The sequence below is a fragment of the Carcharhinus amblyrhynchos genome, chromosome 8 (assembly GCF_965287045.1).
Source record: "Carcharhinus amblyrhynchos chromosome 8, sCarAmb.v2.hapA, whole genome shotgun sequence".
Classification (NCBI taxonomy): domain Eukaryota; kingdom Metazoa; phylum Chordata; class Chondrichthyes; order Carcharhiniformes; family Carcharhinidae; genus Carcharhinus; species Carcharhinus amblyrhynchos.
Window position 1 is genome coordinate 14,360,376 of NC_137331.1, and position 288,358 is coordinate 14,648,733.

Below are 288,358 nucleotides of genomic sequence, written 5' to 3' on the forward strand. Positions count from 1 at the left end.
AGAGCCCCAATAATCAAGGACCCCACACATTTCAGACATATCCTCTTCCATCTTCTTCTGTTGGGCAAAAGATACAAAAGTCTGAGGTCACATACCAACTGACTCAAGAACAGCTTCTTCCCTACTGCCGTAAGAGTTTTAAATAGACCTACCTTTGATTAAGTTGATTTTTCTTGACATCCCAGCTTTGACTGTAACACTACATTCTGCACCCTCTCCTTTCCTTCTCCCTTTTTCTATATAGTGCGCAAGAAACAATACTTTTCACTGTATACTAATACATGTGACAATAATAAAGCAAATCAATCATAGAATCCTTACAGTGCAGAGGAAGGCTATTTGGGTATGGATATGTTCTCAAATTGGTAGGATGATGTTATTCTTCATTAGGCAGGCAAAGGTTTTAGTTGTGTAGCTGTGTATTCAAGTTTGCTGATACAATATGTTAGATGATGCACTGAGTGGTGTAGAAGGGAACAAAAAGCTACAAATAGTTGAACAATTAGATAAGTTCATAAAACTATAGTAGACTGAGTTAAATGTGGGTGAATGGATTTTGGGTTTAAGGAAGGTGGAACAAGGCATTTTCTAAGTGCTATGAAGCTACGAAATGTGAAGAAAAGGTTTTGAATTTTGAAGTTTAAGTTTTAAAGTTTATTTATTAGTGTCACAAGCAGGCTTACATTAATACTGGAATGAAGCTACTGTGAAAATCCCCCAGTCATCACACTCTGGGACCCGTTCAGGTACACTGAGGGAGAATTTAGCATGTCCAATGCACCTAACTGGCATGTCTTTCAGATTGTGGGAGGAAACCAGAGCACCTGGAGGAAACCCACACAGACATGGAGAGAATGTGCAGATTCTGCACAGACAGTGACCCAAGCCAGGAATCCAACCTGAGCTGCTGGCACCATGAGGCAGCTGTGCTAACTACTATGCATTATTAGAGGATGTGTTGGATATTCTAGATGGGTTGAAAATAGATAAGTCCCCTGGTCCGGACGGGATTTACCCTAGGATTCTATGGGAGGCAAGAGAGGTGATTGCAGAGCCACTGGCTCTGATCTTCAGGTCGTCGTTGGTCTCTGGTATAGTACCGGAAGATTGGAGGACAGCGAATGTTGTCCCATTGTTTAAGAAGGGGAGCAGAGACTTCCCTGGGAATTACAGACCAGTGAGTCTTACTTCTGTAGTGGGCAAGGTTTAGAAAGAATTATTAGGGATAGGATTTATAGTTATTTGGAGAGTAATGAATTGATTAGAGATAGTCAGCATGGTTTTGTAGCGGGAAGGTCGTGCCTTACTAACCTTATTGAGTTCTTTGAGAAGGTGACCAAAGAGGTGGATAGGGGTAAGGCAGTAGATGTGGTATATATGGATTTTAGTAAGGCGTTTGATAAGGTTCACCATGGTATGCTTCTGCAGAAAATGCAGATGTATGGGATTGGTGGTAATTTAGGTACTTGGATCAGGAATTGGTTAGCAGATAGGAGACAGAGGGTGGTGGTTGATGGTAATTATTCATCATGGAGTTCGGTTACGAGTGGTGTGCCTCAGGGATCTGTTTTGGGGCCACTGCTGTTTGTAATCTTTATTAATGATCTGGATGAGGGTATAGTTGGGTGGATTAGTAAGTTTGCTGATGACACCAAAGTCGGAGGTGTGGTAGATTGTGAGGAAGGGTGTCGAAGTTTGCAGGGTGACTTGGACAGGTTGCAGAGCTGGGCCGCGAGCTGGCGGATGGAGTTTAATGCGGAGAAGTGTGAGGTAATCCATTTCGGTAGGAATAACAGATGTGTTGAGTATAGGGCTAACGGGAGGACTTTGAATAGAGTGGAGGAGCAGAGGGATCTAGGTGTATGTGTACATAGATCCCTGAAAGTTGGGAATCAAGTAGATAAGGTTGTTAAGAAGGCGTACGGTGTCTTGGCATTTATTGGTAGGGGGATTGAATTTAGGAGTCGCAGCGTCATGTTGCAACTGTACACAACTCTGGTGCGGCCGCACTTGGAGTACTGTGTGCAGTTCTGGTCCCCACATTACAGGAAGGATGTGGAGGCTTTGGAGAGGGTGCAGAGGAGGTTTACCAGGATGTTGCCTGGTATGCAGGGGAGGTCCTATGAGGAGAGACTGAGGGATTTGGGGTTGTTTTCACTGGAAAGAAGGCGGCTAAGAGGGGATCTTATAGAAACATATAAGATGATTAGAGGTTTAGATAGGGTGGATGGTGATAGCCTGTTTCCTCGGATGGAGAAATCTAGCATGAGGGGGCATGGCTTTAAATTAAGGGGGGGTAGTTATAGGACGGATGTCAGGGGCAGGTTCTTTACCCAGAGGGTGGTGAGGGACTGGAATGCCCTGCCTGCTGCAGTTGTAAATGCGCCTAGTTTGGGGGCGTTTGAGAGATTGGTGGATAGGTTTATGGACGAAAAGGGATTGGTTTAGATTAGTGGGTCAATGTTTTTTTAAAAAAAAATAAGACTGGTCGGCGCAACATTGTGGGCCGAAGGGCCTGTTCCGCGCTGTAATGTTCTATGTTCTATGTTCTATGCCACTGTGCTGCACCAAGAGATTCAGATTTAGTGATCCTTATTGATCTCCATGTATGAAAAGCAATGAAAACTAGGGATAGGTACAAAAAGTAGCTAGAAAGATGAATGAAATGTTAACCTTTAACTGAAGGATGCTGGAGCACAAAGGATGGAAGTAATGCTACAGTTTGCCTGGTGTGGAGGGCATTAGCTATGAGGAGAGTTTGGAGAAACTTGGTTAGTTTACACTGGAACGACAGAGGTTAAGGGGCAACCTGATAGAAATCTACAAGATTATGAGAGGCATGGACAGAGTGGATAGTCAGAAGCTTTTTCCCAGGGTGGAAGAATCAATTACTTAGGGGGCAAGGTTTAAAGGCAAGGTTTGTACGAGGCAAGTTTTCTTACACAGAGGGTGATGGGTGCCTGGAACTCGCTGCCAGGGGAGGTAATGGAAGCAGATATGATAGTGAGTTTTAAGGGGCATCTAGACAAATACATGAATAGGATGGGAATAGAGGGATATGGTCCCTGGAAAGGTAGGGGGTTTTAGTTCAGTTGGGCAGCATGGTTGGTGCAGGCTTGGAGGGCCAAAGGGCCTATTCCTATGCTGTAATTTTCTTTGTTCTTTGTTAGTTGAATAAATCTCTAGGTAGCCCCATTTTGAGTACTGTATTCAGTTCTGGGCACTGTGCTATGGAAAAATGAAGTAATCTTGAACAGAGTGCAGTGGAGGTTCTCCAGAACCAGATTCTCCAGAACTGTGAGGCAGCAATGCCACCGTACTGACCACAAAGAACAAAGAACAATACAGCACAGGAAACAGGTCCTTCGGCCCTCCAAGCCTGCGCCGCTCATTGGTCCAACTAGACCATTCGTTTGTATCCCTCCATTCCCAGTCTGTTCATGTGGCTATCCAGATAAGTCTTAAATGATCCCAGCGTGTCCAACTCCACCACCCTGCTTGGCAGTGCATTCCAGGCCTCCACCACCCTCTGATATCTGAGTTAAACCTCGCCCCCTTCACCTTGAACCTGTGACCCCTCGTGTTCGTCACCTCAGACCTGGGAAAAAGTTTCCCACTGTTTGCCCTATCTATGCCCTTCATAATTTTATACACAAGGATTCACCACCATCTTAATTGAAGAAATTCCTCCTCATCTAAGTCTCCTTTTTTTATTCACTCAGAGGATGTGGGCATCGCTGGCTGGACCAGCATTTATTGCCTTTGGCTAATTGCCCTTGAGTTGAGTGGCTCAACCATTTCAGATGGTCAGTGGATGTGGAATCTTATGTAGACCAGGTAATTTACATTCCCTGAAGGACATTAATGAACCAGATCAACAGTGGCCATCATTAGACTTTAAATTCCAGATTGTTATTGAACTCAAATTTCACCATCTGATGTAGTGAGATTTGAACCCGGGACCCCAGCACGTTACCCAGGGACTCTGTCCAGTGATATTACCAGTATGCCATCAACTCCCCTGCCACATTGACTAGGTTTGTATCTCCTTGAGTATGGAAGATCCAAGGGTGATCTAATGGACATGTCTAATATGATTAAAGAAATTCACATGGTATTGAGAAAAACTATTTCCTCCAGTGAAATAGCCCAGAATCAAAGGGTAAACTTAATATTAGACATAGACAGTGAAGGCAGGAAGCATTTCTGGACAAGTTAGTGTAAGTCTGAAGTTCCCTCCCTGAATAGCTTTTGAGGCTCAATCAATTGAAACTTTCAAAACAGCTAGTTATTCCTTGGTAAGTGATATGAAACCAAAGTGGGGTGTGTAAAAGAAATTAAGGTGCAGATTAGTAATGATCCAATTGAAAATGTCAAAACAGCTTGGGATGCTGAATAGCTTACTCCAGTGTCTACATCTCGACCCTATATGTAGAATTCCTTTCTTAAACTTTTCAGTGTTTCAACATTTCTTTTCTGTAAAATATTCCTTAAAACCTATCTCGCTAATCAAACTTTTTCTCACCTTTCCTAATAAACCAAACGGTTTGGTGTGGTGTCTATTTTTCTGTCGAGTAATGCTCCTGTGAAGTGTTTTGGGATGTTTTACTGCGTGAAATGTGTTATTTAACTGCAATTAGCTGTTGTTGAATGAGCCTTTGCAGCCTGGCCTATTTTGAACATTGTAAGCTATTATAATGATGTCTGGGATATAGAGCCAGTGTCTAGTCAAACAAATGGATGGTGAAGTTGAAAAGAAGAGATAGAAGATAAACAACAGATTTTGAAATTGAAATATCATAGAATCCCTACACTACAGAAGGAGGCCATTCAGCCCATTGAGTCTCTACTGACCACAATCCCACACAGGCCCTATTCCTATAACCCTACACATTAACCCTGCTAATTTCCCAGGTACTAGGCATGGCCAATTAACCTAACTCGCACATCTTTGGAGTATGGGAGGAAACCAAAGCACCCAGAAGAAACCCAAACAGACATGGGGAGAATGTGCAGACTCCACACAGACAGTGACCTGATGCTGGAATTGAACCAGGTCCCTGGTGCTGTGAGGCAGCAGTACTAACCACTGTGTTACCATTCTGTCCATGGATAGATGTTAGAATGGAATAGTTGGAATTAAAATAAGGGCACTGAGCATTAATTATATCCATGACTGCAAAATACAGTGTTATGTTGTAGTCTCAGACGCTGTAATCTATTTGAATTACTAGGTAAACTGACGTGGGAGTCTCCACGCTATTGTGAAGACAAGTGTGCCCTCTGCTGTTCAATGTTCCTTTGTATCTGCCTCTCAGTTAAATCGGTAGTCAGGATGTGTGAACTGTTTAACATGTTTGCACCATTGCAAATTTGACAGTATACTTATTGTCATAAATTAGTACAAATTTAACTTGCCAATAGGCAGTAAAGTTATTTTGGTCGCAACTATATGGTTGTAACCTTTATTTACTAAAAAACCATTAAAATACCACTTTGTGCTTTCATGCTTTATAATTTGGGACTGATGTTAAGTTAAAGGGCAATGGCAATTAAACCTGCAATGACAAAAATGAAAGAGCATCTCATCCTTTTCAGAATAAAACTACTTCATGAGGAACAGATGTGATCCACACAATATAATTTTAATGAAATATATTCTTGCAATGTGTGCAGCATTAAGAAGATTGGCAGTTCATTGCCTATCCCAGTTACCCTTGAGGAAGAAATGGTAAGCCATCTGCTTGTCCACTGAAGATAATCCCACAATGGTATAAGGTGGGCGGTTCTGGAAATTTGACCCAGTGACAATGAAGGAACGATACACTGGGTGAAATTTTACAGTTTCGCTTTTCTGTTTTTCACCCCTTGTCCACTCTGATTCTGTGGTGAGCAGGGCAGTAGAATTCTGGCATATATGTCTAATCTAGGATGGTGCATGACTTAGAAGATGCTTCAATGCACTTTCTGCTCAGTCCGCTGAAGGTCACAAGTTTGAGTGCTAGTTCCAAAGAAATATTTGCAAATTACAGTAGTTTATGATATGGATAAGTACACACGCTAGCCACAGTGTGCTGATGGCAGGTGGGAGTGGATGTGTAGGATGGTGGGTGAAATGTTGATCAAGCAGACTTATCTTGTATCATCTCAATACTGCCTGTGACAGCTTTAAAAATTGTTTTCCCAAAGCCACTTATGAACAATATATTTGCATGTGTTTGTGTATATTTTACCCTAGGAGTGAGAAATTCAATTTAAAATAATGCAACAGCAAAGCTTTTTTACTTCAAAAGGAACAGATTAATTTATTTCACACAATTGCCCTTGAAGTTCTTGAGAAAAGACAGTCACTAACACATACACACACAAAGATTTTTATTTAAATTAAAAAAAGTTGTAAAAATTGGATCAGTTCAGCCTCTCTATTGTTTAGTGCAAACCTGGGAAGTTGAGGTGTTGCATTGTCTGAAGTGAAAGTCCTGAGGTTCTACCATTTCTCTGCAATAGCTGCAATTGTTTCCTCTGTTGAATTTCCAAGAGTTGCTTTAGTAGGTGGAATAAGGTATCCGGGATGGAGAGAATGTTCCTTTCTTCGTTCTCCAGGGTCTTTCATTTTGCAGCAGACCAGTAGTTGTTTTTCGATACCTTCCTCTGTTTCCTTGGGTTGAAGCTTCTCCAAAAAGTTTCTTGCACTTTTCAATTCAATGCTTTTTTGCAGGTAAACCAAAAATGGCCACTGTTATAGAAACATAAAAAATAGGAGCAGGCGTAGGCCATTTGGCCTTATGATCATAGCTGATCATCCAACTCAATAGCCTGATTCTACTTTCCCCCCATATCCTTTGGTTCTCTTCACCCCAAGAGCTATATATAACACTTTTTTGAAAGCATATGATGTTTTGTCCTCAAATGTTTTCTACAGTAGCAAATGCAACAGCTTACCACTCTGTGAGTGAAGAAATATCTCCACATCTCAGTCCTATTATGTGACTTGTACAAGAATGCTGAGCCACTTTCCATATCAGGCAAGTGACGATTCCGTTAAAGTCAGCTCAAGTCCTCTTAACTCCTGTTGTGATCAAAAAGGTCAAGGTTATTCACGACTTACAGTGGCTCATGAATTAGTGCCTTTGTGTCTGGAGGGAAAGCCATCAAGTTAATGAGTTTTCTGTTTACTCTTTTGAATCACTCATTGGAGTTTTAGATGTAGATGTCTGAGGATGTTTGACTGGCTGCGGAGGTCCCAGCTCAAATTCACAAGGAGAAAGTCAGGTCACTCTCACAGTCCATTTTAGAAATAGACCCAGGTTTACAAAATGTGATCTTCAAAACAGACTATTATTAATAATTTGTAATATCATAGCTGGGCACAATAACAATCCTATGAGTTATTTTTCCAGTCGATAGTCCTACAGCAGAAATTCAGTAACTTAGCAAACAGCAAATTGACAAACATGCTACTTGCTCTCATCAGCAGCATATAGATTGAAGGTAGTTTCCAATTCAAAACTACTTATGAAGTGTGCTATCCTCTCTTCTTTAAGATGTTTAATAAAAGTGTAAAATGACTGAACCTGATAGAATTTGTGGTATTCTTTGGATGTTGAACATTGGAGCAGCTAGTGAATTCCTCTCTTTATAATATCACTGTTCTCCTAGTTAATTCCTCTTACAGGTACCTCATTTTGATCTTGAATCCAAGATTCAGGGTTTAGCTCACATAAATTTGGACAAAATTTGTCTCTTTTCTGGACTGAGTTTTCTTTCTCATTAGGGTACTAACTGGGACAATTGTAGTTCAATACCGATTTGTAAACTTTGATGAAAAATAAGGGATGATGTGGAGAAAAATAATCTGATCTTCTTGAATGTTCTTCAGATTTGGCAACAGAAAGGTCCATCAGGAAACCAGATTACCAGCAGATAGAAATCAAATCCGAATATTGTTGTCTCTTAACTGTCCTCTGAAGTGGACCAGCAAACTAAAGACTAACAATCTAGCAGAAAGCATTGTGCAACATGTCACAGCATCAATTAACCTTACTCGAGCTATGAAAGTCTGAAGACTGACACAATATGCTCAGCATGGCTGCGCAGTGCACAGTAGCATGGACAGCGGGAGAGGTTGACCCAGAAAGCAATCTCACAGAGGGAAATCTCTTACAGCTGTGCTCCAGAGGAGAGCGCCGAAGATCTTAAGGGCCCAGCTTGCATTCAAAGGCTGACCCCTATACACTTTTGCTTGCCAAACAATTTGTATAGAATGGCACACAACATGGAGGAATTCAGCTCCAGTTCACGTGAAGTCATCCGGCAAGGCATTTAGAGCTTATTGGTTAAATGGTCAATTTTATGAACATTGCAATGGGGTCCACAAGAAAGGAGCCTCACGTGACAGCTCACACATCTTCTCTGGGAATTCAGACTGCTATTATCATTGGTCTGGAATCTAGAAGAAAGGAAAGAATAAAGATTTATACAATACGTTTCACAAACTCAGGACATTCCAAAGTGCTTTACAGCAAGGTGCTTAATTATAAACTTGCAGGTGGCTGTGTTCCTACGCATCTGCTTCCATCCTTCTAGCTGATAGATGTCGTGGGTTTGGAAGACACTGTTGAAGGGGTATTTGCACATTGCTGCAGTCATCTTGCAGATAATACACAAGACTTTTGCTGTGCATCGGTGACAGAGAAAGTGAATGTTTAAAGTGGTGCTGCTCAAACAGGTTGATTCCTCATGGATTGTGTTGAGCATTTTTAGCGTTGATGCAGCTGTACTCATCCAGGCATCACTGTGCCTTGTAGATGGTGGATGGGCTCTGGGGAGTCAAGAGGTGAGTTACACATTGCTGTATTCCCAATGTCTGACCTCTTCTTGTACCCATAGTATTTATATGGCCGGTTTGGTTCAGTTTTTGGTCAATGGTAACCCCCAAAACATTGATAAGGGGAGATTCAGAGATGTTAATACTTCTGAATGTCAGAGGCAGATGATTAGGTTTTCTTGTTGGAGATGATTGCCTGGCACTTATGTGGCACAACTGTTATTTGCCACTTATCAGCCCAAACTTGAATGTTGTACAGGACTTGCTGCATATCCTGAGAAGTTGTGAATGATACTGAACATTGTACAATTATTGAGGAACATTCCCAGTTCTGATCTTATGATGGACGGAAAGTCATTGATGCAGCAGCTGAAGATGGTTGGGGCTAGGACACTACTCTGAGGAGCCTCTGCAGTGCTGTCCTGGAGCTGAAATGATTGCTCTCCAATTGGCACCACCATCTTCCTTTGTGCTCGGTATGACTTCAACAAATGTAGAGTTCTTCCTTTGCTTCATTGACTACAATTTTTCTAGGTCTTCTTGAAACATTGGATTCAGTCAAATGCTCTTTTGTCCATGTGAGAACTAAGGTAATGGTGAGAACCGGGGCTGAGTAACCTTGGCAAAACCCAAACCAAGTGTTAGTGAGCTGGTTATTGCCACTTGACAGCACTGTTGATGTCATCTTCCATCACTTTGCTAAAGACCTGGAGTCATCTGCTGGAGTAGGAATTGACTGGGTTAGATTTGTTTCTCTGTTTTTGTGAACAAGACATAGCTAGTTAATTTTACACTGTCAGTTAGATATTAGTGCCATAACTGTATTAAAACAGCTCGACTAGGGCTACATCTGGAACACAGAGCTACTGCCAGGATGTTGTCAACACTCTCAGCCTTTGCAATACCCAGTGCATTCAGCCATTTCTTAAAATGATATGGAGTGAATAAAACTCACTGAAAATTTGCATTTATGGTTCTGGGAATCTCAGGAAGAGGTAGGAGATCATAGAATGTTAGAAACCAACTGTGCAGAAGTAGGTCCATCATGCCACCCAGACCCTAACCTCAGGTAGTTAATCCCACACAGTTAGTCCCGCTCACTCTAAGGGACAATTTAGTATGGCCAATCAACATAACCCGCACATCTTTGGAGTGTGGGAGGAAATCCATGCAGACACAGAGAGAACATGCAAACTCCACACAGTCACCCGAGGCTAGAATTGAACCCAGGTCCCTGGCGCTGTGTGGTAGTAGCGCTAATCTCTGTGTCACCGTGCCGCCCATGGTAATCCACTTGGCTCTTCTCATTGAAGATGGTTGTAAATGCTTTGTTTTTGCACTGGTGTGCTTGGGCTCCTCCATCATTGAGAATGGGGATGATTATAGAGTCTCCTCCTCTGGTTAGTTGTTAATTGTCTACTGCCATTCATGCCTGGCTGTAGCAGAACAGCAGGGTTTTGATTTGATTTCTTGGTTGTATCACTGAGATCTTTCCTGCCTACTGCAGGGAAAGCTCCCTGATGACAGGAGAGTGGAAAAATTCCAGACTCCACAGTACCACGAATTGCGGTAGTTTGTGACTGCAGTGGCTACTAATTCACAAACCTGGCATTTTTAATGCTTCTAAAACATGCACGAGCACACAACAATTATGTGGGGAAGAAAATTTCAATTTCCTATGATCCTTACAATGGCAACCCCCACCTCAGAAAAAGCCGATGTGTGGTGGACGCACAAAGACCTTCGATTAGCGTCCTGCTAGATGACCCACTGACTCTCCTCCAACACCTCACAGTTGCTGACTCCCCAGCTCAAGTATGGGCTTCCCTGTATCTCGCTTAATTACTCTAGACCCAGAAAACATGTTGGTTTCTAACGGCTCTCTGCTGGTTTGTTTTTGTTTTAAAGCCTCCTGTGATGGCTTTGTAATGTGCAGACAAAGATCCTAAATCTTTTGCTTTCCTGATCTAATTTCTACCTTCAAATGGAGACAGATATTTAGCCCCAAGAGTCTGTTCATCTGGCAGCAGGGAGGCCAGCTATCTCCTCCTTTGTGTCAAGGTGTTAACATTTGCACCTGACTTTGGATCATTTCCAATTTGTGTTTCTTTCTCCACATTAAGCAGATCACATGGGATTATCTCCAGGCAGATTTTGTATGAAGTCTCATGAACTTGTCTCTGGACAGATCCCAGCGGAGGTTCTCCCCTCCCCAACCTCCAACCTCTCCAAGCTATTTCATCTTACCTAAAATTAAAGAAGACAGTTTACAAAATTACCATCTTACAAAGTTCAGCGGTCATAGCATAACCTAAATGTGATGATACAATAATCACTCAGATCCAAGTGCTCTTCCACACATGCACTGAAACACAGACTATAGGAACAGGGGTAGGTCATTTCACTCTTCAAACCTACTCCACTGTGCAATATGATCATGGCTGACCCTCTATCTCAACACTGTCGCCCTGCACTATCCCCATACCACTTGAAACCTTTAGGCTTAATATTGCCTCATACCACCCATGTGATCACAATGAGTGGGATTTTACAGCCTCGCTCATCCCGAAATCGTAAAATCCCACCTGAAGCCAATGGATTTTTCCATGGTCCCCCCTCCCCTCCCCCCACCCACCCACCCACTACAATTCCCGTGGTGGGTGGGATGGTAAAATTCCGGCCAATGCATTTCAGTGTCATATACTCTCAAATCCAGTGGTGATTTCCAGCTGTTTTGAGTGCCATGTTTGTGTGCCTTGCTTTTCTCTGCCACGTGTGTGGTTAGTGTGCATTTAACTACCATCTATTTTATGTCAAATCAATCTAATCAATCACATTGTAGCAAAAATGATTTCTCTATGATGTAACAGTGTCTCAATTCTGAAGCGGAAATTTGACATATTAAACACAATAATCTCAAGAAAAAAGTAAATGTTCCTCTAAACCTTGCTGCAATAACAGAAGTGAAGATGCTTCTGAAGGCAATGGGGATGGCTGGAGGGAGAGGTGAAAGACAAATGAACATATTTTTGAAGTGGGCAAGGGCGCATTGAGCGAATGGTAGAGGAAGTAGTGCGGCGGGGTCTTCTGGGAAGAAAGTAATGGTTTATTTCAAGCGCAAGGCCTCCATTATAAAATGTAGTGAACATCATGGGAAGTCCAATAATCTTGTGAAGGGGTTGTGTGGGAGAGGCTGAATGAGGGATAGCTCAAAGGATTGATAATATTTCTTTTGAGAAGGTAAATGGGAGTAATCTCCTATTTAATCATTGGGAGTAATCTCCATGACAGTGTATTTATGTTTAAAAGCAAAGATCAGCCTTTATGCTGAAATTATCAGTATAATAGCGTGTTTTCTTGCCTTTTGGAGTTTATAGTCTTGTATTATACTGACATCTGCTGGCAGCTTCAGTTAAGTCAGCTAATTGCAAAGAGAGCAAAATTATCCGACCATGATGAAGTTCCAGCACAGATGGAAGTCATTTGGCCCATCTTATCCACGCCAGCCCAACAACACCCGGTTGCCTTTTCTAATCCCACCTCCCTGCACCTGGCCCGTAGTCCTGTAGCTTAGGGCACTTAAGGTGCAAATCCAGGTACATTTTAAAAGAGTTTAGGGTCTCTGCCTCCACCACTTTCTCAGGTAGCAAATTCCAGCCACCCACTACCCTCTGCATAAAAAAGTTCTTCCTCATGACCCGTTCGCACCTACTGCCATTTATCTTGAATCTATGCCCCCTGATTCTAGAATTCTCCACCAAGGGAAACAATATTACCCTATCTGGTCTATTTCTTTCCCTCATAATTTTGTACACCTCTATCAAGTCACCCCCTCAGCCTTCTTTGTTCCATGGAAAATAGCCACAATCTATCCAATCTCTCATCATTGCTACACTTTCCTAGCCCTAGGTTCTTGTGAACCTCCTCTGCATTCCCTCCAGAGCAATTCCTGTAATATGGTGACCAGAACTGTACACAATACTCCAGTTGTGGCCTCACCAATGTTTTATACTATTCCAACATTATATTATTACTCTTACATTCTATATCTCTGCCAATGCTGGGGAGAATCCCATATACCTTCTTTACAACCTTGTCTATTTGAACTGCTGCTTTTAGGGACTTATGTACTTGTATGCCAAGATCTCTCACTTTATCTCCCCCTCTTACTTTATATTTCCATTTATTATGTTTTCACTATGACTGTTTGACCTCCCTTAATGCATTACCTCACACTTCTCTACATTAAAATCCATCTGCCACTTTATCGTCCACTGCACCAAGCCATCAATATCATTTTGTAGATTATAGCTATCCTTGACACTATCCACTACTCAGCCAATTTTTGTGTCATCTGCAAATTTCTCAATTGTGCCCCCATAAGAACATAAGAAATAGGAGCAGGAGTAGGCCATCTAGCCCTTCGAGCCTGCTCCGCCATTCAATAAGATCATGGCTGATCTGAAGTGGATCAGTTCCACTTTTCCGCTTTCTCCCCATTACCCTTAATTCCCCTGTCCATCAAAAACTTATCTACCTGTGACTTAAATATATTTAGCGAGGCAGCCTCCACCACTTCAACAGGCAGAGAATTCCAGAGATTCACTACCCTTTGAGTGAAGAAGTTCCTCCTCAACTCTGATCAAAACTGCACCCCCCCCTTATCTTGAGGCTGTGTCCTCTAGTCCTGCTATCCTTTCTAAGCCGGAAGAATCTCTCTACCTCTACCCTATCCATCCCCTTCATTATCTTATATGTCTCTATAAGATCACCCCTCATCCTTCTAAACTCCAACGAGTACAGACCCAGTCTATTTAGTCTCTCTTCATAGTCTAACCCCTTCATCTCCGGTATCAGCCTAGTGAACCTCCTCTGCACTCCCTCCGAGGCCAATATATCCTTGCGCAAGTGCGGTGACCAAAACTGCACACAGTACTCCAGCTGCGGCCTCACCAGTACCCTGTACAGTTGCAGCAAGACTTTTATATTCTATCCTTCTCGCTATAAAGGCCATCATTCCATTCGCCTTCTTGATCACCTGCTGCACCTGCAGACTGGGTTTTTGTGACTCGTGCACAAGGACCCCCAGGTCCCTCTGCACCTAGCATGCTGCAGCTTTTCGCCCTTTAAATAATAATCCCTCCTACTATTATTTCTGCCAAAGTGGATAACCTCACACTTGCTAACATTATACTCCATCTGCCAGGTCCTCGCCCACTTGCTCAGCCTATCCAGATCTCTCTGCAGACTTTCCACACCCTCCACGCAATTTGCTTTTCCACTCATCTTCATGTCATCAGCAAATTTCGTCACCCTACACTCAGCCCCCTCCTCCAGATCATCTATATAAATGGTAAACAGTTCAGGCCCCAGCACCGATCCCTGCGGCACTCCACTAGTCACCAATCGCCAACCAGGATAGCACCCATTGATGCTAACTCTCTGCTTCCTATTAGACAGCCAATCTTCTATCCACGCTAACACCTTACCCCCAACTCCGTGCACCCTAACCTTCTGTGGCAACCTTTTATGAGGCACCTTATCAAACGCCTTTTGGAAATCTAAAAACACCATATCCACCGGTTCCCCTCTGTCTACTGCACTAGTCACATCCTCATAGAAATCCAATAAATTTGTCAAGCACGACTTCCCCTCAACGAATCCGTGCTGTGTCGGCTCGATCAAACCATTCTTTTCTAGGTGCCTCGCTATTTCTTCTTTGATGACGGATTTTAGCATTTTTCCAACTACAGACATTAAACTAACCGGCCTATAATTCCCTGCCTTTTGTCTGTTACCTTTTTTAAACAGCGGCGTAACATTAGCCGTTTTCCAATCTTCCGGCACTTCCCCGGAGTCCAGCGAATTTTGATAAATAATCACTAAGGCATCCACTATCACCTCTGCCATTTCTTTCAGAACCCTGGGATGCATTCCATCCGGTCCTGGGGACTTGTCCGCCTTCAGTCCCATTAGTCTATCAAGCACTACCTCTCTAGTGACAGTAATCGCATTTAGGCCCTCAACTCCTACCATCCTTCTATCTTTAATATCCGGCAAACTATTCGTGTCCTCCTCTGTGAAGACTGAGGCAAAACACTTATTTAAAGCCTCAGCCATTTCCTCATCGCCCACCGCGAAATCCCCCCTCTCATCCTCCAAGGGTCCAACATTCACTCTAATCAGCCTCCTCTTCTTTATATATTTGTAAAAACTTTTGCTGTCATTTTTTATATTTAGTGCTAGTTTAGCTTCATAGTCTATCTTTCCTTTTTTTTATCACCTTCTTAGTCATTCTTTGTTGATTTTTAAATCTTTCCCAATCTTCTAATTGCCCTCTATTTTTAGCCACTCTGAACGCATCAGCTTTTAATTTAATACTCTCCTTTATTTCCTTCGATAACCATGGCTCGTTGTCCCTTCTCCTACATTCCTTTTTTACCATTGGAATATATTTCTGCTGAGTACCGAAAAAGATCTCCTTAAAAATCCTCCACTGTTCCTCAGTCCGACCAACCAATCTGCGCCTCCAATCTACATTCGCCAATTCTGCTCTCATCCTATTGTACTCCCGTCTGTTCAAACAGAGGCCACAGGTTCGGGACCCTACTTTCTCATCCTCCATCTGCATCAAAAATTCAACCACACAATGATCACTCGTCCCAAGAGGATCCCTCACAAGAAGATCCCTAATTCTACCTGCCTCGTTATACAGCACCAGATCTAAGATAGCTCGCTCCCTCGTAGGTTCCGTCACATACTGTTCAAGGAAACTATCCAGACAGCATTCCAAGAACTCTTCCTCAAGCCCACCGCATCCGACTTGGGTCATCCAATCAATATGCAGATTAAAATCCCCCATAATTATCGTCGTTCCGTTTCTGCATGCATCAATTATTTGCTTGTTTATAGCCCACCCCACCTCAAAGTTATTATTTGGGGGCCTATAGACCATACCCACCAGTGTCTTTCTCCCCTTAATATTCCTTATCTCCACCCACAACGGTTCCATGTTTTTCTCTTTGGAGCCTGTATCTTCCCTTACTACCGCCCTGATATTATCCTTAACTAACAGAGCTACCCCACCCCCTTTTTCCTCCTGTCTATCCTTCCTAAACACTTGATACCCCTGGACATTCAGCTCCCAGTCCCTGTCACCTTGCAACCACATTTCCGTAATGGCCACTAGATCATATCCATTTGTGCTGATCTGTGCCATCAGCTCATTCACTTGTTCCGAATGCTTCGTGCATTCGGGTAAAGTGTCTTTATACCAGCCTTTATCTGGACCTTATTTGTAGAAGCGCTACTGCCCCCTACTCCTTTTATTACCGGGACATCCTCAACATTTTCCGGCACCCGTACCCTCTCCTTTACTTTAGATTTTGTAATTTCATGTTCATGTTCAAATAGTTAATATATAACACAAATAGCAAGGTTCCCAACAATGTGCTCTGTAGATCACCACTTGAAACACTATCCATTCGCAAGGACATCCATCAACCATTACCCTTTCTTTCCTGTTACTAAGCCAACTTTTTATCCAGCTATGATTGAGAAGATGACTGATTCAGTAGCAAAAACATAAAATGCTGGAAAATCCCAGCAGGTGTGACAGCATTTGTGGAGAGAGAATAGAGCCAACATTTCACGTCTAGATGACCCTTTTGCATCTGCCCGGATTCTATACTCACTGAAGGCCCCAGTACTGTGTTGAGACATTCCTCCAGTGTGCAGAAGTCACCAGACCAATTGTCTTTGTGAATTAACTTTCTCTCTTGGGTGTCCCTGTTGTGTTACTGAGTCACGTCAGCCTATATTTATTGATGTTTGTTTTGTCTCATTCATAGGTGGACTCAGGATTTGAGGGGAAGGATTGTGCTCATGTGACCCTTTCAAAGGGACAATCCTTTGAAGGATAGGGCTTAGCTAGGGCTGGAACAGGAAGCCGAGCCAAACTTGCTCATGCCACCCTTTTTTTAAACCCATAAGATAATCCCAATTGCCCACATTTGGCCCATATCTCTCTATACCCATTTTACCCATGTAACTATCTAAATGTTTTTTAAAAGATAAAATTGTACCTGCCTCTACTACTACTTTGGCAGTTTGTTCCAGACACCATTCTCTGCATGAAAAAATTGCCCTTCTGAACAATGTTTTATCTTTTCCCTCTCTCTTTAGTTTTAGACTCTCGTCTAGTTTTGGACTCCCCTGCATTTGGGAAAAGATATTGATGATCTAGCTGACCACTCAGCTTTCTACGCTCCAAAGAAAAAAGTCCCAGTCTATCCAGCCTCTCCTTATAACTCAAACCATCAAGTCCCAGTATCATCCCAGTAAATCTTTTCTGCGCTCTTTCTAGTTTAATATAATCCTTTCTATAATAGGGTGACCAGGTATGGCCTTACCAATGTCTTGTACAACTTTAACAAGACATCCCAATTCCTGTATTCAATTTTCTGACCAACAAAACCCAGGATGCTGAATGTCTTCCTCACCACTCTGTCCACCTGTGACTCTACTTTCAAATGGCCATGAACATGTAACTCTAGATCTCTTTGTTCTATAACTCTCCCAAAGCCTTACCATTAACTGAGTAAGTCCTGCCCTGGTTTGATCTACCAAAATGCATCACCTTGCATTTATCTAAATTAAACTCCATCTGCCATTCGTCAGCCCATTGGTCCAATTGATCAAGATCGCGTTGCAATCACAGATAACTTTCTTCACTGTCCACTATGCCACCAATCTTGGTGTCATCTGCGAACTTACAGACCATTCTTCCTAAATTCTAATCCAAATCATTAATATAAATGGCAAATAACAGTGGGCCCAGCATCGATCCCAGAGGCACACCGCTGGTCACAAGCCTCCAGTTTAAAAAACAACCCTCTCCAACCACCCTCTGTCTTCTATCAAGAAGCCAATTTTGTATTCATTTGGTTACCTCACCCTGGATCCAGTCAGATTTAACCTTATGCAACAGCCTACCATGCAGTACCTTGTCAAAGGCCTTGCTAAAGTCCATGGAGTCAACATCAACTGCACTGCCTTCATCACCTTCTTGGTTACTGCATCAAAAAACTCAATCAAATTTGTGAGACATGATTTTCCACTCACAAAATCCCAAAAAGAAGTCCCTAATTAGTCCTTGTGTCTCTAAATGCCTGTAGATCTTGTCTCTCAAAATATCTTCCAACAACTTACTCACCACAGATGTGAGGCTCATTGGCCTGCAGTTCACAGGCTTTTCCCTGCAGCCCTTTTTAAACAAAGGCACAACATTTGCCCCTCTCCAATCTTCAGGACCTCACCTGTGCCTGTTGATGATTCAAATATCTCTGCTGGAGGACTCGTAATTTCCTCCCTAGCCTCCCACAATGTCCTGGGATACACTTCATCAGGTCCTGGGGATTTATTTACCTTGATGTGCTTTAAGACTTCCAGCACCTCTTTTTCTGTAATGTATACACTCCTCAAGACATCACTATTTATTTTCCCCAGTTCCCCAACATCCATGCTTTTCTCAACAGTAAATACTGATGAGAAATATTCATTTAGGATCTTACCCATCTCTTGTGGATCCGCACATATATGACCTTGTTGATCCTTAAAAGGCCCTACTCTCTCCCTTGTTATTCTTTTGCCCTTTATGTATTTATAGAAGCTCTTTGGATTCTCCTTTGCCTTATCTGCCAAATCAACCTTGTATCCCATCTTTGCCCTCCTGATTTCTCTCTTAACTCTACTCCTACACCCCCTATACTCTTCAAGGGATTCGTCTGATCCCAGCTGCCTATGCATGTCATCTGCCTCCTTCTACTTCTTGACCAGGGCCTCAATATCCCAAGTCATCCAGGATTCCCTATTTCTGCCAGCCTTGCCCTTCACTCTCAGAGGAATGTGCTTACCCTGAGTCCTGGTTAACACAGTTTTGAAAGCCTCCCACTTACCAGACGTCCTGTTGCCTTCCCACAGACTTCCCCAATTAACGTTTGAAAGTTCCTGCCTGATACCATCAAAATTGGCCTTGCTCTAATTTAGAATTTTAACTTTTGGGCCAGACCTATCATTCTCCATAGCTATCTTAAAACTAATATAATTATGGTCACTGGTCCTAAAGTGATGCTTCACTAACATTTCTGTCACCTGCCCTTCCTTATCTCCCAACAGGTCAAGTTTTGCCCCCTCTCTAGTCGGGCCATCCACATACTGAATGAGAAATTCCTCCTGAACACAGTCAACAAATTTCTCTCCATCCAACCCTTTAACACTATGGCTGTCCCAGTCAATGTTGGGAAGGTTGAAATCTCATCAAGTCAAGGACCAAGGTAAGAGTGGAGGCAGTTTCCTTTGCCCTCACAGCCATCAGAAGCTTTGAGGCAGGCTTTCCATTGTATTAAGCACTGGGTTTGTCACATCGTTCAATTTTACTCTGAAATTTAACCCTGTGAGGCTTTTATCTGACTCCTCTACAACAGAACTAGTTTATCATATTGTCCTTGCTGTTCCCCTTGTATAGCACATGGTTTCTGTCCACCAGGACCTGATGCATCCAGGTGCATCTTACTGCGACGTTCTAACCAATAGTTATCTGATCCTAGAGCCTGCTACGGTGTTAACAACTGACACAATACATTCTTCCTTCTCTTTCTCTTCCTTCGGGAAGCAAGGTGGACTCTGCTCCTGGGGGTCTGCAATGATAATATTTGAAAGGTTAGCTGCCCAGTGTGCATCAAACTTCAGCAAGTGGCAACAGGGATATCCCAGGGAGTGCGCAGAGGATTGCTAGAAGCTAGAACTCTGCTAAGTCCCAGTCAGGTGACGAGCCTCTGGACTCCATATCATCTATGTAAATTGTAAACAATTGCTGTCCCAACACTGGTCCCTAAGGCACACTACTATTCACGGATCGCCAACCAGAAAAACACCCATTTACCCCAACTCTTTGCTTTCTGTTAGTTAACCAATCCTCGATCCATGCCATTATTGCTGCTCCATTTGCGGCCAGATATCTCCAAAGAGTGAGCACGTGGTGTTTATCGTCACCGTCAAAACCTTCTGTGCCCTATGGGCACTACAGATTCTGGGATGCATTATAGAACATAGAACATAGAACATAGAACATTACAGCGCAGAACAGGCCCTTCGGCCCACGATGTTGCGCTGACCAGTTAAAAAACAATGACCCACTAATCTAAACCAATCCCTTTTCGTCCATAAACCTATCCACCAATCTCTTAAACGCCCCCAAACTAGGCGCATTTACAACTGCAGCAGGCAGGGCATTCCAATCCCTCACCACCCTCTGGGTAAAGAACCTACCCCTGACATCCGTCCTATAACTACCCCCCCTTAATTTAAAGCCATGCCCCCTCGTGGTAGCTTTCTCCATCCAAGGAAAAAGGCTATCACTATCCACCCTATCTAAACCTCTAATCATCTTACATGTTTCAATAAGATCCCCTCTTAGCCGCCTTCTTTCTAGCGAAAACAACCCCAAATCCCTCAGTCTCTCCTCATGGGACTTCCCCTCCATACCAGGCAACATCCTGGTAAACCTCCTCTGCACTCTCTCCAAAGCCTCCACATCCTTCCTGTAATGGGGGGACCAGAACTGCACACAGTACTCCAAGTGCGGCCGCACCAGAGTTGTGTACAGTTGCAACACGACGCTGCGACTCCTAAATTCAACCCCCCTACCAATAAACGCCAAGACACCGTACGCCTTCTTAACAACCTTATCTACTTGATTCCCAACTTTCAGGGATCTATGTACACATACGCCTAGATCCCTCTGATCATCCACACTATTCAAAGTCCTCCCGTTAGCCTTATACTCAGCACATCTGTTATTCCTACCAAAGTGAATTACCTCACACTTCTCCGCATTAAACTCCATCCGCCACCTCTCGGCCCAGCTCTGCAACCTGTCTAAGTCTCCCTGCAAACTATGACACCCTTCCTCACAATCTACCACACCTCCGACTTTGGTGTCATCAGCAAATTTACTAATCCACCCAACTATACCCTCATCCAGATCATTAATAAAAATTACAAACAGCAGTGGCCCCAAAACAGATCCCTGAGGCACACCACTCGTAACCGAACTCCATGACGAATATTTACCATCAACCACCACCCTCTGTCTCCTATCCGCTAGCCAATTCCTGATCCAATTTCCTAGACTACCCTCAATCCCATACATCTGCATTTTCTGCAGAAGCCTACCATGGTGAACCTTATCAAACGCCTTACTAAAATCCATATATACCACGCTCGTTATCCACCCTCGTAATCACGTTTTGGTTTCATGCTTTAAGTTTCATTTGTGATTTGATATTTAGTTCAATCGGTTTCCCTTTAAGTGTCTGCCCCTCTAATTTGTCCCTCAGTTCATCTGATTTAGCTTAACTGGTTATTTGATTTGTTCAAAGCAAGAATAATCTAGCTGGACCGGTGCAAACCTGCTTGTGAAACTGCTCCTGAGTCTGTCCAGACAGATTCAGGAAGTGGGCAACTGAGGGAGTCATCCAACCCAACTGTCTGCCTCTCTACTGGGGCTACATTCATGGTTGGGAGTCCCTGGAGAGGGAGGATGCAAAGTCCACAGGAACCAATGAGGCTTTTCATGCCTGGTAGGCACCGCGGGGACTGGAGTATTCACCTCCCATTCAGGAGCCAAATCATTTCACCTTCTTTCAGATAGATCATTGCCCCTCTTAATGCACCATGTCTTCACACCCGTGTCCCCTCTCCCCAACACCAGTTCTTCCCCTCTGAATTAGGAGCACTCTAACTCAACCATTCAAAACCCTTGAGCCACCACTCAACCCCATCCATTTGAGAATCCTGGCCAATAGCCCCACATCCCCCTGCCAATGCAGTTACCTGCTCCCAACCGATGTCCTTGCACCCGTAATTGGTTGCCTACCTGATACTCTGAGCCCCATTGCTTGCTACAGTCACCAGTCTTCCCTATATGCTGAGCCCCATTCCCTTCTGCAGTCTCCAGCCCCATGATGCACTCAGCCTCATTACCTGCTTGCATTCTCCAGTCCCCTTGATAACCTGGGGCCCCATTGCCTGCTGCAGTCTACAGTCTCCCCGATACTCTGAACCTCATTGCTTTCTCCATTCTCTAATCCCCCACGATACCCTGGAGCCCCATTGCCTGCTGCAGTCTCCAAGCTCCCTGATACCATGGGCTTCATTGCCTGCTGCATTCTCCAGTCCCTCAATACCCTGGGCCCCATTGCCTGCTGCATTTTCCAGTCCCCCTGCTATCCTGAGCCCCATTGCCTACTACATTCTCCAGTCGCTCTGATACCCTGAGCACCATTGCCTACTACATTCTCCAGTCGCCCTGATACCCTGAGCACCATTGCCTACTACATTCTCCAGTCGCCCTGATACCCTGAGCACCATTGCCTGCTGCAGTCTCCAATCTCCCCGGTACCTTGGGTCCCATTGCCTGCTGCATTCTCCAGTCCCCCGATACCCTGGGCACCATTGCCTGCTGCATTCTCCAGCCTTCCTGATACACTGAACCCCCATTGCTTGCTGCAGTCTCCAGTCCCCCTGAGATCCTGAGCCCCATTACCTGCTGCAATCTCCAGTCCCCCTGATGCCTGAGCCTCATTGCCTAGTGCAGTCTCCAATCTTCCCGGCACTCTGAGCCCCATTGTCCCTCCAATTTCTAGTCCCCTGAGATCCTGCGCCCCATTGCCTGCTGCATTCTCCAGCCTTCCTGATACACTGAACCCCACTGCCTGCTGCAGTTTCCACCTGGAATACCCAATCTCCCCACTGAACGCCTGCCTATTAAGGTCTCGAATCCCGACCCTGCACCCCAAGCCCTGTAATCGGCTCACCCACAACCTTGCCAGTGCCAGTTCTGTCCCCTGAGGAAGCTATGGCCCTATGGAACGTGATATCACACCACCATAGGTGGATGTTCGCTTGTGAAGGGAGTAACTGCAGGGAGGCCTATTAATATTAAAATTAATGCAAATTAAGTTCCCGATCTTGCATGATGAGAATCTCGTTGCTGGGCCCTAGACAATTAATCCAGGTGCAAATCGCATTTTAGATCTGTCATGATGTTTTGTGCCTCCATAACCATTTAGGCCCACAGCAAATGGAGCATAAAATCCTGGCTTGTGATTCTAACAGTTGACAATATCTTCCATCACTTTGCCTTTTTACAGACAGGACATAGAAGGGCAATTTTACACAATGTCAGGTTGTTGCCTGTTTTATAGCTGCACCGGACCAGCTTAGCTAAGAGTGTGGCTAGTTCTGTAGCACAAATGTTTGGTACTATAGCCAGGATATTGTTAGGACCCATGGCCTTTGCTGTATCCACTGCCATAAATCATTGATGTCACATGCAGGAAATCAAATTAACAATATAGTGGCATCTCTGAAGCTGGGGATCTCAGGGAAAGGGGCGGGATTTTCCAGCCACGCTCACCCAAAGACCAGAAAATCTTGCCCGAGATCAATAGATCTTTGTATGGTCCGCTCCCCTGCCTGGTACAATTGCCCAAGGACGAAGTGGATTATCTGCTTGGCACTTCTGGCTGAAGTTAGTTGCAAATGCGTCAATCCTGCCTTTTGTGCTGACATGCTGGCTCTCTCACTCCTGTTTTTGGAGCCTCCAGCTCGTTGTTTAATTGTTTTTCATTGTTTAGGTATGCAGCTCTGGCATGTTCTTCTTTATTGATGATGTGGAGATGCCGGCGTTGGACTGGGGTAAACACAGTAAGAAGTCTGACAACACCAGGTTTAAGTCCAACCGATTTATTTGATAGTAAACTCACAAGCTTTTGAGGTTCCCCTCTTCGTCAGGTGAATGGAGAGTCCTGGCCTCAGACAGAGCATATAACAGCACACACAGTTTACAGATTACTGATTAGAATTAGGGACCTTCTTTATTGAACCGGGATTGGTCTCTTGGCTTGATGGCCATGGTAGGGTGGGGAATATGCTGGGCCCCTGAGATTATAGATTGTGGTTCAATACAATTATGCTGCTGTTGATGGTCCAAAGCAGCTCATAGAGGTCCAGTTTTCAGCTGCTAGATCTCTTCTGTGTCTATCCAGTTTTGCACATTGGAGAGTATTCCGTGGTAAATAGATTAACAGAACTTAAAATTCCTACAATGCAAAAAGAGGCCATTCAGCCCATTAAGTCTGCGCTGAAAGAGCTCTCTGAAAAAACTTCCCACCCAGGCCCAATCCTCAGCCCCATAACCCCCAGTATTTACCATGGCTAATCCAACTAATCTACACATCTTTGGATACTAAGGGACAATTCAACATGGCCTATCCACCTACCCTGCACATCTTTGGACTCTGGGAGGAAACTGGAGACCCGGAGGACAACCCCACAGACATTGGGAGCACATGCAAACTCCACACAGACAGTGACCTAAGACCAGAATCCCTGCTAACCACTGTCCCCTGTGCCGCGGACTTCATCTGCACAAGGACTGTGTGACAGTCACTCCCTCCAACACTGCTGTGGACAGATGCACCTGTGAAAGTTTGATTTGTGAGGGTAAGATCAACATAGTTTTTATCCCTCTTGATCATTTTCTTACCATTAGTTGCAGACTCTGTCTCACAGATATGTCCTTTGGGATTCACCATCTCAGTCAGTAGTGATGTTCCCAAGCACTCTGGGGTTGAACATTGAAGTCCCAACCCAGAGTGCCCTTGCCAACCTCAATTCTTCTGCGTTATGTTCAACATGGAGGAGCACAGATTCAACAACCGAGGGAGGATGGGAGGTTGTAATCAGGAGGTTCCCCTGCTCATATTTAACCTGATGGTGTCAGGAGTCAATGCTGAAATCTCCTAGGGCAATTCCTTCCTGGCTATAAGCAACTGTGCCACCAATTCTGCTGGGTCTGTCCTATAGGGCATGCACAGGAATGGTGATGAAGGAGTCTAGGACTTTTCCGATTCTGTTATGGTGGGTCCCAATGTGGGAGATTCAACAGCCCAGCCAAAAGTCCACTAACTTTCAACAAGATAAAATTATGATATTGTCGGGTGGGGCCAGAAAATCCCACCCATTGACTATAAGGAATGATTTAGTGAATGTCGTCTTCCACAACTCTCCCAATTTTGGCACAAGTTTCCGATGATTGTGAGGAGGACTTTACGAGGCCATTTCAGAAAGCAGTTGAGCGTCAGCCATATTATAGTGAGTTTGGAATCACCTACTGGTCAGATTGAGTAAAAGCAGCAGATTTTCCCCCCTGAAGGATATTAGTGAGCCAGATGTTTTTTAATGACAATCCAGTAGTTTCTTGATCATTATTAACGAGACTAGCATATTATTTCAGATTTTTTTAATTAAATGAATCCGAATACCACCAGCTGGCATGGTGGGATATGAACATATGTTTCTGGATCATTAGTCCAGGCCTCTGGATTACTAGTTACCATCTTCTGATGAGCTGTCAAACACATCTCAGTCTCCCACCATCATGATTATGTCAATTTGAAATTCTTTTAAGGTTGAAAAGATTCTATCCACAGGACACCCTAACTAAGGGAACTGAGACACCAACTGCTATGAGTGAGATTTTATTCAGACAAGTTTAAACAACCAGTTAGACTGTTGCTTAAAGTTGTCATTGTTTCCTTGGTCAATTTTCTAACTTGCAGGCAACATGTGCTGCCTACATTGCATGTCAGGCACAATTTGCACATATCTCAATAACATCTGCTCAGGATGCTAATTACATCAATGAACACTCATCTACATCCAAATATGAGGTCCTTACCTTTGGCGAATAGAACATAGAACATAGAACATAGAACATTACAGCGCAGAACAGGCCCTTCGGCCCACGATGTTGCGCCGACCAGTTTTTAAAAAAAAAACACTGACCCACTAATCTAAACCAATCCCTTTTCGTCCATAAACCTATCCACGGATCTCTTAAACGCCCCCAAACTAGGCGCATTTACAACTGCAGCAGGCAGGGCATTCCAATCCCTCACCACCCTCTGGGTAAAGAACTTACCCCTGACATCTGTCCTATAACTACCCCCCCTTAATTTAAAGCCATGCCCCCTCGTGCTAGCTTTCTCCATCCGAGGAAAAAGGCTATCACTATCCACCCTATCTAAACCTCTAATCATCTTATATGTTTCAATAAGATCCCCTCTTAGCCGCCTTCTTTCCAGCGAAAACAACCCCAAATCCCTCAGTCTCTCCTTATAGGACCTCCCCTCCATACCAGGCAACATCCTGGTAAACCTCCTCTGCACCCTCTCCAAAGCCTCCACATCCTTCCTGTAATGTGGTGAATAGGGTCCTTGCTGCCATCCAAATGCAGCAATTTAAAGCTGGGAGTTGAAATATTGGTGCCACTTCTACCTTCCATCCAAACTTTCAACACCTCCAATCCACTCCCAGCTTTCCAATTAAAATTCCCCTTCTAGTCTCCCAGCCTCTCACTGCTGGTAAGTGACAGTGTGTGAGGAAGTTGTGAGATCTTTAATGAGTACTTGAAGTGGGTCTTCTCCCTGCTAAATTTCTATGGTACACTCTCACTAATACATTACCAACATCACCAGCTGGAATGCCACAATTCCCATTCATAAAGTACATTATTCTGTCAGTAACTACGTTTCTGTCAGAATATCAGATTCCAATTACAAGTGCTTACTGTACAGGAAGAATTTTCCGTTTCTCTGGCTAAGTGTAAACTTGGGAGGGAGAAAGTCATTATTGCACAGGTTTCACACCGCCCCCTCATGGCAAATGGAATCCGATTCCCCCACCCTGCTGTCAGCTGAGTACCATATTTACTGGAGTATTTACTGGAATATTTACATATTCACTGAAAAGCCACTCCAGCATATGCTCCAAATCCAAAGAAGAGATTGTCCGCCAGGAAGGGCACACCAAAATGTTAGCGGGAGCCCTGACCAGAATGCTGAGTGCCAAGAAGGAGGGACTCCACATCCTATACTCCCAAGCTCGGAGCAAGATCACCAATCCTGCATGGGACGTCATACAGTCATACAGCACAGAAAAGGCTGTTCGGCCCATCAAGTCTGCACTGAAAATAACTACCTGCAACGGCGCACTAATTCCATTTTCCTGCACTTGTCCCATATCTTGGATGTTATTCAATTGCTCTTTTAAAGATTGTAAGGTTTCCAAACTCCACTATCTTCTCAGGCAGTGCATTCCAGATTCCCACCACCCTCTGAGTGAACTCTTTTTTTCTCAAATTCCCTCTGAATCTCCTGCCCCTTATCTTGAAACTGTGCCCCCTCTTGATGGACCCTTCAATCTGAGGAACAGCTGCTCCCCATTCACCCTATCCATACCCCTGGTAATCTTATACATCTCAATCAAGTCCTCTCTCAGCTTTTTATGCTCTAAAGAAAACAATCCAAGACTTTCCAGCCTCTCCTTATAGCTCAAATGCTCCATTCCATGCAACATCCTAGAGAATTTCCTCTATACCTCCTCTGGTAGTATCACATCCTCCCTAGGGTGGGGTGACCAGAACTGCGCACAGTACTCTAGCTGCAGCCTAATCAAAACTCTGTACAACTCCAACATTACCTCCTTGTTCTTTTACTCTATACCATGACTGATAAAAGCAAGTGCTCCATATGCCTTCTTAACTGCAGTCCAATGCAAAATTCATACTTGTGCTGGGGGTGGGGGAGGGAGGAGAAGGGGGAGTTGTGGTGGGGGGGGGAGTCTGGATATTGGTAACCCAATACCATCTCCGATGCCATTCACCACCTCAATGAGTTGCCTACTATTGACACATCCTCACCATGGCGGGCACGGAGAGTGTATGGATGGCTGTGCATGGTTCCCCATTGGCAACCCGTGAAGCTTTGACATGGGTGCACCACCATGTGTGGTACAGTGGCTTCCTGGATTGGTTAGCAGTTCAGACAGGCGATGGAGAAACATCCCTCTGACTGTGACAGGATGGATTCCCATGAAGGCAACACTGCAGAGTCCATGCAATGTGTGGAGCCATGTTAATTCATCATGGGGAATAAAGAAATGGCTGAGGAAGTTAATTTGTACTTTGCTTCAGTTTTCACAAAGGAAGACATGAATAATGTGCCAGAAGTTCTGACAGAGACATGTTTTAGTGAGGAGCTGAAGGAAATCAACATTAGCAGAGAAATAGTTTTGGGGAAATTGATAGGATTGAACATGGATAGGTCCTGATAATCTTCATCCCAGGATACTTAGGGAAGTGGCCCTGGAAATACTAGATCCATTGATGGTTATTTTCCAAAATTCTTTGGACTCTCAATAGTTTCTTAAGATTGGAGGGTAAGCCTGCTATTCAAAAAGGGAGATAGAAAACAGGGAGCTATAGCCCAGTGAGTCTAGCGTTGGTACTGGGGAAGTTACTAGAGATTATTATCAAGGATTTCATAAATCAGCATTTGGAAGGCAGTGGTATAATCAGACAAAGTCAGCATGGATTTACAAAAGGAAAATCATGCTTGATGATTCTATTGGAACTTTCTGAGGATGTAACTAGCAAGAGCAGACTGAGGAGAACCAGTGGATGTGGTTTATCTGGACTTTCAAAAAGTTTTTGACAAGGTCTCACATAATAGACTACAATGTAAAGTTAAAGCATATGGGATTGCAGGTAATGTCTTGAGATGGATAGAAAGCTGGTTAGCAGATAGGAAGCAAAGAGTTAGCATAGATCAGTCTTTTCCTGATTGGGTGTCAGTGACGAGTGACTAGTTCTTGGACCCCAACTGTTCACATTATATATTAATGATTTGGAAGGGGGAACTGAATTTATTATCTCCAAATTTGCAGATGATACAAAGTTGGATAGGAGGATGAGTTGTGAGAAGGATGCAGAGATGCTTCAGAGTGACTTGGACATGTGTGTTTGGGCATATGCATGGCAGATGCAATATAATGTGGATAAATGTGAGGTTATCCACTTTGGTAGCAACAATAGGAAGACAGATTATTACTTAAATGGATGTAAATTGAGAGAGGTGGATACTCAATGAGACCTTGGAGTCCTCGTGCATCAGTCGCTGAAAGTAAGCACGCAGTTACAGCAGGCAGTAAAGAAGGCAGGTGGTATGTTGACCTTCATAGCATGAGGGTTTGAATATAGGGATGTTTTGCTGCATTTGTGTAAGGTATTTGTGAGGCCACACCTGGAGTATTGTGAGCAGCTTTGGTGCCTTATCTGAGGTAGGATGTCCTTGTTATAAAGGGAGTACAGTGAAGGTTTAGCAGGCTAATTCCTGGGATGGCAGGTCTGTCATATGGGGAGAGACTAAGTCAATTAGGATTATATTCACTGGAGTTTAGAAGAGTGAAAGGGGATCTCATAGAAACTTATTAAAATCTAACAGGGTAGATTCAGAAAAGATCCCAATGCTCGGGGAGTCCAGAACTAGGGGTCATAGTTAGAGAGTAAGGGGTGAACCTTTTAGAACTGAGGTGAGGGGAAATTTCTTCACCCAGAGAGTGGTGAATGTGTGGAATTCACTACCACATGAGGCCAAAATGTTGCATGATTTCAAGAATAAACTAAATATAGCTCTTGGGGCTAAAGGAATCAAGGGATAAGGGAGGAAGTGGAGATCAGGATATTGAATTCAGTGTTCAGCCATGATCAAGATGAGTGGCTGTACAGACTCGAAGGGCTGAATGGCTTACTCCTGCTTCTAGTTTCTACGTAACACCTGCAGAGGTGGATCAGCAGCTGACAGAGCTGCTGCTTGTCACTGTAAGTGGGGCCTGGGATGGAATGTCAGTAATCGACCACAGAGCCTGTCCAGCAGACAGACAGAAAGTTAACCAATGCGATATCTGTAGGGTTGATAGTTGACCTTATGTTAAACCTCTCGTGGGCCGCTCTGTAGCCAGAGGAAATACACACATCACGTGTCCCGAGCCAACAGTGACCTCTGACCTGAGAACCCCCAGACCGTCACGAGCCCCCCCCCAAACTTCAGTAAGTCAGTATGGACTTCAGTAAGGCCTTTGACAAGGTCCCTCATGGCAGACTGGAGCAAAAGGTGAAGTCGCATGGGATCAGAGGTGAGCTGGCAAGATGGATACAATACCGGCTCATTCAAAGAAGACATAGGGAAGCAGTGGAAGGCTGCATTTCTGAATGGAGGGCTGCGACAAGTGATGTTCCTCAGAGATCAGTGCTGTTTGTAACATATATGAATGATTTGGAGGAAAATGTAACTGGATTGATGAGTAAGTTTGCTGATGACACAAAGTTTGGTGGATTTGCGGATAGCAATGAGGACCATCAGAGGATACAACAGGATGTAGGTCAGTTGAAAACTTGGGCGGAGAGATGGCAGATAGCGTTTAATCCAGACAAATGTGAGGTAATGCATTTGGAAGATCTAATACAGATAGGAAGTATACAGTCAATCGCAGAACACTTGGCAAAGGGATCTGGGTGTACAGGTACACAGGTCACTGAAGTGGCAATGCAGGTGGAGAAGGTAGTCAAGAAGGCATATGGCATGCTTGCCTTCATCAGCTGGGGTATTGAGTTTCAAAATTGGCAAGTCATGTTGACACTTACAGAACCTTAGTGAGGCCGCAGTTGGAATACAGTGTTCAATTCTGGTCGCCACACTACCAGAAGGATGTGGAGACTTTGATGAGGGTACAGAAAATATTTACCGAAATGTTTCGTGGTACGGAGGGCATTAGCCAAGAGGAGAGGTTGGAGAACATAAGAACATAACATGGTGCTTAGTAGAACTCACCTTCATTACTGCTGTACCTGGTCCAAACTTTGATAGACTATCTGCCACTCTCAGTGGTGTGACATCACACGAGACAGGTAGCAAAGTTATGGGAGGTGGGAAATTTCCATGCCAAACTTTCTAATGATATTGAAATCCATTCAAATGCATGCAAATTGACGCCTCACCCATTTGGGTGTGAAATGTTTCGTGCAAGGAAAAAGTGGCTGGGAAGATACCGAAGCACTTGATGCCCATCATGAATCTGATTTTTTGGCTCTCACCCCACCTTCCGGACTTGCCACGCTAATCAACCAGCACACTGGGGCAGAAAGATTGCACCCAAAGGGAATGCCTGCAGATCCCTGAAAGTAACAGGGCGGATAAATAAAATAGTGAAGAACGTAAATGGGCTACTTTCCTCTATTTATTTACTTCTTCATTCATTTTACAGTATGCTAGCATCGATAACTAGGTCAACTTTTATTGTCCATCCTTAGTTGCCCTTGAGAAGATAGTTCTGAGCTGCCTTCTTGAAATGCTGCAGTCAATGTGGTGTAGGTACATTCAGTAAAAAGTCTGACAAAAGGCTTAAGTCCAGCCGATTTATTTGATAGTAAACTCACAAGCTTTCGAGGTTTCCCTCTTCTTCAGGTGAATGGAGAGTTCTGGCCTCAGACAGAGCATATGAAGCACCGACAGTTTACAGATTACTGATTAGAATGCGAATCTTTACACCTAACCTGCTGTTCAAGTCCTGAAGTGGCCGACAATGTGAGCGGAAGGAGCACTGATCACAGGTTAAAGAGATGTGTATTGTCTCCAGACAGTACAGTAAGTGAGGTTTTGCAAACCCAGGCAAGTCACGGGGGTTACAGATAGTGCGACATGAACCCAAGATCCCTGTTGAGACCGTCCTCATGTGTGCGGAACTTGGCTATCAGTCTCTGCTCAGCGACTCTGCGCTGTCGTGTATTGTGAAGGCCGCCTTGGAGAATGCCTACCCGAAGGTCAGAGGCTGAATGCCCGTGACCACTGAAGTGTTCGCCAACAGGAAGGGAACAGTCTTGCCTGGTGATTGTCGAGCGATGTTCATTCATCCGTTGTCGTAGCGTCTGTATGGTCTCCCCAATGTACCATGCTTCGGGACATCCTTTCTTGCAACGTATCAGGTAGACAACATTGGCCAAGTTGCAAGATTATTTACCATGTACCTGGTGGATGGCATTCTCACGTGTGATGATGGTATCCATGTCGATGATCCAGCATGTCTTGCAGAGGTTGCTGTGGCAAGGTTGTGTGGTATTGTGGTCACTGTTCTCCTGAATGCTGGGTAGCTTGCTGCGAACAATGGTCTGTTTGAGGTTGCGTGGTTGTCTGAAGGCAAGAAGTGGGAGTGTGGGGATGGCCCTGGTGAGATGTTCGTCTTCATCAATGATATGTTGATGACTCCGGAGAAGATGTCGTAGCTTCTCTGCTTCGGGGAAGTACTGGACGACGAAGGGTACTCTGTCCACCGTGTCCCGTGTTTGTCTTCTGAGGAGATTGGTGCGGTTTTTTGCTGTGGCGCATCGGAACTGTCGATCTATGAGTCGAGCGCCATATCCTGTTCTTATGAGGGCATCTTTCAGTGTCTGGAGGTGTCAGTCAAGATGAGGGCTGACACTGCCTGAACATGCAGATAGTCTGCGATCACAGGACAAACATCATGCATGTGTGTGCGTGTCACCTGGAGAGCATGTACAACAGTTACATCCTGCAGAGCTCTGATATCCTCAGCTTCTTTAAGGACCAGCCCAGGATAAGAACATAAGAACATAAGAAATAGGAGCAGGAGTAGGCCATCTAGCCCTTCGAGCCTGCCCCGCCATTCAATAAGATCATGGCTGATCTGTCGTGGCTCAGTTCCACTTTCCCGCCCTCTCCCCATAACCCTTAATCCCTTCTCTTATCAAAAACCCATCAACCCGCTTCTTAAAAATATTTAGCGAGGCAGCCTCCACCACTTCAACGGGCAGAGAATTCCAGAGATTCACCACCCTTTGAGTGAAGAAGTTCCTCCTCAACTCCGTTCTAAACCGCCTCCCCTTTATCTTGAGGCTGTGCCCCCTAGTCCTACTGTCTTTTTTGAGCGGGAAGAGTCTCTCCACCTCTATCCTATCCATCCCATTCATCATCTTATACGTCTCAATGAGATCTCCCCTCATTCTTCTAAACTCTAACGAGTACAAGCCTAGTTTATTCAGCCTCTCCTCATAGCTCAATCCCCTCAACTCCGGTATCAGCCCAGTAAACCTCCTCTGCACTCCCTCCAGGGCCAAAATATCCTTGCGCAGGTGCGGCGCCCAAAACTGCACACAGTACTCCAGCTGCGGCCTCACCAATGCCCTATACAGCTGCAGCAAGACCTCCCTACTTTTATATTCAATCCCCCTCGCTATGAAGGCCAGCATCCCATTCGCCTTCCTGACCACCTGCTGCACCTGGCTTGTGGAAGACAAGGGATATCCACTGAGGGCTTGGCTGATGATACCAATGCTGAGACCCGTTATAATGAAGTCTATACTGCTATTCGATCCATCGTCAAGCGGTGTATCAGGTTTCTGAAGATGAGGTTCTCCAGCTGGGCCCTCCAATACTGTCCCCTGAGGGTCTCCCATATCATCGCGGTCTGCTGTGCGCTGCACAACCTGACGCAGAAGCAAGGGGGAGACGTCCTGGAGGAGGAGTGGGCTGAGGAGGAACAGGTTGAGGAGGAACCAGAAGATGGAGGACAGATGGCATAGGCGAGGGTTCGGCAGGGCAGCAAGGGAGGCTCCTCGCTGCATCAAGTTTCATCCAATAGCTGGCATGCAGTTCAGCAGCTTCAACTCCTACATGCCCACCACACTTCAAAAGCCATAACCTCGCTCCCTCCAAACCTCCCCCCCCCCGACCCCCAACACATTTCCACCTTCCCTTCCTCTCCCTCCTGTCCACATCCCCTCCCTCCATCTTCCTGTCCCCATGGGTCCGATTGACATCCAGGCAGGAGAGTGATGATGTCTCGCCATGCGGCACACTGTAATATTGCCCTGGTGCCACACAAGTCCGACTCCTACCTGCTCTCTGACTATACACTGGCACCTGGGCCCACACCTGAATGAATGTTGGGGCATGAGCATGTGATGTAATGTCCGATGGGTTGGGGAGGTGGGGGGCAAGGCCGGGGGGCGGGGGGGGTGGATGGTCAGCCCAAGGTCCAGATGAGGGTCCTGGGGATGCCAGGGTAGGCATCTGTCACTATGGGCCTACAGGGTCCCGACTGCTGGGATGAGTGCTTGGGGTTCCACGGCAGGCAGGGGTCTGGCACTGGTGCTGGTAACTGGGGATTGCATACTCAGTGGGCTGAAGGGCCTCTGTCATGCAGCATGATGTTCTGCGCCTTTACGCATATGGTTGGAGAACAGTTATCCCTGTAAGGATGAAACACTTCCAGATTACTCACAGCTGTAGGTTGCAATAACATTTATTGGTGAAACTAACAGTGCAACGACATTAGGTAGTGATATTTAACAGTGCAATGAAAAAGGTGTGTGTGATTCTAAACAGTGCCTATTTTCCTAAAGATAACTAGCGCAGTCCTTCACCCATATCCTCTTGGTGACCCTACAACTTCTTACTATTCCGAGGTCTAATGCATATGTCTAGCTGTCCCCCCAGGATGCACATCAGAGGTGGACGCGCTCACCCGTGTTCTGCCTCATGGCTTGTGATGCTGCGGGCATCCCCTGTGGGCCAAAGCCTGGGGGGCCCCAGTGACTTTCGGATGTCGCTGATGTTGCCATGCCACTCTGTTCATCTGCTGCCCTAGAGATGCTCCGGTAGAAGGAAGGAGGGATTTGGAAGGTTTGGGAACGTCAGGAGTCTCCTAGTTGGAAGGCCCTTCCTCCTCCCTCAGAGTACCAATTGGCCCTGGGGAGAGTTAATGGGGTGGCAGGGTAGCTGGAGTGAGCTCCTGAGGCATCTCTATGGTGTGCGAGCCCTTTGCGATAACCCTGTGAGACTGGGCCAAGCACTGGCCCCTTCAGTTTTCGCCCTCTCAAGGCCTACAACCACGGTCTGCTGTGTCTCCAGGATGTCTGCGAGGGTCCCAGGCATTGCCAGCTGTTTCTCCGGAATAGCTCTAAGACCCATGACTATGGCCCACTATGTCTCCAGAATGCCAGCCACACCCTCAACCATGGCCAACTGTGTGTCTCCGCCATGGCCTGCTGTGTCTCCAGGATGCCCTGCACCCTGTCACCCCATGGGGACATTTCCTGCCCCAAGTTTCCACTGTGGACACTATCCTTGTAGTGTTGGCCTGGATACCATGCCACCACCCCCTGCTACAGAAGTCTATTGCACTCCTCCAAACAGCCTCACAGTTGTTTCAGTGTTGCTGACAGCCCTTCCTGTATTCCTGACTCTGTCACTGCATCTCCAGCAGCTTCACAATGGCTGATACCAGATTCCTGGCACCTGGTTTGGGGTCAGCTGATTCCTTGCCTTCAGCAGACCTTCGCTTGCCCGTGGCTTTGGATGTTCCCATCTCCATCTAAGGCTGTGCCGTGCACCCAGAAGTGACCCAGAAGCCTCATCACTAACATGTCCAACTGAATGCCTGTAGCTTGCTGTGACCTCTTACCACACCTTCTGAATTTTATATTTTTGCATACAGGCATGCCCATTTCACTCTCATACCACGTGCCTTACATTAATCCTGATACGCTGGGCAGCTTCTCAGTGGATAAAGAACTTTACACCTTCGACATGGCTTTTTCGGTTCTGCTGTTTTGGCTATGGGTCAATAGTTGAAGTTGCACCTGGCGCTTGCAAACTCTGTCAGCTTGTGAGGATAGTTTCATGTTTACACTCATCTTTCAATGGTATTGGCATTATTTCAAGACCAAACTAATCAAAAATACAAAGCTCCATGTGTGTCAGGCTTGTGTTCTAAACATTCTCCTTTCCAGAAGTGGGGCATGGAACTTATGCAAGCCAAGGAAAGCAGCTAAATAGCTTCCACCTCTGCCAATTTGAATTTGGGCATCTTCTGACAAGTAAGAAATCTCACAACACCAGGTTAAAGTCCAATAGGTTTATTTGGTAGCACAAGCTTTCGGAGTCTCACTCCTTCTTCGGGTGAGTTGCCTGAAGAAGGAGCGAGATTCTGAAAGCTTATGCTACTAAATAAACCTATTGGACTTTAACCTGGTGTTGTGAGACTTCTTACCGTGTTTATCCCAGTCCAACACCGGCATCTCCACATCATCATCTCCTGACAAGACAGACAGTCAATTATGGAAGTACACCAGAAGGCAGGGAATTGCCAACATGTCTTGAGTCAGCAGCAACTTCAAGTGAGCTGAGTGGATGAATCCCCAGACACATGTTCAATGGTGAGATTGCTATTGGCACTAGACCACAAGCCCACCTATGTAATACACGAATGTCCGCAAGCAAGGCTTCAAGTTAAATGAAATTAGAGTTGTTATGTGGGAAGTACTTTTGCTGACTGGACTTCCAGAGACAAGCAGTCCAAAGGGTGGGAAAAGCAGAGGAAGAACTAAATGACCAGATGGCAGAAAAGAGAAACCACCAAAAAGAAAAAGAACATCAGTCAAGCCAACACTACTCAGAAGGCACTGCCATTCATAAATCAGCCTATACAGCCACAACAGATAATGCTCAATACAGAAATGATGTACACCCTGGATGCAGCCCTGAGATGGAGAGACACCAATAACACTAAACTATATAGTATAGATTATAACCAATGTATTCTGAAATTGATTTTTACAGAGCTAGTCTTCTAGTGTGATCCATATTTTCTTAAGGTCTTTCTGATCATCTTCATGTAAGCCTGGGCTATTCAGCCAAGAATCTCCAATAGCTATCTTGATCTTGACTGCTTATTTATCCAAGTCTAATACAACAAATCCAGGAACCACAACTTCTTTCTGTTTGAAAATTTGGAATCCAGAAAGATTATCTGCTGCTTTCCAATTCATAACCAGGAATTTTTATTGATATCCTGCTGGCGTTCCTCGGAATTTCCATGATTTCCTAAGTAGAAAGAAGCTTTCCCGCTTTCCTCCACAGAAAGGTGTTGCAGATGTGACTGCCTGAAGTACTTTCCACGCCTTCTTTTTGGACTCTATTGTACTGCAGCTGTGTGACATTATTTCTTAGCTCACTTTTTCAGGGCCTGCCTACAATGAGGTGTTTTGGCACAAATGGCACCAAACGCTTGTAATTAATAGCTGCAACCTGGAGGTGGGAGGTGGAGACTGGGACAGGGAAATCGGGAAACCAAAATGGGAGAAGGAGCAAGACTGGAGGGAGAGTGGGGCAGACTGGAGGTTAAGGTTGGGGAAGGAGCAGAGGAGGTAGAGTGGATCAGATGGGAGGTGCTGGAGAGGACTGAAGCAGATTAAAGTCCAACCAGTTTATTTGACAGTAAACCCACAAGCGTTTGGAAACTCTGTTCCTTTGTCAGGTGTGTGGAAGGTGAAGAGAACCTTCCACACACCTGACGAAGAAACAGTGTTTCCAAAAGCTTGTGGGTTTACTATCAAATAAACTGGTTGGACTTTAACCTGGTGTTGTGAGACTTTTTACTGTGTTTATCTCAGTCCAACGCCGGCATCTCCACATGAGGACTGAAGTAGACAGGTCTGGGTGGGGTCTACTGAAGGACATGAGATAGGGTGGACTAAAAGGGAAGGGTAAGACTGGAGTGGACTGGAGGGGAGGGGTGGGGTGTGGCAGACAGAAGCTGAGGAGGTCAGGTGGGCCAAAGGGAAGGGTTTGGGGAGGACCACACAGGATGGGGAAGGAGGACTGGAGTTTTAAAGTTTTTTTTATTAGTGTCACAAGTCGGCTTTCATTAACACTGCAATGAAGTTACTGTGAAAGTCCCCTAGGAAGGGAGGTGAATGGACTGGAAGTAGGGAAGGTGGGACTGACCAGAAGGGATGGGACAGTCTGGAGGGGGTGGAACAGACCACAGGGGCAGGAAAGACCACAGGGAATGAGGTCCAAGCGACAAATGGGGGTTATAGCGGACAAAGGGGGGGGGGAATCAAAGTGGAACATGTGGGAGTAGGGGTGTTGGATCGTGGATATGGGTGGAGTGCTGTGATGGGTCCCCTGGGAGTGGGTGGGGGGGGTAGTGTTGTGTGTGTGCGCATGTGCACAGTGTTCAGTATAAGGCTGGATCTGGTGTTTGGATAGTTACTTTGGAATTAGAATTTTTTTTCCTTTTAATTCTCAGGATAAAACAGACTGAACCATCCTAAATTAGCGATTTAAATCACTTCTGCCAGCTGGTTCCTAGCCCAGTGAAATTGTCCAGAGGAAGTTAGCACTTCTGAGCAATTGTTAGGAAAACACCTACATGGAAACTTCCTAGAGGGATTCCTCAGTTGGTCATATGGTACCCCCAAACGTGACACTGGGTACCAGGAAGCTATTGGCCAGTGGGCTTTAAAAGCTCAAAATTGTCAAATTCCCAATAGCTGCTGCCATGTTGTGACTCCTTCTATTCGTCAGACATAAACTCACCAATGGCTCAAGTAGAAATGCAAAACTTGCCCTTGATGGTGTCAAAGCTTCTCAAGAACATAAGAAATAGGAGCAGGAGTAGGCCATCTAGCCCTTCGAGCCTGCCCCGCCATTCAATAAGATCATGGCTGATCTGAAGTGGATTAGTTCCACTTTCCCGCTTTCTCCCCATAACCCTTAATTCCCTTGTCTATCAGAAACCTATCTACCCATGACTTAAATATATCCAGCGAGGCAGCCTCCACCACTTCAATGGGCAGACAATTCCAGAGATTCACCACCCTTTGAGTGAAGAAGTTCCTCCTCAACTCCGATCTAACCTGTTCCCCCCCCACCGCCACCTCCTTATTTTGAGGCTGTGCCCTCTAGTTCTGTTTTCCTTTCTAAGTGGAAAGAATCTCTCTAGCTCTACCCTATCTAGCCCCTTCATTATCTTGTAAGTCTCTATAAGATACCCCCCTCAGACTTCTAAACTCTAACGAGTACCGCCCAGTCTATTCAATCTCTCCTCATAAGCCTCATAACACTCTCCTCTTGAGTGTTGTTGGAACCACATTCATCCAGGCAAATGGAAAACATTCCATTACACTATTGTAGAAGGTGGACTGGCTTTGGGATGTCAAAAAGTGAAATGCTTTGAACTGCATTCTTTTAGCTAGGCCAATGCTCTCAGTTTCACACAATCTGCTTTTTCACCTGTTTTTCAAGTACCTCCTTTAAAATTAAAAAACAAATCTGTACTTCGCTGACAGCAAACACACTTGTGTGATCAAACATACTTACAGATCAGTACTTCCCTGGAAAGAGTGAGAGAAAAGCTTATACACAAACACATAAATATTTAAAATTGTGAAGGATATGCTCTCTCTCTCCACCTCACTCTCACAGCCAAAAGCAACCCTTTGATTAATGGCTGAAGTTAATTTCATATTCTGTAACCTTACAAAGTCCTGGCAAAAAAAACTCTGAAGGGAGAGAGAGGGGCAGAGATAGCTATCAGCAGCTCAATGAAATGAAAACAGCATGGGCAACAACGGCTCAGTCTAAGCAAGGAAGGACAATGTATGAAGATGCAGAAGTAGTGCCACAATGCAGCCACCCAGTTTCAAGAGGCTGCCACTTTGGATTGGGTGCAATGTGCAAAGAGCAGAAGCACAGCAAGCCATCATCTTCCCAGCATCGATCCAGTAGGTCCAGGGCTACTGCTCTGCTCATGTCATGAATCCTGAGTCTGAAAATTGTGGGGTGAGCTGAACAAAATTCCAGACAATTGGTTTTCTGGATTTCAGAGTGACTACTGGGATGCTGCAGTGTATACCGGGAGGCCATCTTTCTTCCAATAATTTGAATTTTTCACGTCCATCTATGATTTTTTGTGGGCTGTTTGTGACATTTTTGGTCAAATCTGCTTGCCAGCATCAAGTATTCTGAATCCTGGTTTGGATAAGATAGACAAAGAAAAGCTGTACCTATTAGCTGATGATATAAAGATTCAGGGGTGTAGATTTAAGCTTCAGGGGATGTGAAGAAGATCTTTTTCATGCAGCAAGTGTACTGGATTTTCATAGAATCAGGCTAACTTTAAAAATGGCGAGTGATATTGACAAGGTACCTCGCAAGAGGTTATTGCAGAAGGTAAGGGGGCATGGAGTTGGGGGTAGGGTGTTAGCGTGGATAGAGGATTGGTTGTCAAATAGGAGGCAGAGGGTGGGGGTTAATGGGTGCTATTTGGATTGGCGGTTGGTGACTAGTGGAGTGCCCTAGGGGTCAGTGCTGGTGCCTCAGCTATTTACCATTTATATAGATGATCTGGGGGAGGGAACCGAGTGTATGGTGTCGAAATTTGCTGATGACACCAAGATTGGTGGAGTGGCAAATTGCGCGGAGGGTGTGGAGAGTCTACAGAAGGATCTAGATAGGCTGGGCGAATGGGCCAGGAAATGGCAAATGGAATTTAATGTTGGCAAGTGCGAGGTGGTCCACTTTGGTAGGAATAATGTTATGAAGGATTATTACTTACGTGGTGAAAAACTGCAGCATGCGACGGTGCAGAGGGACCTCGGGGTCCTTGTGCATGAGTCGCAAAAACCCAGCCTGCAGGTGCAGCAGGTGGTCAGGAAGGCGAATGGGATGCTGGCCTTCATAGCGAGGGGGATTGAATATAAAAGTAGGGAGGTCTTGCTGCAGCTGTATAGAGCATTGGTGAGGCCGCAGCTGGAGTACTGTGTGCAGTTTTGGTCGCCGCACTTACGTAAGGATATTTTGGCCTTGGAGGGAGTGCAGAGGAGGTTTACGAGGCTGATACCGGAGTTGAGGGGGTTGAGCTATGAGGAGAGGCTGAATAAACTAGGCTTGTACTCGTTAGAGTTTAGAAGAATGAGGGGAGATCTCATTGAGACATATAAGATGACGAATGGGATGGATAGGATAGAGGTGGAGAGACTCTTCCCGCTCAGAAAGGACAGTAGGACTAGGGGGCACAGCCTCAAGATAAAGGGGGGGCGGTTTAGAACGGAGTTGAGGAGGAACTTCTTTACTCAAAGGGTGGTGAATCTCTGGAATTCTCTGCCCATTGAAGTGGTGGAGGCTGCCTCGCTAAATATTTTTAAGACGCGGGTTGATGGGTTTTTGATAAGCGAGGGGATTAAGGGTTATGGGGACTCGGCTGTACTAATGCTTTAGCAGGTCTGTCATTGGTTCCAGCATCCCTGAAGGGTCAGCCTCTGAGGAAGAGGAGGTGACTTCAGAGGGTGCACAGTTCTATTTTTGCTCTACACCCAGCACCAGCTCAGATATGAGCACCTAGTGGGTATGTGCATATTGGGCAGCCAGATGGGTAATAGCTACCAGCTTGAGCACTGCACACTCCCTGGACCATCTTCCAGAGGCTTTGACAGTACAGGCCACTGACTCTTGGATTAGTGTGGGAGACCAGGATGATGCTGAGCCCCACATCAATCAAGAACCTCTAGCGTTGTCTACGAGGTGGCAGATGTTCTAAATGGGAAGTGTGTGAAGATCTTAGGAGGATAAGTAAGCTCTGGCATGGTCAGTGGAGGAATTCATAGAAGTATCTTAGAATCATAGAATCCGTGCTGTGCAGAATGAGAAGATTGCGCATATCGACACAGACATCAAATTTCTACAAAGATGCAAGAAAGCAGACAAGATACCGGAAGGACTACACACCACGAACTCACTCAGGACAACCTATAACACAGATCACGCTGAGAGACTTTGCCGTCGCACTTCTCTCACACTCCTCAACCACCTCATACACCAGCTTTACAGCAAACACAGCAACCTGAAAACCAAGATAGAGTTCATATTTTCAACGTGCGCTCAGGACGCAGACCAGCTGCGAAATATTGCCAAGCAGATGAGACAACGGAACTACACCAATCTACATGCACACCAAGAACAGGAAACTTCAGAGCTCAGCATCATCACCAGCAGCAACCAAGACTCCCGCGGTACCAGAGTAGAAAACAGTAGCACTGCAGGGAAGTCCATTGGTAACTTGTTGGACTGTACATTTCCTGATGAAATTGAAGTTCTCAGCCAAGGCCTCAATTTCTGCACTACCACTAAAATGGACCCCATCAGTCTCACAGCGGACACAGAGGGATTCATCAGGTGAACGAAGCTGCAGGAGTTCTTCCATAAACCCCAAGAGGCCAACAGCGAATACAATGAGACAGCTAATCAACTGGAATGGCTGACAGAGGGATCCGCAAAGCAGCAACCGAAGAGGAAAAAGTCAAATTGGACTCTTCTGGAAGGCCGCTGCCCTCTACTCAACAAGTATGCCCAAGCCATTAGGAGGTGCGTCAATGCCAGATTCATCAGTCGCTCTCACAAGACAGCCCCGAACACCAACCAAGCACAACGTAACGCCATTCGCACTCTCAAGACCAACTGCAACATTGTCATCAAACCATTGTCAGCAGACAAAGGAGGGGCCACCTTCATACTGAACAGAACGGATTACTGCAAAGAAGTGTACCGACAACTGAACAACCAGGAACACTACAGACGGTTATCCGCAGATCCGACCATCTGTCAACTCAACAGACTGATCAAGACCTTTGATCTGGACCTTCAGAGCACCCTCCTTGCTCTCATCCCATGTACTCCCCACATTGGAGCGCTCTACTGCCTTCCGAAGATACACGAGGCCGACACACCTGGCCGTCCCATCGTATCAGGCAATGGGACCCTGTGTGAGAACCTCTCCGGTTATGTCGTAGGCATCCTGAAACCCATTGTATAAAGAACCCCCAGTGACACGATGGACTTCCTACAGAAACTCAGCACACATAGAGAAGTTGAACCAGGAGAACTCCTCGTCACAATAGACGTCTTGGCAATCTACACCAGCATCCCCCAGAATGACAGCATTGCTGCAACTGCCTCAGTGCTAAACACCGACAACTGCCAATCTCCAGATGCAATTCTACAACTCATCCACTTCATCCTGGACCACAATGTCTTCACCTTCAACAACCAGTTCTTCATCCAGACACACGGAACAGCCATGGGGACCAAATTTGCATCTCAATATGCCAACATCTTTATGCACAGGTTCAAACAAGACTTCTTCACCGCACAGGATCTTCAACCAATGCTATACACTAGATACATCGATGACATTTTCTTCCTTTGGACTCACAGCGAACATGCATTGAAACAATTATATGATGACATCAATAAGTTCCATCCCACCATCAGACTCACCATGGACTACTCTCTGAAATTGGTTGCATTCTTGGACACACGCATCTCCATCCAGGATGGTCACCTCAGCACCTCACTGTACCGCAAGCCCACGGATAACCTCACGATGCTCCACTTCTTCAGCTTCCACCCTAAACACATTAAAGAAGCCATGGCCTATGGACAAGCCCTCCATATACACAAGATCTGCTCAGATGAGGAGAATCGCAAAAGACACCTACAGACGCTGGAAAGATGCTCTCATAAGAACAGGATATGGCGCTCAACTCATCGATCAACAGTTCTAACGCGCCACAGTGAAAAACCACACCGATCTCCTCAGAAGACAAACACAGGACATGGCAGATAGAGTACCCTTTGTCGTCCAATACTTTCCTGGAGCGGAGAAGCTATGACATCTTCTCCAGAGCCTTCAACAAGTCATTGATGAAGATGAACATTTCACCAAGGCCATCCCCACACCCCTACTTCTTGCCTTCAAACAACCGCACAACCTCAAACAGACCATTGCCCACAGCAAACTACCAAGAGCACAGTGACCACGACACCACACAACCCTGCCACAGCAACCTCTGCAAGGTGTGCTGGATCAGCGATACGGATGCCATCATCTCATGTGAGAACACCATTCAGCAGGTACACAGTACACACTCTTGCGACTGAATTCCTCCCGTCAACATCATGGGGGTTACCATTGTCTAGAATAAAGAAAATTACAGCACAGGAACAGGCCTTTTGGCCCTCCAAGCCTGTACTGACCATGCTGCCTGATTGAACTAAAACCCCCGACGCTTCCGGGGACCATATCCCTCTTTTCCCATCTCATTCATGTACTTGGCAAGACGTCCCTTAAAAGTCACTACCACATCCGCTTCCACTACCTCCCCCGGCAATGAGTACCAGGCACTCACCACTCTGCGTAAAAAATCTGCCTTGTGCATCTCTTTTAAAATTTGCCCTTCGCACCTTAAACCTGTGCCCCCTAGTAATTGACTCTTTCACCCAGGGAAAAAGCTTCTAACTATCCACTCTGTCCATGTCTCTCATAGTCTTGTAGACTTCTATCAGGTCTCCCCTCAACCTCCATTGCTCCAGTGAGTACAGACCTAGTTTCTCCAACCTCTCCTCATAGCTGATGCCCTCCATACCAGGCAACATCCTGGTAAATCTTTTCTGTACCCTCTCCAAAGTCTCCACATCCTCCTGGTAATGTGGCGACCAGAATTGAACACTATATTCCAAGTGCGGCCTCACCAAGGTTTTATAAAGCGTCAACATGACTTGCCAATTTTTAAACACAACATCCCGGCCGATGAAGGCAAGCATGCCGTATGCCTTCCTCACTATCTTCTTGTATTCCACACTTGCTTCGTGTGTTCCCAGCCTCCTAGCTTTGACAAATGCTTCCTTTTTCTCTTTGACTATGCTCACAATATCTCTCATTATCCAAGGTTCCCAAACTTGCCATTCTTATCCTTCATCCTTACAGGAATGTGCCAGTCCTGAATTCCTATCAACTTACACTTGAAAGCTTTCCACATACCAGATTTTGATTTGCCCTCAATCATCTGCCCCCAATCTACATTCTTCAGTCCCTGCCTAATATTGTTGTAATAAGCCTTCAACCAATTTAGCACCTTAACTTGGGGACTGCCCTTATTTTTGTCCACTGATATCTTAAAGCTTACTGAATTGTGGTCACTGTTCCCGAACTGCTCCCCTACTGAAACATCAACAACCTGGCCTGGGTCATTCCCCAATACCAGGTCCCGTATGGCCCCTTCCTTAGTTGGACTATCTACATACTGTTTCAGGAAGCCCTCCTGGATGCTTCTTACAAACTCTGCCCCATCCTAGCACTAAGTGAGTCCCAATCAATATAGGGGAAATTAAAATCTCCCACCACAACAATCCTGTCAGTTCTCCACCTTGCCAAAATATGCATACACATCTGTTCCTCTATCTCCTGCTGGCAGCTGAATGGCCTATGGTAAACCCTCAACATTGTGACTACACCTTTCCTATCCCTGAGCTCTACACATATTGCCTCGCAACTGAACTGAACTGAACTGACCAAATAAATACTGTGGAGCCCAGAGCAGGTCAGATGCTAGGAATCCTGCAACAATCAGGATTGTTGCAGGGTTCCTAGTTGTGGATAGTCTGGAGGGATGTCAGAAGTTGCAGCGTGACATAGATAGGATGCAAGTCTGGGCGGAGAAGTGGCAGATGGACTTCAATGAGGATAAATGTGTAGTGGTCCATTTTGGCAGGACCAACGGGATGCAGGAGTACAATATCAAGGGTTGGAGTCTTAGCTGTGTTGAAGAGCAGAAGGATCTTGGGGTCCGGGTCCACAGGACTCTTAAATCGGCCTCGCAGGTGGAGGATGTGATCAAGAAGGCGTATGGTGTACTGGCCTTCATTAATTGAGGAATTGAGTTTAGGAGTCAGGAGGTAATGCTGCAACTTTATAAGACCCTTGTTAGACCACTTGGAGTACTGTGCGCAGTTCTGGTCACCTCACTACAGGAAGGATGTGGAAGCTATTGAGAGGATGCAGAGGAGATTTACAAGGATGTTGCCTGGATTGGGAGGCATGCCTTATGAGGATAGGTTGAGGGAGCTAGGTCTCTTCTCCCTGGAGAGACGAAGGTTGAGAGGCGACCTGATAGAGGTTTACAAAATGTTGAGAGGAATAGATAGGGTGGATTCTCTAAGGCTATTTCCCAGGGTTGAAATGGTCACTACGAGAGGACACATGCTTAAGGTGCTGGGAAGCAAGTACAGAGGAGATGTTAGGGGAAAGTTTTTCACTCAGAAGGTGGTGAGTGAGTGGAATTGGCCGTCATCAGTGGTGGTAGAGGCAAACGCGCTGGGGTCTTTTAAAAGACTTCTGGATGAGTATATGGGATCTAATGGCATTGGAAGTTACAGATAGTTCTATGGCTTGGTAGGTATAGATGTGATCGGCACAACTTGTGGGCCGAAGGGCCTGTTTGTGCTGCAGTGTTCTATGTTCTATGTAATCCTTCCACCACCGATACACAGTGGCAGTTGTGTGCACTATCTACAAGATGCACTGCAGGAACTCAACAAAGTTCCTTCAGCACCTTCCAAACCCAAGACCACTACCATCTAGCAGGACAAGAGCAGCAGGTACCTGGGAACACCACCACCTGGAGGTTCCACTCCAAGCCACTCACTGTTATGACTTGAAATATATTACTGTCACCACGTCAAAATCCCGGAATTCACATCCTTACAGCATTGTGGGTGTACCTATACTTCAGGGACTGCTGTGGTTCAAAAAGGTAACTCCCCACTATCTTTTGAAGGGCAACTAAGGGTGAGCAATAAATACTAGTCAGTGATGCCCACATCCTGGAACAAAATTTTAAAAAAATCTGAATGACTATAGATTGAGAGAGGGGAATCTGCAATGAGACCTGAATGTCCTTGTACACCAGTCATTGAAGGTAAGAATGCTGGTGCAGCAGGTGGTGAAGGCAGCAAATGAAATGTTGGCCTTCACAGCAAGAGGATTCGAGTACAGGAGCAGGGATATCTTATTGCAGTTATACAGGATCTTTGTTGAGACTGCACCTGGAATATTATGTGCCGGTTTGGAGTCCTTATCTTAGGAAGGATGTTCTTGCTATGGAGGGAGTACAGAGAAGGTTTACCAGACTAAGGTGGCAGGACTTAAGTATGAGGAGAGATTGAATCGGATTGGATTATATTCACTGGAATTCAGAAGAATGAGGGGAATGTCATAAAAACCTCTACAATTCTAACAGGACTAGTCAGGGTAGATGGCTGAAGGATGTCCCCGATGGCGGGGAGGAGTTCAAAAGCAGGGGTCGCAGTCTGAGGATACGGTGTAAACCATTCAGGGCTAGGATGAGGATCTCAAACAGACCATTGTTCGCAGCAAACTACCCAGTCTTCAGGAGAACAATGACCACAATACCACACAACCTTGCCACAGCGACCTCAGCAAGGCATGCCGGATCATCGACACGGATACCATCATCACACGTGAGAATACCATCCACGAGGTACATGGTAAATACTCTTGCAACTCGGCCAACGTTGTCTCCCTGATACGTTGCAAGAAAGGATGTCCCGAAGCATGGTACATTGGGGAGACCGTGCAGACGCTACGACAACGGATGAATGAACATCGCTCGACAATCACCAGGCAAGACTGTTCCCCTCCTGTTGGCGAACACTTCAGAGGCATTCAGCCTCTGACCTTCGGGTAAGCATTCTCCAAGGCGGCCTTCACGACACACGACAGCGCAGAGTCGCTGAGCAGAGACTGATAGCCAAGTTCCGCACACATGAGGACAGTCTCAACAGGGATCTTGGGTTCGTGTCGCACTATCTGTGACCCCCGTGACTTGCCTGGGTTTGCAAAACCTCACTTACTGTACTGTCTGGAGACAATACACATCTCTTTAACCTGTGATCAGTGCTCCTTCCACACACATTGTTGGCCACTTTAGGACTTGAACAGCAGGTTAGGTGTAAAGATTCGCATTCTAATCAGTAATCTCTAAACTGTCTGTGCTTTATATGCTCTGTCTGAGGCCAGAACTCTCCATTCACCTGAAGAAGAGGGAAACCTTGAAAGCTTGTGAGTTTACTATCAAATAAATCGGTTGGACTAAAACCTGGTGTTGTCAGACTTTTTACTAGGATGAGGACCGACAGAGTTGTCAGCCTCTGGAATTCCCGACCACTGAAAACAGTTGAGGCCTAAACACTGTAAGGATAGGGAACAACACCTCCTCCACGATCATCCTCAACAACTGCTCCACAAAACTGTGGTCTCAACCCCCTACTATACCCCGTTATATACCTATGACTGTGTCACCAAATTCCCCTCCAATTCAATTTTCAAGTTTGCTGACAACACCACCGTAGTGGGTCGGATCTCAAACACTGACGAGACAGAGTACAGGAAAGAGATAGAGAATCTGGTGAACTGGTGCGGCAATAGTAATCTCTCTCTCAAATGTCAACAAAGCGAAGGAGATTGTCATCAACTTCAGGAAACATAAAGGAGAACATGCTTCTATCCATATCAATGGGGACAAAGTAGAAAGAGTCAAGAGCTTCTAATTTTCAGATGTCCAGATCACCAACAACCTGTCCTGGTCTCCTCATGCCAACACTATAGATAAGAATGCCCACCAACTTTCTCAGAAGAATAAGGAAATTTGGCATGTCAGCTACAACTCTCACCAATTTTTACAAATGCACCATAGAAACATTCTTTCTGGTTGTATCACAGCTTGGTATGGCTCCTTCTCTGCCCAAGACCGCAAGGAACTGCAAAAGATCGCGAATGTAGCTGAATCCATCACACAAACTAGCCTCCCATCTATTGACTCTGTCTACACTTCCTACTGTCGTGGCAACACAGTCAGCATAATTAAGGACCCCACGCATCCCGGACATTCTGTTTTCCACCTTCTTCCGTCGGGAAAAAGATACAAAAGTCTGAGGTCACATACCAACTGACTCAAGAACAGATTCTTCCCTGCTGCTGTCAGACGCTTGAATGGACTTACCTTGCATTAAGCTATGATTGTAACACTACATTCTGCACTCTCTCATTTCGTTCTCTATAAATGGTATGCTTTGTCTGAATAGCGTGCAAGAAACAATACTTTTCACTGTATGTTAATACATGTCAGTAATAAATCAAATCATACTGTATGTTTTGAAGGAGGTAAATATATCCCTTGGAGTTTAAGGGATCGAAGGATATGGAGTGAAAGCAGGAACAGTTGGATGATCAGCCATGATCATAACGAATGGCAAAGCAGGCTAATAGGACTGTTCCTATTTTGTATGTTTCTATGTTTAGATAATGTACACAGTACCTGATGTAAGCTTTTGCCTGTCAGAAAGCATCAAATAAACAATCCAATATTTTTCTCAAGATCATCCCTTAAACTTCTTCAGGATATTCACGTGAACAGTAGATGTAATGGTGGAATATAAAGGTAATCATAGAATTCCTACAGTGCAGAAAGAGGCCATTCGGCCCATTGAGTCTGCACTGACCACAATCCCACCCAGGCTCTATTCCCAAATGCTTACCCTGCTAATCCCATGACACTCGGGTCAATTTAGCATGGCCAATCAACCTAACCCGCACATCTTTAGACTTTGGGAGGAAACCAGAGCACCTGGTGGAGACACCCGGGAGAACATGCAAACTCCACACAGACAGTGACTGGAGGCCAGAATTGAATCCAGTCCCTGGTGCTGTGAGGCAGCAGTGCCTACCACTGTGCCGCCCATAGTGTATTGATACCAAAGTGTGATGGCAAATATTTCTTCCTGTTTGGAATTAACAATAATTTAATTGCAGAAAACTGAAAATTGACAAAATATGCTCTATAATCATTGAGTGATAACTGCAGTTAAATGTTAAACCCGTCTCCAAGATTTTAAAGCTTCAGATTACAACTATTTGCAATCCTGGCATTACATTGCTGAAAGAAACTTGATTCCCTGTCACGAAATCTGTTCTCTGTGTTTTTTTTACATAACTCTCTATTAATAGCACTCCAAACAGCATTGCTGGCTTGTAACCAATGATCTTCAACAACTCTTTATTATTATTTGCATAGAAGGCGTAAGTCTCTCTATTACTTATGCAGACCTAAGTGGCTTTCATTATTTCCTACTCATTTCATTGTATAGCCAGATGGCAGATGATAATCTGGAGCTATGACCTCAAGCTTGTTTTGCTGTTTTGCAAATGGTGATGCACACTGATACATCCTTTGACATAAGGCGAACATTTTCTTTAATTAAATGGCTGTCTTCCAAAAATAACAATTTTCATTAGCAATCAAGTTCCTGTGCTTACGTTTACAGCAGCAACAAAAATAAAACATGATTATCCAACTCTGCACTAAATAGGTCTCGATTTTAACATCGTAGGGTAATCAGTGGAGATAAAAAAATTATTGTTTGTGTGGGAAGTATTTTATGAAATACATGGATAAAATTTTTTTCTCCAGCCCGTATATTTGGCATTTTCAACCTGCGCATGTGAAAAACAAAAAAATGTTTCTGGTTTATTTGGATTTCTGTGCCTAAATTGCAGGAGCTTCAGATCTGTACTGATTGCTGCTTGAGTGCTCATTTTCCTTTCTGCACCTGTGATTTCATCCTCCCCAGAGAGGATCATATTGATGAATGCAGATAAAACTTTAAAAATACAAACTCTACAGGCAGAGTTTCTGCAGAGAGCCTGTTCATCAGTGTGAAAATAGCATTGGAGGCCTGAGCGTGGAAGTCGGTGCAGTAGCACAGTGGTTAGCATTGCTGCTTCACAGCTCTAGGGTCCTGGGTTTGATTCCTGGCTCAGGTCACTGTCCGTGTGGAGTTTGCACATTCCCCTCGTGTGCATGAGTTTCCTCCGTGTACTCTGGTTTTCTCCCACAGTCCAAAGATGTGCGGGTTAGGTTAATTGGCCATGCTAAGAAATTGCCCCTTAATGTCTAGGGATGTGTAGGTTAGAGGGATTAGTGGGTATAATGTGTGGGGATAGGGCTTGGGTGGATTGTGTTCAGTGCAGACTTGATGGGCTGAAGGGCCTCTTTCTGCACTGTAGTGTTCTATGATTCTGTGAACCCAGCCCCCATTGATTTCACAGAGGGAGGAGTGAGGGGTGGGATTTGGACAGTTCACAGAGACAGCAGCGCATATAGAACTCAGGTTGAGTTTTCATCAGCTCGCAATCTCATCCTCCTCCGTCCTCCCTATGAGAATCCTGAGGTTGGACTGGAACTTCCACCTCTTTCTCATCTTTCTTCACAAATGTTGGAACTCTGGGCATGGTATCTTCCTCTTCCATTTGCAGGCCCTGTTTTCTGCTGCAGCACTATTACAATTCTGGATAGCCTTGCAGAGTAATACTGCAGAGTCCACCTGAGTGGTCAAGGCACAAGAAGTGCATTTTAAGAATGCCAATACGCTCTGCTCAGTCGTACTGCATGTGGCCACATGGCTGCTGTTATATTTATGTTCAAGCCCAATTTGCGTTGCCTCAAGGGGGCCATCGGCCATGTCTTTTAGGGATACCCTTTGTACACTGGAACTGCATCAGTGGATGAAATACCAGAGAGAGTTCTGAACTCTTCAGTATGAGAGAGTTATGGGAACTACCAAGGAATTTTGCAGACAGTTGACGGTAAATATTGTTATGGTCACAAATTGTTTGCACGTATAGGGAGTGAAAGAACTTTTGGTTCATGAAGATATCAGTTAGTTGATTTGGAGCATATATTATGACATGGACAAAGGCAGCATAGTGGCAAAGCGCCAAGGATCCGGATTCAGTTTCAGCCTCGGGTCACTGTCTGTGTGGAGTCTGCATGTTCTCCTTGTGTCTGCAGGGGATTCCTCCAGGTGCTCTGATTTCCTCCCACAGTCCAAACCTGTGCAGTTTAGATAGGTTGGCCATGGTAAATTGTCCCTTAGTGTCCCAAAAAGGTTAGGGAGGGAGGGCGGAGGAAGAAGGTGACGGTGGAGTAGCATGAGGCACAGCCTTGTAGCCAAGGCTGATTCTGTGCAGGAAGGGCTGGTTGTCATACGTGTCCTAGTGCAAACCATAGGTTCCTTACATCTAACACGTGCCAACAGCTACTCCCTGGTGACAAACCTCCACGTAATGAACCTTTGATATGCACTCCATTGTTACCTGGGGAATGCCCATCCCCGCCAAGAGAGAGAAAAGCAACATTAATGTGTTTGACTCAGTTAGGTGAATAAGGCAGGATCCAGCACTATCATAACCACTGGCCTCAGCATATTGCTAACACAAAGCAGGAGAAGTCCTTCATAACCTTACTCTTCATATTACCACCAATGGCTATCAATGAGGCACCAACACTGTCACCAAACCATGCTCACAATGCTGAAGGAATTATAACTTCACACCTGATACCTGTGATATGATTGTAAATGTTAACAGACATGCAGATGTTGCAAATTCAACACGATGAGACCAGAACTGTGCTGGACCAGCTCTTTGAATGACCTACTGCATTATCCATTCACAGGATCTACAGGCATTGAGACAGGTTCTATAGCCATTTAGAGAAGCATGGACTAATTAGGGACAGTCAGCATAGCTTTGTGAGTGGAAAATCATGTCTCACAAATTTGATTGAGGTTTTTGAAGAGATAACCAAGAAGGTAGATGAGGGCAGTGCAGGTGATGTCCTCCACATGGACTTTAGTAAGATCTTTGACAAGGTATCACATGGTAGGTTGTTGCATAAGGTTAAATCTCACGAGATCCAGAGTGAGGCATCTAAATAGATACAAATTTGGCTGCTTGGTGGTTATAGAGGGTTTCTTTTTAAACTGGAGGCCTGTGACCAACAGTGTGTCTCAGGGATCGGTGCTGGGTCTGCTGTTGTTTGTCATTTATATTAACGATTTGGATGAGAATACATGAGGCATAGTTAGTACGTTTGCAGATGACACCAAGATTGGTGGTATAGTGGACAGTGAAGAAAGTTATCTCCAATTGGTCTTGATCAATTGGGCCAGTGGGCTGACGAATGGCAGATAGAGTTTAATTTAGATAAATGCGAGGTGATGCATTTTGGTAGATTGAACCAGGGCAGGACTTACTCAGTTAATGGTAGGGCGCTGGGGAGAGTTACAGAACAATGCGATCTAGGGGTACATGTTCATAGCTCCTTGAAAGTGGAGTCACAGGTGGACAGAGTGGTGAAGAAGGCATTCGGCATGCTTGGTTTCATTGGTCAGAACATTGAATACAGGAGTTGGGATGTCTTATTGAAGTTGTACAAGACTTTGGTAAGGCCACGCTTGGAATACTGTGTACATTTCTGGTCACCCTATTGTAAAAAGGATAATAGTAAACAAAAAAGAATGCAGAAAAGATTTAGGAGGATGCTACTGGGACTTCATGGCTTTAGTTATAGGGAGAGGCTGGATAGACTGGGACTTTTTTCTCTGGAGTGTAGAAAGCTGAGGGGTGATCTTATAGAGGTCTATAAAATAATGAGGGGCAGAGATCAGCTCGATAGTTAATATCTTTTCCCAAAGGTAGGGGAGTCTAAAACCTATAGGGCATAGGTTTAAGGTGAGGAGGGAGAAATACAAAAATATCCAGGGGGGCAATTTTTTCACACCAAGGGTGGTGAGTGTTTGGAACAAGCTGCCAGAGGTAGTTGTAGATGTGGGTACAATTTTGTCTTCTAGAAAGCATTTACACAGTTATATGGGTAAGATGGGTATAGAGGGATATGGGCCAAAAGCAGGCAATTCTGATTAGTTTAGGGGTGGTAAAAAAGAAAGGGCGGCAAGGACAAGTTGGGCTGAAGGGCCTGTTTCCATGCTGTAAAACTCTGTGACTCTATAACTTCCATGGTCCAGTTTCAGGAGTGGGTGATATACGTAACATGCAATGTTCCCATAAAACACTGTTCCCGTTGGGCTGTGGGAGGAAACCAGAGCACCCGGAAGAAACCCACACAGACACAGGGAGAACATGCAAACTCCACACAGACAGTGAGCCGAGGCCAGAGTTGAACCCGAGTCCCTGGCGCCGTGACACCGCGCCACCCATTTAATTAAAATAAATTTTAATCAGATACACTCACAGTACACATCAGATGATATTGTTTGTGCAGGCTGTAGGCAATCAGGAAAGATTTGACTTTCCTTTTAAAACAAGTTTGATTCCCCTGAATTTAACATGTGGGATGGGCTATGAGAAATATCCAATAGAATTTGTGGAACTTGTCCAGGCTAGGTAAAAGCAGGAAGAAAGTTCAGCAAATTCCCTGCAAGCTACGAAGCAGCTGTGTTGTTTATAGCATGCAGAATGATAGGTGATTTTTTTGGAATGTTAATTGCTTTAAATCTCCCCTAAAGAACAGCACAGGCCTCTTTTACTACCCACGGTAAGCTTATTTTACTGATTACTTGGAAAACTGAAAATGAGTGCTGGATTTTGTTCCAAGAAATGGGTGGTAACGTTAAACTTCAATGTAATTTTTAACTGTGTTGTGTTTAAAATATTCATGCAAGTAGAACTGATAATGCTTTTAGTTAATGGCAAGGGTTGAAGGGGGCAATCCTTTGAAAACTTTGTCAAAACAAATAGAGCTACAGAAATGCTGCAGCTGCAAAGTTATAATTGCTTGCAAAAGTGGTAAATATGAAGATTAATTTTGATCCTTATTTACTTGATAAAACACAAACAAATCTCTAATGCGTTTAAAGAATTCTACTTCCAGAAATTCAAACAAAAGAGACAAGAAGAAACAACACTGGATTGGAGGTCCAGTGGGAAAATAGATGGTGAAAAATGATTCACTGTATACAAAGTGCTTGGGTAATTCCTGTCTCTTACTCCAGATAATTATGTTTTCCTATTTCAGCTTATATTTATCAATGCAGCTTAACAACCTACGACTTCGAGAGTCTGCTTACTGGCTTTGATCTCTTGCTAAGTATTTAACTTGAATACCAAGTAAACAAAAAACATTTCGGTACAGAATCCACCCCATGTTTCCAAGGGATTCTAATTCAGAAAAGCTGCAGAATATCACTGTATCATCTCATTTTAGGCTTTATCTTGTTAATTGATTTAATGGGGAATAGTTTACAAAGCAAATAAACAAAAGTTGTATAATATTTCTCTGATTACTAAAACAAACAAGTCTCTTGAAAAAAAGAAAAATAGTAAAGGTTCATTACCTTTCTACTGAGCTCAAAGTTTTACAGTTAACCTCAGTACGTATATAGTTGTTCTTTTCTCATAATTTCCTTCATTCCATGCTCATTATTTGAGATGTTTGGTAGGGTTCTGATGGATATGTGGGTGACTGCCAAGGCTGATCTGCACCTGGAAGGTTCTGCTGCAAACAGGACAGGATAGTGCAGATGACTGAGCTTTGGGTGAGTTGCTGGCTTGTGATTTCCTCTCTTTGCATTTGCTCCCTGCCTCTGATATGCACTTGCTTTTGAAGGAGGCTGGACCGCTTAATTGGTTGCGCCAAGTGCAGTGATCCTGGGCAATCTTCTTCTAGGACCCACGGTCAATATCAAAACTTCTAAGCGAAGCCTTTCGAGCGTGCTTGTAGCATTTCCTTTGATCAGCATGAAAGCAGACCCCCAGATTCACTTTGATAAGTCAGTGTCAGGTATTCTGTCTACATGACCAGCCCAACTCAGTTGTATAGCATTTTGTCCTATCTTTGGATCTTGAGAAGCTTTGAAGGCAGCTGAAATGAAAGTGGCCTTCTTGATATTGAAATGGTACACAGTTCAAGTTTTGCATTTGCAGAGTGGATTGTGCAAGACTATTGCTCAACAGATTTCCAGATTGGTAAGCAGACTTGCTTGTTTCCATTCCCAGACTGATTCAAAATCTGGCAAAGGCTATGCTTGCATTGGCAACTCATGCATGGGCATGTGTCTTGTTATCAATATTGACAGCTCTAGAGAGTATGCTGATGAGGTAAGTGAACTTATCCATTGCAGAGAGATTCTGGTCATGGACTGAAACATTGGTCTTGAGGTAGCGTTTCCCTGGAGCGGGCTATTACTTCAGCTTATTTTGTGCTGATCACAAGGCTGATGTTGTTGCTTATATTCCAGAACAAGTCGATAATACATTGCATGTACAGCTTTGAACTGGCTGCTAGTGCACAGTCATCGGCAAACAGGAAATCACAAAGTATATTGTTGGAGACCTTGATCTTAGTCTGGAGTCATTGGCAATTGAGCAGTATCCCATCCATGCGATATCTGATTTTGATGCCAGATGGATGGCATTGGACAGCATGGCAGAGAAAAACTTGAAGACTGTTGGCATTTAGCAGCATCCCTGCTTAATTCCATAGTGATGTGGAATGGATCAGAAGACTCACCATCATCCAGAACATATGCAAGCATGCCATCGTGGAATTGAACTATTATGGTGAATTTCTCAGGACAGGCAAAAATATCTCCATTATTTTTCAAAGGCCATTCTGGCTGACTGTGTCAAAGGCTTTGGTTGGGTCAGCAAACATGACGTAGAGATCCATGTTCTGTACTCAGCATTTCTCTTGGAGCTGTCCAATGCAAACACCTTGGGGTAATTTGCCAACTCCCTGCATTGCTTTTGTAGGGCAGTGAGCCAGGCGACTCTAGCGGAGCTGTTTCGCAGGCTCCCCACTAGTCGCCCCACAGCCTCTGCACATCTTCAGCAGCTGGATTTCTGCTGCCATCAGCTACGCCCCGGAAATTGGCGAGGAGCTGCATAAATTGTTTAAATTTGGATTTAAATGCAATTTCTATGTCATTAGTGGGCCCAGGACTGAAGTCTCCGGGCCTGCTAGCTTCTCCCACCTTGCCAGGAATGGTTCACGCCAGAGGATTTAGTATAGCTCCCCACTTGCGGACAGCTGACGGCCTGACCCCACTGGAGCGAAGGGGGTCATGGAGGCCCCCCAGAGGGTGGGGTGCCCTGGGCATTGCCAGCTTGGCAGTGGTGGGCAGGGACTGATGGGAGGTGGAATCAGGGAGATTGGTGTTGCGAGGGGAGAGTCAAAGTTGGCCTGGACATGTTCGGGGGGGGGCCAGTGACTACACCGTGGAGGGGTTAAGGCACAGGGGTCGCAGGGTTGGCCAGTGATTGAGGCAGGCAGACAGGGGCCACTGTGCGTGCCCCGATCTTGACACTGAGATCTTGGCCCTCCTTTTTGGAGGGCTGAAGGGCCTGTTTCCTGTGCTGTATTGTTCTCTGACAGATCGGCACATGCGCAGTGGCTCGCTCAGCGCTATGCTGCCAGCCTCTCCAACGGGAATAGGCTCCGTCCCAGCGTTTCGGACTGATTCACGGTAATGCACTCAGCAGTGTGAGAGACTCATTTTGAAACCCCCGCTGACGAAAACAGCATGTTTTACTTCAGGTTTTATGTAAATTTGACATTTAGGACTTTTCTGGGAGAATCCACCATCCCCCCCCACCACCCCTGCCGCCCTCAACCCCCATATTAGTGGTTCCTCAACCATTCCTGAAACCACACTGACTCTCTACATTCATTGGGCCATATTTTCATCTAGAAGCCTCAGCTTATTCCAAATGAAAAAGGAACTGATGCAAATTTGGCATGAAAGGTCAAGTGCACTCACTTTTCCAGTATGGTTAATTTGAATAATTATTCACTGAAATAAACATGCTGTCATCTGAGATTCAATAGCACAAGGATACTCAGAGGGGTAAATTGAAGGCAAGTCAAATCTGAAATGCTTGGAAAAAATAAAGGGAGCTATCAGAACAGAAGGTGAAACAAACATGATAAATATTCAAAGTGCTTATGAACCTTCTGCACTCTTAACCCTTTTGACCCAGACACAGTGCTGAAAAGGCAATTTGGATCAAGCCATCACACCTACTTTCAATGATCATGTTTCCCAGGCCCTGGGAAAGCTGGTTCACATCAGTTAAATCTGGAACCAGAATGTGGTGCGAAATTGGACAGTACTTTCAGCTGTTACAGGCATGATGGGCCGAATGGTTTTTCCTGGTGTTGTAATTTCAGCAAAGATGATTTTAATCTTTCCTGCCAGCCAGAAGCCAGTATGATTGCTCTGTTCAATTTTACTTTCATCTGCCTTCATGAGTGTTAAAGGATTAGTGGCGGACCTGTTTCCCATGATTTGATGATGGGCTGCCAATGGGTGGGTTCTTGAAAAACTACCTCAGTGAGAGTGTCAGATAAGTTAATGGAGAACTCTCATCGCAATGCGCCTCTCCCATTTTAAACATGAACCAATCTTTTCCCTTTTAGGTATGAGTTGAATGGTTGTGTGCTTCCTGAATATTTTAACTGTTTCAAAAGTTAATTATTTGCAGAGTTTTGTTTTCTTGTTATATGGAGAGGTGAACAAGGGTATTTATCAGGCCACTAAATGTGTTCAGATATCTCTGCTTCATTTGATTTTGGATTGTGTGATGAGATGAATTAGGTGAATATAGCTTACACTCGAGCAAGATATCCATGGTCTGTGGAGGAAGAGGACTCATTATATAAATTTAATAGCCTCTCAAAAGTACCAACATGTGCAACACATATTCATATCTGATACTCAACATCCTCCAAGTGACATATTTCACAGTATGCACATTATATTGCCTTCACAAGCTTGAACTAACATTTCTATCTTCTGTTAAATTGCCTAAAGCATCAGAAACAGACATTAAAGCGATGGCAGAAAGCAATGAACGCACTAAACACTGCATGTAAACTGTCTATTGTTTTACTCTATATCTATGGAGACGTGATAAGAAATTTGCTAGGCAAATGTAATCAGCCGACAAGCTTTATAGCTTGGCAAAAGATTGGTCCTCTGTTTGAGTCATTGCCTGCGTAACTCCTATTCCCAGTGAGTCAGTTTTTCTACCTTGTAAAAGCAAAATATTGTGGGTGCTGGGGATCTGAAATTAAAACCCAAAATAGTTGGATTTGCAGATCTGGCAGCATCAGTCGAGAGAGAGAAGAAGCGTTAATATTTCAGCTCAGTGACCTTTAAAGATCGTCAGGCTGAGATATAAACTCTCTTTTTCTATCTACAGATGATGCTAAACCTGTTAAACATTTTCAGTGTTTTATTTGTTTTTATTGCAGCTTCCTGGCTTGTTAACTTCATGCTTATTTCTCGGTTAGTTTGAGACGGTCCATTGAAAAACCTCAGTTTAGACTTCATTTTTAACATGCTGATTCCACGAGAATACAATTGGTATTTCATATGACTTTGAACTGTTCATCATGAAAGGTTCTTTATCATCATACTCAGACAATACAGAGAGAACAAAGAACAAAAACAGGACCTTCGACCCACCAAGCCTGCACTGACCACGCTGCCAAACTGAACTAAAACCTCTCACCCTTCCGAGAACAATTTCCCTCTATTCCTATCCTATTTATGTATTTGTCAAGATGCCCCTTAAAAGTCACTATCGTATCTGCTTCCACTATTGCCCCTGGCTGCAAGTTCCAGGCACCCACCACCCCCTGTGTAAAAAACCTTGCCTCGTACATCTCCTTTAAACCTTTTCCCTCGTACCTTAAAACTATGCCACCTAGTAATTGGCTCTTCCATCCTGGGAAAAAGCTTCTGACTATCCACTCTGTCCATGCTGGTATAGAAGGGAGGTTTCAGATATCTGGGCCATTGGGATCTCTTTCGGGGCAGGTAGGACCTATACAAGAAGGACGGGGTTGCATCTAAGCTGGAAGGGCATAAATATTCTGGCCGGGAGGTTTGATAGTGTCACACAGGAGGATTTAAACTAGTTTGGCAGGGGGGTGGCAACCTAAGCAAAGGTCAACTAACTGAAGGGGAACCAGAGAGTAGGGCCAGTAAGACTCAAAGAAACAGCAGGAAAGGTGTGGTTGCTGATCAAAGAGGGGCCTGGTGGACTGAAGTGCACTTATTTCAATGCAGGAAGTGTGATAGGTAAGACAGATGAACTTAGAGCTTGGATTAGTACTTAGAACTATGATGCTGTTGCTATTATAGAGACTTGATTCAGGGAAGGACAGGATTGGCAGCTTAACGTTCCAGGATACAGATGTTTCAGGTGGGACAGAGGTGGGCTGTAAAAAAGGTGGGTGAGTTTGCACCACTGGTTAAGGAGAATATCACAGCTGTACTGCGGGAGGACATCTCGGAGGGCTCGTACAACGAAGCAAATATGGGTTGAGCTCAGGAATAGGAAGGGTGTGGTCACAATGTTGGGGGTTTATTAAAGGCTGCCCAACAGCCAGCGGGAGATAGAGGAACAGATATGTAGGCAGATTTTGTCAAGGTGCAAAAGTAACTGGGTTGTTCTGGTGGGAGATTTTAACTTCCTCTATATTGACTGGGACTCACTTAGTGCTAGGGGTGTGGATGGGACAGAGTTTGTAAGGAGCATCCAAGATGGCTTCTTGAAGCAGTATGTAGACAGTCTAACTAAGGAAGGGGCTGTACTGGACCTGGTATTGGGGCATGACCTGGCCAAGTGGTTGACGTTTTAGTAGGGGAACAGTTCGGGAACAGTGACCACAACTCAGTAAGCCTTAAAGGTACTGTTGGGTAAAGGTAAGTGTAGTCCTCAAGTTAAGGTGCTAAACTGGGGGAAGACTAATTACAACAATATTAATAGAACATAAAACATTACAGCGTAATACAGGCCCTTTGGCCCTCAATGTTGTACCGACCTGTAAAACCAATCTAAAGCCTATTAACCTATACTATTCCAATATCATCCATATGATTATCCAATGGCCATTTAAATGCCCTTAATGTTGGTGAGTCCACTACAGTTGCAGTTACACCCTTAATACTCCCTGAGTCAAGAAGCTACCTCTGGCGTCTGTCCTATATCTATAACCCTCAATTTAAAGCTACGTTCCCTTGTGCTAGCCATCTCCATCTGAGGAAAAAGGCTCTCACTGTCCACCCTATCTAATCCTCTGGTCATCTTATATGCCTCTATTAAGCCACCTCGTAACCTTCTTCTCTAACAAAAACAGCCTCAAGTCCCTCAGCCTTTCCTCATCAGACCTTCCCACCATACCAGGCAGTATCCTGGTAAATCTTCTCTGCACCCTTTCCAATGCGTCCACATCCTTCCTATAATGTGGCGACCAGAACTGTACGCAGTACTCCAAGTGTGGCCACACCAGAGTTTTATACAGCTGCAACATGATCTCTTGGGCTCTGAAACTCAATCCCGCTACCAATAAAAGCTAACTCACCGTACGCCTTCTTAACAATCCTATCAACCTGGGTGCCAACTTTCAAGGATCTATGCACACGGACACCGAGATTTCTCTGCTTATTCACACCACCAAGTAACTTACCATTAACCCTGTACTCTGTATTCCTGTTACTCCTTCCAAAGTGAATCACTTCACGTTTTTGTGCATTAAACTCCATTTACCACCTCTCAGCCCAGCTCTGCAGCTTATCTATGTCTCTCTGTAACCTATAACATCCTTCTGCACTGTCCACAACTCCTCTGACTTTAGTGTCATCTGCAAATTTACTAATCCATCCAACCTTCTACTCTCTCATCCAGTCATTTAATAAAAATGATAAACAGCCCCAAAAACAGATCCCTGTGTATTAGGCAGGAACTGAAGAATGTAGATTGGGGGCAGATGTTTGAGGGCAAATCAACATCTGGCATGTGGGAGGATTTCAATTGTAAGTTGATAGGGATTCAGGACTGGCACATTGCTGTAAGGATGAAGGATAAGTATGACAAGGTTTGGGAACCTTGGATGACGAGCGATATTGTGAGCCTAGTCAAAGAGGAAAAGGAAGCATTTGTCAAAACTAGGAGGCTGGGGAGATGTGAAGCAAGTGTGGAATACAAGGAAAGCAGAAAGAAACTTAAGCAAGGAGTAAGGATGGTTAAAGGGGGTCACGAAAAGTCATTAGCCAGCAGGATTAAGGAAATTCCCGAGGCTTTTTATATATACATAAAGAGCAAGAAGGTAGCCAAGGAGAGGGTTGGCCCACTCAAGGACAAGGAAGGGAATTTATGCGTGGAGCCAGAGGAAATGGGTGAGGTACTAAATGAGTACTTTGTGTCAGTACTCACCAAAGAGAAAGGCTTGGTGAATGATGAGTCTGGGAAAGGATGTGTAGATAGTTTGTGTCATGTTGTAATTAAAAAGGAGGAGGCATTAGGGTTCTTGAGAAACATTAAGGTAGACAAGTCCCCAGGGCTTGATGAGATACATGCCTGGAGTACTGTGTGCAGTTTTGGTCGCCACACTTGCGCGAGGATATTTTGGCCTTGGAGGGAGTGCAGAGAAGATTCACTAGGCTGATACCGGAGATGAGGGGGTTGGACTATGAAGAGAGACTAAATAGACTGGGTCTGTACTTGTTGGAGTTCAGAAGGATGAGGGGGGATCTTATAGAGACGTATAAGATAATGAAAGGGATAGATAGGGTAGAAGTAGAGAGATTCTTCCCGCTTAGGAAGGATAGCAGGACTAGAGGACACAGCCTCAAGATAAGGCGGGGGCAGTTTAGATCAGAGTTGAGGAGGAACTTCTTCACGCAAAGGGTGGTGAATCTCTAGAATTCTCTGCCTGTTGAAGTGGTGGAGGCTACCTCACTAAACATATTTAAGTCACGGGTAGATAGGTTTTTGATAGATAGAGGAATTAAGGGTTATGGGGAGAAAGCGGGAAGTGAAACTGATCCACTTCAGATCAGCCATGATCTTATTGAATGGCGGGGCAGGCTCGAAGGGCTAGATGGCCTACTCCTGCTCCTATTTCTTATGTTCTTATGTTCTTATTCCGGAATAATGAGAGAGGCTAGGGAGGAAATTGTTGGGGCCTCGAGAGGAATCTTTGTATCCTCACTGGCTACAATATTTTATAAGAAATAGAGCAGGGGTTGTCCATTCAGCCCTCCACTGTCAATAAGATCAGAGCTATTTTAATACCTCAACTACATCTTCATGCCCTATCCCCATATTTCTTGATTCTCTTTGTATCCAAATATCTTTTGATCTCTGTCTTAAATATACTCAATGATCACAGCTCTCTGGGGTTGAGAATTCCAAAGTTTTGAACGAAAAAATTTCTTCACATCTCAGTTTGAAATGGCTAACTTCTTATTCTGACGTTGTAACTCTCTAATTATGGACTCACTAGCCATGGAAAACACACCCTTTAAGAATTTTCTGGATTCGATTTTACAGGCCACTGTGGTTCCTGCCCACTCAGCTAAGAGTTAGGTTGAATGAGCCCGCCCACAATCCCAACAGCTCCCTTGCAGCAATCTAACACTTGGCACAGTGTTACTTCTTTATTGTGAGACTTCCGTGCTTAGATTGGTAGAAAGTATTGCCTTAGCAACTTGTTGGCCAGTCGGATGGCTGGTGCTCTGTCAGCCCCGCATTGCCATCAGAAGCAATGGTCTTGGCTATGACTAAATTAATTCTCACGTTGCTGAGGAGGTCAGATGTGATATCCCAAAGGATTGGCAACTACCAAGTTTAGTAACTGAGCAAACTATTTATGGTAATGAATAAACTATGTGCAGCATGTAAGAAATGTGCTACCGATTACATCGCTCTGGTCTCAGATTGACAGGAAAGCCTGCACTCAGCTCCAGGATTCACACTCTTTAGTCTGATTGGCCAATTAGATCACATTGCGCTTTGAAATCTTGCCTAAAAGGGCTTGTTACTACACGAGGTAAGTTGGAAATCTAGCAGAGTTGTGTCAACCTGTCTTAGTGAGGGGTGGTGCAGAATTCAAGAGCCCAGAGGGAGGATTGAAAAGGTGCATGTCTCTAATAGGACCTGTAAAGGAGATTCCATCCCCTCTTGTCCACCACTAGCTGGTGCAGCTAAAGCTGCTGGCAATCATCCATGGGACAAGTCTCACCTCCCCCCCGAACACAAACACACACATGTAAATCCCTCTCCCCTCCAGCTGCAGGTCAAAGTCGATGGCGGTGGGATGAATTAAGGGCCTGACTAGGCCCAAGGATGGACAGGTGCCAAACGCCTCCTCTCTCTGAAATTTCTGACAGGTTGGCACAGGCAGGTAGGAGGCAGGAAGTCCAAACTTCCAAGGATGGGAAGGTAAAATCCAGCTCTCTATGTTTCAGTTCTCTAAACTCTAGGGAATAGAAATTGAGTCTAGTCAATTTCTCCTCAGTAGACAATCCCCTTATCCCAAGAATTAACTTGGTGAACCTTGGTTGCACTCCCTGTAAAACCTTCTTCTTTAGATAAGACCAAAACCATATACAATACTCCAGCTGTGGTCTCACTAACATCCTATACAACTGAAGTAAGGCCTCTTCTAGTCTATATTATAAAGGGATTGGAATGAGACATACCATTTGTTTTCTTAGTCACCTGCTGTACCTTCATGTTAAATTCCTGTGATTCATGTACAAGGACACTCGGATCCTTCTGGTACCAACATTTCCCAGTCTCTCACCTGTTAAAAAGCTGGGCTGGATTGAGTCAGCCTGATGGGGATCTCACTCAGTGGTTGGAGAATTGGGAGGGAAACCTTATCAGTTCCACGGAGAAGGCCCAACTGTATGAAATGCCCTTCATGATGGGCCAGATGGGATACATCCTAGGATACTTTGGGAGTTAAGGAATGAGATTGTGGAGCCTTTAGCTTTGATCTTTGGGACCTCACTGTCCATGGAGATTATGCCAGAGGACTGGAGAGTGGCAAATGTTGTTCCTTTCTTCAAAAAAGGAACTAGGAATGACCCTGGAAATTTTAGTCCAGTTAACCTTAGAACCACAGAGCCCTACAGTGCAGAAAGAGGCCCTTCGGCCCATCGAGTCTGCACCGAACACATTCCCGCCCAGGCCCTACCCCCACATCTCTACATATTATACCCACTAATCCCTCTAACCTACACATCCCTGGACACTAAGGGGCACTTTCTTAGCATGGCCAATCAACCGAACATCTTTGGACTGTGGGAGGAAACCGGAGTACCCAGAGGGAACCCACTCAGACAACGTGCAAACTCCACACAGACAGTGACCCGAGCCGGGAATCAAACCCAGGACCCTGGACCTGTGAAGCAGCAGCGCTAACCACTGTGCTACCGTGCCATACTTAGGTGGTTGGTAAGTTAATGGAAATGGTCCTGAGGGATAGGATTTATGACCATTTGGAAAGATGCAGTTTAATCCGGGATAGTCAGCACGGTTTCGTGAGGGGTAAGTCCTTCCTCACAAATTTCACCGAATTCTTTGAGGAGGTAAATAAGTGTGTCGACGAAGGTAGAGCAGTTGATGTCATATACATGGATTTTAGTAAGGCGTTTGATAAGGTTCGCCATGGTAGGCTCATGAAGAAAGTAAGGATGTGTGGGATAGGAGGAAATTTGGCCGATTGGATAAGTAACTGGCTGTCTCATCGAAGACAGAGGGTGGTGGTGGAGGGAAAATTTTCAGACTGGAGGCCAGTTACCAGCGGTGTACACAGGGATCAGTAATGGGTCCTCTGCTATTTGTGATTTTTATCAATGACTTGGAAGAGGAGGCTGAAGGGTGGGTTAGTAAATTTGCTGACATAAGAACATAAGAAATAGGAGCAGGAGTAGGCCATCTAGCCCTTCGAGCCTGCCCCGCCATTCAATAAGATCATGGCTGATCTGTCGTGGCTCAGTTCCACATTCCCGCCCTCTCCCCATAACCCTTAATCCCCTCTCTTATCAAAAACCCATCAACCCGCGTCTTAAAAATATTTAGCGAGGCAGCCTCCACCACTTCAACGGGCAGAGAATTCCAGAGATTCACCACCCTTTGAGTGAAGAAGTTCCTCCTCAACTCCGTTCTAAACCGCCCCCCTTTTATCTTGAGGCTGTGCCCCCTAGTCCTACTGTCTTTTTTGAGCGGGAAGAGTCTCTCCACCTCTATCCTATCCATCCCATTCATCATCTTATACGTCTCAATGAGATCTCCCCTCATTCTTCTAAACTCTAACGAGTACAAGCCCAGTTCACTCAGCCTCTCCTCATAGCTCAATCCCCTCAACTCCGGTATCAGCCTAGCAAACCTCCTCTGCACTCCCTCCAAGGCCAAAATATCTTTGCGCAGGTGCGGCGCCCAAAACTGCACACAGTACTCCAGCTGCAGCCTCACCAATGCCCTATACAGCTGCAGCAAGACCTCCCTACTTTTATATTCAATCCCCCTCGCTATGAAGGCCAGCATCCCATTTGCCTTCCTGACCACCTGCTGCACCTGCAAGCTGGGTCTTTGCGACTCATGCACAAGGACCCCGAGTTCCCTCTGCACCGTCGCCTGCTGCAGTTTTTCACCACGTAAGTAATAGTCCTTCCTACCATTATTCCTACCAAAGTGGACCACCTCACACTTGCCAACATTAAATTCCATTTGCCATTTCCTGGCCCATTCGCCCAGCCTATCTAGATCCTTCTGCAGACTCTCCACACCCTCCGCACAATTTGCCGTTCCCCCAATCTTGGTGTCATCAGCAAATTTCGACACCCTACACTCGGTTCCCTCCTCCAGGTCATCTATATAAATGGTAAAAAGCTGAGGCCCCAGCACCGACCCCTGGGGCACTCCACTAGTCACCATCCGCCAATCCGAATAGCACCCGTTGACCCCCACTCTCTGCCTCCTATTTGACAACCAATCCTCTATCCACGCTAACACCCTACCCCCAACTCCATGTCCCTCGACCTTCTGCAATAACCTCTTGTGAGGTACTTTGTCAAACGCCTTCTGAAAATCTAGAAAGACCACATCCACCGGCTCTCCTCTATCCACCGCCCTAGACACATCCTCATAGAACTCCAGTAAATTTGTCAGACACGACTTCCCTTTAATGAAACTGTGCTGCGTCTGCTCTATCAAGCAATTCCCTTCAAGACGACACCAAGATTGGTGGAGTGGTGGATGAGGTGGAGGGCTCTTGTAGGCTGCAAGGAGACATTGATAGGATGCAGAGCTGGGCCGAAAAGTGGCAGATGGAGTTTAACCCTGAAGTGTAAGATGATTCATTTTGGTAGGGCAAAGTTGAACGTGGATTAGAGGGTCAACGGCAGGGTTCTGAGGAATGTGGAGGAACAGAGAGATCTTTCCATATCCACAGATCTCTGAAGGTTGCCACTCAAGTGGATAGAGCCGTAAAGAAGGCTTATAATGTGTTAGTGTTTATTAACAGGGGGTTTGAGTTTAAGAGCTATGGGGTTATGCTGCAACTATACTGGACATTGATGAGACCGCACTTGGAATATTGTGTCCAGTTCCGGTCACCTCACTATAAGAAGGATGTGGAAGCTTTGGAGAGAGTGCAGAGGAGATTTATCAGGATGCTGCCTGGTTTGGAGGGTAGGTCTTATGAGGAAAGGTTGAGGGAGATGGAGCTTTTCTCTTTGGAGCGGAGGAGGTGTTCGCTGGAGGTGGGGAAGGGGAATCAAACACGAGGACAGAGAGGTGCCTTTTAGTGGACCCCATTTCTTGATTCCTGGTTCCTCGATTAGGTACAGCTAAGTGTCTGTTAACGAGGGACTCCCCCCACAGTGAAGGCAGTGGTAAGCTAATAAAATTTGATTTTCAGAAATCAGACTTCCCATTTGTAAAGGTGCATCAGTGTGGATCACTTCCCCATTAGCACTGCCCAACCCTTCCTCAGGCTGTCTTGTTTCCATAATGCTTTTAATTACAGCAGCATCTCTAGGGGGCGTTCTTAGAGTAGACTGCTCCACTGGTTCTCTATATGACTTCTTCTCAAGTGATCTAGATGCTTCTTTGACGTCATATGATACCAGGCCCATCTTGGACATGCAATCACCTGGAATCCAACTCTGATCTGTCCCAAAATGTTTAGCATAAACTAAGTCATCCCCTTTGAATGTTCTCTCAGGCTTTGTTGAGTTACGATATTTCTTTTGCACACTTTGCTTTGCCTCCGCTCTCCCCATCTAATGAGGAATCGCCAGGTCCAACCTGGTTTGAATATGCTACCCATCAGCAACTCAGCAGGAGTTGCTCCGGTGGTCATGTGGCATGGTTCTATGTGTAATAAGAAAACCCACGAATTTGGCCTGGAGGGATGCTGGTGGATGTTTTTTCATTACTGCTTTGAAAGTTTGCACAGCACTCTCAGCCAACCCATTTGAGGTGGGGGTTGGGGTGGGGTTGGTGATGGGGAGGAGGGCACAGTGGGGTACATATATACTTAATGCCATTTGATGACACAAAATGCTGGATCTCCTTGCTGCTAAATGCTATCCAATTTTCAGAACGTAATACTGCTGGCAAACTATGGGTGACAAAGGTTTGCCTTAACTTTTCCACTGTTGCCAAAGAAGTCATGGATTTCATTTCATTGATGTCTATCGTTTTTGAGTGTGCATCCAATATTCGTAGGAAAATTGTGCCCAAGAATGGGTCTACTAAATCAACATGGGGTATCACCCATGACTGACTTGGTCACTTGCCAAGGGTGCATCTGTGCTGCTGATGGTAATTTGTATTGTACCTGTTTATTCATGTTTTCTATGTCTGAGTCTGGGCCATCACACATAACTGTGAAACAACATTTTCATCTTGGACATCACTGGGGGCGTGCTATGTAATTCCTCCAATAATAATTTCCTACTAGGTGTGGGCATGAGCACCGTCATTCCCCACAGCACAATTCATTCTCCTTGTTCGAAAAGGTTTCATTTGTTCTGAAATTCTATCGTAACACCAGCCATGAAGAAGCATACACGTAACTCTGGACACTATTGGATCCTTCTGAGTTCAATATTTAATCTGTTGCAATGACGTGGGTCACATGTAGAGGAAATTCAAGGCAAGGATAATTTCCTGTGGCACTGGCAAGTAGTGGGAGACAGTTCAAGGTGTCTGTATTTGATATGTTGTCCCTGGCCTGTGTTCGAATGTATATTCATAAACAGCCATCATTAAACCCAAAGCTTTATCCATGCGGACACAATTGGAGGGATGGCTTTATCTTCTCTAAATGAACCCAGCAGCAGTTTATGATCAGTAATTATGGTGAAATACCATTAGTAATCATTTTTGTGGAATTTCTTTATCCCAAAGGTGATGGCCAACCCCTTTTTTTCGATCTGCAAGTATGCCTTCTGTGTGTCATTTAGGATCCTTGAAATGTAGCCAGTGGGTCTTCCTAACATGTTCTGCATTTTATGTAATAATCAGCTCTTATTCCATGAGATGATGCATCACAAGTTAGAATGATTTCTTTTAAAGGGTCAAAATGGACTAAAAGCAAGGAGGACTGCAGAGGTTACTTCACCTATCTGAAGGCTTTATTTCTCCCAGTACCATCATGGTGTTTTTTAGTAATGTAGAAGTGCCAATACGTAGGCAAGTTTGAATAAAACTTCCAAAATAATTTACCAATCCGAGAAAAATTTTAACTCTGACACATTTTTAGGGGCTGCTCTTCTTTAATGTCCTTAGTTTTACCCTCAAATAAATCACCTTCTTTGCTTTAAAGGTGCATGTCTCTCTCTTCAATCTTACTCCAGCTTCCTGGAACCTTTTCAAACCACCTCCATGTTGGTTAGTTGCTCCTTTTCTGTGTCTCCTGTACTTAGCACATCATCCAAATAAACAGTTAGCTTTGCTCAGACTTGCAATAGGCTCCCCACGATGGATTGAAAGATTACACAAGCCAATTAGACTCCAAATAGCGCCTGGTGTAGTGGTATAGGCCCTTACATGTATTAATATTAACAAATTCCCTGGATGTATTAACCAGTTCCAGCTGCTCATACACCTGTCTCATGTCTAACTTAGTGTAAGTTGAGGCTCCAGCTAGCTTAGCATAAAGTCCCCTGTTTTAGGCATAAGATACCTATTCAACTTTGCCACCTGATTCACCATAAGTTTATAGTTGCTACATATTTGTGTGGTCTTATCTGGCTTCAGTATTGGCATAGACAATTAATCTCCCTATCTCACCAAGGGTTGAGACCCATCGGCTACCCTCACCTGGTTTAGCCGGCTTGTCGAAGCCGTTGCCCGGGATGTGGCCACTGTCACATGCAAACAGCTACGGGGAGGCACAGGTGAGAGCTGAGTGCCAGGTGGGGACAAAGGATGGACAAACCGCCCTGAAAAGGACACAACATGTTCCCCCATCAGACATACTACCCCTCCCTGACACCCATTACACACCCATCTTACACTCTTATCGACTATGTCACTGTCAGGAGAAAAGACAGGCAGGATGTCAGAGTGACCAAGGCCATGTGTGGTTCTGACTGCTGGACAGATCACAGATTCATTGTCTCCAAAGTGAGGCTCCGCATCAGACCCAAGAGACGACCACAAGGAAACAAGGTTATGAAAAGAATCAATGCGGCCAAGCTGAAGAACCCCAGCATAGCTTCGGCACTGGCTGAAGACTTAGAAATCAAGCTTGCTGACCTAAACCTTGCAGGCGGTGCTGAGGACAACTGGGAACACTTCAGGGACGCTGTCCATATATCTGCGCTGAAGACGCTCGGGCCTTCTACCCACAAGCAGCATGATTGGTTCGATGAGAATGACAAGGAGATACAGGCCCTACTTGTTGAAAAGCACCGTCTTCATCAGGCCTGTCAGAACGACCCATCTTCAGCTGCCAAGAAAAATGCTTTTACCAGCGCTCGTAGGATAGTCCAGAATAAACTGCGTAAAATGCAGGATGCCTGGCTGAGCGCCAAGGCAGATGAAATACAGGGATACGCTGACAGAAACGACTTGAAACGGTTCTATGGAGCTGTCAACACTCTCTATGGACCTCAATCTCTTGGGAGCTCCCCCTTCTTGAGCGCAGATGGTACAACTCTCATTACAGAGAAGGCTCAGATCTTGCAGAGATGGGCTGAACACTTTGAAGCCGTCCTCAACCGACCGTCATCTATTAACGATGAGGCAATAGACAGGATTCCCCAGGTTGATATTAACAGCACCATGGATGACCCACCGGTAGTAGCTGAAGTCACGAAAGCTGTCAGCCAGCTATCCAGTGGCAGAGCCCCAGGGGCAGATGCCATATCCACAGAGATCTATAAAGCTGCTGGTCCTGCACTTATCGAGAAGCTCACCAAGTTGTTCCAGTCCTTTTGGAAGCAAGGATCCATTCCTCAGGAACTTAAAGATGCTTCCATCGGACACCTCTACAAGAGGAAGGGCAGTCGGCAAGTATGCAACAACCACCAAGGAATCTCGCTGCTCTCCATCACAGGAAAAACCCTCGTGAGAGTCCTGCTAAATCATCCGGTTACTCATCTGGAGCTGGGCCTGCTTCCAGAGTCAGTGTGGCTTCCGCAAAGGTCATGGGACTACTGACATGATTTTTGCTGCGCGCCAACCTCAGGAGAAGTGTCAGGAGCAGAATCGTGGGCTGTACACAACCTTTGTTGACCCCGCAAAAGCCTTCGACACTGTAAGCTGACAAGGCCTGTGGAGGATCAGGTCAAAGTTCAGTTGCTCCCCCCCCCCCACCAATTCATTCAGATGGTACGCCAGTTCCATGATGGCATGATGGCCAGAGTACTGGATGACGGAGAATCCTCTGAGGCATTCCCAGTCACCAATGGTGTCAAACAGGGCTGTGTGCTCGCACCCACACTGTTCAGCATGATGTTTACTGCCATGCTGAATGATGCCTTCCAGGACGGTGTTACTGGAATCAGCCTCAAGCACAGAGTGGATGGGAAGCTCTTCAACCTGAGGAGACTTCAAGCTACTACCAAAGTAAAGGAGACTGTTCTGAGAGACTTCCTCTTTGCCGATGACTGCTTCGTGTATATTGGCTCAGAGCCAGAGAAGCAAGTCAGTATGGACAAATTTTCCATGGCTTGTGACAATTTTGGACTCGCCACCAACACTAAAAAGACCAAAGTCATGCACCAGCCTGCTCCTCATACACCGTATACAGAACCCATAATCACAATTAAAGGACAGAAACTGCAGGCAGTGGACCAGTTCACTTATCTTGGCACACCCTCTCCCAAGCAGTGACTTTTGACACAGAAGTTAACTGCAGAATAGCAAAGGCAAGTTCTGCTTTCAGTAGACTGCGCTCCACTGTATGGGAACGTCGAGGAATCAGCCCAGCGACAAAACTGAAGGTCTACAGCGCCGCGGTACTCATTACCCCCTTGTATGCCTGTGAAATGTGGACTGTGTATCAATGGCATGCAAAGCAGCTCAATCATTTCCACATGACTTGAGTTCGCAGAATATTGTGCATCAGATGGCAAGACAAAGTACCAGATAGTGAAGTTCTCTCAAGGGGAAGTCTACCATCAGTCCACACACTGCTGATGAGAGCGCAGACCCGGTGGGCAGGTCATGTCATCCGTATGTCAGACGAGCGCATACCCAAGCAGTTCCTTTTTGGGGAACTCTCTGTTGGAAGACGCCCGCACGGAGGGCAGAGGAAACATTTCAAAGACACACTCAAGGCCTCCCTGAAGTCGCTTGACATAGACATGAACGCCTGGGAAACTGCCCTACCTGTTAAGAAGGCTGTTATGAAGCAAGGTGTATTGCTGAAGCACAATTTAAGCACGAACTGCGCAAGTCCAGAGCCACCAGCGCAACAACTACAGTGCCTACACAAGCCTGTCCAATATGTGCCAGGACATTCTGTGCCCGAATTGGCCCTGATCAGTCATCTTCGGACACACCGCATCCAGCCTCAAAATGACTAATGGTGTTGAAGTCCTCATCGATGGACGATGGACGAATAACAAGACAATTGATCTATGTGGGAAAGTGGGATTAATTATGTAGCTGAATGTCTTTAGTATCTTTCTATTGTTAGGCACTCTTTTGGGGTTAATTTGTTGAAATTGATGCCAGGAATGGGATTCAACTCCACTCCTCCAGAGAAGACTGAGGTGAGCACAGTGCCTTAGGTCATTCAACCCCTCTGACTTCCTTAACAAAAGGAATCTATTGTTCAAAAGATTTTGAATTCCATCTTCATGGTCATTGCATTTAAAACTTGATATGCTTTTTCCATTATTCAACCCCAACTAGGATCCTGCATCTGAGTTCTATCCTTCCCTGAGTTGCTTCGGTCGGTGAGGAGCTTCCCATTGCTGCATTATTCTGTTTGCTCAAATTAACAAAGGCTGGATTTCTGCCCTGTCTCTTTCCTGTACAAAGACGTTGACAGTGCAAGGTCTGAGCAACCTGAATTATCCAATTGGAGAGTCCAGGATCTACAGATCACCCACTGGACATATCAGCCACCACAGAACTCATCAAACAAGAGTGGAAACAAATCTATCCCAGGACAGTGCCTAGGAATAGGAAGATACCAGAGACATTTAGCTACATAACCCCACTTTTTCAAACTATAATTGTCTATGACAATGGGAGCTGCCTACTCTGCAGACTGCACTACCCTCGATAACGCTCAAATCTTCTAACTGTTTTACATTCAGTTCCATCTTCTTGTGTAGTGAAGAGGACATGGGTCTTGCTCTGTAATATTTTGGTATAGCCTTTGGATGCACATTTATACTGTCTTTTCGAGCTTCATTTTGCTTAGTTCTTCTTGAAACATCTCCTGGTATCTCTTGAGGATGCCATGTATTTTTCCTTGAATTTTGAACATTTCTAGCCAAATCAATTTTATTTCCTGAAGCCAATCTTGTCCCATCAAACTTGGCCCCTGGCCCTCAACTACAATTAAAGGCAGTCTGTAATTTACAGGTACTGTTACTGTTCCCAAAGTCGTGTAGCCTCCCCCGTATACTTCACCAGCCAGGTTGTAGTGTTCTCCCACTACTGTGAAAGAGGCTCCTGTGTCAAACTTTATTTTGAGTGAATTAACCAATTGTGATGGGAGCCATTCTGCCTACCTGTATTCGACCTGTTTACATCTGATCCTCAAATTTCCCCCCCTTAAACTTCCCTCCCCTCACTTTTAACTTGTGACCCCTCATAACTGACCTTCAATTGAGGGGAAAAGCCCCCTATCCACCCTGTCCATGCCTGTTGTAATCTTCTACACCTCAATCATGACATCCCTCAGTCTTCTGTACTCCACAGAAAACAACCCAAGCCTCTCCAACCTCTCTTTGTAACTGAAATGTTCCATCCCAAACAGCATCCTGGTAAATCTCCTCTGCACCCCTGCCTTTATCAATACCCCGATTGATAAAGGCAAGTGTGCCATTTGCTTTTTTCACTACCCTTCCAATATTTTGTTAAGAAAAACATTTTAAGGGTTTGGTACCTAATTACAGGCTCCCTTGTCCTCGAGGAATGCATATTGAAAAACAGGTCAACTTGCTCAGGACTTTGAATCATTAATTAAATCAAAGCGACTAAACAGCTTTGAGTCCAGTTGCTATTAAGGGTTGCGTTAAGTTACTATAGTAAACTGTGCTTAGTTGCCACTGTGTCTGATGTAACACCTTCAAACTCCCACCTCTACCAGGAACTCTAACCTGTCATTTACTTAATAGGAGGTAGAGGAAGTGATTGCAAGGGAAAATACTACACATCTGTCTAATATTAGCCAGAACAATAGATGTGATAAGTTTAAAAAAATTGTGGCAATTTGCTATCTGAAAAGAGGAAAAAAAAACAATGCCTCATTCTAGACAGATGGTGAAAATCAAGTAAAATAGATTAAAAAGATGTTACAAGGAGACTGGGAATTAACTGGGCTATTCCAACAAATAAATGAACAGATGTGCATATGCACAGAGAGGACTGATTTTTTAAATATGTGTTGCCATGGGGAAAGTTAGCTGACAGCCTAAAATTTCACAACATACACAGGCAAAAGGTGAGGTATTCACTGACCATGTCTGATATTATGTGTGTGACCATCTATCTAGTCACCTGTCCACCAGTATCCATGTCTTTGTTACCTTGGTGTGGAGATGCCGGTGTTGGACTGGGGTAAGCACAGTAAGAAGTCTCACAACACCAGGCTAAAGTCCTACAGGTTTATTTGGCAGCACCAGCTTTCGCAGTCTCAGGCTCCTTCATCAGATGAGTGAAGACTTGTGTTTTCGAACAGATCATATACAGACATAAACTCAATTTACAACATAATGGTTGGAATGCGAATCTTTGCAGATAATCAAGTACAGACAATGTGAGTGGAGAGAGGGCTAAGGACAGGTTAAAGAGATGTGTATTGTCTCCAGCCAGGACAGTTAGTGAGATTTTGCAACACAGGCAAGTCGTGGGGGTTACAGATAGAGTGAGATGAACCCAAGATCCTGATTGAGGCCATCCTCATGTGAGCAGAACTTGTCTATCAGTCTCTGCTCAGTGACTCTGCGCTGTCATGCATTGTGAAGGATACCTTGGAGAATGCTTACTCTAAGATCAGAGGCTGAATGCCTCTGACTGCTGAAGTGTTCCCCGACTGGAAAGGAACACTTCTGTCTGGTGATTGTTGAGCGGTGTTCATTCATCCGCTGTCATAGCTTCATCATGGTCTCCCCAATGTACCATGCCTCGGGACATCCTTTCCTGCAGCGTATCAGATAGACAACATTAGCTGAGTTGCAAGAGTATGTACCGTGTCCCTGGTGGATGGTGATCTCATGTGAGATGATGGCATCTGAGTCACTGATCTGGCACATCTTGCAGAGGTTGCTGTGGCAGCTTTGTGTGGTTTCGTGGTCATTGTTCTCCTGAAGGCTGGGAAGTTTGCTGCGGACAATGGTCTGTTTGAGGTTGTGCGGTTGTTTGAAGGCAAGATGTGGGGATGGCCTTGGAGACATGTTCATCTTCATGGATAACATGTTGTAGGCTCCAGAGAAGATATCGTAGCTTCTCTGCTCTGGGAAGTACTGGACGACGAAGGGTACTCTGTCCGTCGTGTCCCGTGTTTGTCTTCTGAGGAGATCAGTGCGGTTTTTCGCTGTGGCGCATTAGAACCATCGATCGATGAGTCAAGTGCCATATCTTATTTTTATGAGGGCATCTTTCAGCGTCTGGTGTCTGTTGCGATCCTCTTCATCTGATCAGTTCCTGTGCATGTGGAGGGCTTGTCCGTAGGGGATGGCTTCTTTAATGTGTTTAGGGTGGAAGCTGGAGAAGTGGAGCATCGTGAGATTATCCGTGGGCTTGCGGTACAGTGAGGTGCTGAGGTGACCGTCCTTGATGGAGATGCATGTGTCCAAAAATGCAACTGATTCCAGAGAGTAGTCCATGGTGAGTCTGATGGTGGGATAGAACTTGTTGATGTCATCAAATAGTTGTGTCTGTGATTGTTCGCCATGAGTACAAAGGAAGAAAATGTCATCAATGTATCTAGTGTATAGCATTGAAGATTCTGTGTGGTGAAGAAGTCTTGTTTGAACCTGTGCATAAAGATGTTGGCAGACTGAGATGCGAATTTGGTCCCCAAGGCTGTTCCATGTGTCTGGATGAAGAACTGGTTGTTGAAGATGAAGATGTTGTGGTCCAGGATGAAGTGGACGAGTTGTAAAATTGCATCTGGAGATTGGCAGTTGTCGGCATTGAGTACTGAGGTAGTTGCAGCAATGCCATCGTTGTGGGGGATGCTGGTGTAGAGTGCCGAGACATCTATTGTGACGAGGAGTGCTCCTGGTTCAACTGCTCCTTGTGTGCTAAGTTTCTGTAGGAAGTCCATAGAATCACTTCTGTAGGAAGTCTATCGAGGGGGTTCTTTATGCAATGGGTTTCAGGTTACCCTCGACGTAGCCAGAGAGGCTCCCGCTGAGGGTCCCATTACCTGATATGATGGGATGGACAAATGTGTTGGCCTTGTGTATCTTTGGGAGGCAGTAGAGATCTCCAACGCGGGGAGTGTGTGTGATGTGGACACAGAGAGTGCTCTGAAGGTCCGGATCAAAGGTCTTGATCAGTCTGTTGAGTTGACAGGTATGTTTTTTGGTCGGATCCACGGGTAACCGTCAGTAGTGTTCCTGATTGTTCAGTTGTCGGTACACTTCTTTGCAGTAATCCGTTCTGTTCAGAGTGGTGGCCCCTCCTTATGCTGGTTTGACAACAATGTTGCGGTTGGCCTTGAGAGCACGGATGGTGTTGCATTGTGCTTGAGTGACATTTGGGGCTGTCTTGTGAGTGCGACTGATGAATCTGGCATTGACGCACCTCCTGATGGCTTGGGCATACATGTCGAGTTGGGGGCAGCAGCCTTCCGGAGGAGTCCAATTTGACTCTTTCCTTTTCGGTTGCTGCACCATGGATCTCTCTGTCGGTTGTTCCGGTTCATTGGCTGTGTCATTGTGTTCGCTGATGGCCTCTTGGAGTTTGTGGAAGAACTCCCGCAGCCTCATTCATCTGATGAATCCCTCTGTGTCTGCTGCGAGACTGATGGGGTCCATTTTGGTGGTGGGGCAGAAATTGAGCCCTCGGCTGAGAACTTCGATTTCATCTGGTTGAAGTGTGTAGTCCAACAAGTTGACAATGACTTCCCTGCAGTGGTACTGTTTTCTAGTGTGGTACCGGGGGAGGCTTGGTTGCTGCTGGTGGTGATGCCGAGTTTCTCATGTTTCCTGTTCTTGGTGTGCATGTCGATGGTGTAGTTCCGTTGTCTCGTCCGCTTGGCAATATTTTGCAGCTGGTCTGAGTCCTGTTACCTTGAGACATATATATCGCAATACACTCCAGGTAAGCCAAGAATTTCTACATCCTCCCCTCCTTAAATTTGACATCTTCTGGCTGTCTATATAATGACCCCTGTTCATTATAAATCCTTATATAGCGCTCAATCTTAGACTGAGATTTATAACAAAAAAAAATGACTTGAGAAATGGGGTTTATAGAGAGAAAGTGCGTGCTGTCTGGAAAATTATATATTATTCAGTAAAGAGCCAGGAGTGTGCTCCCCTGGCTGCCTAGTAAGTACCTGGTGAAGTCAAACATTGGAAGATTGTGCTCTAACCAAAATCTGTGATAACTGATCCGGTTACAATAACCACACCATAAAAGGTCATGGTCCTAAGGTTTATAAGATGTTGAGAGGTATAGATCGGGTGGATTCTCCGAGGCTATTTCCCAGGGCTGAAATGGTCGCTACGAGAGGACACAGGTTTAAGGTGCTGGGAAGCAGGTACAGAGGAGATGTCAGGGGTAAGTTTTTCACTCAGAGGGTGGTGAGTGAGTGGAATCGGCTGCCATCGGTGGTGGTGGAGGCGAACTCTCTGGGGTCTTTTAAAAGACTTCTGGATGAGTATATGGGATTTAATGGGAATGGGAGTTACACATAGTTCTGTGGCCTGGTAGGTAGGGATATGATCGGTGCAACTTGTGGGCCGAAGGGCCTGTTTGTGATGGAGTGTTCTATGTTCTAAGGCTTTATCAAGTGCCACAGGATGTTTTTAACCTTAAAAGCTCTATGTTAACATTTGCGCTGTCAGTAGTAAATTCTTACAGACTACAATCAAAACAATTGCCATCAAATAGAATTGGGAGTAATATTTACAATGACCACTCAGTAGAATAAGAAATTTAGAAAGTCAATGTGCTTTGGATTGTCTTAGTTTCTATTTGTGTTCACTGAGTTCCTTTAATAGTGTGGCAAGTTAAAGAGAGTGGGAAGGAATCTCAGGTAGAATCTTGCATCGGACGTTCCACAGCGAGACTAGAAGTGCGCAGGACATTCCCACTCACGAGGAGGGGTGGCTGACAACGCACACAATTACATGACAGCCAACAAATGGGATATTCGGAGTGGAGGGGCTTGGCTAATTGTGCAGCAGGGCAGGCCTGAGGTCAATGACTGGCATCACTTCAAGAAGTTGGAGATGTGGGCACCATATTTAAAAGGCACCTGGGACAGGCATCCACTCCCTGCAGCTAGTCTGCCGGTATGAGTGAGCATTCTGAAAGTTTAATTCCTGGTCTAAACCTTCCCCCTGCAAAATTGCAGCTGCTGCTGCTGCAAACACTGGCTAATCTGTCCTGTCGGAAAACTGCAACCAGCTACAGTTTTTCAGTCATGCCTCAGCGCGGAGAATGAGTGACCCTGTTGTCTAGGAATGCTTTCCTGTTGGTTCTCTTCCAGGCCATCCAGGAATGATGTGAGGTCAGAGATGGCAGCAGGCGATTCTCCCACCTGATCAAAACAGCCTGGATGGAGATTGCAGCAGATAGCTGTGCAGACTGGGTCCAATGTCACAAAATGGCCAATGATCGACTGTACATCGCAAAGCTAAGTGCCACTGTGCAGTCACTGCAAAATTGCACTTCTGATGGCATCAAGAAATTTAAATGTGCAAGTAGAGAGGTATGCCAGGTAGGAATTTGGGGTTTGAGGATTCAGGACTTGGACATGGGACTGAATGGTTGGGAGCCAGTTCATGCTGTAACATCCTGTACTAATTGCAGGAGAGTACAAAGAACAAAGAACAGCACAGCACAGGAAACAGGCCATTTGGCCCTACAAGCCCACGTCGCCCATTTTCATACTCAGTGGGCATCTTATTCAAGTCCTTCTTCTACCTACGACTTTTGTCCACATTTAGGGAATTCTATGTGCGCCAGATTAAGGGAGATCCAATTTAGGGACAATTTATTGACACCAATGAGCCTAAAAGCGCGTGTTTGGGGTATGGGAGGAAACCGGAGCACCCAGAGAAAACCCAAGCAAGCACGGGGAGAATGTGCAAACTCCCACAGACATTGACCCAAGCCAGAGGTCCAACCCAGGTCCCTGTAACTGCACAGCAAACAGTGATAGTCACTGAGCTGTCGTGTTGCCCGTCTGTGTGGAGCAGCATCTGCAGATCCATATTTTCCAGGTGAACACATGCAGGGTGGGATTTTACAGCCTCATTTGTCCCAGCCGGGGGCATTGAGTATAAAAGTTGGCAAGTTATGTTACAGTTATATAAGATGTTGGTTAGGCCACGTTTGGAATACTGTGTCCAGTGACCTTCACCATAGTACCAGAAGGATGTGAAGGCTTTGGAGGGAGTACAGAAAAAGTTTACCAGGATGAAGCCTAGTATGGAGGGTATTAGCTATAAGGAGAGATTGAATGAACTGGGACTGTTCTTCCCGGAAAGACAGAGGCTGAGGGTCAACCTGATAGAAGTTTATAAAATTATGAGGGGCGTAGATCAGTTGAACAGTAGGAAGCTTATTCTCAGGGCAAAAATGATAATTACGAGGGGAAACAAGTTCAAGGTAAGGGGGGAAATGTTCAGTAGAGATGTTTGGGGGAAGTTTTTTTACACAGACTGGAGCATGCAAAGGGCTTGTTCATGACAAGGGCCTGGAGTCGTCCCTCACTGCACACCCCCATTAAAATGGAAGAGATTGTAGGCCTGTATGTTGGTGCGGAGAGAGTGTGCTGGATCTGGTGACAGTCCGACAGTGACATTTGTTAAGGTGGAAATCGAGCGATTCTGCAGTAGCCCATGCACCTAGTACCCGATTTAGGGATCTGGCATCAAGAAGGGGAAGCCTGCTGAGATCCCTTCACACCTGAGCTAGTGACCTCCTCCCCAGCCAATCAGAAGTCAGCCTTGACAAATCCAACAGACTTTACCTGGCAATCTCTGGAGTCACAGGAAAGCCATTCAGATGCAATCCCTAATTTTTCATTGAATTCTGGTGAGTTCAGGGATAAGTGCTGTCAATTGGCTCAATGATGGACCTAACTGACAATGCGCCATGAATGGGTAAGTTTTCCCCATAGGTGCATTTTCACCTCCAGTTTAATTACTGGAAGTTTCACCATTACTGGGAGACTGATGTGCGATGGGCTGCATTAAATCCAGCCCAGTGTAAGCAATTTTTGGCATTGCATCTCCCTGGAAAGGCAGTGTAGATTTGCTTTAGCGTTATCAGTGTGCCCAAGTGTTAGATTATGAGACAATAAATGTTTTGAACTAGTTTTTTTTGAAACTTGATATATTGAAACCTTTATATGAGGCTACTCTGAGTAGTGTATCACTTTGTAATGGAATGACGTGGAATAACTTGATAGATACCCTTCATGTCATGATTTTCAACAGAATTACTGAATTATAATTGTTACAGCACAGAAGGACACCACTCAGCCCATCTTGCCTATTCTGGCTCTCTGTAGTAGCAATTTACTTAGTGCCAGTTCTCCCCACAGCCTGCACATTCTCAGACAACAATAACTCCCTCTGCAAAGTCTCAATTCGTGAAGCAGGCTGAATGGTCTATGTTCTACCTCTTCCACACTCACAGGCATTGCACTCCAGGTCCAAGCCAATCACTGCACAAAAAGCTTTTTCCTCATGTCACCGTTGCTACTTTTGCCAATTACCTTAAGTTTGTGCTCTCTTGTTCTCCATCCCTCCACCATTGGGAATAGTCCGTATGAGTATGAGAAGGTACATGCAGCTCAAATAAAATTTAAGCCAAAAGTCTTCCATAGGTATATAAATAGTAAAATGAGGATTGAGATCAATTAGAGACCAGAAGCGGGATGTATACAAGGAGGCAGGGAGCAGAGCTGAGATATTGAATGACTACTTTGCATCCAGTTTTACCAATGAAAAAGGTGCTCTCAAAGTCCTCTTGAATGAGGAGGTGGTAGAGACGCTGGATGAGCTAAAATTGAAAAAGAGAAACTATTAGAAAGGCTGGTTGTACTTAAAAGTTGATAAGACAGTAGGATAGGATCAGATGCATCCAGGATACTGAGGGAAATAAGGGTGAAAATTGTGAAGAAGTTAGCCATAATCTTCCTTAGATATAGAATGGTGCTGAGTACTGGAGCATAACAAATATTAAACCCTTGTTCAAAGACAATGTAAGAATGAGCCCAGTAACGACAGGCCAATCAGTTTATCCTGTGTGGTGGTAAAGTCTTCAGAAATAATAATCCAGGTCAAAATGAATAGTCACCGGACAAATGTGAATTAATTAAGGAAAGCCAGCATGGATTTATTAAATGCAAATTGTGTTTAATTAATTGATTGCGCTTTTGACAAGGTAACCGAGATGTTTGAACAGGATCATGTAATCTCCTTGGACTTCCAGAAGATGTTTATAATATGCCAGATAGCAGGCTTGTCAACAAAGTTAAATCGCATGGAATATAAGGAACAGCGGCAGCAATGGTACAAAATTGACGAAGTGACAGGAAACAGAGTGTTGTAGTAAACATTTTGCTTCGGACTGAAGGAAAATTTATAGTCGAGTTCTCCATGGGGTCAATATTAGGACCACAGTATTTCTTGATCTATATGAATGACCTCGACTTGAGATATACATGGCATAGTTTCAATATTTGCAGCTGGCACAGAACTTTCAGAGGATAGTATTGCATAAAACACTAAAACAGGGCATTCATTGCAACCAGTTTATATTCCTTCCATTATTCCAGACGGCAGAGTGGTTAGCATCGCTGCCTCACAGCACCAGAGACCTGGGTTCAATTCCAGCCCTAGGTGACTGTAAGAAATAGGAGCAGGAGTAGGCCATCTAGCCCTTCGAGCCTGCCCCGCCATTCAATAAGATCATGGCTGATCTGAAAGTGGTTCAGTTCCACTTGCCCGCCTGCTCCCCATATATATTGAGTTTGATTGAATATGAATGTGTGGAGTTTTCACATTCTCCCCGTGTCTGCATGGCTTTCCTCCAAGTACTGCAGTTTTCTCCCACACTTCAAAGAGGTGCAGGTTAGATGCCCCTAAATTGTCCCTTAGTGTCCCAAGATGCATAGGTTAGATGAATTAACTATGGTAAATGTTACAGAGATAGGGTGAGGGAAAGGGCCTGGCCAGAATTGAACCCAGGTCGCTGGTGCTGTGAGGCAGTAGTGCAAACCATTGTGCCACTGTGCTGTCTGGAATGATAGGAGGAATATAAACTGGTTGCGATGAATGGCCTATTTCAATGTTTTATACAATGCTATCCTGTGAATATTGAAACTATGCCATGTACATCTCAAATCTAGGTCATTAATATAGATCAAGGAATACTGTAGTCCTAACACTGACACCACAGAGAACCCCACTATAAATTTTCCTCTAGTCCGAAGAAAGAGAGTGTTTGTACAGACTCGATGGGCCGAATAGCCTCCTTCTGAGCTGTAGGGATTCTGTGATCTAATTCTTTCATCTTAACCATTTTTTCCTTTCTCCTTCATATGCTTGTCTGATTTTCCCTTAAATGCATCCAAAATATTCATTGCAACCGCACTTTGAGTAAAGAAGTTTCTTCCGGATTTGTTCTTGGATTTCTTGGTAACTGTTTTATATAGATGCTATTTATACTTGGAAATATTGTGAACCATGAGAAGGGGTGGAATTTTACTGCCTTGCTCATCCCGAAACTTAAAAACTCTCCTGAGGTCAACGGACTTTTCCACGGTCTGCACCCTGCCGGCTCCGATCCCTGTGGCAGGCAGGCTGATAAAATTCCAGCCATGGATTTCAACAGGACACAGACTTGCACTGCCTCAGCTGCGAGTGTAGCAGAAGCACATTCAATTGTGCCTCTCAAAAAGGAATTGGAAGAGAAAAAGTAATTATGGGGCTACTGGGAAAAGACAAGAGAGCTGTGACCATGCTGTGATTCAATGATTCTATGATTCATAAAATTGCAGGCAAGTGCAAACTGCTATAAAAAGAGAATGTGTCGTCTTACTCAAAACATGCTTTCATTGGATATTTCCCCCATATACTTGTTGGGGTTTTTGAGGTATCTCCCTGTGTTTAAAAGCTTAGGCCATATATTTTTATTCATATTTTTAGAGAGACTAAAATAGCTCAGGGCTCACGCAGGTGAAAATAGCTGCACCTGAATGCAAATTATATTAAAAAAAATTGTGAGTAGGAAGTGTGCTCATAAAATCTACCAAATGTTCTCAGCAGAGTAGCACATATTCACCAAATATCCTTCATTGAATAATTTCCTAATCTTTTTTATTCAAGTTGCTACTCAGAGACATGTACCTTTGTGTTTTGTGGAAATATTAAATAAGCACTGTATGCTAGTGTTTCCCTTTCTAAAACAATTCAGCTTATATTTAGCACATAGTGACTATTTAACTAATGGTACTTAAAATTATATTTCTCCACAATTGAGTGACCAATGTTAAATTGAGGAAAGCTAAGGTGCTTTGATATCTCAACATAGGCCACAGCATGAGGCAACATTCATAGTGCTCACTTATTCAGAAATTTGCATGAGTTGTTTTGGGAGTTATTTTGATGCATTGAAATTTCTCAAAATTGGCAAGAGATTTTGGTCTGCCTCTTGTTGTAGTTATTTTTCAGTGTTGTTGTCAACGATAATGATTCTGCTGTAAATAAAGTGGTGCTGCTGCCTCCAGAGATCCTGAAATCTCTCAGAGCCGGCGTTCATCTCAAAGTTCACTGGAGGTAGCAGTGTCAGTGTAACAGCTCATCTCCACCATTAGGCATTCGAGCTATCAACGGACTGAATTGATGAAGCTTTCATATCATTAGATGGTTTGAGTAATCTCCAACTTCTCATACCATATGTATGAAATTCCAGTAGTCCCTTGCCGCCTGAGTGACTGTGACCAAACAAAACCCTAGTTGGACTTTGGGATGAATGCAGACCTTTGCAAAATTTTGGCAAGGGCCTCTTTTATGAGGAAAGTTAGACATGTTGGGCCTATATCCAGTAGGGTTTTGAAGAGTTGAGAGATCATATTGAAGGATGTAAGGTCCTGAGAGGACTTATGGGAGAGACTGGAACTAGGGTACACAGTCTAAAACTAGAGTCACCCATTTAAGATGAAGATGTAAAGTTTTTTTTCTCTGAGGATTGTGATTCTTTGGAACTCTTTTCCTGGAGAGTGGTGGAGACAGGGTCATTGACTGCTTTTAAGGTAGTGGCAGATAAACTCTTGACTAAAGGGAGCCAAAAGATATTGAAATAGATGGAATGTGGAGGTGAAACCACAATCAGATCTGCCATGATCTTATTGAAAGATGGAGTCGTCTCGAATGGCCTATTCCTCCTAATTTGTGCATTCGTATGCTTAACTGGACTATTTTGTGCTGGATGGTGCTGAGTTTCTTGAGTGTTGGGGCTAGGGATGTCACTCATCTAAGTAAATAGGAGTATTCCATCCTGTTCCTGGTTTCTGCGTTGTAGATTGTGTAAAGGCAGTCAGAAATTGAGCAAGGCATCATCATCGTCTGCTTCTCTTCTCCATTGAAGATGGCCATTTCTTGTGCTCATAGAGTCATTTGTTGTGCATTCTAATGTGGAAATGTAGCCCAATTGCAGACCTGTATGACTTACCAAAATATGGGCAAGAATGAGTTGTCTTATTTTTATTTGGACTGTCTCGCTTAGTACAGTACAGGAACAGACTCTTTGGCCTCCATGCCTGCGCCGATCATGATGTCATCCTAAACTAAAACCATATGCACTTACAGAGTCCGCATCTTTCCATTTCCATCCTATTCAAGTATTCATGTAGACGCCCCTTAAATGCCAATATCGAACCTGCTGCCACACCTCTCTGGGCAGTATGATCAGACATTCACCACCCTCTGCGTAAACAAAAACTTGCCTTGCACATCTTCTCCAAACATGTCCCCACACACTTTAAACCTATGTCCCTCGTGCTTGACTTTTCTACCCTCGGAAAGAGCATCTGACTATCACTTTGTCCATGCCACTCATAATCTTGTAATCCTCTATCAGGTCATCCCTCAACCTCTATCGTCTCAGTGAGAACAAACCAAGTTTATCCAACCTCTCCTCATAGTTAATATCCTCCAGACCAGGCAACATCCTGGTAAACCTCTTCTGTACCCTCTCCAAAGCATCCATACCCTTCTGGTAGTGTGGTGACCAGAATTATACACAATATTCTAAATGAGGCCTAACTAAGGTTCTGGACAGCTGCCATATGATCTGCCAATTTTTATACTCAACGCCCCACCCGATGAAGGCAAGCATGCCATATGCCTTCTTGACTACCCTAACCACCTGCGTTGCCACTTTCAGTAATCTGTGGACATGAATGCACAGATCTCTCTGCCTGTGAATACTCCTAAGGGTTCTACTATTTACTGTATAATTCCTACATGCATTGGAACTTCCAAAATCCATTACCTCACATTTGTCAGGATTAAACCATCTGTCATTTCTCCATCCAAGTTGCCAACCGATCTGTATCTTGTTGTACTCTCTGACAATCCTCTTCACGATTTACAGTTCCACCAATTTTTGTGTCATCTGCAAATTTATTAATCAGACCAGCTACATTTTCCTCCAAATCATTTATATATATCACAAACAACAAAGGTCCCAGAACTGATCTCTGTAGAACCCCTCTACTGCTATGCCCAAGCCAGTTCAGTATCCATCCATATAACATTCACTGCCTTTCCCTCTTCTGTCATCTTTGCCAAATCTGTTAGCATGTAACTGGTGATAACATTGGATCTGTTGTAATGTGACCAATGGTAAGAAACTGTAAGGGTCAGCTCACCCAGTAAACCATGCTATCGATGACAGAATGATATAATGATCAGCTGACCAGTTGACCCAGTATAAATAAGAACCTGTTGGGAATTGTTAAGTTGCTTGGAATGGCCTAGGGGGAGGCCTAAAGGTTGGAGTAATGAAGTTTCTTTATTAAAGCTTTTCTTTGATTTATAAGTTGGAATTAGTTTTGTTATGTTCTTATTGTCTACACTGGAAGAATTCCTTCTGGATCAACATTGGTAACGTTCTCTGGTTGGTGGGGGAGGGAGGCCAAATCATTCTCTGGTTGGGGGGGAACTAGGCCCTTGACGGAGTGGGGGGTGGGGGAGAGGAAGACCAGGTCATTTTCTTGATTTTTGAAGAATTGTTACAACCATGGCAGAAGGTAGAAGTAAACTGATGGGATTTGATTGTCCTGTCTTTTTAGAAGCTAAACTATATTGGTAATGGAAGGCAGAAGTGGAAATGTAGACCTTTATCACCACAATACCAAAAAAAAAGCAAGATATGGCATTAGCTTTGTCACTTCTGATTAGGAGTAAGACAAGGAGCAAATTATTTTCCGATTGGACAGCAGATACCCTAAGTAAAGAAGCTCCTGCCAGGATACTTAGATAAGTTTTACCAAAAAGATGAGTTCTTGGAGAATTATGAAGAATGGGTGATGTTTGCCAGAATTAGAAGACAAGATACCCAGGCCATGGAAGAGTTTATCTTGGATGTTGATAGGGGCCGTAACAAGCTAATGAAATTTAATTTGGAAATTCCAGATGCAGTATTGGCCTTTAAGTTGTTAGACTCTGCGGGCCCAATTTTACCATTTTGATCCTAAGTTCTGAATCTAGGCGCAATTCAGATCCGATTTGGAAATCTGTTCTCAGGTGTCCCCCATACACGCTTAACCTGAGAAAAAAATCGTGAGTCTGAATTGCTGTGGGCGGGGCTTATCATACCTGAAATGCTGCAACTCTGATCGGAGCTTTGAACTGCGCATGCGTAGTAAAAAACATATGAAAAACACGCCCCTGTCATATCACTCCCAGGCCGCAAGAAGCGGATAAAGCAGCCTGGGAGTGAAAAGTGGGAGCTTTGGCCTCCACAGACACCACTCCGCCCCCGCAACATAACCGTCCCCCTTATCTACCCAACTCCCTGCAATTTCAGACTGATCGTGACACCCTGCCCCCCTTAGCCCCCGCCGATCGCCCGCATAGTGGGTTAAATGATGCATCAAGGGTTCGGTAGTTCAGTATTGCTGATGATTGGTTGTGTCCAATTAAAAGCAGATCCAGCAATGTTTTACTGGAAAGCTAAAGGAAAATTAGCTGGAATTTTCATGATGCATTTGGATGATTTCCAATGGGGTGGCACAGAAGAGTTTGAAAGAAAAGATAATTGAGAAGCTGAAAACAGAATTTAAAAGTATGGAGTCAAGCAGCTTTTCGATTTTTTGGTCTTGATATCTGACAAAGTACATCCGGGGCAATGATGAGTGAATAGGGATATCTAAACAGCATTGATCCCATTCCCATCACTAGGGAAAGGTTCTTAGAAAAAGAGGAATGGGCCAACGAAAGAGAAACAGAATTGTTGAGGAGTATGATAGGATAGCTAAATTGGTTAAGCACACAGGCAAGAACGGATGGGAGTTATAATGTCCTAGAGCTGTGTAATATGTTGAGGCATGCCTCAGTTAGAGATCTTGCTCGCTAATAAAACTTTAAAAAAGCCAAAATTAGAGGAATGTGTCACGAAATTCCCAGCACTAGGAGAATCAGAAGACAGGAAGTTAGTTATGTTTAGTGATGCTTCACATGCCAATCTACCAGGTGGACATTTGGGCAGTGCCAGATTAATAATATTCTTGGTAGGTAATGAAGGAAAATTTTGCCCTTAGCCTAGGAAGCAAAGAGAATAAAAAGGGTAGCCAAAAGTATATTGGCAGCTAAAACCTAGTTTCAGTGGAAGTGTTGGATATGGGGATATATTTGTGTGACACATCATCAGTTATTTTTTATGGGCCCATCAGGAAAGAAAGTACCACTTGAGTGTTATGTCGACAATGTTCACTCAGCAAAAAGTGAAACAGAAAAGCAATTGAGAATCGATTTGGCTAGCATTAAACAAATGCTGCAAAACAAGGAAGTTTCCAAACTTAACCTACAATTACCTGATTGTTTTAATAAAAGGAGTGCAGGTATTGGAAAGTTATTAAGAAAACTGGAGGATTATTGGCTTAAATTAATCTGAAAGAAGAGAGAAAAAAAAGGGAATCTGTTAGAATATAACTGATGATAACATTGGATCTGTTGTAATGTGACCAATGGTAATAAGCTGTAAGGGTCAGCTGCGTACGAAGTCTGACAACACCAGGTTTAAGTTCAACCGATTTATTTGATAGTAAACTCACAAATAAATCACTTTCAAATAAATCGGTTGGACTTAAATCTGGTGTTGTCAGACTTCTTACTGTGTTTACCTCAGTCCAACGCCGGCATCTCCACATCAGGATCAGCTGACCCAGTGAACTATATAACCAATGACAGAATGATGTGATGATCAGCTGACTCAGTATAAATAAGAACCTGTTGGGAATTGTTAAATTGCTTGGAATGACCCAAGGTGAGGCCTCAAGTTTGGAGTAATGAAGTTTCTTTATTAAACCTTTGATTTATGAGTTGGAGTAATTTTTGTTATATTTTTATTGTCTACACTGGAAAAGTTCCTTCTGGATCAACAACTTCCTTGAAAAACCCAATCAAGCTAGTAAGGCATGGCCTCCCCTTCACAAAACTATGCTGTCTATCACTAATAAGTCCGTTTAAGAACATAAAGAGGTGGGATTGGTGGTGGAAGCAGCAGTCAGAGTCCCAAAATGCATTTTATGCTGGCAGAATTTCCTTTGTGATTGTTTCTTCCCCAGTGAAGTAATGGGAATCTCGACATTGAATGTCAAGATCCACATTTGAATGAATTGAAATGTTATTGTCAGGTCTTTATACCTGATAGTGCCCTCTGTTTGAGTGTCCATTCATGCCATCATGAGGGCACGCTGTCGTGAATCGTGACAGGTTCCCACAATTTTCACCTGGTAACTCCGCCAGAGGCACACATGTGAATACAGCATCCAGGAGGGTCATGCTTTTAGCAGTGCCCAGGCACTGGATAGGCTGGGGGGGTGGGTGGGGGTGGGCTCTGGCTGGTTTCCACCCCATTTTTCTTGCCCGCTGTGACATTCTGCCAAAACTGAGAATATTCTGCCCTTGTCATCTGCTATTTAGCCTCATTATGTTTACTCAACACTTCATATAAAGAGAACAAAATGGCATCAAATTAATTTGTGTTCAATATATCTTCTCTCGTTTGTTTTGTCTCAGACATTGTGATGATGGTATAATCCACAGTGAAATGTATTACCGTGTCGCTGATAGGGCATGTCACCATTGCAAAAGAATCTCTTGAGTTTCTAATTCTTGTCTGAAGATTAAAGGAGGAATTGGTTTTGGGTAGGGAAAATAAATCACAAACACATCACAACAATTTTCCTTCTGTAAAATATTGTGAGGGCCATACTTGCAATCTTATGATTTGTGCCCCTGGGTGGTTAAAGGATGTGGGAAAGATTTGCAGGAGACGGACAATTCTTCCTATCTGAAGCTACGTACATGGTGTATGTTCCTGCAAGGAGATGGTACCACTTAAACAAAATACAAATTAAATACAAGTATCTGAGCTGATTAAAAGTATAATCCAACATCAGGTTGAGGTAATCTTGGAAGCTGGATTTGATGCTGCTTTTTAATGGTACTTGCAAGAGTGAAAATAAATCCTTTTCACGATATTTTGCAGCTTCGGTTTAAATGTTGCCAGATGATTCCAAGCAGTCAAGAAAATGTTTTCAGTCTCAGTCAATCCATCTGTGCTTAGCAACTTAGACAAAACAGAGCAAGTGAATCTAACATCAATGGAGGAGGCATGGCAAGTAGTGGATGGAAGTTCACCAGGAGCAGCAGGTAAGAACGGTAAGGGATCTACAGTAATACTGTCACTGAAATGTTGTCAGTGCAGCCTTAATGGGCCTCCTTCTGCGTTGTAGGGGTTCTGGGATTCTAGAATCCCCAAGTACGTGCAGTTTTTGCTATTGATTCTTCAAAACAGTCTGGACAATTAACAAAATGGCATCCCTTTAACAAAAAGGGATTTTTTAAGAGAGTGGATTGTTATCAATTATATCTCAGAATCTGTTTTTACACACACTATTGCCATTATAGTTTAATTGGTTCCATGCAATGTATTGTGGATGAATGGACTTGGAAGTGCCATAGCTTGGTATGAGGAGTCATAATAGGTTGGTGAAGGGCATATCTTGGCACGGTGGCAAGGAGGAGCCATAGGGGGTAGGTGGGGGCACCTCTTTAAATGGGGCATTAGCAGCCATAAGGATGGGTGAGTGTGCGAGGTGACATGGATGGGGCATGTGGAGTGTAAGAGGATTATGGGGAGGAAATTCCAATGATAAGTGAAAAGTGAGGAAAAGAGGGACCCTATCCTAGTTCAAGGAGGGAGGAGAAAAGGTGAGCGCAGTGGCACAGGAGACGGGTCAGACACAGATGAGAGCCTTGTCAACCATGGTGCACGGGAAGCCATGATTATGGAAGACATATTGGCAGAGGAGACGAAGGAATTGAGAAAATGGGATGGAGTCCTTATGGGATGTGAGGTGTGAAGAGCTGTAGTCAAGGTAACTGTGGGAGTTGGTGAGCTTGTAATGGATACTAGTGGACAGTCTATCACCAGAAATGGAGATAAAGAGGTCAAGGAAGGGAAGGGAGACGTTAGAGATGGACATGCGAAGGTGATAGATGGGTCGAAATTGGAAGTGAAATTGATAATTTTTTCCAGGTCCAGATGAGAGCATGAAGCAACACTGAAACAGCCATCAATGTACCGATTCAGGAGTTGTGGGAAGGGGCCAGAGTAGGATGGAGCTCTTTATAACTCATAAAAAGAAAAGTATAATTGGAACCCATTTGGGTGCCCATAGCCACACCTTTTATTTGCAAGGAGTGAGAAAAGTTATAGGAGAACTTATTGAGTGAGAAAACAAGTTCAGCCAGATAGAGGAGAGTGGTGGTGGATGGGGATTGTTCAGATCTCTGATTGAAAAAGAAGCAAAGAGCTCTCAGGCCATCCTGGTGGGGAATGGAGATGCAGAAAGATTAGACATCCACAGTGAAGAGGAGGCAGCTCGGGCCAGGGCACAGGAAGCTGTTATGATGTGGGGCATCAGAAGAATCGCAGATGTAGGTGAGAAAGGACTGGGCAAGAGGAGAGAGAATGGAGTGAAGATGAGAGGAAATCAGTTCAGTAGGGCAGGAACAGGCTAACACAATAGGCCTACTGGGACAGTCCTGTTTGAGCATTTGGAGAAGGAGGTAGAAGCAGGGTATCTGGGATTGAGAGACTATGATGTTGGATGTTTTGGAGGGAAGAGGAGATGAAGTCAGTGACAGTCCTGAAAACAGTGCCTTGATGTTCAGTAATGAAGTCATGATCTAGGGGGAGGTAGGAGGAAGTGTCTCTGTGACTCTGCAAGGTAGAGGTCTGTACACCAGAAAATAACAGCCCCATCCTCATCAAGGGGTTTGAAAACAAAGTCAGGGTTGGACCCGAGAGACCGTAGTGCAACAATTTCAGAAGGAGACAAGTGAGAGTGGGTGAGAGGAGCAGAGAAATTGACTCGCTGATGTCACATTGACAGTTCTCAATAAAAAGATCAAAAGTAAGAGGCTGGAGGAAGGAGTCCAGGTGGAGGGAGAATTTATAAAATACATAAAAGCTATTTCATAAATGAGTGAGACAAACAGTTAGTTGCTAAATATCCACTCAATGTGAAAATCTAGAAAAATGTATTTCTTTACACCCAGCATTGCAACTTATCAGAACCTTTTACTTGGCAAATATTACAAAAAGAGCTGTAGATGTGATCTTTATTAATTGCTGTGAGAGAAAATGCAATGATAACCTTGTTGTCTATGGAAGAAAGTAGTAAGTCAGGGTGGCTCACTGGGTAACTCTTCTGCCCCTGAACTAAAAGGCCAACTTCAGGACTTGGCTATGAAAGAACGCAGCCACTGGTGCAGGCAAGCCAGTGTGCACTGGTACGTGTCCACTACTTAAATAGGGAGAGTTAGCTGTAAAATCACAAGCTAAACTTTTAAAAAAACGTGATGATTGATATAAAAGCATTGTGGTGGCTCATTGGAACATGGAAAAGCCAAAAGATAAAGAAAGTTGTCTATGGAGATAAATTACTGGTGGCAAAAGAGGGCAGAGCCAAAACAGCTCCAGTAATCATTGAGGAAAATTTAGAGAAACAGAATCAATTATAAACAACAACCGATTGAAATGTCAATAGGACAGGGGCCAGGATTTTCCAGTCTCACTGGATCTTCCGATCCCATCGAAAGTTGATGGACTTTGGCTGATCCATTGACTATCCCATAGTGGGTTCCACCATGACTGGACCAGAAAATCCCAGCCATGGACTTATATCTTCAGCTACATAATTTATTGATGATGTAATACAGATTTATAAAACAAATTAAAAGAAAACTAAACTTAGGATTAAGGTCACAGTTATGCTACGCTGAATCAATTTTATTTGCCATGTAAATAAATTTCAGCATAAATGAATCCAGGCTGTTCATCAATAATTGTGAATAGAGGATCAAATTTTCAAATAATGTTTACCTAAGATACCATGGTTTCCGCAGTTACTAACATCGCTATCTGAACTGACAGTATTGCAGTGTATATCTGAGATAGATTACAACACGGAAAGCTCCTGAGTTCTTGGGAAATGAAAATCTGATAAGTAACAAATGGTTTCTGTTTGTTTTAACTGTGTTATCAATAAATTACCAAATGAAATTAATTAAAGACAACATTAAATGTTATCAGGGAGCTCTGCATTCAAAGGCTGATCAAGATGTGAAAGGGACTTTGTGTTGGGCAGTGGTGGAAATTAAAACTATAATCATGTAAGAAAGAGTTGGATGCTCTTATGGAGGGAGGATGAACTAAATTGCCTTATGGTCTTCCTGATTTGTATGTGATCTTGTGTTTCCAAAGGAAATGACAAGCAACAGAGTATTCAAGAATGGCTCAATATGAATTGCATGTGAGTAATCATTTCTTACCTAGAATTTTCAAAGCTTTTTTTTCCAATTGGGCTCAAGGAGAACTATTATTTCTCTGTTCTTTCTTACCTTCTTTATGCTACATAATAATAATCATCATGAATTAGCTGTTCCTCAATCCGTATGATTATTACCATTCAAATCCTCCTTGGACCAAGACTTTGGTCCATCAAAGCCATGTGGTAACCATCCCACATTAAAATAACTCACACACAGACACCTTCCACTCTTTAAAATGAAGTTCTGGACCTGAAAGGTCCGAACTCTTATGTACAACCACAACAGTGAGAGACTGGAATGGCGTACTGGAATTGTGGTCCAGGAGGTCAGGCATTTTGTTATTGACATCATTGCCTTAAGCGAGACCCAATGGGCAGGAGAAGGCCAGCTCAAGGAACCAGATGGTGGTTGTACCTTCTTCTGGAAAGATAAACCAGAAGGCAGTCGCCTCATCTATGGGTTGGTTTCACCATTAAAAGAAACTTGTTGATCATCTCAGAGACTCCTCTTGTGGGATAAACAAATGCCTCATGATACTTCAGCCCACCCTAGCCCAGAATCATGCAATACAGATCTCAGCACATGTACCCCAACACTGGAAGTGAGAGAAAAGTTCAAAGAGAAAATAAATCCTCAGCTAGTTCCATAGCTTCTTTTGAAAGCCGCATGGAAGAACCCAGACTTTGGGTTCCCCACACTCCACTGAGAATTCTCGCAACCTGTTTCTCAAAAAGAATAAAGAACAAAACAACACAGGCCTGTACCGGTACACAATTTCAACCCCTCTGATCAGCTTCCGTTCATGTGTCTATCAAGACTTCCTTGAACATTGCTAACATACCTGCTTCCAACACCTCCACTTGCAGTGGATTCCAGAAACCCACCACCCTCTGTGTGAAAAACTTGCCCTCTGCATCTCCATTAACTTTACTACCTCTCACCTTAAACCTGTGTCCTCTTATAGTCGACTCTTCCACTCTGGGAAAAAGCCTTTGGCTATCCACCCTATCTATGCCTCTCATGATTTTAGATTTCTAACAGGTCGCCCCTCAGCCTCTGTCTTTCCAATGAAAACAATCCAAGTTTATCCAACCTCTCTTCATACTTAAAACCCTCCAGACCAGGCAACATCCTGATGCACTCTCTGCATCAGGTAGGTTAAATTCTAGCCCTTGGTGTTTGCACTGTTTGATGCAGCTCCACACACTGGTAACCATCAGGATGAGGGCAATGTTGGATATATTTCCTTCAACACCATCACTTTAATTGGAGATTTGCATTGCTGCAGAGATTCTCAATCCGCAGATAATCTGGAAGATGGCTCAGCTGACAGTCATGTTTTTGGGATTGGATGTATGGGACACACTTTTCCATGTACAGCCACACCAGATGCCCGGGTTCTTGTCCACACTCGCGACTGAGCATTACCCCTACCTTCCCTGTTTCTGTTATACTTCAGTGAGCTACTCCTCCCAGTTTTTGGTGCTCGCTCCCACCCCTCCAAACTGTATTCTCAGCATCTTCAGTTAACCTGATCTGACCATGGAGAAGATAAAAGATCAGTTACCCTGGGTATCAAAAAGCATAGCCTCACTTTTGCTGTGATTTACATTGACTTCTGAGGACTGGTTGCATGTACTGATCAATATACAGACATTGGATCTGAACAGAGGGTGGGGTTTTGTCCAATTGCAGGGATGTGTAGCCTGTCTCCACTGGCTGGGATCGTCACCCTTGTTATTATTGTATTCTTCCTAATGGGTTTGGGCTAAAACAAACAACTTTTTTTTGCAAGTTTATTTATTAGTGTCACAAGTAGGCTTACACTGCAATGAAGTTACTGTGAAAATCCCCTAGTCCCCACACTCCAGCACCTGTTCAGGTACATTGAGGGAGAATTTACATGGTCAACAGGCCTAACACAGCCTTTTAGACTGTGGAAGGAAACCGGAGCACCTGGAGGAAACCCAAGTAGACATGGGGAGAACATGCAGACTCAGCACAGACTGTGACCCAAGCCAGGAATCAAACCCAGGTCCTTGGTATCGTAAGGCAGCAGTGCTAACCACTGTGCCACCGTGCCACCCACAAGTTGCTACAGATCAAAATGCATCAGTGAAGCATCAGCCATTACACAAATCTGTGACACATTAAGATCAGCTTTGTGCTGTGGATCCTTGCCTAATAATGTCACTTCAAGAAGGATTCTTACAGTTGGCAGTCTGGATTGGATTGAACTTAACCCAAGGTCCCAGAGGTAAAGGGTACAGCACCTAATTGGCTGTGACATAGTCTCCCCCATCCTCCACAGCTGATCTTTTAAAAATGTCACTGCCTCATCTGTTGGTTTGTTTTTCAATTCAGCCTCCTGCACAAAGCAATAAATTACGTGCCTGGGAACTTTAATAATAGCATGCTGCAGGCAATCTCAGGTATTTATTTTGTACAGCTGTTTATTTTTAATACGATTCTCCACATCCAGGATATAATCACTGGCACCCAAAAGGGAGACTCTGGAGGAGATTTTCCACTCTAGCGCTTCCCTAAACTGAGAAATTAAGTGCCTGGGGACAGAGGAGGACTTGCAATGAAACGCCCAGAGCTGCAGGCTGGTAGCTCTGAATTTGCTGGCTTCCAGGCCAGGAGGGCAGGTGGGCAACCAACCAAAGAAAGAACGGAGGCCAGGCCAGGTAAAGCCAGCAGCAGGCGGGCAGTAAGGAGCAAAGAACAACAACACAGCACGGGAAGCAGGCCCTTCGGCCCAACGAGCCCACGCCGCCATTTTAACAATGTGCTTTTCCTCCTCCACCCTTGACCCATGTCTATGCTTATGGCACCCCCACTGGAAACCAGATTGAGGGGAGAATGATTTAGGGACAATTTGTTACACCAGTCAGCCTAACAGCACACCTTTGGGGTGTGGGAGGAAACCGGAGCGCCCGGAGGAAACCCACGCATCCACAGGGAGAATGCGCAAACTCCCACAGACACCGGCCCAAATCCATGTGTCTGCACAGCTAGCAGTGCTAGTCACTGAGCTGTCGTGGTGACCCTGCCACCCAAGCAAGAGATGAGCAGTCAGGAGGTGCAAGGGCCAAGCAGGCATTGCCATGGTTTTCGGGGAGCAGCGGGACGACATGACCAGAGGCCAGGGCTGAGAGTGAGGAGGACTGAGCAATTGGACTGGTGGCATGTGCTGCAATCATGCTTTGAGCAGGGACATGGAAGATATTTGACAGTCAAAAGAATTTGTGACACCAGGTGGTCTGCTCACGCAGATGCTTTTTTGGCTTTGAAACTGAACATTCTCCATACAAAGGAATGCTAATCAGACATAGCCACATTAAACTCAGAGTAACCACATGTGAACGCTAAAGCAACATCCTGATCAGAGAAGTACAATATTGCAGTTTTTATTGTTTTGCAGAGCTGTTTACTTCAAAGAATTAATTCTGTCAGCAAATTGCTGCAAAATGTCAATACAACTTTACTGAATGCGTCACAATTGTTAGCCTCAGTTCAAAGCAAGAAAATCTTAAAAATCATAGAATCATAGAAACTCCACAGTGCAGAAAGAGGCCCTTCGGCCCATCGAGTCTGCACTGATCACATCCCACCTAGGCCCTACCCCCATATCCCTACACATTTACCTGCTAATCCCTCTAACCTACACATCTCAGGACACTAAGGGGCAATTTTAGCATGGCCAATCAACCTAAATGCACATCTTTGGGCTGTGAAATCTGACCCTTTACCCTGTCCTCCAGTCTAAGTTCTATTCTTCAAAAGAGAACATACGCTAGTCCGATATAATATAAGAACATAAGAAATAGGAGCAGGAGTAGGCCATCTAGCCCTTCGAGCCTGCCCCGCCATTCAATAAGATCATGGCTGATCTGTCGTGGCTCAGTTCCACTTTCCCGCCCTCTCCCCATAACCCTTAATCCCCTCGCTTATCAAGAACCCATCAACCCGCTTCTTAAAAATATTTAGCGAGGCAGCCTCCACCACTTCAACGGGCAGAGAATTCCAGAGATTCACCACCCTTTGAGTGAAGAAGTTCCTCCTCAACTCCGTTCTAAACCGCCTCCCCTTTATCTTGAGGCTGTGCCTCAATGACTAGAAGTCATGTGCAGACAGTTTTAACTGGAGAGTAACTTCCATCCCCCATCGCTCTCACTACAGGCCTTCACAAGGTCTCTTCTTAACAAAGAATGGGCTCCTGCCCAGGCAGTTACCACCTATATTGGCCTTGGACTGGACACACCACTTCATTGGAGTATTTGCTCCTGCTGTGGACATTTTTTGGCTCATTCTATCCTGCACTGGCCTGTGCTGTGCTGGAGTCATATCGTCAGCTGATTTTGTTGCTCATTGGCCAGTCCCATATTAAAACATGATGGTATTGGAGCATGGCGACTTCTTGTGAGCTCTGTCTAGCGTAGCCTCTAATTCTATGTTTTACTCTTGTTCTACACTTGTAAAACCGTACTCTAACTCTTATAAACTCTCTAACACTGCTTTGTTTCAATCTCTTACAGATTTGATGATTTTAATTATTGAGTTAAATTGATCTTTCTCTACATCCTAGCCATGACTGTAACACTAAATTCTACACCCTTGTCTTTCCTTCTTCCCTATCTATTCTATGAACGGTATGGTTTGCATTGCGCACACTTTGTTTTTCACTGTATATGAATACGTGTTGCAATAATAGATAAAATCATGTTTGCTTGCATCAAGACACTTATTGCAATACTGACCAACTCTATTGTCATGCTGACAGTGGGCAGGCTTGGATTTCAATTCATTAATTACAGGCTTGTTTTCATTCGTTAAAAAGCATTAAAACAGTTGAGCAGTGATTTGTGTATTTTTCTGTATTTTTGTGCCTCGCGTTGTGTGAGTTGAAGGTGGGCACAGTCCGGAGAGCATTGGCATCATTGGGGCGACAGTTTGACGTTACTTGGGGCAGGCTGCCATGTCACCAGAGGGTGAGGCGCGATGTCTTGGTGGGGTCCCGGAAAAATGGAGAGCGTGAGGGGCTCAAAATGCAAGTCTGCCTCTGCCTGGAGATATGCAAATATATGAAGCAGGAAATCTCCAATCCACGTTTAGTCGAGGATATAATCAATCAATATGTAAAAGGGACATCAGAACATGTTCTCCCATGTGTCAGCAGCACTTTCCTTGGAGCTGGTTTCATTCTGTTACCACAATTTTTTCTAACACCCACCAACAAGGCTCTGAAAATTGCTGGATAAATAATAGTGAATTCCCAGCACCGGTCATTCCTACTGCATCAGAAACTCAATTTGTGCCAAGCAAGGGATATGTTTCTTGCTGTTGATACACAACCAGTCATATCACCACAAATTGCTGGATATTTTTTAACCATGAACCTGTCAGACAATTGGAAATTGTTGGCTTTGTGCCAAAAATGAATAAATCGCACCATAAAAACTCAGGAGTGATATTTTATGTTGAAGACTGTGATTTTTGCTCCCAATGTGAAACTCGACCTTGCTGGTAAAGAAGCTGCGGCAGTTCACTTCATAGGTAGTAAATTGTCCCTAGAAATTTCAAAACTGTGAGTTTAAAATTTAAAATTTATTTTCTTCTTCTTTCTGACTAGAATCATAGAACCATAGAACATTATAGCACAGAAACAGGTCCTTTGGCCTTTCTTGGCTCCGCCGAACCATTTTTCTGCTTAGTCCCACTGACCTGCACCCGGACCATATCCTTCCAAACCCCTCTGATCAATGTACCTGTCCAAGTTTTTCTTAAATGTTAGAAGTGAGCCCGCTTTCACCACTTCATCTGGCAGCTCATTCCACACTCCTACCACTCTGTATGTAAAGAAGCCCCCCCCTAATATTCCCTTTCAACTTTTCCCCCTTCACCCTTAACCCACGCCCTCTGGTTTTTTTCTCCCCTAGCCTCAGTGGAAAAAGCCTGCTTGCATTCGCTCTATTTATACCCATCATAATTTTATACACGTCTATCAAATCTCCCCTCATTCTTCTACGCTCCAGGGAATAAAGTCCTAACCTATTCAACCTTTCTCTATAACTCAGTTTCTCAAGTCCCAGCAACATCCTTGTAAGCCTTCTCTGCACTCTTTCAACTTTATTAATATCCTTCCTGTAATTAGGTGACCAAAACTGCACACAATACTCTAAATTCAGCCTCACTAACGTCTTGTACAACCTCACCATAACATTACAACTCTTATACTCAAGACTTTGATTTATAAAGGCCAATGTACCAAAAGCACTATTTACAACCCTATCTACCAGTGATGCCACTTTCAGAGAATTATGTATCTGTATTCCCAGATCCCTCTTTTTGACTGCTCTCTTCAGTGTCCTACCATTTACCTTGTATGTTCTACCTTGGTTTGTCCTTCCAAAGTGCAATACCTCACACTTGTCTGCATTAAACTCCATCTGCCATTTTTCAGCCCATTTTTCTAGCGATCCAAATCCCTCTGCAAGCTTTGAAAATCTTCCTCACTGTCCACTAACCTCCAGTCTTTGTATCATCAGCAAATTTGCTGATCCAATTTACCACATTATCATTCAGATCATTGAAATGGATGACAAACAACAATGGACCCAGCACTGATCCCTGTGGCACACCACTAGTCACAGGCCTCCACTCAGAGAAGCAATCCTCCATTACCACTCTCTGGCTTCTTCCATTGAGCCAATGTCTAATCCAATTTACTATCTCTCCATGTATACCTAGCGACAGAACCTTCCTAACTAACCTCCCATGTGGGACCTTGTCAAAGGCCTTACTGAAGTCCATGTAGACAACATCCACTCACTGCCTTCCCTTCATCCACTTTCCTGGTAACCTCCTTGAAAAACTCTAAAAGATTGGTTAAACATGACCTACCATGCACAAAGCCATGTTGACTCTCCCTAATAAGCCCCTGCCTATACAAGTATTTGCAGATTCTATCTCCTAATACTCCTTCCAATAAATTACCTACTACTGACATCAAATTTACCAGCCTATAATTTCCCAGATTAATTTTTGAGCCTTTTTCAAACAACGGAACAACAGGAGCTATCCTCCAATCATCCGGCACCTCATCCATGGATATCGACATTTTAAATATATCTGCCAGGGCCCCTGCAATTTCAACACTAGTCTCCTTCAAGATCTGAGGGAATACCCTGTCCAGTCCTGGGGATTTATCTACTCTGATTTGCCTCAAGGCAGCAAGCACCTCCTCCCCTTTAATCTGTATAGGTTCCATGACCTCCCTACTTGTTTGCTTAATTTCCATAGACTCCATGCCAGTTTTCTTAATAAATATGGATGCAAAAAACCTATTTAATATCTCCCTCATTTCTTTCGGTTCCATACATAGCCGACCACTCTGATCTTCAAGAGGACCAATTTTATCCCTTACTATCCTTTTGCTCTTAATATACCTGTAGAAGCTCTTAGGATTACCCTTCACCTTGATTGCCAAAGCAACCTCAAGTCTTCTTTTAGCCCTCCTGATTTCTTTTTTATACTCCTCAAGCATCTTATTTGTTCCCTGTTGCCTATACATCTCTCTCTTCTTCTTTATCAGAGTTCCATTATCCCTCAAGAACCAAGGTTCCTTATTCTTATTCACTTTGCCTTTAATCCTGACAGGAACATACAAACTCTGCACTCTCAAAATTTCTCCTTTGAAGGCCTTCCACTTGTCAATCACATCCTTGCCAGAGAACAGCTGTCCCAATCCATGCTTTTTAGATCCTTTCTCATTTCTTCAAATTTGGCCTTTTTCCAGTTTAGAACCCCAACCCGAGGACCAGATCTATCTTTACCCATGATCAAGTTGAAACTAATGGCGTTATGATCACTGGAACTAAAGTGTTCCCCTACACACACTTCTGTCACTTGTCTTAACCCATTTCCTAATAAGAGATCTAATATTGCATCCTCTCTAGTTGGTATCTCTATATAGTGATTTAGAAAATTTTCCTGAACACATTTTACAAACTCCAACCCGTCTAGACCTTTAACAGTATGGGAGTCCCAATCTATATGTGGAAAATTAAAATCCCCTACTGTCACAAATTTATGTTTCCTGCAGTTGTCTGCTTTCTCTCTGCAAATTTGCTCCTCCAATTCTCGCTGACGATTGGGCGGTCTACAATACAACCCCATTAATGTGGTCATACCTTTCCTGTTTCTCAGCTCCACCCATATGGCCTTGGTAGACAATCTGTCCTGCCTGATCACTGCTGCAACATTTTCCCTGACTAGCAATGCCACCACCCACCCACCCACCCACCCCCCTCCCCCCCTCCACCTTCATCCCTCTGCCTTTTATCACGTCTGAAACATTGGAACCCTAGAACATTGAGCTGCCAGTCCTGCCCCTTCTGTAGCCAAGTTTCACTAATGGCTATAATGTCATATTTCCATGTGTCAATCCACACCCTCAACTCGTCTGCCTTCCCCACAATACTCCTGGCATTGAAATAGACACACCTCAGAAGATTATTACCACCAAACACAACCCTTCTATTTGTGATTTTGCATGAATTATTCACATCATTTATTTTCACCCCAGCTCCACTATCTGCTCTGGCACTCTGATTCCCATCCCCCTGCAATTCTAGTTCAAACCCTCCCCAATAACACTAGCAAACCTCCCTGCAAGTATATTGGTCCCCTTGTAGTTGAGGTGTAACCTGTCTCTCTTGTACAGGTCCCACCTGCCCCAGAAGAGGTCCCAGTGACCTAGAAATCTGAAACCCTGTCCCCTACACCATTCCTCAGCCACGTGTTCACCCGCCCGAGCATCTTACTCTCACCCTCACTGGCACCTGGCACAGGTAGCAATCCTGAGATTACTACCCTCAGGGTCCTGCTTTTTAACTTCCTAACAAGCTCTGTGTACTCACTCTTCAGGACTTCCTCACTCTTCCTTCCTACGTCACTGGTACCAATGTGTACCATGCCATCTGGCTGATCACCCTCCCACTTCAGAATGCTGTGCACACGATCAGAGACATGGCACCGGGGAAGCAACAAACCATTGACTGTTTGACCAACAAACATATAACTGTTTTCATAATCATATTTTTCTCTACTTCTCTTTCTATCTCTAATTAACTGACCCCTGGTTCATTCTGTTATTCTCTATTTCTTCCTCTTTGCTTAAATTAATTGACCTGTAAGATAAATCATTGGACCTGTCACACAATATCTTCTAGATGTCTGACTGATTTCACCATTTCCCTGCAATTTATGGTGCAAAAATAAGATTGCAAAAGTGGATTTTAAAAAAGTCAATTGACCTCCCTCGCCGAGCTGCACCTCTCCTGCAATTTTCTGGGCCAAGGTGTGCGCTATATTTTTGGTATCGTTTTGACAGCAGAGTGAGAAGGGAATTCAACTCTTTAATTTTTTGTTGCAAAATTGTTGAGCTGACAGGATACACAAATCCCCAGGGCTGCAGGTACTCCAAGGGTTAAGTTTGCAATTTGAATGCTCCATGTTAGAGAGCTCTATCCTCCCACAGATGCCTTCAAACTATTGCATCAAAGGTTGTGTTTAGTTCCTGGAATAAGCTCAATGACTGGGTGTGGCAACTGTTTGCAAGAATCTAATGTGCCTATTGCTTTACAGGTTACATGCAAATGAACACGCACCTCAGAGCCCACAGAGAACAGGTAATGACCACAAACCAGCAACTTTTATTGAGTTTCATTAATATTTTACACTTTTTATGACTTTGGTACTTTTAATGAATTTTAAGCGCATGTTATACACGTACGAATGACAATTATTAATACTTCATCACAACTAAATTTGCCTTCCATTCCAGTACCAAAATACACCATTTGCTAAGTCACTTTTCCACTTGTGTGTCAAATGAGCAGTTTGGCACATTGTAGGAAATTGTATGCATAAACATTATCCTCTAAAAGCATGGAATTTACCTCATAGTTTGTATCTTGCTCCAATAACCCTTCTTTTATTAGCTTAGTGTTGACAATTTGACCCCAGGAGAGAGTTCACAACCAAATACGTACACCCACTGCGTAACCGCTGGGAGCAATGTTTGTTGCTTTTCTTAACATCTTCTCCGTAATTGGAAACCAGTAAAACCAGGTGCAGCAATGTCCCTGCCTGTGAAGCTGAAACTGACTATCCGAAATACAATCGTAAAGCTTTCATTTTCAACATTACAGATAATTATTGAAAGTGTTACCACAGCGATCTTTCAAACACCATTGATTGATAACACTGCAGCAGAATGCACCCTTAACTGTTTCTCCATGTTATTGGCCATTTAGAGCTATTTAGAAAACATGCCCAAAAATTTTCCAGCTTCATTGGAAATGGCAGAAGGCAATACAACAAATGCAATTTGTTTCACTATTCCTTACAATGGAGTTTGGGTGATATTTTAACACTAGTTTCAAAAACCCAATTATCAATTAAATAAAGGGAAAGTTTAACTGGTCATCCTGACTGTGTGAATGTGGAGATTTATCTGGTCACCCTTGCTATGTGAATATGGAGGTTAGATGGTCACACTCGCCCCTGTGAATGTAGAGTTTTGGTCGCCACGATGTGTAAATCTGGAAATTTATCTGGTCACCTCGATGTGTGAATGTGGAGCTTCACCTGGTCACCCTCCTTCCCTGTGTGAAGGTTTTTCTGGTCAACCTCGCTGTGTGAATAGAACCATAGAACTCTACAGTGCAGAAAGAGGCCCTTCAGCCCATCGGGTCTTCACTGAACATAATCCCACTCAGGCCCTACCCCCATATCCCTACATATTATACCCACTAATCCCTCTAACCTACGCATCCCTGGACACTAAGGGGCAATTTCTTAGCATGGCCAATCAACCTAACATGCACATCTTTGGAGGTGAGAGGAAACCGGAGTACGCAGAGGAAACCCACACAGACACAAGGAGAATGTGCAAACTCCACACAGACAGTGACCCGAGCCGGGAATTGAACCCAGGACCTTGGAGCTGTGAAGCAGCAGTGCCAACCACTGTGCTACTGTGCCGCCGAATGAGGATGTTTTTGGGTCACCCTTGCCGTGTGCATGTGGAGGTCTATCTGGTCACCTCAGTGTGTCAATGTGGAGCTTTATCTGGTCACCCTGACTTTGTGTGAATGTAGAGGTTAAATGGTCACCTTCGCTCTGTGAATGTGGAGGTTTATCTGGCCACCTCGCTATGTAAATGTGGAAGTTTTCTGGGTCAGCTCACTGTGTGAATGTGCAGCTTTATCTGGTCACCTTCGCTGTGTGAATGTGGACATTTCATTGGTCACGCTCCACAGAATACCTGAACCAACTATTTACCAGCAGAAGTCAACTGCTAGAAATCACATGTATCAGCCTCAACGTTCATTCACTAATGTTGCCAGCTCAAGGACTTCTCCATATAACATTTTAAAAAGTACTTACTTACCGTTTTACTTAATTCTGAGTTAGAATCAGAATTCTATAGTGCAGAAGGAGGCCATTCGATCCATCGAGTCAGCAGTGACCACAATCCCACTCAGGCTCTATCCCCATAACCCCTCGCTGATCCCCCGTCACAAAGAGGCAATTCAGCAAGGCCAATGCATCTATCTAACCCACACATCTTTGGACTATGGGAGAAAACCAAAGCACCTGGAGAAAACCCACGCAGACATGGGGAGAATGTGCAAGCTCCACACAAACAGTGTTCCAAGCCAGGAATCAAATCCGGGTCCCAGGCATTGTGAGGTAACAGCCTAACCACTGTGCTGCCCTAATCCACATGACTAAAGCTGCTTTTGTTTTACCATTTCTCCTTACCTTGCTCCCGGTTAATAAACTTAACTCTATCTGACCTCAAGAAAGCCCTGGTTTAATGGCTCCTTTTTAAGCATACGTATTAGGTCTGGAAAAGGTATCATAGGAAAGGGGACTTTCATAAGAACCAGCGGAACTGGGAGCAGGAGTAGGCAATTCATCACCTTGAGCCTGCTGTGCCATTTAAAACAATCGTGGCTGAACTTATCTAGCCCTCAACTCACTTACCTGCCTGTTCACCATTGTCCTTCAAACCATTACTAATTAAAAATCTGTCCACCTCCTCAAATTTACTCAAATTCACAGAGGTAGTTATTTCCACAGACTCCCAACCCTTTGAGAGAAGTAATTTCTCCTCATTTCTATTTTAAATCTGTCATCCCTCATCCTAGATCTGTGACCTCTTGGTCTAGTTTGCCCTACAAGTGGAACCATTCGCTCCACATCTACTTTGTCCCTCCCCCATATCATCTTGTGCACCTCAATTAGATCTCCCCTATTCTTCTAAACTCCAGGGAGTGTAGATTTAAACTGCTAAATCTCTCTTCAAAAAACAAATCTGTCATCTCTGGAATCAATCTAGTGAACCTCCTCTAATGCATCCCTCCTTTGGTAAAGGGACTAAAACTGTACACAATAGTCTAAGTGTGGTCTCACTAATACTTTGTACAGTAGCAACAAAACTTCACTATTTTGTATTCTTTTCTTGAGCAACAAATGCCAAATTCCACTTGTTGAGTTGAATAAAGACACAGAACCAATCGTCCATCCTCACCCAGGCTCATAACAGATTTGGGGATATTCCAGCCAGACAGTAACAAATCAAAGAGTCTCATCCAGATCAACAACTTCTGGGGAACCTGGGGCTGGTTGTAACAAATTGGGAATCGGGGAATTGGAACCAAATTGGTAGCTCATCGTGGCAACATTTTTCTCACAGAGGGTTAACAAATTGGGGTTTGATGATCAAGAATTTGTTTCCTTTTTTAATCATTCATGGGACATGGACGTTGCTGGCTGGCCAGCATTGATTGCCCATCCCTAGTTTCTTTTAAGGAGGTGGTGGTGAACAGCCTCTTGAACCACTGCAGTCCATGTGCTGTGGGTTGACCTGTAAGGGAAGGAATTCCAGGATTTTGACCCAGCGACTGTGAAGGAACAGCGATATATTTCCAAATTAGAAATGAGTGGTTTGGAGGGGAACTTGCCAATGGTGGTGTTGCTATGTATCTACTGCCTTTTTTCTTCTAGATGGAAGTGTTCGTGGGTTTGGAAGGTGCTGTCTAAGGATCTTTGGTTAATTTCTGCGGCGCATCTTGTAGATAGAAGACACTGCTGTTATTGAGCGTTGGTGGTGGAGGGGGTGGATGTTTGTCGATGTGGCGCCAATCAAGTGGGCTACTTTGTCCTGAATGGAGTCAAACTCCTTTATTGTTGTTGGAGCTGCACCCACCCAGGCAAGTGGGGAGTATTCCATCACACTCCTGACTTTTGCCTTGTAGATGGTGGGGTGGGGGGTCAGGAGACGAGTCATTTGCCACTGTATTCCTTGCTTCTGACCTGCTCTTGTAGCCACTGTGTTTATGTGGTGAGCCCAGTTGACTTTCTGGTCAATGGTAACCTGAAGAACATTGATAGTGGGGGATTCAGTGATGGTAACATGTAACACCTTTGAATGTCAAGGGGTGATGATTAGAGTGTCTCTTATTAGTGATGGTCACTGCCTGGCATTTGTATGGCCCGAAAGTTGCTTGCTATTTGTCAGCCCAAGCCTGGATATTGTCCATATCTTGCATTTGAAATGGACTTCTTCAGTGTCTGAGGAGTCAGACTAGTGCTGAACATTGGGTAATCATCAGCAAGCATCCCCATTTCTGACCCTACGACAGAGAGAAGGTCATTGAAGTAGTTGAAGATGGTTGGGCCTAGGTCACTACCCTGAGGGACTCCTGCAGAGATGTCCTGGAGCTGAGATGAATGACTCCCTGCCTCCCACACCCCCCTACAGTCACAACCATCTTCCTATGTACCAGGTATAACTCCAGCCAGTGGAGAGTTTGCCCCCGATACCCATTGATTGCAGTTTTTCTTGGGCTCCTTGATGTCGCACTCAATCGAATGCAGCCTTGATATTAATGACTGTCACTTTACCTCACCTCACCTCTGGAATTCAGCACTTTTGTCCATGTTTGAACCAAGGCTGTAATGAGGTCAGGAGCTGAGTGACCCTGGTGAAAGACAAACTGAGCGTCACTGAGCAGGTTACTGCTGAGCAGGTGCTGCTTGATAACATTGTTGATAGCCCTTCCATCTCTTTACTGATGATCGAGAGTAGACTGTTGGGGCAGTAATTGACCAGGTTGGATTTGTCCTGCTTTTTGTGTACAGAACATACCTGGGCAATTTTCTGTATTTGTCGGGGAGAAGTTATAGAGATTTACACAGTAAACAGGTGGGCACAGTAAGAAGCCTCACAATGTGAGGTTGAAGTCCAACAGGTTTATTTGGTGTCACTTTCTTGTCTGCTTTCTTGCATCTTTGTAGAAACTTGATGTCTGTATGTGATCTCAGAGATCCTCTCTAGTTTGAGCCAACAGTTTGCGGTGTCAGTTGTAGCTATAATGTGGAGATGCTGGTATTAGACTGAGGTGGGCACAGTAAGAAGTCTCACAATACCAGATTGAAGTCCAACATGTTTACTTGGCATCACTTTCGGTGCTCCGAAAGCTGGTGATACCAAATAAACCTGTTGGATTTTAATCTAGTGTTGTGAGACTTCTTACATAAAGGTTTACAGCATGGAAACAGGCCCGTCAATCCAATTTGTTCATGCCACCCGTTTTTTTAACCACTAAGCTAGTCTCAATTACCCACGTTTGGCCCATATCCCTCGATACCAATTTTACCCAGTAACCGTCTAAATGCTTTTTAGAAGACAAAATTGTACCTGCCTCTACCACTGCCTCTGACAGCTTGTTCCAGACACTCACCATCCTCTGTGTGAAAATATTGTCCCAATGGACCCTTTTGTACCTCTCTCAAAGAACAAAGAAAATTACGGCGCATGAGTAGGCCCTCTGGCCCTCCAAGCCTGCACTGACCATGCAACCCAACTGAACTAAAACCCTCTACCCTTATAGGGACCGTATCCCTCTATTCCCATCCTGTTTTCAAGACACCCCTTAAAAGTCACTATCATATCTGCTTCCACTACCTCCTCTGGCAACGGGTTCCAGGCAACGGCCACTCTCTGTACAAAAAACTTGCCTCGTACACCTCCTTTAAACCTCGCCTCTTGCAAGTTAAACTTGTGCCCCCTACTAATTGATTCGTCCATCTTGGGAAAAGGCTTCTGACTATCCATTCTGTTCTTGCCCCTCATAATCTTAGAACATAGAACATAGAACAGAGAACAGTACAGCACAGTACAGGCCCTTCAGCCCTCAATGTTGTGCCAAGCTATGTCCAATCCCAAGATCAAGCTATCCCACTCCCTATCATTTGGGTGTGCTCCATGTGCCTATCCAATAACGGCTTGAAAGTTCCTAAAGTGTTCGACACCACTATCACAGCAGGCAGTCCATTCCACACTCCAACCACTCTCTGAGTAAAGAATCTATCTTGGACATCCCTCCTATATCTCCCATCATGAACCTTATAGTTATGCCTCCTAGTAACAGCTACATCCATCTGAGGAAATAGTCTCTGCACATCCACTCTATCTATCCCCCTCATCATCTTATAAACCTCTATTAAGTCGCCTCTCATCGTCCTCCGCTCTAAAGAGAAAAGCCCCAGCTCCCTCAACCTTTCCTTATAAGACCTACCCTCCAAACCAGGCAGCAACCTTGTAAATCTCCTCTGCACTCTCTCCAATGCTTCCACATCCTTCTTATAGTGAGGTGACCAGAACTGCACACAATATTCCAAATGTGGCCTCAGTAACGTCCAGTATAGTTGCAGCATAACCTCATGGCTCTTAAACTCAAACGCCCTGTTAATAAACACTAACACACTATAAGCCTTCTTCAAGGCTCTATCCACTTAAGTGGTAGCCTTCAGAGATCTGTGGATATGAACCCCAAGATCTCTTTGTTCCTCTACATTCCTCAGAACCCTGCCGTTGACCTTGTAATCCGCATTCAAGTTTGTTCTACCAAAATAAATCACCTCGCACTTATCAGTGTTAAACTCCATCTGCCACTTTTCTGTCCAACTCTGCATCCTATCAATGTCACTTTGCAACCTACAAGAGCCCTCCACCTCATCCACCTCATCAGCAAATTTACTAACTCACCCTTCAGCCCCCTCGTCCAAGTCATTGATAAAAATCACAAATAGCAGAGGATCCAGCAGTGACCCCTGTGTACACCGCTGGTAACTGGCCTCCAGTTTGAAAATTTTTCCCTCCACCACCACCCTCTGTCTTCTATGAGACAGTCAGTTACTTATCCAATCGGCCAAATTTCCTTCTATCCCACACCTCCTTACTTTCTTCATGAGCCTACCATGGGGAACCTTATCAAACGCCTTACTAAAATCCATGTATATGACATCAACTGCTCTACCTTCATCCACACGTTTAGTTACTTCCTCAAAAAATTCAATCAAATTTGTGAGGCAGGACTTACCCCTCACGAAACCATACTGATTATCATGAATTAAGCTGCATCTTTCCAAATGGTCATAAATCCTATCCCTCAGGACCTTTTCCATTAATTTACCAACCACTGAAATAAGAATAACTGGTCTATAATTACTAGGATCATTCCTATTTCCTTTCTTGAAGAGAGGAACAACATCTGCCACTCTCCAGTCCTCTGGCACAATTCCCAAGGACAGTGAGGACCCAAAGATCAAAGCTAAATGCTTTGCAATCTCATCCCTTGCCGCCCAAAGTATCCTAGGATGTATCCCATCTGGTGCAGGGGACTTATCGACCCTCAGGTTTTTCAAAATTGCTAATACATCTTCCCTCAGAACATTTACCTCTTCCATCCTATCAGCCTGTATCACACATTCATCCTCAAAAATATGACCTCTCTCCTTAGTGAACACTGAAGGAAAGTATTCATTCAACACCTCACCTATCTCTTCTGACTCCATGCACAAGTTCCCACTACTATCCTTGACTGGCCCTAACCTCACCCTGGTCATTCTTTTATTTCTCACATAAGAGCAAAAAGCCTTGGGGTTTTCCTTTATCCGACCTGCCAAGGATGTCTCATGTCCCCGCCAGCTCTCCTAAGCCCTTTTTTTAATTCATTCCGAGCTACATTGTAACCCTCAAAAGACTGAACTGAACCTTGCTTTTTCATCCTTACATACGCTTCCTTTTTCCTCTTAACAAGACATTCAGCCTCCTTTGTGAACCACAGTTCCCTCACTCGGCCATTTCCTCCCTGTCTGACAGGGACAGACCTATCAAGGACACACAGTATTTGTTCCTTGAAAAAGCTCCACTTTTCGTTTGTGCCCATACCTGATATTTCTGTTCCCATCTTAGGCTCCCTAATTCTTGCCTATTTGCATCATAATTACCCCTGCCCCAATTATAAACCTTGCCCTGCCGTGTGACCCTATCGCTCTCCATTGTAATAATGAAAGACACCGAATTGTGGTCACTATCTCCAAAGTGCTCTCCCACAAACAAATCTATCACTTGGCCCGGTTCATTACCCAGTACCAAGTCCAATGTGGCCCCACCTATTGTTAGTTTATTCACATATTGTGTCAGGAAACCCTCCTGCACACACTGTACAAAAAGTGTCCCATCCAAACTATTCAACCCATAAAGGTTCCAACCAATATTTGGAAAGTTAAAGTCACCCATGATAACTGCCCTGTGACCTCCACACCTATCCATAATCTGCTTTGCCATTTCCTCCTCCACATCTTTACTACTATTCGGGGGTCTATAGAAAACTCCTAACAAGGTGATCGATCCTTTCCTATTTCTAACTTCAGCCCATGTTACCTCAGTAGGTAGTTCCCCCTCGAACTGCCTTTCAGCAACCATTAAACTATCCTTGATTAACAATGCTACTCCTCCACCTGTTTTACCACTTCCCTACTCTTACTGAGACATCTATACCCCAGAACTGCCAACAACCATTCATGTCCCTGTTCTAACCATGTCTCCGTAATGGCCACAACATCATAGTCTCAAGTACCAATCCACGCTCCAAGTTCACCTACCTTATTCCAGATGCTCCTTGCATTGACGTAGATACACTTCAACCCACCATCCTGTGTGCCTGTACACTCCTGCAACCTTGATACCCTCCTCAGTGCCTCACAACCCTCAACACTGGCTTTTGGACTACAGCTCATTTTCCCCCTGACAAATTAGTTTAAACCCCTCCAAAGAGCCATAGCAAATTTCCCTCCCTTTCGCTGCCCCTCTTGTTCAGGTGCAAACCGTCCTGTTTGTACAGGTCCCACCTTCCCCAGAATGTGCTCCAACTATCCATGTAAATTAAACCCTCTCTCCAGCACCATTCCTGCAGCCACATGTTAAGCTGCACTCCCTCCCTGTTCCTCAACTCACTAGCACATGGCACCGACAACAAACCAGAAATGACAACATGCTTTGTCCTGGCTCTCAGCTTCCATCCAGCTCCCTAAATTCCTGTTTTAAATCCCTATCCCTTCTCCTACCTACGTCAAATCTTGTAGACTTCGATCAGGTTGCCCCTCAACCCCTATTGTTCCAGTGAGAACAAACCAAGTTTCTCCAGCCTCTCCTCCCACCTAATGCCCTCCATACCAGGCAACGTCCTGGTAATCTTTTCTGTACCCTCTCCAAAGCCTTCACGTCTTTCTGATAGCATGGCAACCTGAATTGAACACTATATACCAAGTGTGGCCTCAGGTTCTATAAACCTGCAACATGACATGTCAATTTTTAAACTCAGTGCCCCAGCCAATGAAGGCAAGCATGCCATGTGCCTTCTTGACTACCTTCTCCACCTGTGTTGCCACTTTCAGCGACCTGTGTACCTGTACACCCAGATCCTTTTGCATATCGATACTCTTAAGGGTTCTGCCATTTACTGTGTATTTCCTATCTGCATTAGATTTTCCAAAATACATTGCCTCACGTTTGTCTGGATTAAGTTCTATTTGCCATCTCCCCACCCAAGTCTCCAACTAAGTCTCCTATCCTCTGATGGTCCTCATCGCTATCCGCAAATCCACTAGCCTTTGTGTTGTTGGCAAACTTACTAATCAACCAATTACATTTTCCTCCAAATCATTTATATACATATTACAAACAGCAAAGGTCCCAGCACTGATCCCTGAGGAACACCACTTGTTACAGCCCTCCATTCACTGCTACTATGACCGAGCCAATTATATATCCACCTTGATAGCTCACCTCTAGTCCCATGCGACTTCACCTTCTGCACCAGTCTGTCATGAGGGACCTTGTCAAAGTCTTACTGAAGTCCATGTAGACAACATCCACTGCCCTACCCTCATCAATCATCTTTGTCATTTCCTCTCAAAACTCAATCAAGTTAGTGAGGCACAACTACCTCTTCACAAAACCATGTTGCCTCTTGCTAATACATCCAGTTATTTCCAAGTGGGAAGTCCTCCAAGTCTCCTCTCACCTTAAACCTGTTGTAGGTAAAAGACACCTCTGAGACTGTTAGTGAGTCAAAGTACAGTAGTTTTATTTCAAAAGCTTTTGGGAGAGACTTGGTACCTAACAGTGGTTTACCAGGCCTCTCACTGAACACAAATAAGTGTGGGTATTTATACATCATGATTCTCAGCATCAGTCACAACGCAAACTCTGGTATCAGTCAGCACCTGCAACGTATCTGCTCCCAGTCACAATGCAGCCCTGGCTTTAACCAGGACCCACAGCCTGTCTACAGCTTCAGTCATGATGTAGTCATTGGTACAGTCACGATCCACAGCTTTCCTGGCAGCTTCAGCACTTTCTCCACTGAAGTAACTTGTCTGGTCGCAGCTTCCCAGCGGGAGTCCGCCTGTCAAACAGCCGTTATCACATTCTACCATCTGCAGCTGTATAACTATGTTTAGCTTGTACGAACAGGTAAAGATTGCAATGTCTGTAAAATAACATTTACATTTTACTATCTGTCTTTATGGAAATGAAAGTTAAAGAATGAAAGATATGAACAAATAAGGAAACCATGAATAAATAATTAATATCGATGCCAGAAGCAGTGTAAGCTTGAGGAGATCAGCCATGAGGAAGGGTTATGTTTGTGATATATGCCAAGTACAAAATGCATCAAATTTATTAATCCTTTCCCTACTTCAGTTCCCCTGTTTTGGTTGGGGACTGGTCCAAGCATGGCCCCATGACCAATTCAGAGCTCAATGTTACCAACATGTGGGCCTACTTCCAGATAATAAAAACAAAGGACAATTTGGGGTTCTTTGTGCCCACACAATCAAGAAGCACCCACCCAACCAACAATAAGTTATCTAAAAGGGAAATACTAAAGTTCAAGTCCAATACTAAAGTTAAGTCCTTGACTTAACTTTGCGTGACTGGCAAGCACCCAAGCAGTCATCGGCCTATATCTGTGCATCGGTCTTGGTTGTCCTCTGCGTAGCCTAGTTCTTTGGTCTGGCCTGCCACTCTGACTCTGATCTTCCTTCCTTTCTTCTCGGGTGTGGTGGGTCTCCTCGTGTTGGTCGTCGCTGGCAGTTGTTGTAGCTTGTTTGTGGGTCAGAGAGAGAGAGGTTCCTGGTTGGGTTTCACGCCGCTTCTGGCCATTGCCAATCAATCGATCAGGACTTGATCCCCCTGATCGATAAGAGTGCTACCACACCGATCTCTGGGTGTGACCCCAGCTGCCATGTCTGTAGGTGCTGGAGGCACATAGGTCACATACCTCCTTTGATCCTGAATGCAATGGATCACAAACTCAGGACCAGTGTATGTCAGGGATTCCCCAGTCACCCAACAGTCAAGCAAGGCCCAAGTATTGGCATGTACAGAAATAATACGTCCCTACAGCATATTGATATTCCGGAAGCGACAGACAGCAACATGCTGCAAATACAAATAATCACATATTCTAAACACCATTTTAGGTTCAGAATTATGCACAGGATAATAATAAATCATTGATATAGATGCAGAGGGAAATAACATTTAACTTTGGATTTTGGAGGGTCATGCACCCAAAAGTTCTAAAGAGGTAGGTTTAACTCTCCAAAGTATTTGTTATTTAAAAATGATCCAAATTTGCATAATAAAGACCTTTTGTCACAGTTACCATTTTAGATTTAAACTTCCACAGTCGCAGCTCAAAATCTATCTCCTTCTAGCATACACATACTATGTTCTTCATGACTCAATTAGCACAATATAACCAAAGTACAAGTTAGAATTAATTCAAATGATTTTCTACCAGTTTAACAAATTATAGAGGAAACTCCTCCATCATTCTATTCACTTACCAATTTATTTATGAATAACATGATTTGCACAAATGGTTTATTTGTCCCCCTGTACACATTTTAATTCCTGTAATCCCAAATAACTAAGTACTAGGAAAAATCCTGTCATCTATTGTAAATCATTGACACTCTCCAGAGCCCTTAGCTTTTCAGAAAAAATTAACTCCCGACATATTAGCATTTACGTACATTGATCCAAACAAACTTTACATTGGAACATGAGGATTACCACAGATAATATTTACTCAGTATAGGAAAGTCACAAAACAGACGAATATTTCATTGTAAAATTATCTCCCATTCAAATGGTTACATCGTAAACTGAGAATATGTTTCAGTGCATTCCTCTATGAAACCCATACAGGCTCTCTTTCCATTACCCCTTATTTGTCAAAATTAAACTTATTTATCTTTTTAGAATTTAGGCAACTTCCCATTTATAAATTGGTTATTTTGTGCACTCAATTTATTCTATCAATTAAATGTCAGAAACTGTAATGCTTAAGCGTAACCAATCACTTTAATTTGAAAGTTAACAATGAAAAAATCTGTACGAGCCAAATTCCTCAACTCTCAATGATCACTAGATTGTGATAAACAATCTTGGAATCTTGAAGCTACTAGACTTGATATTCACGAACCATCCATTTAAAACAAAACACAAAAAATACTTTTGGCTTGGCGCCAAATGAATTAATCTGGTCTCAAACAACTTCTTCAAGACAAAGGAAAGACCACATTGTTCCTTCCAAGGTTTAAATCCTTTCTTAACAAAATTTGAACCCAGGATTATTCAAAATTCAAATCGGTCACTTCAAACTTCAATTTATGAACTTTGATTTTGAAATTTCAAATCTGGCCCGATTGATCAAGATCCCGTTGCAATCCTAGATAACCTTCTTCACTGGCCACTATGTCAACAATCTTGGTGTCATCTGCAAACTTATTAACCATGCCACCTATATTCTCGTCCAATTTATTAATATAAATGACAAATAACACTAGACCTGGCACCTATCCCTGAGGCACACCGCTAGTCACAGGCATCTAGTTTGAATAACAGACCACCCTCTATCTTCCGCATCAAGCCAATTTTATATCCATTTGGCTTCCTCATCCTGCATCCTGTGAGATTTAACCTTTTGCAACAACCTACTGTTGTTGTATCTCGTCAAAGGCCTTGCTAAAGTCCATGTAGACAACATCAACTACACTGCACTCATCTAACATCTTTGTTACCCCTTCAAAAAATTCAAATTTGAGGGACATGATTTTCCACTCACAAATCCATGCTGACAGTCCATAATTATTCCTTGCCTCTCTAAATGTCTGTAGATCACGTCTCTTGGAATACCTTTTAACAACTTAGCCACTACAGAGGTTAGGCTCATTGGCCTGTAATTCCAGGCTTTTCTCTGCAGCTCTTCTTAAACAAAGGCACAACATTTGTCACCCTCCAAACTTCAGGCACTCAACTGTGCCTGTTGATGATTCAAATATCTCTGCTAGCGGACCCGCTATTTCCTCCCTAGCCTCCCACAGCGTCCTGGGATACACTTCATCAGGTTCTGGGATTTATCTAGCTTGATGTGCTTTGAGACTTCTAGCACCTCCTTCTCTGTTATATGTACACTCCTGAAGACATCATTATTTCTTTCCCCAAGTTCCCTAATACCCATGGCTTTTTCAACAGTAAATAATGATGAGAGATATTCAACAAAAACGGTTGACGAAGGACAAGCCGTTGATGTCGTCTATATGGATTTCAGTAAGGCGTTTGACAAGGTCCCTCATGGTAGGCTGATAGAAAAGGTGAAGGCTCATGGGATACAAGGCCAGGTATGTAGATGGGTGGAGAACTGGCTTGGGAGGAGGAGACAGCGGGTAGTAGTGGAAGGCTCCTTTTCCAATTGGAGGCCTGTCACCAGTGGTGTGCCGCAGGGCTCGGTACTAGGACCTCTTCTGTTTGTGGTATATATTAATGACTTGGAAGAGGGGGTAGGTGGTGTGATCAGCAAATTTGCTGATGACACTAAGATGGTTGGATTGGCAGGTACTGAGGAGCAGTGCCTGGCAATGCAACAAGACATAGACAGGCTGGTAGATTGGGCAGATAGATGGCAAATGGAATTTAATCCGGAGAAATGCGAGGTGATGCACTTTGGCCGGAATAATGTGGAGGGGAGTTATACGATAAAAGGTAGAACTATCCGGAGTATAGATACGCAGAGAGACCTGGGGGTGCAAGTGCACAAGTCCCTGAAGGTGTCGGTGCAGGTGCAGAATGTGATGAGGAAAGCGTATGGTATGTTAGCCTTCATAGGAAGAGGTATAGAATATAAGAGTAGGAGTCTGATGTTGCAGTTGTATAGAACTTTGGTTAGGCCTCACTTGGAGTACTGCGTCCAGTTCTGGTCGCCGTACTACCGGAAGGATGTAGAGATCCTGGAGAGAGTGCAGAGGAGATTTACCAGGATGCTGCCTGGTATGGAAGGGCTGTCTTATGAGGAAAGATTGAACGAACTTGGGCTGTTTTCCCTTGAGAGACGTCGGCTGAGGGGGGATCTAATAGAGGTTTATAAGATTATGAAGGGGATAGATAGAGTAAATGGTGGTAAGCTTTTTCCGCTATTAAAAATGGATAGAACGAGGGGTCACGGGCTTAGGGTGAGGGGGGCTAGGTATAAGACAAATATTAGAGGGCAGTTTTTCACGCAAAGGGTAGTGGGGGTGTGGAATGCACTGCCGAATAAGGTGGTGGAAGCAGGCATGCTAGGGTTGTTTAAGAGTCACTTAGACAGCCACATGAGCGGGCTACATATAGGGGGATATAGCAGGCCTTACTAAACATTGTAGGCTTGGGATTACGTTTAATAATGAATTTTTTTGTCTCCACAGGCATTTAAGTCCAGCAAGGGGCATGCATGCGGCAGGTTGTAGTGGGCTGCTCTTGGACGTTGCTTCGGGAGTTGCCTATTGCTTCATGTCGTTAGTGTGCTTAAACTGGACCATCTCGAGGGCAACATGACAGCTCAGAGACTATCTCTGTTGCTGTGCGGACACATGGATTTGGGCCTGTGTCTGTGGGAGTTTGCACGTTCTCCCCGTGGTTGCGTGGGTTTCCTCCGGGTACTCCAGTTTCCTCCCACATCCCAAAGATGTGCTTTTAGGCTGATTGATTGGGTACTAAATTGTCCCTATATTGGACCTCCCTGATCCTCGCACATTAGGCGTAGACTAAAATCATGAATAGGTCACTGAGACAGTGGGACGGCGGCGCGGGCTCGTTGGGCCGAAGGGCCTGTTTCCCGTGCTGTGTTGTTCTTTGTTCTTTGTTCTATTTAGGATCTCAGCCATCTCTTATGGATCCACACATAGATGACCTTGTTGATCCTTAACTGGCCCTACACTCTCCCTAGTTACTCTTTTGCCCTTTATGTATTTGCAGAAGCTCTTTGGATTCTCCTTTGCCTTATCTGCCAAAGCAATCTCATGTCCCCATTCTGACTTCCTGATTTCTCTTTTAACTCCACTCCTACACCCGCTGTACTCTTTAAGATGTCCAGTTTGATCCCAGCTGTCTATGCATGTCATGTGCTTCCTTCTTCTTCTTGACCAGGGCCTCAATGTCCCGAGTCATCCGTCATCCAGAGTTCCCTACTTCTTCCAGACTTGCTCTTCACTCTAAAATGAATGTGCTTACTCTGAACCCTCATTAACACACTTTTGGAAGGTTAGATGCCGGTGTTGTAATTGTACTGGAAGAACTTGGATAGGGGAGCAGCAGATCCTGGAGCACAAGCCTTCAGTACCATTACCAGAATGTTATCAGGAAAGTTATTGCCTTTGCAGTATCCAGTGCCTCCGACTGTTCCTTGGTATCGCATTGAGTGAATTGAATTGGCTGTAGACTGGCATCTGAGATGCTCAGGACCACTGGAGGAGGCCAAGATGGATCATCCACTCGGCACTTCTGGCTGAAGATTGCTGTGAATGCTTCAGCCTTATCTTTTACACTGGTCTGCTGGGGGGTTCCTCCACCTCTGAGGTGAGAATGTTTGGGGAGTCGCCTCCTCCTCCAATGAGTTGTTTAATTGTCCACCACTATTTATGACTGGACGTGACAGGACTGCAGACTTAGATTAGATCTGTTGATTGTGTGCTCGCTTAGATCTGTGTATCATTTGCTGTTGACATCCTATCTTTCGATCTGCCTGGTTCTGCAAGTGCTCCTGCACTGTCCATTTTTCTTTTATCTTTTAGGGTATGTACTCTCCATTGAACCAGGGTTGATTCCCTGTCTTGATGGTAATGGTTGAGTTGGGGATATGCTGAGCCATGAGGTTGAAGATTGTGCTGGAATACATTTCCGCTGCTGTTGATGGCCCAAAGCACCTCTTAGATGCCCAGTCTTGAGTTGCTAGATCTGTTCAAAATCTATCCCGTAGTGATAGTGCCACGCAACATGATGGAGGTTATTCTCAATGTGAAGGTGGGACTTTGTCTCCAGAAGGACTCTGCGTTGGTCACTCTTACTTTTGTGGACAGATGCAGATTGATAAGGATGAGGTCAAGTATGTTTCTCCCTCATGTTGGTTCCGTCACCAGATCCAATCTGGCAGTTATATCCTTGAGGACCCAACCAGCTTGATCAGTAGTGCTGCTACTGAGGCACTCTTGGTGTTGGACATTAATCCCCGGCCCAGAGTACATTTTGCGTTGTTCAACTTGGAAAAGTATTGATTCATCAGCCAAAGGAGGATGGTGCAGATAATCAGTAAGAGGTTTCCTTGCCCATGTTGAACCTGAATCCATGAGATTTCATGGGATCCAGAGTCAATATTGGAGGACTCTCGGGACAATTCCCTCCCGACTTTATACCACTGTGCCGCCACCTCTTCTGTGTCATAACCAGTGATGGTAAGGGTGGTGTCTCGGGATGTTACCTGTAAGGTATGATTCTGTGAGAATGACTATGTCAGGTTGTTGCTTGACTAATCTGTGAGACAGCTCTTCCAAATTTGGCACTAGCCCCCAATTTGTTAGTAAGGAGGGCTTTGCAAGGTGGAATGCTAAATTGTCCCTTATTGTCAGAGGGTTAGTAGTGTAAATAAGTGGGTTTATGGGGATAGGGCCTTGGGGGGTGGATTGTGATTGGTGCAGACTTGATGGGCCAAATGGCCTCTCTGTGCTGTAGGGGGTTCTATGAAAGAGCTGATTGTTTGACCACCAGGCCTCCCGAATTAGAGTTGGGAAAGTAAATTGTGCCGTGAAACCAATTTTAAGAAACTGCAAAAAGGCTTCTCTGAGTCTGTACTGCTAAACTTTAAAAATCTCGGTTTGATGCCAGTACTCTTTGAGAAGAACCAGAGATTTGGAGTATGTTGTGTCCCTCAAACAGTTGAAAGTGTGAGCGAGGCATTTAGAATTAGAATCTCAGCCAAAAGTCCGAAAACCAGAAATATTAAAAGGAACAGACCAATTCTCTGTAGGTGGAACTAAGTACAATGAATCATAATAATGTAACCATAGAGTGATTAAAATTGGAGAAGTGGGAATATCAGGAGCGAGAAAAGGAAAGAGATGTTCAGGGAAGTGTGCAAATCAGAAAGGGGGGAATTTCAGGAGTGAAAGAGAAAGGAAGTTTCAACTAAAGCAGGATGGTGCTGAAATGAAAAATAATGCCAAGAAGCCTGTGAGTTTTCACTGTCAAAAGGTGGTGCATATGTGGGCCAATTGCTGGGGACTATGGAAAAAGCCAGCCCATATATAAAATCCAGCCATATACCATATGCAGAGAGTGGGAGTCAATCAGATAGCATAGTGGACCAGGTTATGGTCTGCAATTGCAAATCCTGTAGGAGCATCCCTAAGAGTATGGATGAGGTTACAAGATCCCTGAGAGTTACTGGGACTTTGTATCTCAATGTGTTGGTGAAGTGGATTGAAAGAGGGTGAGTGAGCATGACCTTGTATTAGGGCCAGTGACCACATTATTTAAACGGGGAAAGACGACAGACAGCTGCAGCACAAAGGGATTTGGGGATACTCGTGCATAAACCTGAAAAAAACTAGCATGCAAGTTCAGCAGGTAATAGGAAAGGCAAATGGAATGTTGGCCTTTATTTTAAAGAGGATGGAGTGTGAAAACAGGGAGTCTTGCTAAACACTAATTAGACCACGCCTGGAATACTGAACCCTTAATCAAGCAAAGATACACTGGCATTGGAGGCAGTTCAGAGGCAGTTCACTAGATTGATCCGAGGTAAGAAGCATTTGCTTGTCAGAGGTTGAGTATGTACTCATTAGAGTTTAGAAGAAGGAGAGGTGACCTTATTGAGACATATAAGATTCTCATGGGACTTGACAGGGTAGACACTATGTGGAAGTGTCTAAGACCAGAGGGCATAATTTCTGAGTAAGGGATCATCCTTTTAAGATAAAAGTAAGAAGGAATTTCTCCTCTGAGAATAGTGAATCTGTAGGACGCTTTGCTGCAGATGGTTGTAGAGGCTGGATCATAAAGAATGTTCAAGGCTGATATAGACAGATTTTTTCATCAGTAAGGGAATCAAGGGTTATGGGGATAAGGTGGGAAAGCCTGGCAGAGAATTATCGTATCAGGTCAGTTATGATATGGCAGAGCAGACTCTAGGCTAAATGGCCTACTTGTGTTCTTACGTCTTGTGGTCTGTGAGCCGTGGGAGCTGTCCCCAGCTTGCCTGTGGATAGGATCAACATGCTGCTTAGCAACAACAGCCTGAATCAAGGGTAAAGTTATCCCTTATTGAGACCAAGCAACTGCAGGAGAAGTGAGGCATTTTCCCTGACTGTGTGGTAATCCGATCTATGGTCAGACCAGTTCCATCAGAGGAAGCTGAAGCGTCAGCACTACGAACAGAAAACCCTTCAGTCTAGTTATCTGAAACTTTTCTCGACATCCCTGAGGAGATGATAAATAAATCTTCTACAGTAGCAGCCCAGCAAGCTGGCCCACAGTTGAGAACATTAGATCAGAGTGCTCACACTGAAGCTGAGGCAGAGGGACTCCCTAAATGGCACTATATTAAAAATGAGGTGCTGATGAGGGAATAGAGACTCAGGTTTGCAAATGAGGAGCAGACAGCCACCCACTATGTGATGGTAATGCTGGGGTACCGTGGGGAAATCTTGCAGCTAAATTCAGATGGATAGCCATGTTGTATAGGTAAAACTCAAGCCTGTATTAGTCGGCAGTTCTACTCATCACATTTCCATTGAGTCATAGTGAGGTTTTGCAAAACCTGGCCCAGTGCCAGGTGGTGGGAAAACCCCATCCTGCAATAGATCTGCACTTATTTCCTTCATTATTGCAATGAATTGTGCAAACCATTATTGCAATGGAGAGGGATAGGGCAAGGTTTATAATTGGGGCAGGGGTAATTATGGTGCAATTAGGCAAGAATTAGGGAGCATAAGATGGGAACAGAAACTGTCAGGTATGGGCACAAAGGAAAAGTAGAGCTTTTTCAAGGAACAAATACTGGCAGGCAGGGAGGAAATGGCTGAATGAGGGAACCATGGTTCACAAAAGAGGTTGAATGTCTTGTTAAGAGGATAAAGGAAGCATATGTGAGGATGAAAAAACAAAGTTCAGTTGGGTCACTTGAGTGTTACAAGGTAGCTAGGAATGAATTAAAGAAAGGGCTTAGGAGAGCTAGGAGGGGGCATGAGAAGTCCTTGGTAGATCGGATAAAAGAAAACCCCAAAGCTTTTTATTCTTAAGTGAGAAATAAAAGAATGACCAGGTGAGGTTTGGGCCAGTCAAGGATACTAGTGGGAATTTGTGCATGGAGTCAGAAGAGATAGGTGAGGTGTTGAATGAATACTTTACTTCAGTGTTCACTAAGGAGAGGGGCCGTGTTTTTGAGGATGAGTACATGATACAGGCTGATAGGATGGAAGAGATACGTGTCCTGAGGGAAGATGTATTAGCAATTTTGAAAAACCTGAGGGTGGATAAGTCCCCTGGGCCAGATGGGATACATCCGAGGATATTTTGGGAGGCAAGGGATGAGATTGCGGAGCCTTTAGCTTTGATCTTTGGGTACTCACAATCCACAGGGATAGTGCCAGAGGACTGGAGAGTGTTGTTCCTCTTTTCAAGAAAGTAAATAGGAATGACCCTGATAATTATAGGCCAGTTAGTCTTACTTCAGTGGTTGGTAACTTAATGGAAAGGGTCCTGAGAGATAGGATTTATGACCATTTGGAAAGATGCAGTTTCATCTGGGATAGTCAGCATGGTTTTGTGAGGGGTAAGTCCTGCTCCAGGGGTAAGTCCTTTCCTCATGAGGAAAGGTTGAGGGAGCTGGTGCTTTTCTCTTTGGAGTGGAGGAGGATGAGAGGCGACTTACTAGAGGTTTATAAGATGATGAGAGGGATTGATAGAATGGATGTGCAGAGACTATTTCCTCAGGTGGATGTAGCTATTACTGGGGGGCATAACTATAAGGTTCATGGTGGGAGATAAAAGAGGGATGTCCGCGGTAGGTTCTTTACTCGGACAGTGGTTGGAGTGTGGAATAGACTGCCTGCTGGAATAGTGGAGTCAGACACTTTAGGAACTTTCAGACGGTTATTGGATAAGCACATGGAGCACTCCAGAATTATAGGGAGTAGGATAGCTTGATCTTGGGATTGGACATAGCTCGGCAGAACATTAAGGGCCGAAGGACCTGTACTGTGCTGTAATGCTCTATGTTCTATCTATGTTCTATGTTATACTTCTCCTGCCTGCTTTTGGTGTACCATTCAACAGAGTGGGAGTGTGCAAGACCCCTGACTGAAACGTGAGGGGGCTGCAGGTATATCCTGATCGTATGGATGTCTCCCAGACTTTTAGCAGGAATGGTCTGCCCATTGAGATCCCATTGTCAATTGTGTGCTGTGAATGTTATTTGCCATTTGTCAGTCTATACCTGGACATTGTCCATTAGTTGCTGCACGTGAACTACTTTAGTACCTGAGGAGTTGTGAATGGTGCTGAACATTGCACAATCATCTGTGAACAAAACCACTTCTGACCTTATGATGGAAGGAAGGGCATTGATAAAGCAGCTAAAGATGTTTGGCCTAGGATGGTAATAATCTGCCTTTTTGATACCAAAGTGGATAAACTGACATGTCTTTTAAACATTCTTTGTTCAGTCCATTCACACTTGGTTTCTCTGTCTTTCCTTATTTCCCTTTCCATTATTTGTTCTTCTCATTCTTTCCCCTCCTCTGACTCCTTGCAGATGTTTCCATCCCCATGCCACTTTAAACCCCAACCACTCCAGCCAATACTCCCCCTAGGACATTAGTCCTGGTCTTGTCCAGATATATCCTGTTCAGTTTGTACTGGTTCCCACCTTTCCGATGCATCAACTTCCTTCCAGTAAAGTTAAAGTTTATTTATAAGTCACAAGTAAGGCTTACATTAACACTGCAATGAAGATATTGTGAAATTCCCCTCGTCGTCACATTCTGGTACCTGTTCGGGTCAATGCACCTAACCAGCACGTCTTTCTGTGGGAGGAAACCAGAGGAAACCCATGCAGACACAGGGAGAATGTGCAAACTCCACACGGACAGTCCCCAACCCGGGAATCAAACCTGGGCCCCTGATGCTGTGAGGCTGCAGTGCTAAGCACCATGCATCGTGCCGCCCACAGTAGTGTGACAACTAAAGTGAAGGTCTGTGACAATACTCCAACTGCAGCCTAACCAAAGCCTTATAAGATGCAACATGATTTCCCAATTCCTATACTCAACTCCCTGATCAATAAAGCCAGCATGCCATGCGCCTTCTTGACCACCTTGTCCACCCAAGTTGCCACCTTCAGGGAATTGTGGCTCTGCGCACCGAGATCCCTCTGTATGCTAATATTTATAAGGGCTCTGCTATTTTTACTGTATACTTCTGCAGTGGACCTTCCAAATGCATCAGCTCACATTTGTCTGGGTTAAATTCCATCTGCCATCTTTTGGCCCAGGTCTCCAACCGATTTATATTCTGCTTTATCTTCTGACACTCCTCCTCATTATCCAACACTCCCCCAATTTTTGTATCATCTGCAAATTTACTAATCAGACCACCTATATTTTCCTCCAATTCATTTATACATATATATTACAAGCGACAGAGGCCCCAGCATTGATTCTTGTGGATCACTGCTTGTCACAGACCTTCAGTTAGAAAAGTACCTTTCCACTGCTAAACTTTTCTTTCTATGCCCAAGCCAGTTTTGTATTCATTTTACCAGCTCACCTCAGATCCTATATCTTCACCTTCTGTATCAGCCTACTATGAGGAGCTTTATCAAAGGCTTTACTAAAGTCCATGTATACAACATCCAGTGCCCTACCCTTTTTGTCACTCCCCGAAAAAACTCAGTGAAGTTTGTGTGAGACAACCTCCCCTTCACAAAATCATGCTGCCTATCGCCAATAAGCCTTCCAGATGCGAGTATATCCTGTCCCTAAGAATCTTCTCCAAGAATTTTCCCACTACTGATGTAAGTCTCAACAGCCCTGCAATTTCCTGAATTGTCTCTCTGTCCTTCTTAAACAGAGGAATAATGTTAGCTACTCCCCAAATCTCTGGCACCTTGCCTGTGGCTAAAGAGGATATAAAGATTTTGGCAAAGGCTTCAGCAACTTCTTCCCTTGACTCTCTCAGTAATCTGGGATAGATCCTATCTGGCCCTGGGGACCTGTCCATCTCAATGTTTTTAAAAACCTCCAATACCTCCTCCCTTTTTATCTCAACATGTCCTAGAATGTCAACATCCTTTCTACACTCACCATCCACTGCATCCTTCTCCTTTCTGAATACTGAAGCAGAGTACTCATTAAGGACGTCACCCACCTCATCTTTCTCCACACCCAAATTCACTCCACTGTCCTCAAGTGTCCTTTCCTTAGCTACCCTCTTCCTCCTAGTATACATATAAAAAGCTTGGAATTCTCCTTAATCCTGCCTGTCAATGGTATTTCATGACCCCTTTTAGCCCTCTTAAGTCCCTGTTTAAGCTATTTCCTGCTCTTTTTATATTGCTCAAGCCTTGTCCATTTTTAATTTACAGAAATATGTGTACCTCCTTCTTTTTCATTAAGCTCACAATTTTTTTTGTCATCCAGGGTTCCCAAACCTTGCCATCTTTATCCTTCATTTTTACAGGAACGTACTTGTCCTGAATTGTTAACAGCTGACTTTTAAAAGACTCCCAAATATCGATTATGGGTTTACCCTAGGATGCCCCTAATTTCTGCCTAATACTGTCATAATTAACCTTCCCCCAGTTTAGTACTGTCACCCTGGGACTACTTCTATCCTTTTCTACAAGTATCTTGAAACTTACAGAATTGTGATCAGTGTTCCCAAAATAGCTCCCCACTGAGACATCAATCACCTGTCTGTGCTCGTTTCCCAGAACCATGCCTAAGATAGCCCCTTCCCGAGTTGGACAATCTACATATTGCCTCAAGAAACACTCTTGGATTCACTGAACAAACTCTGCCCTGTTCAAGCTCCCGGCATTAAAGGAATCCCACTCTATATTGGGGAAGTTAAAATCGCCCATCACAACAACCCTGTTGTTTTTTTACATCTCCCCATAATCTGCTGACATGTCAGTTCCTCCACTTCATGCTGACTGTTGGGAGGTCTGTAGTACAACCCCAAAAGTGATTGCACCACTCCTGTTCCTGAGTTCTACCCATTTGGCCCCACTGCATGATCCCAGCAAGATGTCCTCCCTCTGTAAAGCTGTGACATTCTTCCTAATCAACATTCCCACCTCTTTTGTTACCCTCTCTATCTAACCTAAAACATCTAAATCCTGGAATGCTAAGCTGCCAGTCCTGCCCTTCTTTCATCCAAGTCTCTGTTACTGCCGCAACAGTATAATTCTAAGTAGTAATCCAAGCTTAAGTTCATCTGCCTTACTTGTCATACTCTTGCATTAAAGCAAACACACCTCAGGCCATTTGTCCTGTCATGTTTTGTACACACTCCGTGTTTTATTTTTCTTAGCCTTACTGGGCTCATTTACTGAGTTCTCCACAGTCTCTGTACTCTCTGATCTACTGCTGTGGATCCCAACCCCTGCTTTATTAGTTTAAATCCACCCTGCAAAGCTAGGGAGGAGCGAGACAAGGTGAGATTGAACTATAATCCTCAACTCCTGATCTGAACTATGATGAGCAGGTGAGTGATGCTTAGAATATCCAGAGTTGTTCCTTGGTTGTTAGCTCATCCTCTTATGCTAGATGACCAACAAGAAATTTTGGAAGGAAATTACCCAAAAACCCATTCAAAAAAAGGAAAAGCCTTGGATCTCTTCAATAATGTGCATGCGTGCGTGCAACAAGGCCTCTGCACAATAGTCAGCTTTTGCAGAACCATCTAAACCGCTGGTCTGACTGTGGGAGTTGATCTGCCAACAGAAAGACAGCAGCTGGAAAAAAAGAACTGAAATTTCTCTACCGAACCAAACGGCACGGTGGCACAGTGGTTAGCACTGCTGTTTCACAGCTCCAGGGACCTGGGTTTGATTCCCGGCTCAGGTCTGTGTGGAGTTTGCACATTCTCCTCATGTCAGCGTGGGTTTCCTCCGGGTGCTCCGGTTTCCTCCCACAGTCCAAAGATGTGCGGGTTAGGTTGATTGGCCATGCTAAGAAATTGCCCCTTAGTGTCCTGGGATGTGTAGGTTAGAGCGATTAGTGGGTAAGTATGTAGGGATATAAGGGTAGGGCCTGGGTGGGATTGTGGTCGGTGCAGACTCGAAGGGCCTCTTTCTGCACTGTAGGGTTCTATGTTCTAACCAATTATTTGCCATCAAAAGTCAACTACTGGAATCAATCTGTATCAGCCTCGATGTTCATCATCTACTCTTTACAACTCGAGGACTGTTACATGTAACATTTTTTGAAAAACGTGTACTTACCATTGTACTCAATTCTGAGTTCTAATCTGTATGACTAGATGCATTTGCTTTACTTTTCTCGTAGTTAATAAGCTTACTTTGTCTTAAACCAAGAAAGCCTGGTTAAATGAGCTCCTTTTTAAGAATGAGTATTGAGTCTGGAAAAGGTGTCCAAGGGAAAGGAACCTTGTTAGATTAAAACTTTGTTGCTCCCAGTCTTGTAATCCCAAGACTGTCATCAGTCCTTTATGGCAGCCAAAAAATAATTCGTTAAATAACATCATCTTAGACTTAAGAATTTCTATGTTGTCCCTTCAATTTCAACCTTTGTCATTGAACTTCATCTTTAGTATCAATAGAGCTTCACTACTCAATGAAGTTGATCATCAGCATAACCTCATTTTCTCTATCCATTTTAATGCCAAGACTGGCAGAACTTATTAAAAGGTACAACCTGAAGGACACAAGTGGAACCGAAAAGTTCAAATGTCTAACCATTTAACTACAGTGCTTGATTTCAGTGATCTGAGAGTAGGCCTGTAACATTGTTAAGGAAAGAGATGTGGTTCACACAAGGAAGAAGGGCGAAAGTTAAAAATAAACTTAAAAGCATTTTTATTCTCATCAGTCGCTGACTGAATTGGAAAATAATTAACTGAATTATGTGTAGTTTTCCATTCACTTTTTAAAGGGGAGTGATAATATTCTCACCCCAGTCCAATGTCGGCAATTCCACATTCCGAAAATATTCTGGCTTTGAATTCCTGCTCGTACACATCCATTAGGAACACATCAGAGGAGTGTGAAATTATCCCTCATTTGAGACCTGTGCTTCCCCCATGGTGCTCACAAGCACATGCCCCATCATGAGATGAAGGTTTAAGTAAGGCTGAGTTTGAGTCAGACAGCAAAATGCCCTGTCCCACAAATGCATGATGAATAGATTGGTGGAAAATAATCTTTTTGTATTACCAAAAGCTGAATCTAGACTTCTGTATTACTATCTTAGTTTGCGTCACTTAATCTGAACTATTTCTGAGAATAAAATTTGGATTTGCAATGATAACTATTTTGTTTGACCCATCAGGTGTCATAAGGAGGATGAATAGCATCGAAGATGACTTGATGCTGGGTATAGAAGGTGAGGGTTTATGTTTCTTCTCTCCTCAATTCTTACTGTTCTTCCACCTCCTCCACCCAGCCCTTCCTATAATTTGGTGGTTTGGGGCAAAACGGGTGAAAACAAATTGGGAAAGTGCTCTATGTATTCTTTTATCTTCAACATTTTCTGTGAGCTGATTCCATCCTTTCAAGGAGATTGCAACCACCAATGTAGGCAGGTGCACGCAGAGGGATCCTGAGCCTCTGACTGGTACTATATAGGCTACATTTGCTTCATAAGAAATTATTTAATTAATTATTTTTTGGCAAGTCATCTTATAAGTTGCCTGTTTTGACCTTTGCAATGGACCCAACATTTAATGCAACAACCTTTTTATCATATACTTACAGTGTATGAATATTGTTGAAAAGATAGACTTCCTTTATTCTTTTATGCAATGTGGGCATCATTGATAAGGTCAGCATTTATTTCCCATCCTTACTAGATCTTGAGAAAGAGTGGCTTGTGTAGCCATTTCAGTTAGAAAGCCAACCACTTTGTTCTGGAGCCAGGCCTGGTAACGATGGAAGGTTTCCTTCCCTAAAGGACATTCATGAACCAGATTTATTTTATGACAATCAGTGATAGTTTCATGCCCACCATTACTGATGGTTAGCGTTTAATTTCAGGTTAATTAGTTGAAATTAGTCATTATTTTAATTTAAATTCCACAAGGTTCTTCTATGGTTGGCTTTCAACCAGCATCCCAAAACATTAGTTGGAAATTAGTTAGAAGTCCAGTTATATTCTCACTATGCTGCCATCCCTCCTGATGTTGTTTAAACTGATTGGTTTGCACTCAGGATAAGTGCAAGATATCAAAAAGAAAATCACAAAAATTTATAACAGGAGAAAAGGATGCTGATTGGTTGACAAATCAATCTATGAGCAGAAGTGTGGCAGTGGGAAAAACAGCAGGGGCTGCAAGCTCTCCAAATTCCCAGATAATTCAAAGAAGGCTCAAGATTTAAATATTCCTTTTGTTTTCTTAAAACTGATTCCCGCGTGTGAATGTTTGTTGCTTCGAGCAGGCCAATTCACATTACTATTATACAGTGGCTAGAGGAGTGGTCATTTCCAAATGCAGGATGCTGCCATAGTGTAAGGTCAGTAAAAAGTCTGACAACACCAGGTTTTAGTCCAACCTATTTATTTGATAATATACTCACTAGCTTTCGGGGTTACCCCCTTCGTCAGGTGAATGGAGAGTTCTGGCCTCAGACAGAGCATATAAAGCACAGACAGTTTAGAGATTACTGATTAAAATGCGAATCCTTACACCTAACCTGCTGTTCAAGACCTGAAGTGGCTGATAATGTGAGTGGAAGGAGCACTGATCACAGTTTAAAGAGATGTGTATTGTCTCCAGACAGTACAGTAAGTGAGGTTTTGCAAACCCAGGCAAGTCACGGGGGTTACAGATAGTGCGACATGAACCCAAGATCCCTGTTGAGACCGTCCTCATGTGTGCGGAACTTGGCTATCAGTCTCTGCTCAGCGACTCTGCGCTGTCGTGTGTCGTGAAGGCCGCCTTGGAGAATGCTTACCCGAAGGTCAGAGGCTGAATGCCCGTGACCACTGAAGTGTTCGCCAACAGGAAGGGAACAGTCTTGCCTGGTGACTGTCGAGCGATGTTCATTCATCCGTTGTCGTAGCGTCTGCATGGTCTCCCCAATGTACCATGCTTCGGGACATCCTTTCTTGCAACGTATCAGGTAGACAATGTTGGCCGAGTTGCAAGAGTATTTACCATGTACCTGGTGGATGGTATTCTCACGTGTGATGATGGTATCCATGTCGATGATCCGGCATGTCTTGCAGAGGTTGCTGTGACAGGGTTGTGTGGTATTGTGGTCACTATTCTCCTGAAGGCTGGGTAGTTTGCTGCGAACAATGGTCTGTTTGAGGTTGTGTGGTTGTCTGAAAGCAAGAAGTGGGGGTGTGGGGATAGCCCTGGCGAGATGTTCGTCTTCATCAATGATATGTTGAAGACTCCGGAGAAGATGTCGTAGCTTCTCCGCTCCGGGGAAGTGCTGGACGACGAAGGGTACTCTGTCCACTGTGTCCTGTGTTTGCCTTCTGAGGAGATCGGTGCGGTTTTTCGCTGTGGCGCATCGGAACTGCCGATCTATGAGTCGAGCACCATATCCTGTTCTTATGAGGGCATCTTTCAGGGTCTGGAGGTGTCTGTCACGATCCTCCTCATTTGAGCAAATCCTGTGTATACGGAGGGCTTGTCCATAGGGAATGGCTTCTTTAACATGTTTAGGGTGGAAACTGGAGAAGTGGAGCATTGTGAGATTGTCTGTGGGCTTGCGGTACAGTGAGGTGCTGAGGTGACCGTCCTTGATGGAGATGCGTGTGTCCAAGAATGCAACTGATTCTGGGGAATAGTCCATGGTGAGTCTGATGGTGGGGTGGAATTTGTTGATATCATCATACAGTTGTTTCAGTGATTGTTCACCATGAGGCCAAAGGAAGAAAATGTCATCGATGTATCTAGTGTATAGCATCGGTTGAAGATTCTGTGCAGTGAAGAAGTCTTGTTCGAACCTGTGCATGAAGATGTTGGCATATTGAGGTGCAAATTTGGTCCCCATGGCTGTTCCATGTGTCTGGATGAAAAACTGGTTGTTGAAGGTGAAGACATTGTGGTCCAGGATAAAGCGGATGAGTTGTAAAATTGCATCTGGAAACTGGCAGTTGTCAGCATTGAGTACTGAGGCAGTCGCAGCAATGCCATCGTTGTGGGGGATGTTGATGTAGAGCGCTGAGACATCCATTGTGACGAGGAGTGTCCCTGGTTCAACTGCTCCGTGTGTGCTGAGTTTCAGTAGGAAGTCCGTAGTGTCGCGACAAAAGCTGGGGGTTCTTTATACAATGGGTTTCAGGATGCCCTCGACGTAGCCGGAGAGGTTCTCACACAGAGTCCCGTTGCCCGATACAATGGGACGGCCAGGTGTGTTTGCCTTGTGTATCTTTGGGAGGCAGTAGAGATCTCCAATGCGGGGAGTACGTGGAATGAGAGCACGGAGGGTGCTCTGAAGGTCCGGATCAAAGGTCTTGATCAGATTGTTGAGTTGACGAGTGTGTTCTTTGGTCGGATCTGTGGGTAATTGTCTGTAGTGTTCCTCATTGTTTAGTTGTCGGTACACTTCTTTACAGTAATCCGTTCTGTTCAGTATGACGATGGCCCCTCCTTTGTCTGCTGGTTTGATGACAATGTTGCGGTTTGTCTTGAGAGCGTGGATGGCGTTGCGTTGTGCTTGGGTGATGTTCGGGGCTGTCTTGTGAGTGCGGCTGATGAATCTGGTGTTAACGCACCTCCTGATGGTTTGGGCATACAAGTCCAGTCGAGGGCAGCCTAAGAGGAAGGAATCCAATTGGACTCCTCCGGAAGGCCGCTGCCCTCGGTTGCCTGGGTTTGCAAAACCTCACTTACTGTACTGTCTGGAGACAATACACATCTCTTTAAACTGTGATCAGTGCTCCTTCCACTCACATTATCAGCCACTTCAGGTCTTGAACAGCAGGTTAGGTGTAAGGATTCGCATTTTAATCAGTAATCTCTAAACTGTCTGTGCTTTATATGCTCTGTCTGAGGCCAGAACTCTCCATTCACCTGACGAAGGGGGTAACCCCGAAAGCTAGTGAGTATATTATCAAATAAATAGGTTGGACTAAAACCTGGTGTTGTCAGACTTTTTACTGTGTTTACGCCAGTCCAACGCCGGCATACCCACATCATAGTGTAAGGTCTGAGACAAATTCTGATTGGAAAGAGTGCGATGCATGGACCATATTCTAGGCAAGTCACTTAAGCTGGGGTAAGAATACATAGGGTCCAGGACTCCCACCTGAGCCAAAAAAATGGGTGTTGGAAGGATGTTGATTCTGTTCTTTGCAAATGTACAGCACTCCAAATCATTCACAGTTTACAGGAATCGTGGAACTCTAGGCATTACTGGACGTTAACCAAAGTTGGGAATTCATTATTCTACACCACTTTGTTACTCTGAAGCCCCTGAGAAAGTTTGGGATCTTCATAACCCAAATGATTCTTTTTGATACCACATGATGCCTTGGCAAGTTTCCTTGAGTACATCTTTACAGCAGATATGAAATGTTGTACCCAAAACAAAACTTGTGATTATATAGTGACAGGACACTGAGTAACTGCCCAGCATTTATCCAAACTGCCAAGGAATAGTATTTTCCCTCCATGTGAGTGGACATACACTTTCAGGAGTTTAAAACAAATGTGTACACAGTGCACTGTTAGGGCAGCAACTGCGATGATGAGACAAGAGCATCAGCACTGTGCTATTTGGATAATACCTATTCATAGGCTGAAGTATTCTCCTGGCAAACAAAAATAAGATTAACTTTTATTTCTAGAACATAGAACACTACAGTACAAACAGGCCCTTTGGCCCACAAGTTGCGCCGATCACATCTATACCTACCAAGTCATAGAACTATCTGTAACTCCCAATCCCATTAGATCCCATATACTCATCCAGAAGTCTTTTAAAAGACCCCAGCAAGTTTGCCTCTACCACCACCGACGGCAACCGATTCCACTCGCTCACCACCCTCTGAGTGAAAAACTTACCCCCAACATCTCCTCTGTACTTGCTTCCCAGCACCTTAAACCTGTGTCCTCTCATAGCAACCATTTCAGCCCTGGGAAATAGCCTCCGAGAATCCACCCTATCTATTCCTCTCAACATTTTATAAACCTCTATCTGGTCGCCTCTCAACCTTCGTCTCTCCAGGGAGAAGAGCCCGAGCTCCCTCAACTTATCTTCATAAGGCAAGCCTCCCAATCCAGGCAACATCCTTGTAAATCTCCTCTGCACCCTCTCAATAGCTTCCACATCCTCCCTGTAGTGAGGCGACCAGAACTGCGCACAGTACTCCAAGTGGGGTCTGGCAAGGGTCTTATAAAGTTGCAGCATTACCTCCCGTTCTGCTCTGTTAGGACAGATGCAGTTAGGACAGGGGCAACGCAGTGGGACAGTGTTTAGGACTACTGTCTCATAGCACCAGGAACCTGGGTTCAATTCTGGCCTTAGATGTGTAGAGTTTACATCTTCTGCATGTGTCTGTGTGTTTTCCCTCCAGTTTCCTCCACAGTCCAAAAATGTGCAGTTTAGGTGGATTGGTGATGCAAAATTTCCCCTAGTGTCCCAATGTATGTAGATTAGGAGGATTAACCATGGTAAATGGATGGGGTTATGGGGATAGGGTTGGGGGCATGGGTAAGGTGTTCTGTCAGAGTGTTGGTGCAGACTTGATGGGCCAAATGGCCTCTCTCTGCACTGAAGGGATTCTATAATAACTGCAATATTGACGGAAATGACACATTTTCCTAAACTATGTTTTTATTCAACCGTGAGACATAGGCATTGCTGGCTGGCCAGCATTTATTGCCCATCCCTAGTTGCCCTTGAAAAGGTGGTGGTGAGCAACATTGCTGTCTACGTGCTGAGGGCTGACTCACAATGCTGTGTGGGAGGGAATTCTATGATTTTGAACCACTTACTTGGAAGGAACGGTGATATATTTCCAAGTAGAAAGTAAACTTGTATTACAAAGAACAACACAGCACGGGAAACAGGCCCTTCGGCCCAACGAGCCCGCGCCGCCGTCCTACTATCTCAGTGACCTATTCATGATTTTAGTCTACGCCTAACGTGCGAGGATCAGGGAGGTCCAATTTAGGGACAATTTTAGTACCCAATCAATCAGCCTAAAAGCACATCTTTGGGGGATGTGGGAGGAAACCGGAGCACCCGGAGGAAACCCACGCAACCACGGGGAGAACGTGCAAACTCCCACAGACACAGGCCCAAATCCATGTGTCCGCACAGCAACAGAGATAGTCTCTGAGCTGTCATGTTGCCCTCGAGATGGTCCAGTTTAAGCACACTAACGACATGAAGCAATAGGCAACTCCCGAAGCAACATCCAAGAGCAGCCCACTACAACCTGCCGCCTGCATGCCCCTTGCTGGACTTAAATGCCTGTGGAGACAAAAAAATTCATTATTAAACAGGCAAAGACTAACATTCCTGAGGCAAAACATATTCCCAAGCCTACAATGTTCAGTAAGGCCTACTATATCCCCCTATATGTAGCCCGCTCATATGGCTGTCTAAGTGACTCTTAAACAACCCTAGCGTGCCTGCTTCCACCACCTTACTCGGCAGTGCATTCCACACCCCCACTACCCTTTGCGTGAAAAACTGCCCTCTAATATTTGTCTTATACCTAGCCCCCCTCACCCTAAGCCCGTGACCCCTCGTTCTATCCATTTCTTGTAGCGGAAAAAGCTTACCACCATTTACTCTATCTATCCCCTTCATAATCTTATAAACCTCTATTAGATCCCCCCTCAGCCGACGTCTCTCAAGGGAAAACAGCCCAAGTTCATCCAATCTTTCCTCGTAAGACAGCCCTTCCATACCAGGCAACATCCTGGTAAATCTCCTCTGCACTCTCTCCAGGATCTCTACATCCTTCCGGTAGTACGGCGACCAGAACTGGACGCAGTACTCCAAGTGAGGCCTAACCAACGTTCTATACAACTGCAACATCAGACTCCTACTCTTATATTCTATACCTCTTCCTATGAAGGCTAACATACCATACGCTTTCCTCATCACATTCTGCACCTGTACCGACACCTTCAGGGACTTATGCACTTGCACCCCCAGGTCTCTCTGCGTATCTATACTCCGGATAGTTCTACCTTTTATCGTATAACTCCCCTCCACATTATTCCGGCCAAGGTGCATCACCTCGCATTTCTCCGGATTAAATTCCATTTGCCATCTATCTGCCCAATCTACCAGCCTGTCTATGTCCTGTTGCATTGCCAGGCACTGCTCCTCAGTACCCGCCAATCCAACCATCTTAGTGTCATCAGCAAATTTGCTGATCACACCACCTACCCCCTCTTCCAAGTCATTAATATATACCACAAATAGAAGAGGTCCAAGTACCGAGCCCTGCGGCACACCACTGGTGACAGGCCTCCAATTGGAAAAGGAGCCTTCCACTACTACTCGCTGTCTCCTCCTCCCAAGCCAGTTCTCCACCCATCTACATACCTGGCCTTGTATCCTATGAGCCTTCACCTTTTCTATCAGCCTACCATGAGAGACCTTGTCAAACGCCTTACTGAAATCCATATAGACAACATCAACGGCTTGTCCTTCGTCAACCGTTTTTGTCACCTCTTCAAAAAATTCCACTAGTATTCTCTAAGGCTCAAACCAGGATCTGAAATCATCAGCGAAAATCTGTTGTTTGGATAAGCTTTTGCAAGCTGATTCCCTCTGGTTTGGGTGCACTGCCAGCACAAATTGCAGATTATAAACAAGGGAATGATGGGCAGACTGAGTTACATGGAGATGTCCAGTGGAGATGACAGTGGTTTCATTTGTCAGCTAAAGAGCCTGCATTAGCCTCATGTCACCTCTTTTAGGGAATGCTGTTATATTAATTGCCAATCAAGCACTGAACTGGAGAACAGCAGGCTTTCCCTGACATCAAGGATCCCTGGGGCGACAGAAGTCACGTTCACTAAAAGCCACTGACTCAGAATTATCTCTAGATCTTGGATCGCAGATGAATGATGGCAGGATGAGATTATGGAGTGAGAAGTTGTAGGAGAATTGGAGGACAGCAGGTCCTTCCTCCTTCCCAATGCCTAGGACTGACGATGGGTCCATTTATCTTTTACTGAGTGTTTTTGAGCAAGAGACGCCCACCCTCCGCTTCCCTCCCCCCCCCCAACCAACCCCTTCCCCTGCGTTTTGTGCACCAGATTTAATCAGAATGGACATAGAAAGTGGCAGAGTCCTCCACTTTCCCACCTAATTAAATGATCTCCCTCATCACCAAACATGCCATGAGGGAAAGCATTAAATTCCACCCGCACTGCAATGTTTCTTGAATATTCCTATGTCTAGTGGGATATATTACAAAATGTTTGACATACAAATGTTTAAGTAAGTTCATGTAAGAAAATTTGCTGAAATCTTTTAATTTAATACTTTGCAATTTATTTTCCCACCCAACAGCTACTTTATATCCAGATGGAATGCAGAAAATGTCTGTGCAAGAATATATGAGGTTAGTTTCTTCTTACAGCTGAAATTAGTGTTAAAAGAAAATGTTGAATATGGCATAATGCACTGGAGATCCGATATGGAGTGATACTTGGAGAGCAGATGTCCATCTGTTAAATTCTTGATCTTAGCAGTATTATTATGGTTTTAGGTGGAAGTCAAAGTCTTGAGCTACAAGTTAAAGCTTTCAGAGGGAGTCATTTTGACCTGTTTTTGTGTATTGTCTTCTGCCCAGCTGCATACGGGGAAAGGAGAGAAATGGAGAGGGGGTGGGGGACGGACAAAAAATAGGTTTCTGAACTCAAGAAAGTGTAGTTCGACAGAGAGTATCACAGATTATGACAAGTATGTTGGCAGTGAAACTGCCGTGCATTTTAAATACTTTTGGGTACTGCAGTGAACCAGAACACTGCATAATATCAGTTTGGTTGTTCAACAGAGGGTGGTGAGTGTCTGGAGTGAGCTGTCAGAGGTAATAATAGAGGCAGGTACAATTTTGTCTTTTAAAAAGCATTTAGGCAGTTGTATGGGTAAGATGGATATAGAGGGTGATGGGCTGAATGCGGACAATTGGGACTAGCTTAGGGGTTGAAAAATAAAAGAGATGACATGGATATGTTGGGCTGAAGGGCTTGTTTCCACACTGTGAACCTCTATGATTCTATAATAAATAGGTGTTCTGAACATTCACCTGCAGATCTCATGAAATATGAGTAAGTGCTCTGAATCTGAATTGGATCATATGTAATTGAAATGTCATTCCTTAAATTTGGCTGAGGCCTGATTCCAGAGATCCTGACACAAACACAATCTCCATCACTTTGTGGAGTGGGAGAATGGCACGGAGGGGATTGAGATTGGTTCTGAATTGTGCATCTTGATCCCTGGAGGCAACCGCCCATGTAGATCAGGAGCTGCCTTCACTCACATAATTTTCCTGAGGTCATTGTCTAAATCGCAAAGGGTGGGATTTTCTGGCCCCACACATGTATTTTACAGTAGCAGAAGAGGCTTGCTACTGGGCACTGACAGAACTCCTGGTCCCGCCAATGTCCATGGTGATTTGTATGGCTCGCCCATCCTGATGTCAGGGAATCTGTCGTGGGGGGAGGAGAGGAGGGGAGGAGTCACCTTCAATGGGACTGGAAGATTCTGCAATTGGAAGTGCCCAAAAAAACCCACCCAGAGTGCTCAGATTAGACTGGTAAGAGCATATTCGAACCTTGAGAATTCAAATGGATAGCCAGGATACCTTTTTGTAGAGGTAGGGTGTTTTGAATATAGTCCAGGGACACTTTTGGAAGAGGTCAGGTGCTCTTTGAAATTGTTAAAAGTAGACATGATTGTGCGTAACAAGTACATCAACTCATAGAAACTTTCAAAGCTGTCAAAGAAATGTCAAGACTAATTGAAACAGTCAAAGCTATTCAGGGATTTAACTCTGCTGAGCTCAAAATTTTAAGAAATTTAGAGATTTAAAAAACACTGCTTGATATTTTGTTCTGTCAGTTGGCATAAGCCTGAGGCCTATCATTATAGGATTTGTGCCGCACGATTAATTTTACAACCTAATACTATCATAGTGGGGTGGCTGAGAAGTGAGCAGCTTGACTTACAGCTCCAAGTGGTTGTAGAATAAATATATTGGTTTTCATAAGAAATTAGTTGAAGTAATTTCAATGTATGTTTAACAAAAGTAAATTCCTTTAATAAACAAAAACTGAGCAAGGAAGATCTATTGCTTGACTCGCTCAAGACGTAAAGCATAGTATTAATGAAGATGTTTACAAAGAAAGTAGCAAATCTGAGAATTGGGTATGTTTTCAAAACCGGCAAAGGGCTATTAGAAAGCTGATAAAAAAAAAGCAAAAAAAAATACAAGAGTAACTAGCCAGAAATATAAAGACAAAATGAAAGATCCTTTGTAAGTATATAAAAAGGAACAGAATAGCTAGGGTAAACTGTGGGGCGGCACAGTAGCACAATGATTAACACTGCTGCTTCATAGCTCCAGGGTCCTGGGTTCAATTCCCGGCTTGGGTCACTGCCTGTGTGGAGTTTGCGCATTCTCCTCGTGTCTGCGTGGGTTTCCTCCGGGTGCTCCAGTTTCCTCCCTCAGTCCAAAGATCTGCAGGTTAGGTTGATTGGCCATGCTAAGGAATTGTCCCTTAGTGTCCAGGGATCTGTAGGTTAGAGGGATTAGTGGGTATAATATGTGGGGATATGGGGGTAGGGCCTGGGGTGGGATTGTGGTCGGTGCAGACTCTATGGGCCAAAGGGCCTCTTTCTGCACTGTAGGGTTCTATGACAAACATTAATCACTTTAAAAGGTGGAAGAAATTATCACTGGAATGAAGAAACGGTGGAGGCAATGAACAAATATTTTGGTTGGAATGTTGTGATCTTCCATGCCAGCAGGATTTTCCCATTTGCTGCGGTGAATGGAGATTTGGCTGGGTGCCAAATTCTCCAACTTCACTGTACTAGGAATGTGGCATCAACAGCCGGTAAGATTGCACCCCAAGTGTCTGCCTCCAAGATAGAAAACGTAAGTTTTATACCAGAAATTGACAGCAACCTAAGGCTAAAAAGGGAGGAAATGTATATCAGAGAAAAAGTACTTGAGTATAAAATCTTAATCCTTGGGACCTGACAGTCTTCACTATAGGGTTCTAAAAGAGAGAGCTCCAGATACGGATGGGTGCAATCCTAAATGAATATTTCTCATCAGTATTTACTGTTGAGAAAGGCATGGATGTTAGGGAACTTGGGGAAACAAATAGTGATACTTTGAAGAGAGTACATATTACAGAGAAGAAGGAGCTAGAAGTCTTAAAGCGCATCAAGGTAGATAAATCCCTGGGACCTGATGAAGTATATCCCAGGAGATTGTGGGAGGCTAGGAAGGAAAGTGCAGGTCCCCTAGCAGAGATATTCGAATCATCGATAGTCACAGGTGAGGTGCCTGAAGATTGGAGGGGGGCAAATGTTGTGCTTTTGTTTCAGAAGACTGTAGAGAAAAACCTGGAAACTATAGGCCGGTGAGCATAACGTCCATGTTGGGTAATATGTTAGAAGGTATTCTGAGAGAAAGTATCTACAGGCATGTAGAGAGGTAAAGACTAATTAGGAACAATCAGCATGGCTTTGAGAGTGGAAAATCATGTCTCACAAATTTGATTGAGTTTTTTGAAGGGTTACCATGAAGGTAGATGAGGGAAGCACAGTTGACGTAGTCTATATGGACTTTAGCAAAGCTTTTGACAAGGTACTACGTGGTAGGTTGTTGTATAATAGGATGACCAGAACTGTACACAGTACTCCAAATGTGACCTTACCAATTCTTGTACAATTTTAACAAAACGTGCCAACTCATGTATTCAATGTTCTGACCAATGAAACCAAGCATGCCGAATGCCTTCTTCACCACCCTATCCATCTGTGACTCCACTTTCAATGGGCTATGAACATGTACCCCAAGATCTTTTTGTTCTGTAACTCTTCCCAACGCCCAACCATTAACTGAGTGTTGTGGATAGTGTGGAGGGATGTCAGAATTTGCAATGAGACATAGATAGGATGCAAGACTGGGTGGAGAAGTGGCAGATGGACTTCAACCCAGATAACTGTGTGGTGATTTATTTTGGCAGGTCAAATAGGGTGACGGAATATAATATTAAGGGTAAGACTCTTAGCCATGTGGAAGATCAGAAGGATTTTGGAGTCCAGGTTCATAGGGCGCTCAAATCAGCTTCGCAGGTAGAGAATGTGGTTAAGAAGGCATACGGTGTACTGGCCTTCATCAATCGAGGAATTGAGTTTAGGAGTCGGGAGATAATGCTGCAGCTGCATAAGACCCTGGTCAGATCCCACTTGGAGTACTATGCTCAGTTCTGGTCGTCTCATTACAGGAAGGATGTGGAAGCCATAGAAAGGGTGCAGAGGAGATTTACAAGGATGTTGCCTGGATTAGGTGGCATGCCTTATGAGGATAGTTGAGAGAGCTCAGTCTTTTCTCCTTAGAGAGATGAAGAATGAGAGGTGACCTGATAGACGTGTATAAGATGTTGAGAGGTATTGATCGAGTGGATTCTCAGAGGCTTTTTCCCAGGGCTGAAATGGCTGCCACAAGAGGACGCAGGTTTAGGGTGCTGGGAAGTAGGTACCGAGGAGATGTCAGGGATAAGTTTTTCACTCAGAGGGTGGTGGGTGCGTGAAATTAGCTGTCGGCAGAGATGGTGCACATGGATTCGATAGGGTCTTTTAAGTTTGGAAAAGGACATGGGACATAGTAAGATAGAGGGTTATAGGTAAGCCTAGTAGGTAGGGACATGTTTGGCGCAACTTGTGGGCCAAAGGGCCTGTTTGTACTGTAGTTTTTCTATGTTCTATGTTCTATGTGTAAGTCCTGCCCTGGTTCAATCTACCAAAATGCATTTGTCTAAATTAAACTTCATCTGCCATTCGTCAGCCCACTGGCCCAAAGTCATCAAGATCCTGTTGCAATTGGAGATAACTTTCTTCGCTGTCCACTATGCCACCGATCTTGGTGTCATCTACAAACTTACTAACCATGCCTCCTATATTCTCATCCAAATCATTAATATAAATGACAAATAACAGTGGGCCCAGCACTGATCCCTGAGGCACCCAACTGGTCATAGGCCTCCAGTTTGAAAAACAACTCTCTACAACCACCCTCTGGCTTCTGTCAGGAAGCCAATTTTGTATCCATTTACTTACCTCACTCTGGATCCCATGAGATTTAACTTTATGCAACAACCTACCATGCGGTACCTTGTCAAAGGCCTTGCTAAAGTCCACGTAGACAACATCAACTGCATTGCCCTCATCTACCTTCTTGGTTACCCCTTCAAAAAACTCATTTAAATTCGTGAGACATGATTTTCCAGTCACAAAGCCATGCTGACTGTTCCTAATCAGTCCTTGCATCTCTAAATGCCTGTATTCTTGTCTCTCTTAATACTTTCCAACAACTTACCCACCACAGATGTGAGGCTCACTGGTCGTCGTTCCCAGGCTTTTCCCTGCAGCCCTTTTTAAACAAAGACATAACATTTGCCACTCTCCAATCTTTAGGCGCCTCACCTGTGATTATCGATGATTCAATATCTTGGTTAGGGGACCCGCAATTTCCTCCCTGGCCTCCCACAACGTTCAGGGAGATACCTCATCGGGTCCTGCAGATTTATCAACCTTGATGTGCCTTAAGACTTCCAGCATCATCTCCTCTATAATATGTACACTGCTCAAGACATCACTATTTATTTCCCCAAATTCCCTAACATTCATGCTTTTCTCAACAGTAAATACTGATGAGAAATATTCATTTAGGATCTCACCCATCTCTTGTGAATCCACATATAGATGACCTTGTTAATCCTTAAGAGGCCCTATCCTCTCCCTTGTTATTCTTTTGCCCTTTATATATTTGTAGAAGCCCTTTGGATTCTCCTTTGCCTTATCTGCCAAAACAATTTCATGTCCTCTTTTTGCCCTTCTGATTTCTCTCTTAATTCTACTCCTACACCCCGTATACTCTTCAAGAGATTCACTTGACCCCAGCTGCCTATGCACATCATGTGCCTCTTTCTTCTTCTTGACCAGGGCTTCAATATCCTGAGTCATCCAGGGTTCCCAAGTTCTGCCAGCCTCGCCCTTCATTCTAAGAGGAATGTGTTTACCCTGAACCCTGGTGACACATTTTTGGTTAGAGGAGGAGCAAGGGAAGGAAACAATACTTCCAACTGTCCCCAAACGCTACTTCCAACTGTCCCCTCACAGTAGCTCCTCCACAAACCACCTTCTGGTCACAGTGACGGCTCTTATGCAAATATAACCTGCAATCGCCAATCACCTTCGCCAGTTAGCTAGTTTTATACTCACAATTATACTCCATTCCGCCCTCTGACTGCTCCCTGCAGACTAGGCCGCAGATTCCCGAGGTAAGCTAGTTTTATACTCACAGTTATGCTCTGCTCTGCCGTCTGAACACTCCCTGCAGACTTCCTGCAACGCTGCTGCCCCATCTTTTTCTGCAGTGAACTTGCACTCACCAGAGCTGCCACCGCATCCTAGATGGGTTTGTGACCTTGCTGAAGGATGTCTTTTGGCTCTGAGGTGGAGTGCATCCTGCCTCTGTTGTACTCCATCCAGCAATCTGGTCAGGGCTCCCTCTGAGAAATGGGCTGCAAGTTTCCTGGCTGCCATCCCCTGCGATAGATGTTGAACAAATGCTTGGGAGTCGTTTATATGGAGCTCCCCAGCGATTGCTGTGATTAAGTTGTGCAAGTGTAGGCAAATCAGAGGGAGGGCACTGCAGGCACGGTGTGATGTTTCTGGCCATAATAGGTCAGAAGTTATAGCAGGACAGTTGGCAGCATTAATTCACCAGAACTGACACATTACCAACTCTGGTAAGATCGTCCCCATTGTAAATAAATGAACTGCTTACTAACCACATTGCTCATGATAGGATCTTGCAGTGGGCAAAATTATCACTCCAGCTGCTGAGATAACAGCTATAGCTGCCTTTCTATATGTTAATTCGTCAATTGGACAAAGTGAATGTGTGCAACTTGGGATAATAATGTTATTGTTCAATCCTTAAAATATGCTACTTCTGGATCTGGGAATTAAACTTCCGGTGAAATGCTTTGAGACATTGCTGAGTCACATGATAATGCAATGGATATACCTCTTCGCTCCCTTCCTTCCATCTCTTCTTCCCGACACTCCTCTCTTTCTTTCACTCTTTCTCATTTTGAAATCTTCCTTTCTTTCATCTGTCTCCCCTTTTCTCTTTCACTCTTCCACCTTTGTACTTCCTCCCTCCCACTCCTTCATTCTCATCCCTCACTCTGCCTCACTCTTGCTTCCTCTGTCTCCTTCAATCTCCCTCCCTTCCTCTCCTTCATTCTCCCTCCCTCCATCTCTTTCACTCTCCCTCCCCCCCTCCGTCCCTCAGCCGCGACTGCCCTCCCTCCCTCCCTCAGCTACGACCGCCCTACCTCCCTCCCCCCCACCCCGCTCCGCTCCCCCCTCTGCCCCACAGCTCTGCTTCCCTCTGCCCCTCCGCCCCGCCCCCCCTTTGCCCGTCCACCCGCCTCCCCTCCACCCCTATCCCCCTCCGCCCATGCGTCCCACTCCGCCTCTGCCCCATTCCTCCTCCGCCCCTCCGCCCCACTTTCCCTCCACTCCTCCGTCATGCTCCCCCTCCGCCCCTCTGCCCTGCCCTCTACCACCCTGCTCCCCCTCCACCCCTCGTCCCCACTCCCCCTCTGCTCCTCCTCCCCGCTCACCCTCCACCCCTCGCCCCACTGTCCCTCCGCCTGCTCCCCCTTTGCCCCTCCGCCCCGCTCCCCCTCTGCCCCACCACCCCACTCCCCCTCCGCCCATCCACTCCGCTCCCCCTCTGCCCTGCTCCCCCTCTGCCCCGCTCCTCCTTTGTTTGTCTCCCACTCCACCCCACTGCCCCTCTGCCCCACCACCCCCCCTCCTCACTGTCCGTCCCTGTCTCCATCTGGCTCCCCTCCCTCCCTCCACCTGGCTCTCCCTCCCTCCGCCTCACTCCCCCTCCCTCCCTTCCTCTTCGCTCCCCCTCCCTCCGTCTGCTTCACTCCTCCTCCCTCTCTTCCTCCTTGCTCTCTTCCACCTCACTCCCCCGCCTCCCTCCACCTTGCTCTCCCTCCGCCTTGCTCTGCCTCTCTCCACCTCGCTCCCCCTCCCTCTCTTCCTCCTCGCTCCTCCTCCCTCTCCTCCTCCTCACTCCCCCTCCCTCCCTCTGCCTTACTCTCCCTCCGCCTTGCTCCCCCTCCCTCCTCCTCGCTCTCCCTCCCTCCCTCCACCTCCCTCCTCTTATCTCCCTCTCCTTTGCCCTCAACTCCCTCCCTCCCTCTCCTTCACCCCCAACTACCTCCCTCTCCTCTGCCCCAACTCCTTGCCTCACTCCTCCTCACTGCCCCTCCCTCCCTCTGCCACACTTCCCCCTCCCTCCCTCTGCCTCGCTGTCCTTTGCCCCCGACTCCCTCCCTCTCCTCTGCCACCCACTCCCTCCCTCCTCCTCACTCCCCCTCCCTCCCTCTCCTTTGTCCCATTCCCTCCCACTCCTTATCTCTCTTGATTCTTTCTCTCATTATAATCCAACATGATCATTTTGCCATTCCCACATGAGCCACTATGAATTGTAGTTTTTGATTGGTGAAATAAGTCTTTTGATCTGTTAACTGTTACAGCTTGTGCACTGATATGTACATAATTCCAGTAATGGAAGAAGGTTGGATTGTGCTGAGTCTGAGAGCTGTCCCCTCTAATATGGTGCTGGAAGAAGCGAGAGATATGTGAACATAGAACATAGAACATTACAGCGCAGAACAGGCCCTTCGGCCCACGATGTTGCGCCGACCAGTTACAAAACAATGACCCACTAAATGTGAAGGAGATGCACAGCCAGCAGGATAACACCAAAGCAGCAAGTGCTCTTCACCCAGGACAACAGCTGATCCCCAGTCCCAATGAGACATGTGCTCCCCAACTGTTCTGTGGAGCATGATTCCTGTGGGGGGAGAGACACCTGCAAATTTAGCAACCATGTCTTCAGTCCTTCATTCACGTCATTTATATGAATTGTAAAAAGTTGAGGAGTTGAGGACCCAGCACTGATCCTGTGGCACACCCCTCATCGCATCCTGCCAACTCATTCCCCATTAACTTGCCAATCTTCTATCCATTACAATATATTATCTCCCCCCAATCCCCACACCCCCACACCATAAGCTTTTGTTTTCAATAATAACACTCAGATTAGTTATGGCATTGCCCTGTGGAATGGACAGTTAAATGATCGCTTATTTTGCTTAGCTAAAACAGCTAGTATGTGTGTGTATATGTGTTCTTTCTGTCTGCAAAGAACAGAACCCTGTGTATTTATATGTGTAGCTTTCAGTATACAATGTACCATACTGTGAATCCAACTGGCAATCATAAATTGGTTGTCTCCATATTATTTTGGATTATTTAGCAAATTTTGACCAGTCACAGAATCACAACTACTGTTGGAAACTGTTCTATGTTTTGCAATAATGGGCTTGCTTCTTAGAGAGTGTTAAATACAGGCATCTGTATGCGAGAAACCATTTTTGCGTATTGGAGTTTGTGCTAAGCCTAAAAAATGGGTGGTACAACCCCAATTTATCCTCATAGCATATGAAGGCAAGAATTTTATTACATACCTTCAGAAATCATTGGTTAGATCACAGTTAGAGTATCATATCCAATTCTGGGCATACATTTTAGAAAGGAGGTCAAGGCCTTAGAGAGATTGCAGAGCAAATTTACTAGAATGGCACCAGGAATGATGGAATACAATTATGTGAAGGGACTGGGAAACCTGGGACTGTTTTCCTCGAAGCACAGAAGGCTAAAGGAAAATTTAATAGAGGTGTTCATATTGATCCAGCAGAATGAACTCTTCAGTTGTAGGCAATAAAATAAATTAAAGAAAAAGATTTAGTAAAGAAACTTCATTACTCCAGTACTTGAGGCCTCACCCTGGGCCATTCCAAGCTCCCACAAACCCTTGCAGCTTCGTATACTGAGTCAGCTGGTCAGCTGACCACCACATCATTTTGTCTTTGGTTACATAGTTTACTCTGTCAGCTGACCCTTACAGTGTGTTACCATTGATCACACTACAGCAGATCCAATTTTATTATTGGTTACATTCCAACAGTTCACATGAAGGGTTTTCTTATAGTGGAAAGGGTTAAATTGTTTCCACTGGCAGGACAGTCAGAAACCAAAGGGCACAGTTCAAATAACTGGTAAAAAAAAATAAAGCAACGTGGGAAAAGAGATCTTTTTTGTACTCTGTGAGTCGTTATTATTGAAGTGAATCTGTGAAACAGCAGTGAAAACACCAGATTTAAGAATGACTTTCAAAAAGGAATTGGACATGTATTTATAAATGAAAAATCTGGGGGAGTGAAACCCAGCAAGGAATGGCTTTTTTACATGATTCTATGTAAAAGAAACCTTACACTTTATGTTGATTAATAGGACATTGCACACTTGCTCTGAAAGGCATACACTGTCAAGATGGAACAGCGTGGTTTCAGCAACCTCAGTGACTAGTGGACCCAGGAGGTGAGTTATTGTCAGAATTCACAACATAACCATTGTAAGCATCACTATACATGAACATCTGACGTGTGGACTTGAGAAGCTGGACGATTGATCCTCATGTGAAATAATTCACTAGTTTGCATTCAAACTGACGGCCACCATCAGGGGATTTTGCTGGGTTGGAGTGGTGGTTGGAGTGCGGTGGGTAGGGGCTGAACCATAAAACCATGGAAAAGTTACGGTGCAAAACGAGGTCATTCAGCCCAGTATGTTTGCAGAAGCGCAAAAAGAGAAAATAATCTAGCCGCTCATTTTAATCCCGCTTTCCAGCATCTGTTCGATAATTTTGCAGGTTACAGCACTTCAGGTGCAGATCTAGGTATTTTTTCAATTAATTAAGTGTTTCAGCCTCAACTACCAATTTAGGCTACCAACTTACCCTCCACCTTCTGGGTGAAAAAGGTTTTCTTCATGTCTCCTTTAATTCTTCTACCAATCACCTTAAATCCATATCCCTGGTAACTGACCCTACAGCTAGGGGAACCAATCCTTTCCTATCTAGAACATAGAACACTACAGTACAAACAGGCCCTTCGGCCCACAAGTTGCGCCGATCATATCCCTCCCTACTAGGCTTACCTATAATCCTCAATCCTATTAAGTCCCATGTACTCATCCAGAAGTCTCTTAAAAGACCCTATCGAATTTGTCTCCACCACCACCGACGGCAGCCGATTCCACTCACCCACAACCCCCTGAGTGAAATCTACCTCCTCATTTTACACAGTTCAGGTAAACCACCCCTTAGCCTCCTCTGTTCTATGGCAAACAACCCTAGCCTATCCAATCTCTCCTCGTAACTGCAATTTTCAAGCCATAGTAACGTTCTTGTTAATCTCCTCTGCACTCTCTCCAGAACAATTATGTCCCTCCTCTAATGTGCTGACCGGAACGATACACAAAATGTCACTGTCATTTTATACAGATCCATCATTACATCCCTGCTTTTGTATTCAATAACTTGCCCAATAAAGCATTGAATTTTCTTTCTTGTCTCACCTTATGAGCCTGTCCTGCCACCTGAAAGCAGCTGTGGATATGTACTTCCTGTTAGCTCACTTCCTCAGCCCCTCTCTATATTTTCCCATTTATTGAGTATTCCGTTGCATTGTTTGCTCTCCCCAAATGCATTGCCTCTCACTTTTGCATTGAATTTCATTTGCCACTTCCCTGCCCACTCAACTGAACCATTGATATCATTCGGGAGTTGACAGCTCTTCCCCCTTCACTATCAACTACACAGTCAATTCTTGTGTCATCTACAAATTTTCCAATCATACCATCCACATATAACTCAGAATTTTGTTTTGTAAAACTTTACCTTCAAAGAGTGAGAAAAAAGTTCAAAATGCATTCTTATGGCACTTAATACAAAAAAAGGTGCCAGGATGCAATTCATACCAGGCGGGGGGGAGTGGAGCTTCAGTGCGCCAGGGAAGCCGTCTGCTGAGCTTAAGGGGCACTATTGCGCAGGTGCCCAGATCTTCTACTGCCCACCATCCCACCCCTCCTGCCCCATTGGACAATGCCATTCACCCTCTCTGTGCCTATCTCCTACCCCTTTCAGAGTTTGTTCCTTCCACGATCGCCGATTGCCCCTCTGCAGTGTTCCCTCCCACCCCACGCCAGTAAAGTTCCCTACCTTCCCTACACTTCTACCAATCTCCCTGCTTGTCTCTCTCTCTCTCTTCACCCCACCGCCCCACTCCCACACACCCCCCCCCACTCCCCACCCCTGCTCATCATGGTTCCGTCTTCTGTCACTGCCCCATTTTGGCTCTGCCACATTCTGGCTCTTCCCCTTAGCACTGCCCCTGGCATAGTTATGGTGCCTGGTGGATACTGCCAGGTTTGCACTTCCCACTGGGCACAGTCAGGCTCTGCCCACCTCCCGGGGCTTCAATGGCTTCCAATCCACCCTACTCCCCCACCCCCAGAGAGGCCATGTGAGGTAGTACAGGTAAGTGAGTCTGGATGAAAGCGTCCGGAACTCATTAAGACATTCAACTGATGTCATTGATATTTAAATGTGCTGTGTGCGCTTTCTGGGCCCCAATGCCGATGGTGCTAAGAGGTCAGTGAGTTGCTGGTGTACCAATGTTGGTGGTGCCCCAGTGGCAGTGTTGGCTCAATGTCAGCCATAGCTCAGTTGGCAGCACTCTTGTCTCTGAATTACAAGATTTCTGATTCACATCCCATTCCAGGGCCTGACGACAAAAATCAAGATTCGTACTCCAAAGCAGCACTGAGGGACTTTGCACTGTGGATGGTGTTGTCTTTTGGAGGAAACGCCAAAACCTATGCCCCATCTGCCTGCTTTAATAGATGTAAAACATGCCATGGTAATCTTTCAAAGAAGAGCAAAGGACTTCACACTCTCACAGAATTGTTATGGCACACAGAGAGACTATGTGGCCCATTGTGTCTACAGCAGTCTCCAAATGAGCATCATGTCTTAGTGCCTTCCTCCAATTTGAAAATATCCATTAACCATTACTCTCTGCTTCCTATTATTCAGCCAATTTTGTATCCATGTTGCTACTGTCCTTTTTGTTCCATTTCTCACCAATCTGTTGTGTGACACTATATCGAATGCCTTCTGAAAGTCCATGTACTCAACAGTATTACCCTCACCGAGTTTTCTGTTACCTCCTCAAAGAACTACAGCACTTCGGTTAAAAACTATTTCTCCTTTAGAAATCAATGCTGGCAACACACATTTTTCCACATGATTGCTAATTCCATCCCAAATAATTGCTTCTAAAAGTTTGTCTACCACTGATGTTAAACTAAATGGCTTGTAATTGCTGGGAATATCCTTACAGCCTTTTTTTGAACAAGGGCACAACATTTGCGATAACATTTAAAAATTAATTAACACAGTCTTCTGGCACCTCCCCTGAATCTAGAGAAGACTGGAAGATTATGACCTCCACAATTTCCATTCTCAAATATCCTTGGATATTCAATATCCCTGGTCCCCGGTGTCTTACTAACTTTCAGTCCTGACAGCCAACACTTCCTCCTCATCAATTTTCTTCTAAGGACAGAGCTTTTTCATCTCTCCTCTGAACTTTCTGTGTTACCTTTGGTTCTTAACTGATAACATAAACACTTTTTTTTCTTCCTTTTGTTAATTCTATCCCACTTTTTATCCAGGGAGTTCTGGATTTGTTTGCCCTAACTTTCCCTATTAAGGGAATATACCTTGACTGTGTCTGGGCCATTTCTTTTTTGAAAGTAACCCATCGTTTAGCTCAAATTTCCTGTCAAACTTCAGTTCAAGTCTAACTGGCCCATCTCTGGTCTTACCCCATTGTCTGCCTCGCTCCCTAAATTCTGATTGCAGGACCCTATTCTCTTTCCTACCTAACTCATTGGTTATCAATGTGGATCACAACCTCTGATTGTTCGCTCTCTCCCAAAAGAATGTCCTGCAGCCGGTCAGTGACATTCTTGACCCTGGTATTCCTCACGTTCACCCCTGATTTCTCACCCGGATCCCTCACCCAGCCTCCAATACCTGACCCTCGCCCCTTGATTCCTCACCTTCACCCCTTAATTCCTCACCTTCGCACTTTGATTTCTCATCCTCAAGATAATGGGTACATTTGCATACACACGGGGCAAGGTAGGTGTAGGAAAATGCTTTAAAATGGCAGCGCGGGCTCGTTGGGCCGAAGGGCCTGTTTCCCATTCTGGATTGTTCTTTGTTCTTTGTTCTCAAATTTAATGCAACTCAGGACATACGCAGTTGGAGTTTGTTAAAAAAAATTAAAGCAACTGAAAGAGCTCAGGTGTATTCAAGTACTGATAAGTGAATGGATAACCATTGGGGTTGAGATAGATGCATATTGGCCAATAATGGGAAGGATCTAAGGTGTAGAAGCGAGCTCATGGTCAAACAGGATGACAATGTTTTGAATGCCTAGTCAAGCCTAGGAAGGTGATCAGAGAGATGGATGGTGCCAGTGGAAAAACAGAAATGCCCCTTCTAAAGATGTCTTTAATTTGTTTCTTTAGTACGCTCCAACATTGCTTACCGTTGTGAAGTTACGAGCAATGGCGTTGTATTGAATTTTACTGAAAATATAGCCTGCACCATTCCACCTCAGAAACTTTCAAGATTGAACCCCCTTAACTCTAGGTTCAAAATGTTGTTGATGCCTATAGTTGGAATCTTCTCAGTGTAGATATGCTACCAAAAGGTAATCTGTTAAAGCAATATCTCCCAAATGGTGTGATAAAGGTTGTAATTGATTTGGATTCCCCATCTAAGGATGATTCCCAAATCCATTAGTTACGTCCAGCTTAGTGAAAATTGAAATTTTTCCAGCTTAGTGGCACAGTGGTTAGCACTGCTGCCTCCCGGCGCCAGGGACCCGGGTTCAAATCTGGCCTTGAGTCCCTGTCTGTGTGGAGTCTGCATGTTCTTCCTGTGTCTGCGTGGGTTTCCTCCGGGTGTTTCAGTTTCCTCCCACAGTCCAAAGATGTGCATGTTATGTTGATTGGCTGTGCTAAATTTCCCCTTAGTGTCAGGGGGATTAGCAGGATAAATACATGGGGGTAAGGGGACAGGGCATGGGTGGGATTGTGGCCAGTGCAGGTTTGATGGATGGAATGGCCTCATTCTGCACCAAAGGTGTTCTAAAAGGTTGAGGATGAATTTCTCTTCAGCAGCTTTATTCAACTGTGTGAGATCGACATAGATTAGAACCAAATCTGAACATCAATTTACAGGGCTTGTTACAGGAGAGAGTACTCCATGCCATAACATTGCGTCAATTTCCCACTTTAAGTTCTGAACTTATCCTGGTATAAACAAACACACTGGGCGGGATTTTCTGGCCACGCTCCCCATAAAACTGGAAAGTCCCGCTGAGGTCAATGGATCTTTGTATATTCTGCCCCTCCACCTGCTACAATTTCTGTGGCAGGTGGGCCAGGAAAATTCTGTTCACTGGTTTTGATTCAGGGTGTAAGATGATGTAATTAGCTGTGTTTTCAGCTTCACAAGCCCTTTGAACAATTGTGAAAATTTAGTTCAAAATCATAAAGCTATTCTTCGTTTCCAATACCCTCCATGCTGTAGATCAGTTGTAAACCTGTGCAAGCTTCTTTACTTACAAATGAACGGTCATGGTTCTGGATTACGCAGAAGACTTGGGTGATTTCTCTCTCTTTGTATTGAAGTGTTGCAATTATCAGACCCACGACTTTTAAGTTGTTGCCTCCCAAGGTCAATGGAGCTGTACACTTGATGGGAGAAGATCATTTCTCTCCAACCATGGTTCAGCATTGGATAGATCCAAAACTCTAGCTCCAGTGTCAAGTTTAAAACATGTTTTACATCCTTTGACTAAATGTTCAGCATTACAACGACTTTTGACAACCCTTTAATCTCATCCAAGAATGGCACCTCTAAACATATTGGGGGTGATCTTACCAAAATAAGTCTAAGTGTCAAACAAGCTTGAAAACAGGAGAAAATTGTGCTTTTTTGGGGCAAATTAAAAATTGTATCTTATCTCATTTTGAGGAAAAAAGCCAAGATCAGTTTCCCGCTTGCAGGGGGAGGGGACAGGGCCTAAGTTTACTGAAAGCTGGCAGATTGCAGCAGAGGGCGCCATTCCACATGCTCAGATTTCTTTGTTCTGAGAGATCTGTCAGGGACCTTCCCCCAGCTGGTCTCTGTGGTTGATTTCCTGCCACCGCTCCCTGCATTAACCGGGGGCGGGAGCACTGGTTGCAGACTGCGCAGCATCCCGGCCCAGCCTTAGGCCCTGCTCCTTCAGGTCCTCTCCCAGTCGACCCCATGCCCTCTTGGGCACTGCCATTGTGCCAGGCTGGCAGTGCTAGGGTACCTGGTAGACAGTGCCAGGGTGCCAGGCCAGCAGTGCCAAAAGGGCACTCTCTGTGTCCCCGATCTCCAGTCCTACCTGTGAGGCCATCACGACAGGTTCACATTGATGGGGACCATAGGTGATCCTAATGAAGGGGACCATAGGTGACCAGCAAGGCCGCAAAGGTAAGTGAGCCTGGACGACTCCATCCTAGGCTCACTTGTAATATTTAAATTCTACTTTAAATAGGATTTAAATATTACAATCAATGCCATGCCTTTTTTTGGACATGTGGCTGATCTCACTGGATATTTGGTGCTGGTAAGATCACAGAGGGCAAGAAATCTGGCGTGAATCCGATTTTTCGGCTCTCGCAACCCTACTGTATTGCCCTGCCCAATCGACCGTTGGATTTTTCTAACCTTTGATGGTATTTCATTTCTTCTTGCTCTGGCAGACTACTTTAAAATGACCCAGCTTACAAAAATGCTACTCTGCTGTTTTGGTGATCAATCTCCACACTGAGAACACTAGGTTATGGCAGTTACCATGCCCTCTTCATATTTCCCCTGTTTCTGGACAGCTCTGATTTTACTCTGGAACACTCCAGAGTTTGTGCTTCTTTGCAAATAAATTTTCCTAATATCTTGAAGTGCTGAACTAATTGATTTGCCTTGTTAAGTTACCCCTTAGCTGCAATAGATCTAGTCTAAGACGCCAACAATGATTCTATCACAAATTAATTCTTCCTTTAAGTTACCATACTCACATTCTTCTGCCAGTCAGTATTAATCATCAGTAAACAAACCAACACATTCAACTGGTTGCTAGGTACATTTACTAAACTTTACCTTCTCAACCACAATAGTATCATTCCTGAGACTGAGATAGGCATCAAATGCTTTCAAGTTGTAGATCTGGCTTTCTTTTTATTTTCACTTCTGATAAAGCGTGCCTTCCAGGAAACAACAAGATATCTTGTAATTCCAACACATACTTTTAAACTATTATTCTTGGAACGTGGGCATCGCTGGTATGTATGACAAGTTTCCAACTCTAAAGGCATCAACGAGCCAGTTGAGTTTTTCTAACTTTCACAGTCACTTATTAAGGATAATAGGCCAGGATTTTTCAGCCATTCACACCCCTCTGTCGATGCAAGTGAAGACGGAGAATTTGACACTCAGCCAAATCTCCGTACACTGCAGCGGGACTGGAAAATCCCACTGGTGTGAACAGATGGAAAATTTCCCTGCAGACTTTTTAAACTGAATTCAAGTTGACCGACTGTCATTCTGGGATATAAATTCATGTTCTCTGGATTGATAAGTCAGAGAACTCAATCACTAATCCAGTAACTTAATTATTGCACTGTGTGTGTATATATTGTATACATCATTATCAACAATATAACATACATCATAGATGACTAACTCGACCTGTATTTTTAATATGCTTTGTACTCTGACTATAAATTGGATGCAGATAAAATCCTATTTTCTTCTTCTTTTCAGTGTTGTTGAATTGCTAAATCTTTGGCATGATGACCCTGAGGATCTTCTCTTTGAACTTGGTTTTGGCAAAGAGGAAGCTGACATCACAACTAAAATTCCTGCCCGTTTCATCAATAGCTCATCTGTTGCAACTGGAATAAATTTAGGAGTGTTTCTAGATGCACAGAAGTTGCGGTTGGAAATGGAGAGCCCCAATTTATGCAGTAAGAAAGTCTCTTTGTAACATGACATGGCTTGGTTTAAAAAGTGGGATGTCCTTTGGGTTTTGGATGATACTCGTCATATACATTCATCAGTTGGATCTTTGAAACAGCCTGACCATTTGAAACAGTGACTGACACTTAGGTTTATATTCTAATCCAGTTTCAAAATAATTTGTTCTATGTCACTGTTTTATTATAATTTAAAAGTTCTCTTAAGTTATCATCCAAAGTTCCAAAAACAGTTCTTTTCAAGTGATTACCAAAATATGCCAGAAATATGAAATAAAAACAGTAAATATTGGAAAAAGTCAGCAAGTCAGGCTGTAGAGAGAAACAGAATTAATGTTCAGTTTGCCTGACTTGCTGAGTTTTTTTTAGCATTTCTATTTTTATTCTATAAGAATATTTGTCTGCAGGTGATAAATGAATGAATAAGCGATGGGTCTGAGGTAGGGGTAAAACTGGCCAATAATTCAGAGGTGAATCTAAGGAGCATTTGTGATGAGAAGAATGTAAGTTTGTAAACCGAGCTCATGGTTGAATAGGGTGGCAATTTTGTGAATGATCTGGCTGAGCCTGGGATGGTGGTATCAGCAGCAAAAGATAAATGTTTCTTATAAAACTTTCTTTAATCTGCCTCTGTCACAACTTTAGGACTTAGAACTTTTCCTCTGCACCCTGACCTTGGTTCTCCATGGCTAGGAGAACATGTGGATGGCCTTCTTTCATGTCTCTACTTAGAATAGAATCATAGGATTCCTACGATTTGCCGTTGTGCCGCAAGACTTAATATAGCAAAACACAACAAAAAAATAGAGAAGTGCAATTCAGTCCATTGCAGGACCAGAATAGAAACAATTTTATGTTCACAGCATATCCTATCAAATGGGTACTTAAATTTAAATTGCCATCAACAAATTATCTTCAATGCAAGGTGACTAAGTTAATCACCAATAAAACATTGAGTGATTAATTTATTTTTTGTCAGCTCCTGTGTTGATTCAGATGGGGATGCACTGAAGTAACACATGATTTGTCATTAGATCAGTCTCTATTATGATAATGGTTTGTGAAACAAGGTACAAAATCAAGTCAGTTCTGTTGATTAGGTATGACAATTTATGACTTACCATGTGATTTCCAGCGAGCTAGCGGGTTGTGTAGTGGCTTTATCAGGCAATTGCAGTGAATATTCTGTATGTTTTACTTTCTCTTGTTTATAATTTTGCTGTTTTAAATGTTCACGTTGCGCTTAAGCTAGATCTGAAGTTGCAGAAGTAACTAGATCCGGATGGAAGATCTAGCATCTCTCAATTTTCTCCTGAGGCACAGCCAAAGCTAGATATTTACCATAAGAAATGAGCCACCCTCCTACCTAGAAATTGCTGTTTCCATGCAGCCTATTCTACCAGTCAGTTGGATCCATCTATCTGAACTGGCTTTATATCCCTTAATACACTTACCCAGCAAAACATTGCCCATCTCAGCTTTGAAATTTTCAATTGAACTAGCCCCCAGATGACTTTTTGGCAGAGAGAGTTGCAGATCTTCACCATCAGTTTTGTGAGGAAGTGAACAGGAATAGGAGCATGTGACCCCTTGAGCCTCCACTGCTATTCAATACAATCATGGCTTATCTTCTGCATCAACTCCACTTTCGTGCCCACTTCCCATATCCCTTGATAAGACCATAAGCAATAAGTGCTTCCTAAAATGACATTTGTGTGGCTTAGATTTAATTTAATGTTGTTCTGGATTCTCCCCATGAGAGGAGGATTAGAAAACAACCGATATTTTCCAACTGATATTTTACCCCTTTGTTGGAGACACAGGGGTAGACAATCAGGTTTCACGCTGCAGGAATCATCGTGGTGGGATGGAAGATTTGGTGGACCATTTAAAGGTCTTTTGGCCTTGGGCAGGAATTTCCTGTCTCTGGCTGAGCACTACCAGAAAACCCTGCCCACTGAGAGCAATTGTTGCTCAAGTTGGTACAAATTCACCCAAGATGAAGGAAAATCTTCATGGAAATATTTAGGATTGTGATGAATCTGATAGTTCTAAAGAAAATTGCATTTGGTCATGACAACATCCATCCAAGTTAATTCATGCTATTTTTAATTGTTTTACACTAAATACAGGATCTTGTTCTCCTTTTTACCCCTCTCTTGTCCATTTAGGTCGTTTCCAGCAACTTGAAGTCTTCCAATCCTCCTTGTTTATGGAGGTGACCAATGAAAATCTATCCCCTCGGTTCACCATTGAGGAGGAACAGCAATTGGATACTACAGAAAAATGCGGAATAATGCTGAGGGAAGTGTCTCAGAGCATGACAGATTCTCAAACTTTCATAGTAAGTAGTGAAAAACCTTCAGGAAGGGAGAAACGAGCCACTTTCCAACATGCACACCAGTGTATTCCTGAACTCAACATTTTGGCACCGCTGACAGTAGCACAGAATGAGGCTGAGAACAAGACTCTTGATATGTCTTTTAATGACAACGAAGTTTGTGTCTCACAGGAAATGACTGCCAAAGGCAGAAATGGGGAGTTCCGACTGATGACATTCCAAGCAAAGAAACTGAAAACCTGCACAAGTGATCAGCCGCCAGATTCCTTCGAAATGGAAGAGGTAAACAAAATTAGACAAAAGGAATTCATGTCACATGTAAATAAAATAATACAAAAGTAGATGGACTAGTGGAAACAGCTTAAAAAAAAGTTGGCGTTCTGAATTTCATAAATGGGGATATATGCCAGAATTCTACCGTCCCGCCTGCCACAGGAATCAGAACAGGCGAGGACAGTGTGAAGATTCATTGACCTGAGACGGGATTTTCCTGTCTTGGGTCGAGCAAGGCCATTAAGTCCCATCTTAAGTGTATAAAAGCAAACAGATAAAGTTCATCCAACACAAATCATTTGTTAGGCCATGGTTAACAAATGAATATTATGGCCAACTTAGGTGTTGCCACTACAGGGATGTAGAAGTAATGGAGAGACTACCTAATAAATCAAACACCTTTCTGCATTACTGTCTTCCAGGTATCTTTGCCTTTCCTTGCTCTCCTATGAGGTTGCTTCCACAGTATGGAAACATAGAATATAGGAGTGGGAGGAGGCCTTTCAGCCCTCCAAACCTGCTCCACCATTCACAGGGATCATGGTGGATCATCCCACTTTTGCCTTCCTGTTTTTGCTACCAAGCTGGTTAACCTCACATTTATCCAAATTGTACTACATCTGCCAAACATTTGCCTACTTGTCCAAATCATACTGAAGGATCTCTGCATCCTCCTCACAACTCACCCTCCCATCCAACTTTGTGTCATCTGCAAATTTGGGGATATAACATTTAGTTCCCTCATTTAAGTCATTAATGTATATAGTGAATAGCTGGGTCTCAGCACTGATCCCTGCAGTATCCTACTTGTCACTGCCTACCATTTGGAAAAAGACCTGTTTATTCCTGTCTACCAGCTAGTTTTCTATCTATCTCAATGCACTACCCCAAATCCCATGTGCTTTAATTTTGCATGCTGATCTCTTACATGAGACCTTATCTGAAAGTCCAAAAGTAATAAAAAGTGAAGACTAGGAAGAAACCTTAATTCTTTAAAATTAGGAATGGATTTTATAGGTGAGACAGAGAAGTTGTTTCATTAGATGAGTCCAAAAGTAGAAGCCATAAACATAAGATAGTCATAAATAAATTAGATTGAGGAGAATTTTTGCTCAGAGAGTGATGAAAATGTAGAATGCATTCCACATGGAATGATTGAGGCACATTGCACAGGTGCTCTTTAAGAGAAAGCTAGATACGTACATGAAAGAGTGCAATAGAAGGATATGCCAACCGGATGAAAGGTAGTAATGTGAAGGCACATGTGGATCAAATGACGTGTTTTGGTGTTTACTTTTCTATGTTTCTGTATTTGCTGAAAAGCATGTTGGGATGTCCGATGGTCAACAATACAAGATATAAATATACAATTCTATATAATTGTGTGAAAATAAGCATAAAGGAGTTTCTGTCCTAGACGGCAGCTTTGTTCTACCCGCAATTCTACTTTACTAGTTGTAAATTAGGTTTAAAGTTGGTGTGCTGTTTAACAAGATAAACCAGTTTAACAAGATAAGACATCCAGAGTGAAATAAAGTTATCCTTGATGCCAAGGATTTCCTAAGAATATTATGGGAAAAAGATAATGGAGGAAAATCCAGGCCATTTATGTTCTTTTCACAGCACATTTTCAGGATGCCCACAGTGTTTTACAACCAATTAGTTATATTTAAATTGCAAGTTCTCATTTGGGAGATAAGCATAGCTGCCAATTTGTGCGAAGTAGGATCCTACAAAGTATAAATTGACAAATAATCAGTTAATTTGTTTAGATGTGTAGATGGTCAGGACAGGAGGGAAAACCCTTCCTCTTTATGTCCACCTGACTATGCAGACAGCGACTCAGTCTCATGTCCCACTTCTGAGATGCGTCAGTGACATGCATGTTCTGAGTAGTGCAATCAGAAACACACTACATTCATTTTGTGTTGTTTGTTATTATGATCTATTATTCATCAGTTATATTCAGAAATATGTAAACACTCTAAAAATGTAGCAATCATGAATTCAACATAATGTTTCTTTTACCTCTCAGGTCCAGAGCTTTGATGAGGATAGTTCTCCAAGAACAGCTGCCAACAAAATATTTTTAGGTAAGTATATGTTTTGGTCACATGATCTACAACATTGAAAGAAAAATCAATTACGATGGAGAATCGATAATTTTAATTTTCTGAACAGTTTTATTTAAGATTCCTGTCCTTTAGTCTTTTCAAGTTTGAGGACATGTCAATATTTTTTGGTGTTTAATCTTCTTCATTCCTACCGTTACTTTCACATAGCTGCGAAAATGAGATGCCAATGTGTTTTATAGTTATCTATCTCCTAAGGTTTACTTCCCAACTGACTTCCTGCTTCACTTGAGTTAGAAGAGCAGAAGAGTGACAAGAGGCAAATGTCCTCCTTTCATTCCTTTCCTTGAATTTCTCTTCTAGCGATGTCTAGGATGTTTGAGGATGTGTTAATGTGATTGTTATGTTGGCCGCAAAGGACATGGGGGATCGTTGATAGATCTCCCCATGGGCTTTGTGGAGTACAAACTACTTTATTGAGTGAACGGAAGCTCACCCAAAAGGAAGTGAGTAACAGGAGCCTGAAAATCTGTTCCTCTAACCGAGACTGTAAGTCCCTGGGCACAAACATGCTCGGTGTAAGCCATGGGTGTGACTCTTCCTTTTGGTTTCCAATAAAGGATTTCTGCAGATGGGAAACTGATGTTGGCTGAATTAATATAGGGTGATGAGGGGTTTAAAAAAAACGTTTTTTTTCCCTCTGGACAACCTCCATGATTTGAGAATTTTCTCCAGTAAGGAAAAGCAATTATGCCTCTTTTCAAGCGACTTGAACCCTATGTTACCAGTGGCGTAGACTATGCCCAAAATATAGAGCATATCTGTTACTTCCATGCTAACAACTTGAAGGAAATGAAAAACAAAAAGTAGTATTGTTAACGGCATCAGGCCCCAACTTTCAGTGTGATTAAAAAGTCTGACTTATCTGGATGGCCCCTGACTCAAACCTTTTAATGAGTTAGTAGAACTGGTGAAAAATCACCTTCTGTTACACTCCAGAGATAACAATCACATTAGCACATCCTCAAACATCCTAGAAATCACCAGAAGAAAACTTCAAGGAAAGGAGGTACAGCTTCATGACTGGGAAAATTCCTGGGGAATCTGTGACCGGGTTCTTGACTAGGTTATGAAAATTAGCAGAACTTTGCAATTTTAGACTGCCTGTAAATGAAATGATGTGGAACAGATTGGTTTGTAACATAAATACTCAACAAACCTGGATTTTTGAAAAGCCTCTGAAATACCTTTATTGCTGCAGAAGAGGGGCTCAGGAACTACAGGAGGCGTCAGGTAATAATGTCTGCCAGTTAGGTGAGGGACCTCATGTAATCAGTTCTCAATGGAAAACCAAGTGTTAAAGGTCCCTTTACAACATTGGTATTATTAGGGCTCCAAAGAAAGGTAGTGATGATCCCAAGAGTGTTACAGATCACCCCAGAAGAGTGCCAGACAATGGATTATTGCAAAGACTGTCAAAGGACATAGCCAAGGCGCAATTTTAGGAACAGACAAAATGCGTGCTGCCGAGAGAAGAAGCCATGGCCAGTACCTGAGAGTACCATGCAGGTATCCCCTCTTCCAGAAACAGAGACATTACAACTGAATCAGATCATCACAGCAAAAGGTTGCCCCTATAGTGGTAGCATTATTGATCAATGGCCATCCCTTTAAGTTAGAGGTCTCTGTTAAGGGACAACAGACATATAAGCACCTTCAAACTGGCATCCAACTCCTCAGCTTGCAAGACACGAAGGCCAGCCTGCACCTATATGGGGAAGAGCCTTTAAAGGGCACCACAATGGCCGCAGTGATTTACAGGCTGCAATCAGCTCGCCTCCAACTCACCAAATCTACTGGGGGGAGATTGGCTCCAGCCAATCTGGCTGAACTGTTAGAGATCTTCACACTGGGCTTGGGAGGACTGTATGAAGTTATACCCTGGGGTTTTTCAAGAAGGCTGAGAAAAAAAGGGGACAAAGCCCAGATCAACTTCAACCCTGATACTACACCTAGGAATTTCAGAGTGAGACCAGTTCCATACTCCCTGCTAGAGAAGGTGGAACCTGAAACAGGGCACCTTGAAAGTTTAGACATAATAAGTCTGTGAATTTTCAGAATAGGTTGCGCCCTTAGTGCCCATTCTTAAGCCCAATAAATTGATTTGTCTTTGTAGGGACGATAAACGAACAATCAGGGTGCAAATTCAATAGGTACCCCATGCCCCGAATCAATGATTTGTATGCTAAGTTAACAAGTGACCAGACATTTTACAAAATGGACGTGAGTCACACCTATCTTCAATCTTCCCAGAAATATGTGAAGATCAAAACACACAAGGCACTCTACGATTATACCAGTTTTCCCTTTGAAGTCACGTCAGCATGTGTCATTTTCCAACGAGCCATGGAGAACATTCTTCAAGGGCAAAGTAAAGTAGCAGTACTTAGATCTCGTCCTGTTCATGGGGGCTTTGGAACATGAAAACCTGGCAGACTTGGAAGGAATTTTGCAGGGATTTTCAAAAGCAGGAGTGAGCTTGAAGAGGTGGAAATGCCAAGTGGCTGAAGAAGCCTACTTAGGCTATCGGGTAGATGGCAATGAGTTACACCCAATAGAGGATAAAAGTCATCAAGGAAGCACCAGTTCCAAGGAACACCACCGAATGTTCCTTCCTGGATTAGTAAATTATCATGGAAAATATATCCTGAATTTGGCTTAGCAGCATTGAGGAAGTGATGATGATGCAGAAGAAGAGTCATAAATTCTTGATGGGACCTTGTTTTTAAATGACTGCTTTAAAAACTAATTTTAACTGAAATGTTATAGAACATGGTGGCAGAGCATCAGAAGTGCATTTTATCAATTGCCAAGTTGATTGCTGTAAATTGGAAAAAAGCTGCTTCAATATTGTTAATATTTGATACATAAGAACATAAGAAATAGGAACAGGAGTAGGCCATCTAGCCCTTTGAGCCTGCCCTGCCATTCAATAAGATCATGGCTGATCTGAAGTGGATCAATTCCACTTTCCCGCTTTCTCTCCATAACCCTTAATTCCCTTGTCTATCAGAAATCTACCTGCCCGTGACTTAAATGCATTCAACGAGGTAGCCTCCACCACTTCAACGGGCAGAGAATTCCAGAGATTCACCACCCTCTGAGTGAAGAAGTTCCTCCTCAACTCTGTTCTTAACTGCACCCCACCCCCCTTATTTTGAGGCTGTGCCCTCTAGTTCTGGTTTTCTTTCTAAGCGGAAAGAATCTGTCTACCTCTACCCTATCTATCTCCTTCATTATCTTGTAAGTCTCTATAAGATCCCCCCTCAGCCTTCTAAACTCCAACGAGTACAGGCCCAGTCTATTTAATCTCTCCTCATAAGCTAACCCTCTCATCTCCGGTATCAGCCTGGTGAACCTCCTCTGTACTCCCTCCAAGGCCAATATATTACAAAATAATGAAGGGGATATATAGGGTAGAGGTAGAGAGATTCTTCCCGCTTAGAAAGGATAGCAAGACAAGAGGGCACAGCCTCAAGATAAGTGGGGGGGGGTGCAGTTTAGATCAGAGTTGAGGAGGAACTTCTTCACTCAAAGGGTGGTGAATCTCTGGAATTCTCTGCCCGTTGAAGTGGTGGAGGCTACCTCACTGAATATATTTAAGTCACGGGTAGATAGGTTTCTGATAGACAGGGGAATTAAGGGTTATGGGGAGAAGGCAGGAAAGTGGAACTGATCCACTTCAGATCAGCCATGATCTTATTGAATGGCAGGGCAGGCTCGAAGGGCTAGATCGCTTATTCCTGCTCCTATTTCTTATGTTCTTATGCTCTTATATCCTTTCGCAAATATGGGGACCAAAACTGCACACAGTACTCCAGCTGCAGCCTCACCAGTACCCTGTACAGTTGCAGCAAGACCTCCCTGCTTTTATATTCTATCCCCCTCGCTGTAAAGGCCAACATTCCATTAACCTTCTTGATCACCTGCTGTACCTGCAGACTGGGTTTTTGTGACTCGTGCACAAGGACTCCCAGGTCCCTCTGCACCGTAGCATGCTGCAGCTTTTCACCATTTACATAATATTCCATCCTACTATTATTTCTTCCAAAGTGGATAACCTCACATTTGCTAACGTTATACTCCAACTGCCAGGTCCTCGTCCACTCACTCAGCCTATCCTGATCTCTCTGCAGACTTTCCACACCCTCCACACAATTCTCTTTTCCACTCATCTTTGTGTTATCAGCAAATTTTGTGACCCTACACTCAGCCCCCTCCTCCAGATCGTCTATGTATATGGTAAACAGTTGAGGCCCTGGCACTGATCCCTGCGGCATGCCACTAGTCACCGACCGCCAACCAGAAAAGCACCCATTTATTCCGACTCTCTGCTTCCTGTTAGACAGCCAATCCTCAATCCACACTAACACTTTACCCCCAACTCCGTGTATCCTAACCTTCTGCAGCAACCTTTTGTGAGGCACCTTATCCAACGCCTTCTGGAAATCTAAAAATACCACATCCACCGCTTCCCCTCTGTCTACCGCACTAGTCACATCTTCATAAAAATCCAGTAAATTCGTCAAACACAACTTCCCCTTCACGAATCCATGCTGCATCTGCTCGATGAAACCGTTCTTTCCTAGGTGTCCTGCAGATTTTGTCTGCACAAAAATATATTGAGAAAATACTTATGTTTTCTCAATAGACTTTTGTACAGACGAAATCTGATAATGGCACAGATTTTACGAGCAGTGATTTCCAGATTTTGTGCTCTCTAAATGGTATCCAACACACCCAAACAGCACTTTATCAACCATCGTCACGTGGACTGGCAGAACGGGTGATGCAAACCTTCAAAAATGGCATGTAAAAACCACTGACATCCACGGAGGTAAAATTGACATGAATTTTCTTTGAGGATAGGACTGCACTGCACTCAACAATATCCCAGTAGAACTGTTAATGGGGCAGCGACTTTGTACCAGACTGAGCCTACTGTTCCCAAACCTGTTGAGGAGGGTGAATTTTTTTTTATTCACTTGTGGGATATGAATGTCACTGGCTGGCCAGCGTTTATTACCCATTCCAAGTAGCCTGAGGGCAGTTGAGTGTCATCCGCGTTGCTGTGGCTCTGGAGTCACATATAGGCCAGGCCAGAAATGGATGGCAGATTTCCTTTCCTAAAAGACATCTGTGAACCAGATGGATTTCTCTAACAATCAACAACAATTTCATGGTCATTAGTAGGTTCCTAGTTCCAGATTTTTAAAATTCCACCATCTGCTGTGGTGGGATTCGAACTCGGGTCCCCAGAACATTAACTGAGTTTCTGAATTGATAGTCTAGCGATAATCATAGAATCATAGAACCCTACAGTGCAGAAAGAGGCCCTTTGGCCCATCGAGTCTGCACCGAACACAATCCCATCCAGGCCCTATGCCCATATCCCTACATATTATACCCACTAATCTCTCGAACCTCTGCTACCCTGGACACTAAGGGGCAATTTCTTAGCATGGCCAATCAACCTAACCCGCACATCTTTGGACTGTGGGAGGAAACCGGAGCACCCGGAGGAAACCCACGCAGACACAGGGGGAACGTGCAAGCTCCACACAGACAGTGACCCGAGCTGAGAATCGAACCCAGGACCCTGGAACTGTGAAGCAGCAGTGCTAACCACTGTGCTACCGTACCGCCCAAACCACTAGGTCATCAAGTCCTTTGTCTTAACAGGAAAAAATTCATGATTCTGCAAGGGCAGAAGGAACACTTAAAACGGATGATCTGGTTCACGTTAGGAACTTTGAAGGTGGTCCCAGTTGGTTCCCTGGGGTCATCATGGAGAAAACGCAGCCAGCATCTTAAGGTTAAAATCCAGTGTAAAATCTCAAAGAAATACTTGGATCGTCTCAGAGGCAGGGAGTCCAGCGCCTGAGCAGGTCTCACTGCTGGCCATGGAGGCAGCTACTTCAGTGTTAGTCCTTGGCTCGAAGCCAACTCCGTGTTAGCCCCTGTGGACAATGCAAGTACAAACTCGGAGATGGAAAATGAAGAAGAGAACATTCAGGCTGAAACAGAACCTGCATCACTGATCCTGCAGCACATCCTCTGGAAACAAAAGTTCCCCATTTGATTTGCACTGCCTGACCCAGCCCCAGACTTTGGATCTCAGACCAACCCCTAAGCAGTGGAAAGGACTTTCTCGCAGTGGGGGTACTGGGGGAGAAACTCACCTAAGGGAGGAAGGGATGTTATGATGGCCACAAAGGACACGGGGGAATCACTGACAGCTCTTCCTGTGGACTTTGTGAAGTACAAACTCCTTTAGTAATCAACAGAGGCTAGCCCAGAGAAGTGAGCAGTGGGAGTTAAAGGTTGCTCTAACCTGGACTGTTGTTACAGGTCCTGGGGTACAGGCTTGTTTGCTGTAAGTTGTGGGTGTCCTTTGGTTTCCAATAAAACAATTCTGGTGACAGGAAACCAGCCTTTGGCTGAATTACTACAGCAATTATTTGCCAGTCAGTTGGGTATTTCCAAAAATGATTGTAAAGGGCTGGCTTTTCTTTTATAAACAGTGAACAAGGGGAGTGCAGTTTTATTTTAAGCAAACACAAATGCTGAGTAAACTGGGCAGGAAAAGAGAGAGGCCTGTAAGAAAGGCAGAGAGTGCAGAAATGATGAAATGACAAAACTCATGATGATCTATGCCAAATGGCATGGGGCGGCACATTAGCACAGTGGTTAGCACTGCTGCTTCACAGCTCCAGGGTCCTGCGTTTGATTCCCGGCTCGGGTCACTGTCTGTGTGGAGTTTGCACATTCTCCTCGTGTCTGCGTGGATTTCCTCCCACACTCCAAAGATGTGTGAGTTAGGTTGATTGGCCATGTTAAGAAATTGCTCCTCAGTGTCCAGGGATGAGTAGATTAGAGGGATTAGTGGGTATAATATGTAGGGATATGGGGGTAGGGCCTGGGTGGGATTGTGTTCGGTGCAGACTCGATGGGCTGAAGGACATCTTTCTGCACATGAATCATAGAATCATACAACCCATATGTGCAGAATATGCCCATTCTGCACATATGGGTTGTATGATTCTATGATTCAAACATGGTGAAAATCTGTTTATTCAGATCTGTTGACCCGTTCAGTTGTAGCTATGATGTCCATGAAATCCAGTGTGAACTGTATTTGATTTGTATTCATTATTATGCTAGGGGAACATGCTATTGCAGTGCTCTGCCTTAATGTGTATTTAGCCCTGTCCCTGATACCTGCTTTTATCTCTTATGTTGAGTTCCTCATTAACTCATTTTCATTGCAAAGTTAGTGAGTGACGTACTATCTTCTGGGAAGTGTAATGTATATTTGCATGCCCACTGCTTGTTTGCTTACGGTGCGGTAAGCAGATGTAAAATGCAAGGGTACATCACCTTTAAACATTAAAGGTAAAACTAAATTCAAGTCAACAAGCAAATAGGATTGATTCCAGATTTGAAGTACATTGTTTAAGCCTATCTGATCATCAATGATGAGATAGACAAGTATAGAGCAGTTTGACAAGGTACTGCATGATAGGTTGTGGCATAAGGTTAAACCTTACGGAATCCAGGGTGAGAGAGCCAAATGATTACAAAATTGTCTTGACGACGGAAGACAGAGGTGATGTTCAAACTGGAGGCCTGTGACCATTGGTGTGCCTCAGGGATCGGTGCTGGGTCCATTGTTATTTGTCATTTATATTAATGATTTGGATGAGAATTTAGGAGGCATGATTAGTAAGTTTACAGATGACACCAAGATTGGTGGCATAGTGGACAGTGAAGAAGGTTATCAGGGATTGCAGCGGGATCTTGATCAATTGGGCCAGTGGGCTGACGAATGGCAGATGGAGTTTAATTTAGATAAATGTGAAGTGATGCATTTTGGTAGATCAAACCAGATTACTCGGTTAATGGTAGGACGCTGGGGAGAGTTGTAGAACAAAGAGGTCTAGGGATACTGGTTCATAGCTTCTTGAAAGTGGAGTCACAAGTGGACAGAGTGGTGAAGAAGGCATTCAGCATGCTTGATTTCATTTGTCAGAACACTGAATACAGGAGTTGGGATGTCTTATTGAAGTTGTACAAGACATTGGTAAGACCACACTTGGAATACTGTGTACAGCTCTGGTCACCCTATTATTAGAAAGGATATTATTAAACTAGAAAGGGTACAGAAAAGATTTACTAGGATGCTTCCGGGACTTGATGGTTTGAGTTATAAGGAAAGGCTGGATAGACTGGGATTATTTTCTCTGGAGCTCAGGAGGCTCAGGGGCGATCTTATAGAGGTCTATAAAATAATCAGGGGCATTGATCAGCTAGATGGTCACTATCTTTTCCCAAAGGTAGCGGAGTCTAAAACTAGAGAGCATAGGTTTAAGGTGAGAACGGAAAGATACAAAAGGGTCCAGAGGGGCAATTTCTTCACAGAGGGTGGTGAGTCTCTGGAACAAGCTGCTAGAGGTAGTAGTAGAGGTGGGTACAATTTTGTCTTTAAAAAGCATTTAGACAATTACATGGGTAAGATGGCTATAGAGAGATATGAGCCAAATGTGGGCAATTGGGGCTAGCTTCGTGGTTTAAAAACAATGGGTGGCATGGACAAGTTGGCCCGAAGGGTCTGTTTCCATGCTGTAAACCTCTATGACTCAATTTGATTGAGGTTGATAAAATAACAAAGCGATTAAGTTATGTTCTTACTGACAAACTATTGCAACTAGATGCATTGTGGAGGACCAGGAATCATGCTTATAAATTGCACAAGAGCAGAAATAGCTCAAATTCAATTCAATACTTACTATTATTCTTATGGAAATTTGCAGCCAGTGCAATAGCTTACACATATCTAACAAGAAAGGAAGAAATACATCGCAATATGTTGCTATAGTGCAGTGCCAACATCACAGCTAAAGAGAATATGAAAGATAAAGATTCAAAAAAAGGGTCCTGGTCTTCATGGTCCCCCCTCAGCATAGGTACATTCAACAACTACATCTAAATTTGTGCTATGACTGTCCTCCAGAACATCTTCTATACTCAGTATCAGTGGCATATTGAGGAGAATGGACATGAGGCAAGTACACAGTTTAAGCTGGGATTGTCACAATCACAGTTGGCAGACGCTCAGCAACCTTTTTACCTGCTATCTCTCTATTACCAAAGTCTCAGGGCCAAAGAGACTGCCTCAGTGCAGAGTTAGTCTGGGCAAAAAACTCCTCTGGTGAGCTCCAACACAGCGATTCTTGATTTCTTAGCTGTGGCAGGCCCAGAGTATTAGGGAGACAACTGATGCACTTGACAACCCCAAGTTGCATTTGATGCAATTTTGCCAGGTTCATTACCTTAATCAATGGGTCTTTAAGAGTAACCCAAATAGATCATGGTGTGTAATATAATGGTCTTAAGAAGCCAATATTTTTCCAATGACTCTAGGATTTCCTATGACTCTAAACGCATGTTTGGAAAAAGTAGAATGCAAGATAGAGTTCTGACATAAAGGCAGGTCCAATTAAGAAAGTAAGTTATCCATATCTAGATTCATAATGAACTTACCTGATACAGAGATAATTGCAGCATATGTGAGATTAGCAGAAAACGCTTGCAATTCATGGAAAAAAATTAAAACTTCATTCCACAATTACATTTGACATTTAGAAATTGTATCTGACTTTTCCACTGCACGTTTCAGCAGATGTCGAGGTGCTCGGATATTGAAATCTCCTGATGTCAGCAGCTGTCTGATGCTTCCATTACACTAGAGAAGTACAGATGCTGTACAGTCCTGAGCCTAGATGTGATCACATTGTGCAGGATGTACTCAGATAATTATTCCTTATTTTATCCTACACAAATAATTATGTAGGCCTCCTAATGCATCAAACCCTAGGTGAAGTGGACTGCATTAAAGGGCTTTTCATATAGCATTGCATGTAGGATTATGTCGGATATATGGCACAGCAACAGGCCATCAGTATTCATGCTGCACTCATGCCTTTTTGCATCTTCTCCATCTAAAACTACCATCGTGACTATTGGCCCTTCTCTCGAATAAAGGAGTTAGATATGGCTCTTGGGTTGAAGGAATCAAAGGATATGGGGAAAGACAGGATCAGGATATTGCACTGAATAATCAGCTATGATCTTAATGTATGATGGGAAAGACTTGAAAGGCCAAATGGCTTAATCTTGCTCCTATTTTCTGTTTCTATTTAAATAAGTTTCTTATGAATTCTCTTTTAAGTTTCTTGATGATGATCTTATATTAATGCCCTCTCCTGTTAACTTTGATCTTCTCCACGAGTGGTAATAATCATTTATTACCCATTCTGTGAAAACCTTTCATAACTTTAAAGACCTCTGTTAAGTCACCACTCAGCCTTTTTACAAGAGAAAAGTGATCCAGTCTGTCAACCATTTCCAGACATGTGCATTTCTGGAATCATGCTTGTAAATTTTCTTTGCATGCTCTCAGTGTCTCTATATCCTTTCTATAATCTAAGTGACAAGGATTGCACAAAGTACACTGAACATTAGGTAGAATCACAAGATCTACAGTGCAGAAGAAGGCCATTCAGCCCATTGAGCCTGCACCGACCACGATCCCACCCAGGCCCTATTCCTGTAACTTCTCATATTTACCCTACTAAGCTCCCTGACACTAGAGTTAATTTAGCATGGCCAATCAACCTAACCTGCACATCTTTGGAGTGTGGGAGGAAACTGGAGCACCCAGAGGAAACCCACACAGACATGGCAAGAATGTGCAAACTCCACACAAACAGTGATCCAAGGCCAGAATTGAAGCTGGGTCCCTTGTGCTGTGAGGCAGCAGTGCTAACCACTGTGGTACCGTGCCATCCCATGTGTGGACCACACAATGTAGGTTTAGCACAACTTACCTGTTCAGTTCTATCACTCCAGAAAAAGAGCTTAGTACTTAGCTTGCTGTTTTTATGGTCTAGCGAACCTGTGACAAAAATATGAGTAACTGAGTTGTACTCCTTTTCTCTTGTACACAACTTAACTTGCATCTAATCAGTGACCCCCTTATTCTTCCTACTAAAATGCACTACCTCACATTTATCTGTGTTGAGCTTTTGTCAACTATTTGCTCATTTTACAAGCTTCTTAAAAGATTTAAGAGTTTATTTATTAATGTCATGAGTAGATTTACAGTAACAATGCAATGAAGTTGCTGTGAAAATTCCCTAGTCGCTACACTCCACTGTCTGTTTGGGATCACTGAGGGAGAAATTAGCATGGCCAATGCACCTAACCAACACTTCTTTCAGACTGTAGGAGGAAAGCAGAGCACCCTGAGGAAACCCACACAGGCACAGGGAGAACATGCAGACTCCACAGACAGTCAGCCAGGTTGGGAATCGAATCCGAATCCCTGGTACTGTCAGGCAGTGTTAACCATTGTGCCACCATAAGAACATAAGAACTAGGAGCAGGGGTAGACCATCTGGCCCCTCGAGCCTGCTCCGTCATTCAATAAGATCATGGCTGATCTTTACATGGACTCAGCTCCACTTGCCTGCCCACTGACCATAACCCTTAATTCCATTACTGTTCAAAAATGTATCTATCCTTGCCTTAAAAACATTCAATGAGGTAGCCTCAACTGCTTCACTGGGCAGGGAATTCCACAGATTCACAACCCTTTGTGTGAAGAAATTCCACCTTAACTCAGTCCTAAATCTGCTTCCCCTTATGTTGAGGCTATGCTGCCTCATTCTCGTTTCACCCGCCAGATGAAACAACTTCCCTGCTTCTATTTTATCTATTCCCTTCATAATCTTATACATTTCTATAAGATCTCCCCTCATTCTTATTAATTCCAATGAGTATAGCCACAGTGTACTCAGTCTCTCCTCATAAGCCAACCTTGTCAACTCCGGAATCAATTTAGCTAATCTCCTCTGGACCCCCTCCAGTGCTAGAGTATTCTTTCTCAAGGAAGGAGGCCAAGACTATACACAATACTCCAGGTGTGGCCTCGCCAACACCTTATACAGCTGCAACATAACCTCGCTGTTTTTAAACTCCACCCCTCTAACAATGAAGGACAAAATTCCATTTGCCTTCTTAATTACCTGCTGCACCTGCAAACCAATTCCTTGTGATTCTTGCACAAGGACACCCAGGTCCCTCTGCACTGCAACACGCTGCAATTTTTTTACCATTTAAGTAATAGTCCATTTTGCTGTTATTCCAACCTCACATTTACAAATGCTGCTCTCCTGTAATCTTTTGCAGTCCTCCTCAGTATTGACTGTTGCCCCATAATTTGAGGTGATCTACGTTAGAAATGCTGTTTTGATTGCAATGTCCAAACCGCGACTGTAAATTTTGAACAGCAGTGGGCCCGGCACTGGTCTTTGTGGAACATTACTTCTCACATTCTGCGACTCAAAATAACTACTTTTTACTCCCTCAGTCGCAGCTGTGTGCCTTGAAGCAAGGTGGCAATCTGTTTTGCCATGAGTCCTGACTCCATGGTCTCTGACCTTATTCATTAGTCTTTTATAGGCACTTTATTTGAAGGCCTTTTGAAATGCCAGATAAATTGTACCTATAATATTACCATAGTCTAATCTCTTTACAAGAACAAAAAATAAATTTAGTCAAGCAAGATTTTCCCTTTTGAAACCCATGTTAATTATTCATTATTATATTTCTCATTTATCAATGCTCTTCCACTTTCTCATGCTTTCTTATTCAGCTTCTGTCTGCCCACTGGAAAAGAGATTTAGATGTCCCTCCTGCTGTAGTAACTCTGTGACTTCCTTGATATGAAAATCGACTGAGAGATTTTGAGATTGAAACCAGGACTAGAGGGCGCAGCCTCAAAGTAAGTTGGGGGTGGGGGGTGCAGTTTAGAATAGAGTTGAGGAGGAACTTCTTCACTCAAAGGGTGGTGAATCTCTGGAATTCTCTGCCCGTTGAAGTGGTGGAGGCTACCTTGTTGAATATATTTAAGTCATGGGTAGATAGATTTCTGATAGACAAGGGAATTAAGGGTTATGGGGAGCAGGCAGGAAAGTGGAACTGATCCACTTCAGATCAGCCATGATCTTATTGAATGGCAGGGCAGGCTCGAAGGGCTAGATGGCCTACTCCTGCTCCTATTTCTTATGTTCTTATGAGAGATGGGGATTGTCACTTGCTATAGAATGGGACAAGTATAGTATAGTATTGCTGACTTTGACAGCAATCGGCAGTGTTGTCCATGCCATAGTTTGATGCGTAAGTTGTGACTGCAGCATTCTCGGTGTTGTGCGACATTACCGTTATGCTAAATGGGATAGATTCAGATCAGATGAGCAGCTCAAAACTGGAGTGGTTGTGGACAATCAGCAGCAGCAGAATTTCACTCAACCACAGTCTGTAACCTCATGGCCGGCCAATTTGCCTAGACTTCTTTGACTGTACCTTCCTAACCCACAAACTCTATCACCTAGAAGGACAAGGGCTGCAAATGCATTGCCATACCATTAGCTGCATATTCTCATCAAAGTTATACACCATCCCGACATGGATGTTTATCACCCTTCTTTTATGTCATTCAATCAGTAGATACAGCAGATATTAAAAGGTTTTTGTTCAGATAACCCATTCAGCATTTATAGCTGGCAACAATTTCAGCCACAAACTCCTTGAAAACTCTGTCTGCCTCGGATTATTAATTTACTTCAAGGCTTTTGCTATCAAGTCCTATCCAACAGCAGCTTTATTCCATCGGAATGCAATTTGCACCAAAAGATACAATCCCAAATCCTTCCCAGTCTTGCTTGTGGATGATGTCTTCTGGGCATTCTTTTCCAGCTTTCTTCTTCTCATAGCTAGCCTGTATTAAATGAACCACGCTACTGAGATAATTTCATGGCTCTATCTTTTTTCTCATCTCAACTGGCCTCCATTTCCCTAGCAACCTGAACCATAGAACCCTACAGTGCAGAAAGAGGCCATTCGGCCCATCGAGTCTGCACCGAACACAATCCCACCCAGGCCCAATCCCCATATCCCTACATATTATACCCACTAATCCCTCTAACCTGCGCATCCCTGGACACTAAGGGGCAATTTCTTAGCTTTTCTTAGCAATTTCTGAAGTCACAGCCCACTCCCCGAAACTTGAACTAAACTTTGTTTATCTCAAAAAGCAAACTTGGCGACCAGAGTTAATGCAATCAACAAAATATGCAAGAAACTATTTGTGCAGACAATACACACTTGCCCGTGGGTCTGGCAAACTGCAAATTTCATCACACCGTCTTCAGCCAGAAGCATCATGCTGACAGATGATCCATATCTGCCTGCTCTTGACGTTTCCAGCATAACAGTATCAATCTTCATCCAATTTTATTCATTTCATGTGATAACAAGGAACAGCTTAGCACACTGAACTCAGCGAAGGATATAGGTCCCAATAATAATCCATCAGTAATGCTGAAGGCTTGAGCTCCAAAACTATGGAGGCCTCTCCTAATTGAACACGGATAGACCCAACTGCAGTGGCAATGACAGCCTCTGAACTCATCAATAATCAGCTCCTTTTTGCTGGAGCCTGCCTGACTGGCCCGAGCAACTCCCAACTCAATGTACCTTGTGTACTGTGACGGTAACAGTGCTGGGAGCGCTCTGATTGGTTGATTACTCTTGAAGCTTAGCTCTTTTTAAAGTGCTGGGAGTCTTGGCAGCACCTCCAAATGCAAGATCAGCACAAACTTCAGCCAAGACTTCCCCAAACTGCAGATTTCATCACAAAATCTTCAACCAGAAGCATCATGTTGTTGGATGATTCATATCTGCCTCCTCTTGAGCCACGGTAGCACAGTGAAGGGTAGCACAGTGGTTATCACTGTTGCCTCTCAGTGCTAGAGACCTGGGTTCAATTCTGGCCTCGGGTGACTGCCTGCGTGGAGTTTGCACATTCTCCCCATGTTTGCATGGGTTTCCTCTGGTGTTCCGGTTTCGTCCCACACTCCAAAGATGTGAGGGTTAGTTTAATTGGCCACGCTAACTTGACCCTTAGCATCAGTGGGATTGGCAGGGTAAATACATAAGGTTACGAGGCCAGGGTGCAGGTTCAATGGACTGCATGGCCTCCTTCGGCACTGTAGAGATTTTATGATTCTACAATCCTAAATGGCTGAGGTGGGTTCCATCATTGGGATCACCACTAACCTGACAAAATTCATTCTGCGGTGTTTGGTATCACTCCTATGGGGTACCTTGGGGCATTTTACTATGTAAAGGCATTATATTATTGTGAGTTGTCGTTTTGCTGTAAAATGTCACGGGGTCTTTACATATATATATATATATCCAGACAAAAATTAACATTAAGCCAAAGTTGAAACAACTAAGCAGGCGACCACAGGTTGGCAAAAGAGGTAGGTTTTAAGGACGGCAAATTGCATGGAGGGTGTGGAGAGTCTGCAGAAGGATCTAGATAGGCTGGGCGAATGGGCCAGGAAATGGCAAATGGAATTTAATGTTGGTAAGTGCGAGGTGGTCCACTTTGGTAGGAATAATGGTAGAAAGGACTATTACTTATGTGGCGAAAAACTGCAGCAGGCGACGGTGCAGAGGGACCTCGGGGTCCTTGTGCATGAGTCGCAAAAACCCAGCCTGCAGGTGCAGCAGGTGGTCAGGAAGGCAAATGGGATGCTGGCCTTCATAGCGAGGGGGATTGAATATAAAAGTAGGGAGGTCTTGCTGCAGCTGTATAGGGCATTGGTGAAGCCGCAGCTGGAGTACTGTGTGCAGTTTTGGGCGCCGTACTTACGCAAGGGTTTTTGGCCTTGGAGGGAGTGCAGAGGAGGTTTACTAGGCTGATGTGGGAGTTGAGGGGGTTGAGCTATGAGGAGAGGCTGAATAAACTAGGCTTGTACCCGATAGAGTTTAGAAGAATGAGGGGAGATCTCATTGAGACATATAAGATGATGAATGAGATGGATAGGATAGAGGTGGAGAGACTCTTCCCGCTCAGAAAGGACAGTAGGATTAGGGGGCACAGCCTCAAGATAAAGGGGGGGCGGTTTAGAATGGAGTTGAGGAGGAACTTCTTCACTCAAAGGGTGGTGAATCTCTGGAATTCTCTGCCCGTTGAAGTGGTGGAGGCTGCCTCGCTAAATATTTTTAAGACGCTGGTTGATGGGTTTTTGATAAGCGAGGGGATTAAGGGTTATGGGGAGAGGGCGGGAATGTGGAACTGAGCCACGACAGATCAGCCATGATCTTATTGAATGGCGGGGCAGGCTCAAAGGGCTAGATGGCCTACTCCTGCTCCTATTTCTTATGTTTTTATGTTCTTAAACATCTCAAGTAATATTTTAATTCAAGGATAAAAAATAAATAGTTAGATTCCAAAATGCTCATTGTCCTGATTCAAAAGATAGTTTATATATTTAATTATGCAAATGTGTCTGAATGGAAACTTAAACAGAAAAGCAATTTTGAAAAGTAGCCCAATTTTGAGGGCAATTTACTTTCAGATTTCTGTTTACACCCAAGACTAGAAACTCGGGACTGAAGATGATTTAGCTAAACTATAAATGGAAATGCTGCAAAGCATTGATTTGATTTGGTTTGATTTATTATTGTCACATGTATTAACATACAGTGAAAAGTATTGTTTCTTGCGTGCTACACAGACAGAACATACCGTTCATAGAGAAGGAAATGTGAGAATGCAGAATGTAGTGTTACACTCATAGCTAGAGTGTAGAGAGAGATCAACGTAATGCAAGGTAAGTCCATTCAAAAGTCTGACAGCAGCAGAGAAGAAGCTGTTCTTGGGTTAAAACATAGAACATAGAACATAGAACATTACAGCGCAGAACAGGCCCTTCGGCCCACGATGTTGCGCCGACCAGTTACAAAAACAATGACCCACTAGCCTATACCAATCCCTTTTCGTCCATAAACCTATCCAGAGATCTCTTAAACGCCCCCAAACTAGACGCATTTACAACTGCAGCAGGCAGGGCATTCCAATCCCTCACCACCCGCTGGGTAAAGAACCTACCCCTGACATCCGTCCTGTAGCTACCCCCCCTTAATTTAAAGCCATGCCCCCTCGTGCTAGCCTTCTCCATCCGAGGAAAAAGGCTATCACTATCCACCCTATCTAAACCTCTAATCATCTTATATGTTTCAATAAGATCCCCTCTTAGCCGCCTTCTTTCCAACGAAAACAACCCTAGATCCCTCAGTCTCTCCTCATAGGACCTCCCCACCATACCAGGCAACATCCTAGTAAACCTCCTCTGCACCCTCTCCAACGCCTCCACATCCTTCTTGTAATGCGGGGACCAGAACTGCACACAGTACTCCAAGTGCGGCCGCACCAGAGTAGTGTACAGTTGCAACATTACACTGCGACTCCTAAATTCAATCCCCCTACCAATAAACGCCAAGACACCGTACGCCTTCTTGACAACCTTATCTACTTGATTCCCAACTTTCAGGGATCTATGTACACACACACCTAGATCCCTCTGTTCATCCACACTATTCAAAGTCATCCCGTTAGCCCTATACTCGACACATCTGTTGCTCCTACCAAAGTGAATTACCTCACACTTCTCCGCATTAAATTCCATCCGCCACCTCTCGGCCCAGCTCTGCAACCTATCTAAGTCTCCCTGCAGACTATGACACCCTTCCTCACAATCTACCACACCTCCAACTTTGGTGTCATCAGCAAATTTACTAATCCACCCAACTATACCCTCATCCAGATCATTAATAAAAATTACAAACAACAGTGGCCCCAAAACAGATCCCTGAGGCACACCACTCGTAACTGCACTCCATGATGAATATTTACCATCCACCACCACCCTCTGTCTCCTATCTGATAGCCAATTCCTGATCCAACTTCCTAGATTACCCACAATCCCATACATCTGCATTTTCTGCAGAAGCCTACCATGGTGAACCTTATCGAACGCCTTACTAAAATCCATGTATACCACGTCAACTGCCTTACCCCCATCCACCTCTTTGGTCACCTTCTCAAAAAACTCAATAAGGTTAGTAAGGCACGACCTACCCGCTACAAAACCATGCTGACTATTTCTAATCAATTCATTACACTCCAAATAACTATAAATCCTATCCCTAATGGTTGGTACGTGACCTCAGGCTTTTGTGTCTTTTTCCCAATGGAAGAAGGTGGAAGAGAGAATGTCTGGGATGCATGGGGTCATTGATTATGCTGGCTGTTTTGCCAAGGCAGCAGGAAGTGTAGACAGAGTCAATGGTTGGAAGGCTGGTTTGCGTGATGGATTCGGCTACATTCACAACCTTTTGTAGTTTCTTGCAGTCTTGGGCAGAGCAGGAGCCATACCAAGCTGTGATACAACCAGAAAGAATGCTTTCTCTGGTGCATTTGTAAAAGTTGGTGATAGTCATAGCTGACATGCCAAATTTCTTTAGTCTACTGAGAAAGTAGAGGCGTTGGTGGGCTTTCTTAACTATAGTGCTGGCATGGGGGGACCAAGGACAGTTGTTAGTGATCTGGACACCTAAAAACTTGAAGCTCTCGATCCTTTTTACTTTGTCCCCATTGATGTAGACGGGGCACGTTCTCCTCTACGCTTCCTAAAGCCGATGACTTCAGCAAGTCAGGCAGCATCTGTGGAGAAAAAAATAGAATTAATGACCTTAGAATTGGTTATTCACATTATTATGAATTTTCAGTCAATACATTTAAAAACTGGACACAAACTATTAAAATAGCCACTGCAAATCACGTGCCATTTGGAATTTGAGAAATAGACAGTCCTAAGTCTCAAGTGAATACTTCATTAAATATGGTCATTCATAGCCGTGCAGTTAATTCACACATCCTATTGTCTAAGGATTGACTAAAATAAAAAGGACTTTAGAGTTTCCACCTGACCTATCTGTCTTTATCCTGGACAAAGGGGGACATAAGAACCCAAGTGGCCTTGCTTTGGCAGATGCGCAGTCATGAAATGTGGGAGAAGTACGCAATGCCATTATGCCCTCAAGCAATATTTTGGTAGGTGCGCATGCACCAGAGTTGGAAGCACACCCACAGATAATCAAGCAGACAATTTAGCCCAGTTTGTGCCAACTGCTTTTACAATTGGCCGAATGGCAAGGCAGTCTTTATATTTTAGCTTCAATCTCAATAGGGATTGGGGCTTGTGTGTGAATATGTTGCCCAGATACTCTTTATGTAGATTTTCCATCACTATTTATTTTTCCCAGGTCTGCAGTTGCCTGATACAGCTCTGCAGCAGCTATTCCTGAGGCAGCACATTAGAAGCACAGCCTTTACTCTCCCTTTACTCTCTTTCCACCCACTGCTTATTTTACACTGACTGTCCTTTAATTAGCCAGACAGTGTGAAATCACATTTTGGGGCTCATCGCAGCCAGACGCTCATTTTTCACCTGCCCCCAGTCCTGCTGAATGCCTGCGCCTGACAGGTGAAAAATTCAGGCCAGTGTGTACAAGACTGATGTGAATGGATCCTTTCAACTTTCTATTGTATGATGATGGTTCTACACACACACACACACACACACACACACACACACAGGCACAGACACATAGACACACAGACATAGACACACAGACACAGACACACAGATACACACAGACACATAGGCACACAGACACATAGGCACACAGACACACACAAATATACACAGACATACACACAGATATACACGCACATACACAGACACACACACACAGGCACACACACAGACACACACACACAGACAGAGACACACAAAGACACACAGGCACACACAAAGACACACAGGCACACACAAAGACACACAGGCACACAGACACAGGCACACACACACACACATTGAAATTAGACCGAGTGAATCAGGATGTTTGAATCAAACCGCACACACATTTCTTTTTGGACAAAATGGATTTTGAATTCATAAGAAGTCATATGATGAAAGAGTCATGTTGTTGTCTACTTCTAAAACCAGCTAGAAACTTTTCGCAAGCAAATTATCCAAGTCAATTTATTAACATTAACAATAATACCTTGAAAGAAGCACATTCTCACCAGGAGAATGGGCGCCAGGCGCACACACACATACACACGCACGTGTATGCACATGCACACACACCTAGTTGCAGTTGAAGTTCACTTGGGACCACTGCCTGGAAATTGAACTACAGCAAACCTCTCAACCTACTGAGACTCCTTTGGATTACAAGAGCCACACTTCAGTTCTAAAGCATCAATTTCATCAATGAAACCAGACCTGGCACATGGAAGACAAAATTCATTAACCAAAGAATGAATTAACCACAACTTATAACACCCTACAGCTACACATACCTGTAACCAATCTTTGTATATGGGAATGCGTGTGAATGGTTAGGTTTTAAATTTGTGGTGAGTTGTGTGCAAATAATATATAAAAAGGAAGAGGCTGGCTAGGGTGAACATTGGTCCTTTAGAGGATGAGAAAGGGGAGCTAGTGGTAGGGGATGGGGATATGGCTAAGGTCTTGAATAACTTTTTTGTTTCTGTCTTCACGGAGGAGGACGTGAATAATTTGCCAGGTGTTAGCGATGGAAAGGTGGTAGGACTGGAGGGTCTTAATGACATTACTGTTACTAGAGAGGTGGTGCTCGACAGACTGGAGGGGCTGATTGTGGACAAGTCCCCAGGACCGGATGGAATGCATCCGAGGGTTCTGAAAGAAATGGCGGAGGTTATAGTGGATGCCTTGGTGGTTATTTTCCAGACGTCGCTGGATTCCGGGGAAGTGCCGGAAGATTGGAAAACGGCTAATGTTACACCGTTGTTTAAGAAGGGTGCCAGGCAAAAGGCGGGGAATTATAGGCCGGTTAGTTTAACGTCTGTGGTAGGTAAAATGTTAGAATCCGTCATTAAGGAGGAAATTGCGAGGCATCTTGAAGGGAATTGCTTGATAGAGCAGACGCAACACGGTTTCATTAAAGGGAAGTCGTGTCTGACAAATTTACTGGAGTTCTATGAGGATGTGTCTAGGGCAGTGGATAGAGGAGAGCCGGTGGATGTGGTCTTTCTGGATTTTCAGAAGGCGTTTGACAAGGTACCTCACAAGAGGTTATTGCAGAAGGTCAGGGGACATGGAGTTGGGGGTAGGGTGTTAGCGTGGATAGAGGATTGGTTGTCAAATAGGAGGCAGAGAGTGGGGGTCAATGGGTGCTATTCGGATTGGCGGTTGGTGACTAGCGGGGTGCCCCAGGGGTCGGTGCTGGGGCCTCAGCTATTTACCATTTATATAGATGATCTGGAGGAGGGAACCGAGTGCAGGGTGTCGAAATTTGCTGATGACACCAAGATTGGGGGAAAGGCAAATTGTGCGGAGGGTGTGGAGAGTCTGCAGAAGGATCTAGATAGGCTGGGCGAATGGGCCAGGAAATGGCAAATGGAATTTAATGTTGGCAAGTGTGAGGTGGTCCACTTTGGTAGGAAGAATGGTAGGAAGGACTATTACTTACGTGGCGAAAAACTGCAGCAGGTGACAGTGCAGAGGGACCTCGGGGTCCTTGTGCATGAGTTGCAAAAACCCAGCTTGCAGGTGCAGCAGGTGGTCAGGAAGGCGAATGGGATGCTGGCCTTCATAGCGAGGGGGATTGAATATAAAAGTAGGGAGGTCTTGCTGCGGCTGTATAGGGCATTGGTGAGGCCGCAGCTGGAGTACTGTGTGCAGTTTTGGGCGCCGCACCTGCGCAAGGATATTTTGGCCCTGGAGGGAGTGCAGAGGAGGTTTACTAGGCTGATACCGGAGTTGAGGGGATTGAGCTATGAGGAGAGGCTGAATAAACTAGGCTTGTACTCGTTAGAGTTTAGAAGAATGAGGGGAGATCTCATTGAGACGTATAAGATGATGAATGGGATGGACAGGATAGAGGTGGAGAGACTCTTCCCGCTCAAAAAAGACAGTAGGACTAGGGGGCACAGCCTCAAGATAAAGGGGAGGCGGTTTAGAACGGAGTTGAGGAGGAACTTCTTCACTCAAAGGGTGGTGAATCTCTGGAATTCTCTGCCCGTTGAAGTGGTGGAGGCTGCCTCGCTAAATATATTTAAGAAGCGGGTTGATGGGTTTTTGATAAGAGAGGGGATTAAGGGTTATGGGGAGAGGGCGGGAAAGTGGAACTGAGCAGCGACAGATCAGCCATGATCTTATTGAATGGCGGGGCAGGCTCGAGGGGCTAGATGGCCTACTCCTGCTCCTATTTCTTATGTTCTTATGTTCTTATGTAAATAATCTTGTTTCAAATGCACAAAAGCTCGCTCCAACAACAAACCCAGGTCCTTGAGCCCATGTATTTACCCTGCTAATTCCTCTGACACTAAAGGGGGGGTTTCCCGTTCCACCCACCACCGGAATCTTAGCAGACGAGGGTCGGGATTTTCCAGTTTTGGGGCAAGCACAGGTGGAAAGGGTTAATTTAGCATGGCCAATCAACCTAACCTGAATATCTTTGGAGTGTGGGAGGAAACTTGTGCAGACACGGGGAGAATATCTGTGTGGAGTCGCCCAAGGCTAGAATTGAACCCGGGTCCCTGGCACTGTGAGCCAGCAGTGCTAACCACTGTGTCACCACGTTTATGCATAAATCAAACTGCTTACGTATAGTACAAGGAATAGATCAATTTTATCCATGACAAAATTGGGGTCTGCAATCCAGAATAAAAATCCAAACAATTGCAAACAAGCCAAATCTGGCTTTAAAGAAAAATTGGAAGAAGTGAAAAGAAACATGGTGAAAATTATGAAACAAAACAAAAGGGATCATAGCAGGAAGAGTTATGAATACTAGCAATAAAAGTAAATGGCCAACTTTAGAGTAGAAGCGTTTATGAAATAGGGAAGACTTAACTTGGCCAAAATTAGCATCCTGAAATATAGAACAATGAAAAGCCATTGCTAAGCAGGTAAAACTGAGCATATACAATAAAGCACAGAAGGCAGAAGTACTAAAAGTGCTTGCTGAGGGTCTTGGCCTCACCTGGTATCGGAACAGGTAATGGAAACAGACCAAGTTACCTTCACCAAAATTCGCCAAGAAAAGCAGAGGCTAGAGTTAGAGTTTCAGGCAGGAAGGAAAGGGAGGAGAAAATGCCAGGAGAGAAAATGAAAAGAGGAGCATGCTTTCCAGTTAGAAAATCTTGAGAAATAATTACCAGCTGAAGAAGCTAGGGAATCATTACAGATTGCAACAGCAAGGGAGAGCTTGACTTTACCTAGGCGTAATTTAAATACCCTTAACCCGGAGACAAGTTTCAATTTCCTTCAGATTTGTCTCATCTCTAAGTTTGAAGAGAATGTGGAAACTTTCTTCAGACTTTGAGAAGCTAGCTGGCCAGCAAAGGCTTGGACACTCCTAATACAAGGCAGTCAGAAAGACCCACAGGGTTTACTCCAAGCTGCCTGCCAAGAGTTCACAACAGATATAGGCTGGAATTGTAAGTCTTTACGAACCCATAGTGGAGGCTTGCCCCCAACATTTCTGGAACTCTGTAAAAATTGCACATAAATTTTCCAGGAATTCACAAAGCTGAACTGCTCCCAGAAGGTGTGAACTGTATACTTGTATACTTTAAAATGTAACGCCAGTAAAGTGACAAAGTGGAATACTTTGTCACTTTGCCTAAACTGTTCCTGCCTCTGGGCATCTGACTGGTAGTCCGAGGTTTAAATATTAACCTATTAAAAGAAATCGTGCTATTAAGGAAGACGAAAAACTGCTCCATTCAGTCTTAAAACTCAGAGGATCAAAGGGTTTCAACAATCAGAGATGCAGTGATAAGGACTGATGACTATGAATTGACCCATAAACTGCTAAATCAAAAACAAAAATCTGCATTTAGTAACTCTGGCCAGCAAAGGAGAGATTAAAAGAAGGAGATAGAACAGGGCTAGATTTCCCAGAAATGGAGAGTCGAGAAGACTGTTCAGATCAATCGCCAACTTTAAAAAGGAAAAAGACGAGGAGGTTAGTAGCTGGGACCTGCCCTGCGTGCTTCCAGTCCAAAAATCCCGGACACAAAGGAAACTGTTCGTTCACCAGAAGACCAACAGAGGGTGCTGTGGTCATAATGCAAATAGAGTTGGGGGGTAGGGCAGAACAGCTGCAAGGATTCTTAGACAAAAGGACAATTAATCCTTTTGGATTGCAAGTTCCAGACAAAGAAATAACATTTTAAAGAGAAACAGGATGTTTTCATAGAATCATAGAAATCTTACAGTACAGAAGGAGGTCATTCAACACATCGAGCCTGTGCCACCAACTATCTCACCCAGGTCCTATCTCCATAACCCCACATATGCTAGTCCCCCTGACACTAAGGGGCAATTTAGCATCGCTAAACAACCTAACCTATACATCTTTGGACTGTTGGAGGAAACCACTGCACCTGGAGGAAACCCACTCAGACACAGGGAGAATGTGCAAACTCTACACAGTGACCCGAGACCAGAACTGAACCTGGGTTCCTGGCATTGAGAGGCCATCCTCAAACACTTCTTGTAGCAAAGGTTGTTAAGTTGCTGCTCAAAAGCAGAACACGTACCACAATGCTGGTAAAAGAGCTAGCTGGTCCATGTTTCAAAGTTCCATTAGTAAACATTTGTTTCCAAAGTAGTGACAGCTAGGATTGTGCCATGCTAGGCCATGTTTAGGTAATAAACAGGAAGTGGACCTACTATTGGGAAATGCGTTCTCAGAGTACCAAGTACTGTGTGGGGAGGGTCTAAAGCAGTCTACAGTGATATAATTACAGCTGACCAGGTGATATAATTACTCTGGCCAGACGCCAGAGTGAAGCCTGTCTCACTGCTCATAAACCTTTTTATTGTAAAAATGAGGAGGAAGAGCTACTGACCACAAAAGCACAGAACTCCAGTAACATCTTCAGAATGCAAAAAAAGTTAAAAAACTTAAGCGCACAGAATAGAAGTTATACAATTAAAACAGTGGTACAGAACAATCCCCTTGGCCAGAAGTATGCAATCAAACTGCCTCACTGGCAATAATCTCATGTGATTTTAACCATAAAAATCCAGTAGGTATTACCCAAGTCAAGGAATTTGTTGTCACGGCACAGCCGCACGGTGGTTAGCACTGCTGTTTCACAGCTCCAGGGGCCTGGGTTCAATTCCCAACTTGGGTCACTGTCTGTGTGGAGTTTGCACATTCTCCTCGAGTCTGCGTGGGTTTCCTCCGGGTGCTCCGGTTTCCTCCACAGTCCAAAGATGTGCAGGTTTGGTGATTGGCCATGCTAAAATTGCCCCTGAGATGTGTAGGTCGGAGGAATTAGCGAGTAAAATATGTAGGGATGTGGGGGCAGGGCCTGGGTGGGATTGTGGTCAGTGCAGACTTGATGGGCCAAACAGCCTCTTTCCACACTGTAGAGTTTCATGATTTCCTTCTATGAGGTATACAGCACACAAAAAGGCCCTTCAGCCCATCACATTTGCCCCAGTCAAACACACATCACCCAACTATTCTAATCCCATTTTCCAGCACTTGTCCCATAGCCTTGTATCACATGGCATCATGAGTGCATATCTAAACACTTCATAATATTGTAAGGGTCGCTAAGTCCACCAACCTTTCAGACAGTGGGTTCCAGACTCTCACCACCCTTTGGGAGATCCTCATCCACTCTAAATTGCTTGCCCCTTATCTTAAATCTATGCCCCCGTGGTCCTTGATTCCTCCACCAAGAGGAAAAGTTTCTTTTTGTCTACTCTATCTATGCCCTACATAATTTTATACATCATGTCCCTCTCAGGGTCCTCTATTCCAAGGAAAACAACCCCAGTCTATCCAATCTCTCTTCATAATTAAAACTCTCCAGTCCAGCCCAAGCAACATCCAGGTAAGTCTCCTTTGCACTCATTCCAGTGCTATCACATGCCTCCTGTAATGTAGACACCAGAACTGCATATAATGCTCTAGCTGTGGCCTAACCAACAGTTACAGAGTTCTAGCTTTACCTCTCTGTTCTTAAACTCTATGCCCAAGCTAATAAGGTCAAGTTTTCCATTTGCCTTCTTAACCACTTTATTCACCTGTCCTGCTACTTTAAGGGACTGGTGTACCTCGGTGCTTTCTTGTTTGTGCTGCCTAACTAGATTAACTTAACTAGATTGAATTCCAATTGCCACTGGTCATCCCCTCTGACGAGACAGACTATAATCTCCTTTAATCTAAGGCTATCCTTTCCCACCCCAGCAATTTTCATATCATCTGCAAACTTACTGATCAACCCCCCTTCATTCAAGTCTATTTATCACAAAAAACAAGGTCAGCACCCCTGATCCCTGTGAGACTCCACTGAATACAGTCTTCCAGTACAAAAAACACTTTTGACCATCACCCTCTGCTTCCTGCCACTTAGCCAATTTTGAATCCAATTTACCAAATTTCCCTAGAATAGAACAGAGTTATAGAATGGAATATAGAATAGAATCCCTACAGTGCAGAAGGAAGCCTTTTGGCTAATCAGATCTGCACTGACTCTTTGAGAGAGTATCTTTCCCAATCCCTCTCCCCCATCCTATCCCCATAATCCCACACATTTACTGTGGTTAATCCATTTAACCTACACATTTTTGGATACTTATGGGCAATTTAGCTTGGCCAATCCACCTAATCTGCACATTTTTGGTCTGTGGGAGGAAACCGGAGGATCCAGAGGAAGTCTGTGCATTCAGGGTGAGAAAATGCAAACTCCACACAGTCACCAGAGGCCAATATTGAACCCTGGTCCCTGGCACTGTGAAGTAGTAGCGCTAACCACTGTGCCTCATCTATTTGTAACAACATGCAAACTGGGATTTTACTTTTATAGGTGATACAGCAGACACAAGGTGGCACAGTGGTTAGCACTGCTACTTCACAGCACCAGGGACCTGGTTCAATTCTGGCCTCAGGTGACTGTCTGGGTGGAGTTTGCATATTTTCCTTGTGTCTGCTTGGTTTCCTCCCATGTTCCAGAGATGTGCAGGTTAGGTGCATTGGCCATGCTAAATTGCACCTTAGTGACAGGAGGAATACTGGGGTAAATACTTCGGGTGATGGGGATAGGGCTTGGGTGGGATTGTTGTCCATGCAGCCTCGATGGGCCAAATGGCCTCCTTCTGCACTGTAGGGATTCTATGATTTAGCAGTACTGGATTACTGTGTGATCGACAGAATATGTGTACAATGGATAGGTATATATTCTTTTGCTTCACAGGGAAGCCATGTTTAAAACAAAGGTCATCAACATTCAATTTTTTCCCAGGCAGTGGAGGAGTGTCATGTCCAGTATATTGTAAAGTTTGTCAATACAATTTAAACTGGTTAAAATGGATGTTGCAAATCATGTGACTGTGGCATTTGAAATGCAGACAGTCCTAAGTCTCAAGCGAATGCTTTATTAAATATGGACATTCACAGCCATCCATGGAATTGACACAATGCTATATTTAAGGATGGAAAAGACTATTGAATTTCCAACTGGTCTGTCTCATGTTTTTCATAGAATGTGGGGCTCACTGGATAGACTAGCATTTATTGACCATTTCAAATTACTCTTGAGAAGATGGTTCAGCCTTTTTGAACTGCTGTAGTCCAGTTTTCAGAAGGGAACATCCAAACTCTGTCTGCAAGACAGATGTGCATGAACTCTTTCAACCTTACATTGGATTATGATGATTTTCCCATTCAAACCAGACTGGATGAACCTCTTGATGTTTAAAAAAAAACACAGGATTTTGGAATAAAAAGTAAAAACCTATGCACTGTCAATATGTTTGGAAAAGGATTTTGAACTTGTATAAAAGTCACATCATGAGGAAGCCATGTTGTTTTCTGCTTTTATATAGGATATAGATAGGCTGGTATATTGGGCAGATAAATGGCAGATGGAATTTAATCCTGATAAATGTGAGGTGATGCATTTTGGCCGAAATAATGTAGGGGGGAGTTGTATGATAAAGGGTAGACCTATTAAGAGTATAGAAATGCAGAGGGACCTGGGGGTGCAAGTGCACAAGTCTTTGAAGGTGGCAGTACAGGTGGAGAAGGTTGTGAAGAAAGCTTATGGTATGTTAGCCTTTATAGGAAGGGGTATAGAGTACAAGAGGTGGTGTCTAATGTTGCAGTTGTATAGAATGTTGATTAGACCGCATTTGGAGTACTGCGTCCAGTTCTGGTCGCCTTACTACCGGAAAGACATGGAGGCCCTGGAGAGAGTGCAGAGGAGGTTCACCAGGATGCTGCCTGGTATGGAAGGCCATTGTTTTTTTTTCTTTTTAAAAACAGCTAGAATCTGTTTGCCAACCATTCTACCAAAAGCCATCAAACTATCTGCAAATAATTCAAGCGGCCAGGGTAATTAATAGCAATACTTTGAATGTGGGAGATCACAACAAGTGGATTCTCCAATTGAAGTTTTTTTGAGAACCAGCCTATTAGAAATTTGGCTTCATAGTCTGCTGAGAATCCCTCACGTACAGTACAAGACCCTCACTTTAATTTTAAAAATATCAATGTCATATAAGAAACCAGGCCTTCCACGAACAAAATGGAGGTCGTACAACAAGTACTTAATTAATCTTAACAGGCAGGTGTACAATTGCATTTACCTGTAACCAATCAGTGTATGTTCGTGTGTGTAGCCTCTTTGGCACTGTAGGGATTCTATAATAGCATTTTAAATTCGGGGGAATGTGAGAGGATAAATAACTGTCTCATTTTAAACCCAAAAACATTTGTTGCCGAAATTATTTAATTTGGCATTCACACTTCAAAAGTAAATAAATATTAATCTCTCATGTACTTAACGTGGGCTGTATGGTGAAAACATATATTTTGGCCATGACAACATTCCCAACATCACCATAATAGATGGGACACGTTCACAGGGAACACACCAATATCTCATACTTGCACAAAGCAGCCTTTTCTTTAAGGCAGTGAATATCAGGAGTCTGATTACCCTCCCGCGCAACATGGTCATCGATTAATTTATTTTTCTTGTTGTTGTGCAGGATGTTGAACATAGGAAATAGGAACAGAAGTAGGCCATTCAATCATTCCAGCCTGCTCCACAATTATTTAAGATCACATCTGATCTGTTTGTGTTTCAAGTTCTGCATTCCCACCTGCTGATAACCAAAAATATTCAATGAATCATAGAATCTCTATGGTGCAGAAAGAGGCCATTTGGCCCATCGAGACTGCACCGACAACAATCCTACCCAGGCCCGATCCTGGTAACTCCACGTATTTATCATGCTAATGACCCTGCTTTCACTGCCTCATCAGGCAGAGTGTTCCAAAGTTGCACGACGCTCATGAAAAATATCCTCTTCATCTCTGTCATAAAAGGATAACTCCTAATTTTAAAACAGTGCCCTCTGGTTCTCTATTAACTGAATTCATGTTTGGGAATTAATAGCTTCTGTCATGCTTGTAACTGTGTCTCTCAAATACTTAATTACACCAGAATAGTAGGTTAAGAGTTTGGTTTCTTAACCTAAGGGGCAGTCTGCTGATTTATTGCAGCAATTGCAGAGAACTACATTGCTTTAAAGAGGAAATTCCACAAGGTCATGCTCCTAATAACAAAAGCAAAAGCAGTAGGGTTGCATTGCTGGTTAAAGAGGAAATTGGCATAATAGTGAGGAAGGATATTACATAAGAACATAAGAAATAGGAGCAGGAGTAGGCCATCTAGCCCTTCGAGCCTGCCCCGCCATTCAATAAGATCATGGCTGATCTGAAGTGGATCAGTTCCACTTTCCCATTTTCTCGCCATAACCCTTAATTCCCCTGCCTACCAAAAACCTATCTACCCGTGACTTAAATATATTTAGCGAGGTAGCCTCCACCACTTCAACGGGCAGAGAATTCCAGAGATTCACCACCCTTTGAGTGAAGAAGTTCCTCCTCAACTCCAATCTAAACTGCGCTCCCCCCCACCGCCTTATCTTGAGGCTGTGTCCTCTAGTCCTGCGATCCTTTCTAAGCATATTAGCTCTGATGATGTGGAATTTGTATGGATACAGCTGAGAAACACCAAGGGGCACAAACGTTTGTAAGGGTTGTATAGAGACCCCCCAAACTGTAGTGATTTGATTTATTATTTATTTCACTGTTAGTGTACAGTGAAGAGAATTCTTTTTGCATGTTACACAGACAAATTCATTCATTCATAGGGAAGGAAAGGAGAGGGTACAGAATGTAGCTAGGACGCAGAGAAAAATCAGCTTAATATGAGGTGGGTCCATTCAAAAGTCTGATGGCAGCAGAGAAGAAGCTGTTCTTCAGTCGGTTGGCATGTGATCTCAGACTTTTTTATCTTCTTCCAGCCAGGACAGGGTGAAAGAGAGAATGTCCAGGGTGCTATGCTGGGTGCTTTTCCAAGGCAGCAGGAAGTGTAGACAGAGTCAGTGGATGGGAGGCTGGTTTGTGTGATGGACTAGGCTATGTTCACAATTCTTTGTAGTTTCTTGTGGTCTTGGACAGAGCAGGGGCCATACCAAGCTGTGACACATCCGGATGGGATGCTTTCTATGGTGCATCTGTAAAAGTTGGTGCGAGTCATAGTGGACATGCTGAATTTCCTTAGCCTCCTGAGAAAGTAGCTGGTGGACTTTCTTAACTATGGCGTCGGCATGGAGGGTCCAGGACAAATGGTTGGTGATCTGAACTCCCAACCATCTCCACTTCATCCTCATTGATGTAGACAGGGGCATGTCCTCCACTGCACTTTCTGTAGTTGATGACTATCTCCTTCGTTTTACTGACATTGAGGAAGGGATTACTGTCATCACACCATTTTGTCAGATTCTCCATCTCTTTTCATTAAAGGGAGATAGAGAGAAAACAGGGAATTGTAGACCAGTCGGCCTGATGTCAGTAATGAGCAAAATGCTGGAGTCCATTACTTCATAGCAGAGCACTTGGAAAACAGTGACAGGAACAAACAGAGTCAGCATAGATTTACACAAGGAAAATCATGCTCGACAAATCTACTGAAATTCTTTGAGGATACAATGAGTAGAATTGATGAGGGGAAGCCAGTGGGTGTGGTTTATTTGGACTTTAGATGGCTTTCAATAAGGTCCCATATGAGAAGTCTGAGTAGTGTTGAGGAGCAGAAGGATCTTGGGGTCCGGGTCCACAGGACTCTTAAATCGGCCTCGCAGGTGGAGGAGGTGGTCAAGAAGGCGTATGGTGTACTGGCCTTCATTAATCGAGGGATTGAGTTTAGGAGTCGGGAGGTAATGCTGGAACTTTATAAGACCCTTGTCAGGCCTCATTTGGAGTATTGTGCGCAGTTCTGGTCACCTCACTATAGGAAAGATGTAGAAGCTATTGAAAGGGTGCAGAGGAGATTTACAAGGATGTTGCCTGGACTGGGAGGCATGCCTTATGAAGTTAGGTTGAGGGAGCTGGGACTCTTTTCCCTGGAGAGACGAAGGTTGAGAGGCGACCTGATAGAAGTTTACAAAATGTTGAGAGGAATAGATAGGGTGGACTCTCAGAGGCTATTTCCCCGGTTTGAAATGGTCGCTACGAGAGGACACAGATTTAAGGTGCGGGGAGGGAGGTTCAGAAGTGATGTTAGGGGGAAGTTTTTCACTCAGAGGGTGGTGAGTGAATGGAATCGGCTGCCGTCAGTGGTGGTGGAGGCGAACTCGCTGGGGTCTTTTAAAAGACTTCTGGATGAGTATATGGGGTTTAATGAGATTGAGGGTTATAGATAGGTCTGTAGGTTGGTAGGTGATGATGTGATCGGTGCAACTTGTGGGCCGAAGGGCCTGTTTGTGCTGTAGTGTTCTATGTTCTATGTTCTATGTTCTATTAGCATGTTAAATTAAAGCACATGAGACTGGGTGTAGTGCACTGAGATGGATACAGTACTGGTTGAGGGAGAGGAAACAGAAGAGACGTAATAAACGGGTCTTTTTCCAAGTAGCAGGCAATGAGTTATGGGCTACTGCAGGGATCAGTGCTAGGCCCTCACCTATTTACCGTGAATGTTAATGATTTAGATGAGGGAATGAAATGTAATATCTCCAAATTTGCAGATGACGCAAAGCTGGTTGGGAGGGTGAGCTGTGAGGAGAATGCAGAGATGCTTCAGTGTGAGTCGGACAAGTTGAGTGAGTGGATAAATGCATGCTAAATGCAGTACAATGTGGATACATGTGAGGTTATCTGATTTGGCAGCAAAAATAAGAAGGCAGATTATTATCTGAACGAATAGAGATTGCGAGAGAGGAATGCAAAAAGACCTGGGTGTCAAGAACAGAGAACAGTATAGCACAGGAACAGGCTCTTCATCCCCTCAAGTCTGTGCTGTCACAGTTGCCTCTCTAATCTAATATTTTCTTGCCTCTACATGGTCCATATCCCTCTATTCCCTGCCAACTCATGTATCCACCCAGATGCCTCTTGGACGCTTTTATAGAACGTGCTTCCACCACCTCCTCCAGCTGCGTGTTCCAGGCATCCGTCACCCTCTGTGTGAAAAACTTGCCCCTTACACCGCTTTTAAACTTTCCCCCTCTCACTTTCAACCTATGCCCCTGAGTATTTAACTCTTTGATCCTGGGGAAAAGACTCTGACTATCCACTCTATCCAAGCCTGTCATAATCTTGTAAACCTCTATCAAGTCCCCCCTCACCCTCTAATCCGAGTTTGTTCAACCTTTCTTCATAGTCCATATCTTCCAAAGCAGGCAACATCCTGGTAAATCCCTTCTGCACCTTTTCCAATGCATCAACATCCTTCCGGTAGTGTGGCAATCAGAATTGTATACAATCATTCACCATGCTTGGTTTCATTTGTCAGAACATTGAGTACATGTGTTGGGAAGCCTTGTTGAAGTAGTACAACACATTAGTAAGGCCACACTTGGAATACTATATACAGTTCTGGTCACCCTATTATAGAAAGGATATTATTAAACTAGAAAGAGTGCAGAAAATATTTACTATGATGCTACCAGGACTTGATGGTTTGCATCACAAGGAGAGGCTGGATAGACTGAGACTTCTTTCTCTGGAGCGTAGGAGGCTCAGGGGCGATCTTATAGAGGCCTATAAAATAATCAGGGGCATAGATCAGCTAGATAGTCACTATCTTTTCACAAAGGTAGGGGAGTTTAAAACTAAAGGGTAAACGTTGAAGGTGAGAGGGGAGAGATACAAAAGGATCCAGAGGGGCAATTTTTTTCACAGAGGGTGGTGAGTGTCTGGAACAAGCTGCCAGAGGTAATAGTAGAGGTGGGTATAATTTTGTCTTTAAAAAGAACTTAGACAATTACATGGGTAAGATGGCTATAGAGGGATATGGGCCAAATGCAGGCAATTGGGACTAGCTTGGTCGTTTAAAAAAAAATGGGTGGCATGGACAAGTTGGGCCGAAGGACATGTTTCCATGCTGTAAATCTCTGAGTCTATGACTCTACTCCAAATGCGGCCTAACCAAAGTCTTGTACAGTTGCAACTTGATTTCCCAGTTCCAATACTCAAATCCCCACCAATGAAGTCCAGCATGCCATATGCTTTCTTGACCACCTTGTCCACTAGGATCTGCGTCCCTCTGCATGCTAATATTTTGAAGGGCTCTACCCTTTACTATATACTTTCCTTCTGTAGAAGACCTTCCAAGACGCATCAGCCCACATTTGCCCGGGTTAAATTTCACCTGCCATCTTTCGGCTCAGGTCTCCAGCCAATTTATATCCTGCTGTATCTTCTGACAATCCTCCTCACGATCCACTCCTTCCCCCAATGTTTGTATCATCAGCAAATTTACTACTCAGACCACCTACATTTTCCTCCAAATCATTAATATATATTACAAACAAGAGTCCTTGTGTATTAGTCACTGGAAGTAAGCATGTAGGTGCAGCAGCAGTCAAGAAGGCAGATAGTATATTGGCCTTCATAGCAAGAGCACTCGAGTACAGAAGCAGGGATATCTTGCTGCAGTTTCTAGTGCCTTGACATCTGAGTGAGATGACATCTGGAACATTGTGTGCAGTTTTGGGGGTCTTATATGAGGAAATCCAAAACTATGCTTCTTGTAGTCAATGACTATCTCCTTCTGTTTTACTGACATTGAGAGGGACATTTTTGTCATTGCACCACTTCACCAAATTCTCCATCCCATTCCATTAAAGGGAGGGAGAGAGAAAACACGGAATTATAGATCAGTTAGCCTGACATCAGGAGAGCGAGTGCTGAGAAGATTTACGGGGGTGATTCCTGGGATGGTGGGACTGACGTATGAGGAGATTGAATCTGTTAGGATCATACTTGCTGGAGTTTTGAAGAATGAGGGGGATCGCACGCAAAACTGTAAAATTCTAATAGGTTTAGACAGCGTATATGCATGAAGGATGTTCCTGATGGTGGGGGTGTCTTGAACCAGGGATCACTGTCTCAGGATATGGGGTAAACCATTGAGGACTGAGATGAGAAATTTCTTCACCCAGCGAATGGTGAGCCTGTGGAATTCCCTATCACAGAAAGTGAAAAAGTAATTGTGGGCAAAACATTGTATGTCTTCAAGAAGGAGATAGATATAGCACTTGGGGCTAAAGTGATCAAATCTTGTGGGGAGGAAGTGGGAACAGGTTACTGAGTTGGATGATTATCCATGATCATAATGAATGGCAGAGCAGACTCGAAGGTCCAAATTGCTCTAATAATGTTCCTAATATATTAAGCCAGAGCATGAATCAGATATTTCGGTGTCAGTTTTCAAATCACTTAATTGTCTGGGGCACTTTTTGAGAATTGTTTAATCACAGGGGAGGTGCAAATGTTTAACTTAAAAAAGTGCAAATTGGTGGTGGTCACATTATCTCGTGTCAACATTGGATCAATGGCAACACAGTTGCCCCTAAATCACAATGTCAACAGTTTATTCCAGGACTGGAGTACATAATCTGTAAATGTCGGGTAACACTGAGGGAGTACTGCTTTGTATTGTCAGAGATGCCAACTTGAAGACAAAATGCTTAATTGAATTTATGTCTGTCTTATCAAATGAACACAAAAGGTCTTAAGGCATTATTGAAAAGTAGCAAAAGTCTCATGCTGTGCTGGCTAACCCTCAACCAACAATAGCAAAAACAGATTAACGGGCATTTGTCCCATGACTGTAACACTTCACTATAGAAACTGACTGCCATGTTTGCCCGCGTTAAACAAATGGGTACAATTCTTGGGACATCCAAGAAGATTGAAAGATGATGTACGATGCAAGTTCTTTCTCACTGGGAAAGTCATGCCATGCTAAATATCTGTCTTTCTCTCACAGATATGAAAAGACAAAATAGTTGTCAATCAGACAGTAGTGGATTTCTGGAGGAGCCATACATTCCACCACAGGTAGAAAACTATTTGATGCAAGGTTTTGATGTACTGCAACAACAAATTACCTCTAGGTGGCTTACAGGGTTAGGATTTATTCTCAACCTTAGTTTTGTCCTTTGGTCTTAATTACTTCACATAATACCACAAAGAAGTAAGTAAACATTCTTGGTTCAAGTATGCCCACTCTAATAAACCACTGAACTGTTATTTAAGTGTTGACACCTATGTTTCAATAACTAATGATGTACCACATGAAAAACACACCTGGGAACCGGTTTTACCAATCGGAGGTTAAGGGCCGGATCCGGACGTAAAAACGGATCCGAGCCCAGAATCCCTGTTCCAGTGTGCCCATACACTTTCTGTCAGCTCCGATCCGGTCCGCGCAGTTCAAAAAAGATCTGAAACAGCGCGCCCGGACGCGAGAAACAAAACCAGCAGAGAGAGCGGGGGAGGGGGAGGGATTGAGTCACGATCGGACCTCCCTGGGAGGCAGGCCCCCCCCCACCACCGGATCGGACCCCCATGGGAGGCAGGCCCCCCCCGATCAGAACCCTCTCCCCAACCCGGGAGGCAGCCCCCCTCCCCCCCCCCCCAAGTCAGACCTCCCATGGGAAGCAGGCCCCCCCACCCCCAGTGATCGGACCCCCCCCCCAGAAGGCAGCCCACCCCCCCACCCCGGCAGATCACACCCCCAACCTACCTCGATTACTGCTCTCCTTCCACCGTCCTTCTGACCTGCACTCGTTGATGTGGAGTCGCTGGCGTTGGACTGGGGTAAACAACAGTAAGAAGTCTCACAATACCAGGTTAAATTCCTGTTGGACTTTAACCTGGTGTTGTGAGACTTCTTACTGTGTTTACCCCAGTCCAACGCCGACATCCCCACATCAACGAGTGCAGGTCAGAAAGATGGTGGAAGGAGAGCAGCAATCGAGGTAGGTTGAGGGTGTGCTCTGCCGAGGAGGGGGGCCTGCTTCCCGGTGGGGGTCTGATCGCAGAGAGAGGGGGCTTCCTCCTGTGGGTGGGTGGTCTGACCATGAGGGGGTGGGGGGGTCTGCTGGGGGTTGGGGGTGGGGGGTGCTGTCTCCCAGGGGGCTTTGATCGTGGGGGGAGTGAGGGGCTGCTTCCCGGGGGGGGGGTGGATCGTGGGGGGTTGTGCTCTGCCAAGAGGGGCCTGCCTCCCGGTGGGGGAGGGGGTGCGCGGCGGGGTCTGCCTCCCGGGGGGGGTGTCTGCTAGGGTAGTTAGCGGGGGGTCTGCGAAGGGTGTTCGAGGAGGATGGGCTTCGGATTTTTATTCTGCAGGTTGATAACAGTGCAGATCCAGAACAGACCCGAAGACAGTAAAGTGGGATTTGATGATAGAGTTGGGTGCCCGGTTCATTAAATCGATTTAAATGCATGCTAATATATTTAAATCATCGGGCCGCCTGATTGGGGCGTGGACCAGATCTGTGCCCAAATCGAGTGTTGGTAAAGGCGCGATCTGCCCAGTTTCGGGTGCAGATCGCGTTACAGACCCAATGCCCGAATTTACCGTGATTTTGATTTGGTAAAATCGGGCCCCTAGAGTCCCAGAGAAGTGTTCAAAGTAATACACTCAGCCTCAAAGTTATTAATAGAGACTGTAAATAGTTCAGCACACACCCATGTGACACTCCTTTGGTAACACAGAAACTAGGAGTAGGAGTAGATCATTTGGCCCTTTGTGCCTGCTCCACCATTCAGTATGACCATCGATGATCCTCTATCTCAGTGCCATGTTCCTTACTTTTGAACCATACTCCTTGCTGCCATTAAAATGTAAATAATTATCTATTTCTCGAATACATTGTGATTTGCCCCCCACGGCCTTCTGTGATAGGGACTTCCACAGGTTCACCACCTTTTGAGTGAAAATGTTTTCCTGATCTTAGTCCTAAATGGTTTATCCCGTCCCCTGAGACTTTGTCCTCGGTTCTAGATTCCCCGGCTAGGGAAAACATTCTCCCTGCATCTAGTCTGTCCAGCTCTGTTCAAGTTTTGTATGTTGCAATCAGATCTCCTCTCATTACAATAAACTCTACTGAATAAGGATCCAGTCGCACCAAAATATCCTCATAGGACAGTCCTGCCAACCTAGTGAACCTCTGCTTCATTCCTTCTATGGCAAGTATATCCTTTCTTAGGTAAGGAGAACAAAACTACATGCAATACTTCAGGTGTAGTCTCATCAAGATAGTAACCGCACTGACAGTAAGACATTCCTGCATCTGCACTCAAATCATCTTGTAATGAAGACCAACATGCCATTTGCCTTCCTAATTGCACCTGCCTATCCACTCTTAATGAATTGTGTACAAATACACCCAAATCCCTTTGTACATCCACACTTCCTAATTTAGTACCATTAAAATAATACTCTTCCTTTCTGTTTTGCATGTTCAAGTTCATAACTTCACATTTAGCCATGTTGTACTGCATCTGCCTTGTGTTTGCCTACTCACTCAAATTGTCAAAATCGCCTTGAAGCCTCCTTTCATCCTCCTCACAACTCAATTCCGCTCAATTTTGTGTTGTCAACAAACTTGGACATGTTGCAATGTAATTAAGATTTGCCAACCTAATTATGACCCATTTATTTCTATTCTGTGTTTTGAGGTTATTATGACCAAGAAATTGTTGCCCAAGTTGCTATACGTTCATATTGAGCTTCCCTGTCTGCTATTTTATGTTGTATCAACTGGTCTCACTAATACTCTCTTTTGCCAATTTAAAAGGTTTAAGCTCAACTCCAGTACCTAATGCGGTGTTTGGCCCTTTTTTTTGGCAGTTTATTGCTGCATTGTTGGAGCTCTAGTCTTTCAAATCAGCTCTGTCTACCTGTTGGGATAATTGCAAAATCCCATGACAGTGTCCTGGCCGATACTTTTCCCTCAACCGACATCAGAGAACTAGATTATACGAAGAACAAAGAAAATTACAGCACAGGCCTTTTGGCCCTCCAAGCCTGCACTGACCATGCTGCCCAACTGAACTAAAACACCCCCCACCCTTTCTGGGACCTTATCCCTCCATTCCCATCACATTCATGTATTTTCTTACCCTTAAAAGTCACTATCATATCTGCCTTCACTGCCTCCCCCCCCCGTAGTGAGTTTCAGGCACTCACCACCCTCTGTATATAAAAAAAACTTGCCTGATACATCTCCTTTAAACCTTGACCCTCACACTTTAAACCTATACCCCCCCTAGCAAAATAGAAAATACTGGAAGTGTTTAGCATGGCCAATGCATCGAACCAGAATGTCTTTTGGACTGTGGAAGGAAATCTGAGCATCCAGAGGAAACCCCACGCAGACACGGGAAGAAGGTGCACAGTCACCCAGGCTGGAAATTGAACCCGGACCCCCAGCTTGTGAGGCAGCAGTGCTAACCACTGTGCGCTCCCATGTTCCTACATTCATGGCTATGAAGTACCTTTGGGCAGTAAAGATGTTTCCCTTTCATGTGTTAGAGGAACAAAGAAGGCTGTGATCTGAGCTGTCAACTGATCATATACTTAGGCTTTTGTAATATTATCTTCAAATCTAGAACAAATCCTTGGGGCTGGATTTTCAATGGCTGGTGGGTGCAGGAATGGGCTCAGGCACAATTTGAAAGTGGTGTTCCCGAAGGGATGCCACTGTCCCTATTGCAATTTTCAGTTTTCAAAGGGCATGCAAGAACTCACCACCAATTAACACCCCATAAGCTGGTTAAGGAGCTGCTGAAGAGCCTGTCCAGACAGCAAGGGATTTTTAATCACCTTTTTCAGTTGAAGATGAACAGTTCGGTTCATTGTAGCGCACATCAGATTTTTTTTAATGGAATTTGTGAAGTCAGCTAGGGCCAGATGGATGCTGTCCTTCAGTGTAGCCATATGCATTTTCTGAACTCTCTGGTCTCCTTGACAAGATGTGGAGATGCCAGCATTGGATTGGAGCAAGCACAGTAAGAAGTCTCACAACACCAGGTTAAAGTCCAACAGGTTTATTTGGCAGCACAAGCTTTCAGAGTATCGCTCCTTCTTCAGGAGCGAGACTCCGAAAGCTTGTGCTGCCAAATAAACCAGTTGGACTTTAACTTGGTGTTGTGAGGCTTCTTACTCTCCTTGACAAGACATAGGAGTTTCCAACATGGCTCTGCCACCACCTGCCATTACCACTGGTGCCAGGCAGGCAGTGCCCACCTCCTGGTGGCACTCGGTGCCTCTGATTGAGTGTCAAGTTTGCCACCAGCCAAGTCAGCCCGTTTACACTTCAACATGCAAATATCGTCTTGCGAGAGCAGTTTAGTTCAGGAACAGAGAAGGAAGCCAAAATTGATGAGTGTCAGCCCCCGACCTCGCTTTGAAAATCCAGCCCTTGGGTTTCTCACCTATGCAGTTCCTAATTTTGCTGAACATTTTCAGATTCAACGTACCCTACGAAATGGTAGTGATAACAGCATTAACAGCGAATCCACGCTACAAGAAAACGAGCAGTGGCCTTTAGAGTGCTCGGCTCCTGAACAGACAACGGACAGCTTTACTGATCAGATCTGTACTGCTGGGTCTGTCGACGGTGATCAGACACAGTGCCCGGAAGCACACACAGTGTCATGTGTTTTACAAGAAGAGACAATATTTAATGTAGAAAACCTCAACAGTCTTTCTCCTGCTCTCCCGTATCGCCAGACGACTGTAGCTCCGTGCGCTGAACAAGTCACGGAGGAAATAAATGGATTAAGTGACAGTAGTCACTGTTTGCACACAACAGTTGTAGAGACTGCACAGCACATTTCAGCTCCTAAAAACAGTACCTGGCTGAGTAATGACATCCATATTCAAAACAGTGCTGTGGGCAGTCAAAATGATGATTCTCTAAGGAGTAATGCAACAACTGTGAGCCATATGAATACAAGTCAAGAGAATTTGAATTTCGTTCCACAACATTTTACAAGTACGGGCAAGTCAATAACCTTCCAAATTCCTCAAGACAAACTTCAACAAAGAAATATTGAGTTCCATTCTTCAGAACCATCACCACTCTTATTTCAGTCAAATAAAGACATTCCCAAGCATGAGAATGCATTTGGAGGAAGCAGAGTCAAATTGAGAGATGTTTTAGTGCAGACTGAAGAGAACACTGGGGAACGTGTAACTGAAAAACATGGCTGGGGAAAGAACCTCAGTTTACTTGCATTTCGATCTGGAGGACTGTTGAAAAAATCAGCATCTTTGGATTCTGGACTGCATAATGTTGAAAATGCTCAGGAGCCAACTGCAGTCCCTCCAGCCCACTGTCAGCACTGCCACCACTGTTATTGTCTCCACCATCACTGCCCATCAACACGGTTGAATGGGGAGGACACAAAGACTGCCGTATCACATTCAGAGAGACAACTGATCGTGACCTTGCAGCAATTGCAGCAAACAGCAAAGATCATCTCTCTATCCCCGGTAAGTGCAGAACGACTGAAGGAAAAGAAACCTAAGTTTTATATTGTAAAAGTAATATATTGGCTATATCTTCATTGCATCAAGGGCAAGACACAGATCTGGACTATTCCCAATTTGCACTCTCTAAGCATTCCTTATGGGAAGTAGAGCACCCACGACATACTAGACTTAGTAATATTTTTTCATCTTGTAGGGGTGCATTTGACTCGTTACTGTGTGTAATTATAGGCATTTGAATTGGTCCTACATGAGAAACCATCATTATTTTCAGCTTTTCACTCTTTCTGTGTTGCTGTTACCTTTGACTTTACCTTTCAGATTTTGGACTCTTACTTTTGAATAATTATTTACTGTTACATTATAAATACTCTTTTTTAACTGTCAATCAGTTGTTCCTGTTATGCTCTTGAAGTCATTGGATTCTAAAGCTTATAACTGCTAGACTGGGTCTGCAGCAGGTTGTGAAGGAACCAACGAGGAAATATCATATTTGACCTCATCCTTACCAACCTGCCAGCTGCAGATGCATCTGTCCATGACAGTATTGGTAAAAGTGACCACTGCACAGTCCTTGTGGAGACAAAATACTGCCTTCACATTGAGAATAACCTCCATCGTGTTGTGTGGCACTATCGCTGTGCTAAATGCGACAGACTTCGAACCGATCTAGCAATTCAAGGCTGGGCATCCATGAGGTGCTGTGGGCCATCAACTGCAACACAATGGTGCTCCAGCACTGTCTGCAAACTCATGGCTCAGCATATCCCCCACTCAACCATTACCATCAAACCAGGCGATCAACCCTGATTCAAAGGAGAGTGCAGGAGGGCATGCCAGGTGCAGCACCAGGCATACCTACAACTCAGGTGTCAACCTGGTGAAGCTACCATATGGCAAAAACAACAAGTGATACACAGAGCTAAGTGATCACACAACAAACAGATCAGATCTAAGCTCTGCAGTCCTTCCACATCCAGTCGAGATTGGTGGTGGACAATTAAACAACTCACTGGAGAAGGAGGCTCCACAAATATCCACACCCTCAATGAAGGAGGAACCCAGCACATTAGTCCAAAAGATAAGGCTAAAGTATTTGCAGCAAACTTCAGCCTGAAGTGCTGAGTGGATGATCCACCTCGGCTTCTTCTACTGGTCCCCAGCTTCTCCATTGCCAGTCTCCAGCCAATTCAATATATATATATCCACATGTTATCAGGAAACGGTTAGAGGCACTGGATAGTGCAAAGGCATTTGGCCCTGATAACATTTCGGCAATAGTACTGAAGACTTGTGCTCCAAAACCTGCCACTCCCCTTGCCAAGCTCTTCCCAGATAGTTACAACACTGGCATCTAGTCAACAAAGTGGAAAATTGCCTGAGCATGTCCTGTACACAAGAAGCAGGACAAATCCAACTCGGCCAATTACCGCCCAGTCAGTCTACTCTCGATGAGCGTAAAGTGATGGAAGGGGTCATCAACAGTGCTATCAAGCAGCATCTGCTCAGCAATAACTTGCTCAGCGACACCGTTTGGATTTCGCCTGAGTCACTCAGCTACTGACCTCATTGGTTCAAACATGGACAAAAGAGCTGAATTCCAGAGGGGAAGTGAGAGTGACAGCCCTTGACATCAAGGCCACATTTGTCCGAGTGTGGCATCAAGGAGTCCGAGCGAAACTGGTATCAATGGGTATCGGGGGCAAACTCTCCGCTGATTGAAGTCATACCCGATACATAGATAGGTAGATGGTTGTGGTTGTGGAGGGTCAGTCATCTCAGCTCCATGACATCTCTGCGGGAGTGCTCAGGGTAGTGTCTTAGGCCCAACAATCTTCAGCTGCTTCATCAATGATCTTCCCTTCGTCATGAAGTCTGAAGTGGGGATGTTTGCCAATGATTGCACGATAGTCAGCACCATTTGCGACTCAGAAACTGACGCAGTCCATGTGCAAGTAACATTCACCCCACACAAATGTCAGGCAATGACCATCATCAATAAGAGACACTCTAACCACTGCCTCTAAACATTCAATGTTAATATCTTTGGAGTTACCATTGATAGAAACTCAACTAGACACCACATATACACAGTGGCTACGAGAGCAGTCAGAGGCCAGGAATATTGCAACTAGTAACTCACCTCCTGACTCCCCAGAGCCTATCCACTATCAATAAGGCACACATCAGGAGTGTGATGGAATACTTTCCTCACTTGCCTGAATGGGTACAGCTCCAACAACACACTCAAGAAGCTTGACACCACCCATGACAAAGCAGCCTGCTTGCTTGGCCATCTACAAACATTCAATCCCTCCATCACCGATTTTCAGTAGCAACGGTGAGTACTATCTACAAGATGCACTGCAGCAATTCACCAAAGATCCTTAGACAGCACCTTCATAACCCACAAACACTTCCATCTAGAAGGACAAAGACAGCAGATAATTGGGAACACCACCACCTACAAGTTCCCCTCCAAGTCACTGACCATCCTGACTTGGAAATATATTGCTGTTCCTTCACAGTTGCTGGGTTAAAATCCTGCAATTCCTCCCTAATGGCATTGTGGGTCAACCCAGAGAACGTGGTCTGCACTGATTCAAAAGGCAGCTCACCACCACCTTCTCAAGGGCAACTAGGGATGAGCAATAAATGCTGGCCAGCCAGCCACGCCATGTCTCCCAAATGAATAAAAAAGTGCCCTACCCATAGAAGAAAAAAACAGTAAAATGGGGAAAATTAGAACATTAGTCTAAACTGGTTTAGCATAGAAATCATAGAAACCCTACAGTGCAGAAGGAGGCCATTCAGCCCATCAAGTCTGCACCGACAACAATCCCACCTAGGCCTTATTCCTAACCTAGTATGTATTAAAATGGGAATATCAGTAAAACAGGGAAATAATACTGGTCTGAACTGTTTTTCCCTTTTAGGCAGCCCCCCTTAACCACTGCCACTTACCTTTCTCTAGTTCCAGGCACTTAGTTGAAGACAGCTTCCTGCAGTGCCTCTTCCAGCCACTGCAGCGCTGTTCCTGGAATGACAGAGCTATTGGCCAGTCTAATTGGCTGGCAGCTCTCCAAAGTGGGACTTCATCCTGGTGATGAATGGAAATCCTGCCTTCGACCAATCAATGCTTGGTGAAGTGTGAAATGGCATTCGATCTGCTAAAGTCAGCAGGGATGTGTTCCCACTGACTGTTTGCATGGAAGGGACCGAGCTCCCGCCCTCCTGAAAATTCAGGCCTAGAATTTTTCTGCCTAACATTCCTGCAGTAACAATTCTGCTAAGTAATTTGGAGCTGTAATTGTTAAACTCTAACTCAGAGTTAGAGACCTTTCCAGACTGTCCTCGTAGGTAGTGAAATTGCCCATTGGAAGTTTAGTTTTCCCAGGCAATTCACATGGAGTCATTCCAACTTCCAAAGAACCCAGTCTGCATCTTCAATGTTAAGTCCCGTCTTCAATGATCTAAAGGCAGGAAGACGAGGGTCAATGTTTTGAGCTATTCCAATCCCTCTTTCTTGCAATCAGTGTGATAACTCTTGCAGCTTCCTGCATTTAATCGTTCAAAACTTGTTTTTTCTGCAAAGTCAGTGTTTCTGGTGGGGGAGATCACACAGACGTCAGCAACAGATCTTGGGTGGATTGGATCAGAAAGGGATCACAGAAATCATACAGGTATTTGGATTCTGGGAGTAATTTGCTTGCAAACGTGGTTCAGATTGAGAGAGTGATCAAATCAAGCATGGGGGGTTGTTGGATTGAGTTGTGGGGAGGGCACAGTTAGCTGCAGGTTGTTTGATGACACCCAGGGGAAGCATTCCATCTCTTTCTACCCCAGAGGTTGTTGGAAAAGTATATGCCTGCCAGGCTTAGTCACTACATTTATGCAGTCTTCAAAATTGTACCATTTAGTTCATATTGAATGCAAATTTCACCATCTGCCACGATGGGATTCAAACCAGGGTCCCCAGAGCACAAGTCTATTGTGTGACATTTATCAAACACCTTTCAAAGGTCCACACAAAAACATCTGATGCACTCCTCAATGGGGCAAGAACAACTCTGGCCAAATAAATTGAAGTCAAAGGTGGCAGGAAAAACAAAAGCTTCAAAGAGAAAACAGTTTCGTTGCAACCAAACTATGTTCCCTCAAAAGGGAAAGGTATGGCAAACAAACAAAGCCAGAGTTCCCTGGATGACAAATGAGATAGAAATTAAGATAAAGAAGGAAGTTGTTTATGACGGATGTCAAGTTGGAAACGCAATTGAAGAGCAGGCTGAATCATGGGATTGATAACAGAAAGAAAAGCAACAAAATAAACCATGTTTTCATGCAGTGAGTTGTTGTGTCCTGGAATTTACTGCTTAAACTTGTAGAAGCAGGTCCAATTGAGGTATTCAAAAGTATACTTGGCATGCCATAACATTCAAGGCTGCGGGCCCCAGTGCTGGCAAATGGGATTAAGTGGGCAAGTCAGGGCCTTTCATGCATTGATGCAAACTCAGTGGACCGAAGGCCTCTTCTGCGCTGTAATATTCTATGAATTAGACTGTGACCTGAAAAGAAATGATGCAAAGTGATGGGGAGAAAGTAGGAAAATGGCTCTATGTAAATTACTCATTTGGAGGGCAAGTGCAGACAGTGGCTGTGGCCTCCATTTGTGTTGTCAAAATTCTGTGATTCTGACTCTTTTCCCAGTTACCTTAAAACTGCTTGCTCTTGTTCTTGATCCTTTCACCAATAAGCATAGTTTTTCCCTATCCATTCATTCCAAATCCCCCATGGTTTTGAATAATCCGATGCCTACTTATCTTTCCTAAATTCGTGGAGGGCAGAACTCAACAAAATACTCCAAACATCTATTCAAGTTGAACATAACCTCCTTGCCTTTGTACTGTACAGGCCTATTAATAAAACTAAGGGTGCTGTATATTTTATTAACTGGTCTCTCAACCCATTTTGGCATCTTTGGGCAGCACGATGGCGTAGTGGTTAGCATTGCTGCCTTACAGCGGCAGGAACTCAGGTTCAATTCCAGCCTCAGGTGATTGTGTGGAATTTGCAGATTTCTCCCTGTGTTTGCGTGGGTTTCCTCTGGGTGCTCCGGTTTCCTCCCACAGTCCAAAAATGTGCAGGTAAGTTTGATTGGCCAGGATTAAAATTGCCCCTTAATGTCAGGGGAATTAGGACAGTAATATGTGGGGTTATAGGGAATAGACAGGACCTGGGTGGGATTATTGTTGGTTTAGGCTTGATGGACCAAATAGCCTCCTCCTGCTCTGGAGATTCTATGATTCTTCAATAACTTATGCATATGTATATATCCAGGTCACTTTGTTTGTGCTCCTATTAATTACATCTTTTATTTTCTATTGTCTCCATGTTCTTCCTACCAAAATGAATTACCTCACACATCCACCACATCTCCATCCATTTCACTAGTCATAGAACCCTACAATGCAGAAAGAGGCCCTTCGGCCCATCGAGTCTGCACCGATCACAATCCCACGCAGGCCCTACCCCCATACCCCTACATATTTTACCTGCTAATCCCTCTAACCCAAGCATCTTAAAACACTAAGGGGCAATTTGATCATGGCCAATCAACCTAATCTGCAAATGTTTGGACTGTGGGAGGAAACCAGAGTACCCGGAGGAAACCCACACAGACACGAGGAGAATGTGCAAACTCCACACAGACAGTGACCTGAGCCGGGAATCGAAACCAGGTCCCTGGAGCTGTGAAGCAGCAGCGCTAACCACTGTGCTACCGTGCCGCCCCAGATCTATTTGTCATGTTGAAGTTCTACACTATCCTCCTAATTGTTCACAATACTTGCAAGTTTCATGACACCCACAAATATTGAAATGGTGCCCTAAGCACCAAGATTTCGGTCGATGTTCCCAAACTGAGGTCTGTGGATTCCCCAGGGATCTGTGTAGGGTACCCAGGAGGTCCACAAAACTGACCAGCAAACGTGGTCAGTTCAAACGTGCGAAGTTTGGGGGTGTTTAAGAGATCTGTGGATAGGTTTATGGACGAAATGGGATTGGTTTAGATTAGTGGGTTAGTGTTGTTTTTTTTTTAAAAGCTGGTCGGCGCAACATCGTGGGCCGAAGGGCCTGTTCTGCGCTGTAATGTTCTATGTTCTATGTTTAAAAAGAATAAGATCATTCAAATGAGCCAGAATGAGGCTGCTTGGACTGGTCAACCTATCAGCATCCAGTACTCAGAGGTCTTGCTCTGATTGGTCCATTTGAATTATTCAATCTCACTGTTGCTGGGCAGAAAAGCCTGCGGCCAATAATGAGGTCAAAGTGAGACGGGAGCCGGCAGGAGACAAATTGGCCAGAAGTGGGACAGTGACTGTGTGCGGCCTACAGGTGGCAGTGGCTGGGTCTCGAAAAGGTGAGGAAGGGGTGTGTGCATGAAGGAGTGTGTTTGTAAAGTGTGGTTCTTCCTCATTCCCAGTATGTGCGTAGATATAGCTAGAAATTACTTGTTTACATTTTATTTCCATGCTCCTACCTATTTCATAGCAAAAAAGGATAGCGACTCTATGAGAATGCCTGGGGTTCACCAATGCCCTGAGGAGGTCACTAGGGTTTCCACGGCTTGGAAAGTTTGGGAAACCCTGATCAATCCCTGGGAAATTCCACAACAAACCTTGCTGCAGTCCGAAAAATATTCATTGATCCTTACTCTCTTTCCAAATACTCATATCACTACTGTGTACTTTATTCCTCAGGTTATAACTTTGCTCACAGGTCTGTTGTGCACCACTCTCATCAAATGTCTTTTTGAACTTCATGTACATCACATCAACAGCATATCCCTCATCAGCCCTCTGTTACTTCGACAAAACACACTAGCAAGTTTGTTAAACATGATTTATCCTTAATAAATTCAGGCTGGCTTTCTTTCATTCATCCAAGGTGACTATTAATTTTATCCTGAGTTACTGTTTCTAGAAGTTATCCCACCAATGAGATTAAACTGTCTGTTCTGTAATTGTTGGATTGGCGTTATAACCCTTTTCTTACATTTCAATTCTCCAGTCCTCTGACATCAGGGTCTAATCATAGAACATAGAACAGTACAGCACAGTACAGGCCCTTTGGCCCTCAATATTAAGCTGAGCTTTGTCCGAAACCCAGATCAAGCTATCCCACTCCCTATCATTCTGGTGTGCTTCAAGTGCGTATCCAATAATTGCTTGAAAGTTCCTAAAGTGTCTGACTCCACTATCACAGCAAGCAGTCGATTCTATACCCCAACCACACTCTGAGTAAAGAACCTACCTCGGACATCCCTCCTATTATCTCCTACCATGAACCTTATAGTTATGCCCCCTACTAATAGTTATGCCCCCTAGTGACATCCATACTTTCTATGCTACCTTCCATATCCACTGTGCTACCTCCATAGCCATTCACCCTGTATCCATCCAAGCTCACACCTCAAACCAAATGGAGTTGAAACAAAATATTAACAAACTAATACAGATCTCACTCCTATGTACCCTGTAGCGAAAAAATTCCCATTCATAAATCCATTCAATGATTTCAAGTGGTTCATTTCTATTTCAAAAAACAAACTTCTGTTCAGACCTCAGGTGAAATATAGTTAATCATTTAATAGCCTCATTCCGATGTCAATCAGCTGTGATCTCAGAACTCTCTGCTAAGATAAGCTTTTACAACTCAGGTAAGCATTAAAAATGACATAATGACATCCCTTGGAATAATTCAACAAAATCCATTTAAACTGCACATCCAGTCGCTACATTTTTTCTAAATAACGCCTGTCAATTAAAACAGTCCAATAGAGAGTTTGTTTTACTCTCACTGATAGTGTAACCTGCTTTAAGTTTCAATCTCACAGCACCAGGTTAAAGTCCATCAGGTTTATTTGATAACTCAAGCTTTCAGAGTGTTGCTCTTTCTTCAGGTGTGTAGAGTTGTGGACACAAGCTCAATTTACAAAATAATGGTTGGAATGCGAGTCTTTATAGGTAATCAAGTCTTAAAGGCACAGGCATTGTGAGTGGAGAGAGGGTTAAGCGCAGGTTAAAGAGATGTATATTGTCTCCAGCCAGGACTGTTAGTGAGATTTTGCAAGCGATAGATTTTGCTAGAGATATTGGGACATGCACCCAAGATCCTGGTTGAGGCCATCCTCATGTGTGCGGAACTTGGCTATCAGTTTCTGCTCAGCAATTCTGCGTTGTCGTGTGTCGTGAAGGCCACCTTGGAGAACATCTACCTGAAGATCAGCGGCTGAATGCCCGTGACTGCTGAAGTGTTCCCCGACAGGAAGAGGATGCTCCTCCTTGGTACATTGCACATTGGCAAAATCATGCAGACGCTACGACAATGGATGAATGAACACCACTTGACAATCACAAGGCAAGAGTGTAACCCTCATGATTTGCTTGAGCTTGCAAAATCTCACTAACTGTCCTGGCTGGAGACAATACACATCTCTTTAACCTGTGCTTAACCCTCTCTCCACTCACATTATCTGTACCTTTAAGACTTGATTATCTGTAAAGACTCGCATTCTAACCATTATTTTGTAAATTGAGTTTGTGTCTACATAAGCCCTGTTTGTGAACACAACTCTTCACTCACCAGGAGGAGTGACGCTCTGAAAACTTGTGCTGCCAAACAAATCTGTTTGAACTTCACCCTGGTGTTGTGAGACTTCTTACTGTGCTTACCCCAATCCAATACCAGCATCTCCACATTAAGTTTCAATGGCAGAGATTTTTTTTAAAAAGTCAGATTATAGTATCGAAATAAACCTTACTAACTTTTCAGGAGCATTTACGTCTCTTACATCATTCATCACCCCCATATTATGGGTTAAAGCACATGCAACAGCCAAAATGGGTTCTGTTTGAACTCAGGACTGAGCTCAAAAGGCACTACAGAGTTCGGATCTCTCACTTGAGTGGTCAACTCTGTCTTCCCACCACATCATCACATCCCCCACACCCTCCACCGCATCCTCATTGCCAATCTCCCTTCCAGTAAAAAACGGACTTACATAGAACATAGAACACTACAGCACAAACAGGCCCTTTGGCCCACAAGTTGCGCCGATCACATCCATACCTACCAAGCCATAGAACTATCTGTAACTCCCAATCCCATTAGATCCCATATACGCATCCAGAAGTCTCTTAAAAGACCCCAGCGAGTTTGCCTCTACCACCACCGACGGCAGCCAATTCCACTCACTCACCACCCTCTGAGTGAAAAACTTACCCCGACATCTCCTCTGTACTTACTTCCTAGCACCTTAAACCTGTGACTTGTTTTAAATGGGGATGCGGTATCCATATCTGGGTCTTTCCTTACCATTTTTCAAGGCCTGTGATGATTTCCCAACTCTGTGAAAATCTGACCTTAAAAGAAATAAACGCTAAAAATTAAACAGCTCTCATTCATAAATGATGGCGAAGAAACTGATCATATAATCCATTCAGAGCTTTTAAAACTTCTCAAATGGTTAATCGCTTAAAAAATTCTATTCATCAAATCTAGCCCACATCAAATCTAGCCAACACTTTAATACTTCTTTAAATTGTCAATCAAAACATGAACTCAGTACTCATAGAATCATATAATTCCTACATTGCAGAAGAGTCCATGTGGCCCATCAAGTTTGCACCGACTTTCTGACAGAGAATCTTACACTAGCTCGCTCCCCCAGCCCCATCCCTGTAACCACACACATTTAAAGTTTTAAGTTTATTTATTAGTCACAAGTAGGCTTTCATTCATACTGCAACAAAGTTACTGTGAAAATCCCTTAGTCGTCATACTCCGATGCTTGTTTGGGTACACGGAGAGAGAATTTAGCATGGCCAATTCACCTGCTAACCTGTTTTGGACTGTGGGAAGAAACTGGAGCACCCAGAGGAAACCCATCCAGACGAAGGGAGTACGTGCAAACTCCACACAGACAGTGACCCAAGCCGGGAATCAAACCCGGGTCCCTGGTGCTGTGAGACAGCAGTGCTAATCACTGTGCCACTGCGCCACCCATTTACCACGGCTAATCCACCCAACCTACACATCTTGGGATACGAAGTGGCAATTTAGCATGGCCAATCAACCACAATACACATCAACGACTGTAGATGTGCCTGCAGTGCACATCTGTGGACTATGGGAGGAAAATGGATCACCCAGAGGAAACCCACATAGACACTGGGAGAATATGCAAACTCCACACAGACAGTCATCCAAGGCTGGAATCGAACCTGGAACCCTGCAGCTGTGAGGCAGCAGTGCTCGCTGACATTATGGGCGGAATTCTCACAAGAAAATTCCAAGTGTAGAATTTGTGTGTATTACTGCAGTAATACATGTTTTTTCCAGTGAGAATTCAGAGAAGAATTTCCCACACTCTCACTGCAGAGTCCCACCAGTGTGAATATCATTAAAAACCAGGGGCCTATCCCAGCTGGAGAGGCTGAAATCAGCGCGCTGAATGGGCCAGTGTGCATCTGTCAGTGCTGAGATCGGCCCATGCGCAGTGGTCTCCCAACTGCTGACCAGCCCCAAAACCCCCACAGTGCTGGCTCTCTGCTCCCCCTGCAGCCTGATTGCTGGTCCCCTGCAGCCCAGATAAGTCAGGGGGGTTACAAATAGTGTGACATGAACACAAGGTCCTGGTTGAGGCTGTCCTCATCTTGGGTTCATGGGTTCATGTCACACTATTTGTAACCCCCATGACTTGGCTGGGCTTGCAACATCTCACTAATCTTCCTGTCTGGAGACAATACACATCTCTTTAACCTATGCTTAATGCTATCTCCACTCACATTGTCTACACCTTTAAGACTTGATTAACTGCAAAGACTCGCATTCCAGTCAGTATTCTGTAAACTGAGTGTGTGTCTTTATATGCCCTGTTTGTGATCAGAACTCCCCACTCACCTGACGAAGGAGCAGTGCCCCGAAAGCTAGTGGTGTTTGCTACCAAATAAACCTGTTGGACTTTAACTTGGTGTTGTGAGACTTCTTAGGGTGCCCATGCCCAGGGGACATTCCCTGCTGCCCGACTGTCTCGAAGGCCTCAATTACACCCCTACACTCCAGGGGTAGGGCCGGTGGCTCCCCAAAAGTAGGGAGCTACTGTAATCCCCATTAGAGTGAAACACTCTAGCAGGGTGGGAGATGCTATCGGGTCCAGAGACTTCAATTCTAGGCCTGTTAAATGCATTTAAATTCTATTACAATAACCATGCAAAAGGTCTTTGTGCCTCCCCACCAATTTCAGCTTTGGAGCAGATGTCAGCCAGAAATCTGGTGCTGGGAGACGCAAGTGGAGCGCGAATGCTCATGTAAATCTCATGAATCGGCCAAAGAAAGATGGGAGAATCATGGTCTACAATAGCAATTGAAACTCAGCCAAGCATTCATAGTGACATAATAATAGCTTTTGGGGAAACGTCAACAAGGAACCTAATTGGAAATTTGGAACCAGAGGTTTTTCCTAACCTACAACAGATGGCCTGTCAATCAAAGCAGTCCAGCAGAATGTTTTTTAAACTGTGACTGCTTCAGTCTATGTTTTTAATATTTAAAGAGCTGAGAATAAAAGAACTTGACACCATGATACCAAAACAGACCCTATCTACCTTTAAAGCATTTATGTCCATCAATTTATGATTTTCACACTGTAGATTCAGACACGTTGCAACGGCCGGAATGGGATCTGTTTGAGCTGAGTTCAAATGGCTCTTCTGAGTTCTGATTTCCCACCTTTGTGATTCAAGCCTTCCCACCCAACATGGAAATGTTGGAAATGGGAGCAAGACTCCTGCCCTCCAATTTCAGATGTCCATGGAGTCTTCCCAACTCCACAAAAATCTGGCATCCAGATTTTGTCCAAAATAGGACCAAATTTTCTTCAAGCTTTGGACTGAGAGCAATCAGTAAAACATCTAATTCTACACCAAAATTTGTTATGAAGATCTGGAAAACTTTGTAAATCAGTTGCTAGATTTGATCTCTAGATACAGTTTAAAGTGAGTAAAGAGACTGGTAGTTAACGTAAAAGTGAATCCAAAAGATATATTTTGAAACATAGATAGTAAACATAGAACATTACATGCAGTACAGGCCCTTCGGCCCTCGATGTGGCACCGACCTGTGAAACCAATCTAAAGCCCATCTAACCTACACTACCCTCAAACATTAGTCCTGCCAAGCTCAGATTCAGCCTGGTAAACCTTCGCTGCACTCCCTCAAGAGCAGGAACATTTTTCCTCAGAAAAGGAGAGAAAACTGCTCTGAATTGTTCTGCCTTGCATCAAGTTGATCTTTCTCTCCATCCAGCCTAGCTATGGCTGTAACACTACATTCTGCACTCCATCCTTTCCCTCTCTATGAACGGTATACTTTGCCTGTATAGCGTGCAAGAAACAATACTTTTTTTCACCGTATACTAATATATGTGACAAATAATAAATCAAACCGAATCAAATAGAACATAGAACATAGAACATTACAGCGCAGAACAGGCCCTTTGGCCCACGATGTTGCGCCGACCAGTTAAAAAGCAATGACCCTCTAACCTAAACCAAACCCTTTCCATCCATAAACCTATCCATGGATCTCTTTAACGCCCCCAAACTAGGCGCATTTACAACTGCAGCAGGCAGGGCATTCCAATCCCTCACCACCCTCTGGGTAAAGAACCTACCCCTGACATCCGTCCTATAACTACCACCCCTTAATTTAAAGCTATGCCCCCTTGTGCTAGCTTTCTCCATCCGAGGAAAAAGGCTATCACTATCCACCCTATCTAAACCTCTAATCATCTTATATGTTTCAATAAGGTCCCCTCTTAGCCGCCTGAACAAATAAAATGAATAAAAAAAGATGAGAGCGTATTGAGCCTATGAAGGGATAGGTAGGGGTGTGAAGAGCTGTGAGGAGTAAGGGATGGAGCTCTTAACTTCAAAAGCAATTAGAATGTCATCCCACTGAACTGAGGAAAGTTCTATTACCTGCCTGCCCTCAGCAATTGCCCACTCTTAAAGCCACTAGCACACTGCTTCCAGGGTGGACATGCCCGGCTCCATCCATACCCCTCTCCATCCACCCCCTGGTGATTCAACAGACTGTCCTGATATCTCTTGGGCATCTGAATAGGATTGCTTTGCTTCTTTCTAAAGAAATACTTGTGTGCAAAATGATTCAACTTTTTAAAAGTAAAAATGCTGCTTTCCCCAGGCTAAATAATCCTTTTTCTTTGTGTTGTGTCTGCCACACAATTTGCATTCTGCCCTCTTTCTGTGATTGCTCTGCTTTTTTGGCCTGGAATGTCTCATCATAATGTATCTCCTGGTCTGTTCTGCCATACCTGTGTTCTGGCTGATATTTTAGAACCTCTGTGATTCTGCACATGTCTATCACTTTCTTGAAACTAAGTTCCTCCTCACCACTGTCAGATCGTTTAGACCCAAGACAAGTCTATCTTCAATCTTTTAGTTTCCCAAATTCACATGGTTCTGCAAGCAGTCACATAATCATCATTTTTAACCTTGAGAGCCCTAATGTCAAACACAAACTGTTGATAAATTACTTTCACTTGGGTATGATATCTTCAATGCTTTCAAAATTTCTGAAGTTTGTTTCTTCTGCTCTTCTGATAGATTTGAGGTGGAATGCAATTTGTAGCAGTCTCCTCCCAACAGTGTTGCCTCTTGTATTCACTGACTTTTCAATGAAATCTGTTAAAATCCCATGGTTTTGCCATTGCAAGTGGCATGGAAAGATTGCCACTTCTGCCACATATCTCTTTTCATTTCAACAAGAACCAGGAATGGAAAAGCCATTTTCTCGCACTCAGTATTTTACTTGCAGCCTTCAGCTGGTGTTAGCTTTTTCTTGTCTTTTGTTTAAGCAGGTTAGAACATTTCAGTGTTCCACTTTGAGTAGCTGGGGCTTCTCGTCTAACTTTTCAGAACTTAGTCTCAGCTCCATTCCTGACACCATGTTATGAGCGGCAACAATCATTTCCGTGTGATGTCTTTATTAAAATGAATGCAAGACGCCTGCCTTCAGGCTGCCCCTTATGGCAAATGTCACACAATTACATTGAGCCAAACAGGACATGCAGTAACGATTGTATTTTAAAATTCAAACTGTCTGTGCCAAGAACACTGCACTGTAAAAATTACCTTCCTAACTTTGAACTTTCCAGTGGAAATTGTGGTAAAATGTAACTGTATGACACTGTCATTTTGTGTTTAACGCAAAAAGAAACAGGTGCATAAAATAATATAGACAAAGAGTGCAGAGGTACCAGGAGAAGTATTTTTGTTCCAATTCTAATCAGCACACACAAACATTAACCCTATCACATTGACAGGTTCTGTTTTACACAGATGAAGCATCAGAATGTCATGAACATTTGTCTCGTAATCACAGCTGGCGCAAGGTAAGAACTGCGGCAATAAATGATATTCAAATCAAACAATGAGTAAACAGTGGTGCTAACCTACTGAATCAGTCAACTGTGCATCTTGGAAAACATGTATTCATCTTTAATCTAAGAAATAAGTTTCAATTTCTAGTTAGGAGTACTGGAAGAGCCAATCAACTAAAAGCTTTCAAAAAAAGACAAAATAAGGAAATGCTAACACAAGCTGAAGGCTGCAAGTAAAATACTGGGCGAGACAGAAATGGTTATAAATTAGTCAGGCTGGCATCAGTCAGGCTTGAGATCATTTAAGACTCAATCCTCCAGAATATTTTAGCACATTTATAATGTGAAGTAAAGTTAAATTGAAGTTTATTTATTAGTCACAAGTAAGGCTTACATTAATACTGCAATGAAGTTACTGTGAAATTTCCCTAGTTGCCACACTCCGGTGCCTGTCCGGGTCAATGTACCTAACCAGCACGTCTTTCAGACTGGGAGGAAACCGCAGCACCCATAGGAAACCCACGCAGACGTGGAGAGAGCGTGCAAACTCCACAAAGACAGTGACCCAAGCTGGGAATCAAACCCAGGTCCCTGGCGCTGTGAGGGATCTTGGGTTCATGTCGCACTCTCTGTAACCCCCGTGACTTGCCTGGGTTTGCAAAACCTCACTTACTGTACTGTCTGGAGACAATACACATCTCTTTAACCTGTGATCAGTGCTCCTTCCACGCACATTGTCGGCCACTTTAGGACTTGAACAGCAGGTTAGGTGTAAAGATTCGCATTCTAATCAGTAATCTGTAAACTGTTTGTGCTTTATATGCTCTGTCTGAGGCCAGAACTCTCCATTCACCTGAAGAAGAGGGAAATCCCTCGAAAGCTAGTGAGTTTACTATCAAATAAATCGGTTGGACTAAAACCTGGTGTTGTCAGACTTTTTGCTGTGAGGCAGCAGTGCTAACCATTGTGCCACCATGCCACGTTCTTTAAACATGCCCTGCAACATTTGCATCCTAGTGATCAGTGCATTTGACATGAACAATTATGTTTGTGTGCAATATGTTCATTTATCCTATCTTGTGCCAGTATCAGCCATTTGGTTCTCATATTAAAATGTGCTACCGCTTCCTCACCATCAAGAGGAGACATGTTGAAGCCACCCAACTCTCAGCCAGGTGAACTGATATGAAATTGTTTGTAAAGATTGCAGGTTGATTCAAGCTAGAATTCAATTCTGTAAGCACAGTTATTTCAAATTCTATGATCCATCGCCTGTCAGTTTTTTTTTCAATTTTGTTTTATTAAATTGTGATGATCTGACTGAGCATGTGAGCTAATATGCTTCTATTTAAAGCAAATGTATGAGATACATTTTTGTAATATGTTGTCCAATTTTGCAAGCTAGAACTATGACTCATCAAAATCAAATTCAGCCTATTGAGTCAGGAAAGTATCCTATTTGGAAATTGCTCAGGTTTAACGTGGAAAATTTTCGGAAAGGAAAATTGTTTGAAAGGGAATGGTGGATTAAAGGTAAAGGTAAAGTTGCCACAGTCCCAGAGGACTATAACGTAAGCAAAATGCTGCAGATGCTGGAATCTGAAGCAAAATAGAAAATGCTGGTAAAACTCAGCTGGTCTGCCAGCATCTGTCAGGAGAAAAACAGTGTTCGTGTTTCAAGTCCATAGACTTTTCGTCAGAACTGAAAGGAGGGAGACTGTAGAAGCTGCAACAAAAAGTAGCATCTTTAAGAACAAAGGCAGATGGCCTTGTGTGAGAGGGGAAGTGGGTGTTTGCATTGAGGCAATACATACATGGAACATTTCAAAAAAAGAAAGGTTGTTTAAGATAGAGGAAAAACATCAAAATCTAGAGTTATGGACTCGACATTGAGTCTCAAACTGAAGACAAGATGCTGTTCCTTCAGTTTGCGTTGGGCTTCACTGGACCATTACAGCAAGCCAAGGATAGATATGTGGACATGAGAGTAAGTTGCTGAGTTAAAATGACACTCAACAGGGAGGTTGAAGTCATGCTTGCATACTGAAGGTGTTCTGCAAAACTGTATTTAGTCTCCCCAGTGTAGAGGAGGAGCAGTGAATATAATACATCAGATTGAAGTGCAAGTGAAATGCTGCATAATCTGAAAGGAGGCCTTGAAAGGTGAGGAGGGAGGAGGTAAAAGGAACAGGTGTTGCACCTTCAGCACTTGCTACTTTTTGTTGCAGTTTCTATATTCTGCCTCCTTTCAATTCTGATGAAGAGTCTACATACTTGGAACATTGATTTTTTTTCTCTCCTTATAGTAGACCTGCTGAGTTTTTCCAGCGTCCTCTGTTCTTGTTGTGGTGGTATTATTAGTTCGTTGTGACTAATTATCCTGATAATAATGTCACCATAGTTCCAGTTCATAGAGCTGACGAGCAGTGATTTAACTTGGGGCAAGGTTGAGAAGGTGGGCCTTCATGAATAATCACAGCCGGTGTGGGAAACTCTGCATCACTAACCAGCTATCCAGCCAACTGAGCTAAACTGACCACCATCCTGATAATTTGGGCTGGCATGATTTCCTTAAATCATACACAAATTTCACATTTTTATTTAAATCTTTAGATCAAACCAGGCAGGTGTCTTAAATTGCACTACAAAGGTTTCTATGATAAATATCACATTTTAATTGAAGGGAGTCTTAAATATGTTGAAGAATATTCATGATTGGATGTGTTATTTTCTTAGTAGAGTTAGAGATGATTTTGTAGGCAAAGGATTAAAAGCTCCAGAGTTAAACAGATGCTCTTTTTTTTAACGTCAGAAGATTATTTCTGAGTGCGCATCCCCAATGCAAAACTTCTCCTGCTGGAAGTATATATCAGAATACTGTCTGCCTGCAACCCATGATATGTTTTTCCTCCATTTAAAGAAGCAATGATGAAATAATGATTCGGGCAGCAATGAAGCAATGATTCAGGCTCACGGTAGCACAGTGGTTAGCACTGCTGCTTCACAGCTCCAGGGACCTGGGTTCAATTCCTGGCTCGGGTCATTGTCTGTGTGGAGTTTGCACATTCTCCTCGTGTCTGCGTGGGTTTCCTCCAGGTACTCTGATTTCCTCCCACAGTCCAAAGATGTGCGGGTTAGGTTGATTGGCCATGCTAAGAAATTGCCCCTTAGTGTCCTGGGATGCATAGGTTGGAGGGATTAGTGGGTATAATATGTAGTGATATGGGGGTAGGGCCTGGATGGGATTGTGTTCAGTGCAGACTCAATGGGCCAAAGAGCCTCTTTCTGCACTGTAGGGTTCTCTGATTCTATGAAACATCATGGTATGCAAGATCAGACACCTTCACTAAATATAATCCATGCTGACAATTCAACTTCGGGAGTACACAGGCAGGTGATTTGGAGGATGATTTTGATTTAAGCTATGTAACTCGATACCAATGTCAGTGATAATAGCAGCTGAAATCTTAACAAGGTGGTGTAATATCCCTTATTTTAATGGAAAAGTCAAAAAGTTAGGGACTAGACTGGCAGACAGAAGATTATCATGGAAAAACATTTGGCATTCACTAGTTAATATTCATTTCTAGCTTGCAATGAAATATGACTGCTGTATAAATCAGATATAAATACTTAATTGAAACATACAACAGTGCCATTATAACAAAAAACCTTATAAATCAATAATAAATTTTTTTGATTTTTATGCCTCTTCCATGTTTTAAAAAACAAACTATACCTGGGTGCGCCCAAAAGCACTGCTACAAATGGACAGGGGGTAGAAAATGGTGCATGTTGAGGGGATATTTTGTGATAAAATGCAACACAACGTTACAGTGTAACACAGGACCCAGAATTAGCACCATTACCAAGCCCAGAGCTTGTCAAGTTGAAGAATGATTATTCACTTAACATTCAATGTAAAAAAACTCAGGATAATTTTCTTTTCCAGAAAGGTTGGTAATATTCTCCAAGTTCTGTTTTTTAATTCCTATCTACCTGACTTATCTTCCTGTTATCCAGCTTGCCTTCATCCTCCCAGCATCTGACAACAAATGAGTCTCATTTCCGTTATTTTAATCAGACTTCCAGTTTGATACTGGCTTTTTGAGAGATTTTTAATAATGCTACATCTGACAAAAATTCTGATCATATGTCATGCTAAGCAGACACTGGTGTATAAGAAAACTCACACTTAAAAAGCAGACACTTTGCGACTTTGACAGTTTTTAAACCACATTGTGAAAAAAATGCGTTAAATTTGGAAATGATTCCAGCTCATCACTGGAATGAAAAGTGCAATGGAACTGCTCCAGACTGCAGGTGGCGCAGGAATAGAGAAAGCTGGGGACGTATTTTCACAAAGCTTTGAAACAGACGCAGCAGATTGATCAGGTGGTTTAAAAAGCATGTAGATCTGTGGCTTTGTAAATAAGGAAATTCAATACAAAAGGCAATAGGTCACTTCAAAACATTACAAGTCAGAGGCGAGGCTTCAGCTAGACATTCTGTAAAATTCAGAGCAGGCTTCAATTTCTTGCAAGAGTGCAGATGAGGTTCACAGGATGGATACCAAGAATGGGGAACTTCAGTCATACATTGGAGATTGGAGAAGGTGAGAGTGTTTCCTTTCAAAGCATTAAAGGGAGGTCCGATAGAGGTTTTTACACCAATGAGTGAGTTTCAAAGTAAAAGTAGGGAGGACCTGTTTCCTCTGTAAAGTGTTTGGTCATCAGAGGGCGTACATTTAAAATCATTTGAAACAATTAAGTGGGAAATTGAGAATTTTTTTCACAAAGAATTATGATCAGTAACATGAAAACTATGGTACATAGAACATAGAACATAGAACATTACAGCGCAGAACAGGCCCTTCGGCCCACGATGTTGCGCCGACCAGTTAAAAAAAAAACAACAACAGTGACCCACTAACCTAAACCAATCCCTTTTCGTCCATAAACCTGTCCACAGACCTCTTAAACGCCCCCAAACTAGGCGCATTTACAACTGCAGCAGGCAGGGCATTCCAATCCCCCACCACCCTCTGGGTAAAGAACCTACCCCTGACATCTGTCCTATAACTACCCCCCCTTAGTTTAAAGCCATGCCCCCTCGTGCTAGATTTTTCCATCAGAGGAAAACAAATGGAAACAAATCCCTTAAAAATTTTCAAAGGATGACTGAGCATGCACTTGTCCAAAATTAATGGAAGAACAAAAGCTAGAGAATAGGATTAAGTTGGACACTATCGCAAACTGGAACAGGTATGACGCGTCAACTGATCTCCTTCTGTGCTGTAAGATTTTATGAGTCACAGAATCACAGGGCAGGATTTTCCAGTTGCACCTGCCCCAGGGCCAGAAATTCCCACCAGAGGTCAATGGACCATTGCATTGTCCATCAGATTTCCTGTCCTGTCCTGTCCTATGATTCCCGTGGTGGAGAATAGGAAATTTTTGCCATAAGAGTCAGTTACAGCATAGGTGGTCATTTGGCTCAAGTCCATGCCAGCTCACTTTAAAACAAACCAGTTAGTCCCATTCCCTGCTTTAACTGCATATCACTGCAAGTTTATTTTCTACAAGTTCAAAATCATTGATCATTTCTGATTTCGCAATGAGTTCTAGAGCATGATTACTCACTGTATAAGAAAATTCTCCCTCACATCCCGATATTAAATTCGATCTGCCACATTTGTGCCTATGTCCTGTCTATCACCCTCAGTCTTTGTGACTTTTCTAAGTTTGGTATCATCAGCAATTATGGAATTTTATTCTGTATTTGGCAGTGATTTTAGCACTGATCCTCATGGAACACTATTATTTACCATCTTCTTGTCTGAAAAATGACCATCTGTCAGGACTCGCTGGGTAGAATTGTTTCATGGCCTTGCTGATGCGTTCAATGGCGGGTGGGGGAGCAGGGAACAAAAATTGAATTTGGCAGGAGTGCAAAAGTAGTGGCATGCCAACGTGAATTTCTAAGTGTCACCTGCATGCCATGGCAGATCGGAAGACCACTGGAGGCCGTTTTGCATCCTGCCAATGGGAAGCAGATGAAGGCCCAACCAGAACTCTCCAGCCATGCCTGATTCTCTATGACATTAACAGGAGAACAAGCTGGTACAACGCACATTGGAACGATTTGGCATGCAGATGTCTGGACTCACCTGAAAAATGCCTGGAGATGCCTCCAGAGTTTGGAATTGAGGCAGCCAGCAACCATGAATCCTGGAACATCACAACAGTGGTTTGGGGGAGCAGTTACAGATGGATTTTCCAGATTCTGAGTCATCAAGGAGGTCCATCTTTCAGCCAGAAAGAATGTTACTGGAGATCCATTTACTCTCTTAGGGAGTCTATCTTCCAGTCTCTTGAGTACCCTTGTAGATGCATCTTCATTTTCAGGAGGCCCATCTTCTTTCCTCAATAGTTGAGCACATTTTCAGAATGGTGCCTGGATACAATGGCAGATCACAGGCCGTTAAGCCTGCCCCTCTGCACAACATGATGCAAAACATCCAGTCACTAAATTAGTGAGATCAAGGCTGGAAGGAGTGGCGTGGTTTACTATTGGCCTCTGCAGCAAGGAGCACTCCATGTTCTCACTACAGTACTTAGTCCTAGGTAGGAGATTCCCACCAAATGATTCCTGCTCTTAGAATAGAGTAGAAAAACTACAGCAGAAACAGGCCCTTCAGCCCAAAAACAAGTTGCGCCAATCATATCTCTACCTACTAGGCTTACCTATAACCCTCAATCCTATTAAGTTCCATGGACTCATCCAGAGGCCTCTTAAAAGATCCTATTGAATTCTTAAGCAAATTTTCTTCATACAAGTCAATTCTAATCTTCTGATTGTGTGAGCCGCAATTTTATTTAATTTCTATGTATTTATGGAATTATAGGGGTCACTGGCTAGGCCAGCATTTATTGCAATTCCGTAATTGCTCTTGAGAAGGTAATATTGAGCACCTTCCTAAACCACCACAGTTCATGTGCTACAGGTGCAGTTAGGGAGGGGACTTCACCCAGCAGCAGTGAAGGAACAGCAATGTAGTTACAAGCCAGGATGCTGTGTAGTTTGAAGCTGAACTTGCAGGTGGTGACATTTCCATGAATCTATTGCCTCTGTTCTTCTGATAGAGATGATGTGGGTATGCCGGCGTTGGACTGGCGTAAACACAGTAAAAAGTCTGACAACACCAGGTTTTAGAACAAAGAACAACACAGCACGGGAAACAGGCCCTTCGGCCCAACGAGCCCGCGCCGCTGTCCCACTGTCTGTGACCTATTCATGATTTTAGTCTACACCTAACGTGCGAGGATCAGGGAGGTCCAATTTAGGGACAATTTAGTACCCAATCAATCAGTCTAAAAGCACATCTTTGGGGGATGTGGGAGGAAACCGGAGCACCCGGAGGAAACCCACGCAACCACGGGGAGAACGTGCAAACTCCCACAGACACAGGCCCAAATCCATGTGTCCGCACAGCAACAGAGATAGTCTCTGAGCTGTCATGTTGCCCTCGAGATGGTCCAGTTTAAGCACACTAACGACATGAAGCAATAGGCAACTCCCGAAGCAACGTCCAAGAGCAGCCCACTACAACCTGCCGCATGCATGCCCCTTGCTGGACTTAAATGCCTGTGGAGACAAAAAAATTCATTATTAAACAGGCAAAGACTAACATCCCTGAGGCAAAACGTATTCCCAAGCCTACAATGTTTAGTAAGGCCTACTATATCCCCCTATATGTAGCCCGCTCATATGGCTGTCTAAGTGACTCTTAAACAACCCTAGCGTGCCTGCTTCCACCACCTTACTCGGCAGTGCATTCCACACCCCCACTACCCTTTGCGTGAAAAACTGCCCTCTAATATTTGTCTTATACCTAGCCCCCCTCACCCTAAGCCCGTGACCCCTCGTTCTATCCATTTCTAATAGCGGAAAAAGCTTACCACCATTTACTCTATCTATCCCCTTCATAATCTTATAAACCTCTATTAGATCCCCCCTCAGCCGACATCTCTCAAGGGAAAACAGCCCAAGTTCATTCAATCTTTCCTCGTAAGACAGCCCTTCCATACCAGGCAACATCCTGGTAAATCTCCTCTGCACTCTCTCCAGGATCTCTACATCCTTCCGGTAGTACGGCGACCAGAACTGGACGCAGTACTCCAAGTGAGGCCTAACCAACGTTCTATACAACTGCAACATCAGACTCCTACTCTTATATTCTATACCTCTTCCTATGAAGGCTAACATACCATACGCTTTCCTCATCACATTCTGCACCTGCACCGACACCTTCAGGGACTTGTGCACTTGCACCCCCAGGTCTCTCTGCGTATCTATACTCCGGATAGTTCTACCTTTTATCGTATAACTCCCCTCCACATTATTCCGGCCAAAGTGCATCACCTCGCATTTCTCCGGATTAAATTCCATTTGCCATCTATCTGCCCAATCTACCAGCCTGTCTATGTCCTGTTGCATTGCCAGGCACTGCTCCTCAGTACCCGCCAATCCAACCATCTTAGTGTCATCAGCAAATTTGCTGATCACACCACCTACCCCCTCTTCCAAGTCATTAATATATACCACAAATAGAAGAGGTCCAAGTACCGAGCCCTGCGGCACACCACTGGTGACAGGCCTCCAATTGGATAAGGAGCCTTCCACTACTACTCGCTGTCTCCTCCTCCCAAGCCAGTTCTCCACCCATCTACATACCTGGCCTTGTATCCCATGAGCCTTCACCTTTTCTATCAGCCTACCATGAGTCCAACCTATTTATTTGATAATATACTCACTAGCTTTCGGGGTTACCCCCTTCGTCAGGTGAATGGAGAGTTCTGTGCTTTATATGCTCTGTCTGAGGCCAGAACTCTCCATTCACCTGACGAAGGGGGTAACCCCGAAAGCTAGTGAGTATATTATCAAATAAATAGGTTGGACTAAAACCTGGTGTTGTCAGACTTTTTACTTCTGATAGAGATCATGGGTTTGGAAAATGTTGTCAAAGGCTCCTTGGAGAGTTGCTGCAGTGTATCTTGCAGATGATACGCACTGCTCCCACAGTGTGTCTGTGGTGGGGGAAGTGAATGTTGAAGGTGGTTGATGGGGTATCACTCAAGCAAGATGCCTTGTTCTGGATAGTGAGCTTAGTGTGTGGTTAGAGCGGTACTCATCCAGGCAAGTGGAGAGTATTCCATCACATTGCTGACTTGTGCCTTGTAGATGGTGGAATGGGAAATCAGGAGGTGATTACTTACTACAGAATTTACATCATCTCCACTTCCACTTTTTAATCAACCTGGGATATAAGCCATCTGCACCAGGTGAATTATCCACTCCTAAGCAGAACCAGCCTTTCCAGTATATCTTGTCTTTCAATTTTCACCCATCTGCCATCTCTGCTTATATTTATGTTTTGGCAGTTTTCTCTTCCTTCAAAATGTTTTAAAAACGTTTTACTCCTTGCTTAAAGTTACAAAGCTAGTGCTCAGAATGGACCAGGTTTATCTGAAATCCATTCCCTACTTGGTCCAAAAACCACATTCAAAATCCAAATTGTGGTCCCCACAAGAGACAGCAAAATAAGGCATTGCACTCCATCTTGGGCTTTATCCTGACATTTGACCTTGGTCAATAGACTAAGAAATAAAGTACTTATTAAGTATTCTAGCCTTGATGTGTGCGTCTAAGCATGTATCACCCTCTTTGTCCCTCATAGCACCCATTTCACTTCTTAGTATCCAGGTACTATTTACTTGCTTACAGATTCTTGAGTTCCCTTTTATGTCAACGGCCATTCTATTGTCATATTCTTTCTCTGCCAGTCTTATTTTTTTCTTCACCTTCCCCTGAATCTATTGTTTTTGACCAGGTGTTCCTTGACCTACACTTGGTCCACTTGGCCTCCTCATTCCCCAACACCAGATCAAGAAATGTGTCATTTCTAATTGGACTGAGTGCATACACGTCAAGGAAATTCTCCAAATACATTTCAGAAACTCCTCCCCCAACCTATTGTTTAATTTAGTTGCAATTGATATTTGGATAATTAAAGTCCCCTGATATCATTCCTCAATATTTCTGGCATATCTCTGATTTCCCTGCAAATTGTCTCAGCTCTTCTGGTGATGGATTCCACAACAAAGGTGCAAAACCCTAAAATACAAGTTCACAGGTGATGCCAGGAAAAATATTTCATGCAAAAGGTAGTGCAGCTCAGGAACTTAATCCACAAAAAATTGTTGCTGTGGTTGGCTTTGGGTACAAACAACACTTAAACTGCCGTTGACTTGGGTACAGGCAACAGTTAAACCCAGAGTACTGAAATCTCCAACCTTTAATAACTTGTGTACAAGTGAGAACAAAGGCAAGCAAAGTATTGCCAGGTGTTCTGTTGATTCATACAGAAAATTTAGCAGTTATAGCTAATTACAGCAAATGAAAAACAAGCAATTTTTTCTAACCTTTCATTGGCATACACATCCACCAATCATAGCACAGCCTTTTGCCCTTTTTTACCTAATAGAAAATCAATCTTTCATTAGCACAATATGTCCCCATGTCTTGCTATTTGGTAATTGTCATGGTAACTTGTTCTTTGTTTTCATCCTGTTGTCCTAGCCTGGAATACAGTGTTTATAGAACAAGGTTTTATATACACTCACTTATCCTGAGTTTGTAAGCATTGGCCTGACTGAAGGCTTTGATCGACTAATAATTATTTTCCATCACTTGACAGAGTTTTTTTGACAATTATGGAACTTTAATTTTCACAATTGTTTGTAACCTAACTTCCACATTGCAGCCAGATTAGCAGAGTACATTTGACCTTTGTGAATTTGAACTTGGTGCTAGTGAGTCACTAGTTTGAAACCTGGAGTACAGTTAAAAGCAAAATAGAAACTCGAGAAATTTCTAAGAATTCTGGTAGGTGTAAGTGATAGAGATAAGCTTTGGATTTATTTACAGTTCTACTGGCCCATTCAGTTACAAAGCGAAATTCACCATTCCGTAAGTGTAAGCTATAGCTACTTTACATTGTGTGACAATGTCACAGCTCATCAGACTGTTTCTCATTTTAAATTCCTAGCATGCCATGGAAGAAATTGAGACCATGAAGAAATCTCTACATGGGTTTCGGAATAGGTTGCTGGACCTAGAACAAGACATTACTGAACAGCAGGCTTCAGTCTACAATGTTCTATCTAAAGATGAAAGGTAGATGTGGTTTTCATGGACATTGGCATCTTGAGGGCACCATTCTATTTTTTTATTTGGGGAGAGGCAAGTATAGTGCACTAAAATGACAATGAAGCAAGAAAATATATTTTATTTAATTTTGTTGTGTGCTTATAAACAAATGAAGTACAAATTTGCCTAACAGGTTTGCCACAAAAGTAAGTTTGGATAATATGGTAAACTGAGAGGAGAACTTATGTAACTTCCTACAGTCCTTTGTACTCCAATGTTATATTAATGCTCTTAGAAGCACTGAACAGATACCCATGATACCTATCATGTCACTGTGAACAACAAGCTTTACATTCCAGGAATCATTCTTGTGAACCTCCTCGGGACTCTTTTCAAGACCAGCACATCCTTACTTAGATACATTGCCCAAAACTGCTCACAATACTCCAAATGGGGTCTGATCAGACTTTTGTTTCTTTTTCCTGATGGAAGAAGGTGGAAGAGAGTATGTTCAGGATGCATGGGGTCCTTGATTAGCTTGCTGCTTTTCCAAGGCAGCAGGAAGTGTAGAGAGAGTCAGTGGATTGGAGGCTGTTTTGCGTGATGGATTGGATTTTGTTCACGACCTTTTGTAGTTTCTTGCAGCCTTGGTTCGAGCAGGAGCCGTACTGAAATATGATACAACCAGAAATAACGCTTTCTATGGTGTAATTGTAAGAATTGATGAGATTCAGGATACTGGTTTCAAATTCCAGCTTCTGCAGTAATTTGCTTTTATTGCTGAGAGTCATAGCAGACATGCCAAATTTCTTTAGTCTTCTGAGAAAATAGAGCCGTTGGTGGGCTTTCTTAACTATAGCATCAGTGTTGGGGGAACCAGGACAGTTTGTTGGTGATCCAGACTCCTAGATACCTGAAGCACTTGACCATTTCCACTTCATCCCCATTGATGTAGACAGGGGCATCACTGCTACTTGAAGTTGATGATGATCTCCTTCATTTTGTAGACTTTGCTTTGATTGAGACTTACCTCCCCAAAAGCTTGAACCCTGTTGTGTGAGGTCAGTGAATTGAAATAGTTTGCTCCCACACCCCAAAGATGTGCTCCTACGCTGATTGGTGTAACAAATTGTCCCTAAATTATTCTCCCCTGAATCTGGTTTCCAATGGGGGTAACCATAAGCATAGGCACGGGTCAAGGGTGGTGTAGGAAAAATACATTGTTAAGATGGCGGCATGGGCTCGTTGGGCCGAAGGGCCTGTTTCCCGTGCTGTGTTGTTCTTTGTTCTTTGTTCTTTGTAGTTTTATATATCCAACTTGGTGTGTATTATAAAAAGTTGTAACATTAGATGAAGATTTTAATTAGAAATTCATTTAAAGCATTTGTATTATTGTTGAATCAGTGCTATTTACATGATGTTTCATTATGATTGATACCATAGAAACACCATGGAAGTAGTTTTTGATTTCGGTGTTACTTATCTTTAAATATTTATATCCTTTTGTGTTCTTCCTTTGTTTATAAATTATGTTCTTCATCTCACTATAAAACAAAGTCAATTATTTTACTTGGAACTTAGTGACAGTGAGAAACACAATTAATGTAAATGCAATAACTTTCACAAACTGTTGACAGGATCTTTCAGGATGTGATTAAGCATCACATGATTGAATTCCATGTGATCAAATGTCACATGATCAAATCTTCAGGAATATGTCAACAGAGTTAGTAAAAGTAACTGAGACTGTTACCACTGAGCTAAAGCTGAAATCCATCTGCCCTTCTTTAGACCATCTGCTTAATTGGCATGAATCCTTTTTTTTGTTAATCCTCCTTAATTTTCTCACTTCCTCTTTTCTGAAGGTGTTAACTCCTTGCTAGGGTACAGCTGTCTAAAGATTTCTTGTCCAAGTTGCCATTCTTCAGTTTTGAGGTGTAACAGCTGTGTGAACAAGGCTAACACTCTGCAATGTCATCACACATGCACTTACAGCAGCTATCATTGAACAATGATTGGAGGGGTAAATCCTGGCTGACTTTCTTCCGCTAAATCTGAGTTTCTGAAGCCCATTGTAAAAAAACTTACCATCAACTCCGAGCACAGCTAACTCACTGTAGGGTGGCAGTGGGGGGTGGGGGTCTGGCGTTCTGCTTTACAAGTCTCAATCTTTACCTTTTAACCCATCCATTTCTACACCTCTCCAATTTTATTTTATTTGTTCAAAGATTGTGGGTGTTGCTTGCTGAGCCAACATTTATTGCTCATCCCTAATTATCCTTGAACTGAGTGACATGTTAGTCCATTACAGAGGGTATTTAAGAGTCAACCACATTTCTGTTGATCTGGAATCAACTGTGGGCCAGCCCAGGTAAGGGTGGCAGATTTCCTTCCCTAAAGAACATTAGTGAACCAGAAGGGTTTTTACAAAATTGACAACAGGCAGCACGGTAGCACAGTGGTTAGCACTGCTGCTTCACAGATCCAGGGACCTTGGGTTCGATTCCTGGCTTGGGTCGCTGTCTGTGTGGAGTTTGCACATTCTCCTCGTGTCTAGGTGGATTTTCTCCAGGTGCTCCAGTTTCCTCCCACAGTCCAAAGATGTGCTGGTTAGGTTGATTGGCAATGCTAAAATTGCCCCTTAGTGTCCTGAGATGCGTAGGTTAGAGGGATTAGTGGGTGGATATGGGGTAGAGCCTGGGTGGGATTTTGGTCGGTACAAACTCAATGGGCCAAATGGCCTCATCCTGCACTGTAGAGTTTCAATGATTCTATGAACAGTTTCATCATCATCATTAGACTTTTAATTCCATACTTTTTTGAATTCAAAGTTCACCATCTACAGTAATGGGATTTGAACTCATTACTCTAGGTCTCTGGATTACGAGCTCAGTGACAATACTACAATGCCACTACATCCCCACCATTATCACCCTTACATTTGTCACCTGGATGCATAACTATCAAAAAACATCCTAAAACTACAAAGAGTTCTCTCTTCCAATTTATTTGTGTATGATAAACTTAGAACAGGTATCAAAACATTCCACTCATATTTGACCTTCAAACACGTGCTTTCGTTTATGACCACCAAAGATCCCCACCTTCGCTCTTGCTTGAGAAAGTGAATGGAATTTTGGCTGGACCGCCATTTTATCCTTTCTCACCTGCAGCAGGGTGGCCATGGACCCTGCCCAATGTCTTTTGTTTCCTGGCCACTAGCCAAACTGTCCCAGTACAACTACAATACTGATGTCTACCCGGCAATGTAGAAAATTGCCCGGGTATGTTCTGTACATTAAAAATCAAAACAAATCTAATCCAGCCGATTACCACCCCATCAGCCTACTCTCGATCATCAATGTAGTGATGAGAGGTGTCATCAACAGCGCTATCATGCAGCACTTACTCAACAATAACCTGTCACTTACACTCAGATGGGTTCCATCAGGACAACTCAGCTCCTGACCTCATTACATCTTTGTCCAAAAATGAACTGAAGAGCTGAATTCCAGAAGTGAAGTGAGAGTGACTGCCTTTGACATCAAGGCAGCAATTGACTGAGTGCATCAAGGGACCCGAGAAAACTGGAGTCAATGGGGATTTTTGTCAGCAAAGCATTGACAATAGACACTAATTTATTCATCTTTATTCTTTCATGGGACGTGGGCTTCACTAGTAAAGCCAGTTTTTGTTGTCTATCCTTAATTGCTGCTGAGCTGTATACTTCAGAGAGCAATTAAAAGTCATTGCAGTGAGCCTGGAGTCACATGTCAGTCAGTCCAGGTATGAATGGCGGAGCTCCTTCCATTGGTGAACCAGATGGGTTTTTTTCAATCATCAATGATAGCTGTAACACGGTCATCTTTAGGCGCCATGGTGTCACAGTGGTTAGCACTGCTGCTTCACAGTGATAGGGACTCAGATTCATTTACAGCCTTGGGTGACTGTTTGTCTGAAGTTTGCACATTTTCCCCGTGTCTGTGTGGGTTTCCTCTGGGTGCTCTGGTTTCCTCCCACAGTCCAAAGATGTGCAGGTTAGGTTTGATTGGCCATGCTAATTGCCCCTTAGTATCGCACAATGTATAGGTTAAGGGGATTTACTGGGGTAAATACATGGAGTTACATGGATAAGGCCTGGATAAGATGTTCTGTCGGAGAGTCGGTACAGACTCAATGGATCAAATGCCCTCCTTCTGCACTGTAGGGATTCTATGATTACTGAGGCTATCATTATACTCCAGATTTATTAACTGAATTTGGACTTCACAGCTGCCATGGTGGGATTTGAATCCAATCCCCAGCATATTAGTTTTCGCCTCTACATTTCTGGACTAGAGACGTTATGAGCACACCACCATCTTCCCATAATTCGCAATGCAATCCCTGAGAAATCCAAGCTGGAGTCCTTTGAAACTGAAAAACCAGATGACTTTTTGTAAATTGCCGATAGTGTTTCATTTTCATTTCAAAGCCTGTTGATCAGTGGACTGGAACAACTGATTTTGTTTTGTAATTTCAACAGTCAGGCCATTGTTTCACCGCAAAAACCCAGTCGGTCAATTAATGTCCTTCAGGGAAGGAAACTTGCCAGGTCTACCTGGTTGGCCCACATCTGGCAATGTAATTACCCCAATGCCCTCTGATGTCAACCAGCAGTCTGAACTGGTCCAGAAACACCATTCAACTGCCAAGGCAACATTGAAAGTTAATAAATGCCTCCTTGCCAATGTCATTCATATCTCAAGTATATTTTTCATTAAACAAAATGCATTTACATTATCCTTGGATTTGTGCTTATTTAATTATTTTTGCGTTCTGACAGAGATTATGTGAAACAACTGCGGATATTACGTCAAGCAGTGCTTCAAGAAGTTTCAGACATGGAAGTTCAGCTCGAGGACCGAGCTCGGCAACTTGGAGAAGGGATGGGAATGGTAATTTTAATGTAAAATGAACCTTATTTCCTTCAATTATGAAGCTTATCAGCACTAAACAATTCATATTTAGCTACATCCTGGAGTTATTTCCTATTTAGCTTCTTGAAAACAATCCAGTTTCTTGGAAATAGAGAATGCAAAAAATGAGAGAGTTGATGAAATCAACACTTTGGTTAAATTTAATGTTCATTTTAGAATCATAGAATCCCTCCGGTACAAAAGGAGGCCCATCAAGCCTGCACTGACAACAATCCCATCCTATCCCCATAACCCCACATAACTGCCCTGCAAACCCCCCGAAACTAGGGTAAATTTAATATGGCCAATCTGCCTAACCCGCATATCTTTGGACTATGGGAGGAAACTGGTGCACCTGGAGGAAACCCATGTAAACATGGGGAGAATGTACAAACTCACACAGACAGTTACCCAAGCTGGGAATCGAACCCAGGTCCCTGGCACTATGAGGAAGCAGTGCTAACCACTGTACCACTGTGCTGCTAAATGATTATCAACAAAGGAAATTTAAATTAGAGGATTAATTGTTCTTTGAAAGGCTCTAAAAGAATGATACGTTCCAGCATTTATTTAAATCTACAGATTTAGAGTAGTTATGGTAAAGTTTAAGGAATGAATAAAGGTGAAAACACTCAACCACAAAGAGCTGATTTCAATGAGTTGAAAAAGGATCAGGTCCAGCTGGATTTGAATTAAACAAGGGCAGAGAGGAGGGGGAGAATGCTCCTTCGGAGAGTTGGTACAGACTTGATGGGCCGAGTGACCTCTTTCTGCACTCTAGATATGGCTAATTATCCAACTCAGAAACATGTTCCCGTTTCTCCACCCCCCTCCCCCCACCCCCACTTCACACTTAATGGCATTACCATCACTGAATCATTATCAATTTCCTGAGGTTACTATTGTCCACAAACTAAACTGAACCAGCCATATAAAAAGCGTAGTCACAAAAGCAGGTCAGAGGCTTTTTCAAACTTGAATTTCTCTGCTCAGTCTTCGACTTGTTCTTGGCCCTGCATTTCTTAGCTAAATGATTCTTTTTGTTGCAACAGTGACAAACAGTATCCATAAATTTGCAATGGTTCACATAATGTGTTGTTCCGTACCTGAAACATTCCACTGTTTTCAGCTTTGCATTTGCAACCTTTTTCTTTACTCGATGCGCTACATCCACTTTGCATCGCTTTTGGCTCTTTTGCATTGCTGGCAGCCATTTCCACGCTCTGAGAAATTTCTAGAGCTGCTCTGAAAGTAAATGCGGCTCCTTCCAACAAACAACGCTGAATGCTGTCCTCATTAATTCCACAAACTAGTCTATCCCGGAGGCCTCCAATACTGCTCCAAACTCACAATGTTCAGAGAGCTGGTATAATTCAGCAACAAGGTTAGCTATAGGCTGTTCTGTCTTCTGAAAATGACTACGAAACTTGAAACCAAAAGAGAAAAGTTCAGCAGGTCTGGCAGCATCTGCAAGGAGAGAAAAGAGCTGACGTTTCAAGTCCAGACGATCCTTTGTCAAAGCTGGAGTCATCTGGACTCGAAACGTCAGCTCTTTTCAGTCCTTAGAGATGCTGCTGAGGTTTTCCAGCATTTTCTCTTTTGTTTCAGATTCCAGCATCCACAGTAATTTGCTTTAATGAAGCTTGAAACGCTGGGCAGTCACTAAGGGCTTAGGAATGTGGTGGTTCTAAATGAGTGCAACTAAATCCACAAGTGTAGTGTTCCCCACAGTTTCTGTGGTGTTGCTAAATTCCTCACTAGCTTGCACAGAAGGCAACTGGCCCGGATGGGGCACCCAGACATGCACTCAGATCCTGCATGGATCAGCTGGCGGAGGTATTCACAGACATCTTCAACCTCTCTTTACAACAATATGAGGTCCCTGTCTGCTCCAAGAAGACAACCATCATCCCAGGCATCTAAGAAAAACCAAGCAGTGTATCTTAATGACTATTGGCCGGTGGCTCTGACATCCATCATTATGAAATGCTTTGAAAGGTCAGTCATGGCACAAATCAATTCCAGCCTCCCAGACTACCTGGATCCATTACAGTTTGCTTACAGCCACAACGGGTCCACAGCAGATGCCATTTCCTTGGCCCTGCAGTCAATCCTGGAACACAAGGACACCTATGTCTGACTCCTGTTGATTGACTACAGTTCAGCCTTCAACACCATTATTCCCACAAAACTCATCTCCAAGCTCCGTGCTCTGGGCCTCGGCACCTCCCTCTGCAACTGGATCCCGAACTTCCTAACTCACAGATCACAATCGTTAAGGATAGGCAACAATACCTCCTCCATGATCATCCTCAACATTGGTGTTCTCAGCCCCCTACTATACTCGTTTTACACCTACAACTGTGTGGCCAAATTCCTCTCCAAGTCGATTTTCGAGTTTGCTGAAGATACCACCGTAGTGGGTCGGATCTCAAACAATAAAAAGACAGAGTACAGGAATGAGATGGAGAATCTGGTGAACTGGTGCAGCAACAATTATCTCTCCCTCAATGTCAACAAAATGAAGGAGATTGTCATTGACTTCAGGAAGTATAAAGGAGAACATGCCCCTGTCTACATCAACAGGGACAAAGTAGAAAGGGTTGAGAGCTTCAGGTTTTTAAGTGTCCAGTTCAACAGCAACCTGCCCAAGTCCCCCCATGCTGATACTATAGTTAAGAAAGCCCACCAATGCCTTTACTTTTTCAGAAGACTAAGGAAATTTGGCATGTCAGCTACGACTCTCTCCAACTTTTACAGATGCACCATAGAAAACAATTTTTCTGGTTGTATCACAGCTTGGTATGGCTCCTGCTCTGCCCAAGACCACAAGAAACTATAAAAACTATATGGGTGGCACAGTAGCACTGCTGCTTCACAGCTCCAGGGACCTGGATTCAATTCCCACTTGGGCCACTGTCTGTGTGGAGTTCGCACATTCTCCTTGAGTCTGCGTGGGTTTCCTCCAGGTGCTCCAGTTTCCTCCCATAGTTTAAAGATGTGCAGGTTAGGTTGATTGGCCAGGCTAAAATTGCCCTTAGTGTCCTGAAATGCATAGGTTAGAGGTATTAGTGGGTAAATATGTAGACATATGGGGGTAGGGCCTGGGTGGGAATGTGGTTGTTGTAGACTCAATGGGCCGAATGGCCTGTTTCTGTACTGTAGGGATTCTAAGTCTAAGATTCTAAGTCTAAAAAGTTGTGAATGTAGCCCAATCCATCACACAAACAGCCTCCCATCCATTGACTCTGTCTACGCTTCCTACTTCCTCAGCAAAGCAGCCAGCATAATTAAGGACCCTACGCAAACCGGACATTCTCTCTTCCACCTTTATCCTTTGGGGAAAAGATACAATAGTCTGAGTCACGTACCAACCGACTCAGCAACTTCTTCCCTGCTGCTGTCAGACTTTTGAATGGATTTACCTTGCTGTAAGTTGTTCTTTCTCTACACCTTAGCTATGACTGTAACACCACATTCTGCACTCTCTCGTTTCCTTCTCTGTGAACGATATGTTTTGTCTGTATAGCGGCAAAAAAACAATACTTTCCACTGTTTATTAATACATGCGACAATAATAAATCAAATCACATTCAGGAGAATTGAGTGCCTTTAGCCTCATCTGCAATTCCAGTTGCCAAAACAAGGTGTTCCAAACTTTCCACATATTCTATCCTGTCCCCGTCCTCTTCCACACTGATAACCCTGAAAATAGTCATTGTGCTGCTAACCAGGGGAACTCACAAACCCGCTGATCAGAGCCCTTGAACGCCATTCACGACACAAACCAGCCGTTCACTGTGAAAATCTTCATAGCGCCATGTTCAACTTGACATTTTGCTTTTCCTTTCATTTTGCCATTTTCTCCTCATTACCAGAAGGTTGTAGCAACTTGGCCAAAAATAGATAGTTAAATACGTTGTGATGTTCAAACTTTTTGATTATAAAAATATTGAAATACAGTACTACATGAACTCAGAATGGATGCAGCTGGTTACACAGATCTTTCTAAACCTGCAAAATCTGGCACTATCAATCACATCATCGTGTATGCTCAAATCAGTTAAAGACATCAATATGTACATTGAAAATAGGAAGCTGGTTCCAATAATAATCTATAACACAGCTATTAGTCAAATTTGCACAGAATAGAATGAAAGAAGAAACAGACAAAGGGCAAAGACAATGAGCTAGTGCTCCCATAATGGAACTTCACTTCTGTTTCAGAGAGAATCAAAGTTCTAGTTTTGATCCATGTTCTCATGAAGCGAAACTCCACCCACGTATAAATTTTCCCTCAAAAACAAAGAATAATTGGGAATGGGAGTGTGACTGCAATAGTTTGAGATCAACTTGTTAGTTTAAAGAGTTGGTAGCTTGTTGGACCAGCATCCAGTAATAAGCATAAATAAGTATCTCCACATCAACATGTTGTGTCAAATTTAACTTTTGGTATGTTCATTTATTTTTTTCTACTGACTCTAACTGTATCCGTTTCAAATCTGATCTGTTGGGTGATGTTACTTTCTGCTAAATTGTCCTTTAGTATCCAAAGGTGTGTAGGTTAGGGGAATTAGCCACAGTAAATATATGGGGTTACGGGATTAGGGAAGGGGGTGGACAGAGAGTCAGAGAATCATAAAATCCCTACATAGCAGAAGGAGGCCTTCCAGTCCATCAAATCTGCACTGACTCTCCAACAGAGCATCCGACCCAGGTCCTATCCCTGTAATCCTGCTGGTGTCCCAAATGAACATTAACACTGCACCAAAATTTTACCACGCCACCCACCACAGGAATTGGAGTGGGGAAGGGGCAGATAGTTGGTAGGTCCATTGACACCTCAAGCGGGGTTTTCTGGTCTCGAGCTAAGCGAGGCCATAAAATCCCGCCCTAAGGAGCAATTTAGCCTGGCTAATTCACCTATCCTACACATCTTTGAACTATGGGAGGAAACTGGAACACCCGAAGGAAATTCACATAGACACAGGGAGAATGTGCAAACTCCACACAGTCACCCAAGACTGGAATTGAACCCAGGTCCCTGGTGCTGTTAGGCAGCAATGTTATGGGCTGAGTGGCCTCATTCTGGACTGTAGAGATTCTATGTGCAACCCAGTCATCATCACTTCTGAATTTGATCATTTGTAAAAACTGTAGAAAGTATGATCACAAGTTTCAAATAAAATTGTACTAAACTTCTGGTCTATCTTTTAGCAGTTTCAGAGTTTGGTGGAGGAGCAGTCTTCCTTATGTTCATACATAGAAGCTCTGAGGCAAACAGGAGATGCATCATTAGGGAGCTGGCCTTGTCCTTCATTCAGCAGTATGACACCAACACCAGCACCAGCAACTACCTCACAGGAACTGAACTGTGATGCAGGAATAACCCTGGCAGTGCCTTCTCTTCCAGGACTAAGCCCAGCTCCTTCGGCATCAAATAAAACTGACACTAAATTCAACCTTGAAGCTGACAAAGACGCAGAGGTAAAAGCAAAAAGGCAAACCCAGAAGTCAGAAATTCTGGATTTTCGAGCCATTCTGGAAAATGTAAGAAATCTCAGCCTTTTTTAAATGAATTTATACTTTGCAAAAAATAGCTATGATAACGATCACTATAATTGTAATTCAATTCAGTTTCGCAAACACGTATAACAATGTTTTTACTTTTAATAGATCAATGTAAAAGTTGCACATTATTCCATAGCTAGGGGAACTGGATTTCACAGCCATCCACTTGGGTTGTTTTTGGGTGTGAAGGGCGATGGGTAAAACATGACTTGGTGACTAGTGGAGTGCCCCAGGGGTCGGTGCTGGTGCCTCAGCTATTTATCATTTATATAGATGACCTGGAGGAGGGAACCGAGTGTATGGTGTCGAAATTTGCTGATGACACCAAGATTGGTGGAACGGCAAATTGCGCGGAGGGTGTGGAGAGTCTGCAGAAGGATCTAGATAGGCTGGGCGAATGGGCCAGGAACTGGCAAATGGAATTTAATGTTGGCAAGTGCGAGGTGGTCCACTTTGGTAGGAATAATGGTAGGAAGGACTATTACTTACGTGGCGAAAAACTGCTGCAGGCGACGGTGCAGAGGGACCTTGGGGTCCTTGTGCATGAGTCGCAAAAACCCAGCCTGCAGGTGCAGCAGGTGGTCAGGAAGGCAAATGGGATGCTGGCCTTCATAGCGAGGGGGATTGAATATAAAAGTAGGGAGGTCTTGCTGCAGCTGTATAGGGCACTGGTGAGGCCGCAGCTGGAGTACTGTGTACAGTTTTGGTCGCCGCACTTACACAAGGATATTTTGGCCTTGGAGGGAGCGCAGAGGAGGTTTACTAGGCTGATACTGGAGTTGAGGGGGTTGAGCTATGAGGAGAGGCTGAATAAACTAGGCTTGTACTCGTTAGAGTTTAGAAGAATGAGGGGAGATCTCATTGAGACGTATAAGATGTTGAATGGGATGGATAGGACAGAGGTGGAGAGGCTCTTCCCGCTCAGAAAGGACAGTAGGACTAGAGGGCACAGCCTCAAGATAAAGGGAGGGCGGTTTAGAACGGAGTTGAGGAGGAACTTCTTCACTCAAAGGGTGGTGAATCTCTGGAATTCTCTGCCCGTTGAAGTGGTGGAGGCTGCCTCGCTAAATATATTTAAGAAGCGGGTTGATGGGTTTTTGATAAGAGAGGGGATTAAGGGTTATGGGGAGAGGGCGGGAATGTGGAACTGAGCCACGACAGATCAGCCATGATCTTATTGAATGGCGGGGCAGGCTCGAGGGGCTAGATGGCCTACTCCTGCTCCTATTTCTTATGTTCTTATGTTCTTATGAGTCAGAATCAGTGTCAGCTCGTGGATAGAAATCTGGAAGGAGGCGGGATGGCCAGGCCTTGTAACAAATTCACACAAACTGAATTTTCAGTTGTGCTAAGCACAAAGTTTTTATTATAAATACACACTTTCAACTGAAGAAAACATTGCTGAGAGAATATATCAAAGAGGCATGATTGTAAGCTTTAAATCTCACATAGATCAAGATCTGATACAAGACCAGCAAGGGAGTAAGAAAGAGAATTGGACTCAATGTACAGTACTGAAGTACAATTTAATACAGGGCATGCAAATTAAGACCATAGAACACTATAAAGCCATTAGAAATAGGAACAGATGTCGTCTGTTTGGCCGCTCAAACCTGCTCCACCATTCAATCAGCTCATAACTGACATTCCTCATATCCATTTTCCTGCCCTGTCCCTGCAATACTCTAGATGTCCTTACTGATCAATCAAATCGACCTGCCTTAAATATACACAAGGACTCTACCCTCACAGCTCTCAGTTCCAACACTGACAGAGCTGACAGTGCTGGAAATCCAGTGGTCAGAGACTCACGGAGGCCATGGCGCCCAGCGGTAAGTCCATTAAACAGCTGCAAAAGCAGTGCAATGAGCTGGGAGAATCGCCCCCTCCACCCCCCCCCCCCCCCCCCCCTCCCCGCCCCCCCCATATTTTTTCTTTCTGGGAACACATGTTATCCACAGCTCATTTGATGCCAATATTCCTCAGTCAGAAGTTGTAGGTTCAAATTCCACTTCAGGATCTAAGCACAAAATCCAGGCTGACACAGTACGACAGCTCAGTGACTATCACTGATTGCTGTGCAGACACATGGATTTGGGCCGGTGTCTGTGGGAGTTTGCGCATTCTCCCCGTGCTTGCGTGGGTTTTCTCCGGGTGCTCCGGTTTCCTCCCACACCCCAAAGATGTGCTATTAGGCTGATTGGAGGTAATAAATTGTCCCTAAATTAGTTTCCCTCAATGTGGAATGCCATAATCATAGATAAGGGTCATGGGTGGAGGGGGGACTGGTAATGTTAAAATGGCGGTGCGGGCTCGTTGGGCCGAAGGGCCTGTTTCCCGGGCTGTTTTTGTTCTTTGTTCTTTGTACTGAGTGCAGAACTGAGGGAGTGCTACACTGTCAATGATGCCAAATTTGCCTAACATCTGAGGTAGACATAAAGATCCCATGATACTATTTTGAACAAATGCAGAGAAGTTATCCTTATATATATTTTGACTAATATTTACCTCGATCAACATCACAAAAACAGATTATCTGGTCATTATCACATTGTTATCTGTGTGATTTTGCTGTGTGCAAATTGGCTAACCCATTTCCTTGATTACGGTCATGAGTACAGTTCAAAAATGTAGTCACTTTGGCGTTAAAGTGTTTTCAATCCAGTGATCATGAAAGGTGCTGTATAAATGCAAACCTTTCTTTCTCAGTTGCTCCCAATCCTCTAATTTACTCTGACTCTAATTTACCTTCAGGTAATCGTTTCTAGTCCAGTTTTGCTAAATCACATCCCAATGTACAATAATGTAGAACAATATGGTGATGAGCAGGGCAGAAGTAACATACAGAATAATATTAGAAAAAGAATATTTACAATAATGTAAGACACAATTTGGGATAACAATATATACAGCAGCATAAGACTATACAGTATACTTGCAATAATACACAATATACAGGCAAATGATTTCATGCAAGAATATATGCAGTCAGAGAGAGAGACATGATACAGGGCAACAAAGCATAATATAATGCAGGACCATATAATACAGAGCAACACAATATACAAAGATGCAGGGCAACAGCAAATTTTATTTATATGGTATGTTTAACTCAATAAAATGTCCCAAGGTGTTTCAGCGGGACATTTTAGAACCAAATATGATTTAGAGCCAGTCAAGCAGCTGTCAGGTTAAATGGCCAAAAACCTGGTTCAAGACAAGAGTAAAGGTTTATGGAGTGTCTTAAACGAGGAAAGTGAAGTAGAGAGGTGGTGGGATGTAGGGAGAGATTTCCAGGGCTTAGGTATGACTGCAAGTTTGTGAATAGTCAGATTTAGTTTCGGGCAGTTGCCAGAAAGAAAGATAGAGTCAATAGCTTGTGAATAGAGTTTAAGACAGAGACAGAAAACAATGACTAGAGTTTTGCCAATACTTAATTGGAGGAAATGTAGGACAATATAACAAAATGCAATATATCTGTAACTATTCACTGATAGCAAAATCTCTGTTCCAGATTAAACAATCATTTAAACAGCTCCGATCACCAAGTCCTGATCCAACTTCAAGTATTAACCATTGAAGAACCTTCACATGGTAGGTTGGAATTTATGCCTCTAGATACAAGCAAAACGTATTAAATTGGAGCAGTTTCTTAAACTGGATTAATGGCTAAAAAGAAAATTCTTCCCTACATTGATGCTGCCTCATTCAATGTTCCCAAAGTTGTCAGAAAGATATTTGTCAATTAAAGTACCAAAAATTTCCCTCCATGGAAACTAGCAAGATCAATCTTTTGCGGTCTACTAGGTCTTAGTGATGGGAGAATTTTGGATCAGCTCTATTGATTGCAAATGTTTCTTGAAGTTCTGTTCACTTAGCAGCTAATAAGGAGTATAGTTGAAACTAGTTTACTAGCTGTCTCATTTAAGATTAGTTTTATCTTTTCAGTATTCCATTTTCTTTTCCTCTTCGCTAAGCATATGTAAGGGTAGAAAAATGGGTAATTTTCCCCTGAGTTTTCAACTCCTCTCTCCATGTACCCCCCGCCACCCCTACATTACTTGGGATAGTCACAGTGTTAAGGGTTCAGAGGCAGCAGATTTCCTGAAATGCATCCGGGAGAGATTTTTGTAACAATATGCGGAAGACCCAATTAGGGATGCCATAGTGCTGGACACATCACTATCGGATGGTTGTGATAACCCTAGAGGGGGTACAGAAGAGATTCATTGGAATGGACCCAAAGATGGAGCATTTGAGCCAAAAGGAGAGACTGGATAGGCTTGGATTTCTTAAGAGCAGAAAAGGATGAGGGGAATGTGTTTGAAATCATAGAGTCATAAAGGTTTAAATCATGGAAACAAGCCCTTCAGCCCAACTTGTCCATGCCACCCCTTTTTTTTAAAACCCCTAAACCAATCCCAATTGCTCGCATTTGGCCATTATCCCTCTATACCCATCGTACCCATAAGGTGTATAAGATTATGAGGGGTACGGGCAGGGTGAGGAGGAGTAGCTGTTGATGGGGGCATAGGTTTAGGGTAAGGGGCAGCAGATTTAGGGCGGATTTGAGGAAAAGCTTTTCCGTTCAGAAGGTGGTGGGAATCTAGGATGCACTACCTAGGAAGTTGGTGGAGGCCTGATACCTTACAACCTTTAAAAACATTCGGATGAGCACTTGAAATATCATAACTTTCAAGGATTTGGGAAAAGTGCAGGAAAATGGGATTAGCACACCTCCAGTGGTAATTATTGTTGGTGCAAATTTGATGGGCCAAACGCATTACTGCACTGTATGACTCAGTAATTCTATGACACTACAATGGGTACTGACAGACATTCTTTGTATACCATGAGATTAAATCAAAATAATAAATAATTTTACTTTCTAGACAGACAGTGGAAACTACAGATGTTTATCATGTCCTAATTAAAATGCTAAAATAGATTTAAAATAGAGATGTCTTCCTTCATTGCAGGTTCATGCAGTAGCTTCTGTAATGTGACCAAAGACATTAATACAACACGAGAAGTCTGCTGAAGACTCCACAGGGGATAAAGGAATAAAATACAGAAAATGCTGGATAAACTCAGCAGGTCTAGTAGCATCTGTGGAGCGAGAAACAGAGTTAACGTTTAGAGTCCATATGACCCTTCCGCAGGAGTCTGATTGCTGAGCGACGCTTCATGGATTGACCGCATTGTCCCTCATATTTTGCGAACTCCAGTGAACTCTCTATCTCTTCATTTTAAATGCGTCTAACTCTATCTCAAGCAATTGTTCATATCACTAATTATCACCGTGTAGCAAAATTGTATTAAGTGCTTAAACCGACACTAAACGCGGACTTTAATAGTTTATAACAATGTGCTCCACATGAAATCCAGCACACAGCTTTCTTCCATTTATTAGCTGTACACATTGCTACAAAAATTAAGAACTATTAGTGGGTATAGTATGTAGGGATACGGGGGTACAGCCTGGGTGGGATTATGTGCGGTGCAGACTCGATGGGCCGAAGGGCCTCTTTCTGCACTGTAGGGTTCTGTGATTCTGTGAACTACTGAAATAGAGCAAAACTTTTAAATAATTTATATTAGATCAAAGTCTTAGTAAGTACTTTGATCTCATATGTGTTAGTTAAAACTAAGCGCAGTCTTGAACAGAAGCCAAGTCAAAGAGGGAGGGGTAATTGCATCAGGATATGTCTGTGTCATTTAGGACTTATTTTAATGTCCTAGGTTTTGTATTGCCCTACAATTCCTATATCCACAGTTACAATATAAACTCCCTCCTCCTGATGGTAATGTTATAGTGCCTTCATTTGAAGGGTGTGATAGAGTTACAAATATGGTTTTGTCTACAATTGTAAATTTATGAGGAAAAAAATCACAAAGAGTAAACAAAGCTAAGATTTTGAATATATCCTAGCTATGTACTTTTATTGCTAATAGTTTATTAATTACACTGAAGCAGTTTCCTCCATCTTAATCTTACCCACAGTTGTTCCTGTTAATGTAAATATTTTCTACCTCAGTAAATTAAAGGAGATAACATTTCAGCTGAATTTGCTTCATTTTTGAAAATGTCCGAATGGGTATCTTATTGCTGTGTTTCTCTGGTTCAGCCTGTCAATCATCAAGCTAATGCTTAGTGTACATGAAACAAAGTTATTGGAATTAATAATGGAATAATTAGTGTAGTGCGGATGACTTACTATCAAGATAATTTGTGCGACATCATCAGTTAAGAAGTTTTTCATTGCTCAATATCAGGCACAAGAATATATGGAAATATGACCGCTTGTCCAAACTCCACCATTCACGAATACTTCTGCATTAAATTCAATTTGATTCCCTGCATCCCTTGATTCCCTTAGTTACTTGTATATATATTATCTCAAATATGTTATAAAACTGAACATCCACAGCTCTCTGGAGTAGAGAATTCCAAAGATTCACAAACCTTCAGAGTGAATAAATTTATCCTCAACTCAGTCCTAAGAAACCTATTGCTTAGAAGAGAAAGCAACACAGAATTTACTCTGTCAGGTCTTGTCAGGATCTTGTATGTTTTATAGAGTCATAGAATCGTAATGGCAGAGGAGGAGGCCATTTGGGCAGCACGGTGGCACAGTGGTTAGCACTACTGCCTCACAATGCCAGGGACCTGGGTTCGATTCCCAGGTTGGATCACTGCCCGTGAGGAGCTTGTACATTCTCCCTGAGTCTGCGTGGGTTTCCTCTGGGCGCTCTGATTTCCTCTCATAGCCCAAAAATGTGCAGGTCAGGTTGATTGGAAATGCTAAATTGCCACTTAGTGCCTGGGGGACAGCAGGGTAAACATGTAAGATTGTGGTCAGTGCAGACTTGATGGGCCAAATGGCCTCCTTCTGCACTGTAGGGAATGTATGATTCAATTCATGCCATCTTTCTGGAGGACAATCCGGTTAGTCTTATTCTCCAATTCCATCTCTGTAACCCCAAAAGTCTATTTCCCTCAAGTGTCCAACAGATTTCCTTTTGGAATCATTAGTCATATTCACCACTCTCATTGACAATGAGTTCAAGATCTTTATTACTTGATGTGTGAAAACATTTTGCTCACATTATTCCTTTATCTTTTGCACCAAACTTAAAATCTTGCGTGCCCTAGTCTTTCGACCATCAGCCAATGGAAATAGTTTTTGTTTGTTAACATAGTTAGCCTGTCAAAATCTTATACATCTCTGACAAATCTTCCCTCAATCTCCTTTGCTGCAAGGAGAACAACCCAACTTCTCCACCCTAACCCTGTAGCTTAAATTCCTCATCTTTTGAAAGATTCTGGTAAATCTCCTCTGCACTCTCAATGACCTTCATATCTTTCCTAAGGAACTTGACTCAACACTCTAATGGTGGTCTGAACAGAGTTTTATTCAGCATAACTTCCCTGCTTTAGATGCCATATACTTTGCTAATTAATCTTTCAGTACATCTTGTCATCTTCAAAAATTGCCCCTTAGTGCCTTAGGGGACTAGGAGGGTCAATATGTGGGGTTATGTGGATAAGACCTGGGCAGGATTATTGTTGGTGCAGGCTCGATTAGCCAAATGGCCTTTTTCTGCACTGTAGATTCTATAAATCCTGGCTGGCGTCATCCAGAGAGATCTGGACATAAATCACCTTATGAAATAGGGCATTTTTAACTTCCCAAATCCATTTGTGAGCAGATGCTTGGGAAATCCCACATAGAGTCCCAGTGGAAACCTGGAATGAGCCACTCACAAAGAGGTTCCGAGCGTTTGTCACTTTTTGAGCCAGATGGGTGGACTCCCAGTCCCTACTGTGTCAATTCCTCCTGGTGAATGTGGCAAATGTGAACCCTAGACAAGCAAAGGTGTCTACATCATCTGTATAAACTGGGACCATTTTCTGGAGACCTTCTACTAAGTTCTTCTTTGCTACTTTCTAAAATACTCCCAAACCTCACATTTACTACCACGTCTGGCAATTTTATAGGCCTTTTCTTTTAATCTAATACAATTTTTAACTTGCTTTGTTAGTCACATTTGACTGACTTTTTTTTGGTTTGGCCAATCACTAAATGATTCTCGACTGAGTTGCAGTGTCTTGGCAGGATGATGAACTGAATTCTGACAAAGCATTCAGAATTCTTAATGATGTAGATTATATGGAAAATTGTATAAGGATTTTCTACTCGGCGACTAATATCAAATAAAATTCTATTCACATATGAACCATTACACCATCTGTTTTTTTGGGAAGGTGTGAAGTTCTTACTGACAATGGAGAAGCATATTTAACAATTTTGAACACCACATCAGCAGATTTAGTCCGCTATGACATTAATAATCACTGTTATCTTACCCTCATTTCCACTAGCTCAGTGTGTAAACATACCACATTTTTAAAATTCATGTTTATGGGATGTGGGTGTTGCTGCATAGGCCAGCATTTAGAAGTACAAAGATGTACATGTAGATGCAGAACAGGAACTGGCTGTCTTTTATCAATAAGTCACTGAAGGCCAGCATGCAGGTGCAGCAGGCTATTAAGGAGGCCAGCGGAATGTTATCCTTTATCACAACAGAATTTGAGCACAGTAGTGAAACCTTGCTTCAGTTGTATATAACTTGTTTAGACTGCACCTGAAACACTAGGTGCAGCCTTGGTCCCCTTACCTCAGATAAGGTATTGTTGCCATAGAGGGAATGTTACAAAGGTTCACCAGACTTGTTCTGAGGACAGCAGGACTGTCTTATGAAAAGAAATTGAGCAAACTGGGTCTGTTTTCTCTAGAGGCTTGAAGAATGAATGATGATCTCATTGAAACCTACAAGTACTTAAAGGAATAGGCAGGGTAAATGCAGGTAACATGTTTCCCTTGGCTGGGGAGTCCAGAACCAAGAGGCACAGTTTCAAAATAAGGGAGATGCTACTTAGGACTGAGATGAGGAGAAAGTTTTTACACAGATGGTTGTGAATCTTTGGAATTCTCTACCCCAGAAGGTTGCCGAAGCTCAGTCATTGAGTATGTTTGAAGCAGATATTGATAGATTTCTGATTAACAATAACATAAAGGATTATGGACATACTGGGTGTAAAAGGCATTGGAGTGATCAACCATGATTGCATGAAATCACAGAGTAGACTTGATGGGCTGAATGGCTCATTCCGACTGGCATATATTCCTATGCTCTTATTTTCCAAAAATGATTATCCTTGAGAATATGGTGGGAAGCTGCCTTTTTGAACTGCTGCAGTCCATGGGATGTCGGTACACCCATGGAGGAAATTCCAGGATTTTGACCCAGTGACAATGAAGGAATGGTAAGATATTTCCAATTTAGGATGGTGAATGACCTGGAGGGGAATACTCAGGTGGTGATGTTACCCTTGTGTCTGCTGCCCTTGTCTTTCCAGATGGTAGTGATCATAGGTTTGCAAAGTCTTGTCTAAGGAGTCTTGCTGAACTCCTGCAGTGTGCCTTGTAGATTATACACACGGCTGCCACTGTTCTCTGGTGGAGGAGGGAGTGAATGTGGATGTGGTGCCAATCAAGTGGGCTGCTTTGGCCTGGAAGATATCAAGCTTCTTGAGTGTAGTTAAAGCTGCACTCATCCAGGCAACACAATCCCACCCAGGCCCTACCCCCCCCCCCCCCCGTATCCCTACATATTATACCCACTAATCCCTCTAACCTACGCATCCCTGGACACTAAGGGACAATTTCTTAGCATGACCAATCAAGCTAACCCACACATCTTTGGACTGTGGGAGGAAACCGGAGCACCCGGAGGAAACCCACACAGACACAAGGAGAATGTGCAATCTCCACACAGACAGTGACCCGAGCTGGGAATCGAACCAAAGACCCTGGAGCTGTGAAGCAGCAGTGCTAACCACTGTGCTACTGTGTCGCCCCATGCCACTGTGTGCATGAGTGTTACTTGCCACCTGTCTGTCCAAGCCTGTGAAAGGGTTTAAAGGTCTAAAATCACGAAGTGCAGCACAGTTCCCTGGGAAGCTGTTAAGATGTTTCAATGCAGTTCCTACTCTTACTGATGGGCTGCATAGACAAGCTGACCAAAAGACAGGAGGGTGATAACTCTGGTAATCACAGAGTGGTAGCCATAACACCAGGCATTGATGTTTAGATTGTGTAGCCATTGTAGCTATGTTTCATTAGTGATTAATTAGAAGCAAAGAAAGAGGCTATAACTCGTTAACTACATTCATGGCACGTGGCACAGTGGTTAGCACTGCTGCCTCACAGCGCCAGGGACCCAGGTTCGATTCCCAATTTGGGTCACTGTCTGTGTGGAGTTTACACGTTCTCCTCATGTCTGTGTGGGTTTCTTCTGGGTGCTCCTGTTTCCTCTCATAATCTGAAAGATGTGCAGGATAGCTACATTGACCCAAACAGGCGTTGGAGTATGGTGACTAGGGGAATTTCACAGTAACTTCATTGCAGTGTTAATGTAAGCCTTACTTGTGGCTAATAAATAAAAAAGTTGGTTAATTATATTCATCTGATGTCAATGAAGTAATCAGAACTATTAGTCTTGGGATAGCAATGACTCCAGAACAAATGCATACTTTGTGATTGGTATATGCAAATCACTTGTAAGATAATCAAAGGTATAAGTGCCCATGCCATATATCACTCAAGGAGTCTTTATATCGCCTTGTGGAAGACAGGCTTCTTTATTATATCTTAAATAAATGCCAATTTAAAACTCTGAAAGATTTGTTTGATATGTTGAGGGTACAAAGTATGAATTTTGCTGAATGGCAGCAAAACTCCGTATCATCTGGATATTGTACAGATCTTGTTGCATTTGAACATGGACTGCTTCAGCATCTGAGGAGTTGCGAATGGTGCTGAACATTGTGCAATCATTGGCAAACATCCCCACTTCTGACCTTATGATGGAGGGAAGGTCATTGATGAAGCAGCTGAAGCTTGTTGGGCCTAGGACACTACTTTGAGGAACTCCTGCAGTGATATCCTGGATGTCCTGAGAAGATTGACCTTCCAACCATTACAATTATCTTTCTTTGTGCCAGGTATGACTCCAACCAGCGAAGGATTTTTCCATTGACTCCAGCTTTGCAAGGACTCTTTGAAGCTATACTCGGCGAAATGCTGCCTTGATGTCAAGGACTGTCACTCTCATCTTGCCTCTGGAATTCAGCTGTTTTGTTCATGTTTGAACCAAGGCTGTAATGAGATCTGCGTGATGTTGTACAGAGTCACAGAGGCAATTTTTTTTGTGGTGACCCAAGGTCCTGTTTTGGTACGCACCTCTGTGAGGCCTTTTGGTGTAACTTCTTAACAAAGGGCCTCCAAGCTTTGTATAGCTTAGGGCCTCACCAAGTCTAAATCCAACACTGTCACCAGATCATCTGTATGCTCAAATTTTGGAGCTTTGTTATGAGCTCATTAGCCTTAATAGAATAATGAGTTCCTATTGGGGGTGCTGGCTCAATGATATGTCAACTAACCGGCGAATAGCAATGAACAAAAATCAGATTTTCTGATCATTATCATATTGCTGTTTGTGGGAGCTTGCTGTGTTTCTTTCATTTAAACAGTTACTCTACTTCTGAAGTTTTTTTTTGGCTGTAAAGTGCTTTGGGATGCCCTGAGGTTCTGAAGTGGGGTGATCCAGGGCTGAATCTCTGGCAAACTCAGTACATGGGATGTTTCCTTAATCCAACACTTTCAGCTTAGGTTGGCGTTCATAGAAATTAAATGACTTGCATTTTTTTGAGATGTTTCTTACATATTCTATGTCATTGTCACCCTTGTGAAGCCATTATAGGCATATAATCCAAGGACAGTGTTTGCACCAAATATAAAACACAGCATTGTAGTTGGAAGGAGTGGAGTAAAGTTAAGCAAGAGGATGGTGAATCTAATAAATATTTACCCTGACTGTTTGCCACTGGATGGAGCTATTGAGTTTACACTTATCATACAATAGCTCAACAAATAGAAAAGCTGACAAGTCTCCTGAAACGTGTTTGATAATTCACAAACTATAACACTATAAACCCTGTGGCAGCACTATTTTGTACCAGTGACTCCATATATCTTGTCTCAGATCTAAGTCAGTGCCATCTCAGCACTATTTTTCGGGGATTTAACAGTTTTAGTGAGACACAACCTCGGGGCAGTCGCGTCTCACTAACTTGATCAAGTTTTTTGCAGAAGTGATGAAGATGATTGATGACAGTAGGGCAGTGGATATTGTCTACATGGGCTTCAGTTAGGCCTTTGCAAGTCTGCCTTCATGGCAGACTGGTGCAGAAGGTGAAGTTATATGGGATCAGAGGTGAACTGGCAAGGTGGATACAAAACTAGCTTGGAGTTTGCACATTCTCCTCGTGTCTGCGTGGGTTTCCTCCAGGTGCTCCCCTTTCCTCCCACAGTCCAAAGATGTGCGGGTTAGGTTGATTGGCCATGCTAAACTTGCCCCTTGATGTAATAGGATGCTTAGGTTAGAGGGATTAGTGGGTGTAATATGTAGGGATATGGGGGTGGGGCCTGGGTGGGATTGTGGTTGGTGCAGACTCGATGGGCCGAAGGGCCTCTTTCTGCACTGTAGGGTTCTATGATTCTATGAAAGAAGACAGAGGGTAGCAGTGGAAGGGTGCTTTTCTGAATGGAGGGTTGTGATAAGTGGCATTCCTAAGGAATCAGTGCTGGGACCTTTGCTGTTTATAATATATAAATGATTTGGAGGAAAATGTAATTGGTTTGATTAGCATGTTTGCGGACGACACAAAGGTTCGTGGATTTGCAGATAGCGGTGAGGAACAGGATATAGATCAGTTGGAGACTTGGGTGGAGAGATGGCAGATGGAGTTTAATCTGGACAAACGTGAGATAATGCATTTTGGAAGATCTAATACAGAGAGGAAATATACTGTAAATGGCAGAACCCTTAAGAGTATTGATAGGCAAAGCGATCTGGATATACAGGTACACAAGTCATTGAAAGTGGCAATGCAGGTGGAGAAGGTAATCAAGAAGGCATACGGCATGCTTGCCTTCATCAGCCAGGGCATTGAGTTTAAAAATTGGCAAGTCATATTGCAACTTTATAGAACTGGCAAGGTAGATATGAAACTGGTTTGGTCAAAGAAGACAGAGGATAGCAGGGGAAGGATGTGTTTCTGAATGGAGGGTTGTGACAAGTGGCCGCACTTGGAATATAGGGTTCAATTCTGGTCTCCACACTACCAGAAGGATGTGGAGGCTTTGGAGAGAGTACAGGAAAGACTCACCAGGATGTTGCCTGGTATGGAGGACATTAGCTATGAGGAGAGTTTGGTGAAAGTTGGTTTGTTCTCACTGGAACGACGGAGGTTGAGGGGAGGCCTAATAGAAGTCTACAAGATTATGAGGAACATGAACAGACTGGATCGTCAGAAACTTTTTCTCAAGGTGGAAGAGTCAGGTTACTAGGGGAGCACAGCTTTAAGGTGTGAAGGGCAAGATTTAAAGGAGATGTATGAGGCAGATTTTTTACACCTGGAACTCGTTGCCAGGGGAAGTAGTGGAAGCGGATACGGTAGTGACTTTTAAGGGGTGTCTTGACAAATACATGAATAGGATGGGAATGGAGGGATATGGTCTCCTGAAGGGTAAGGAGTTTTAGTTAAGTCGGGCAGCAGAAGACCCTTACTGACTAATTGAAGAGCTAAGTGCAGCAAGATTCAGTTGTGTCCCATCCTTTTGTACTGTAATGAGAAGTTCCTTCAAAGTTTTAGCAATGTAATGCAAGCAATCGGCAAAGCTGTAATCAGTCTAAAAGTAAGAAACAGTGCAACATTTACCATCGAGTGGTGAAGGAAATGGAGTTACAGCATGAAGCTGTGAATAAAAGATAGAAAGTGCTTGTGTGTGTGCATGCATGTGTGTGTGCTTGCATGTGTGTGTGCTTGCATGAGGATGGAGATGTGAAGGTGTGTGTAATAGTGAGCAGTGATGTCGCTTGAGTTGCAGTGAGAGATATGCACGATGGGCTGGTGACTCTGTGAGGTTAGGGTAATGAATTGATGAGCAGATGGGATCATTCACCCTCTTTCTGCAGTGGGTCGTAGATCTCTTGTGTGGCAAATTGGCACATGCCATCATTGCCACCCTCCCTTTGAAGCTGAAATGACAATGTTGGTGGACCTGTGGCTGGAACAGGGGGTAGAGGACATCACAACGAACTTCTGCCATGTCTGGCAGACGATCCATGGAGGACTTGCTGAACCTTGTGGGGGGGTGGGGGGGCAGCAATTTTCTTTGGCTTTAGAGTCATTTCCTAGCTGTGCAGCTGTCCTGGTGTACATAGATGCACTTTTAATATGGTGCCCAGGGCATGGCAGTGGTGACATCATTATGTGGTGAGCAAATTAGAGGCCACCCACTAGCATTCTGATGTTTTTCCTATGCATCAATGTTTAATGAGCTCTGCAACAGATGATACATGTGTAAACCCGGACAGTGGCAAACCTGCTGTTTTTTCCTTCTGCTGCAGCACAGCTTGGAAAATTCTGCCCTTAGATTGGTTTTCAATTTCATTACAAACCCCAGGCTGAAAAAAGATGTGAATTTAAATGCAAAGAGAGTTCTATGAGCAGGGGAATAAGAAGTAGCTGACAGAACAATTAAAAACAGAAGAACACAAGTAAGGAATTAAGCAATGAGTTTGGTTGACTGTAGCAGAGGCTTGTCTCCACATTCCATCTACATAATCCATCATAAATCACTGTGCAGGAAGCAGAATGCAATGTTCCTACTTCATACCTTTCAGCTTCACTTACTGTTTCAACTTGAAATCCCAGCAGATTCAAGAAATTAAAGAGTATGTTCACTTGGCAATTCAACAGTTGCACTGCAGAATTAATGAAAATACTGCACCATGGGCAAGAATATCAATCTGCCTGGGCCACCAGAAACATCCTTACAATAAAAATAAATATTTAAACAAAACTCCTCTCTCCAGCCTCCGCATTGAAATAGATTTTCAAGATGACCATTATGTTGATACTTGATAGTTTAATTCCTTTTTCAGCTTTAACCAGTGCTCGATAATGGCCCAGTGTGTTTCTACCTGGGTGGCACGGTAGCACAGTGGTTAGCACTGCTGCTTCACAGTGGTTAGCACTGCTGTGTAGAGTATAGGGCTAACGGTAGGACTCTGAATAGTGTTGATGAACAGAGGGATCTAGGTGTATGTGTACATAGATCCCTGAAAGTTGGGAATCAAGTCGATAAGGTTGTTCGGAAGGCATACGGTGTCTTGGCGTTTATTGGTAGGGGGATTGAATTTAGGAGCCGCAACGTCATGTTGCAACTGTACACAACTCTGGTGCATCCGCACTTGGAGTATTGTGTGCAGTTCTGGTCCCCACATTATAGGAAGGATGTGGAGGCATTGGAGAGGGTGCAGAGGAGGTTTACCAGGATGTTGCCAGGTATGGAGGGAAGGTCCTATGAGGAGAGACTGAGGGATTTGGGGTTGTTTTCATTAGAAAGAAGGCGGCTAAGAGGGGACCTTATTGAAACATATAAGATGATTAGAGGTTTAGATAGGGTGGACAGTGATAGACTTTTTCCTCGGATGGAGAAAGCTAGCACGAGGGGGCATAGCTTTAAATTAAGGGGTGGTAGATATAGGACGGATGTCAGAGGTAGGTTCTTTACCCAGAGGGTGGTGAGGGATTGGAATGCCCTGCCTGCTGCAGTTGTAGATGCGCCTAGTTTGGGGGCGTTTAAGAGATCCGTGGATAGGTTTATGGATGGAAAGGGACTGGTTTAGGTTAGAGGGTCATTGCTTTTTTAATTGGTCGGCACAACATCGTGGGCCGAAGGGCCTGTTCTGCACTGTAATGTTCTATGTTCTATGTTCACTGCTCCAGGGTCCTGGGTTCGATTCCCGGCTCGGGTCACTGTCTGTGTGGAGTTTGCACATTCTCCTCGTGTCTGCATGGGTTTCCTCCGAGTACTCTGGTTTCCTCCCACAGTCCAAAGATGTGCAGGTCAGGTTGATTGGCTGTGCTGAGAACATTGCCCCTTAGTGTCCAGGGTTGCATAGGTTAGGGGGATTAGTGGGTATAATATATGGGGGTAGGGCCTGGGTGAGATTGTGTTTAGTGCAGACTCGATGGGCCAAAGGGCCTCTTTCTCAATGTGGGGTTCTATTCCCGGCTCGGGTCACTGTCTGTGTGGAGTTTGCACATTCTCCTTGTGTCTGCATGGGTTTCCTCTGGGTGCTCCAGTTTCTTCCCACAGTCCAAAGATGTGCAAGTCAGGTTGATTGATCATGCTGAGAAAATTGCTCCTTAGTGTCCAGGGATGCGTAGGTTAGAGGGATTTGTGGGTACAATATGTAGGACCTGGGTGGGATTGTGTTTGGTGCAGACTTGATGGGCCGATGGGTCTCTTTCTGCACTGTAGGCTTCTTTGATTCTACCTGTTATGATAATGAAGGGACATTAAAAGTAACCCAAATGCCAGAGAAAAGCAGTTTAAACAGCTGTTCTACCCAGACTCCTTGCAGACATGAAAGACAAATCTTAAAGTCTGAGTCCATTGTCACTTAACTCAGTACCAGGCGCAGTCAGCACCGTATCATATGGATCCGAGGCCGGTCTGTCAATAGTGTTAAATCAATGCTGGTACATAGGATCAGAACCTGAACAATGTAAGTAGTTGCTGTGAATGGGCTTAACTGGGAATTTGAGTTTAACACGTAAAGAATTTTGTTGCATTCTGCCTTCTTGCTTTGTGCAGTCCCAGATTGAGATGGCTTATCTCCTTCTGTGAGTAATGTGAATAAGTGTGAAGTTATTCGCTTTGGTAGAAAAAATCAGAAAGGCAAAGTATTTCTTAAATGGCGAGAGGTTGGGAAATTTTGATGTCCAGAGGGTCCTTGTTCATGAGTCACAAAAAGCTAGCATGCAGGTGCAGCAAACAATTAGGAAGGTAAATGATATGCTGGCCTTTGTTGTAAAATTATTTAAGAATGGAATAATGAGGTCTCACTGCAGTTGTACAGAACTTTAAAGAGACTCACCTGGAGTACTCTGTACAGTTTTGAGTCTTATCTAAGGAGGGATAATCTTGCAGTAGAGGCAGTGTAATTAAGGTCTGCCAGATGAATGCCTCAGGTAACAGGATTGTCTTTATGAGGAGAGATTGATGAGAATGGAATTGTTTCCCCTAGAGTTTTGAAGAATGAGGGATGACCTTGTTGAAATTTTCAAAATTCTGACAGAGTGAATGGAGATTAAATGCTTCTCCTGGCTGGTGAGTCTAAATGTGCAGATGCTGGTGTCGGACTGGGGTAAACATTTGATTTGAGTTTGTGTCTTTATATGCCCTGTTTGTGAATAGAACTCCCACTTATCTGATGAAGGAGCAGCACTCTGAAAGCTAGTGACTTGTGCTACCACACAAACCTATTGGACTTCAACCTGGTGTTGTGAAACTTCTTACTGGTGAGTCTAAAACAAGGAGACTTAATCTTAGGACAAGGCGTAGACCATTTAAGACTGGGATGAAGAGGAATTTCTTCACTTCGAGGGTTGTGAATCTTTGGAAGTCTCTACCCCAGAGAGCTGTGGAAGCTCAGTCATTGAACATGTTCAGGACAGGGATTTAATAATGTCAAGGAATATGGGGATAGTGTCTGAAAGTGAACTAAGGTAAATGTAGGAAAGTGTCTTTGAGCTAGATGATCAGTCATGATCTAATTGAATGGTTCAGCAAGATCATTGGATTGAATAGCTTACTCTTATTGTTATGCTCCTATCTTCCTAGTATAAGTTGGATGGATGCCTGCAGTTTTTGAGTATTATGTACATAATTCACAGCCATATACTTCTAAATATGGCTGTGATTAATATGCCCTGATAGGAGAGAAAGCAACATTATTGTGGTTCTGTATTGTTACAACTAAAATATTTAGCTACAATGGGTTCAAGAAAGGCAAATATCAATGCCATGCAAAGAAACCATCAACGCAGACACAGATCAGTCGAACCAGCCAAAGAATTATACATGAGGAAGCAAGTACAATGAATGAAGATGATAAAATTCTCCATCTTTCCCTACCTCCTCTAATTACTGTCATTGTAGATATTTCTAACAATGACACTGAATTTACCCTTGACTATGAAATGGAGAACAAATTACTTAGGTTGAAAAAAAATCTGAAATTTAAGAACATAGAAAGCTTTGATGTTTTTGTAAATTTGTCCTAATACATTGTTCCTGGTATTGAACAAAGGGGACATCAGGCAAAGAAAGAGAACACTTATAAATAGAAAAGACAAGAGGAGATAGCACTCTAGTTCTGAACATCAATCAACCATACACCTGTGCTGAAGGCTACAAGTAGTCTGATGCTAATGTTTTCTGTTCATACATTGTAATGAAGTGCTAAGTACTTATGTAAATGTCTTGTGTAAATGTCCATTTGTAGATTTTCACGCTATGCATTTTGGTGGAACTCTTTCTGTAGTGTTTTTACTTCTGGCTTTTATCTTCTCCCCAGGCTGCTTAAATCCTTCACCTAAACCTCAGCAGTTTAGAATGTTGTAGATGTTATTAACTGGAGATTTATTACACTCTCAAACAGAAAGAAACAGATAAAAATCAGGGAATTTAGCTGATGGGGTGGTTATACCCAGTTTAAGCAGTTGTATTTTTATTTAAACTCTTCCAGTTCACAGTCAACAACATAAGGAAGCAAAAATGGAGCATTTATTTAACATCAACAATTATCAGAACCTTTTATGCATTCCCCTCTTTTTCTACTACGGGTGAGAGAATTTTCAACTGCCTACGTCACAATCTTTAGAATTCCTACCCTAAGACTTGCCATCGCTTCACCTGCCTCTCCTCTGTTTAATCTCTTTCAAAACCCATTTATTTCATCCACTTTTTAATCATCCCCTTTACCTTCTCCCTTCCTGGTTTAATGCCTCTTCACACTAAACCTGTTGAAGTTTTAATTCGTGCCATCCTTTATAGATGTTAGCTGTGGCTCAGCTTCTGCATTAAAGCTTCTTGTGGAGCTTCACTCCTAGGACATAAAATCTAGTCTGTACCATTGAGTGACTGATATTGAGAGAGAAAGTGAAAGTAAAGATATGTTGTGCATGGAAAAATGTGATTTCAAAGAGTAGCTTTTAGTCTTGTTACAGCACAACAATCCCATTTCCATTGATATGTCCGCTCACTCATTGGTAATGCTCCCAAAGTCTATCATGTTGGTAATGGGATTGAGGTGTTTCAGAAACAAAACCCTGTTAATAGTCATTTTCCTCTCTTTGCCTATAGGCACATTTAGTGAACAGCTTGTAAAATAGTCCATTTTACACATTACTCAGGAAGTCTCCTTGAAGATGAACTTACAAACCATGAATTTGGTAATCATCTAGCACCATCAATGCCCTTTTCACAGCTTATTTAGTGACTGAAGAAAGACAATTGAAAATCAGGACAGTCACTAAATAAAGTGTAAAGGGAGCACACCACTCTCATAGATGGTAGTACAGACTTTGAAGAAAATTGCCACTTTGCTAATTTCAGTAAGAAGTCTCACAACACCAGGTTAGAGTCCAACCAGTTTATTTGATAGTAATCTCACAAGTTGTCGGAAACGGGGTTCCTTCATCAGGTCTGCGGAAGGTTCTGATCAGAGAAGGGCATATAAAGTCACTCACAGTTTACAGAATACTGTTTTTGCATTCTAATCAGTATTCTGTAAACTGTGTGTGACTTCAAATGCCCTTCTCTGATCAGAACCTTCCACACAACTGATGAAGGAACACCATTTCTGAGAGCTTGTGGGATTACTATCAAATAAACTGGTTGGACTCTAACCTGGTGTTGTGAGACTTCTTACTGTGTTTACCCCAGTCCAATGCTGGCATCTCTACATCATGACTTGGCTAATTTATCAGGGGATAAGATCACCGTTATCTACAATCCATATGACTCAGATCATTTTAGGAAAGAAGTTCCACTATATTATCAAGCTTCTACATTCCTGCAATGACATGGATACATTCTGCAAGTTTTCTCTTTCCTGTAATACTGGTTCACGGCTAAGAATTCTTTGTCATTTTTCATTGAAAGGTTTTAATGCAATGTTTACCCAAAATATATTAATTCCGAAGACAGGTCCAGGTTGCTGGTAATTACAAAGGCAGTCACTTTGTACCATTCCCAAACAATAAACGTATTTTGTAAACAGTGTCCGGCCTTTAAGAAGGATATTGAATATTTTAGTCTGGAGAAACTCTTTAGACCTTTATCAAACTTTGTCCTGACTTTCTTCAAAGTCTGCTCTGCTACCTCAGAGTGGTATGTTCCCTTCACAACTTATTTAGTGACAGCCCTGATTTTCAAGTATCTTTCTTCAGTCACTAAAGAAGCTGTGAAAGGAGCATCCCACTCTCAGAAGTGGTAGAGCAGGGCAATGAGGTATTAGTTACTTTTAAACTGAGTTTCATGGCTCACAGAGGTTGATGGTCCTAAACATTTACCAAATATACGGCAATTCATTCAAATATGTGGTAGTTCATTCTCAAGGGAGACTTCCTGAATAATGTATAAAATGGATTGTTTTACAAGCAGTTCACTAAATGTGCCGACAGAATTTCTGAAGAAAACAGTGATTGGCAATCAACCCTGAAGATCTGGAGCAGTCCAGTGCATATGCAAATATTTCCCGCTTCTCGTCATACTGTTATGCTTATGTCTTTATCATATGGGGGGAGGAGGGGGGTGGGGGGGTGGACAGGGGTTCGCACCGCTGTCTCACAGCACCAGAGACCTGGGTTTAATTCCTGGCTTGGGTCACTGTCTGCATGCTCTTCCTGTGTCTGTGTCTGTCTGTGTGTGTTTCTGGCAGGTGCTCTAGTTTCACAGAATCCCTACAGTGCAGAAGAAGGCCATTCGACCTCCATACATGTACGCTAATAAATCCCCTGACACTAGGGTCAATTTACCTTGGTCAATCAACCTAATTTGCACATCTTTGGACTGTGGGAGGAACACAGTAAAAAGTCTGACAACACCAGGTTTTAGTCCAACCGATTTATTTGATAGTAAACTCACAAGCTTTCGAGGGGACTCCCTCTTCGTCAGGTGAATGGAGAGCCTGGAGGAAACCCACGCAGATATGGGGAAAATGTGCCTAAGGCTGGAATTGAACCCAGGTCCCTGGCGCTGTGAGGAAGCAGTGCTAACCACTGCGCCACCGTGCTTCCCCTAACTCCCACAGTACAAAAGACGTGCTGGTTAGGTACATTGGCCATGCTAACTTTCCCTCAGTGTACCTGAACAGGTGCCTGAGTGTGGCAACTAGGGGATTTTCACAGTAACTTCATTTCAGTGTTAATGCAAGCCTCCTTGTGGCACTAATAAATAAAATTTAAACATCAACATGTTCGTGGAGTGGTTTGAGTTACTTAAGGAGAGCCAGCATGGATTTTTGAAGGGAATAAAATGCTTTTCTAACTGAAAAGTTTTGATTGGATAGAAGGGAAGGTTGAAGAAGGGAATGCAGTGAATGTGGTCTATATGGATTTTAAGAAAGTGATTGACAAAATACCACTGTTAACAAAATTGAGGATCATGGAATAGGAAGGCTAGTTTCAGTCGACCTCATCCTGGAATCGGGGATGACGTATTAAAAAATTGGCTTAAGAATAGAAAGTAGCATGTTGTGGTAAAATATGAATTTTTCTGATGGAAAGCTGGAAGACAGTGGTGTTTTTTGTTATATGTAAGTGACTTGGATATTGAAAACCAAGTAAAATTTCAAAATTTGCTGATAATATCAAACTTAAAGGTGTGGCAAACAATGAAGATGGTAGCAATTGAATTGTAACATAACATAAATCAGCGAGCAGAATAGGCACACAAGTGGAAGACAGAATTCTACACAGAGGATGAGAAGATGGATTTTGACAGAACGTCTGGGGAACAGGCAAAATAGATTAAATAGCACAGTTTGAAAGGGTGTACAGATGCAGAGGGACCTTGGTCTTCATGTACTTGTATTTTTGTAGGTAGTAGTATACCAAGGTTCATGGGATCTTGGACTTCATTAATGAAAGAAACAAAAGGAGGGAATTTATCTGTATAAAGCTCTAATGCGTTGGTAATTAGAGTATTGCATTCAGTTCTGGTCACCACAGTACAGGAAAGATGTGACGGCCCTTGAAAGTTCAGAAGAGATTTATCAGCGTTGAAGGATTTTAGCTGCAAGGTGCGAACAAGAACTTAACTTTTTACCACAGTGTGTGGTATTTCCCTGGCTGTGCAGATGGAAGAAGCAGAGATAATGAATGATTTCAAAAGCAAATTAGATGGGCACTTGAAAGAGATAAACTTGCAAGGCTACAGGAATAGAGCAGGAAAATGGGACTATTTGGATTGTTCTACAGAGAGCCAGTATGGATGTAATGGGCTAGATGTCCTTTTTATGTTCTTTTGTAATTCTATAACTTTAACTCTATGACTTTGTGCCTGCAAATTTCTTGCACCTGATTGTCTCATATTTGAGATACATGACGTGTCAACAATTCACGGCTGGAAAGATAAGGAATCTATAAATCAAATGCAAGAGAAATGGGTTCAAACTACAAATTAAGACTAACAAATATAAAAATAACTGGGATATGCTGCTCTGACTTTTTGAGCCTTTACCAGCAGCACCTTTCAAAACCATCACCTCTACTGTGAAGTTGTACGAATGAAATAGTGGCATGATGGGAAAATTGCACAAGTATTTGGTACAAAATAAGGAACACTGACTCCGCATAACCTAAGACATGAATAAGATTGGAAAAGGTCAAGGCCATATAAGGCGGACTCCACATAACTTAGGGCTGGATGAGTGAAGCGAGATAAGGTCAGAAATGACGAAGTCATTGGCCTTCTTCCGTTCTATCAAAAGGACAAGATAAAAGTATGAATGATGAGACAAAGAATTTTAGGAGGTCACCAGGTTATAACACAATTAATGATGTTGCTGCTGTTTGTATTATTAATCGAATTCCTGAAGTCATGTAAACTGATAAGAGAAAGGTATAAGTATTGAACTGATGCTTGGAGTTAGCACAGACTTGAGAGCAGAATTAGCAAGTTGTAACGATGGATCTCTGAACTCAAGCTTTTGCCAATACTTCATGCAGTCTCTCGGAAGTAAAGATAAGTTGTTTTGATGGAACGAATTTTGTTGAGTCTCTCTACCACAGTCAAGAAGCAGGAAAAATTTCCACTTCAACGCTATCACCCATAAGAATGAGGGTTGCTGACGCATTGGAACACCGGTGATTTGCAAGTTCTGGAAATAAGTCACCACTTGGAAATAAGTCACCATTTATTCACTGTTATTGGGGCAAAATTCTAGAATGCCCTTCCAAACTGCATGTGTGTGTATCTACACCACACAGACTGCTGCATTTCAAGCACAAGTGCTACTCTGTATTGAAAATTGTGTTTTATATTTTATCCATTTATGGATACCATACACATCTATACCAGCAGAGGGAGTCTAGAGTGAAAGGGAATCCATTGTTTCGACAGCACATGCAATTCTGATTCTGGATGTTTCTTACTGAATCTCATTGTTTCTTCCTCAGAACTTCACAATAGCAATAAGGATACTGAGAAATAAAAAGCTTTGTTTTCACATGGGAAACCTTTGGAAAAGGTTGGAGATGGCACAGTGTTTTAAGGTGGACATTTAGGGACACACTGTCACTGTGTGACTGTGACTGACTGTCACTGAAAATCCCCCAAGCTTGTCTGCAGCTGGGATTCTCCAGTGCCATTGCAGTGAATGGAGTTTTAGCTAAGAGCCAAATTCTCCATTCTTGCTGGTTGCAGGGTGGGAATGAACGAGATCAGAGAATCCTGCCTTGTGGCTAGACATACACAGGAGGCATTCCAGCTCAGGGTTAGCAACAGGAAAGCCTGCACTGTGTGCACGGACATGCTAATCTCACCAAAATAACTAACCATCAAAAAAATAATAATCTGGGATCAATTGAGAAGTTTTTTCTTTGAAAGGAATGTGATCCTGGATTCTTGATCACGCACATTGGAACTTGGCTGCCATTCTTAAAAAGATGCAATGGCAGGCTTTGCAATCACAGAAAATATAAGGAAAACAGTTTAGTTCTTCACAATAGAAGTGAAGAATTAGAAGATATGTTTGACACAAATACTCTTGAATTTATGTGCATAAAATGGCTATGAGCCAACAAAAAATGCACGACGAACCTATTTTGGGTCCAAGAAAATTAAAACACGCATAACAATTGATTGCTGATGAGAAGCAAATGAGACAATTGACCAACATTGCATACAATTAAGGCAACTTGTGTCCAAATGTGACTTTGTGACATTGAATCTGTAGTGCAGAAGGAGGTCACCCGGCCCACCAAGCCCACATCGACAACCATCCCACCCAGGTCCTGTCCTATCCCCGTAACTCCACGTACTCACTCTCCTAGTCCCCCTGACATTAAGGGGCAAATTATCATGACCAATCAATCTAACCTGCGCATATTTGGGTGTGTCGAATGAGAAATTAAAACACAGATAATTGAAGATTGCCTCTCAAGGCAACTACACTGAAAAAGCCAAAAGATGTTGGAGTTTGCAAGATGAGTTAGGCAGCAGGATTGTGGCAGTGTGGCCCCTTTGAGGGAGCGTTCCCTGACGACCGGATGGTCCGGCTGGATTTTATGGAGATTTGAAGTGGGAGAAGTGCAAGGATGTCTATCCCAGGTCAGGAAGGATTAACAGTTAGAGCCAGAGAGGAATAGTGTATAGTTGTATAGTTATTCTGTCAGACCCTATTTGTATATATAGTTAATCGTTATGTTGGCAATAAAGCCCTTTTGTTCTGAAGCCTCATCAAATCATTTTTGATTTAATTTTGGCAGTAAATCGTGAGGATAGCTGTGAACTGCACTCCTTCATCACTAACCAGGCTTCACTCCTCATCACTAACCAGCTATCCAGCCAGCTGTGGACTCCTGGGCTTGACATGCACCCATGGGAGACAAAGGCAAATGCGCATGGGATACAGGATAATTTGATAAGTTGCGTTCAAAACTGTCTTCTTGGGAGGTGATGGGGCACAGCTGAAGGTTTTCAACAACATTAAACAGCAGCTCTTGTCCTCAAATGGCCCATTTTGAGTCCAAAATATCGTACTAACATCCGATATTTCCCCTTACATGGCTGAGGGGTACTGGCACACCAAGATGGAACATTTGCATACCCATCTTGGACCCTCTGGGATTCTAAGCAGAGGTATTCCCAGATGAAGAAAGAGAGGTTGGCAGTTGGCATTGGCATTAAAAAATTCCATCAATATGTCTACGGTAGTCGCTTCATCATAGCAATGGATCATAAACTCTTGTTGGGACTTGAAATCAAGACAAAACCCCCCATTGCCTCCACCTGGATGTGTAGGCTTGGTGGATTGACCATATTAAATTGCCCCTTATGTCTAAAGATGTATAGGTTAGGTGTATTAACTATGGTAAGTGTGCAACGTTAAGGGCAGGGGGGGGTGAGCCTAGGTAAGACCTTCTTTCAGAGAATCTGCGCAGACTCAATGGGCCAAATGGCCTCTTTCTGCATTGTATGGATTCTATAGATACACGATTGGACCTTGTTATTGGTGGCATATGAACCCCTCGCTAGAGCACCATCCTGGATCTGAATAGTTAATGCCAATGCATTGAGTCATCTGCCTTTGCCCACAAGCCCAGTTTCGTTACCAGCTGTGGAAGAGATTGTGATGACCCTCAATTTTTTGGATACCCTATTTGTGTCTGCAAAGTATGTCAAGGTCTGGATGCAAACAGTCCTGAAATAATTAAAACTGATAATAGTATATGAGGGATTCAGAGGACAACCCTCAGATGAACTGAAACACTATTTGACAAAGAAAGACCAGCACAGTGTTGAGGATGGTATTATTGTCTGAGGCTCCTGCATAGTCGTCCCGTACCCAGGGCTGTGCAAACTAAACTTGACATGAAGAAGCAACTTGCAGCATTCATAGAGACCAGTCTGGCACAATTTCTATTCGACCATAGGACTACTTCTCAAACAGTGACAGGGATCACCCCAACACAATTGTTAATAGGATGGAGCTTTGGATAAGAGTAAACTACTGTTCCCAAACTGGTGGGGAGTGTGGAGTCCCAACAAGAGAACCATAAGAAGAACTATGAGTCTGCAGGGACATCAAAATGTTCAAAACCAACGTCGCAATTCACGTGAGGAACTTCAGAGATGGTCTCGATTGGGTCCCCAGACTCACAATGGAAGGAACAGTGCCCATGTTTTATAAGGTCCAAGTGCAGGGCAAAGTTGTGAGAAAGCACCTGAACCACCGTAGGAGTAGGAAGCCCATGCCAGTGCAAGTATCATTTTCAGTCCTGGAGACGATCTGTGCCACCATCAAGCCACGACTCGAAGTTGACCCTACACCCGTTCCTCTGGTTGATGAGGACAAAGATTCTGTGATGGAAGCAGAAGAGACTGAAGCAAGACCTCAGGATGAGCCAGTGTCAGTGGCTTTACAACATTCCCTTTGAAGACAAAGATCTCCAATCCATGTTATACCCCTTTGATCCACTCCTGCCTCCAGTCAACCCCAGGCTGATCGCTAAGCAATGGAGAAGGTCCTCCGATGGCAGAGGTGCTGGTGAAGAAACAGACTTGAAGAGGGAGGGTGTTGTGACAGCCAATTGTGGGGGGGTTGCTGCTGGTGGGTTGTCAATCTCCCCATGGGCCCCATAAGATACGAGCTCTCTTATTAAGCAAGCAGAGGCTCACACAATAGGAAGGGAGTAGCAGAGTTTTAAAATCAGCTGTCGCTTCTCATGCCGATAGCCAAAGGATTCCTGGACTTGACATGTATCCATGGGAGACAAAGGCAAATGCACATGGGATATAGGATAATTTGATAAGTTGGGTTCAAAACTGGTTCAGTTGTAGGAGACAGAGGGTGATGAAAGAAGGCTGCTTTACTGACTGGAAGCCAGTGTACAGTGGCGTACCAAAGCGATCTATGTTGAGCCCCCTATTATTTATATTATATATTATATCATTTATATAAACAACAGAAGGAACTGTGGGGGAGAAGGATTAGTAAGTTTGCAGATGACACAAAGATTGGTCAGGTGATTAACAGTGAGGTTAAGTGTCTTGGGCAACAGGAAGATACAGATGGGCAGCATGGCACAGTGGCACAATGGTTAGCACTGCTGCCACACAGTGCTAGGGACCCAGGTTCGATTCCAGCCTTGGGTGACTGTGTGGAGTTTGCACATTCTCCTGTGTCTGTATTGGGTTGCTCTGAGTGTTCTGGTTCCTTTCCACAGATGTACAGGTTAGGAGGATTGGCCATGCTAAATTGCCTTTAGCGTCCCAAGATGCGTTGGTTAGATGGATTAGTCATTGGAAATGTGTGGGGCTTAGGGAATGGAAGGAAGGGTGGATATGGATAAGATGCTCCTCTGGAGAATCAGTGCAGACTCAATGGGTTGAATGGTTTCCTTCTGCACTGTAGAAGTTATATGGTTCTATGGATTCTATGGAATCTATGGTCAAATGGCAGATAATTGGAAGATGGAATTTAACCCTGAAAAGTTTGAGGTGATACACTTTGAAATGAGTAATTAGATAAGGATATATTCAATGAATAGCATGACACTAGGAGGTTCTAAGGAACAAAGGAACCTTGGTGTGTTTGTCCATAGATCTCTGAAGGTGGAATGGCATGTTAGTGGGGTGGTGAAAAAGGCGTATTGGTCAGTTGCCTTTATCAATCAAGGCATGGACTACAAAAGCAGGGAGGGCATGTTGGAGTTGTATTCAACTTTGGTGAGGACAAAGCTGGAGTACTGGGTGCAGTTATGGTTGCCACATTAGAGGAAGGATATGATTGCGCAGGAGGGGGTGCAGAGGAGGTTTATCAGGAAGCTGCCTGGAACGGTACATTTAAGTTATGAAGAGAGGTTGGATAGGTTGAGGTGTGTGTGATCGAGGTGTACAAGATTGAGGGACATGGACAGAGTGGATAAGGAGTAACTGTTCCCTTTAGGTGAAGGGTCAGTCACGAGGGAACACAAGTTCAAGGTGAGGGGCAGGAGTTTAGAGGGGATGTGAGGATAAGCTTTTTTACCCCAGGGGTGGTTACGATCTGGAATGCCTAGGAGGGCGGTGGAGACAAGTGGCCTCACATCCTTTAAAGAAGTACATGGATGAGCAGTTGACACATCATAACATTCAATCTATAGACTAAGTACTGGTAAATGGGATTATGCAGTTAAATTAGGTATTTGTCATGTGCTAATGCAGGCTTGATGGGCCGAAGAGTCTCTTCTGCACCGTGTGATTCTATAATTCTGTGATACTTTAGCTTGTAGCTGCAGAACCAGTACTTAATTCATTGTCTAAATAAAGGCTGTTGCTGACGGAAGACTGGCTTTGGCAAGATTATTGCAACGCTTTTATTAAGGGAGCGATCTCACAAAAAGAATTCTAAGTGCTGAACAAGTGAGAACATGGGAGAGAATCATAGCGATTTTTTCCGCGAGCTGTCAATCGCAATCTAATGGCACCCAGTGCAAAAAAGGGAGCCCCTATGTGAGTCTCTCCAGTAGGGGGGCAGAACCTAGGCTCACTGGTAAAGTCAGCTGCAGAGCGCTGGGGGCACCGTTGCGCAGGCACCCCAATCTTGTAGTGAACTGGGAGATCTCCTGCTACCCCCTCTCCAACCTTTCCCTCACCTTTTTTGGCATGAAGCCAATTTTGCTGGTAGAACATTGGTAATAAGATGCATGCAAGAAACCAGGCGCCAACTTGAAATTTTTTTGCCTCACCTCACTGAATGATGGTTGGGATGCAAACAATCGCACCTAAGTCTTTATCAGTAATATAATAATCAAGAACATCTTTCTGTGTTAGAGCTCAGTCTTGGATTATAATTTCACCCTTCTGGCTCAGGATCATTTTTTGATTATTGTTCAATTCAGAGCTGCTCATTTGGAGATTTTATCACAGCATTACCTTAGCAACAGGGAGCAATGGTCAATCACTGTGTTATCTACATTTCTGAATTCTAAATATATACTTAGCTAAGCTAATGGACAGCAGAGCAACAAAAACCAGATTTGCAAAGAGCAACTCATTAGGTTGATAAGTGGTTATTCTGCCCTATTTTTTTCTTCACCACTCTGAGCTATAAGAGCTTAGGAATAACTATTTTTTGAAAGTTCATTCACAGTATGTGAGCGTCGCTGATAATCTCAGCATTTGTTGCCCATCTCTAATTGCCCTCAACCGGAGTGGTTTGCTTGGCTATTTCAGAAGGCAGTGAAGAGCCAACCAGATTGCTGTGAGTCTGAAGTCACAAGTAAACCAGACCAGGTAATGATTGCAGATTTCCTTCCCTAAAAGGATATGAGTGAGCCAGATGGGTGTATGAGAACATCAGATCAATGCCCTGCCTATTTATGTAACATTCTCTGTCCTCTCTGTGTTTCACAAACTGGAGTCATTGATGTGGGTCAGAACAACATCTGGGCAACATGGGCGCCAAGGTCTAGAGTAAGTAAGAGACTTACTGCCACAGAACGTAGAATTTGCAGTTCCTGCCCGCCGTCTTCTCAGACAGTTGAAAAATTTGGAAAAATAGCAAACTGTTTGTTGAATTCGGGCGTTGTCCTTGATCTGTTTGTTCCAAGATCCTGCACTCCCTGCTCCTTCTCCCCCTCTGCTCTTGATTTGTCCAGATTGAAATCTCTCTCCGGGCTCCTGCTCTCTGTAGCCTCCTGCCATCTCTGCGCTCTTTCGCTCTCTATGCCCCTGCTCGCTCTGGGTTCCTGAAATCCATGGGCCACTGCTGTCTTTCTGGATTTTTCCTCTACTTGGGATTCTGCCCTCTAGTTTCTGTTGTCTCGGCTTTCTGCTCTGTTCGGTTCCTGCTCTTTCTGGGTTTCTGGTCCCTCTGAGCTTTTGTTCTCTGTGATCTCAAAGAACAAAGAACAAAGAAAATTACAGCACAGGAACAGGACCTTCGGCCCTCCAAGCCTGCAGTGACCATGCTGCCCACTGAATTAAAACCCCCTACCCTTCTGGGAACCATATCCCTCTATTCCCATCCTATTTATGTATATGTCAAGATGCCTCTTAAATTCACTATCGTATATATTTCCACTACCTCATACGGCAGCTAGTTCCAGGCATCCACCATCCTTTGTGTAAAAAACTTGCCTCGTACATCACCTTTAAACTTTGCCCCTCGCACCTTAAACCTATGCCCCCTAGTAATTGACTCTTCAACCCTAGGAAAAAGCTTCTGTCTATCCATTTCGTCCACACCCATCATAATCTTGCAGACTTCTATCAGGTCGTTCCTCAACCTCCATCATTCCAGTGAGAACAAACCACTTTTCTCCAACCTCTCCTCATAGCTAATGCCCTCCATACCAGGCATCATTCTGGTAAATCTTTTCTGTACCCTCTCCAAATCCTTCTGATAGTGTGGCGATGAGAATTGAACACTATATTCCAAGTGCGGCCTAACAACACAGCACAGATTCAGCGTTTGGCCCATCAAGCCTGCACCAACATATGAGTCCTTTCTAAACAGAAGACCTTTTGCCTCTATGCGGTCCATTTCCTTCGATTCTCTGCCTATCCATGTATCTGTCAAGATGCCTCTTAAATATTGCTATGGTATCTGCTTCTACCACCTCCTTTGGCAGCACATTCCAGGCACTTACTGCATTGTCTCTCACATCCCCTTTAAACTTTCCGCCTTTTACCTTAAACCTTTGTCCTGAGTAATTAACATTTCTACCCTGGGAAAAAGACTCCAACTGTCTATTCTATCCATGCCTCTCATAATTTTGTAAATTCCTCAGCCTCCACCTTTTTTCTCAAGTGAAAACAAACCGAGTTTGACCAATCTCTCCTTTTAGCTAATGCCCTCCTAACCAGGCACCATCCTGATAAACTGTTTCTGTACCATCTCCAAAGTCTCCACATCCTTCTGGTAGTGTGATGACCAGAACTGTAAACAATATTCCAAATGTGGCCTAAGTAAAGTTCCATACAGCTGCTACATGACTCGCCAACTTTTATACTTCGTGCCCCAACCAATGAAGGATAGCACGCTGTTTGTTTTCTGGACCACCTTATCCACTTGTATTTGCACTTTGAGGGAACTGTGGACCTGTAAACCTAAGTCTTTCTGTATCTTAATGCACTTGATTTGCTTTGATTTGATTTGATCTAATTTATTATTGTCACATGGATTGGTATGCAATGGAAAGTATTGTTTATTGCAGACAAAACATACTGTTCATAGAATACAAAAGCGAGAAGGAAAGGAGAGAGTGTAGAATGTAGTGTTACAGTCACAGCTAGGGTGTAGAGAAAGGTCAACTTAATATAAGGTAGGTCCATTCAACAGTCTGATGGCAGCAGAGAAGGAACTGTTCTTGAGTCAATTGATACGTGACCTCAGATTTTTGTATCTTTTTCTTGACGGAAGCAGGTGGAAGAGAGTATGCCTGGGTTGCATTGAATCTTTTCCAAACCAGTGGGAAGTGTAGATATAGTCAGTGGCTGGGAGGCTGGTTTGTGTGACAGATTGGGCTAATTCACAACCTGTTGTAATTTCTTGTGGTTTTGGTCAGAGCAGAAGCCATACCAGATACATCCAGAAAGCATGCTTTCTACGGTGCATCTGTAAAAGTTGGTAAAAGGCGTAGTGGATTCGCTGAATTTCCTTAGTACCTGAGAAAGTAGAGGCATTGGTGGGCTTTCTTCGTGTCGGCATGGGGGGATCGGGATTGGTTGTTGGTTGTTGGTGGACACTTAGAACCTTGAAGCTCTCGACCATTCCCATTTCATTCCTGTTGACAGAGACAGGGGCATAGCCTCCACTATGCTCTGTCATTTACTTTATACTTCCCTTCTGCATTAGACCTTTCAAAATTCATCACTTCGCATTTGTTCAGATTATATTCTATCTGCCATTTCTCTGTGCAAGTCTCCAGCCTATCTTTCCTGCTATATCCTCTGGCAATCCTCCTCACTATCAGCAACTCCCCAATCTTTGTGTCATCGGCAAACGTATTTATCAGACCAGCTACATTCTCCTCCAAATTATTTATATATGTTCCAAACAACAGGGGTCCTGCACTGATCCTTGTGGAATACCAGTGGACATAGACCTCCAGTCAGAAAAACATCTTTCCGCCGCTTCTCTTTAGAGTCATAGAAGTTTATAGCATGGAAACAGGCTCTTCAGCCCAACTTGTCCATGCCATCTTCTTTGTCTTATATGACCAAGCCAGTTCTGTATCCATCTTACCAGGTCACCGCAGATCCCATGTGATTTCACCTTATATATCAGCTTGCTTGAGGGACTTGTCAAAAGTCTTTCTAAAGTCCATGTAGACAACATCCACTGCCCTACCGTCATCAATCATGCTTGTCACTTCCTTAAAAAACTCAATCAATTTTGTGAAATACAATCTCTCCCATACGAAGCCATGCTTTCTATCGCTAATAAGTCTATAGTTTTCCAAATGTAAGTGCAGTCCCGAGGAATTTTCTCTAATAATTTTCCAATCACTGATGTAAAGCTCACCATAATTTCCCACATTATCCCTGTTGCCCTTCTGAAAAAAAGGAATACCATTGGCTATTCTGTTCTGTGAGATCTCTCCTTTGGCTGAAGAGCATACAAAGATTTCATACAAGGCCGCAGCGATTTCCTCCCTTGCCTCCCTCAATATTCCAAGATAGATTCAATCAGGCCCCGGGGACTTGTCTACCCTAATGCTTTTCAAAACACCCAATGCCTACTCCTTTGTGAAATCGACATGCCCCAGAATATCAACATACCCCTGTCTAGACTCACCATTAACCATGTACTTCTCCTTTGTGAATACTGACACAAAGTATTAATTAAAAACATCACCCACTTCCTCCAGCTCCATGCATAAATTCCCTCCTTTGTCCTTGAATGAACCTACCTTTCCTCCACCTACCCTCTTGTATAATCTTGTGTTATAATGCAGCTCAAGAGAGGTTTGTGATTGCTAATCTATTTGAAAAGGTATCCTTTAAGCAGTAATGTTTGACCACTTCTATTTAAATTAAGATGTGAACATTAATACTTAAAACTAGTTTGCTATTGCTTCAACTAACATTCTGCAGAAAAACTGGTGCATTTTAATAGCAATTGAATTGCAGCAGGTGGTCTGTAAAATGAGTAGGCAGATGAGGGGCAGGCTGAAGTTACCAGTAATTATTGTGTATTTCAAAGCTAGCACGTTTGTAGCTGTAATCATTAACTCAGCAACAAGATATGGCCTTGAACTGTTCTAACTGCGCAACACTTGTATTCCTTAGCTCTTATTTCTGTCTTCTCTTTGCTTATGCTCTCATGTTACACCAGCTCAAATTGGTACTTTTCATTTTTAATTTGTAATATTTGCCTCATGAGCTTTACAGCACATAAAGAGGCCCTTTGACCCATGATGTCATGTGATGAATTAGTGTCCCAAAATGTTATATCAGTGCCAGAGGTAACAGAGCCATAGAACCACAGAATATCTACAGTGCGGAAAGAGGCCATTTGGCCCATCAGGTCTGCACTGATTTTCTTGCACAGATTAAAGTGCATCCCGCCTCTTAGAACATAGAACATAGAACATTACAGCGCAGAACAGGCCCTTCGGCCCACGATGTTGCGCCGACCAGTTAAAAAAAAACAACAACAATGACCCACTAACCTAAACCAATCCCTTTTCGTCCATAAACCTGTCCACAGACCTCTTAAACGCCCCCAAACTAGGCGCATTTACAACTGCAGCAGGCAGGGCATTCCAATCCCTCACCACCCTCTGGGTAAAGAACCTACCCCTGACATCCGTCCTATAACTACCCCCCCTTAGTTTAAAGCCATGCCCCCTCGTGCTAGATTTTTCCATCAGAGGAAAAAGGCTATCACTATCCACCCTATCTAAACCTCTAATCATCTTATATGTTTCAATAAGATCCCCCCTTAGCCGCCTTCTTTCCAGCGAAAACAACCCCAAATCCCTCAGCCTCTCCTCATAGGATCTCCCCTCCATACCAGGCAACATCCTGGTAAACCTCCTCTGCACCCTCTCCAAAGCCTCCACATCCTTCCTGTAATGTGGGGACCAGAACTGCACACAATACTCCAAGTGCGGCCGCACCAGAGTTGTGTACAGTTGCAACATAACGCTACGACTCCTAAATTCAATCCCCCTGCCAATAAACGCCAAGACACTGTATGCCTTCTTAACAACCTTATCTACTTGATTCCCAACTTTCAGGGATCTATGTACACATACACCTAGATCCCTCTGCTCCTCCACACTATTCAAAGTCTTCCCGTTAGCCCTATACTCGGCACATCTGTTATTCCTACCAAAGTGAATTACCTCACATTTCTCTGCATTAAACTCCATCCGCCACCTCTCGGCCCAGCTCTGCAACCTGTCTAAGTCTTCCTGCAAACTATGACACCCTTCCTCACTATCTACCACACCTCCGACTTTGGTATCATCAGCAAATTTACTGATCCACCCAACTATACCCTCATCCAGGTCATTAATAAAAATCACAAACAGCAGTGGCCCCAACACAGATCCCTGAGGCACACCACTTGTAACCGAACTCCATGATGAATATTTACCGTCAACCACTACCCTCTGTCTCCTATCCGCTAGCCAATTCCTAATCCAGTTCCCTAGATCACCCCCAATCCCATACATCTGCATTTTGTGCAGAAGCCTACCATGGTGCAGAAGCCTACCACTCTATCTCCATAACCCCAAGCATTTGCCATGACTAATCCACCTAACCTATATGTCTTTGGATTGTGGGAGGAAACTGGAGCACCTGGAGAAAACCCACGCAGACACGGGGAGAGCATACAAACTCCACTCAGGCAGTCACCCAGAGCTTGAATCAAACCCGGGCCTCTGGCACTGTGAGGCAGCAGTGCTAAACACTGTGCTACTGTGCTGCTTATGACAAATAAAATATATTTGCAAGCATTTTAAGTAAATTTTGATGAATGCATTTGTAGTGCTCTACACATGACAATGTCACCAATACAATTATTGTGCCAGGATCTACTTTATTCCTGTCTTGGGACCAATGACAACCAGTGTTAATATCAATGTTATTATCAGTGTCAATGCTGATTCAATGTTATGGCTAGTGTCACTATCAATGTTAGTATCAGTGTCATTATTATTTCCCACGCCAGTTGTATTGCCTTTACTACTATGCCAGTGCAATTTCGAATTCAGCAAATAGTACCGGTGATAGGAATAGTTTCTAGTATCTCTGCTGACATCAATGTCATTATTAATACTATGACATAGTCAGTGCCTATGTTGGTGTTAGTGCAAGTACATGTATCAATCAAAGAAATTGGAAGTATTAGCATTCCTGTCAATACCAATTGTAGCATGTGCCAATGATAGTGTCAGTGCCAATGCCAACATCCGTGGCAGTGCTAATGACAGTGACAAAGTCAATCGTGTGGAATATTTCTACATATTTTTACTGAGTATGAGCAGAAAGTATGCTCATGTAAAGAATAGGATTGAATGGAATGAAGGTAGTGATGGGTAGAATTTAATGCCTGCTACCTTGCCCATCCATCCCAATTAAGTTTGTGGTAGGAAGGTTCTTGTATCGCCTTGCAACCCAGCTGCCAATTGACTTTAAGTGGACAATTAATACCCACTAAAGGGTTTATCCCACCACCACTGGGTATTCACCTCGTGGTGAGTGAGGCAGTCATCAAGGGAGCAGCGTAACTAGCAAACCAATTGGGTTTGATTGTGGTGAACAGAATTGATTGAGGTGTGCAAAATTATAAGGGGAAGAGATAGAGTGGACAGGATAAAATTGTTTCCCTTGGCAGAGAACTTTAGAACCAGGTGACATATTTCAAGGTAAGTGGTAGAAGGTGTAATGAGGACCTAAGCAAGAAACTTCTTACGTGGAGGATAGTAGAATTTGCTGCCTGAGTTGGTGGTGGAGGCAGAGCCCCTGAACTCCTTTTAAAAAAATGCTTGAATCTGCACCTTAAGTGCTCTGGGTCAAGTGCGGGAAGGTGAGATTCGGAAGAGCATCTGGGTGTTTGTGGGCTGGCATGGACAGGATGGGCTGAGTGGCCTCCAACTGCGCTCTATGGTTCTATGATTTACTTGCAATTTTTTGGGGTGAGGGATGATCCCTCTTTCAAAGGAATTCAGTGTCTGATCAAAGGAAACACTGAGCGTCCTGCTGATGACACCTGCCCCCTCCGCCCTCTCCTGCAATACCCACCCCATGATTCCCATCCCAGGATCATTCACCTGTGGCCTGGGTCTATGATGATCCTGGGTGGATGTCGTCATAGCAGAAGCCACCAACTCCTTGATGTACTGCTGCCTCATGTTCTGAGGGTTCCTTTGAAGGCCCTGAATAATAGACAAAAAAATTGAAGATTTAAGATTTTAAAAAAATTGAAGGGCCAAATAGCATCAGTTCTAGATTACTAAGAGAGATAAGGAATGAAATTGCTGGGACTCTAACAGAAATCTTTGTTTCTTCATTGAACACAGGTGAGGTCCCAGAGGATTGGAGGATAGCAAATGTGGCCCCATTATTTAAGAAGGGTAGCAACCCGGGTAATTATAGGCCAGTGAGTTTGACGTTCGTGGTGGGAAATTGATGAAGAAGATTCTTAGAGATAGGATCTGTACACGTCTAGAACTGAATAGTCTCATTGGTGATAGACAGCATGGCTTTGTACGGGGAGGTCATGCCTCACAAATTTGGTTGAGTTTTTTGAAGAGGTGACAAAAATGATTGAAAAGGGAAGGACCGTGGATGTCACCTACATGGATTTTAGTAAAGCATTTGACAAGGTCCCTCGTGGCAGACTGGCGCAAAAGGTTAAATCTCACGAGTTCAAAGGTGAACTAGCTAGATGGTTACAGAACTGGCTTGGCCATAGAAGGCGGAGGATAGCAGTGGAGGGGTAATTTTCTGATTGGAGGTCTGTGAGTAGTGGTGTTCTGCAGGGCTCTGTACTGGGACCTTTGCTGTTTGTGATATATATAAACGATTTGGAAGAAGATGTAGCTGGTCTGATTAGTAAGTTTGCAGACAACATAAAGATTGATGGAGTTGCGGATAGTGACAAACATTGTCAGAGAATACAGCAGGATATTGATAGGCTGGGAAATTGGGCGGAGAGATGGCAGATGGAATTTAATCCAGATAAATGCGAAGTGATACATTTTGGTAGATCTAATGCAGGGGGGAGCTATACAATAAATGGCAGAACCATCAGGAGTTTAGACACACAGAGGGATCTGGGTGTGCAAGTCCACAGATCCTTAAAGATGGCAGCACAGATGGAAAAGGTGGTGAAGAAGGCATATGGCATGCTTGCCTTTACTGGATGGGGCGCAGAGAATAAAAGTTGGCATGTGATGTTGCAGTTATGTTAAATGTTGGTTCGGCCACATGTGGAATCCTGCGTCCAGTTCTGGTCACCACACTACTGGAAGGATGTGGAGGATTTGGAGAGAGTGCAGAAGAGGTTTACCAGGATGTTGCCTGGTATGGAGGGTATTAGCTATGAGGTGAGACTGAGTAAACTAGAGTTGTTCTCCCTGGAAAGACGGAGGTTGAGGCTTGGTTTAATAGAGGTTTATAAAATTATGAAGGGCAGGGATAGGGTGAACAATTGGAAGCCTTTTCCCAGGTCAGAAATGACAAATACAAGGGGTCACAAGTTCAAGGTAAGGGGAGCAAGGTTCAAGGCGGGGGACGTATTTTACATAGAGTGTGGTGGGGCCTGGAATGCACTACCAAGTAAGATGGTTGAGGCAGACACACTGGGATCATTTAAGACTTATTTAGACAGCCACATGAATAGACTGAGAATAGAGGGATACAAACGGATGGTCTAATTAGGGATACATGGTCGGTGCAGACTTGGAGAACCGAAGGGCCTGTTCCTGTGCTGTATTGTTTTTTGTTCTTTGTTCCAGACATTCATCACCCTTTGTGTGAAAAAATTGCCCCTCTGGACCCTTTTTGTATCTCTCCCCTCTCACCTTAAACCTATGCCCTCTTGTTTTAGGCTCCCCTACCTTTGGGAAAAGATAGGCCTCTATAAGATCACCTCTCAGCCTCTTACGCTCCAGAGAAAAAAGTCCCAATCTATCCAGCCACTCCTTATAACTCAAACCTTCAAGTCCCAGCAGCATATTAGTAAATCTTTTCTGCCCTCTTTCTAGGTTAATAATATCCTTTCTATAATAGGGTGAACAGAACTGTACACAGTATTCGAAGTGTGGCCTTACCAATGTCTTGTACAACTTCAACAAGATGTCAATGTTCTGACCTATGAAACCAAACATGCTGAATGCCTTCTTTACCACTCTGTCCACCTGTAACTCCACTTCCAAGGAGCTATGAGCCTGTACCCCGAGATCGCTTTGCTCTGTAACTCTCCCCAACACCCTACCATTAACTGAGTAAGTCTTAACCTGGTTCAATCTACCAAAATGCATCACCTCGCATTTATCTAAATTAAACTTCACCTGCCATTCGTCAGCCCACTGGCCCATTTGATCAAACTCCTGTTGCAATCCAAGATAACCTTCTTCACTGTCCACTATGCTACCAATTTTGGTGTCATCTGCAAACTTACTAACCATGCCTCCTATACTCTCATCCAAATCATTAAGATAAATGATAAATAACAGTGGATCCAGCACCGATCCCTGAGGCACACTGCTAGTCATAGTCCTCCAGTTTGAAAAACAACTCTCTACAACCACTTTTGTCAAGAAGCCAATTTTGTATCCATTTGGTTACCTCACCCTGGATCTCGTGAGATTTAACTTTATGAAACATCCTATCATGTGATACCTTGTCAAGTGCCTTGTTAAAGTCCATATAGACAACATCAACTGCCCTGCCCTCATCTATCTTCTTGGTTACCACTTCAAAAAACTCAATTAAGTTTGTGAGACGTGATTTTCTAGTCACAAAGGCATGCTGACCATCCCTAATCAGTCCTTGTGTCTCTAAATGCCTCTAGATCCTGTCTCCCAAAATACCTTCCAACAACTTAACCACCACAGATGTGAGACTCACTGGCGTGCGGTTCCCAAGCTTTTCCCTGCAGCTCTTTTTAAACAAAGGCACAATATTTGCCACCCACCAATCTACAGACACCTCACCTGTGACTAACGATGATTCAAATATCTCATAATATAAGAACATAAGAAATAGGAGCAGGAGTAGGCCATCTAGCCCTTCGAGCCTGCCCCGCCATTCAATAAGATCATGGCTGATCTGAAGTGGATCAGTTCCACTTTCCCGCTTTCTCCCCATAACCCTTAATTCCCTTGTCTGTCAAAAACCTATCTACCCATGACTTAAATATATTTAGCGAGGTAGCCTCCACCACTTCAACAGGCAGGGAATTCCAGAGGCTCACCACCCTTTGAGTGAAGAAGTTCCTCCTCAACTCTGACCTAAACTGCCCCCTCCCTTATCTTGAGGCTATGCCCTCTAGTCCTGTTATCCTTTCTAAGTGGGAAGAATCTCTCTACCTCTACCCTATCCATCCCCTTCATTATCTTATATGTCTCTATAAGATCACCCCTCATCCTTCTAAACTCCAACGAGTACAGACCCAGTCTATTTAGTCTCTCTTCATAGTCCAACCCCCTCATCTCCGGTATCAGCCTAGTGAACCTCCTCTGCACTCCCTCCAAGGCCAAAATATCCTTGCGCAAGTGCGGCCACCAAAACTGCACACAGTACTCCAGCTGCGGCCTCACCAGTGCCCTGTACAGTTGCATTAAGATCTCCCTGCTTTTATATTCTTTCCCCCTCGCTATAAAGACCAGCATTCCATTCGCCTTCTTGATCACCTGCTACACCTGCAGACTGGGTTTTTGCGACTCATGCACAAGGATCCCCAGGTCCCTCTGCAACGTAGCATGCTGCAGCTTTTTGCCTTTTAAATAATAATCTCTTCTACTATTATTTCTGCCAAAGTGGATAACCTCACACTTGCCAACATTATACTCCATCTGCCAGGTCCTCGCCCACTTGCTTAGCCTATCCAGATCCCTCTGCAGACTTTCCACACCCTCCACGCAATTTGCTTTTCCACTCATCTTCGTGTCATCAGCAAATTTCGTCACCCTACACTCAGCCCCCTCCTCCTGATCGTCTATATAAATGGTAAATAGCTGTGGCCCCAGCACCGATACCTGCGGCACTCCACTAGTCACCAACCGCCACGCTAACACCTTACCCCCAACTCCATGCACCCTAACCTTCTGTAGCAACCTTTTATGAGGCACCTTATCAAAAGCCTTTTGGAAATCTAAAGACACCACATCCACCGGTTCCCCTCTGTCTACCGCACTAGTCACATCCTCTTAGAAATCCAATAAATTCGTCAAACACAACTTCCCCTTAACGAATCCGTGCTGCGTCGGCTCTATCAACCATTCTTTTCTAGGTGCCTCGCTATTTTTTCTTTGATGACGAATTCAAGCATTTTTCCAACTACAGACGTTAAACTAACTGCCTTTTGTCTGCTACCTTTTTTAAACAGCGGCGTAACATTAGCCATTTTCCAATCTTCCGGCACTTCCCGAAGTCCAGTGAATTTTGGTAAATAATCACTAAGGCAACCGCTATCACCTCTGCCATGTCTTTCAGAACCCTGGGATGCATTCCATCTGGCCCTGGTGACTTGTCCACCTTCAGTCCCATTAGTCTATCAAGCACTACCTCTCTAGTGACAGTAATCGCATTCAGGCCCTCAACTCCCACCAGCCTTCTATCTTTAAGATCCGGCAAACTATTCGTGTCCTCCTCCATGAAGACCGAGGCAAAAAACTTATTTAAAGCCTCAGCCATTTCCTCATCTCCCAACGCTAAATCCCCCCTCTCATCCTCTAAGGGTCCAACATTCACTCTAGCCAGCCTCCTCTTCTTTATATATTTGTAAAAATATATTTGTAAAAACCTCAGCTAGGAGACTCGCAATTTCCTCCTAGCCTCCCACTGTGTCCGAAGTACACTTCATCAGGTTCTGGGAATTTACCTACCTTGATGCATTTTAAGACTTCCAGCACCTCTTTCTGTTTTATTAGTACACTCCTCAAGACATCACTATTTATTTTCCCAAGTTCCTTAACATCCATGCTTTTCTCAACAGTGAATATTGATGAAAAACCCCACTATCCCCAATTACTACTACGTTCCTTTTCACCTTCTCTTTGCCTATGTCCTGCGTCTGCATCACTGTACTGTGTGCAGTTTGCTCACTAACCTCACCTCCCTCGTTCTCGTCCAGACTGGAAGCAAGAACCTCAAACCTGTTATGCAGATTGAGAGGTTGAGGCATCTGCTCCCCAGCCTCCTTCCTCCGCTCCCCACCCTCTTTCCTCCGCTCCCCACCCTCCTTCCTCCGCTCAGCAGCCCCCTCTTGTTCCTGACCCTTAGAGTTAGCCAGTCTAGGGGGGGTGGATGCCACTTGCACCCCATTGACAATGGCACCCTCTCTCCCCCTGATGAGCCTCAGTGTCTGTAGCTCAGAGGCCAGCTCATCTACCTTGAGCTGGAGCTCCTCCAGCAACCCGCACTTACTGCAGACATGGTCACTGGGAAGGACCCTGGGGTCCACCAGCTCCCACATCATACAGAAACAACACATCACATGCCCCTCCATTATTCACTGTAGTAATATTGAAAATTTCAACACGGACTTATCTGGCCCTTTTTCTCCCAAGCCCTTTTGCTCCTAAGCCCTAGTAGCTCACTCTGCTTCCCTCTCACTCTGCTGCCCGCTGTCTACACCAGGCCTCCTTTTAAACCTGGCGCTGTTTTAAAGCCTGGTCCCCCACAACTCCCTGCTATCCACTCCCTTAGAATTCTTAAAGCGGTAGATACAAAAAGCCCGCAAAAATGCTTTTATATGATTTAAACAGTTCTACGAGGTAAGTTCTTACTACGAAAATGCTTTAAACTTATTTAAACAGGTTTTTAACAAGTAATTTCTTATCTGTCTCTCTGCTCCTTCACTCGTCTGCTCCAGCAAACAATGGTACTCCAGTTTCCTCCCACAGTCTTAAGATGTGCAGGTTAGGTTGATTGGCCATGCTAAGAAATTGCCCCTTAGTGTCCAGAGATGTGTAAGCTAGAGGGATTAGTGGATAAAATATGTTGGGATAAGGGGGTAGGGCCTGGATGAGATTATGTTCAGTGCAGACTCGATGGGCTGAAGGGCCTCTTTCTGCACTGTAGGATTCTATGATTCTATGATCGAAGTGCCTACACAATAGCACCTTTAGCACCCTGCGGCTTGCTTCCCAGTGTGAGATAGGCTCTGCCCAGTCTGTCTGCAGGAATTGCATTACTGCCTCTGTATTGCACAGAGTGCCATAAGTTACCAGCACTTTCCTTACTGGGAAAACCTTATGTTTTATTGCCCGTTCGACACTTAAAATGTTTCTGAAAAAATTCTGTCAAACATATCTTAAAGAATTTCTGTAGCCTTCTTTTGTGAATTACAAGTCTTTAGTCACTGCAAGAACTATTTATATATGTATTGTAAAGTACAAGCTAAGAACCAGGGGTCGGTTAGTTCAATTGGCTGCTGCTTGGTTAGTGACTACAGTAAGAAGTCTCACAACACTAGGTTAAAGTCCAACAGGTTTATTTGGTAATAAACACCACTAGCTTTCGGGGGTTTGCCTCTTTGTAAGGTGACCTGCTGGTCTTTAACCTGGTGTTGTGAGACTTCTTACTGTGTTTACCCCAGTCCAACGCCAGCATCTCCACATCAGCTTAGTTAGTGATGCAGAGCAATGTCAACAGTGTGGGTTCAATTCCTGTACCGGTCATTCATGAAGGCCTGTCTGCTCAACTTTGCCCTTTGCCTGAGGTGTGGTTGGCTCTCCTCCTTAACAGGCTGAGCAGCCTATGGTTATCTGGGACTGTAGAGTTTTTATCTAACAAGCTGGGAGCTGTCTCCATACTTAATTCATTACACCTTTCTACTTCACACCACACTGACCCTGGATCTAGGTCCTGTGCCTTCTTATATCACTGTGTGGGTAGCACTATGCTCAGTCCCATTTTAAGCCTATATGTGTTAGACTCTTATCCTACATCTTTCCGAAGTCTTTATCTAATGTATTTGGAGTTATTCTAGTTTACTTCATGCCTTACATTGTTTTCAGCCCCATACAGTTACATTTTTGTCACTACATTAGCTCTATACATCTCTCCCCACTCCTTCGAGTACTTGAATTTAAAGATCAGGCAATCTGAAGGCCTCAATGTTCCAGTATATCTGCTGGCTTTGGTCTGCTGGCTGGGAGTGTCAGGGTACGCACTGTGATTGCAATTGGAGGCCTCATAGGAGATGTTGGGTTTACCTCCTGGATCATCGGCCGGTCTGTCCAGTGAGCGTTTTCTGGGGAAATGAGAATGGGCAAACTGCTTTCCAATTACTGTAATAAGTTGAGTCATTTTTGTCTGCAGAACTCTAATATACATTTGAGAACCATACGTGGATATTCGGTACTGTTCAAAATTTCTCTTCCTGGTCACCGACTGCTCTTTAGAAAGTTTCATTTCATTTATTAGATCCTCAGTGTGTTTCTTAGAATTCGCCTTATCTGCTTTCAAAAGCTGGATTTTCTCCATATTATGCAGCTTGACCATCATGTTGTTAAGATTGGATTGGAGTTCAATAATGAAATCAGTTTAGTAATTAATTCTTCATTCAAGCAATTCCGCCTTCTGTTTCTGGCAATTTTAATGACATCCGCGAGAGCACGGTGGCACAGTGACTAGCACTGCCGCCTCACAGCACCAGGGACCCAGGTTCAATTCTAGCTTTGGGTGACTGTGCAAACTCCACACAGACATTCTCCCCGTGCGCCATAAGCATAGATAAGGGTCATGGGTGGGGGGGGACTGGTAATGTCAAAATGGCGGCGCGGGCTCTTTGGGCCGAATGACCTGTTTTTTGTTCTTTTGTGTGTGCTTGGGTTTTATCTGGGTGCTCCAGTTTCCTTCCACACTGCAAAGATGTGCAGATTAGATGGATTGGACATGCCAAATTGCATGTGCCCCAAGATGTTTATGTTAGGGGGTTCAGTGGGGTAGATATATGGGGTTACAGGGATTTGGTTTAGGTAAGATGTTCTGTCAGAGAGTCAGTGCAGACTCAGTGAGCTGAATGTTCTCCTCCTGCACTGTAATGATTCTATGACGTAATGTCTGAAATCCATCACATTTAGTTGAAGGTCTATCTTTGTTAATCATTTAAGCATTTTCAGTCCATTTTCAAATGTTTTATTTCTTCTGAGTGACATTCCAGTGTTCTTACCAATCCTCACTTTCCCTAATCAAGTTCTTCTTTTGTATGCAAAAATTGATTTCCTACACTGATCAATTTTTTTTTGCAGGTTATAATTCTTCTATGCAATCTTCCAAGGTGAATTATGTAATTGAACGTCAGTCAATTGTTCTTGACATTCCTCCCACTTTTTAATGAGAGCTTCTACCCTCGTTTGCCATTCTAAGTTCTTGCTTTTCATCTTTTCTATGAGTCTTCGGGAATGTAATATTTTCCAAGGTGCCTTCCAAATGTGCAGCCATTTCCTTCAATGCCGCAGTATGTTTCTTGTACCTCTTGGCTTCCTCCCTGAATATAGAACATTATTGAACTTTCTCTGTCAACTGGTTTATCAGTTCTTTCAGAGTGGCCCTCAATAAGAACCGTCTGAAAGTATGATACAAACTGCAAACTCCAGAGGGATCCAGCTGTCTTACCTGATTAATTACCCAGGAAGAGTTTGAGAAATTCGTGAAATTGAGGCCATTTTAGAAGGCCGTTAATAGTCAAACACATTGCTGTGGATCTCGAATCATAGGTAGGCCAGACCAGGTGAGGATGACAGATTTCCTTTCTGATGGAACATTAGTGAACCAGATGGATTTTTACAGCAACCAACAAAGGCCCTATAGTTACTGAGAATAGATTTATATTAGCAATTTATCAATTGAATTTAAATTCTACCAGCTGCCATTTGAACCTATGTCCCCAGCCTGGGCCTCAAGATTACAAGTCCATTGATATACCACTACAACATCATCCCCTTGGAATTGAAATCACTTATAACTGCTGGGTAACTGTAGTACTGATCCCATCTCCCTACCACTGACAACTCAAGGGATTCCCCCCATTTCACAACCATCACCCATAGGACACCCCTGACCTCATCACACTGACCTAACTCCCAATCAGCATCTCCCTGCCACCAACCTTTCTGACTTCAGCAACTGAACCACCAGCTCCCCCAAAACACCAGACACCCCCTCTCCTGAACACCCTATCTCCACCCACCACTGGCCACCCATACCCTAAACACCTAGCCCATTTAACCAACTGAACACCTTCCCTGACCAACCACCACGGGCGGCACGCTAGCACAGTGGTTAGCACTGCTGCTTCACAGCTCCAGGGTCCTGGCTTCGATTCCTGGCTCGGGTCACTGTCTGTGTGGAGTTTGCACATTCTCCTCGTGTCTGCACGGGTTTCCTCCAGGTACTCCGGTTTCCTCCCACAGTCCAAAGATATGCAGGTTAGGTTGATTGGCCATGCTAAGAAATTGCCCATCAGTGCATAGGTTAGAGGGATTAGTGGGTATAATATGTCGGGATATGGGGGTAGGTCCTGGGTGGGATTGTGTTCGGTGCAGACTCGATGGGCTGAAAGGCCTCTGTCTGCACTGTAGGGTTCTATGATTCTATGATTTCAATGCTTCACCATTCCCAAAACTCCCCACTGACCACACCACCCCATGCCCCCCACAAACAGCCCTGATCAGCCAACCTTCACCGTTCCACTGACCATCCCCCACTGAATCAACTGAATCGCTCTCAGATGAACTGACCCATCCCAATCAACTAGCATGCACCTGTCCCACCACTCCCCCTCCCTCGCCACCGCCCCCGCTCCCCACCCTCCACCCCAGCCAAACAGAGTGACATTCTACCTCTGATTGCCATTCCAGGGAATTTCGAGTACGGGCTGACACAGTGCTGCCTCACGGCTCCAGAAACCTGGGATTGATTCCTGGTTTGGGTCACTGTTTGTGTGGAGTCGCATCTTCTCCCCATGTCTGCGTGGGTTTCCTTGGGTGCTTTAGTTTGCTCCCACAGTCCAAAGTTATGCTGGTTAGGTGCATTGCCCCATGCTAAATTGCTCCCTAATGTTCCGGATGCATAGGTTAGAGTGATTAGTGGGGTAAATATTTGGGGTTACGGAAATAGGGCCTGGGTGGGATTGTCGTCAGTGCAGACTCGATGACCCAAGTGGTTTTCTTCTGTGCTGCAAGATTTCTATGATTCTATATTGTGACGTATGTTGTGTCTTTATCCAGAACGTTGTTTCACCAAAGAGGTTTTCCTCATGTCATTCCTGGAATTGATCCCTTTAAGTATTCAACACTTCCAATTTCTTTTCATCATGGAGCTACCACAATGGTGGAAGGTTAACTAAACAGATTTTTATAGGTGATGTTCTAATTTCTAGCAATCCCTAATCCTATGTTGTACAAATGTGCCTTGAGTGGAACTGCCAAATCTTGCCAAGTTATTTGACAATTCTGTGCTGTTGATTGAGCCTCATTAGGAATTGGACTGAAGCTGCCTAAGACCTATTTAATGTAGAACCCTTTTAGCCTTCCAAGAGAGTGAATTTACATTTACCGAACCTGGGCAAGTTTCACGTGCAGTTCAAGGTGAGCGACTACAATAGGAAGCCACTGTGCCATCCAATTAATGTCACACACAAAGAAATGCTTTCAACTGCACAGATCACGCATTGAATTAGGACATTGTTGTGCTATAACACAAAATTGCTTAATGAATAGTATGAGCAGCCCATTGGCACCTATTTCCCAGAACATGAGATCAGCAATCTATTTACATTTCAAGTTTCAGAGCTGAGATGGAGACAGCAGCCTCTTGCGGTAACTTATTCCACATTCAAGGCATTCAAATTAATTCACAGCTCTGATGAATTCATACACAGCCCTCATATGGCAAAGTGTGGGATGAGCATTCAGCTGCTAATTATCACTGAATAGAAAGAAGCCAATATGTATTTGCAACTGAGGCCAGAACAAAGCCACATGAACAATGAGAAACTGAAGGGAAAAAGGAACAAGTATTGCTATGGAAACCTAATTTCTTCTTGTAATTTTTAGGTCGATTGAACACTGTACTTTGATGGATCATAAAAAAATTCTGTTCCTTGATTGGACACATTATGTTTTCTGAAAATTCACAAGTTCGTCACTTTATTTGCAGTCCAGTTGATATTTATCATGGATTAGCCAAAAATCTACAAAAGAAATTTCACTGACACCAAGAAAGTGCATTTTACTGCAATAACACTATGAGAACATGCGTAATTTTTTTTTCTAATCTGACGTGAACGCTTAGGAATAGAAAAGAGGCAGGTGTTTATTGTAGAACCCCAGAACATCAGCAGAAAATTGAGAAACAAATGGTTTTGTGAAGAGGAAGTCATGTCTCATGAACTTGATCGAGTTTTTTGAGGAAGTGACAAAGATGATTGATGAGGGTAGGGCAGTGGATGTTGTCTACATGGACTTCAGTAACGCCTTTGACAAGGTCCTCATGGTGCAGAAGGTGAAGTTGCATGGGATTAGAGGTGAGCTAGCAAGGTGGATACAAAACTGGCTCGGTCAAAGAAGATAGAGGGTAGCATTGGAAGAGTGCGTTTCTCAATGGAGGGCTGTGACAAGTGGTGTTTCTCAGGGATCAGTGCTGGGATCTTTGCTGTTTGTAATATATATAAATGATTTGGAGGAAAATGTAACTGGATTGATTAGTAAGTTTGTGGATGACACAAAGGTTGGTGGATTTGCAGATAGCAACGAGGACCATCAAAGGATACAGCAGGATATAGTTCAGTTGGAGACCTGGGCAGAGAGATGGCAGATGGAGTTTAATCTGGACAAATGTGAGGTAATGCACTTTGGAAGATCTAATACAGATAGGAAGTATACAGTAAATGGCAGAACCCTTAAGAGTATTGATAGGCAAGGGATCTAGGTGTACAGGTACATAAGTCACTGAAAGTGGCAATGCAGGTGGAGAAGGTAGTCAAGAAGGCATACTTGGCTTTGTTGGCTGGGGTATTGAGTTTAAAAATTGGCAAGTCATGTTGACGCTTTATAGAACCTTAGTTAGGCTGCACTTGGAATATAGTGTTCAACTCTGGTCTCCCCACTACCAGAAGGATGTGGAGGCTTTGGAGAGGGTACAGGAAAGATTTACCAGGACGTTGCCTGGTATAGAGGGCTATGAGGAGAGGTTGGAGAAACTTAGTATGTTCTCACTGGGGTGACGGAGGTTGAGGGGAGAACTGATAAAAGTCTACAAGATTATGATGGGCGTGGACAGGGCGGATAGTCAGAAGTTTATTCCCAGGGTGGAAGAGTCAATTACTAGGGGATATAGGTTTAAGGTGCAAGGGACAAAGTTTAGAGTAGATGTACGAGGCAGATTTTTTACACAGAGAGTAGTGGGTGCCTGGAACCTGTTGCCGGGGGAGGTAGTGGAAGCGGATACAGTAGTGACTTCTAAGGGGCATCTTGACAAGTATATAAATGGATGGGAATCGAGGGATATGGTCGCCAGAAGGGTAGGAAGTTTTAGTTAAATCAGGCAGCATGGTCAGTGCAGGCTTGGAGTGCCGAACGGCCTGTTCCTGTGCTGTAATTTTCTTTATTCTTTGTTCTAATTTTCAGAGGTGTGTAAAAGTGATAACAATAGGGTAATAATATTCGGTGATTTCAACTTTTCCAACGTTAACTGGGATAGACATAGCATTAAGACTTTGGATGGAGTGGATTTTTTTCAAGTGTGTACGGGACAAACTTTTTAGGGCAATATGTAAAGGTTCAGAAAAGGGAAGTAAACTGTGCTGGACCTAATTTTGGGGAATGAAGCCAGACAGATGGTGGAGGTGCTGGTGGAGGAACGTTTCAGCAATCACAACCTGGTGCAATATATGAACAAAGAAATAGACAAGTTGCAAAAAAAAAGTTTTGGATTGTGGGAGAGCGGAGTTTAGTAAAATAAGGCAAGATCTGGCCAATGTAGACTGGGGACAGCTACTCATGGGGAAATCTACAGAAGCACAATGGGGGCATTTGAAAAGGAAATGGGGAGGGTGCATGGCCAGCATGTTCCCTCCATGGTGATAGGAAGGAGTAACAAGCCCATAGACTATAGATAATTAGAAATATTCAGGATACAATGAGAAAAGAAAGGCTTTTAGCAGGTACAAAGGAAGCAAATCAGTGGAGACATTATCGACCATAGAAATTGCAGGATGGAGCTTAAGAAAACAATTAAGAAAGCAAAGAGGGGATATGAGAAAGCTTTGGCTGGTAAAAGTAGGGATAATCCTAAAATAGGATCCTAAAAAATGAAGCGGAAAAGCAGGCAAAGAGTAGGGTCCATTAGGGACCAAGGGGCAATGTGTGGGAGGAGCCAGAGGACATTGGTAAATTGTTGAACAAATCCTTCACATCCATCTTCACCCAAGAGAAGACGATGAACGTTGGGAATTCAGGAACTTGCTTGAGTGTTTTGATAACGTAACAGGGTGAATGACCGTTGCTGTGGGGTACATGGACTTAGTGGCATGTTATACAGTGCCACACAACAGACTTATGAGCAAAGTGTAATGAAGAGGAAGGTTGATCTCCTCTCTGAGAATTAACACTTAACCACTCAAAAAGATGTACCTCCCTTCATAATCTGGTAAGGTGTGTGAGAAGTAGTAATATCTGGGCTTCAGCAACTTTTATTGGTTAAATTGAAATAATTTTCTCTATAAAATCAACAAGTAACACTTTATTTATCTAACTAACAGTGACCAGGTTAACTGAACTATTAACAAACTGAATAAAACACCATTCTAATGGAATGCTGTTTAGATCAATCTAATTCCCACTTAGTAACAAAAAAAAACTTTCAGTCATTTTCAAAATTTCAAACAGGTTTGTTGTCTTCCAGAATCTTCTGTCTGCTTTGCTGATTTCTTTTGTCTTCACTATCAAGATTAGGTTTTCTTTCAAAATATAAATGTGGCTGTTATGCTGGTAGAGACAGTTGCTGGCTGTGTCTCACTCTCAAGCTGTGAACTGTGGCAGAGACTAGCTGGCACAGGCAGTTGCTGTCTGGCTCTCTGGAACTGGGAGCTAGCACTTATATCCTTGATGACATACCAAAATCCCTACAATAGGATTGATTTACAGGTTACCAAAGCATCAAATTCAAATCTGATAGGCTGCTGTAATTCAAATGTCTAGTTTAAACTGGTTTAAAATGCAAAAATAACCTGTTGTCTTGGCAGCAGTACTGCCCAGTCTCATGATATGATGTTTCACTCTATGTTCTCTGTGTACTGCATTTGCACCGGCATCTCCTAATTCTCTAAGCATAGCGAAAAAAAACGGAACCATGAAATTTTACAACTCTTAGCATTTCACAATTTTTAAATAATTTTACAAACATTGACTTCACAACAAAAGTTAGAGCTTATGGAATAAATGGGACAGGAAAAACATGGATATGAAATTGAATGAGTGACAGGAAACAGAATAGTGCCAAATTAATGTTTTTTAGACTGGTGGAAGGCTTTTAACGTTATTTCCTATGTGCCATGTTAGGGTCCCTGCTCTTAATTTATATTGATCTAAACTTTGTTGTATGGGGCACAATTTCAAAATTTGCAAACAACATGAAACTTGGAAGTATTATGAACTGTGAGATGGGTAACTTAAACTTGAAAATGACATAGTTGGATTGATGGGATGGTTGGACAAATGACAGATTAAAATTATTGCACAGAAGTGTAAGTGATTCCTTTTGGTTGTAAGATCGTGAGGTGAATAAGATAAAAGGTACAATTCTAAAGTGAGCGCATGAAAAGAGAGCCCTGGGTATATATGTGCATAATTCATTGAAGGTAGCAAGACAGATGGAGCGCATGGTTAATAAAGCATATGGGATCCAGAGCTTAATAAGTAGGGACATAAGAGTATAAAGCAGGGAAGTCATGAAACCTGGATAAATATTGATTCAGCCTGAATTGGAGCATTGTGTACATTTCTGAGCACCATACTTTAGGAAGCATGTGAAGGAATAAGAGAGGATGGAGAAAGGGTTCACATTCAAGGTATGAGGGACTTCAGTTACATAGAATATTGGAGAAGCTGGGGTTGTTCTCCTTGCATAAGAGAAGGTTGGGAAAAGATTTGACAAAGATTCTAAATCATGGACAGAACAGAGAAGATTAACTGCTTTGATTGAATCAAAGACCTGAGAGTGCAGATTTAAGGTAATTTGAAAAAGAAGCAATGGAAAGAACCAAGTAATTAGCATCTGAAATGCACTGCCTGAGAGTGTAGTGGAGGAGGATTTGATCGTAGAATTCAAATGGGAATTGGAGCAGTATCTGAAAAGAAAGAATTGCAGGGCTATGTGGAAAAGATAATTGCTTTTTCAGAGAACCAATAGGCCAATGGTCTTCTGTGCTGCAGCAATTCTATGATTCTATGGTTAAAGATTCATTTAGAGTCAGAGGTTTACAGCATGGAAACAGATCATTTGGCCCAACTTGTCCATGCTGCCCAGTTTTTGCCATTAAGCAAGTCCCAATTGTCCTCTTTTGGCCCACTTCCCTCTTCTTAACCATGAAACTGTCTAAATGCTTTTTAAAAGACAAATTTGTACCTGCCTCTATTCCTATCTCTGACAGCTCATTCCAGACACTCACCACCCTCTGTCTGAAAAAAATTGCCCTTCTGGTC

The 288,358-nt window shown here is 43.7% G+C and overlaps 1 protein-coding gene across 7 annotated transcripts; it reads left to right on the forward strand.

Annotated features, from left to right (window-relative positions):
- Window positions 1–53,791: 53,791 nt before the first annotated feature.
- Window positions 53,792–242,318, forward strand: itprid1 (ITPR interacting domain containing 1). 7 transcript variants are annotated; one of them, XM_080193720.1, is made up of 19 exons: window positions 53,792–53,903; window positions 89,780–89,952; window positions 93,065–93,113; window positions 102,784–102,827; window positions 128,455–128,508; window positions 136,623–136,674; window positions 146,748–146,834; window positions 154,231–154,433; window positions 156,614–156,786; window positions 156,955–157,065; window positions 159,092–159,149; window positions 194,539–194,609; window positions 199,027–200,055; window positions 214,460–214,528; window positions 225,627–225,754; window positions 230,553–230,664; window positions 235,903–236,235; window positions 239,771–239,850; window positions 241,236–242,318. In XM_080193720.1, the coding sequence occupies exons 2-18, from the start codon at window positions 89,823–89,825 to the stop codon at window positions 239,834–239,836; spliced, it is 2,769 nt and encodes a 922-aa protein (XP_080049846.1). In that variant the 5' UTR covers window positions 53,792–53,903; window positions 89,780–89,822; the 3' UTR covers window positions 239,837–239,850; window positions 241,236–242,318. The 7 variants fall into 7 exon arrangements, with proteins under 7 accessions (XP_080049846.1, XP_080049840.1, XP_080049841.1 ...); XM_080193714.1 differs by having other exon boundaries at window positions 156,614–157,065; XM_080193715.1 differs by having other exon boundaries at window positions 156,614–157,065; window positions 235,906–236,235.
- The last annotated feature ends 46,040 nt before the right edge of the window (window positions 242,319–288,358 follow it).

Coding starts and splice junctions, on each gene's coding strand:
- itprid1 (XM_080193714.1), top strand. CDS start 89,823: ATGTTTTCAGTCTCAGTCAATCCATCTGTGCTTAGCAACTTAGACAAA. Junction 89,953..93,064: donor AGGAGCAGCAGGTAAGAACG/GTAAGGGATCTA, acceptor GTGTTTCCAAAG/GAAATGACAAGCAACAGAGT. Junction 154,434..156,613: donor GGAGAGCCCCAATTTATGCA/GTAAGAAAGTCT, acceptor TTGTCCATTTAG/GTCGTTTCCAGCAACTTGAA.